Raw genomic sequence first — 281,065 nt, forward strand, 5'->3', positions numbered from 1 at the left:
AATTAACACTGTAAAGTGTGAATTTTATAGATGAAGTGGAATTTTCACTTTAAAAAGTACATTTTTAGTTTTCACTGTAATATACGGAATAAAGTGTACGTTTTACAGATAAAAGTGTGAATTTACACTTTTATGTGTAAATTCAACAGATTAAAGTATAAATTTTACAAATTAAAGTGTGAATTTTACTCTTTAAAGTGTGAATTTTACAGATTAATATGTGCATTGCACATTTTAAAGTGCAAATTTTGCAGATTAAAGTGTAGAAAATAAAAAAAAAGAGAGAGAGAAATGCAAATGTGACATTTAACGCTTCCGTATAACACAGACGGCAATTCTTTATCACATCCATCGAGAAAAATTCAAATAGTTTAAGTTTTCAGGATTACATATTTTGGTTCACACATCCCCCCTCCCGATTTTTTTCCCAGGCATTGATACCACTTAAATTAATCTATAATCTATTAAACAATATTCAAACGTATTTCATATTGAAAAGTCTGACAAGTAACGGAAAATAATTTTTAAAACACCCCTCTACAAAACGGTGAAAGATATGCCACCTTCGTTCGTTTTATGTTTTACTCCTTTTTAGCTCACCTGAGCCAAAGGCTCAAGTGAGCTTTTCTGATCACAATTTGTCCGTTGTCTGTCGTTGTCGTCGTCGTCGTCATTGTTAACTTTTCACATTTTCATCTTCTTCTCAAGAACCACTGGACAGATTTCAACCAAATTTGGCACAAAGCACCACTAGGTGAAGGGGATTCAAGTTTGTTCAAATGAAGTGGCCCTTTTTAAAGGGGAGATAATTGAGAATTATTCAAAATTTGTTGGTATTTTTCAAAAATATTCTTCTCAAAAACTATTCAGCCGGAAAAGCTTAAACTTGGGTGGAGGCATCCTCAGGTAGTGTAGATTCACGTTTGTTCAAATCATGGTCCCCGGGGGTAGGGAGGGGCCACAAGAGGGGGATCAAGTTTTACATCGGAATATATAGAGAAAATCTTTAAAAATCTTCTTCTCAAAAACTATTAGGCCAGGAAAGCTCAACTTTGAGTGGAAGCATCCTCAGGTAGTGTAGTAGTGTAGATTCAAGTTTGTTCAAATCATGGTTCCCGGGGTTAGGGTGGGGCAATATTGGGGGATCAAGTTTTACATAGGAATATATAGAGAAAATCTTTAAGAATCTCTTCTCAAAAACTATTAGGCCAGAAAAGCTCAAATTAAATTGGAAGCATGCTCAGGAAGTGTAGATTTAAGTTTGTTCAAATCTTGGTCCCCGGGGGTAGGGTGGGGCCACAATTGGGGGATCAAGTTTTACATCGGAATATATAGAGAAAATCTTTAAAAATCTTCTTCTCAAAAACTATTAGGCCAGGAAAGCTCAACTTTGAGTGGAAGCATCCTCAGGTAGTGTAGATTCAAGTTTGTTTAAATCATGGTCCCCGGGGGTAGGGTGGGGCAACAATAGGAGGATCATGTTTTAAATAGGAATATATAGAGAAAATCTCTAAGAATCTTCTTCTCAAAAACTATTTGGCCAGAAAAGCTCAAATTAAAATGGAAGCATCATCAGGTAGTGTAGATTCACGTTTCTTCAAATCATAGTCCCCGGGGGTAGGGTTGGGCCACAATTGGAGGATCAATTTTTACATAAGAGTATATAGAGAAAATCTTTAAAAAAAATTCTTTTAATAACTATTTGGCCAAGAAATCTCAAATTGGCGTGTAACCATCCTCAGGTAATGTAGATTCAAGTTTGTTCAAATCATGGTCCCTGGGGGTAGGGCGGGGCCACAATAGGGGATACATTTTTATATATAGAGAAAATCTTTAAAAGTCTTCATCTCAAAAGTATTAGGCCAGGAAAGCCCAAATTTGAGTGGAGGCATCCCCGGATCATATAGATTCAAGTTTGTTTAAATAATAGTCCAGGGGTAGGGTGAGGCCACAATGGGGGATGAAATTTTACTTAGGAATATATAGAGAAAATCTTTCAAAATCTTTTTTAAAGACTATTTGGCCAGAAAAGCTTAAACTTGTGTAGAGGCATCCTCGGGTAGTGTAAATTTAAGTTTGCAAAATCACAGTCCCTAGTGGTAGGGCGGGACCGTGCTGGCGGTTTGAGTTTTTACATAGGAATATATAGAGAAAATCTTTAAAAATATTCTGGGAAAGTTTTTGGTCCAAAACTCAGTACTTAGTGTGAAAGCACAGGTTACGAGATTAAAGGTAGATTTAAGTTTGATGAAACCACGACTCCCTAGAGAACAGTGAGGCCATGAAATGGGGGGGGGGGTATATAGGAATAGAGAAAAATCTTAGAGGTACAACAACAAAAGGGGCTTGGTATTTACCAAAAAATCAGAGGTGGATAAAAATTGGCAGATTTTCAATTTTTTTTTCAGCAAGATCTACTGTACTCAGTTGTCAAGATATTTTGATACTGTAATGCTAATTTGATCAGAATTAAGGCAATTGTTGCTCAGGTGAGCGATGTGGCCCCTGGGCCTCTTGTTGATTTTGGAACAATAATTCTTGTGATTGTCTCTCTGTTTGCTTCTTATAAAACCTTTTTTATAACTCATCTAATTTGTTAATATTGGTTACAGCCCCATATACTTTTCATATGCATATGCATGTTTATAGCATGTGATAAAACATTATGTTTCAAATATTTATGATCTCATCTTACGTGGGCTATTTAGTTTACTAGGCGGAACGCCAGCATTTTCAGGGGAAAATCTCTAAATGTTTAAGTTAGTAAAACAAGATTATGAACTTAGAAATTATGACATGGCCAAGGTGGTCTCTTTTTCACAATCATTTATATTATTAAACAGGTATTTCCTAGGGTATGTATAGTAGTATGGCTAGAGACTAACCATAAATACAATACTCCTGCTGTCACCAAAATTTTTAAATCACTAAACTTAATCCCTAATTCAAATTCTTAAAAGAAAATGCACGAATCTGATGTCAAAACTTAGACTTTAAGCTGCGTATTGATCTGGGGAAAGTTGATGACGATAGACTTGGTGATATAATAACCGTTCCTATATCGTAATGTTGGTACGAGTGTTTTGCAAATTTTTGGATATAAGTACTATTTTGAATCAAAACAGTCATCTGAAAAGATTAATTTTTATGGTGTATTTTTATAAGTAGAGAGGCTAAATACCAACTAAATCTATGATTTACCTACTGAACTATACAACCTTTGTGACGTTATGTTATCACTTACACTTGGTCAATAAATTCTAAATAAGGCGAAAGAGATGCTCAAGCCCGTATGGGTCTTATTGAATACGTATGTACGATATCTTGTCAACTGCAAAGTAAGTAAAACATATAATTATTATACCTACTGCCTTTATTTAAATGGCAAAAAATAAAGAAAACTGTAATTTAACGTTTTATAACATTGAAACCAAATTCTGAAAGGAATATTAGAATACATATTACATCATCATTCTCAAATGGAGGTATCTAGTGAACTGAATGTTTCTGTAATAAAACTATGGTTAACCAATCGATTTCAAACACAAATGAGCAGGAAGTACGAAACATGTTTAATGTGAATGTTAAGATCAATTCTCTGTAAAAACCAAAGTTTTACTATAGGGTCATGGCACGCAGGATCTCAGATTTTCATGAAACTTTCTCAGATGATTGATACTCATAAGGTATGACATTATCCACCATCAAAATGTCTTGATTGCTCAACAAAGAATACCCTGGAAATAGACCGAATTAAGTTATTTAAAGTGAACACGCATTATATGTTTATTTAATGCAACTATAAGTGTCTGTCTTATCTGAAACCTTTAAACTGATTCACCAATTTTTATTTTTTTTGCATTCCCTTTTTAATTAAATCTTTATTCCAATATTAAACAAGAGTCAACAATTAAAAACAAATCGAATGTATTATACTTGTATATTTACATTATCCAGTGTCTTTGTCTGTGATAACACTACGTATCGATTTTGTACTATTTAACCCATAATACAAATGACGCCAAATTGAGGCCTATTTATATTTAAAGATTTAATCGTACGATGGCCTAAAATTTTATAAATATAAGTAATAAGGAATAATTCTTCGGGCTTTATTGGATTTGATCACGCCCCGACCAAAATTATCACCTCATAATACTCAAAGAATGATTCCTTATTCCTTATATATGTATGTGCACAGTATCATCGTAAAAACACTTTACGTAGTTTCCTTTACATTAAAAGCTAGGTTGTAAAGTTTTACAACATCAGACAAATACAATGAAAAAAAACCCTGGATTTTATGAGGAGTTGACGTCGATTTTTCTCAGTTCCAAACCAAGAAATATTTAAAACAATTTGTTTTGTATTATAACTAGGGGAAAATAGTATTTATTTATGAGGTTACACAACGCATTCTACATGTAATATATCGCATACGTTTAATCTAAAATTCATTATAATATTTAGATGAAAATCAATACCTTCCTTCAATGATTATCTAATCCTAACAAAACATCGATTCTTTAAATAAAACCTTCCCTTACTACCACCTATGATATTACCGAAAACGAAAGTGAACTATAAAACGTTTTAAAATGATGATTATATTATATTTAACTGCATCCGACCTTTACATAACAAACAGCGAAAATAATGATTTGACTCTTTGAACCAATAAGAATGATTTGAAACAAAATATTGATGTAAATTAATGTAATCTTACCTTACAAGTGTTTCTATATCTTATCTTATACTTTCTACTTTTTTTAGATTTAAAATAATAAGATAACGATAAGGGCCAAAAGAGAAAAAGCATGTATTTTAAAGAAAGCCCATAAAGCTATTTTGATTGTATTCTAAATAGAGTAGAACAAAATAGTTGACATGTTTAAGCTTTACACTCAATCTCAATCTTAACATGCAGTACAGCTCTAAGACTCACGCTGTATAATACAGACCTTGTTTTAAATAACACAAATCAAATTTTCATTCGTGTCTTTACTTACATTATATGAGTTTTGAGTATTTTCCCCATTTTTTCCCATTTTACAATACTATGTAAATCGTTTATAAATATCATTATTTTAAATGACCTTAGTACTCATGTAATGCCATTTAATAAATTCTCGTATTTGTCACAGTGTTTTTATCCTCTTAATCATACTGAAAAACGTTTGGTCTAGTTTTTAACATATAAAAAAACGTTAAGAACGACATACATACGATGTAAGTAGCTTTAAACTTCGCTCTAGTGTAGTTGTTTATGTAGCATTTAGGTACATTAGATTTATTGACCGTGGCATATATGCACATATTTAATATCACTGGGTACATCAAAGTCCATTTGTTTTTTTTTTGCAATTGGGGTATCATTGGGGTATATTTGAGTTCATTGGGGTTATAACATCCACCAATGCTTATGCTTGTAAATAACAAAGTTTAAACAACAAGCATCCTGAGAGTATTACATAAGCAATACACGTCCCATACGGGTTAATATTATTCTGTGAAAGCTTCGGAGCACACGACTATTTTAGAACTATTATAAACGAGATGTTATGCTTTATAAGTCAAAGATAAAAGAACAGAGGAAATTCAAACTATGTAGTTAATATCGAAATTCAATACAAAATAGGTAATTATCTTTATTTTATCTCCTGTAATTTAAGTCCATTAAAATATTCGCTGGTAGAAATTTGTGAATACAATGCACTGTTATGCACAATATCATTGATTATGATAGATATCATAATGGAAATAAGTATTTCAGTCAAATAGGTTAAAAATGTGCAACTTTGGATGAGAAAATACATTTTCGAAAATTGAATTCAGTAAACATGAGCAAAAGCTCCATGCGGATTCGAAGTCTTGATCTGCGGTTCAGAAGCCCAGTTCTTTAGCCGCTGAGCTAAGACGATATACAACCCAATCAAACGGTATTTAACAGTTTAACAAAACATTAAAATCGCCATCTTGTGACGTAGTGTCTGAAAAAGTATGTGTACGTGTAGTGAAGTACACTCAATTATGTTTGTTATATATTCATTTGAATATATGTTCTATAAATTATGCATCAATAGATATCTTAACTATAAATATTTTATGTACCATTCAACTGCATTTACCCGTTGACTGTCCTTATTTCTTAGTGCCTTGGTTATTATTTTCATCGTTTAAAAATTTTTACATTAAATAAAAGACAAACCGTTTGGTTAGAGGTTGGCAAATGATTTCTCGCGCAAATATTTTGAAGAGCAATGTAAACATTTTTCATGAATAATTTCAGTTGCAAACTGTTTATAAAATATGAAAGGTAATAAATATTATTATCTGTAAAAGTACATTTTTCAAACAACGATGCAAAAATTTGCTGCTTTTATCGTAAACAATGCTAGAAAATTTGGGATTTTGTCTTGGTTTATCCAGTTATTTTGGATGATTGTTCATTATTATTCATTCAGATGTTAGGAAATTAAAAGATCATATTTTCTTTCATTTTCAAATATTGTACAAGTTATATTAGAAATTTTTATCAAAGTCTACAATCTAATAAGAACTATATTTTTAGCGGAATACTGACGTACATTAAAGAAAGATGTTACAAGAATGTGTTAATCAGAGTTACTGTATATTCACATTTAAATAACACTTTTGAACAATAGGAATCAGTTGGAATTTGAATTAATAATTAGGGAATTTGATTTAAGAATGTTGTCAAAAAACTGATTTTCTTCAAAAATACTAATTTGTTAGCTTTCTGTAAACAGATTTGATTAATAAAAATCACAAAGATCTGTTTTTCTTCTCTATTCAATGATCTATACATTTGCTTTTCTATCAAGTTACATTTATATACATTTACAAAGTCTTCATAATGCGAAAAAATATCAAACACAAATTTAAATAAGAGGCCAATGGGCCACATTGCTCACTTTAGTAACAATAGTACATAATAAAATCAGCTTTAAGGAATCATATTCAAAATACATTATTTGAACAATAATTATATGTAGCATGAAAGATCATGTACAAAAAAAATACCCCTGCATATACTTATGTTTATCATTAAGCCCCTTTGTAACACGATGATTTTATTGTCATACAACATATTGAGCATTGGGATTATCGAGAAGATATTAAACAAATGTTTATATGTAGATTATAAACCTACATTAAACTTTGAAGCCCTTGTGGATCCCAAGAATATCCGATGGACAGACTCTAAACAACTTTAAAGAATCAACAATATGTCAAAATGCTTCCGTATTTTAATCAGTTTATAACCACGGGTCCGGTATTCTATACTTCGAAAACAAGATTCTTTGTTTAAAGCAGCCGTGTTGGGCGTATGATAAACGGGTCAATCTGACGAAGATGAATTTGTTTGTTGTACAACAGTTCGCGTGCGAAGGGAATCTTTGAAACATGCAAGATAAATTGGTGCCGATTTTGTGCAGTAATTTGAGGTTGAATATTTCATGCGTTAACAGTTTCACATTTGAAGGTGGTGTTTTGATTTTCGTTTCAATTTCATTATTTGTGCTTTGTAACCTGAGGAACTATCGCCTGTTTTTTTTTTGTAATTTTAAGTATCAAATCAAACATAATAGACTTCAGTAATTCAGGTAGTTGACTGTTTACCTGCGCAAAATAAGCAAAATCCCATGTATTAACAAAGTAGTTAAAATACCATTTATTCTATTCGTAATTTGGTATGATCTTTTGCATAATGGTTAATTTATGTATGTGTTTTGTTGAGATGCTCAGCATTTTCTAGAGTTTATTTTGTTTAAACAGAGTTTAATATCGCTGGGGAAATATGTACAGTAGGTATATATATGATTTATTTTTAAAAATAAATTGTGCTTTTTGTTATAGTGCATGTTTCTTCCGTTTAATTGTTTACAAATTCTATTGACTAACCATATTTGAGCGTTATGCTTCGAATTAAAGGTAGGATACATAGCTTTGCTCACAATTCTATGTTTGTGCACAAATCTGAGTCTATTCTTTTATCACAATTTTAATACTGAATAGAAAATACCATGTTAAAAATCTTAAGCTGAATGTAATAAACTCATGTGAACAAAACATGACTCAAACTTAGCAGATTTGTTAGCTTCGTTTCTTGCTTATAAATAATTCTACGTATGACGTTGACATTTTGGTTGATCATTATTATGTCTCGCTAAACGTTATATACTTGTACAAAAAAATTACAGGATGATATGCTGTAACTACTTTCTGGGGCCCCCTCTTTATACGATTAATAAAATATACTCTACATCAATTTTCATAGTTTTGCAGAAAAGAGTAAAATTGAATAAAAATGACACCGTTTAAACAGTTTCCATAGTTCTGACACATTTCTGTTACGGGGATAAAGGCTTATCGCTATTCCTAAGAAAAAATTACAGCGGAAAATATTCCTGGTTTGTAGACATTTGTTGTTTTTTAATAAAGATGAAAATAACGGGTGGGACTTAGTAAAATATAGTAATATGCCTGTCAAAACATTAATGATAATAGCTCTTTAACATGTCACGTGAAAACATTTCTCATTCGAGTGTATTTATCAATCAAGTGAGTAAAGTTATAAAAGTCACACGAGTTTACGCCGGGTAAACAACAGTCGTTTATAATGGGCCAATTATATTTTTTATTTGCTGTTATAAATCTAAATAAAGGTAACTCTGTACCTATAAAATTATGGGTTCAAAGTTAAAAAACTTAACTTTTTTCACTTATTGGACTTGAATTTCATCAAAAAATAAATAAAATATATATGTATCCATACTATTTAAGATGTAAGGTAAAAAAAACCGAAAGCTGAAATTATCATCTGAAAATCACACTTTTTCTTGTTTAAAAATGAAATAAAAGTGGATGGATACTTGTTTATATATTTAAATTTTATTGCTTACTATGCCAGAAAACTAAAATTAATTAAAAAAAAAAGAAAAAATTGTTTACATTAGAAAAATTATAGCATTTAGATATATCACTTAAAGAAAAATAGAAAAGAGTTATTTCCCTTTCCATTATTGAATTATGTCGAATATAAGGATGAAAAACGCTTATAAAATATCTCCAAGTAAACACTGATTTGAGTTTTTGATGTGCACCTATAATATCTTAGAAATTACAAATCTACTTGCAAGAATTTTAATGAATTCATGGTTTATGTAAAATGTATGACGTCACAGGAGGGTGGATTTACTTTAAGACCAGTTAATTTTTGAATGTTTTAATTTGAGGAATTGAGCGCATTTGGGGTACAATTATCTTCTTCACATCTATAGGAATTTTTCTTATTAAAATACAATTTTAATTATAATATATTTAAAAAAAAAATAACTAGTAAGTAGTTGAAGAGGAAAATGGACCTATATACTCTCATATATTTTTATCGCTTTATAAAGTGGGGGAAAGGGGGCAAAACGAAAATATAGGGAACTGGAAGTGTACCCCTACAAAAGTTTAGTTTTATATCTTGCATATGATTTTCTTATTTTCGGTAAAAATGGCTTTCCATAAAGGTACAATGTCAAAGACTAAGTGTATGCAAATAAAAGTTTAAAACTTCAATACTTAACAATATTTATTTTTTGTTATTCTACCGAGGGGCCATATGGCACAATATCCTATGAACGCCCATATAAAGTCATTTTTGCTCAGGTGGAGAGATGTAGCTTCATGGGCCTCTTGTCTTTATAAATATTTAACTTTCTATGTTTTGTGGCAATAATACGTCCTGATCGTTCACTATTTTGAAAACGAAACTTAGAATGTAAGATTTGTTCATAAAATTACTTAATAAGATTTTAAGCAGAAGTGCTTCTACAGTTGTATCATTAAATGAATAACCGCTTTTGTGAAGCAACAGCAAAAATAATAAAATAAGCTGCAGAGTCATAATTAGTATTTACCACAGGTAGTCATGAATTCATTTGATTAATCACCATCTTCTCAAAAGAAATTCAAAATATCATATACCACTTAGAAAACGCAATGATTTCAAAAACAAAACCTAAATATTAACATGAATTTTCAACCTTTTAGTTAAACCTTTCATTTAGTAGCCGTTGCATTGTTTTAATTAACAGCCGATGGTTACATTATAATATTTTTGATAGCAACTACAACTTTTAAAAATCATGTTTAGTCCAAATATTCCTTTTAAAATATACTTTCTCGGTCATTTTAATTTTATCTACCTTCATGAATCATAATAGATTTACATATATTTTTTCGGTAATAACCTACACAACCTGATTTATAAATGAAAATGTGTTTGATTCTTCACCGACTTAGGATATTTCATAGATAGGGTTATGATGCAAATTACATTTATTACCAATTGTAATAATTCCTTAAAAGTATATATGCCGTTTTTAACGGCATTGTTTGGGATGTTGAAAATCAGACCCAAATTTCGTCAGCATGACTACAAGATAAAAAAAAGAAATCTATAGAAATATGTGCAATATTTTTATAAATATTAACGAGGTACTAGCATAATTTGAAAATTAATAAACACCATTTACCTATGCATATTCATAATCGATTAACGTTCGAGGTGGATTTGCGCATATGCACGAAAATAGTAATTCAGTAAAGCAGCACGAAGTAATACGACAGGTTTGTTTACAGTTGTTTGAATTCATATAAACAGGTGTGTGTGTGCTGTTAACAAAAGTATCAGATATTGTCATCTGCATATTATGAGGATAATTGCGTATCGGTGTCGATGACAATCAATGAGGGTTTTTTTCGATTATTTCGTCATTACATTTGAAAGCATATATTATGATTTTATCACATGTTTATCTCAATATACGGTAGATTTCACCCATGGAATGAATTTTTAATACTCCACTGTGTGCACGTGTTCTTAGGCCATGTGAAGTCATATTTACACATTTACGTAGATTTAGGCTGTTGTTTGACGTAGAATGAAAACAATTTAAAAAACGAATTCAGTTGAAGTGTGGAGGTGTTAGTGTAAAGCATTTAATGTTATTTTAATGTTTTTCATGAATTGATAGAAAATATGTTCCAAAATGAAATGTTTTTTTCAATGCGAGAAGTTGTTGACGTCTTGCAGTTAATGTGTTGTGCGGCTCACAATTATAATTTTTACAGAAAGGATTAAAGTTTATAGGCAAAGTAAAACATGTGATAAAAAGAATCTCTCATGGTTTGCGATGGTAAGCGAGGGGATAGAAAACACACAGCTCGTTGGATAAAAATATACCATCGCAAACCATGAAAGCTCCTATATAAAAAAGTCAAAATTATCCCCTCTGGGAACCCTCGACTCAAAACAGATGCAATTTAAAGATTTTAAATTTTCGAGTGATTGCTATTCAAGTTTTATCATATTCACACAATGAATTTCTTACCATACACATAAGCTTCCTTTCTTTTATGGGTAGATATATATTCAACATAGGAAACACACTGCTCTGTGACCCACCTGTCCATAGCTTGTATAGCAAGAAGCCGACAAGCCCAAAGTTAAATGTGAAGTTTCTAATACGTGTCTACCACTCAAAATGGTCTCCAATGTAGATTCTCATTTTACAACATTCTCTGTCAAATTGTTTCTTTCTTTCTTTTTTTTCGAACGCATTATTCCACTGCAAACGTTTTCGCATCAACATCTTGTGTACGTTCCAAAATTAGCTTGTCACATCACGTGCTTATAAAATTTACTTGATTTTGGGACCTTTTTTGGTTTTCATAAAGAAGCCGTTCAATTTTTAAGTAGACACATAGAAAGCCGTTTTACCGATAACTACCATTGGAGTTCTACATCGTGTATTACAAACACGATTGAAACCTTCCGTCTTATATGACTACCTTTTCTAAGGTTGAGGCAAGCCGTGCACTTATTCTTTATCATACTTGTTCATTCTTTCAATCTTTTTTCAGTTTAAAAAAATATTTTATTCAAAAATATACATATACAATTTAATTATAAAAGTGAATATGGATTGAACAGCATGGAAAAATAGCTTTTATTAGTTATCTCCATCTGAGATCAAGGTAAAAATATGTATAATACTAATAGTGTATACTTTACATAATTAGTTCAATATATATATAAATATATATATATATATATATATATATATATATATATATATATATATATATATATATATATATATATATATATATATATTATAATTGACAGTGAAAAAAAATTAAAATGAAATAATAAATCTTCATAGGAGTATCCACATCTTAAACATTTTGATGATTCAACTAAATTATGATTATACAAATCTGCATTAAGGTTACTTGAAAAAATCTTTACCTGGCAATGGGTATATTTAATTTTCTTTGTCAATGGTTGTATAATTTAGATTTTGTTTTATCTACAAAATTATTGTTTTGCAAGCCTTGCTTAAAGCTGACATGAATTCATAAAAGCATTTGGTCGCCATATTAGTTTCGATCGCTCCGCTACTGCCACTGGGGTATATATACCGGTTGAGAAAGTTACGGTCGGTTGCTTTCCGATCGAGCCATTCAGGCTGCACGGACTTCTAAATGCATGAACTACATATTGTAGTAAAATGATTATAGTAAAGAATAAAGAAAACAACAATCAATGAAATACAAAATATATTCATTCTTTGAAAGGATTTCGCAGGTTTACTTTATTATTTAGCACAGACAGTGCTGCTTTACTTTGCATGCACATCGAACACGTGTGTCGTTCATACAGAGTGAATAACGTCTGCATCTTTTTGAAAACCCCGGTGGCACTACATCCAACACAGTAGCTAAATGATTATCATAGTAAATCCAAGAAAGTAACAAAGTAACAACCTTTCCATCCATTCCTATAAAAACACCCCGTTTCTAAAATCCATGCGATCATTGACATTGCTCGATCTACCATAGTGTGTAGTTTGCGCATGTGCGATGTTATAGTATACACAGGAAAAAGGTCCACAATTATCGAGGAATTTTATAAGTATCTGCACCTGGCTTTTTTCGTCGTTTATTGGATATATCTTGCCAGTGCAGTGGTTGTCATTTTATTTTTCTTCAAAACACGTTTCTACACGTCTTTTCGTCCAAGGTAACGTGTTCGGGTGTACGAAATTCCTGAATGCGGTGAAGCATGAATAGTGCTCTCAGCCTTATATAGGGGTGTGTACTGATGAGCAGAACAATAGAAATCGACAACTAATATGGCGGTAGTCGGAGATAAAAGAGAAATAATGCTTATTTATGAATTCATGTCAGCTTTAATTTTGGCTATACTTGTTGCAGATTTTAAAGGGGTTTGGGCAAAAAATATTTTTTGCCGATTTTAATGTTTACAATGCTTTAACAAGGCATTTCTAAAAGGCAAGCAAACTTTGAGCATCATTCGATGAGTTATTAGCTAGTTCAGAGCTTACAATTCTTTGCTATGTAAATAAAGCTTTGGTTTACATTCTGAATGTTGAAGTGAAAATTCCAGTTTTAGACCGAACATGAATATGTTAATCGTTTATTTCTGCTTATTTCATGAATAAGGAAATAGAAAAATCAGGATGAAAAAGAGTTTTTACTGGTATATTGAACCTATGTAAACAAAAACAGGGCACGAGCCTTGTTTACATGACAAAAATTGTGAGCCCTGTAACTTGTTTAAAACTCTGGGACTGGCTCGCAAATTTCAATTTATCATTAGATATGCATTCCTAAAGCATTATAAATAATAAAAACAGAAAATAAAATTTGACCAAAACGTGACCATTCCCCTTTACACTGTTTGTCAAAGTGTTCCACAACTATGCAACAGTTCTGGTAATTGGAATGTGAAACAAATTAATAATTACGTGAGACTGGGAGACACTGTTCAACCAAACTATAAAAATATTTGGTTGACTATGTATAATTATTAAGTATTTCATACATGTGTAACTTTGTGTTTTTTCTATCACTTATTGTTCCCAACGCTAATTCTTTATACAATTTTGTCCTAAGGAGGTCCGCCTTAGCCCTGTAATGATGCGCCACGCGTCTTTTTGTACACTTTCTAATAGATTACTCTGTTTCTCTGTACAATTTTCCCCTACTACATCTCCATATTCTAAAATAGGGCGAATGAATGAAGATTAATTTTAATTAAAGACTCCCTGTTTAATTTACAATGCTTGTAATATGTTCAGACCAACAAGCATTTGATTGGAGAACTAGTTGGAGATGACAGTGATTGTGCTTACAATCTATATAACTTTTTGTATGACCAAAGGAGTATCTGGGTGGGATTTATCTGATTGAGTGAATTTAACATATATAGTTTTGTTAAACTTCACCAGCCCTTAGTAGACCATTTTAAAAAAAAAATTTGGAGATTATTTGTACAAGATATAGCGGGTCCAATAGTGTCAGAGTCTACAATTACAAAAAGAGAAGTATCATCTGCAAATAACCGATTTTGATTTTCTACGTTAAAAGTGATATCATCATTATATACCAAAAAAAGAAATGGACCAAGTACAGAGCCCTGGGGAACACCAGCATTTATACTTTGTTTAGTAGAAGAATATCCTTCTAACAATACTTTTTGTTCGTGGTCAGTAAGATAATGTTCAATCTAATCTAATATGTTCCCATAGATGCCATTTTGTTTTAGCTTATATAAAAGTATCTATAATATACCTTATCAAATGCTTTTGAAATATCACAAAAATTAAATCTCACATCTTTTTCTTGGTCTACATTGCTAATAATAGTATAATTTATTTCTAAAAGTTGATTCGCCGTAGCTTCTTTTTTTTTACCAGCAGCTGCAACGATAGACCTGCTGGTTACTTTGCAAAAGAGCATTGCTCTAAATTTTGTTAATTTTCTTGATAAGTATTTCACAAAACAATTATATTGCTTTTCATAATTCAAAACAGCTCTTTTGTCTTTCTTTTAAAAAAATGTAATGATTTTTTCACACAATTCTTTTAATGTGCTGTAAACGTATTACAGTTGACTGTGTATTCTAGATCTTTTTAGCGTTCTTGGCGGAAAGCTAGCTGCTGCTGTTACATCATGTACATTGCTAGACGCTAGTCATAGTCCTATTGTAAAAGATTAAGGCCATTCAGAAATACGTTTACTCAAATCTAATCTAACTTGTTTAAAAATCATTTTCAACCAATTACCATACACTCTAAATTGTATATGCTTACAGTAATTGAGATATGTTCAAAAATAATTTTCATATGTTATCCGTCTATAGGACTCGGAAACAATTACTATCATAATTTGAATTCTCTCAATGTTTCTTCAATAACTGATAATAAATTCTGCAGTTCTTTAACGTTTTTTGATTGCTGTAGTTTTGTCAATTTCTCATCAATTTTATTTAGTTTTTTTATCCTTTCTTCAAACATTTTCCTTGATGGCAAAACCACTTCTTCAAATTCATTTTGCTTGTTTTCTAGTTCCTCAAGGGATTCTTTTATTGTCTTATTGTTAAATTTTGCTCCCATTGTCGTAACTTCATTTGTCTTCTGTTTGTAACTCAATGAAATGAAAGGCACTAGTTTTGTCGTCTGATCAAGAGCTGGCTGAGATTCATTTTTCCATGATTGAAGTAGATCATTTCCTTGCTTAATCGATTGTAATAATTCTTTAATTTTTTCAGACAACTCGAAAGTTTTGTGCAAATTATGTTTGAAAGTAACACAGATAAGGCATATTGAAGCATCACAACTTTTACAGTATGCTTCACATTCCTTCTGAGGATGATAATCACAAAAACAAACGCTATCCTTGTTTTCAAATACAACGATGTTATGACGGCCTTTAGGATTCAGGCGTAAATGTTTTACGACACAGGGGTCGCAGAGATTGTCTTTACATACTGTACAGAAAAAGGAGACTTGATCCTCACAAAGACTACATTCAACAGAATTTTGTCTTTTGTCGTCGAAATATGCTTCAATTTTTTTTGAACAACCTGTAAATATTTTAATAAAAATATCACATACAAATCGTGTAATTACATTTTTTATCTTAAAATGTCCTGCTAACATGGTTTTTAACATTTCTTATTCCACGATTTTGACCTTTAAAGGTAGGATACCTGTATTTAAAATCGAGTCTTTCCTTTCTTGTTTCACGAATTCACGTTTGCTCGTATCGTTGTCTTCCTGTTTATTTCTGCACTCGGATGATTCTGTCAATCATAAAGTTTAACTTTAACGACATTTTCTCTCTATTTACAGTACATTTATTTATTAATTTTGCAACACACCGATAGTTTGCTATAAGTAATGATTAACATTCTTAATATAAAATAATTTGCATGCATTTTATTGTATTAATTTCAATTGCTAATATTTGCAGATTAAATATCGATCTGAAAAATAAATTTAGACATGATAACCACTCTATTCTATACTCTGTTTAAAGATATCTTTAAATCTCATCTTGCAAAATAACCCAATAACTCAGGGTTCAATCGATGTACACTTAATTATATAAAACATTGTCCCTTTTAGCTTGTCAGGGGTCAATGCACAGGAAAGGTGTTGTATTTTGATATTGAAATAATCTTCGTACAAAATGTATTTTCGTTCTTGAAGAAGCCTGCCGTCATAATCGATATATTTATCAATTTCAGTTAGGATCCTCGACACCTCGTGTCCTCTAGTTTTTGTGACAGTACGTCATCTCTGCATGGCAATTTTAACGGATTGTGAAGCAGTTTATAATACCGTTAAAAGTGTTTATCTCTGTGGTTCAGTGGGTGTAGATTCGTTCTACGGACCTGCAGGTACCGAGTACGAATACTGCACGGACTTTTATTCTCATGAGTAGTTGAAAAATTTTAAAAGTTGTTTTTTCCCCAAAATTAATATTTTTTCGATCATTGTCAAGTCAAACACATGCTAGAAATCCAGATCTTTAAGTAATTCAGAATAATGGGATTGTATACAGAAATTTTCCCAGAAGTGTGGAAAACCCTCTTCCTTCTTTTTGACAAGTATATGTATGTGATGTTTTGTTAAAAATCGTCAAATTATGATGGAAAAGGTAACTTGGAACAGATTATAAATTTTTTAAAAAAGTTTAAAAAAAACCAACGCGATGCCATTATCAGCAAGTACTATGATATATGAATGTATGTTTGACAAAGGTTCACTGGTGCTTGAAAATGCTACATTAAGTCAATTAATGTCCACTGAGTATTTACAAAATCAGTTTTTATCATATTTTTGTACAAATTTCGGTGCATTTATACAGTTAAAACCACGGCAAGTGGCGTAAACAAAGAAATAGAAATGACGTCAGATAAATGCACGAAGCAATGTTTGGACTGAATATTGTTTTGGTTTATCGGGTTACCTTTATTCGGTTAAAGGTAGCTGCAGGATTAAAATCACCAAGAAGGGGTTAATCTGTATGTGATACACTTCTTTATATCTTATTTGAGTAAATGAGTTGGTTTTAAACTTTTAAAATTCCAATCTATTATCTTGGAAAAATAAAATGTGAAGCACTACATGATAAAGATATATAATATATATGATAATTAATTTACCAGTTGTGTTTTCATTGTTTGGCAGGAGTTTAGATTCTTCTTTATTCTCAACTGTAATAAACAATGCAAAGTTTTTCTTTAGCATGTGCAGATTTTTGAAATTATTTCTTATTAATTTTTATATACACTTAACCGTGTTATAATGTTTTGTTTATTCTATTTTCACTGACAATTATGTTTAAAACACTATGGTTCGACTTTTTCTTCTTAATTTAATTGCTTTGAATTGTCCTCAAGAAGAACACACACATGCAAAGAAATCTCTGTTAAGATAATGGTTTACTCTTTGTGGATCCACTAGACACACATTAAACTTATATCAGATCCGTTTATCTTTTCACATTCACACTTTTGAAATTATCATCAAAAGAACTTAATTAATTAATGCAAATTATATACGAAAAATAATTAAATTTCAAAAAATCTATTCTACCAGAAATTAAATCAAATAAAGATATATTAAATCGGACCAAGCTGCTGTATTTTCTTAATCTTGATAAATAATTTTACGTACTATCAGCAGCCTCTTTTTTTCTGTTCTTCTTTCGATAAAAATACACAGCAAGAATCATCAAGCAAATCAAGATGACAAATAGTACCGGAACCACTGCTGTCAATATGATAATTATAATTCTGAAACACAAAAAAGCAAGACTAGTACCATCAGCAACAGTAACAACAAAACGTTTGATTTGTAAATTATAATTCTTCTAATATCTTTTTTATACTGACTTCCATTCAAAATAACCTCTTCCAATTGCAGCCATTGTTGATTGCCTAACAAAAAATGTATAAAAGTAAAATATACACCAATATAACCAATTTCATTTTTAAAAACGGTATGCTTTTACAATGACAAGGGAACTGTATTTTGTTATTTTATCAACAAAGTTGTCCTATTTCTGGTTATAGTGCAAAATATGTTCTATAATTACAAATACATTGCATTTAATCTTAAAACTACAATGTAATATGATAACATCTAAACTCACATTCCTGCACTGGGGACGATAGATGTTTTCTCATGATTTTCAGTCAATTGCTCATTTCTTTAAGACAATTTTTTTTATTTAAATATTAACAGCAAAAACATTGGGTTGCTATGAATCGTTTTATATTGTTCTTTAAAAAGTAAGACGAATAAGAAATATTTTTAATGATAATATGCCTAATGTAAAAATGAATTTGTAAAATAAAAGTTATAACCTGGTTTCTTTCCTAGGGCAATTAGGCATTGCATAGTAACAGCGGAATGACTTGTTTATATCCAAACAAGCTGGATCTATAAAATAAACGTGATTAAAACCCAGTAGTGTATGTTATATCTTCCTCATCGTTAGTCATAGATTTCAAATTAATGTGAAATAGAAACAAAAATTGTGAAATTGTTACAAGGGTTTGGGTTCTCAGTGTAACAAATATTAGATCAAGCTATTATCAAACCATTGGAAATTATTTCTACAAATGTGCAACAAGAATGTCGAAGTTTGCAAAATAAACAAAGAGAATGTCAGTTTGATGGTGAGTCACCATTTTATTGAGATAAAATATTCAACATTAAAAGACTTTTAAACATCTGTTTGTGTCGTACTTATATAGTTAACATTTCAGCTATTTAGTAGCAATTATAGTGTTTATACATAGGTGAACAATGTGATTTTTAAATCCTTTATGAATTATTTTGCTATTTTCCAGACTATTTTGCACTTAGCAATATTAGTACAAATTGTACATCTCGTTTAATTTCATATTAATTTGAATCATCTAACATAAATCATGGGTTTTATTGCAATAATTAACAGAAAACAAAGAGAGTAAGTTCTTCTAACATAGAGACGGTGTATCTATTTCAATTCGTTGATATCAGATACCAAATTTTAATAGAAGTTCCCCATATGAATTCGTAATATAATATATATTAAAATTAAGTTTCATAGTTTGTTGAGGATATCAATTTGTGGGTGAGGGAAGACACGAAACCCACGAAAACAGATCTAGAGTCACCACGAATGATAATGTTTTCTACGTACATTGATAAAATGTGTCACTATGATATGGAGGAAATGTCGGTCTCGGACATCCTTCTGTGAAATTTGCACAATTTTGACTGGTTGCAGCCGTAGCACCACCGGCATAATAGTATATTGGACAATGCCCTATAAAAAATAAAACACTTACATTTGTTTATGTTGACACGAATGGATTCACTAAATACACAAGTAACATATTTTAATTCAATAATCAAAGGATTCCTAAATGCTAGCAAATGAATTCAACCTTCGTCAATCGCTGCATTTGATGCACAAAACTCAATAGTTTCATTAAGGTAACTGCTTGGAAGGCAGTGGTACAAAGCTTTCTTCCTAATGTCATCAGAGCAATTAAGCCTGATTGATGCTTCTTTCCAAGCAGTAATGTTGTGTGCTTCGGGACAAGAATCTACACGTCGTGCATTTCCTGGAAGGGTTCCAGCCGAGGCAGGAATCTACAAACATGACAAATAAGGAGATTAAAATGTATTTGATTAACATATTCACATATTTTTTTTCAAGAGAATGTTCAGTCAAATGTTGATCAGTACTATTTATATTTTAGCGCTTAATTACCATAAAAACAATCACTAGAAGTTTATCCATTATAATTCTGTTGGTAATCAGTTGACAACGCTTTTCAATGAATTCTTTCTAAAATGATAAAGAAAATGGGGTTTGTTTCAGTCATTGTGTAAATATATGTACAGTGAAATTTAAAACTGCATCGTATACTTATAGTAAGCATATTTTTTTTCGCTTTATGCAATATAAACCGAAATTCCCTTCCAGTGTAATATTAACCTCAATAGTCTGATATTCATAAACAATTTATGATACACCGCTTTCTGGAAATCCCCAGAGTAATAAAACACCCCTTTTCGTTTAAAATCAGTTTTTACGACATAAATATCGGCATCTACTAATGAATTCAAATTCTCGAGTTCGACGTCAAATTATGTTGTCGATATTATTGTATGCAATCAGTTGGCGCAAATTTACGAGAAAGTTTACAAGATTTCACAGTAAAATAAAACCAAACGATTTGTTGAAACAATAATAATTTATCACAAGATATTTTATATTGCCTTTCTTTTAATTTTCTATAATTACATATATCAAAAATTACGAAAATAAGTTTTTTAATATGACATTTTAAAATTAGAGCCTCGTTTTATCACAAGTTACTATACCCTGGAAACTGCTAAATCACGCAAACAATGGTTTGGATTCGTTAATCTTTAACAGTTAATGAATAAATGAAAAAAAGTAGAATGATATCTTCTACAAATACCAACTAATATTTCAAAAATCAGAAGTCTTTGGAATGCCACCAAAGAAATAATAACACAATTTCTAATGTATAACAGAAACAAGTGTCACTATGGGGACTTGATATAGTAAATACTATCAATACTGTACATCTCATCGCCATATAGATAATGAATGAATATTAAGTAAAAGTATGTATTTGCACCATTTCTTTTAAATCAGAAAAGTTACACTTTAAACGTACTAGCATTCTGCCGAACTATTTTGATCGCGAAATATTAGGTGAAAAAATGGTCTTTTTCAGTATTTACGAACAAATATTCAAATTACAGATATCGTTCTGAAAACATATAAATCTAATCACCTCATTGATAGTAGATAAATAAATTAACCACAAAATAAGTAAGTAAATCATTTTGTAGTAATTATCGAAATAATCTGCTTGCTTTCCCTTAATCCATTCAGAGCCAAACGCGCAATGTATAATACTTATATGTTGGTAAATTTTTTATCTAAGTACCATGAGATTTGTTATCTATTGAAGCGAGGGGCCAAATCAAATACTAATACATCAAGATGGAAAATCATCTATTGATAATGTTTTAATGTAGAGATAAATAGGACCATTAATCTATATTTTGTGATTTTATATTTGCTTTATACAACTAGTTGAAATGGTGTACATTCACGTTTATCTGCGAGGCTTGCAGAGTGAATATAATCCTCTCAACGAGTTATTATAGATAAAGCAATATAAAATTACCGAAGCATAGATGTTCCACTTATCTCATACGATATGATTTATATTATAAAGCTTTTGAAACAGCCTCTTAATTACAAGAATCAGTGATGCAACGTTGTGTTTTGCGGTTATTGTGACCTTGTGCATTATAATTAGAAATCATTTCAGAGATAAATATAGCTATTTTTATGTAAAGTTTAACTGACAAAAAACCTTGAAATTTTTTTTTAAATCTAAATATGTTTTCGCTTAATCATTTAAATGAAGGAACTGAAGACTTGAATAGTTAAGTTTGTTGACATGGACAAGGTTGCGAATGCGCATTAGTTTGAATTGACTCGAACGAGGATCAGTTGCTAATGTTATATAAAACAAATACTAGTTATTCGATGTTGAAACTATTGATTAAGGCTGCTTACTGATGGTAAAAAAAAAGTCCTGGTAGGCATTGTTCCGGTTAGCAATTCAAAGCGTTTTGTCGTCATCGCGTCGTTAGGATTAACTCCTTGTAATCTAACTTGAATTGTTTTTTAATTAACTTTACACTTAAGTGTTTTCCTTAATTTTTTGAAATTTAAACTTTAACAAATTCATTTGAAAATTTAAACTTTAACAAATTCATTTGAAATCAGCTTCTTGTAGTAGAAATAGTGATGTAGAATATACTGATATAAAACTTAAAAAAAACTAGGATACTGAAGGGTTGAAACGAGAAACCGTTTCAAAAATATATCTGATCGAAGGTTATGAGATAAAAACAGTATATTTTAAGTATTTTTATTAAATTTTGGAAATAAGTCAATAAACAAAGAATTCTTGGAATTTTAATTTCCGTACTAAAAAGCGGTTTTGAAGCTCCTTCACATGTTGTTTGGAATACATGCGATAAGATTTTATTTTGGGGCATCATATAAAGTTCCAATACAAGCTAATTAAGTTTCGCCTTTAAAGTTTAAGTTTAAAGTTTTTATCGTGAAGTTTAGGTTAACCCGGTAGGATGCATATCGGCTTTCTTCTGAAATACTACCCAACATTCTCGAACGTATCTTGTATTTGATTTATATTGATTTGGTAATTGTAATGTAAATGTTCTTTAAATTTTATATGTTGAACTCAGAGGAAAGTACACTTTGTTACATTCGCTCAAGTAAACGCTGAATAAAAACTCCAAAACGAATGAAAAATCAAGAAATTGTATTTTAAAAGCGTTAAATGGTAATGCAATGTATAAAGAGTCTCGGAGTTCTGATATACCAACTTGATAATTTGCGAAAGTTCCAGCACGGACAGTCCGATGTTATATTGTTAACAAAATCGATACCAAATGGCAGAAATCCAACACAGTCTAAGACTAGTGTCGGTAGGGTTGATATTTTTGCCACATGAAAGTGTCCTGATTTTCTTATCCAAAACTATTCGCTACGTTTCTCTAACTTCTTAAATTCCATTGTAGCTAGTATGTATATTTTAAATCTTAAATCAAGTTAAATTTAGAAATATCTTTATGTAACACAAGCTCAGAAAAAAATGTGTACGACAAGTCAATATCCTCACTTCTTGGTAATCTAATGCGTTTTATCAAAAAATTTATATATAAAATGATCTGAATACAGTATAACTCTTTTAGAACGAACACGGATATAGCGAATTCTCGAATACAGTACTGATCAGACCCAACCTAACAGAAAGTAAACCCCAACTAAACCCTAGGTTTACTTTCTGGGTTTACTCTGGGTTTACTTTGGGTTTACTAGAATGGACCCAGAGTTAACCCAAAGTAAACCCAGAGTGGACACAGAGAGTAAACCCAGTCAGACGTATACCCCTGAAAGCAGACGCTAAATGTGTATTCGGAATATACAAAGGGTGGGAATTACAGGCAGTAGGATGGTAAGATAAAATACTAGTCTGCTTCACACCTCAGTGCATACAGTTGACCCCAAAAGCAATTTTAAAGTAAACCCAAACTAAACCCAGAGTAAATCAAAAATAAAAAACCCCGAGTGGACCCAAATTTCATAAAGTAAACCCAAAAAGTAAACCCAGGGTTTAGTTGGGGTTTACTATGGTGTTAGGTTGGGTCTGATCGGTACTGTATAGCGAATTTTTTTAAGTCCCCAGTAAAATTATTATCAAATCTTTGAAATAATTTACGGTTGTTACGAATTCGGATATAACGAATTTACGGATACTAGAGCGAACTGATTTTGAGTCCTGTAGAGTTAGCACTACAATTAAAATAATAGTTTGAATGAAATTATTTTCATATTACTTTTTCAATTCACAATCCAATTTTTATCAAAGTTATTAATTTTTAGCCTCACTTAGCCAAATTTATAGTGTGGTGAAGGAATACATGTATATAGTGAATTGGCTACGGTTATTTTTACGAATTCGTTATACGGATATAACAAAGTAAATCCGTTGGTCCCTAGAACTTCGCTATAACCGAGTTTTACTGTAATAACAAATTAAACATTAGCTTTCCTAATGTCTACTTATTGTTATGTTTCGCATATAGTTTTGATTTATAAAAATAAATGTTTAAACTCAATTTGTATCAAGTGTAAGAATACCTATGAAATTAATCAAATCATCTTTGAAGTCCGTTCACATAAAAATAGTTGGAATCCAATCTCTCGCAAGTAAAGAAAAAAACATCACGAGTAAATACCCACCAATAATCTTGTTTTATAAAATGTAGGAAAGGAACGGTAGTGTCTAGAACTGGCAATTATATCTGCTTAGAAAAAAAAGTTATAATTAGCATGTAAAGGATATTTACTATATGTTGTAGAATGCATCATCCGGTATGCATATTTTCACCACATAATCACCTATATTTTGACAATGAACCTAATTTCAATGCATAAAGAACAATTTCATTTTATAACGCATTGTACTAATTACTTAACAATTCCCTCTGTCGTTATGTTCTTCTTTCAAAGTACTGATCCGGTAAACTATTCAATTGTTGTCATTAAGAGCATGTCTACGAGAAAGCCATGCTTATATGGAAAACAGCTGGGGTAGCATGTCTAAAAAATAAAGATAATTTTATTATAGCTTTCAAGAATACCTATTAAGATTTCGATAATGTTTGTTTTTGCACATGATGTATCAGAAATCTGTTTATAGTTTAGCCAGTATTGCATTTTGGTCATTATGCTTCTAAAATGCAAAAAATGTACGGACTGTTGTCAAATAGAGAAATTAGTTATAAATGAGAAAAGAAGACTGAAATCTTAACGAGGAAGTTCAAACCTTTTATTGTTGCATATCATGTTTCATATTTCTATATACATCATGATGAACCAAGGATGCAAATGTTGGCAGGATGCCAAGAAATGAAAATTATTTATTTTTCTCGATTTTTCAGAAAGTGGGGCATCATTTCCGAAATTTTGTGTTATTAAGAAACTGTTTTATGTTTTGTTACTAGTATATAAAATCCATTTTTGGACTCGCAAGAACTATAAAGTAATAAATTAACAAAAACATCCCAATTTAATGCTTTTAATTAAAAAAAATAGTTAGGTAAATCGTCAACATTGAGTGTTATATCTCATTTCTACAATGTTTTTTTTTCATTACGCAGTATTTGTGCACACATGGTTGCAGTAAGAAACTATATCTTAAAAAATGGGATTTAATGCTTACTCTATTTATGTATACTTTATATTTACGAACAAGGTCCATTAAACAATAATGTTATATTAATATTAGTTTGAAGGTCAATCAAATGGAAATTGTACGCAATAAATATCACAAAGCTCACTTCACAAATCTACTATCTGGTTTGAACTGCTATACGTTGTCAACTTGAAGTTTCTATTACTTAGTTGGGGGAACCTTCTCTGAGTTACTGATGAAAGACTCCACGAAGTCCTTAATATTCTTTCCAACCTACTGAGGGAATTTGTCATCTGCACAATGCTGTCGAGACACATATCTTTAAAAATGTACATATCAATCGCCTCTTGTTAACGTAGAAGAAATTTAAGCAATACCGACGATGTAAACTAAAAATCGGTTAAACTTCGTCAACAGAGCGAGGTCGACAATGTCGACGATGTTAACGTCAAAGAAAAATAAGCAATTCGACCACTCAATATCGTGTCAACTTCGTTGACATTGAGATGTGGATGATGTATACATAAGATAAATAATTTCAAAATAATGTGTACGATGTTATCCCGATATATCAATTATTTTTTGAAGCTATTTTCATTGGTGATTGGCGCAAAATTTTAATAGTTTAAGTGACCAACGCATTTTCTTTGTAAACAAACTATGTACATATAATAAATTAAATTCATTTCTTTTTATTTTCAAAATTATAATGAATTTCTCTATCAACCTCAGTTTTTTTACCATACAGTGTAAATAAACAGCGTTTTATCGTCACGGTTTGCATCACAGGACTTCTAAAGGTATGTCAGTTATTTTAAATACCCAGTCTGGAACCTCAATTCAGTAAGTTGATTGACAAGGTTATACATATATAAAAACGTTTAAAAAATGGAAAAGTAAAAATTATAAAAGCTTCAGCGGCATGTAACCTCAATGTATGGTATACATGTATACAGTTAATATATGTATACTATTAATAGATCCCAGTAATGCAGTATCACAGTTTGCAGTATCCAGTATTACAGTTCACCAGAACTTCAATACCTCAGTATTCCGGGACTCAGCCTTAAGGACAATAAAACTACCCTAAAGATTCAACAGTTCAGATACATCAACTTCGGCTTGTCTAACCTGAACGGATGGTTTGGGAGCCCACCGAGGCCGCCATTACGTACCAGCCAATAGGTGACCAAAAAAAAACTTTAATATTTTCTTGTAAAAACTGAAACACAAGATAAATGTATTGCACATTATCAAAATGTGGTAAAAGTATTGACATAGTTTTTCTTTCTGACAACTAACACGGTCAATCTGTGACACGATGACACAAAAACGAAAGTAAACTTTCCAAAACCTTTCTTAATTGAAATATTATCAATAAATCTCATTGACACTTTTTAAAACATAACTAACGTCAAATACTCAAAAATGCATTTAAATATTTACAAATAAAGGTATTTAAAAATGTAAGACATACCTTTACCTGGTTAGTTAACTCAAGCTATGAACGACACAAAAACGAAAGCAAACTTTCCAAAACCCTTCTAAATTGAAATATTATCCCTAAATCTCATTGACACTTTAACTTAACTTATGTCAAATACCAAAAAAATGCATTTTAATATTTACAAAAAAATGTATCTAAAAATGTAAGATATACCTTTACCTGGTTAACTCAAGCTATTAACAACAATGTTGAACTTTATTTTTTAAAAAAACTACGGTTACCTATAGTTGTCTTCGTTTAAAAAATCAGAACAGACGAGTCGTCTAAATAACTTCACAATTTCAGTATTATTTTTTTTAGAAAATCATTAAGATACTTTCTCGAACTAATAATTCACCTCTTGCAAACAAACAATAGAGAAGAGAAAATATTTATATACTTCTTAATTCAACCACCCTCCCAAACCCCAACATCATTGTTTTTAGAAAGAATCCATGAATTTGACTTTACGACATAAACAATAGCAAACGTATAGAGAATACCTTTAAAAATAAGGTACTCATCATTACAATTCATTTTTTGTGTACATCTGTTTTATATATATATATATATATATATATATATATATATATATATATATATATATATATATATATATATATATATATATATATATATATATATATATATATATATATTGAGCACAGGAAAATTCACTATACACTATACTGTGGAATCATTACATTTCGTGATGGCTCAATTTTCGAGGAATTCGTGGATACCTCTCATCCACGAAATAACATCCTCAACGAATTAATAAATTAGGGTAATAAAGTCATATTTCCTTTTGTAGATATATAAGAATACACGAAATTACGTCCCCACGAACCTGTAAAATTTAAGTCATCCACGAAAATTGGCCCCCACGAAAATTAATGATTCCACAGTATTGGAGCTCCACCCCGCCCGAGGTATGATTTCACGACCCCTGTAAACAGCTCTCCTAGCAATGAGCGGCCACCGCGCTAACCACTTGGCCATCTAGGTAAGGCAAAGAATCTCGAATTCGTTCGATGACAAACGGAACATAGCGCGCTGGTCGTTCACTACACGGACGTAAGTTTACTTCAGGTCAATAATCAAAAGAGTAATATTTTCGTTAATCAAACAGGAAACCTGTGCCATTTTTAAAGAGCGAGATTCACCAGTCAACCATTGTTGTGAAACTATATATATATATATATATATATATATATATATATATATATATATATATATATATATATATATATATATATATATATATATATAATGCTTGGGGTCACTTTAATGAAATATTCATAAGGTCACCTTAGGTAATAATTCAATAAAGTTATAATTTTGGTAATCAGATAGGAGACCAGAAGTCACCTTATATATCACCAAAAGTCTTTATTTATCAGGAGTCCAAGGTCACACAATGTGTTATACATGTATCAATAAAGAGGTCAATGAAGGCATATTGATAGATATAAATATGCTGGTGACATTTTTCAAAAGGCATTTAAATTAAGGACAGAGGGGATCACCTTTAGTGAATACCTTAATGAAAGAAATAACAATTTAGTTAATCAACATGTTGACCAGGGGTCACTTTCTACTGTAAATCATTAGGAAGACCAGAGATCAAATAAAGTTATAGATGAATACGGACAGCAGACGTCACATAAAGATGTACCTGAATACGGAGAGCGGATGTCACCATATATTGTACATTAGGGAAGCAAGAGGTCACGTTAATATGTATATGAATACATATATTGTACATCATTGGGGATACCAGAAGTTGCATAAAGGTTAAAAGTAATGTGTCTCAAGAATTATTACCCAAATCAACTGAAAAATAGCCAATTCTGATTTTATTGACACGCAAAAAAGGTACACAAATACCTAATTTGTTATCGTCAAGGTGTGGGTGTGGGTGAGTTTGACAACTTGCTTCATAATTATTCATATAATATATAATTTTATCGCTTGTTTATCTCAATATACGGTGGCTATAACTCATGGGATAAATTTTTGATATTCCACTGTGTGTTCTTACGCCACGTGACGTCATAATTAATCATAACGTAGGTTTGGGCGGTTGATTGGCGTAGAATGAAAAAGTAAATAATTTTAATTCACTTGGGGGTGTTGAGATGTAAATTTGAAGCATTTAATGTTGTTTCAGTTATTTGTCATGAATTCATAAAAAATGTTCGAAAATGAAAGGTCTGTTTGTTAAACGTCAAGGAACTTTTTTTCCATGCGTAAAGTTGTTGACGTGTTGTAAATAATGTGTTGTGCGGCTCACAATTACAATTTTTACAGAAAAAGCTGGGATTAACAAAACCATTTAATATTTATTTGTTTGATGAGATATTGGCTCTTCTGATTGGTCGAAAAATTTCTTTGATACCTGCATCAATAAAATTATTCCGGATCTACTTTTCTCAACTGTTCTGATCTTACACTATTTATAGAACGGGAATTTCCAAAATAAACACTGTCAACAAAATGTAAAGTTGTGTTTGTTTTATTGTCAGCAAACAAAATACAACTTAATAAACATAAAAACTTGAAAGTTTCACCTTCAAAAATTAACAAAACACATTATTTGATTCACGAAATAGAAAATTAAGCTTTCGTCTTCTCACGATTTCGTCTGCTTAAAGCTATACACGCTATAATTTGCGTCAATTTTGAATAAAGTGGAAAATGTATGTGTTTGATTACTAATAAAAGTTACCTTTATGCTGTTAATTATAATGCTCAATTCGATCCCGTAACAAATATATCAAATATTAAACAATAAAAAATATTTATTTTCCTGCCAGGAAAGTAATGCCTCCTCGTGAATATCAATCTATCACGTGATATCGACAGCTAAATTTAGCCTATCATACCAAAACTTGTGAAGGGTCAACATCTTCATAGTTGTGATAGTTTCACAAAGGAAAGGATATTTTCAGTAAAGCATAAATTTGTCCGATATACGGGTACAAAAAAAAAAAAAATTACAAGCCTGTGAGTAGATATAAATACTGCCTTTAAAAAAATGACGTAGACCTGTGTTTTTCCCCTATGTGCTATTTATAGATACTATAAGTGTTAATACAGAAGTAAGGGTATCGTGAATGACAAACGTATTTTACTCATTATACATGTATGTATTTCAAATTAACAACTGTTCAGCATATTAAAAATCAAGTTGGATATTTAATTAGGCAAACAATAACGACCACCTAGATCTCCGCGGACATGCGCAATGAGGTCGGTTTGCTCTTCCTTTATCAATATTCATGAAAAGGTATATTTTCCTGGCAGGAAAATAAACAATTAAAAATCTATTTTTGTAACGAGATGGAATTCACCATTGTAATTTACAGATTAAGGATAACTTTTATAAATAGACAAACACATGCGTTTTCACTGTCATTCAAAATTGACGTAAATTATAGCGTGTATAGCTTTAAGATCAATCAACATTATTGCGCGTCTAGCTGTTCCTTTTACAGAATAATTATAAGGAACATATATAGGCTCATACATTCTCACGGTAACACTGCTGTTCTAAATTTGTAACAATGATTTTTAAATTTACACACGTACATGATCGGTTATCACGATAAGCATCGTAAAGCAAAGCTATGAGTAATGCATCAACTCCTGCGGCGTATTCCGAGCGGCAGATATAACAATTATAAGTACATCACAGGCTATCTAGGTACAACAACGTTTACAAAAGTCGTTAATACATACTATTCGTCCATGATCACCTCTCCTTGGATGGTTATGTTTAGTTGCATACTCCAGCGATCTCACATAAAAACTAGTTTTATTTCGAATCTTTCTGCACAGTGAATAATATCACAAGCCAACGCATGCATTTTCCTTTCGTTTTCAATTCAGCTGGTTCAGATTTTAACTCACAATTTGTGTTTATTCCATTGAATTCAGCTCAATAGCTCTGCATAGGCTGAAGACGCGTCCATTTTGAATATTGTTGCTGTTGTTGTTGTTGTGAAAAGATTGACCGGAAAACTTTTTCATCAATGCGCTACGCATTTTCTTTGATACGTCGATCAATAGAAAAATTATCTTCATTTCTTAAATACATGGTAAACCATGTGATAAAAAGAATCTCTCATGATTTGCGATGGTATATGATTTTTATTCAACGAGTTGTGTGTTTTCCATCCACGAGCCTTGGCGAGGGGATAGAAAACACACAACGAGTTGGATAAAAATCATATACCATCGCAAATCATGAGAGATCCTATATATATATATTAACAATATTTTTTTCTTAGATGCAATGCAATTCACATGGGTCCGTGTTTTTTGGGGGGTAAATATTTTTGATTAGTATATGAATTTAATAAGTGAAAATTCAAGGAAAAGGGATAATGAACTCTAAACTCCGCAACCTCTAGACAGGGAACACCTACTAGGTAATAATAATAAGATGTCAATAATTGTAATATTAGCACGTCTGAATAAAATTTAACGGTCAATATTTTTTTATTGTTATACCCCTGAAAAACAGTTACTATATACATGTAACTCTATACGAAAAAAAAGTCCAGCATTTTGACTGTTGGACTGGAACTGTTAGATTGGAACTGTTAAAAAAGACTGTTGACCGGTGACGTCACATTCCGCGAAAAAATGTTATTGATTAGAAGGGGTATAAAAAAAACAGTTGCTGACTCTGTCTCGGGATCTGTCGGACCGGCTCGCAAACTGTTGACCGCAGCCTTCGGGGGGGGGGGGGGGGGGGGCTGGTGTGGTATATAACTTCAATTCAATCCTAATTTCCTTCTTTTCATATCATTTTTTTACATACTCCTAAACATTCAATTTTTTATATGTAAATTTAAAAAAATGTGTTGTTGCGAGAAAAAGGGGGGGGGCAGTCCCCCCCCCCTTGCCCCCCCCCCCCCATCCGAATGCTACGTGCCTGCGTAAGCGATGACGTAAATAACTCTTCGCGACTCCAAAACAAGGTGACGTCATAATAGACAGTCAGTAAAAGCAAGTTAACAACGCACGCGCAATGCGAAGGTTTGCTATCATAACGGATAGATTTGCAAATTACTGTAAAGTAAATTTTAAACTAGATGCTGTCATTATAGAGAGTAATACCCACATCAAGTGTTTGCCCCTAAATAACACTGTTTAGTACTAGTTTAATATATACTTTTATATTAAAATAATAGACTCGATTTTTTTTAGGCTTTAATACCGAGAAATTGGATGAGTACTGTCTTTTGTTTTATATATTTTAAACATAATTGGTACTTGAAGATTACCAATTCGTTTTTATTTTTCCTCAATCACGCTTCGCTAATTAATAATCAACTCAACGAAAATTCCTCTCAAAATTCCGGAAATCATCTGAAAAATCACGGTAAATCATCTGGTAAATCACGGGATAATCTTTGGTTTATGTTTCCAAAATATCACATTTGCAAACTCAGAAACGATATTACAAATACGTGTCAATTATCATTGAAAAAAGGTATAGTGCCTTTCATTTCGCCTACACCTGTGTTTGGACGGAAAGTACCTGTTATCAAAAATAGCTTCAGGTACCTAGATGTCGCACTATGATTTTTGAAACCTGGATAACTTTGCAATAACTTTGCTAGGTCAATGTATTCATTATTCCATTTATTTATAGCGTTGTGAGTGGAACACTAGTACCAAGATCAGATGTAATGCTAACAAGAGGATTAATATGCGTACAGTGTTGAGCCACCAGAGGTGATGTCCTCGGGGTTGACCTAGTTGAGGCTTTGAAACAGGCATAGTTGACATCTGTGCAGCAGGTAGTGTGCCAGACCTTCCACAGGCATAAGGGGCACTGCCTTGAATTTTGGTATTGTTGAGGACATTTGAAGTCGGAGTTTGGTCTGTAGCCTGATTATCCTGGGCTTGTGCAAGTGGATTTTATTTTGCATGGCCGTGACAATCCCGCTCTTAGCCTTCCATTGCTCGTTCTCTTGCAATTAAACAACACAATTATTCAGACTTTACTTACAAATAACTCAATAATTTGTAAATCTATATATAAAAAAATAATCTGCGTACACCTCGATTTTTTTTAAAAATTAGCCAATAAAATGAAAATACGTTGACGAAATTTTAAAGCTTTAATTTAATAAGATTACAACTTTACTTTATTTTTTTTTTTATAGATTTTAATAACGCTAATTTATTCTCTGTCACTATATTTTTTACTTAGTTTACTTACTTAGGCCTGTCGTTCTGTGAGGGATGTTTTTGGTGTCCTGCAGGTCTCCGCTCTAAACAGTTGGATGGACTTAACGTTGGAGTTAAGGATCCCCAGCTCGGTGGTAATGCGGATATTCTTAGACGACCATATGTTTTTAAGCATGGAAAATGCGGTCCTTGACTTGCCAATCCTTGATTTGATGTCAGAGTCTGTGCCACCTAGTCTGTCCACCACACTTCTTAGGTAATGAAGGTCTCGACTTCTTTGATGGACTTATCACCAACTGTACTGGGCACAGGTGTTAATCCTCATCATTTCTATTGATGTAGTTGCCAGGCGAGTTGTTTGTCCTGCATCTGATTGTGGTTGTGTGAAAGAAGAGCCATGTCATCAGCAAGGTCTAGTCGTCAAGTTGTGTCAGGAGTGTTCACTGTATTCCATTCCTCCAGTCTGATGTAGCAGTCTTCAGAAGCTAATCGATAACAAGGAGGAAGAGAAATGGCAACCGCAAACATCCTTCTGTTTTGACTTCGAAACTGGCAGACATTTGGCCAGCATAGGTTGCCTTGGTATTTGATGCGAAATAGGGAGACATGTTTCTCGGGTATTCCAAAGTGTCTCGGTATCTTCCAGAGAGTCTCTCTGTCCACACTGTCAAACTTTTTCTCATAATCAATAAAGTTGACATAAAGTGGGAACTTCCATACCAGTGATTGTTCAATTATGAAACGTAGGCTAGCTATCTGGTCAGCACACGATCTGTTGCTTCTGAATCCAGCCTGCTGATTACGGAGTTTTGGGTTGACTGCCTTGCTTATTCTCTCATCAAGAAGTCTCCTGTTGAGGACCTTGCCTGGCACTGACAATAGCATAATTCCCCGGTACTTACTACACTCCCTTAGGTCCTCTTTCTTTGGCAGCTTGTTAAATATGCCTTCTTTCCAATCCTCCGGAATACACTCTGCTACAAGATCTTTTCGAAGAGGTTATACAGGATGCTAACAGATGTTTCAGTATCAGCTTTGATGGCTTCTGCTGGAATCTCAACAGGCCCTGCCGCTTTTCCGTTCTTTAGCATGTTGATTGCTCGCCTGATCTCTGTTTTTGTTGAAATGTCACAGTTGATCGAAAGATCAGTGTCGGCTGGCTGTATGTCTGGAGGTCTTTCAGGTGCTGGTCTATTTAAAATCTCCTCAAAGTGCCCTACCCATCTTTTAGTTGTTCATTGGTTGTCGCAAAAGGGTTCCCATTTTTGTCTTTTACTGGCTTGTGTGTCTGTTGAAACTTGTTGGAGAGCTTCTTGGTGACTATGTATAGTTTACTCAAGTTCCCCTGTCCTCCTGCCTCTTCAGCTTCTTTGGCTAGATTGCCAATATGATCACTTTTATCTATCCTAATGTTTTTCTTTACTTCTTTGTCTGCTGTGTATTCCTCCTGAGCTTTTGCTTTTGCTGCCCTTGTACGGCTGTTGTTCAGTACCACTTTCTTTTCCTTCCTAAAATCTAGCTGCTTCAGTGTGTCTGCAGATGTCAACTCTTTGTGCTGTGTCTTTCATCTTCCAAGGACTTCTTCACATGTGTCAAGACACATCTAGCTGATATGCTCCATTGAGTTGCGATGTTGGTGTCAGTGCTTTCTAGCTGATCTTGTAATGGTTGGAATCTGTTAGACAGGTTGAGGTGGAATGCTGTCTTCACTTCCTTAGTCTTCAGGAGACGGCCTTTGTACTTTTTCATCTTGTTTGTTATGTAATTGAACTTCTTGAAGAGGAATCTAACTGCTGTCATCAGTAGATGGTGGTCTGATGGAATATCTGCTCCTCTCATCACTCCGACATCCTTCCATGCTCTACAGAATTTCTTGTTTATGCAGATGTGGTCGATCTGATTCTCTGTTACGCGGTCTGATGATCTCGATGTGGCCTTGTGAATTCGTTTGTGAAAGAAGATGCTTCCTCCTATCACAAACTGGTTATGAAAGCACTGATGAGCTAATCTCTCAACATACTCGTTCATGCGGCCCAATCATTGAGTGCCCATGACTTCATTGTAGCCAGTGTTGTCGGCTCCAATCTCTGCATTGAAATCGCCCATAAGTATCGTCATGTCTTCCTTCCCTACTTTATCAAAGACTGTCAGCAATTGCTAGTAGAGGGCATCTTTCTTTTCATCATTACCGTCGTTGGTTGGATGATGTTCAGTTTAATCTTGCTATTCTTTGTGCTGAATATTGCTGTTATTATCCTGAAATAAAACATGTTCCCATCCAATAAGAGCTCTATGCCTCCAGGGGTAGCACCAGTACTACGCCTTCTATGTGGAGGGGCTCCCTCTTGAGTGTGTAAAGAATACAACAGCGTTTTTCCAGTGGTTAGTCATATCTGTCCAGATTGCAGCCACATCATCTCACTAAGTCCTTAGAAACAGAAATTGTAGTACTTCATCCCATTCGGCACTTGTGCTGTTCTCCCTGCTTCATACATTGTTCTGGTGTTCCAAATACCAATTCGGACGTCTTTCTAGGGTGTCAGAAAGGGAATCAACCCTGCAGCTTTCTTTTGGCTTTCGTTGCACAGCATTATTCTTCTTCTTGAGGAAGTTAAGGCTCAATCTGGCCCAGGGAATATTGACTTTGGTTAGTTGTTGATGCTTTGTAACAATTTGTTTTCCTAGGTTGGTTTGTTGGCCCTACGCAAACCTCTAAAGACCTTTAGAAAAGGTGGCTTGATATTTGGACTTTACTTCCTAGACTGCTTTCCATCCCTGGATGTTGAGCACAGTCCACCATCCGTTTTGGCTTTTTATATTGATATTTCCCTCACCTAGCCGTTCCCATATGAGGGTATGGCCACAAGGCAGTGGAGATTTGGAATCAGACGCAGCTATGTTAAGGCTGTCCGAAGCTAAATTTATATCGGAAAAAAAACACTATTTTAATCGTCGAAAAAATACTTTAAAGACCGGGTTTGAACCTAGTTAAATATCCACACGGACGGCAATTAAGCATATAAGGAAGCAGGCCCCTCCTCCAAACTGATAACACTGCAGAGTGAATCTATTAATAGATAGCTGCATACCAGAAGCACGTGCTGATCAGAGAACTACATAATTTTAATGGTCATTTAATAATGGAACGGTGTGCATAGTTCCTTTCCCTGATTTTCATCTTTAAGTGATAAGCCTCTACACATGCATGTACTTCTTAATTGATCACTGCCAATACAAGCATCGATCCCTTTTGTTGTTATGTTTTTTGTATCTAGAGCTTTGTTAAAACATCTATCATAGTAAGCATCATTTCTTCGCATACATGTAATTATTTAGAAAATACTTAATACTTTAAAAAAACACCAAGAAATTCACTGGTCAGAATAACTCTTATCGACGACAGTGTGGGTTAGGTGCAAGAGGAGGCTAATGCACAACTAGTCCTGACTCAGTGGGGAATCCCTCCCGCCAAATGTCAATAACTCAGTCTTCAAATCTGCAACTGTGAAAGAGGTTCCAGGGAGGAAAAACTATCTTTACCTGATGATTTTGCATGTGGGCCTGAACTTTGATTATCAGAAATGTTTGAAAAAAATATTCACATACAATTTATTAAATCAGATGTTAAGGTTGCAAACTGTAGTTTACTGTAGTAGATTACAAGCTCAAGTTTCCTTTTGGTTTACCTCTGCCCTAATAAAATTCCCTCCAAAACATTCTTGAAATCCAAATTATGGCGGAAAAAATTAAACAGGGTGAATTGGAAGAAAAAGAAATTGTAAAGTTTTTCAACTCATAAATTGGGATGTAGAAGAATTACCGACTAGTGATCTAAGATAGTGAAAATGTTGGTGAGACAGATGAAGACTGGTGATTTACAGGGGAGTTTGTTGAACGTTAATTCTGCACGATTCTGTCAGAACAGCAATAACATAGGAATGTCCCCATTGTTTATGCAGACCCATTAGAAGCTGTCCGATATGGTGGAAATCAAATTTTGGAAAGAAATAAGACTTCATTGAAGGGATAAAATTTTGACAATATGGTTTAAATTTACAGAGCTGTATTCTAGACCCAAAAAACATCTGTGGAAAAGTTGGATTTTTCACTAAAATAAGGATGACCAGTGGCATTAGTGCATAGGATTGCTTTTAAAATTTCTCAATTAATGTGATGACCTGTATGTTTATAATTTAAAACTGCTAGCACCTGTGATCTGGGAGGCCCCATGCGTAAACAGATACGGGAACTTGATACTACATGTATCAGTGTGAAGCTGCAGGACTGACTCTCCATCGTTACACAAGTGTGTGTTCTTTCTCTTTGTTTATGATTACCAGTGATGATAGAGTAATAAATCAATCAAGAAGGATTACTTAGTGTTATTCAGTTTTGAGGCAAGACAAGCTGTTCCGCCATCTACTGTGCGTCTCTAGCAATAGGCATTTCCGGTTCGAATGTAAACAAAAAGCCGATTTCTCGTCTGTCAATCAAATCTGAGGAAATTTGAATTTCTGGATCACTTCAAAATTTTGAATATGAATTTCTAAAGTAGTAATGCATCAATAATAATTATTTTACTATCTAGAGATGCCTTTCAGTTTACTTTAGTTGCATGACAAAATTTAATTAAAAGATTTTGCTGATTAAAGTGTAAATTCAGAAATTTCTTCTCTGAAGTGAAAGGTGGCAAGAAAATTGAAATTTCCTCCATTTTCCTCATTGGCTGCTATTTATACCCCAGACCGATCTTAAACCACGCAGCTATAATAAGGCTGGCCGATTAATTTCACAGCGATATTAGCAAGTCACTTGTCTGTACTTCATAAGATATGACGTCATAGTTAACTTTGACGTCACGATTTGCATTCCTTTCGATCGTTCTTAGGGAATGTATCGTAACGTAATAAGTGATATTCATTGTGCATAATGAAACCGCTTCATTCCTTTACATAGACACTGTTATAAATGCTACTGATACTAAATTCAATATCACCGATATGGACTATAAAAAAAATCAACAGTTTTAAAGTTTCGTAATAGGTAGATAATTATTCATAAACTAACAGTTTTGAGACTCCCCCTGCTACGTGTAATCTAATGAATGGTGATATGTATATGCATATAAAAACGGCTTGGCGCAAGTGAAAGATAAAAACAATCTTAGTATATTTTACGGGAAATCGGGAGAGAAAATAAGTACCAATATTAATCTTGCTGGGGGAAACCTACCAATTGACCCGATTTTGTGTAAATCGAGCCTAAAAGGTAAAAATGTGCCTAATTTCGATGGCAGTGCGAAATGTTTTGACAATATTTCAAATAAACGAAATATTTATATGAACCCCCAGCAAGAACTGCAAAATACATTACTTATCGAAGGATTTTTCATAAAAATATTTTTGATTTATTGTCATTATTCACTTGTGCCGATGCGATTTTTATAGATTATTTACCGTGTTAGAATACACCCGTCACGTGCTTAAGAAAAATATATGACGTCACAAAAATATATCAAATATAGTGTAGGATTTCACTGTTAATTTATGTAATAAAAGTTTAAAGAAACTCGCTCGGTTAAAGTATTTTTTGATAATTAGAATAGTATCATTTTTCGATATATATTTAGCTTCGGACAGCCTTAACATAGCTGCGCAGGCGTACATCTCTAAATTCCTATTACATAAATTAACAGCGATATCCAACACTTTACTTAATGCATTTTTGTGACGTCATATGTTCTTTTTAAGCACGTGATGTGCGTAACACGACAAATAATCTGTATAAATCGCATCGGCGCAAGCTTAAGTGATTTATGACATTAAATGAAAAATATTTTTATGGAAAATCCTTAGATCAGTAACGTATTTTGCAAATCTTGCTGGGGGTTTATATAAATATTTCATTTATTTGAAATATTGTCAAAACATTTCGCGCCATCATCAAAATTAGGCAAATTTATACCTTTTAAACTCGATTTACACAAAATCAGGTCAATTGATAGCTCACAAGCAAAATTCACATTGTTACCTTTTTTTCTCTCAATATATATCACATAAAATATGTAAAGATTGTATCGATCTTTCACTTGCGCCAAGCTGTTTTTTACATGCAAATAACTATCTCCATTCATTAGTTTACACATAGCAGGAGGAGTCTGAAAACCATTAGATTATTGATAGTTATGTACCTAATACGGGGCTTTAAAACTGCTGATTTGTTGACACTCAATATTGATAATATTGGAACTAGTATCCCTAGTATTTACAACAGTGTCAATAAATGAATCAAACGGTTTTATGATGTTCAATAAAATTCTCTTCTTACGTTACGATACATTCCCTGAGAATGATGGAAAGGAATGCAGATCATGACGTCAAAGTTAATTATGACGTCATATCTTATGAAGTACAGACAAGTGACTTTCTACATATCGCTGTGAAATCAACGGGCCACGGAGTTGTCCTTCTCTTAGATGAGCGGTGCCCCAAGACTAATGAGCCTCATCTACCTAAAGCATTGGTTTTCAGGCGCCAGATAACTCGCCTTTGTCCCTTCTCCAATAAGTTATGAGCAGTTCCGCCGGGCTTTTACAAGCCACACAAGCAGGCTAGAATTTGGACTTGGTTGTCAGAGGCTATTAGAGGCGCAAGCCATGAGGAGCACTCTGTAGTCAATGGGAGCTTATCCCCAATGCCATCCCTTGGCTATAACAACCTTTGGAACCAACTATATTTATCTGGAAGGGATTAAAGATTATTATGGTCAAATGATAGCATCAAATATTTAACTTTTAATTTTAGACAATTTTGTTAAGAAATGATTAAGTTCAGCAGCTGGTATTTTCCGCATAAGGTACTAAAAATCGAAACTCTTGAATATGAACATACATGTATCTGGTATATGTTTAAGTTATCTGAAACACAAAGAACTATATATGGTTTGAGCCTAAAATGGCCCCCTAAAATGAACATTGTCATTTTACTGTAATTCTTTGTTTAATTTGTACAAATGTACATTTGAAGTTTTTTCATAATTTTCATTTTGATTTAAGTGCCCACAATTAAAAAATATGACATCTTAAAGTTTACCTTTTCCCGCCATTTTCTCATTTTTAGCATAAAACGGCTTGGTTTGAAGCAGTTTTTCTTTAAGGAAACATTGAGCGACTGCTTGAACAAACAAAATATTTTCACCAAAGATGTATCTTTCCAATAGTGACAACAAGTTCGTTCTTGTTCAAAGACTCGCTCTATATTTCCCACTCGAGAAAAGATAAGAAAAATGTCAATTTTTGATTGATTTTGATTGAATTATAAAAATAGCGTCACTTCTGACGTCATATACTGCCAATGAGTGCATATTAATTAAATAAATAGGTGAAAAACATATTTCATGTCAACTCTTTTATAAAAAAAAAAAACCAAAAAAATTAACGTACATGAATCATCTAAAAAAAACCGAATTATTGGGGCCAAATTTGAGTAATAGATATCATATATAGTTCTTTCCTAGTAAGTGGAAAATTGTAGGAGGAGTCATTAAGTTAAAAAATTTGTATTTTTGCATTAATTTTTGTAATGGAAAAGGGTATGGGGAGGGGTTTAAACACGAATGCTATAATTAAATATTTCCCTTTTGTTGCTACATTAATTACATGGGCTCTGTACCTTAAATTTAATCAATGAACATAACAATAAAATGTAAAAGTTATAATATACCATGCAAAATATGCAAAAATAAACAACGCGTATATACAAATGGCACCTTCCTGTAATGCGGAAGATATACGATTGTCAATTCAGTGATTGGCACTAATATATCCTTTGTAGATAATAATTCAACTATAATTGTAAAGACAAAATTAATATAATGTTGATAGTAGGTTTTATAAGGTGTAGCAGGCTTTGGAAGATGCACAACGGAAATGTGCTTCTGTGCCTAAGTTAACAACAAGGAAGTGAAGGGGCAATATGATAAACGGGTATATTAAGGATGGATGTCCATTTTACACGGTTGACATACTAGTGGTTGATTATTCGAGGCCTTTAGTTGAGCGATAGTCGAGTTCTCATTCAGCTATTTAAAACCATGTTTCCTTTTCAATTGAATTTAAAATTATGCTGCACTCATACACATTTTATTGTAAACTTAAAAGTATTAAAAAACATATAATATATTTACTATTCAATTTATTTTAAATCAAATACATTAACATTTGATTTAAAATAAATTGAGTAGGATTTTATATTGGTATATTGGCAAATGTCCTGGTTTTCCCTTTTCTCGTGACGCTTACGCATATGATTGAGTTCATCTTAGGCAAATCATATATCACATGGTCCATGTTAAGTAATTGTCCGTGTCTAATCAACAATCAAGCATTAATGATTAAAAAAAAACAAACACCTTGAGATAATTATTGATATGATAAAATTTATTTAGTATACAAACATTTAATACAAAACATAACAAATTAGAAGAAAAATAAATTGTTTTAAAATACATGTCGGTCCAGTAAGTTTATCAAAAGAAATCAATTAATAGCCGATCAAATAAATACACCAGAGACACCTATGAAAAAGTATAACTTAAGAACAAACATGCCTAGTAAAGAAAACAGTTATTTTCGTTCGTAGCCAAAACAACTGCAGCTTCAAGAAAAAATATATTAAACGTTATGAATTTTAATTACTTTATTACGAATAATCGGCTTAAAACAATTTAGTCGATGGTAGTGTGACCGAGCGATCAAATTAATTATTAAGGTTTTCCGCTGGGAGCGGAAAACCTTACTATTATTCTGAAAAAATTTCAAATTTCTTCTTATTTTTTTCTTTCTTCTAGACGCTAACTTTGATCCTTAATATTTCGCTCGTTTGTTCATCGATTGTTTTGAAATTTTCAGGACTGATAACATGCCGCGTGATGTTGTCGTTGCATATTTTAGTTGGAGAAAAATCCCTATCCGGTTTTGAGTTATTCCCCTTTTAGTAAAATTTAACGACTTCTTTTGTCCAGGGGGGTTTAGCTTCAACGATGACTGGCAGAGTCTCAAAGATGGGCTGGTTTGGAAGCTAATACATTGAATTTGTGCGAGATATATTTTATTTATTATTTAAATGCAAATAAAAGGGGTGGTAAAGATGTTGAAACAAAGGTAAGAAAAAAAATCAAAAAAATTCGCGTATTTTCCGTGTTAGTTTTCTACCTGATAAAAATTTGTTATAACATGAATTTTAAAAGTTCTTGGTCTTACCCAGACCTTTCATTCGGTATACCGAAAAAGGGGCTGGCCCCTATAATTAGGGAGTTAGAGGCGTCCAAAGTTTCTTGTCAATAACTTAAAAAGGAATAAAAATGTCTAATGCATTATTGAAGCAAAGTTGTAAAGAAATTAATTTTGAATCCTTCCATGGTATTCAATTTAATTTTTTCGTAATTTATAGTCAGTATTTGCAGAAACAATTGTTGTCAGTTCGGTCCATTTTTGTGGGGGTGCGCACGTTTATGAGGTTATGAAAGGGCTTCTTGTAATGCACTAACTAATACATGTAGCGCGCAAAAATAATTCCACATAAAATTCCCAAATTTTTTTATTCATATGTACATTTTCATTTCATAAAGATGAACCTCTTTGACCTTATTTTTGTTGTTTGTTTCATTACTGTGCCCCTGTCTATATTTAGATGCATTGCGAGGCACAGGTAACCGATCGATAGGCGAGTCGCTGGCTGTATTCAGGCCGTCGCCTAGACGACAGACTGGTGCATGTGCTTGTAGAGCTGGACGTACACGTTTAACGCCCCACTGTGTTACTGTAACAGAGACATTTTGAATTGTTTCAGTGTTCAGATGTGTTAATAAAATGGTTCCAATGCATGGTAATTAAACTCAGCTTTTCTACAATACGTATACACGGCCGTCTTATAAAGCACAATGTGTATTACTGGCATGACTAATGTACGCTAGCAATTTAAACGAACGCGGGATTGCTCCCGATAAAAGCAAAAAAGAAATACTGATTTGATGGATATAATATAATTATCATCGTGGAGATGATTTTTAAAAAGTGTACGTATACGATAATATTTGAATCCAAGGCCGCTAGTTTTAAGTTACGGTTATTAGGGATATTAATTATGACTTGCCCCGCGTTTCACGTTTTTTACTTGCAAAACATCTACAAACGAAAATACCAAACAACCTTCAGCAGCAACTTATAAATTATTTATTCCATACACAATTCTAAAGAGGTAATTAAATAAATTTTATAAATGCTTTATACTTGTACTCGATATATCTTCCATGGAAAAAAAATGGGGCATGGAAAAAATGTTGTTCAATGTTCATCAAATACGCTGTAGCCTTAGCAATCGAAAATAATAATCAAACTGTAAATTGATAGATTGACATATCAACAAACATTCAGACCCGCAATGTGTTTTTGTTACAAGTTCTATAAAATGTAGACTCAATGACTGAATTCTTTACCGTTTTCCGTCTGGGTTTTTTTGAATCACGTGTGTACGTTATGTGTAGCCATATAGATACTAGTAAACTCTTTAAAGCTATACACGCTATAATTTGCGTCAATTTTGAATGACAGTGAAAACGCATGTGTTTGTCTACTTATAAAAGTTATCCTTAATCTGTAAATTACAAGGGTGAATTCCATCTCGTTACAAAGATATAGATTTTTAATTGTTTATTTTCCTACCAGGAAAATATACCTTTTCATGAATATTGATGAAGGAAGAGCAAACCGACCTCATTGCGCATGTCCGCGGAGAACTAGGTGGTCGTTATTGTTTGCCTAATTAAATATCCAACTTGATTTTTAATATGCTTAACAGTTGTTAATTTGAAATACATACATGTATAATGAGTAAAATACGCTTGCCATTCACGATACCCTTACTTCTGCATTAACACTTATAGGATCTATAAATAGCACATAGGGGAAAAACACAGGTCTACGTCATTTTTTTAAAGGAAGTATTCATATCTACTCACAGGCTTGTATTTTTTCCTTTTGTTTGTACTCGTATATCGGACAAATTTATGCTTTACTGAAAATATCCTTTCCTTTGTGAAACTATCACAATTATGAAGATGTTGACCCTTCACCAGTTTTGGTATGATAGGCTAAATTTAGCTGTCGATATCACGTGATAGATTGATATTCACGAGGAGCCATTACTTTCCTGGCAGGACAATAAATATTTTTTATTGTTTAATATTTGATATATTTGTTACGTGATCGAATTGAGCATTATAACTAACAGAATAAAGGTAACTTTTATTAGTAATCAAACACATACATTTTCCCCTTTATTCAAAATTGACGCAAATTATAGCGTGTATAGCTTTAAGTGTTTAATTTTTAAAAGAAATTGTGTACATGCAGAGCAATGCAATGCTAGGACAATTAAATTCCAACAATGTATATGGTGAGGCCGGTCGGACTGATACTGGTTCTGCTTGTTCTAGAAATAGCGAATGTAAGACGAAGTATTGGGGTGTTATATTTTAAACAAATATAAGTATTGCTTTCTTAAAAGCTTTCATTACTCAACAAAGTATTTTATTGGAAGCATTCTTAGTTACCTTAGCTGAATATATGTACCGCTCGGTCTGTATCCGGGAAAAATTGACTACCATCCGAAATTTTCATACAAGGTCTTCAGACTTACAGCTAACATTACCTTTAAAAATACATTTTAGAATTTGCCGCTGTTTATAAATTCATTAAAAAGACGCGCAGAATCAAGTGGTAATATGTCGTTTGATTTGGGATTTATGACGTCTATTTATATTGTTTTCATTAAAATTATTTTATTATTTGAAGCTTGTGGGTGGAATGAAATCAGTTTCGCATGTTATATTACATAAACATGTCCTCTCCCCACTTTTTCTCGCAGCAACTTTTTTTTTTTTAATTTACATAAAAAATTGAATTATCATGGAGTTGCCCCCCCCCCCCGCCTCCCCCGTTTTTGGTAGCATATAAAAAAATGGTATAAAAATCATGAAATTATGAGTGAAATTTTGAAAAATTTGGAAAATTCAAAATTCTTCTTTTTTCTTTTTCTTTTTTTGCTTGTCAAGATTTGTTGGATGAGTTTGCCCCCCCCCCCCCTTTCAAAAACGATGCTACGTGCCTGGAAATTATTCATTTCTTTATTTCCCTCTTTAATAAACAAAACAAACCAACAGACATAACCGATCCAGATAAATATAATTACATGTATCAAAACTAAACTTAAAAAACAAACTAAACATTCATCCTTCACCCACAATATTGCCTTTTCGATATTTGTCATCGTTGTAGACCCGTGTAACAATCTGTTAAGTAGGTGCTTGCACGACAAAGAACCCCTTGCTGATCTACATATTCATTAACGCATACAAAGAAAAAATATATTTTGATTTATTTTTGAATTTCTTTTGATGTAAAAAACAGGAGAAGAAATTGATTCTCAGTCTCTCTTTATGCCTGTTTGTTAGCGGTTAATCCAAGTTCATTTTGAATATCCTTTTGTAATTTAAAAAATGCGATGTAAATTTTTTTTTCATGCAATATTTCGGATAAAGCAATGAAGAGTTGTTTCTTGAAATTTTATTAGACCATAAAATTGTAAAATGCTAACATTGAAAATTGTGCCCGATTTCGTTCTTTTTTTTAAGGTAAAACTTTATTGATTTAAAAAATGATTCTTTGAGACAAACAAATTGACATAATCAATAAGAGTTTGACAATCTCTAACTGCAGGTCTGTAGCTTTTAGTCTGAAAAAGAATCGGATGGACGACCTAGGACACAGATCGTCCATCCGAATTTCTTGAAAATTGCCATTTCTTTCGTACGCGGACGCAATACTCACCGAGACTAAATGGTTCGTATCTTAAGTTTTAAGTTTTAACTGCTTTGAAAGGTAATATTAGTTTTCTGATAATTATGAACATGGATAATTAAATAAAAATGGTTAAAATTACAGTAAAATTACCGACATCGGTCTTCTCCATGCGCAGATCTAGAAGTGGAAGGGTTCCAGATCCCCCCCCCCTCCCCAGCGAAATTTCTTTCAATTACGTGTACATTATAAACTTACCAAATATGCATCGGACATCCCTTGGCAAACTCAAATAACCGTCTGACTTTTCAACCCCCACCCCGGAAAAAATTTTGGTCCGCGCATGTTCTCCCTCGATCCTCGAAATACAAAATTATTCTTCAAAACCCCCTGTAAAATTTCCAGGATCTCCGCATATATACTAAGAGATTCATTGGCGCTTGCGTTCGATAAAAATGCGTGTAAAACGTTTGCCAATCATTATATCATTACCTGTCAATTTATACTCATTGTTAAGATTCTTATAAATAGTTATGTACAATTGTCAATGCGCAGTCTGGAATACGGCGGCCAGACCCGGCCACGTCCGACTCTCCCAGAGTCTTGAGTCCGGAGGCCATTACTGGCCATATCCGACTTGTTTGTAACATGTCTGTCTGTTAAATTGTTATAATGTTGCCATCGTTGAGTCTCGTCCAATTTATGTGGAATCCTGCATCAATTGCCTGTTCATTTCTCTGGAACTGTATACTGGTGGACCTTCGGGAATACGGCAAACCTACCCTTCGTTTTAGCTTACAGCCCACAGCGCGCCACAACCTTATACCTAATACACTTTACGCCAACATTCCCTCACCCGGTTCGTACTGCACACGACCGATGCAGATCCAGACGAATTCTCTAGCACCGAATATAATAATTTGTTTCTCAGTGTTTATACATCTAATATTGTACTATGGTTAGCTATCAATTTTTTGTAATACGTTACAAGTATGACGCAGCTACGACGGAAAACCTAATCGTTGCTTGCAACGAGCTCGTCTCTAGTTACATAATATGATACATAAACGAGACAATATGGTTTTAGTGCCAAAAGATGACTTACAAAAGTATGTACGGAATACAAGTTATTTCATAAATGAATTTATCGCACTAGGATCCATAGTATCGGAATTAAAGTCGTACAGTATGAACAGATTAATATACTGTAAATAAACCATATATATAAATATATAGAAAAAAGTTTTCAATAGACGATAACACAGTACTCTATTTCTTTCAAATTTAATCCAGAGCGCTTTCGCCTGATCGGCTCTTCAGTTGATTTTAAGGCTTACGTTTTCTCAGGGGCGAAAAAAATTCCACTAATAGGGAAAAAAACTACTTATTATACATTTTAGCCCTATTACTGTGGTGCTGTTTTTCACTATCAAGTAACTAGGTCAATGACCTACTTTTTAGGGTAGTGAGCTTTGAATGTTTATTTAAATAAATGTTTATTGAAAAAATTGTCAAAATTGTCCACTTTTTCTAAGGTTTTCTTTTTTTGCAATTATTAGAAATAATAAAACAAATTGTTGGTTAAAAAAAATGATTAAATACGAATATCTTCACTAGTTTCATATTTCAAAGAATCATTTTAAGCTCATATTTTAAATCTAATTTAGTCCGAATTTCCTCTATCAATTTTTAAAATTCCACCCATTTTTTAACGAGTTTACAAAAAAAAAAATGACTAATAGGAGCTCCAAACAATTAATTGTCTAAAACTACTTTTATTGTTTGTATTTTCTTGACATTAACACTATATAAGGTCAATGATCAGATTTTCGAGATATTCTTTCTGGAATCAATTTCAAGTGTTTTAAAGATTTTTCTCATCGCGTGCCAGTCAGTGATATGAAATAATACACAATATTATACAACAATTAAATGTGTAAAATGATATGAAAAAACACATAGAAACCTAACTTTTGCAATTACATTGCTACAGAGAGTTTTTAAGAGAAAATAAGAAAATGAAAAAATTAGTCCGAATATCCTCTGTTTCAATTTTTATCTACCTTTATCGTAGCATATCTTCCTCAAATAAACAAAGCATGGATATCAATATTAATTTTTGTTTATAAAATTGTTATTTTGTGTTTTTAAAACAACTTTTGACTTCAGGTAATGAACTTTGTAAAAAAAAAATTTTGAAATCTCAAACCCTTAGTAAACGTAATCCTTAAATTGTAATAAAAATAACCAACATCGGCGTCGTTTTAATGACATCATAAAATAGATAACGTCACGAACAGTGTACACAAAATCTGGAGATGGTGGCAAATAATTTTTACAAACACGTGTAAATGTAATGAAATAGGTACAAATGATATTGTTTTGAAATTAGAGGTTTTGAAAAATGAAAGCTAAATAAAGTCAATGCAGAGTAAATAATTATCGATAAGGTTTAGGTTTCAATTTATTTGAGAAATGTTATTCTTTTGCAAGTCGCAGCTGATCACTTTCCTCGCTTACTTTGTATAATGTAATTATTTCAAACCGGCCTCTCCCGCACACATGAAAATGTTCACTACACGGAGTGTTACGAACAGAAGGATCTCTAATCTGCTGCTTATATACCCTCACGTGGTCCGCTAATTTGGTCCCTGTTTGGCCAATGTAATTTTCTCTGCATCAATCCGTTTTAATAAACAATATTTTCCTACGGAAACCGCAGTGGAAATATAATAACTCCACTTATTTCTCTTTCAAGTGTTAACAGATCTTGTATTTGATCGTTTTATTGTCCAGAGTTTAAATCTTTGCCAGTAAAGTTTGTTTTAAAAACTTAAACCACAGGGGCATCGTATCCGCTCTACACTCTATGACATATATATAATAATACACAAGGGAAGAATCGAAAGTAGGACACGATTTGTAAACAATGTCATAAAACAACTTACTTCACAAAAGTTACGCAAGTCCTCGCACACAATGTTGCAAATGTTGTCAAAAAACACGTTCACACTCAAATTTTCCTAATAAACTCGGTAAAAAGCGTTTTTATCCCATTAAAACCGTTGTCTGCTGCAGAAACCCAATCTCTTCGCCCAAGAAAAGATAACTCTGTACTTTCTCTCTATTTATTATGTTCAGTAATGATAGTAGAAATTTCGGCGGTAAACTGTAAAATGTCTGGGGAAATTTTAGATATTTTTTTCTTCTCTAAAATGTTAATGGAAAACTACGTTGGTGTTCACATAAAAAAAAAATTATATTATTTTTTTATTCAATAATTAAAATACTCATAATTCATTTTTTGTCTTTGCAACCCATTAAACCTTCAAAATTAATTGTCGTTGCAGAAGAATTTCAGCATCGTTTTAATTGTCAATATCAACCCCTACTTTAAAAAAAAAATAGCCTAGTGTAAGTTACGTTTCTACAAAAGATTAAATGATAGGAAATATATTAATTTGTTTTTAAACAATTGCATATCAAATTACGCTAATTAAAGTAGATGCCAAATATATCGGAACGAATGTTAACTTATTATGCTAACGGTAGTAACATACGGCGAAAATTTCCCCCGACATTTTACAGTTTACCGCCGAAATTTCTACTATCATTACTGAACATATAGAGAGAGAAAGTACAGAGTTATCTTTTCTTGGGCGAAGAGATTGGGTTTCTGCAGCAGACAACGGTTTTAATGGGATAAAAACGCTTTTTACCGAGTTTATTAGGAATATTTGAGTGTGAACGTGTTTTTTGACAACATTTGCAACATTGTGTGCGAGGACTTGCGTAACTTTTGTGAAGTAAGTTGTTTTTTGACATTGTTTACAAATCGTGTCCTACTTTCGATTCTTCCCTTGTGTATTATTATATATATGTCATAAAGTGTAGAGCGGATACGATGCCCCTGTGCTTAAACGCCACAAAATGCATTGTAACAAATATATTTTTTAAAAATTATTTACGATAGTCGTTACTTTTCTATAACCCTAAAAACAAAACAGAGTGTATGTCATTAGTAGTGCTTTATTTAGTTGTCTATCTAATTCTATCACTTAATATAAAAAAACTACTTTCAATTTTACAATTTTGTATCATTAAAGGGCACGAAAGCAACGCCAAATGATAAAAAGTTTGTATACCCGATGATGCATACATTGTAACATATTTCATTGTGAAAATCCTAAAAATAATTCCTTAATTCAACAAATGCATGATAACCAGTTGTAGACACGTTATTCTCTTCAGAATCTATTTTTTAAAATTCAAATAATGGTAGTTATTTAACACATGACTTTTTATTTAGCATAATGATTTCTTTAACTTTCGAAATGATTGGATTCTTTTACGCAAATCTGACATAAAAATGATTAGATTAATTTCAAATGTATATCATACTCGACAGGCACAATTTGAGTTTAAACACTTGTTTTTGATATGCACATCCTAACATTTACAAATGCAGTATATATAAGAAAAATGTATCTGTCAATTTGTTATTATATCAAATAATTTTATAGAGATAAAACATAAAACGCATTGGTATTCCAAGAAAGGGAGGGTATTGACTTGGTTTACACTAAATGGGGATTTTTTCAGAGTAGATGTTACATTAAAAGTTTAAACTCATTTTCAGACTACTAAATACATAAGCTTTGATTTTTTTTCTTAGTTAAATAAACGTGCGTATTAAATTGTATATAAAAACTCAAGACGATTTTATGAGACAAAAATGTTAACCCAACCGACGCTAGTCTTTGATTCAGATTTTTTTTTTTGACCGAATATTCCGGAAAATTATTAGCTGAATACTCATGTCAAACTATATCTATACATTGTAAAGTAACAGAGTTTAGCATTAGACATAATATGCCCTATGCTATTAAGTTAAGTTCAATCAACAAAGAAACATTAACATAGTTTGTACTGGTGAAACAGTTAGGAAAATATTGTTTTGAATATTCGAAGTATATGTGATTTCAAAAAAGGTAACAGACATGTTTTATGAACCAAATTAAAACTTCTTAAGCAATCTCTTCTTCCAGGTATTCTATTCCGTTTTCTTTACATGTTTCCTTCAGGGCTAAAACATATTCATCCTTAATGAGTACAAACTCTAAGAATATCTTGGCCTTTTCTTTTCTTCCTTTGCTTTGGTCCATCAGAGAGGTGTAAACTTCGTTTGGAACATTCTCTATACGATTAACGGTGGTTTTAATTAATTCAGTGTCTATTTCATCAAGAAGAGCTTCTTGATGTTTTTTAATCCGGCATCTCACAGGACCTATTAAATGAATTTCATAAAATACGTAAGACACTTATTTTTTTAAATCCGAAACATGACAAATAAACTATTAAGCTACTTACCCAAGTTTGCTGCTTCGGGCACTTCTTTTGATGAAACGATTATTTCCTTCAACAGTGTTATTACCATTTCTTGATCTTCCGTTGGCAAATGTAGGCATATTTTTAAGAAATAATTGGCTCTTTCTCTCCTGTTCTCAAATGTCTCCATCTTTTTCATAGTTTTAGAGTCCAAAAATGAAATGTTGCTATTTGTTATTAGAGATATTGGTTCAAGATTCTCTACCAAGGAGTTTTTATTTCTTTGCATAAAGTTTTCAAAACTTGAATTCTCCCTCGCAACTAAAACAAAAACAAAAAATGCATATAAATGAAGGATAATTTTTTACTAACTATTGAACTGGTTAACAATAATATCAATTAATATGCTGATGATTGACTTAATGGTAATGATATCTTTAAAATATAAATACATATATATTAGTACCCTTTTCTTTTGACTCCGATTGGGCTGTTCTTACATAAATCTCATTTCCTTCTAAAGGTATTCCGGTCCTTTCAACAATATTTGATCCCAGAGTCCTCACATTTTCTTCAAGTCTATGAACATCATTTGTTTCGCAGCGCAGATGTACATGTATAAATTTTGATCCATTTACGGCTTTTGCTTCAATCAAAAGAAATAAACAAAAAAATATAGATCTATGATAGCGGTAAGATAAATTTAAAAACAAATTTAAATTCATTTGAAAGTAAATATTAACAATTGTTTTAATTGATTTATCGCCTATCTATAAGGAATCTAATAATTTTACCAATGTTGATGACTGTCTCAACTTTTTCAACTTTTTTTTGTGATGCATCTATTTGTCCATCGTCGGTTTCGATATATTTTAGAAAAGTTTTCACATCTGCTTTTTTCATCATGAATGTAACAACAATCGGTTCACTTTGCAAAGCCGTCATTATGATTTGACCAGGGTGCACTTTAATTGATTTTGCTAACCAATATCTGATATCCTGCACGTGCTCAGACATGTGTGATCCTAAATCAGTCATCATAAGCTGGAATTTTAAGTGTTGATTCTGCCCACCTTTAGAAAACGTACCATTAAAGTTACTAATAGAATGATAAAAATAAGTAAATAGAATTGATTAAGTCAATGAAATAAATTTCATTTAAAAGAATAAATAATTGAAACATATGGCTTACATGCAATGACATTTGTTTGGAAACATTCCAGATTAAATATATGTCCAGCTGAAAACTTCTGACATTGTTCGACTAGCTGATGATCTTCGCATTTCTCAAAGATCCATTCAAGAAAAATCATGTTATATTGGAGTTTAAACGTATCCGACAATTTTTTCAGCAATCTAGTTGTATTCATTTTCCAAACACACTCCTGGTCCATGAGGTCTTGAAAGAAAAAAGAGGCCCATAGGCCAGTTTGATCACCATCAACAATACACTGTACCTCTAAATCCTTTAAAAATATCATCGCATATCCCCGACCAAAGTAGATCATGTTGTAAAAATTATCTAAACCTTTTCACGATAGTTTACTTAAAACTTACAAAACAAATCATAGCCCCTATTCATTCCATAAGTTTTGATTAACTAAATTTTCTTCAAAAGTCAAAACATTCGTTGTTATCTTTTTTGTCTTCAGAGGAGTAAATTCATCTTATTCCAAGCAAACATTTTCAAACATTGCGTGCTCAAATTTTCGCCCTCCATGGAAGGAGATCGATACCATTCATTTTCTTAAGTTGGATAGCTTTTAGCTAAATAGTGCTAGTGAGAAACAGATTTAAAATGGCATCGCAAAAAACAATGACGACTACAAATACGAAGAAGGTACAGTTTCTTTCAATATTTGCCCGAAAGTTCAAAAGTTGTTCAAATCTCAATACACATATATCATCTGAAACATGTTTGTATGTAATAACCAAGTAATGCAATTTCATATTTTTTCGAAGAGAGAAATGTGTCCGCAGCCGTCTCCCACAACGAAATTAATATATCTTATGTAATATCACATGATAAAGTTATAATGTGAGTTTCATTGTGGACGACAGCTGCGTACATAATTACCTATCTAAAAACACTTAGGAACTGGTGTCTTCTGCTCCGTTTTATGATAATTACAGGAAAATGCACTGTTTATGATGTCTTAATTAACCTCTTGAAAGTCTTTTCAACTAACTATTTATAGATTCTTAATTTTTTTTACATTCTTGTGTAAATAAACGTTACATTTCAATTGTTTGTATCTTAAAAATCACTCTAAAACAGGGACAGTTATGACTGAAACTGTAACTTGTTCTCTATTAACAAATTTTGATTAGAAATATTTTATTGTGAACTACACTGAAGATCAGCATGGTGTCATTTCTAATATCAATTTTATGTAAATGATTATTTTGCTATCAAGGATATGATAGTCAAGTACTTTCTAAATAAATCATACCCTGCAAAAAAGTTTTCATTGTGTGTAAAGTGTCGTCGGTAATACTGCCACCAATTTTCTCTAAGAAAGCGTGGAATTCTTGAAATCCTTCTACAGTCTTTTCTTCGATCATATCTTAAATTTCAATATAAAACATTTTCACGTAAAAGGGACAGAAATGTTATATAATAAAATATATTTCTTTTATTTATTCAATTTTAAAAATTGTACGAATACATATTAAATCATCGACATTAAAATGTTGTTGTTTTTTTCCATTTCGTATAATTATGCGTGAAACGTAATACAATTTGATTCTAAGTGTGACATTGTAGCGTAATTGTTCAAAATACCTTCTTTTTGGCAATATTCATCGCAGTTTGTTGTTGTTGTATCTGGGACATTTTGGTCTACAAAATACAAAAGAATATGATATAGAAATGATAGATATGATCACGCCCGACCTTAATATACATCTACATTTCATAATATTTAAAGTATGATTCCTTTGGACTAATAATCAGGTATTGTACGAATAAGTGTTAAATAGTATACATATAATGTCATTATAACCCCCCCCCCAAAAAAAAAATTAAAACTTAAACCCCGCCCCCCCCCCCAAACAAAGTTGGGAGGTATATAGAATAACCTTGTCCGTTTGTCTGTGCAAATTTTGTGTCCGGTCCACATCTTTCTAATGTAGAAACATTGGAGGTTCTTACTTCACATAAAGATTGTTTATGACCTGAAGGTGTTTCACGATTTTGACCCAAGGTCATTCGGGCAAGGTCAAAGTCACTGGCAGGAAAAGTGCAAAATTCCTGTCTGGTCAATATCTTTCTTATAGAAAAACATTGAAAGTTCTTAATTTACACAAAGATTGCTTATGACCTGAAAGTGTGCCTTGGCATTGACTTAAGGTCATTCGGACAAGTTCAAAATCATTGTTTAATAAATGCTTAATTCCTGTCTGTGTCATTTCTTGTATTAATAAGAATGATTAGATGGTTTAATTGGACACAAAATTTCCTTGTTTCAGGCGAAATAGAATCAACTGTTAGATTCTCATCCCCGCCCGTTTGTCTAGAAAAAATAATTGTGGAGAAAAAAATCGGGCTCGGTATACAAAAAAAATTTCAAACATGACATTTGACATGTAGATTATCGTTTGATTCCAGTCACGTTTGTTATCATATGGTTACAATTTTACAAATGTCTTCATGCAAGTTGAAATAAAATGGAATTTAAAGAATAGAAATTTGTTTGTGTACTCATATTAGCATGACATTTTTTTAAAAAGCTGTTGTTACTGATAAAAAATGGACAGTTTAATAAATAGCATCCATAATTGTCTATAATACAAAAATACTTGAGGTATGATTTTTTCTTAGCAGGGGTATCAATTGTGAGCTTGCTCACAGTACCTATAGTTTTCATTTCTTATAACTATGAAAACCACAGTTTCTCCCAAACATTTTGTAATTTGCGTAATTGATGCGTATTGAATTATACGTTACACATTTAATTCATTTAATTCCTAGTGTTATAACTTACAAAGACACTGGAAATTGTAACGATTCAAAATACCTTCTGTTTGGTAAGATGCATTGCAGTTTGTTCTATTGTTTGTTATATCGGGGATGTTTTGACCTACGAATACAAAACTTATCAGATAAGTTATTGATCATTTTGATTTTTGATTCTGGTCCAATATGCGAGAGTTAACAAAAGTTTTATCTTACTTATTACATAATATCCTACTAAATGTTTGTAATTTTAAATCGAGATACCTATGTTATCAATCGGTAGTAAGGGCGTCGACTCTTCTCTCTCTTCGACCTTCTTACTAAAATAGACTAAAAAAAGAAATCCTGAGTTATTTATAAGAAAGAAAAAACATGTTTTACAGTGACAGTTCAAAGTATTAAAAGAGTAGGACTTCACCCGAGCCACGGATTTAAACCCTCAGATTTTATTGAATATATTGGCACAAAATGACTACTTGAAAAATTCCGCTATAGTTATCTGTTATCTATGGTGGCATATCTCTGCCCCTTGTGTGCAAATTATTTTTCAATAAAATATGTCGACATGCAAGATGAATATGTTGACATGCAAGATAATTATGTCAACATGCAACATAACTATGTTGACATGCAAGAAAACTGCAATCAGATAAGAATTATACAAAGTCTCAAAAATTCTCAAATATCGCCGAACTGTGACATCCAAGATGCTAGATGTACCTTTTTATGTCGACATGCAACTTATTTATGTTAACATGCAAAATAAATATGCTGACATGCAACTTATTTATGTTGACATGCGAGATAAATATGTTGACATGCAACTTATTTATGTTGACATGCGAGATAAATATGTTGACATGCAACTTATAAATTGTATGTAAACATAACTAAGTTGCATGTCGACATTAATATGTTGCATGTCAACATATTTATCTTGCATGTTAACATAACTAAGTTGCATGTCGACATAAATAAGTTGCATGTTAACATAAATAATTGCATGTTGACATAAATAGGTAGCGTATCTAGCATCTTGAATGTCACATGTTGGCGATATTTGAGATTTTTTATAACTCTTATTTGATTGCAGTTTTCTTGCATGTCAACATAGTTATGTTGCATGTTGACATAACTATCTTGCATGTCAACATATGTATCTTGCATGTCCATATAATTAAAAGAAAAATAACTTGCACACAAGGGGCCGAGATATGCCACCATAGTTATCTAGCTTGTCTTTGAAAACAAATCACTCTATATTTGACATGGTAAACTAAGATTACAGCGAATACTCATATTCGCTTTAAGCATGATGCTGAAAAATATCAGATGCTGTCATAATATCAACCTCAAAAATCAATATTCAATAGCAAGTGGAGTCGTTTTTCAACTGTAGAAAACCATTCAAAACTTGTATTTCTATGACTTCCTTCACGTTGTAAAATGAACACCCGTAGAATAATGAATTGAAAAAAAACTGGGGTCATTTTTCTACGATAGATTAAAAAAAAACCCGGTCTTGTCAATTAAAATAAGAGAAAAATGATTCCCGAGGAATGAGCTTTTTTGGGGAAGGGGGGTTTCGTTTTCTGAGTATGACAAATATAAACTGCTCCGAAGAGCAATGAAAGAAGTTAATAATAGTTACTTTCAATATTTTTACAGATGTTTCACTAAAATCACAAACGTAATAAATTCATTTGATAAAACCACAATCCACTTATTCAATTCAGACTCATTTTACCTAGCTTTCTATTTCAAAGCGAGTTAGTTCGCTGTTAGGAGCGAAGACATTATTATGTTGAGTAAAATTGATATAGTATTCTCGTTTTTGTGGAATATTGAACTTATACTAAGAAGTACATGTACAGTGGAGCCTCACTTATCCGGACACTTTTGTCCCCAGGCCAAATCGTCCGGATAGGTGAAGCGTCCGGATATCTGAATTGTGATATTTACCTTTAATATTTATGGAAACATAACTCATAAATTAATAATACAATTAAATTTGATAGCCATAAGCACTCCAAAAAAAGTTTAGTTTTTTTTTTAAATTAACAAAACAAAATATTGTTAAAAACATTATTTAAGGTATGTTTTTTCCACAGGAAACCAAGCACTACATTCTACAAGGCAACACATGTACATGTACATAACAATCACTGTATTAAACCGATAATTTTATTACATTCGCATAACAAAGCGAAGAGAAGAATGTCGGTGTTCCACTTTACGCTGACAAATCTTTTTCTTCAAGCTAGCGGTGATCGCAAATCTCGCTCTCTTGGCCGGTGGTGTTGACATGTTTGAAGCTGCTCAACATTTGATGTTTGAAAATGGGTGAAAATCTGTATATATTCCCTTATTGATAATTGTCCAAGCTATTTTTTCATTGACAGAACTTACCCAAGCTAATTTTACGTATCCATCTTTATATAGAGTTAATTGCACCCAAGCGATATTTACAAGTAGCGTGAACACTCATCCACGCCATGTTTGGCATAAATTATTATTACACTGTTAATTGAACACACGCTATAAAATTAATGTCGATACCCTGAACATCCCAAGCGGTCTATCGTAAACAGAACTCAAATTATCAAATATTTCATTTCAATTACGTTTTAAAATGAATAGGCGTACGAACGATCTAATCACACTACGATTAATAGAATTTTAATTCAATCAATAGATGACTTTTTTAAACACAAATTATACAATTTTCATGACATTTTTAATCCAACAATAACAGTTCATATGTTAAATGGCGACAATTAAACATGTCGCATCCATGGTTATCGTAATATCCTCGGGCGAGTACATAGCGTGACACAGGTGACCCCGATTACCGGACGGAGGCATTGTTTAAAACCAACAACCAGTGTCATATGTTTTTACACCAATTTGCACTTGCGAAAAAAAAACTTTTGTGCCCCCGAACACTTAAATGTGACCGTCCGGTTAAATGAGGTAAAATTTAAAGGAAAACTGTATTATGTGGTAAAATTTGACCGTCCGGATCCGGAACGCGGAATTCCGGATAAACAAGACAAATTATTGTGTAAAAATTCCGTTCCCAATAAAAATCGACCGGAAAGTGAAGCGTCCGGATATCTGGCGTCCGGATATCTGAGGCTCCACTGTATATAAGTCTGTAAAAATTAAATACTGAGCATTGTACAAACAAACAGAGTGCAAAGTAACTAGAATAAACAATGATGCTTATACTTGTTTTTAGCTCACCTGAGCTGAAAGCTAAAGTGAGCTATTCTGATCACATTTTGTCCCTCGTCCGTCTGTCCGTCCGTCTGTAAACTTTTTACATTTTGAACTTTTTATCTAAAACCGCTTGGCGAATTTCAACCAAATTTTGCAAAAAAGCATCATTATGGAAAGGCATATATCAATTGCAGAAATGAAAGACATCTTCATTCAAAGCAAAAAAAACTTCAAAAATGTAGGAAAAGGGTGGTGCATTTTTAAAGATCTTCTTCTCAAGAACTACTGAGTCAAATTCAACGTAATTTAGCATAAATAATCCTTATGGAAAGGAAAATATAAATTGCAAAAACTATGGGCTAATTCTGTTTCAAATTTAATTATTACGCAAATAATAATAAAAAAAGGCGTGTTTCAATCAGTTTATAGCTTCGGGTTTGTTATTCCATACCAGTCTTGGTAAAATGGATAGGCAAACCCGGGCCGCCGGGCCAAATAAAAGCTGGGTCAGATCGACGATTTACGGCGATAATAATCAACCGATGTCATTGAAATTTTTAGGATTTGTTACAGACCGGTATATTTGTAATCGCTGTAAATATTGATAGACAATAATGCGTATTTTGGAATTCTATTGACGATTGTTGATTTCTAAGTTGGTAAAATGGGTAGGCAAACCCGGGTCGACATTTAACGGGTTTGTGGACCAATTAAAGACGAAACTTAATAATTCATGATCATGTTCAATTCCATACTTCTAAAACGAGGCAGCCATGACGTTTGATAAACGGGTCGATCTGACAAAGATGAATTTGTTTGTTATGCAACAGTTCGCGTGCGAAGGGAATCATTGAAACATGCAAAATACTTTGGTGCCAAGTTTGTGAAGTAAATTGAGATTAAATATTTCAATGCGGTAACAGTTTTCACATATTTGTTAGCTTGTTTTGATTTTCGTTTCGTTTTCATTATTTATACTTTGTAACCTGGGAACTATCGCCTGTATTGTGTAATTTTTACAATCAAACAGAGACTTCGGTAAATCAGACAGTTGACTGTTTACCTGCACAAATTAAGCAAAATCTGATGTATTAACAAAGTACTAAAATATAATTCATTCTATCGGTAATTCAGTATGATCTTTTGCGTAATGATTGTTTAATGCAATGTGGTTTTTTTTAGATGCTCAGCATTTTCTCGACTTAATTCAGTTTAAACAGAGTTTAATATCGCTGACAGAAATGTGAAGGTATATATATATATGATTCATTTTGAAAAATGAATTGTGCTCTTTATTTGTTTTAGTACATGTTTCTTATGTTTAATTGTTTACAATTTCTATTTACTAACCATATTTGAGTGTTAAGCTTCGAATTATAAGCAAGATACAGAGCTTTGCTCACAATTCTATGTTTGTACACGGATATAAGACCATTTTTTCTATTTCAAATGCAGTATAGGAAATACCAAGTTAAAAATCTTAGACTGAATGTAATAAACTCATGTGAACAAAATATGACTCAAAAATAGCAGAATTGTGAGCTCTGTATCTTGCTTATAATTCTACGATTGCAGCTGAAATTTTAGTTGATCATTAGAAATGATCATAGTAAAAAATCTTAAGCTGAATTTTCTGACACCTTTCTGTTACGGGGGTAAAGGCATTTTCGCTATTCCAAAAAATATACAGCGGAAAATTATCCTGGTTTGTAGCAATTTGTTATTTCTTAATAAAGATGAAAATAATGGGTTGGCCTTAGTAAAATAGAGTGATATGCCTGTGAATACATTGATTTTTATAGCTCTTTAACATGTCACATGACAACATCTTTCATTCCAGTGTATTCATCAATCAAGTGTGAGTAAAGTTATAAAAGTCACACTAGTTTACGCCAGGTAAACAACAGTTGTTTAATTATAATGGGGAAGACAAATTAAATATTTAAATGTTTTTAATTTGAGGAATTGAGCGCATTGAGGTACAGTTTTCTTCTTCACATTTTCACATTTTTTAATAAAATAAAATAACTATTATAATATATATATATATACATGTATATATATATATATATATATATATATATATATATATATATATATATATATATATATATATATATATATATATATATATATATATATATATATATATGTTTTAAATAAATTGACTAGTAAGAAGTTGAGGAAGAAAATGTAATGGGGAGAAGGGGGGGGGGGCAGACCGAAAATATAGGGAATTCGACTATAAGTTAACAGTGTACCCCTAACAAATATTTAGTTTTATATCTTGCATAGGATTTTCTTATTTTCGGTAAAAATAGTATTCCATAAAGGTACAATGTCAAAGATTTCGTATGTGCAAAAAAAGTGTAAAAATCGAATACTTTACAATATTTTTTTTTTTTGTTATTCTACCGAGGGGCCATAAAGCACAATATCTTTTTAACGCCCATTTAAAGTCATTGTTGCTCAGGTGAGCGATGTGGCCCCTTGTTTTTTAATCATATATTTACATGTACATCCATCAAGTATGATTTCCAGTATTTCTTATGGAAATTGATTGTAAAATGTATATTTATCATGATAATTTCGTGCAGTCTAAAATTGTCATAGGTTGCTGAAGGTTTTTACCAATCGATAAACGAGGCGTGCAGTTTTCGTTCCTGCTGGTGTCTACAGAACTATGAATGTACAATCAATTTCCGTAAAAATTAAGGAAGTCATACTTAGTCGATGCTGATATAACTGTGTGACTTACAAGAGTGTACCGAGGACACATTAGGCATAAAACACGAAATGATATGCTATTAAATTGACTATGAGGCACTTAGACAACTCCTTTATAATATGATATAGATTAATACAGACAGGAGTCATTTTTCTACACGAGTCAGTGTTTTTCATATGTAACGAGGCAAAAACTAACCTATGTAAATTTTTCTCTGCTAAAATATTTAATGCTTTTTACAGCTAGTGGGTCATTATACGTTCAAAAAACAGCCCCGGGTAATTATTCTACGGGGGTCATAATTCTTCTTGATATGGTCAATTTAATAACGCTGCAGTCTATATTTTACGTTCGAGAAAAACAAAATCAAAATACAGACTGCAGTAACATTTTAATATATTAACTGCGATTATATTCTAATAAATTTACCAAGTGACGATATCTAGATATAATTAGAGGGACTTCACAAACGCTGTTTTGTTCTTCTCTCTTGCCACTTAAATTTACATCTTTTCATAGCTTGCATATTGATAGAAACACAATTACCTGTATGTGCAAAATCTGATAAATCGGATATGGTGTGTTGTTAATATACAATTATAGCCTTTTGATGAGACCTTCGTCCTTGATCGATATACTCTTATACTTATATTTTCTTCTCTCAACTTAAGGTTTGATAACCTTAATCTAATAATGCACCGTTCTGTATGTCTACTCAATAAAACCTAATATTTACATTCTACTGTGTTTTTCATTAATTTCCGTGGTGTTTAAATGCCTCTAAATGCATCACCTATTCACTGCGCATAGATTTACGAGTAATTTACAAAATGTACATACGTAGTTCTCAAACAGTGATTTCTATGTTATTGGTTTAAAAATGCATATCATGAATGTTGTCAAAACATCATGTTTTATAATTATATAACAAAAAAGTTAACTTTATTGAAAAAAAAAACAACATTTCAAGAGTTATTTATCATGGATTATATTTTCATGCTCGTCGATCTCATCTCAACAGTCTATGTGAAAACCAGTTTAAATCGGTTTTACAAAACAGCTGTTATTGCTGTTACTTAATCACTCCCTCCGTGATCTGCACTTTGTATCGATTTATTTAAGTTAACAATTGATTTCATCAGTGGGGGAATGTAAATATAAGCATATTTCGCTGAATTACGAAAGAAATATATAAAAAGTTTTTATTACAAAAAACCAAGTGTTTTTAAGCTAGCCAAACTTTTAAGTGTTAACAATACAAAGGAACTCAATAATTTAGGAAAATATTTGTCTAGCGCTTCCAAAATGAGAGCGCAGTATTGTAATAATACTACAGTTTAAGCTACTTATCATACATTTATGTCCATTCATTTCTTAAGATATGTACATGATTATATTGTCTTAATATGTCCACTCACTTACTGCACATTGCACATTTGTATATATTTTATATGTATTATAAATTGTATTTCGATGAGTTGTAAAGCTCAAGGATAATAAATTGAAATTGAAATGATTTATTTTTGACGTCGTCGTGTCAATAACTGCCGTCGGGTGAGCAGACAAATTATCATAACGCGCTAACGCGCGTTATTCAATTTGTCTGCTCTCCTGAAGGCAGTTATTGACACGACGACGTCAAAAATAAATCATTCAATGCTATAGTATACGAATACTCAAGTCTTGTGTAAAAACATCATATAAAAAATAATTTAAAAAAAAAACAAGGAAAAACACTTTTTACATTAATTATCAAACGAGGTCTCGAACTGACTTATTATTTATGGGTTTTTTTTATTTTACTTAAAAAATGATGTATGGTAAAAGATGATTTAAGATAAACTGAGAGCATTATGAAACAATTTGAAACATCACCCGTGTTCCTGCTTTCCAATTCAATGTGGTTTTTGACATCTGTTCTTGTAGTAGCGTTTTCCATTTGTAGATAGCGACACCCATCTGAATTAGCAACAACAACGAAATAAGTAAAATAATGGGGGGGTTTTCACAACTTTTTCATGTGCATCCCGGTTGCTGCCTTTTTCAAAAAGGAAGTTTGTTAATCGTAAACCAAAACTGTATAAATTTCAGGAATAAAAAATTCCTGAATAGTTAAAAAACTTAGCTTCACTCTAAAATAAATTGATTCATTTTTTAATTAATAAATCTTATTATGAAACAATTTGAAACATCACCCGTACGCGTGTTCCTGCTTTCCATTTCATCCATTTCAGTGTGGTTTTCGACATCTGTTCTTGTGGTAGCTTTTTCCATTTGTAGATAGCGACACCTATCTGAATTAGCAACAACAACGAAATAAGTAAAATAATGGGGGGTTTTTTTCATCCATTTGGCATCGTTAATCTTAATGAAAAATGTAAGACAATCCATAGGAATGCTGGTCATAAAATTGTTCATTGATAAATCCACTCTATTAATCATAACAACTTATGTAATAATAATGCTTGCACGGGTCGTTTTTTTAACAAATAGGCAAATATTTATCAAATATAATCTTTAGATATGAATATCCGATTTCTTAAATTAGCAATTCTTTTTATAATATGTACTTATTTGCTATGGTTTGTGGATAAACTTTAAATAGAATTCTGAAAAAAAAATACAGTGAGCAGACAAAACAAATTTCAGATATTCAGTAAAAACATGTTTAATAAGTAATGGATATGCACACTTATGCCATTGAGGGGCTCTATGGCAAGTAAATATGCATCGCTATGCATACAGTCCCTAAGCGTTCTTGGACTACTTTCCCACTTGATCGGCTAGTGAACAGTGAGCACAGTCTGACGAACGGTGAGCGAACGCAGAGCGCACTGTGTGTGATCGGTGAGCAAACGCTGAACGGAATTGGGTGAGCGGTTGTGAACGGTGAACAGTGAGCACATGCAGGATGCAAACGGAGTACAAACGGACGTGCAAAGTGAACGCAAAATTAACAATTTGTTCGGAACATCTCGGTGTTACTCTCCGACTCTTACTTCAACAAAACTACGTATTGATATTTTTAATATTGTTTTGTTACTTTTGCAAGAACAGTTTTTTTCTATATAATTCTTTTAAAGTTGGTCAAGCATTGAAGTAATTAAAAAAAACTAAATTATCATTACAATGAATGAACTGTTAACCTCATATAAACTCCTTTTATTGATGATTGATAATTCAAAACAATTCATAAAGAAGTAAATTATTATGATAGCGAGTATGGGGAACGTTTAAAACTTGCAAAAAAAAATTAAATAATTAAATAAATATTAAATGAAGATATATATCTTACTCAATTTGGGTTCAAAAAATGTAGGGACATGCTTTCATTGTTAAAGAGACAGTACAGCTAAAAACACATGTGTGAATAACTTCAGATTTACCTATTGTATCGTTAGGGAATAAGAAATAACGTTTATTGTTATAGTTGAAATACATGAAAATCCCTTTCACATACTTAATTAACGTAATTATGAGCTTCCGGAAATTCAAGGGTCGTACAAACCGGAATAATCTTATATCGTTTATTTGTACCACGTGGACTTTGATTGACAGTAATTGACACGTGCTGAAAACTACAAGATCTTCGTCCCATTACGGTCATCTTGGAAAACGAGGTTAAAGCGATTCTCTAAATGAAACACATCCTTACTTACTCGATAATTTATAAATGGTTTACCAATTAAGGTTCATTTTAAAATGAATAGACATAGATATGTCAAATAACCCCTCAATGGGCCTCATTTATAAAAAATAGATTTAGGTTGTAGCAACTCCTATGATAAACACGAAAATTACATGCTTACAAAATAATAAATGTAGTTGTTTAAAAAACTTTGAACAGTTATTACCTATGAGAAGTAGAAAAGACATATTTTTATCAACAAACCTGTCCAGGAGATTCTTCTCGAGCCCTGCATGTGTTTTGTTTACAGTAAATACGCATGCGTAATAGTATAGAAGGCTGAAACCCGAACACGTTGCGATGTATTTATGTGATAGGTTATACGTAATTATTAATTTTAATGAAATAATTAGATTTATTGTATGGAGAACTTTGTAATTTTCTGAAAGTTTATACATTCATGAGTAGTACAAAAATACCGAACCCGATCGGAAAATTTTCTCAAGTCGGTTTTCCGATAAGATGCGCCGTACTGTCTCTTTAAAATAAGTACCATAGCATTGGGGATTTCCCCCATAGAATATGATGATTAATACAAAACCGAGCTCTTATTTATTTTATAGTTAAATAAATGACGGCATTTTTTTCATAAAGTCATGTCTTTCTATACCCCCCCCCCCAAAAAAAAAGTCCTTTCGTTGTCAATATAAATCACTATGCTCAATGGGTGTTATATATTTAGAAGTCACAAGTCGTTCAGTGCCTCGTAATTAAAGAATAGTAATCCAACAAATACAATTATGTTACTTGTATCTCCTGCGTTCTATCAAACCTACTCAGTTACTCAACATGTAGTATTGTCTTTTTTTAATTTGGAATTAGAAAATAACTTTATTGATAGGTAAATATAAGAGATTGTAATATATTTCAGAACTTGGAATTGATAATTGATAGAAAAAACGAATTTTTATGATAAAAATAATATACTTACAAGTGTGGATATATTAAATCGTACGCGGTGGATATTAAATTGCGTAAACATTAACTTGTTCATATGTTTGTGATTTAATTTTGTTTATATCTTGTTATACATTTATATTTCTTTTTGTCTAAAAGAAGATTGGGGAATAAGATGGCGCAAATGCCCATTCGCTTAAATAGTGAAATACAATTTTGTATTTATTTTTCCCTAATTAAATCTATTCAAATATATTATAATACAACTTTACAAAAGTAAAATTTCTAACTATAGTCAGTTTTTAATATATTTAACAAAAAATAAGAAAAAAAAATATTGTCGGTAATTTTGGTGGTATCGAACCCGTAACATAAAAACCTTTGATATATAAGGTTAGCTTATGCCCGGTACTCTAACCACTGTGCCATTTCGATCAGACACAACAAAGTGTGCTTTTTAAATATTATGTGTGACTAAGGCCACGAATTACCGGACTTGTATTATTTTTTCAAAACGTTCAATTGTTGGGATACAAAATGATATTTTTAATGAATAGTGGGTCATCTCTCCACATTTTTGTTGATTGAAATCGGGTTGTTTTCCAATAGACCTTAATTAGATTATGAGAAAAATATGGAGCACAGACCCACTCTATAAAAGAAAATGCCTTGAAGATCTAAAAAAATGACAATATTTGCAGGGTTTGATACGTATACGCCTGTTTGAGTCAACATATTCAAAGTATTGAACATACCTACAGGTTAAAAATCAATGATTCGTTAAATATATATTGTTCTAAATGATTTAAAAAAAAAACCATCAGATTTATTGATACTTTAATTTTTCAGTAGCCTGTCCGACCGCGTATGGACATTTTACACGCCTTGTCCACTCATCTTCTTTTACATTTTTTATTGTTTATATGATCTTGAAAAAAATCATTTTTGCTCACTGTTTCACGTGTGATATGAAAATATCGAACTGATCTTTTGATGATCGGCCATGCTGCTTGAAATGAAAACCCTTATACAGGTTATTTTCGTGCATTTCTATTAATGCGAAGTTTGATCTTGTCAAACAGATTGAAAAAAAAGTTACGAGAATTGATAAAAATTTAAAGAAGTTTAATGAATCAGTTCATAATAAATAATCAATTATGAATATAATAGCCCTGATCCTATATATATTTCACAAAACGACATTCACATTGTATTGAATAAATTTCCTGTCGTTATTAAAAACACACCCTCAATTTTGGTTCCATGTTTTCTAAGATGATCTTTCCTCTTCGGAGCTCCGAACGGTGAACGAACTCTAAACGATTGCTGAGCGCATAGTAAACGCACTTTGAGCGCACAGTGAACGCTTTAGGAACGGTGAGTGCTAGCAGAGAGTAGAGCGCTAAACTGTGAACGGTGAACGCATGGTGAGCGCTCGCTGAGCGCACGGTGAGCGAACGCAATAATGGGAGAGTTGAACGTATCGGGGACTTTCTTAAATCAGGCTAAAAGAGATGTTAGCCAATTTCTTCGAAATAAGTTTTTCTTGTCCAAAACATGTGCTCTAATTTGGATGTTGCCCTAATCTGTTTATATGAAATGACTTGCTTTACTAAATTAACTTGTATGTAAATTAGGCATATCACTAAACAAGATGATATAATTCTTCTGTTAAAGTGTAAATGTTCATTTTAACAATAATACGGACTTGACCTAATTATACGGTATTTTCATTTATAAGAAAGTTCATTGATCACCAAAATAAATATAATAACATTTCCTTAGAATTACATTAAGGTATATTTTAAGGGATAAACATTTATCTTGTAAAGTTAATGTACATGTATATGAGTTCAAAACTCGATTTTTTTCCTATGTCTTTAAACAGAGCTTTTCTTTTAAAAAAATCAATATGCCTTAAAATTGCCAAGACTATTCATTCGTCTTAAATGAAGGAATGTATTGGAAATATCATACGTAAAAGATTGAACATCGAAATTTATTATTTTAAAATTGTATCATTTGAATTCTTTTTATAGTATTCTTATAGTAAAATTAAATATTCCAAATAACTGTTTAATGAAGAGCAGTAAATATTCTTCCTTAGAATCAATAAGGATATATGAGGTTATTATTTTTCCTCTTTTATTTTCATCATGAAAATTATATTAAATACTAGCAGATATGTACACATGAATGTGTATAGGCAATTATTATACCTTTTTTTAAATTAATAAAGACTTAAAAAACAGTATACTTACATATGCACATATATCTTAGTGAAATCATTTGTCCAATCAGAGCTGCTCCGATAGTGCACGTGATTAAAATAGTTAACACATATCTACAAATGAAGATATTGATAAATATAGTATAAATGACCCCCCCCCCCCTCCCCGCAGATATATATACACAGTGATTTATAAATTACTCCATCATAACAAACTTGAAACAAACTATTTTTAAAATTTCTTCTAACTACTACTACAAACACTCGGATAGTATGGCATTTTCACGGGAAAATATATGCTTAACATATCATTTTATTTTGCATTATGCATGTAACAGTTCAATTCCGCAACTTTATGGGCAAAACATCCTTTTTTGATCAACGTGATAAAGCTCTACTTGCGTATTGCAAAAAAGTGCATACCGTTACATTTTTATCCACTTCTGGAATATTTTTGGGATTTTTGCTTTTATTCTAATGTTGTTATGCCTTACGACTTGGCATTTATCACTAGTACATGTACAAGTCTATGCAATATTGATTCATGGTCATATTGTTGATCTTGATATCTTTTTAACATCATCATCATCATTTTTTTTTACGGTAAAAAAGGTATAGGACACCACCATCAAATACTGTTGAATTTTTTATTAGTTTTTAGACAGATTTTGATTAAAATCAATTTCTATCAACATTGATTTCTTAAGGTGCCCCACACTACCTGAAGTGCTGCCTACGATGAGCATTACATGTAAACTAATGTTTGCTGACGTCCCTTTCAGTAAATAAGTTTTTGATTTCTTTTTGATTAAGATACATTTAGCGCTTAAACCTGATCTTTTATATAGAATTATTAAATAGACAATATTTTAGAACCCATAATTCAAATTACGGACTCTTTACAACATAATCCGTTTTATGATACTTTAAGCTATACACGCTATAATTTGTGTCAAGGTTTGAATGACAGTGAAAATGCATGTGTTTGTCTACTGATTATAATTACCTTTATTCTGTAAATTACAATGGTGAATTTCCTCTTGTTACAAAGATATAGATTTTTACTTTATTTTCCTGCCAGGAAAGTAATGTCTCTTCATGAATATTGATGACGGAATAACAAAGCCGACCTTATTGCGCATGTCGAAAACAGATGGTCGTTATTGTTTGTATAATTACATATCCGTCTTGATTTTGAATATGCTGAACAGTTGTTAATTTGAAATATACATGTATATATTTATTATGAGTGTAATACGTTTGTCATTAACGATATTTTAACTTTTACGTGTTTGAATACGAACTAAAAATAATGATTAGGGAAAACACACAAGCCAACGTAATTGTTTAAACGAAATATATACTTGTCCATACGCTTCGTGGTTTTTTGTTTTGTTTTGTTTTGATTTTTTTTGGGGGGGGGGGTTTGGGTTTTTTTAGGGGGGGGGGGGGTATGTACTCGATTATAGGGAAAAAATTATGCTTTGTTCCAAAAATTGTATCCTTTCCCTCGTGAAACTTTTACAATTATGAAGGTGTTGACCCTCCACCAGCTATGTATGATAGATTAGATTTAGCTGTCGATATCACATGATCGATTCATATTCATGAGAAGGCATAACTTTTCTGGTAGGAAAAAAAAATTGTTGTTTAATATTTGATTTTTGTTACGTGATCGGAAAAAGCATTAAGATTAACAATATAAAGGTAACTTTTATAATTAATCAAACACATACATTTTCCCCGTTATTCAAAACTGACGCAAATCATAGCGTGAATATTCTTAAAAAATATTTATTATCATTTTTATCCAGAATCTGTTCTCTTTCTTGTATATTTAAACATATTTATTCGGACAATTTAAAATAATACATTTATTTAAAGACACTTCGCTAAAACATTCATCCTTACATAGTTTCATCACGATTATCTGGTGTTGGGATATCTGGAGAACTGTCTGTTGGTATCGATTGCCTTCGAAAAAAAAACTTAGTCTTAGTACTGAAAGTTCTGACAAACAAAATAAAAATATAAATTAATTACTCACACGCGCATTAATTCAAACACAATGCTTCAAAATACTAGCTTATCTTACTAGAGAAATGCAATAGTTTATACAACAAGCTGTGTACTTTATATTACAAAAAGTATTTATAGCAATATGAGCTGCAATTTTTTGATGAATAAAGTTATTTTCTACTAAAATGACAAAAATATCATGGTTTTTAAGTTCTGTTAGTCATATTTTTATTTGAAAAACCGTAAAGAAGCCTTAAATGAAGCAAAATTGAATTATTGTCGTCCTGTACAAAAATTGGTCTGCTTTATATTCCTTAGAAGAGAGATCTTAAGTTTCTTCTTACCAAAATTAATTATTCTTTCAAACCTTTTTTATCATAAGAGTTTAATTTACATGCAGACTTATCATACTAGCAGGTTTTTGCAGCAAAATAAAATTCTTAAAAATATAGCTCATATTGCTTTAATAAACGTGTATTTGGTGTATTAATTGTCTCCTGTTCAAATATTCCCCCCTAAAATCTTGACCATTTCTATTTAAAGTGAGAAAGATTAATTTTATACTATATGTTGATTCCCTTTGTGATCCCCTCTTATCCCAAAGATGATGATAACAAGATTATTAAGCTATTCAAAACTAGCAAATGATTTCATTTTTATTTAAAAGATAGAACTTTATTCAAAAAGAGTAAACTGTTCCAATCCAGTTTAAATGTGTAAAAATTATGAAGCTATTAAACTTATCTCTCTGCAATTGTTACCTCATTTAAAAGTTTCAACAAATCTAACATGTTAAGCCAATAAAATAATGATTTAAAACATACATAGAGTTGTTAAAATTATTTTATACTATTCTCTCTCTCTCTCTCTCTCTCTCTCTCTCTGATTCTCTCTCTCTCTCTCTCTCTCTCTCTCTAATAATTTCCACATGGTCCTTTTAATGGAAATTTAGTATTTATCTTAATAAATTGGGAAGCCAGTCACCCAATGGAACAGTGTTCTATAGGGAAAAAAGGTAAGTAATATGATATTTGCCCTCACTGACAGACAATAATAAAAGTTTTAAGAAATGCCGATTTAAGATTTTAGGTCCGATGAGCTCAAAAACAAAATTCATTGACTATGTATTGAGGTTTCATATTTATTAAACTTACGATGTAGAAATAGTCACAGTATTCACATTGTTGGTTGTTTCTTTTGGCACTTGCCTAAAATAAGAAAAGATTCTACTAAAGCAAAAGTATGATTTTTTAATTAAACATGTATTATCTAAAATATTAAACTTGATTACATGTGTACCCTTATAACTGGCATCTTCAGATACAAATATAAAAGAGACCAAGTCTATTGATTTCTACCAAAGACATTTTGATGAAATTTCTTGCATATAGTTTTACCACTTTCAATGATTTTAAGATACAATCAAAGTACTGAAGTACTGAGAGCCAGGTTCTTTTGTTTTGTCATTATGCATATTGTGTAGTAAAAACTGGTAATCTCTCTCTCTCTCTCTCTCTCTCTCTCTCTCTCTCTATCTCTCTCTCTCTCTCTCTCATGCTTTCAATGTCGAAAATGCACCAGAGAGCGACTTAATTATTTTGTAAGCGGCTAGCAACCAAAATTTCTCTCTCTAGTAGAAAAAACAACAACAGTGCATTGAATTGAAGCGGTATAAAATCAACCCTTTTTCCCTCGTTACTTCTATGTGCAACCAAATACCAATGCTTTGAAAAGTACTTCATGGATATTCATGCGCATTGTATATGTGCCCAAAACGCATAGTTTTGTTAAAAATCACGTAATTAAATAAGAAAGGCAAAAAATTCAACGCTAAATTTATTCTCAAACAAAAAAAACCAGTAGATTTGACAAAACATGGTCCTCTAAGTAACTATTTGGTATAGCAGAAGCTTTTAATTTGACGCTGTTCGGTTTTGTGTTTACTTTTTAAGTTGTGCTGTTAATAGAACCATTGACAATTTGCCTGCCTACAGCCAGGACGTTCAGCGAAGCCCGGCTAAAAAATCAATTACCATCCTGATTTCCTTAGCGATTGCCCAAAAATTAACACTTTTTACTATGGGACCCTATGGAAATTTGTTGGTAAAACGTTAAATTTTGACCGTTTCCCAATATTTTTGTATTTCTGCCATAGGGATTTCTACTTCTTTCAAATACATGTATGTGAAAATTATTGTAAAACGTCACCAAATTATAGAATTTAAAATAAATTTTACATCGTGCTTGGGTCCAGGGATAATACCAAAGTTGATTTGCTCTCCAAAAAATTGCATCTTGTGGTATATATTGGCTTATAAACATTTTTAAATGAAATAACACTTTTAGAATGCTAACATGTTTCTCTTAATGCTCTGTTATTAAATTTTTATTTTTAAAATCCACTCCGCCTCGAATGAATGAGCTAATCACACGATTTTCTTTTGCTTCATGTACAGTTTAAAACACCGGGTAACGATGAAGCGAAGGCGCCATTTAGCAATTTACCCTATCAAATTCATAATTTCTCAACTATAAAAAACGATACATATAATGTTATTTTTGAATAAAAACACAATTCAGGAGAAAGTTATAACTTTGCACCTCCTGTTGGATGAAAATAATATAATGCGCAAAGGCAAGCGCACTCGAATTATTATCTGCCTCGTTAATGTTATTGAAGCAATAAGCTTGAAAAAAAATCTTTAACAATAAATTTACTACACGGTTTTTACTGTTAAAAACTACCATGTCTTTACATTAAATGATCTTATCCGTCTGATATTGTTAACAGCTTTAATATTATGTATTGAACAGAATGCGTCAAGAATGCGTTTTAAAAAGAGGAAGCAAACTGAAGGTAATCATCATGTAATTGTACTGATGTGTCAATTTATATGAACATACACTGCAAGTTATATTGCAGTCGATTCATAACATCTATGAAAACTGTGTCCAAACTGTGCTAACATTGAGATAGAAGAGTAAAAAGTGTTAACATGTTTGTACTGTAGGATATCCGTATGTCTTGAAAGAAAGAAACAACTTCTTAGAAGATTTCTTAGATAATTTAATTGTATAGCCACATTTTGATTACAATGTTTGCCACGAAAGACACAGAAATTCAATGCTCCACTATTTTGGGTCGTATCAAAAATACTACAGTGTAGTTTTAATCAAATTACTAATGATAAGGAGACAACAGCTATGAACTATGTTTCCAAATACGTGCGCAAATTGTGAAAATTCATTTGTTACTCACTGTAGGCAAATGTAATTGAATGCTGCTATTATTTTGTTTCTTAGTTGTACATTAATGCGCATATAAATGTAATACAATCAATATGATAACAGCTTCCATTCTATACAGTAATTGTCACGGTGATGGTTTAAAAAAAATTAAAATAAACTAATACGCATAGCCTCTGTCCAACATATATGAAAACAATTCCATTCCTAATTATTTTAAACAGCAAAACTACAAAAAGGCATAAGTAACATCGAAGTTTCATATATATACACGAAAGTTTCCGGTAGTCAATGTATAGCTGAGTTGATTTAAACAATTTTAATTGTTATATAAATGCACTACATCAAATACGTCTTGAATATTATTGTGATCCACATACAACACACATTCAGGAGATTGTATATTGTGAATTAAATAAACTTTTTTGCACTTCAAAACTTTTCACAGAAAGGTACTTCCAACTTCTTAACAAAATATTTATAAGAGAAACATCCAAGAAGACATACAATATTAATATATTGTATCTTATAAAAATATTTTTTTCCGATAAACTTAAATGATAATTTCAAGGGCGATACATTTTTGAGAATAGTTATTTTGGTTTTTTTTTTTTTAAATGTAAATGTTAATCATCATTTCATAAACCCTTCAAAATACTAAGATTCAAGTTGTGTTACTCCAATGCTTCTATTAAATTAGAAATATGACAGTTTTGCCTGAATTACTTTACGTCAGACTTTGCCACCATTATTCACAAAAACGTCACACACTAATTTCGTTTTCTCAAAATAATGGGGAAAACAACTATCTAACATTATTTTCTTCTTCTATGAATATTCGGACTCGTTTACATGTGAATGTTTCAAATCATTTCAGTCAAAGGAAAATGCAGTCCTAACTTTGCTTCAGCGAAGATATAACTTTTATAGAAAAAAATACATTGATATTACGTCATTTGATTATTGCAAATGTAGTGTAAATATTAAATGAATCATTTCTAATAGTCAAATTTTGGTAAAGATACAGTTTCTAGTTAACTATACTATAATGTCATTTAATGGAACGTACGTGAAACAACTACAAATATGCACAATATATCCTGGTTTAGATATTGTAAACTTTGAAATGCAGGTGTTTTCAACATATATGCTATGGAATAAATATGATAAATCTAAAGATACATATAGAATTATAAATTTTTGAATTAGTGTAACCAGATTATTACTTGTTTAATGAGGTTTATCAAATACTACTAACTGGTTCCATTCTAGATCTCCACAATAATTTTTTTTCTTTTGTTTTCTTTTTTTTTATTTAAAGTAAAATGTTATTTCAACACTTTAATTTGTTTTCATTAGTATACCTATATTCACCAAAAAATACACATTAACAAATATAAATCTAAGTATGTAAATGCAGCTAGTCACTTATACCAGCATCTTATGTTAGGTTTTATATATTTTACTTACGTTACGGATGTTTTTGGACAGCTGCTCTCTTCTTCATAACATCCATGTTCACGGTTTATATTCAAACATGATGGAACTGAAATATATAAATCAGATTAGGTTAATACCATTTTGGGCACTCAAAGACGTATGTTTCCTATACGTCTAACACGAAACAGAAAGAATATCACATTGCTGATTTGATCCCTGGTATTAAGGTCAAGATCTAGTAAATTATCCCAGAGTGTCTTTTTGGTGCTAGAACCATTATGATGTCATAATTGATTTGATTAATCTTTTCCCGTATTTTACGGCTTTAAAGGAATTATGTAGAAAATAAAACAATATTTTGACATTCTATATTCAATCACTGGTAAAGTAATCCCGGTACCCGTATTCAATTTCACATCATTTTAAAGAGGAGGTCAGGGCTTGTTAAATGCCGTTTTTTAGATAGAATGTAGGTATTTAGATATATTTTATTAGTAAAAAAAGGAACAAAACTCCGAGATTTATTATATACTTTTATCCTTCATATTTCAAAGTAAATGGTTGTTTAAAACATGATTTTTCATTGTGTTTACAAAAAATTTAAGCCCCAGTACACCCTATGAAACAAAGATAGTGTTATGTAGCATCATTGAAAGAATTTATATCTTGAATTTCATAAACCTGTAGGCACCTTTCATTTACTAGATCTTGACCTGAATCGTGGCGTGAATAGAAGCAGTATGACGTTGTTGATATTATACATCTACACTGTACAACTAGTGATTATTCTTAGTGTGAGGTACAAATATCCTTTATAAAATAAAATGTTGTTTATGTCAGAAGGTATAGCGTAACATAATTTTCCAGGTTAAGGCTGCTAGATAGTAAAACAATTATTTATCAGATCTGCCTTAAACTTTAAACATGATATATGTGACCATAAACTATTATTTAATTAAGAAATATCCCAATATATTGGCTTTAAAATCTTATCATTTTATCTTTACGCAGAGCTCTTCGTCTAAAGGAGAAAAAATATACCCTGAAAATGACCACGATCTCCACCACTCCTATCAATACTCAGTATATATATATATTTGTTATATTCAGTAGTATATTCTCACTATATAACTCTATATAGACAAATAGTCAATAACTGTAATATTAGCTCGTCCGAAAAATATTGACCGGTCAATATTTTTTTGATATTGACCGGCTAGGAATAATATCTAGAGAACATTCCCTCTATTTCAAATAATCGCCTCTGATTTGTTGATTCGTAAACGATGACGTAAATAACTCTTCGCGACTCCAAAACAAGGTGACGTCATAATAGACAGTCAGTCAAGGCAAGTAAACAACGGACGCGCAATGCGACGGTTTGCTATCATAACGGATAAAAGGATTTGCGAATTACTGTAAAGTAAATTCAGGTAGAACATCTGTATATTAATTCTTACAGTCGGCGGAATATCACCAGTGACCGTTTGATGCTGAGGATATTTTAGAAATGAACTTTGCACAAAATTGAATTCGTGAATTCTTTGTTGAGCTGGGGGGGGGGGGGGGGGGGGGAAATGAAAACCTAAGTTTTGCTTAACGTCTTTTTTACTTTGATAAATGACATGAGTAATCTTGAAGGGGCATGGTCACGATTTTGGTCAAACTTTATTTTCTGTTTTTATTATTTGCAATGCTTAGGGATGCATTTGTAATGATTACCCAAAATGTAAAGTTATAGGCTATATACAGAGCAATTCTTTGTCATTATAACAAGGCTCGTGCCCTGTATTTGTTTACATATGTTCAATATACCAGTAAAAAATCTTTTTCACCCTGATATATCTACCTTCTTATTCATTTTAAGCATAAATAAACAGTTCCTAACGTTTAATACATTTATTTTAGATCTAAAACTGGAATTTTCTCTTCAGTGTTCAAAATGTTAACAAAAGCTTTATTTACATGTACATAGCAAAGAATTGTAAGCTCTGTAACTTGGTTATGACTTAACAAATGACACTCAAATTTTAGCTGCTTATTAAGAATGCCTTACTGAAGCATTGTTAAACATAAAATCGGAAAAATAATTTTTGACCAAAATCGTGACCATGCACCTATTAAAATCTTCATGCTTTATAAGCTCGTTATGAAAACTTTGAGTGTAAAATATTCCTGAAGGAAATTGATGGAAATAATAGCAACAATTTCATGACATAAAATTTACATAACACCAGTTAAAATGGTCACAATTTGAGAAAATGGGGCGGATATCATTGAAAGATAAGATCCTTTCGACCAGCTACATCAACAAGGAGTCTTGATATTTATATAAAAATAAATAGAGTCTACGGGGATTTTGCATTGCATCAGCCATAACTAAGCCCGGGAAATAACGTTGAAAAATTGTACAAAGCTAAAAAAAAAATGATCACTATAGCACTTATTTTTTTTAAAAAGTTATGAATAATAATATTTCAATGTATTTTTGAGGAGTTATCTTTTGCCAAAAAAATTTACTAGCGAATTTTATCATATAAATGGTTTCTATGAGCAAATACAAGATCTGTTAACACTTGAGAGAAAACTATATAATGTAAGGGGAACTTTTTATATTTCAAATTGGGTCAAAATCGATACATACACAGAATTAAATGTTGTTGTTTTCATGCATAAAAATGGTTTTGGGTACGACTGTTCCAGTTCTTCAGTGTTTAGAGGTATAAGTGTACAATGGATACCAAACGACAGATGGGGCAAAACAATTATTTTGGAGCTATTTGAAATATCTCAAAGTTGAAAATAAGTCCAGTTACTATCTGTAGATTTTTAAAGCCGTATCATGAAAGCGACACTATTGAAAATCGCCCCCGATAAGAATGACCTAAAAATATTGACGATTAAAGTTGCCGGATTCTCAGTCGAGTCATTGGAAGGGAATTGTACATCAACACTGGTAGCTATTACTATAATTAATTTAACACATTTAACCATGTATGTGTGTCACAAAGGACAATCCAGCGATCCATTCAGAAATAAGACCTGAGAAAAGGAGCTATCGCCAAATATTATTGGGTGTTCGACAAATAAATAGATTCTGCCGTATTTCGTGGACCAGGAGTAGGTTAACATCGACAGTAGATGAAAATTGGAGTAAGATCATATTTAGTGATGAAATGGCAGAAACAGTTTTTGATTGTAGGTTTGTAAAAGTCTGGAGACAAAAAGGGTCATTTAAAACGTCACCTGGCAGGGATTTAAAAGTGATGGTTTTGGGTTGAATTACCTATCATGGTTAGGGGTGATTGACTTTCATAGATGAAACGTTGGAAAGTGAGAAATACTTAAACATATTAAATGAGAACCTGGGCCAGTCATAGCCAGATTTTTCACAAATAAGTCACACATGTTACAGGATGACAATGCACCACCTCATGCCTGAAGGATGACTATAGACTTGAAAGAAAATAACAACATTTCAACTCTCACTTGGCCTGGTCAGTCTCCTGATATTAATATTATCGATAATATATGGTTGCTTTTAAAAAATCAACTAAAAAGACAAATGATGAACATTGACACAGTTGATCTGAAAGCAGTACTTCAGCATGCCTGTCTATCAGTTCCTTAAATGAACATACAGAACTTGTATTCCTCAATTCCCCGTCGACTACAGTTAGTTATCAGATCAAAGGACCAACGTAAAAAATATTAGGACAAAACCAAATTCAGCAGAAATGTTAAAAATGTTACAAACAACAAGATTGCCATGTGTTTCTAAATATATCAGATGTAAACTAGCCGTTGCTTACGCAATAAACCCGGCTAAAACTTTGAAGGGTTTTTAATTCAATCTTCATTGATTATTCGCAAGAACGACATATTTCTGTAATAAATTAACATTTTTATCATATTAATATATATATAATGCTAAAACAAATTTTTCGTTTGGGAATTACACGTGCATTGATTTTTGTTTTTGTTTTTTTACAGAATGTTTTTAATATACACTACAAACGGTGGTTCATTCTAATTTAAGGCCTATTCAACTCCTTATTGTTGCACCAAACGGAGATATTTACCCCTATCTTCGAGAAGCTGTCTGGGCTACCTAAACAAATATATCTGATTAATAGATCTGTATTGAGACTGATATACGTATACCTATAGTTATATATGATACATAAACTTTTCAGATTAACTTGATATCTACCCATTATAAACTACAAAATGTAATTATTCATGATAAATGTGTTTTTCAAAAAGTGTATATGGATTAAGATCTGCTTTTTAATATTGTTAATAATTGTCGATAATCTGGGTAATGTGAAATTACACGCAAGCGCCTGGTTCATGTTATTCTAGTGACTTAATAAAATCGCATTACTTTTTTTGACGAAGTGGCCACATAAAAGATGCGTGAAGTAGACAAATTTTGCTGGCAGAGTTTTACCAGCCGCGCCACAATTTAATTGTTTTAGCAAAAGGCCGCACGGACGTGTCCTCTAAGCGAATTGATTCAGATTTTTGATAGCGGTAACTCCCAGAAAAAAGTATAATTATGCAGCAAGGGCATTGTATGTGAGTTTCTTTTCTACAGACATCTAAAATCTCCACTGGAAAGGACTTGGAATGTATTTCATGACCTGGGCATTTTGTTATTATTGCTATTTCTCTCGACAGTATATAAGAACCGCAAGTGTTGTTATAAAATGTTATATTACTAAAGTGCGGTAGCGTTCAAGAACAGCTAATTTGAATCAGATTGATTAAACAAGTTACGTTTTACTTTTTATTTTTAGGACATGTTACAACTTACATTTACGAACATCTTTTGAAGAAAACCTCTCTGTTGGACATCCAGATGTAAATGCATAACAGTTGTAGAGACCAGGTTTGTCGTCTGCTTTGTCTGTGTAATTGTAGATAGGGCAATGTCCTAAAATACAATCGAATAACTTAAATTCAAATTAATAAATCACGACAAATAGGTAATATAAGTGTAAAACCTATATATATATATATATATATATATATATATATATATATATATATATATATATATATATATATATATATATATATATATATATATATATATGAGAGAGAGAGAGATAGAGAGAGAGAGAGAGAGAACCTGGAGGAACGAATATCCCTTCGCCACAAAACTCTACAGTCTCGTTTGAAAAACTGGTAGGCAAACAATGATACGCATTCCCCGTATCAGTTGACGTCGGAGGGTGTAGACAGTTTAGTCTGTAAGATGCTTTTTCCCAATCGATAATATTGTTTGGGTGTGGGCAGGACTTCACTATGAACACATACTTAGGTAAACGTTCATGTGTTTGATGTGCTCCATGGCCATACAAAAGAACCAGCTAAAATTCAATGTTAAAAATAGAAAAAAATGTTTGATTTGTAATTAATAGCATTCTTGATTATCACTTATTTCATAACATGATGTTTTTGAATAAAAACGTCCTTGATCTTATTGAGGAAAACTATACGATTTATTGGAAACATTTTGGTTTAATGCATTGTAATGAAGTTAAAATAAAACCTTGCACCTTATGTGATTGTACAAATATTTGTTTTAATTTTTTTTACTTTCCATTTTTCTATATTATATTATTATAGAAATTAAAATGTAATTCTTTTAACTTTTGTACATTTGATTGATAAGAATAGTTTCATCATTTTGTATGCTTTACATACATATTTGGTGTAGGACATTTCCATATTATGACGTCCTTTAATTAGCATGATTCAAACCTATCAAACCATTTTACTTTTACCAAAAAAACTAAATAAACTTTTTAAATAATTATTTATTACCAAATTCCTTTTCAGTTAGATTATTCCATTGATATAAAAGCTGGAAAAACTGAGAGTATGTTTTAACTTCTGCTGCAAGGAGCAAATTAAAGAAAGTTCATGAAAAAGTTTGTAAAAGCGTATTTAGAGTCTTTTTCAAACCCATACAACTGATTCAGTGGACTGAAAAGTTCTGAAGTTGTTCAGTTATGTTGTGTTTATTACTTAAAGAGGTTTAAACTTTTTATCTGTTTACAGAATTAGATGTCGAGGTTTGTATTCTTTCTTCCAGTATTTTATTTTTATTTTTCATTATCAATGTATATATGTATTCAATGATAAATTTAAAGCCTTATCTGTGATTAGTTATCTGTTGATTATGACAAGCAAAAAGACGCCAGAACTCGTCTGCACTATACACTAAGTGTCTCTCTGCATTCTATCTCATTTTAAACATAAGCGTACAGTTCCTTTGTAATTGTCATACCTGCACAAGATACACTATGGTTCTTTTATCCATTGTCGTAAGCGTGACACATAATTCTACATGGTTGGAAATCAAATGCTGGGTAAACTTGTGATAATCTTCAATGCATTCGCCAATTTAACCTGCAATTGTCATGACATAATGTAATTTTCAGAAGCTTTTTTTATATCCAATGTACAATTTTACAATGATATATAATTTGATGAATATGAAACATTCAACTAAAGGTTTATCAACATTGAGTTTTCACTATTGTTAACTGAAAATTTATTTAATCAATACTAAAAATCATTGACTATTTGAATGAACTATTTGAATGAGTTTTTTCAATGTACTTATTAGTACTCCTAGTCCACTTTTTTACTGAGTTATCAGGTTGAAACCGTTGTCAATTAAAGGTATAAAATTGGTTGGAGTATATTCTACACTATTTTAAACTCAATGGGCTACATTTACATATATTAAAAGTTCGAAATACATATCTATTTTTTAACGTAAGGTTGCAAAATTAGCCAGCAAAAAAAAAAAAATCAAAAAAAGTAAAGGACATATTATTTGACTCGTGAAAGACTGAAGCCTAGCCTTGAACGTGTAGTAGCAATAACGAAAATAATGAGAGTGTTAAAGGATAGACTTTACCCCCGCATAGACTTTCCCACCGGAAGAAAACCATCCCAGCATAGAATTCTCCTCAAATGACAGTACTATGTTTTCCCCATTTTTAAAAATTTTAGCTATAATTCGGCTTTGGCTCAAATACAAGGCATTTCATACTTCATCTAGACCCAGGGCTTTGTGGCAACCTCTTATGATACAGTATCCACTGAAGATATAAAATTACATTATATGTCAAAATCTTGAAAATTAATAATATAATTGTATCATGAACGCAACGAACTACTTAGCCGTCCGCTAATGATAAAATTTCAAAGTTTTATTATTAAAGCTCAAAATTCACACCCACTAATGATATAAGGGGAACATAAGGGGAAAACATAAAATAAGTACAGTGTTGACCTTTAATGATATAATTTTTATTGCAGCAGAGGAACTTTAATCGTTAATGATTCAGTTATGTATGAAATAGTATTGTTTAAAATTTTGAATGCATTTATCTATCCAGACAGACAGACAGACAGACAGGACGTATATGCACCTGTATCATTAATGGTTAGAGTTTATAAATTATAGGCAAAACCATATTAGGACAAATGCAATTTAAAGATTTGTCATGATGATTTTTTCGTCACTATGGTGATAACCAAACTTATTTTCAATATGATTTCAACTATTTGCCACCTTATTTTTAATGCTCTTAAGCTTCAAAAAACTCAAAGATTGGGGGCGAAAAATGCATAATACTGCACATAGTCCTTTGTAATTACGACCCCCTCCCCGCCTGAAATCTTTCACAAAAACTACGAAACCTATAATTTTGGCGAAAAACTTTAGGATCCGGTCTTAAAAAAATTATGAATTCAGTTTTCCTTTCAGGTGTGTGGGAGTAAAGAAGATAATTATTAAACATTTTATGCATTTTAAACACCTATACATCCATTTTAGCCCTGCCCTAGAGTCAAAACCAATATATATAAAAATTTTAGTTGAGGATTTCTTGGTAAACATAATTATAAAGTCATTTTTATACAGATGTGCGAGAATAGAGAAGAAACTTTTTAAACATTATATGCATTAACACTATATTGCAATATTCCCCCCCTCAATGTCCTGAACCCCTGACCCAGGGGCCATGAATTTCACATTCATGTAGAAGAGTTAGTGGACATCATAACTATGTATTCAGTTTTTGCGCTTATGTTTGGGAGTAAAAAAAGATTTTTTAAGATTTAATATATTTTTACTATATGACCAGACATTTAGTTTTTAATAAATATATATGGGAGAAGAGAAGAAGATTTTCTAAGACTTAATTCATTTTAACTGTTTGGCCATATTGGCCCCACCCTATAGTCTGAACCCCTGACACATGGGTCAGGAATTTCACAAATTTAGTAGAGGGCTTCATGGACATCATAACCATGCAACCAGTTTTTCCTCACATGAGTGGGAGTCGAGAAGAAGATTTTTGGCTTTTTTTGCATATTTGGTCCCAACTGTGGCGTCCTGGGGGTGGTAGAGCCATGAATTTCACAATCTAGATTCCTCTTACCATAGAGATGCCTCACACCAAAAATGATAACAATTAGCCTTGTAGTTTTTAAGAAGAGGTTAAAAAATGTAAAATTGTTAACACACGACGCACGACGACGGACGAAAACGGATAGCAATAGGTCACCTGAGTTTATTCAGGTGACCTAAAAAAGAAAAGAGTTTAGGGCTTATAGTTTTTAATTCGTCTCCCTCTATAAGTAACTTGTCAGACGGGGGATAATGTTATGATAGTTTTCATAACTGATGGGTTTGAGAAAAAGCAATGAAAACTTACTTGATTACAGAACCAAGACATGATAACATGATAATCAGCTGCGGGCTTTGATAAAGATCATTTGTGTGGGATACAAGAGATAAATTGGCATCATTACTACTCAAAGTTGTTGTATCAAGAATTGTTTTAGAAGTATATCATTGAAATATGTAGACAAAACATACTTTAAAAAATACAAAGAAAAAAGGGTTAGTATTCAATCAACTGAGTTATGGCGCATTTAATTTCACCTTTTTGCACCTAAAAAACAGTTTCAGACCGATTGGCATTTGCTGCCAGTATTTTTAATGAAGCAAAATTATTTCATTAAATATTAATTTCAATTATGCATAATGATCTGATTAAATAAAAGGTTGAGCGCACGTTATGTATAGGCTGTGCCTGTTTTGATTTATTCTGTAAAAATGGATTTTATCTAATTGAATTTGCGGCCTGAACAGTGCCAGTAATAGAGGCATATGTAGGTATTTTGTAACAAATGAATGAATGGTCCGATATTCTTAGTCATGATAGCATTTGACAGTATTATCAAATAACAATACCCAACCAAAGAAATTTGCAAAATGTTGTTTATTGTTCAATTAATTGCACTTCAAAACATTAAAGTTTATGACAGCACCTGTGTTATTAAAATATTATAAAAGTAATAAGAAATTCATATATTAACATGCATCAACTCTCTATCAAAATATGAAATAAATCATTTACCGCAGACATTTTGACAAAATTATATTTTTCTTGCTTTCACCAAGAGCAGATAATTCATCAAAAACAATTATCAGGCTTCTTACATGTAATCAGTAATGTGAATTTGGTTCATTTCACTTTCATCGTTATCTAGAAACACGTATTTAACGACGTTAAAATAATCTAAAATCGCTCAATATCCATTCATTATACATTAAAATACCTTAATAGATAATTCTTTTGTGTTTTTATATATTAGACAATCAATATGGCGATTGTTATTAATTTCCTGGTTATACATATCTTTTACATTGTATTTCAACATACGTGTACAGACCTAGTGAAAAAATTCAAATCATAAGATTTTCCTTCTATTCTACCGAGAGTGTCCAAATATTTACCTTGATAAGTGCTTAAGTCCAAAATTCAAGTAAAAGTTTTCACTATTTTCAAGAATTTCAAAACGAAAGTAGATATATGATGGAACTTTTAAAAAAAACTACCCATTTTTTCTTCTTCTTTTTAATTTTGTTGATCTTATCTTAATTTCAACATATTCTTTTCATGAAAAAATACAATGATTGAATACTATACATTACAAAAGGACTATTCCTACCTTCTACAACAAAACCTCTCGAATAAACTGTTTACTTAAGCATAAAATCTACGGAGGCATATTTCTGTCATATTTTACAATTCATTTGTGTCCCTTTTCTTCATAATCAGCTATTATACAATTAGAGTAACATCTTGATCCACAGGTTATTAGGTTACAATCAATAGAATTTTTACCTTTATTCTTACGTAATCTTTTTCTCAAGGAAACATTACCTTTGATAATATATCCATCAATACAAATTTGCTTTCTATAGAAACCTGTTTAGTCTAAATATAGTTTTACAAAGTTCAAAACTTGTAGTCAAAAGATATTAAAAACAAAAAGAACACTGTTGTAAACAAATATCGATATTGGTATCCATGTTTTATTTATTTGAGGAAAATATGTTACAACAAGTGTAACACAGGACATTCAGACTACTTTTTTCTCTCTCTCTTACTAAACTGTCCATAGCAACGAAATTGCAATTGTTAGGTTTCTACGTGTTTTCGTGTCATTTTACATAGTTTATGGTTATATTTTCTCGTGTTTAATTATATATCATTCACTTGCACGCGATGGAAAATAGAACCTCACGAAAACTTGATCATTGACTTTATCTAATGAAAATGTCAACAAAATGCAGACAATAAGTATAGTTTTAAGCAATCAATGATTTGGAGCTCCTGTTAGTTTAGTGTTCTTAAATACTCGATCAAAAATGGGTAGAATTTTGAAAATTAATAGAGAAAATATTAAAGATTTTAAAATAAAGAAGACATTGGTATGGATGGACAATTTTGATGAAATTCTCACATTCAGAGGTCACTAGCATAAAATGTAGATCATTGACCTAGTTATTTTATTCTGAAAAATGTCATTACAATAGTAGGGCTACAATGTAAAATAAGTAGTTTTGCGTTCCTATTAGTGGAATTTTTTCGCCCCTTGAGTAAACATAATCCTTAATGTCAAATATACATTGGTCTGCAAACTTGTAAATTTCGATTTGAATGAAATTTTCAATGCATGTATATGTACATGAATGCCGTAAAAAACTGGTATTTAATGTGATTCATATTTTTCTGAAAATTTTTTGTCTTTTGGTCTCTTTACATTTAAGTCAAAATGTTGAATTCACTTTGAAACCTAAGTTGTTAAGTAAAGCTACAAAAATTAAGTAAATGTTTTTCTATTGAAATGAAGTCATAGATTGTCATTTTATATATAATTAAGTTATTAGAAAACCATTATCAATTTTTTAAAAAATCGTCTCAAAATAGATATATATTCCCGTCATTTTTAATTTTGTTAAATCGCTGCGAATTGCATGTACCCATCCGTTTCAGTTGTGTATATCAATATTAAATCGACTTTTTTTGTCAAAGATCAAACCCCGAGAACTAACAAAGAACATTCAATGTAGATGTTGTTATATCATGTAACAGTTGCCTGGGGTAGTGTTTGAATTCGAAATTTTTGCTCCTCTTCAATTTAGACACAAGATGTTATTTCTTTATTTCTGAAATCAGTTTTAAAGTTTTTCAATTATGTTTAGCCTGATACTTAATTGAAAAAACATCACGAGAGAAATTTGTTTTGCCTTCCAAGTTGTTTGCGTTGAAAATCAATAACTACCTGATACATTAAGACCAATACTCTACATAAAATTAAAACCTGTTTGAAATGTGTTTATATGTGACTGCTTTTAATTTGGTTTTTAATTTTAAAAGTGCTAAGTATTATTTCAAATACATTGAAATTTTTCTTATATCAGTTAGGACGATATAGATCGTTTGATTCGGTCTTTCAGTAATATTTTTGTTTATGTTGTACTGTAGCTGCATAATTGTGCATCAGGACAGGATGAAAACTACTTTAAGTTTCTAAAAGAAATCATTTAGACATTCATTCATCCCAGAATTATCTTAAACAACGCATTAATGGGTACTAACCCTTCTTTTGCAAACACCAATTGTAAACAGAAATTTTACTTTGGATAATATTTAAGGATGATGTTTACTCAGAATGCAAAAAAATCTTATTGATGATAATGAAAAGTCATTTATTGTTTGATATAGAGCTCTGATTGTAGTTGGTTTTTCACTCTCAAATGACAAGGTCAATGATCTACTTTTTGAGTTAGTTGCCTTTCATTTTTTTTTAATAAACTTAAATCTCTGACAATTTGTAGGCCTACTCTTTGATTAATATTTTCCCTAATTCTGAAAACATATGCATTGGACATAAATAAACTCTTTAAAAATGAAATGCTGTTTATGAAGGACAAAGAAGCTAAAAGATATTGTACATAAGATAAAATATTAAGTTTGAGCAACTATTTATAAAACTGTATTTCAGTCCAAACTTTGTATATGAACTTTCTAAACTCAATTCATATTTGAAATTATTTAACCAAAATAAATGATTAATAAAACAATATAAACAATTACAGTCCTAATTACTGATATTCTCTTATTCTGGTGGCATTCAATTTTATGAGGTCAATGATAATTTGTTTTTAGATATGGAGTTCTTTAAGGATTTAAAGCAGTTGAATATATATTAAAATTGTTGTTATGGGAAAGAATACAATAAATAAAAAAAAACAAAAATATGCAAATTTATTTTAACTATCAGCTACATTAACTTTTATTATTTTAGTGCTGCCAAACATACATAAGCGGAAAACAGAATCAGAAAAATCTAGTCCGAATTTCATCTGTTTTGCTACAGGTTTATTTCTTTAAATGATAACGATATCAAATGAGACATGTAGGTCAATAATCATAACCCATGAAAACTTATTTTGCTGTTACTCATGACATTAAACTTAGAAACAATCCGAATTTGACGATCCAAGCCCTGAGTAAACAGAATCCCTGCGGACAGTGTTTAGCCCTACTAAGTTTTTGTTCTTTTCGGTTGACAAATATAGATGATTGTAATTGTTATCTGATAGAAAAATGCTACAGCGAATTTGTACAAAGAATATCCTGATTACCTCATCTAACACTCATGTTCTTTAATACATTTTGATATTTTTCCACACATGCTGTTTTCTTATTCATGACCGATTAAAACATTCATTTTCATATGTTTTTCATATCAATCTAGATCAATTTTATTGAAAGAACTACATTCTAACTTTTAGAGGTTTTGTTTTTCATTAATTAGTATGGAGCCAAGCCATTTCTTAAAAATCGTTAGTTGTCCCTAGGACAATTTATATAATTTCGGTTTGTATGTGTAATAAATGTGGATTAAAATTAGATAGGTCAAATCTGTTACTACAGTTCTTGTACAGATATTGTAAAAGAGAGACATGATATCCCTGTAAATAGTTTGTAAATAGCTAAAACGTTTCTCTTTGTAGATTAGTGACGGTACAGAGTTAAACATTAAATAGCATTGATGATAATTCGATTGACAAAAAATACATTCATGACCTTCATTCGGCATTTCCACCATTTTAAACATATCGCCATTTTGTTTTAACTTACTAGCTTTAGATCCATGATGTTTTTAAAACAGTATCATAAATTCTGAATTAGATTCATGATGATTTGAAAACAATATCTTGCTTTTGGGAGAAAATTGTACCAAACTATTATGAATTTTTAAAGAGTTTAAAAGATATATTGAAATTAACTTAAAACGAAAGTAAAAAAAAATGGTTTGATAATATTTCATATTTATCGTGAAGTTATTATCGATACTGCAAACAATATGGCAAAGAAACATAGAATTTAACATCTAATGAAGGATTCTTAATGATTTTAAAAAAGTATTTATTTAATAAAATTCTCTTACCTTCAATATCTTTACTTTACCTTGTCGTACTCTGACAACTTATGACAACAAAAGGATCTATATTTAGGACATGAATGATATTTCCTAGCAGTTGATATACACATTTATTTTTCATTTTCGTTACACCCAGTATTACATGAAAAGTACGTAACGTATCGGTTAACAAGTTTAAAAAGATAGTAGTCTACTTAAAACTTGCTTCATAGACTCTTATTTGTGCAGGCTTGGATATATTCCGTTTTTATCATATAACAAACGTTGGTGCATGCATGACATTTTTATGTAAATTTGCTATTTGATTATGACTTTGTAGACTTTAGAACCGAAATCATTACTTACAATATTTTTCAGTTTTTATTATCTATAGTACCTTTGTATGTTTCTCCATTCTTAAACTTCGTTTTCTATGCAGTTTTAATGCAAAACAATTTCAGAGTATGATCCTGATACAGCATTGATTTACATCAACTACACACCCAGTACTTCTTTTGTTACCTCTTTCACAATCTCTCTCTCTCTCGAAAAAAAAGCAAAAATCGAAGTAAGTGTACACTAAATTATAATTTTCATTATACAAGGGTTGTTTTATGTGTAATGTGTATAGTACGATATCCCAAAAGCGTTCTACTCAAATAGTAAAGTGATAATACATCCCTTAAAATTGTTGTCCACGGTTTGAAATATATAAGATTAAGTTATTCAATGTATAACGACCATATTTTAGACCTAATAATGGTTCGATATTCTTAACCATGATATCATTTTGAAGGTGTTATCTAATAAAATTCTCCATCAAAGGAATTTCCAAATTTTGACTACTGTACAAATAAATATTCCTTGAATTTCAATGGGCAACGCATATTTTATTAAGATATTGTAAAAAGTAACTTGAAATCCGTAAAAATGTCTTAGTGAATGCATGCATAAACGTTTTCTGTATTAAAATGAATCATTTACCGCAAATAAAAAAAAGTTTAAGATGCAAAATGACCGGCTTCTAATATGTTATCAATCATGTGAATTTGGTTCATTTCACTTTCATTGTTAGCAATACATATTTAACTGATTAAATAAGATTCAAAATTGTTCAATATCCCTTTATTATACATTGAAAACCTGAATTTTTAAATCCATTTCTGAAATGCGTCACGGTACGCTGGTTTAGGTAGACCTCCGAGGCACTGACTGATGGCTCGGAACTCTTAACGACGACCAGATAAGAACTTTTTAAATTTTGGAAAGGGAAAAAGTCCCATGGGGCTAGATATGGAGAGTATGGTAAGTGTGGCAAGACGAACCTTCTGCAACTTCAAAATTGCTTCACAAGCTCAGATGTATGTGATGAAGCATTATCATGAAGTAGACAAACATGCCTAAAGCCAGACACTGGGCGTTATTTATGATAATATGTTTTGGTCATTTTAGTATTATATATCGGTAATATCCATACTTTCATCCTTTGGCACCAGAATTTGTACGACTATACAGTCACTTAAAAAGAACGAGCAATAAAGAACCTATTTTGTGTTGATGGTTCTCTTGGTAACTACCTTCCTTCTACCGTGTGAAGTTAACCATATTTTGTTTCCAATTTTTATAACTGGTTTAAAATAGTGAATCCATGTTTCGTCATCAGTAACAATATTTGCAAATTGTCTTTGATTGAATTTTAGAATCATTTTTAACAATTTCTTAGCAGTTTGTATTCTTCTCTGTTTTTGGTCATTTGTCAATATATATTGTGTCCATCTGACGGAAAGTTTTTGTACTTAAAATACAGTTCATGAAATGAATTCCAAATGAAATTCAAAGGCAAAAGCAATATGCAAACAGCTTTGGAAACATTACGAATTGTGTATCTGTTATCACTTTCAATTAGCTTTTGAGACATTCACAGGTCGGCCAGATTTTGCTGCATCATTGTTCGACTCTGAGCCAGAATTTACTTTCTCCACTTATAAGCTGTCTCATAAAATACCTTTATAGTCTTCTTAATTTTCCCCAATTCAGTAAAAAATGACTGAGTTTTGTATGAACTTTGATATTATCTCTAATTTTGTCAATTTGCTCCACCCGTTTCCCAACCATTTTTACAACAGTAATAAACGACTGACTCAATAAAAAAATAAGCTTAAAACAATGTAGAGCTAAACGCTTGTCTATATTCTGTTTGAAAGGTATGGAATAAAGTTATTCAGGAGTATCAACATCCACTGAATCGTTCAAAGAAAAATCACGCTGTCCTACGATACACTTTACATGTTGAACAGAACTCGTAGTTTTGAAAAAACAAAATTAATAACACAAATGAAATGTTTTTTTAAAATAAAATAATATAGAGACAGTTAAATTAGATTTATATTTGCAGTGATTCACATATATAGTTACATATAAAGTCAATATATACACAGTTCAGAGCAAAACAAGTTAATTTAACGAATCAAGCTAATTATCAATCTACTCTATGCAGCTGATATTGCAATCATCTATCCTTATATAAACGTAGACAGTCTTTTTTACGGTAGAGATTCTTCAAATATGAGTCAATTATACATTGTTCCTCCATGTTTATCTACAAATGTACTATAGATTCATGTATTTCATACGGAATATTTTTATTTAATTGTTGGATAGTTATTTCTAATTTGAGTTTCTGTGATTCACTAAATATCATTGTAAAATTAATTAAATAACTTTCTAGTATGAAGTATTTACCTTATTTGATTATTGCTCATTATATTTCTTTTGAAATTTTTTAGTTAGTATTTGGAGGATATTTCAAAATTAGTAAAATTCTTCGGTTAAACACAGAAAATTCATATTTCTTGAAGAAAATGATTTTTAAATGCATGTTTTAAAATTGGTATGACCTTTTATGCTATTACATTCACGTTCGTTGCTCTTAATCTTAACAAAAAAGCGCGTGACTTGGTTATAAAGAATGTAGAAAGTTCCAATATTTTTAAATCCGAGTAACAAACTGGTCTGTTAAATCCTTTTCCCCTAATGCCAGTACAAGGACACTTTTCTTTTAATGTGAATCATCCTTTCTTCACACTTGTTGCATAGCTTTCTCTTCGGGATTTTTCCTCTGCAATCATTGTTCTCCATCATTATAATTAGTATCATATCAAAATTGCGGTGTTTGGTAACATGCGTGGATGTGCAATTTGATTTACTTCTGTCTCCTTTAAATAATAAAAATTACATTATTCATGCTATAAGGAATTTTAAACATTCAGATTATCAATAACAACATACTGTAGATTCCTTATTTTACGCGAGTACTTAATTCCGCGATTCAACGATTTGCCATCAAATCGCGAGTACATAAAATCGCGATTGCCGAAATTTTAACAAAGTTTCATGTAGTTTACATGTGTCCCAAAATTAACAGCGAGATTTTAGAATTCGCGAGACGGGCTTCTCGCGATTTTACGCGGATATTAATTCCTCGCGTTTAATTAGGAATTTACAGTAATCACTGGGTTTGTCATAAGTCATTAAGAAACAAGGATGGAGATTTTGTCTAAAATAACACATTGCAAATCATTCATTTCAAGTACAATTACATTATTTATAGGCCAATATCGAAGGTAAAAATTAAACCAAAATAAGGCAATTATATTACCTAGAAATAAGTATGAACTAAATAATATATAACTTATTATACTATTTTTAGTTCATATGATGCATAAAATGTATTAATGTTATAAAAGTACCGTTCTTTTTTTATCATCGATAGATCCCTCTTTTTCTACCAAACGATTCCACACCCTGGAAAAGTTAAAAGTTGCAATGGGCGTTTCTACCATCTCATTCAATGTCACAGCTGTGTTTGTTATACAGGCATATCCAATGATCATCATGTCTGTTCAGAAATAAAGACATAAATGATACCTTAACCATGGAAAAATAGACACAACTATTCATCTGTCTTAATTAGCTTGATTTGATTTATATTATACACAGGTATTAATTTCACGTGGTTCCTCTTATTTCTAGAATAATATAAACACAACTAGGTGGCTCGACACCCAATATATTATTTGATAGACCTGTGGAGTATCTTTATTTACGTATGATATTATTCAGGGTTTAAGAATATAAAAAAATATTGGCTTTCGTAAATTATTTTTTATCCAAAACATTGAAAAGTTTACCTTAACCTCTTTGACATGTATAAATAGATAATTGCATTATATATTGAACGATACCAACTTCTAAAGTCTAAGATACGTTGTTTTTACTGATAACAATTTTTAAAGTTTGAATCATTAGCAAAATGAATATAATAAAATGTATTGCTTATATTTGTCTATAAATAACAAAATCATATTTTCAAAAACATAATTGATTAAGTTATTTTAAGTAAAACAGTAGTTTATGTCAATTATCACGCTTTCATTTGCAAATTAACATAATAATCCGATGTATGTTATTTGAAAATAATTACACAGTAAATGAATGCCATAGTAATGATTTCAATCAAGCTTTAAAATTAATATTATTATTATTAATAAAATAAAAAAAAAACCCAAAAAAACTGCGACCGAGAAAACAGTGTTTTCAGAATATTATTGAAATCATGCATCATCCGTATCATTGATGAATATCATTGGATTCAAATACATGTAACAAACCTTTATTTCCACAAAATCTTCATTAAAAATGAAATAATGTATATTAAAATTAGCGAGTCAGTTTTGTAGCAAAAAATTAAGCAACTATTTGCTTCAACGTTTTTTAATGCAGCAAATTTGGGGGGTATTTCTTGTTGTTTTTTAATCCTAAAAGAAAGATCAGGTCATGTCAATTACTTTAATTTCATTATTAAAATTAAGTGTCTTTTTATTCCAATTTTTTAATGTCTCAGAATTATCTCGAAGCATTTGAACTCACTGGCAGCAACTATTAATTAAAGTCTTGTTTTAATCTGAATGAAACAATGCTTGCTTAGTTCTCTGTGTGCATTCTGTTAACATTTTGCAAAGAAAAGATCAATAAACTAGTGGACAGCAAACCAACTTTACCATTTTTAGATCACTAAAGATTACAATCCATTCCAAATTACCTCTTGTGTTTCCTCCGAAGGAATTGATCTACAATATACATTTTTATATAACTCTGCATAATATATTATTGAGAGGTTTCAATTTACATGACAAACAAATCGGGAACATTTAATGCATAAAAGAATAAATTGCGTTTAAATCTACCTTTTGAAACATATCATTTACCTTGAAATGTTCATGCATAGAGTAAAAGCTGAGTTGCAACAGAGGAGGATCACCAAGTTTCGCCTCCGATGTTAACACATTTGAAGACAACAACCGGTCTAGAAATGTAATGATATCTAATGGTTTTATTACTTATTTGAAATCGAGCATATTTATAGCAAATAATGGTTTTTTAATGATTCGCTTATAATCTCTTTAAAAAAGGAAAAATTGAACATGCCTGGTTACACAGAAAAACATTGCTGAAAGGTATGTGCATGTTTGATATTAACATTTTACTTGATGAAGTAAATATTGTGATCCAGCAAATCACCTTTTTTAAATGTTTCAGAGCTTTTTAATGGATTGATATTTTTCTGACAGCAAATGTCGAATGATATTATGTTGGGGTTTTTTCGGAATGAGTCATGTTGTTTTAGTTCTCTTCGTGTATCATATAAAAAAGATTAAAATGAAAAATTATTAGGCTACTTGGCAGCAAACCAACTATACCCATTTTTTTTATCCCTTTTCACAAAATTGCACGTCGTTAACTCATTATATTCCAAATGGTCTCTTGCGTTTCCTCCACAACAAATGATCTACAATATACATTGACTTTTAATTAACGTTTATCTTTTATATAATTCCACATTATATATTGGTTCTAATTAACAACAGTATTTTAGCATTAACATGCATTGCCTTTAAATAAACAATTGAAAAGGTTACTTTACCTTTGAATTTTTCCACTTAGAATATAAACAGTGTTGCAGCAGAGAAGGGTCACCAGAATTCGCTTCCGATGTTAACACGTTTGAAGACAACAATGTGTCTAAAATGTTATGATATCTTATGGGTTTTATTTATAACAAATATGATTGAAATCGAACATATTTCGAAACTAATTATTTGTTTTTATAATTTCAAAAAAGATAGCATACGGCTAGTTACACACAGAAAGATCGGTAAAAGGTATACGCATGCTTCATATTTAAATTCGGTCGACTTAAGTATTTCTTTGTATTGATCAACTTATTAAAACCTTAGCAGGACTTTTGTCAAGATAAAAATGTTTTATACATGTAATCATCTATTATACCAAATTAAACCTTCAATTATCATCTGTTTTTTTTGTTTTTGCTTTAATACTTGGTTTTCGAATACATCAATTTTTTTATAACGGGGAAATAATAAGTCGTGGCAAAGAATTAAAATGTATGAGTAAGCTTTGGTTCCAGCAAATCAACATTTTTAATGTTTCAGAGTTTTGTAAAAGGATGGATATTATTTGTCTGATCATTTGAACTTACTAGCAGATTGTAAAATAAATTGGTGGGTTATTATTTTTTATTTATTAATCAATCTATTTATTTGCAATTTTTGTTTGAATGGGACAAAGGTTGTTTTAGTTCTCATAGTGCTTCATATTAAGATTTCGCAAAAAACCGAGATCATTAATTTTTCAACGCAGAAAACCAACTATACCATTTTCTTGATCATTTTCCACAACATTGGTCGTTGAAATTTCAAAGTATTTCATACTATCTCTTGCTTTTCCTCCACAGAAATTAATCTACAATGTACAGAAATTCTATTTTCTTCAATATGAATCTAGTAAATGTACCGAAGACAGAATTTAATAAACAACACTAACAAATCTGAAAAATATTGCTTTTAAATTCACAACCTAAAACAATACCACTTTACCTTTATATTTTCCGAATTAAGGTTTAAGCTGGGTTGCAACGGAGGAAAATCACTAAGGTTCACCTCCGGTGTTGACTCGTTTGAATACATGTACAACAATTTGTCTAGAAATGTAATGACATCTTACGATTTTAATATAAAAAAGATGTGATTGAAATCGAACATATTATAAAAACAAGTTTTTAAAAATTCTCTTATAGGTTTTGAAAAGAAGAAAGATACCATATGACTAGTTATACAGAAAAAGATCGGTTTAATATATATCATTCATATTTAAATTCGATCGGCCTATGTACGTAAGTATTTCTTTGTATCAGTAGAGTTAAAATTATATAAGATAAGAGGGACTTTTATCAAGGTAAAAAAAAATATCCTTAATTATAAGGCTGTAGTTCTTTTGGTGCTTTATATAAAATTTTTGCAGACCAAAACCAGATCATAAATTTTTAAGGCAGAAAACCAACTATACCATTTTCTTGATCATTTTCCACAACATTGGTCGTTGCAATTTCAAAGTATTTCATATTATCTCTTGTTTTTCCTCCAGGAAACTAATCTACAATGTACAGATATTCTCTTTTCTTACATATAATTCTAGTTAATATATCGAAGAAAAGTTTCAATTAACAACACTAGCAAATCTGAAAAAAAATCTTTGCATTTAAAAAACATTGCTTATAAGGAGGTCGATTTGGGTTTTTTGAGGAAAAACTACCAAAGCAAAACTCTTTATTCTTAAACCATATATGTCATTTACACTAACTCTAATTAATTTGCGAATTTTTAACAAAAATCGACCGTTCCTTTAGGGGCTATCTCAAGATACAGGTGCATTTAATATAGGAAACCTACATTTTTGTTCACTTTGAAGCAGTTAAAAATATACTACAATAGCTTTTTTGTTCAAAATGTAATATCCGATAAGTATTATCATTCTCTATCTTATATATGAAATATATATAGTAAATTCTACCGTCTGTTTTTTATCATAACGGCATAAAAGCACAAGGGCAACGCTCACCTACCGTAAAGCCAAAAAATTGTTTAAAAAATTAAATTTTCCTTAAACAATTTAAATATATTTTATTGTTATATTTTAATGTGTTCAATTTTATAAATTTTATTGAAAAAAACTCATAAGAAGTATAAATACACTGTATTATACTAGAATGCGCAGAAACATGCTCGATGAAAACTTAACTTGGCCTTCTTAAATTCACAGCCCAAAACATTTCCTTTACCTTTGAATTTTCCCTCTTAGTGTATAAAAAGTGTTGCAGCTGAGAGGACCACTAAATTTTGTCTCCGATGTTAACTCGTTTGAAGACAACAATGAATCTAGGAATTTGATGATATAATATGGTTTTTATTTACAACAGAATGATTAAAATCAAACATATCTTTAACCAATTTTTTAAGATTCTCATATTTTTTCTCTTAAATAGGAAATAAAGAGTTCGGTTTGTTATGTTGAAAGATCTGTTTAAGGTACATCCATGTTTTATATTTAGATTTGATTGACTTGAGTGTATCATTGCATCAATAAAGTTTAACTTATTATAAGCTGAGTGGGATTTTTCTCATGGTAGAAAATCCTTTATAAATTATATACTATGCCAATGCAAATCTTAGAACTTCTAAAGAGACAAATTATAATTAATTTCTACAATGTTATTGTCGATTCAAACATTCATCAGTTTGTGGGATCTCCACTCACTTAAACAATGACTATTGATATCTTTTTCACGCTCAGTGTCTGTAGAACAGTTAATGGACTTACATTGCAAAGTGTTGATTGGATTATGACAGGTTTCACTTGTCTACGTTTGATTAAATAAATAGAAACAGTTTAATCATGTCAATTTATCTTTTGAAATGTTTACAGTTTTACTAGCTGAGTAGCTTGACATATTACATTATTTAGACATCTAATAATTTCTTTCTATATACATTGTCAAGTAAATCTATATCATGAATCATGTTTTGGTAAATCACTAGGCTTTTCCGTCTTCAACTACAGACGCTTTACCTAGTTTCCTTCAAAGTTTTTCCAACATATTCTTATCATTTTAATTTTTTGCGATATTTAAAGAATCTTTTTAAATTCTATACCACAAGCTAGTTAGGGAATAATAACTTGATCTTTCAACATATTTTATTTATTAAATCAATCAAAATTGATCTTTTACGTAATACGGTCACTCTGTTTCACTATAAATAAGGTGAAGATACAAGATTTTGTACTTGACACTGCTTTTAGCAAGTGTAGGAGTGTGTAAAAATCATTTTTAATCGTATATATTTTATAATAATATAGATGTATTTTTATCACAACATATATTCTTTGTATGATAAACAACGAAGAATTAACTTTCATGTTTTATTTTTTTTAATGTATTGGTTAATAATAAAAGTAATGTTTAAACACCATATAAGCGGATCATTTGTCTTATGGCGTGTTTGTAAAATTGTTATGGTAAAATACAAAGTTTACTTACATAAAATGATCCCCAGTACAACCAGTATCAGCAAAATCAGACAGATATACCTGAAATGAAGAGAAAATTCATATAAAAGAACAACAGATACTGTTTTACGGTTGTTTTTAATGGGTTTTTTTATTTTCTGTTGCATAGAAAAAATACCAAACTAACTATTTAAAGAGTCAGCTCATATCTGCATTTTAAATATTTTAATAGAGGAAAGAAAGCAATAACTTATTATTTTGAATGATGACAAGATTTCACTTTTAAAATTTTCTGTCAGCACATGATATAATTTCAAAGATTAGATTTTTTTCTAAAATAATTCAAATCTAGTTGTGAAACCTCATTTGTTTATCGTAAAACATAATTTGTCTATGTCTGCCTGACGTTAAAATTTTGCAAAAATTAAGGTCCTTTGCTTTTAAAACTAATGCACATCATTTTTCTTTCAGTTGTAGAAATAAATTTCGGGGGAATTTGTTTTATTTCTATCTATATTATATAGCGTGGGAGAGTTCTTACGTAGCATGTAAATTATTTCATATACTTTCGAAGCGTATATCTATAATCCCATTTCAAATACGTTTCATTAAAAAAAACCATGAAAAAACCTATCTATATTCCCTTAAATAAGATAAAGAAACGTAAACTCTTGATATCAATTAGCAATTAATATTTACATGAGAAATGTTGCAAGTTTTCCACCGTTGCTTGATCCGGTTGAATATGTACTGAAAATAACAAGTTGCGATAATAAAGCTTACTTTATTATATCCTTTAATCACAATATGCAAATCCATTTCCAACAAAGATTTTTATTTTTTGGCGATATATTCAAGAGCCATACTCAAAATACCATTCATTAAAAAGTTTGTATCCCTATACGCTCAACAGTATTTTAAATTTACTAACCATAAGTGTTATTCAGAAAAGGATATTTCTATTTATGCTCATGTTCCAAAATATGAATCGCACTAAAGGTTGCTCTGTTTGATGTGACATTATAATTGACAACAAACTCACAGTTTGAAATTGGAAAAGCCCATTTATTATTAAATGACGAACTTGTAAAAATATTACACTTATAAAATTTAATTTGACAAAAAAATTGGAGTAATACTAATGAAATAACTTCAAAAATTCCAATGAAAATGTTAACATCAAAGGTGGGGTAAGGTAAAAATGCCACCCACTTCAAAAAAACAAAAACAAACATCTGAAACCAAAGTGAACCTGGGTGATATTAATATTAGCCAAAAATATCAAAAATTTGATCTTATTTTTACAAATGGGGAGAGGTGGACGGGTTTGCTTGAAAAAAAAGTTCACGCCAATAAGGCGCCGACCTTAAATCTAAATTGATGCTGAGGCTAGCCCAGATGGTAAACACGCGATATCTTAGAGAGTTATTAGAGTTATACCGCTTGACGTATTGTATGTACCAAGGAAATTGGCATAAAATTATTTATGAACATGAATAGCATTTATTTTAAGTTTTCAACGGCCAAATAAAATCCTCGAGTACAAACTTTTTAATTTAATAAACTTTTCAATTTGAATGTTCATTTCAAATAGTTCTAATATTCTATTTAAGCTATTAATGAATAAAGTTTTAGATTAGCTACATCTAAAAATCAATAACGCCGGTGTATTTTATAATTTTTTTCACAAATATATAAATAATTTTGTCATGTATAAACTAAACGAAACAAAACAAAATAAAGAGCATGTTAGGCATTCATATGACTATCAATAATTTTTACGGCGTTTTATTTATTAGCATTTACGTATTCTATTTTAGAGAGTTATACGCATGTACATGTATGTTCAGTGTGTATATACATATGTGTGTGTTGTTTTTTGTAAAAACTATGTATTGTTTTCCTTTATTGTAGTAAAGATGTTATATTATTTAAGAAGAAATATATACTTACGTATTTGATAAACAATTTTTTTCTGCCTCAAAGCAACGTAATTTTGGGCGCAAATTCAAACACATTGGAACTAGAGAAAAAAAGATATTCTTGATAGAAATTAACAAAAACTTTTTGACTTGATGTTGAATTGTGAATGTGTTTTATATTTCGGTTGTTTTGGTTTTTCATTATTTCTTTAAGTTCAGAAGGTAGGTTGATTTTATATTTATCAAAAATCTTAAATATCTTATCATAAATTCACTGCTTCATATCCAAAGTTATTATATATTGAATACTCTTTCAACCCCCCCTTCCACACACACACACACACACACACACACTACACACACACAAAATCTTGAAGATATCCTTTTAAAATGTGTCACATTCAATGTATATTTTTTTTACATTTTTGCTTTTGATATTTTGATAAACTTTGATTCTGATTTCTTTGATGCAAATAAAATGTTTCTGCAGCTGATAAACTTCGTTTCATATTTACCGTACATTTTGTACTTGCTAATGCCGATTACCTGTCATTAAGCCTTTAAAGGTTAAAACTTTATAAACTTGAATATATTTTCACAATGCCTCTAACTTTTTAAAAATACACAAGTTTTTAACTATTGAATTTTATGAATTATTATCAATATTTTCATTATAAAAACAAAATGTGGAATATTATGTTTTCATTTGAACATTCAATGCTTGATATGTCAACTAGCTAACACATTAATCAGAGTGATAAATCTAGTGTAACATTAAGTATCTTATTTTTATTCCAGATATTATTCATACTACTTTTAATCAATTTAGTATCAATCGATCAAAACTTCCAGTGTAAAAGTTTTAATTATTGCAAACTTTATCAGATACTTACATTTATAAACCTCTTTAGATTTAAACATCACTGTTGGACATCCAGATATAAAATCAGTGCAATTATAGGAAATAGGTGTAGTGCTTGTTCCGAACTCATAACTGTAGACAGGACAGTTTCCTATAGATCAACAGCCATGGCAATGATTTAAACAAAATTTATTTGTAATTATATCATTTAACAACAAAGAACAACAAGGTATACACAATTTTCATATTAACTTCATGAAAATCTAAATTATAGTTTTAAATACAGTGGAGAACATTTTGCAACAGAGAGAGAGAGAGAGAGAGAGAGAGAGAGAGAGAGAGAGAGAGAGAGAATACCTGAATTAATGAGTACGCTTCTGCTACAAAATTCTAAAGTTTCATTTAGGAAAGAACTTGGCAAACAGTGATATATTCTTTCTTGTTCCGTTGGATTATTTGATGTCAGATTATGATAACAATTAAGTTTCTTAGATGCTTCAATCCACTGGGATATATTTTTGTGATCAGGACAAGAGTCCACTCTGTATACCCACTGGGGCAAAGACGCACTATGATAAATCATTATCAACTACAATAGAAGAAATATTACTAAATATTAAAAAAAAAAGGGGGGGGGTAATTAAACTGTGTTACTTATAGAGTAAGATTACATAAAAGCTTCCATAATCATACTTTTTGTAATAGATATAATCATTATTAAAAGTTTTACCAGGGTTATTTATATTACAGAATATTGTGTAAACGTGAATATATTTCCAACACACTGTCTGTAATAATATATTACGATAAAATCTATAAACATCTTAGCAGTTGTAGTATACATACATGAAATAAAGTCAACATGGATCCTCCAGCCATGCTGTCGGAGCACTCACAAACTATCTATATTGAAAAATTATAGTCATAATCAGGAACTCTTGAGATAGTTTTTTTTTTCAAATAAGCTTTCATTAATGCTCGTTACATTATGGTGTTTTCATATTAAATTTTGAGTTAATAGTGAGTAATAAATCTCTGAAGATTTGAAAATAATGATCAATATACTTTTTAAATAAAATGTAATTCTGACAAAAAAACAACATTTCTATAGATCAAACGCTTCTACTCTAAATAATAACATTTTTATTTAAAAACGATAATATATTATGGTAATCAAAAATATTCTAAGTCATCTCTCTCCTTTACCCCTAAATTTCATCAAGAAATGAAACTGTTTTATATTTTTGTCTAAATACTTAAATTACTCAAGGTTGGAGTTCTCAAATCCGGATTGTTAAAAATTTCCATTTCATGAGTAAAATTTATTTTAAATGCAAGAAGTATTTATGAAATGAATTATTATTAATATAACAATCGATATTTTTACTAAATTATGGAATTGGGCTCTGACAAAGTTTGACTTTTAGCAAAACAGAGGAAATTCGGACTAAATCTTTCAGATTTTATTTTCCACTGAAATATTTTTGGTAGTACTATGATATTTAAAGTTAAGATTTTATACCTTGTATGTTAGTCAACATAATTTTACATATTTTCTGTTGGTTTGATCTTGCTTTTTCGTTTAGATAATTCTATGGCACACACTACAAAAATATTGAAAAATGCTTAAAAATGATAAAAGACACCATATCTCAAAATTTTGATCATTGACCTCATATAAATTTTATACCAGCAGAGAAAGGTCAATATACTTAGTTTAATACTATGAATGTTTTAGCATTATCATCATTCAGTTTTTTGTTATATTGAATCAAAAATGGGTAGTAATTTAAAAACTGATAAAGGAAATTCGAACTAGAATATCTATAAAAATTGTGAATGAAAACTTAATGCTTTGTATCTATTTAATGTCACTACCATTCATAAACTGTATTTCATCTGTTAAAGAGGTCAGCAATTTGTATTATTTTCAAAATTAAAAAAATCTGAATGATAGGGTTAAAATTTTATGAATTTTTCTTGAATTTCCCAATAATATTAAATGGTCATTAACTCAAAAAGTAGGTCATTGCCCTACTTTTTTGAAAGTGCAAAATAACACTACCGTGTAAGGTCTATAACACACAATAGTTGGTTTTTCATTATCATCAGTGGAATTTTTTTTCATTCTGAGTAAACGTCATCCTTAAGTTATAAGAAAACCATTATCAATTTTTTAAAAAATCGACTGAAAATAGATATATATTCCCGTCATTTTTAATTTTGTTAAATCGCTGCAAATTGCATGTACCCATCCGTTTCAGTTGTGTATATCAATATTAAATCGGCTTTTATTTGGTCAAAGATCAAACCCCGAGAACTAACAAAGAACATTCAATGTAGATGTTGTTATATCATGTAACAGTTGCCTGGGTAGTGTTTGAATTCGATATTTTAACTCCTCTTCAATTTAGACACAAGATGTTATTTCTTTATTTCTGAAATCAGTTTTAAAGTTTTTCAATTATGTTTAGCCTGATACTTAATTGAAAAATATCACGAGAGAAATTTGTTTTGCCTTTCAAGTTGTTTGCGTTGAAAATCAATAACTACCTGATACATTAAGACCGATACTCTACATAAAATTAAAACCTGTTTGAAATGTGTTTACAAGTGACTGCTTTTAAATTGGTTTTTAATTTTAAGAGTGCTAAGTATTATTTCAAATATATTGAATTTTTTCTTATATCAGTTAGGACGATATAGATCGTTTGATTCGGTCTTTCAGTAATATTTTTGTTTATGTTGTACTGTAGCTGCATAATTGTGCATCAGGACAGGATGAAAACTACTTTAAGTTTCTAAAAGAAATCATTTAGACATTCATTCATCCCAGAATTATCTTAAACAACGCATTAATGGGTACTAACCCTTCTTTTGCAAAAACCAATTGTAATTTTACTTTGGATAATATTTAAGGATGATGTTTACTCAGAATGCCAACAAATCTTATTGATGAAAATGAAAAGTCATTTATTGTTTGATATAGAGCTCTGATTGTAGTAGGGTTTTCACTTTCAAATGACAAGGTCAATGATCTACTTTTTGAGTTAGTTGCCTTTCATTTTTTTTAATTAACTGAAATCTCTGACAATTTGTAGGCCTACTCTTTGATTGATATTTTCCCCAATTCTAGAAACATATGCATTGGATATAACTAAACTCTTTAAAAATGAAATGCTGTTTATGAAGGACAAAGAAGCTAAAAGATATTGTACATAAGATAAAATATTTAGTTTGAGCAACTATTTATAAAACTGTATTTCAGTCCAAATTTTGTATATGAACTTTCTAAACTCTATTCATATTTGAAATAATTTAACCAAAATAAATGATTAATAAAACAATATAAACAATTACAGTCCTAATTACTTATATTCTCTTATTCTGGTGGCATTCAATTTTATAAGGCCAATGATAATTTGATTTTAGATATGGAGTTCTTTAAGGATTTAAAGCAGTTGAATATATATTAAAGATGTTGTTATGGGAAAGAATAAAATAAATAAGAAAAACAAAAAATATGCAAATTTATTTTAACTATCAGCTACATTAACTTTTATTATTTTAGTGCTGCCAAAAATACATAAGCGGTAAACAGAATCAGAAAAATCTAGTCCGAATTTCATCTGTTTTGCTACAGGTTTATTTCTTTAAATGATAACGATATCAAATGAGACATGTAGGTCAATAATCATAACCCATGAAAACTTATTTTGCTGTTACTCATGACATTAAACTTAGAAACAATCCGAATTTGACGATCCAAGCCCTGAGTAAACAGAATCCCTGCGGACAGTGTTTAACCCTACTAAGTTTTTGTTCTTTTCGGTTGACAAATATAGATGATTGTAATTGTTATCTGATAGAAAAATGCTACAGCGAATTTGTACAAAGAATATCCTGATTACCTCATCTAACACTCATGTTCTTTAATACATTTTGATATTTTTCCACATATGCTGTTTTCTTATTCATGACCGATTAAAACATTCATTTTCATATGTTTTTCATATCAATCTAGATTATTTTTATTGAAAGAACTACATTCTAACTTTTAGAGGTTTTGTTTTTCATTAATTAGTATGGAGCCAAGCCATTTCTTAAAAATCGTTATTTGCCCCTAGGACAATTTATATAATTTCGGTTTGTATGTGTAAAAAATGTGGATTAAAATTAGATAGGTCAAATCTGTTACTACAGTTCAATAGTAAGAACGACAAAGACCTGATCATGAGCAGGATCAAGGTGTTAAAAGATAAACGGTCACCTATCAGAATCTCGAGTCATCAACCAGAGGAACTCCGTGAGCAAAGGAGAAAGCTTTTGGAAGTGCAGAAATCATATGCCGATAAGAATATTGAAACCCGGCTGAAGGGGGACAAACTCATTTTTACCAAAAGCGGTAACGTCTACAGGGATAAAATGGGTACGCGACCTACGGCAGACGAGGTAATCTCAGGTGACACAGTGAAGCTCTCCGTCAGCGCAGGTAACCACATGGAAGACAATGGGAACCGGTTCGCCTCACACGCAACGACCGTAGACTCATTCAAGAAAGTCAGAGAATCACTCGTAGAAATAATGCGAATCCCTACTATATCCAGCGCTAGCCATAACGTGATTGCAAATCGCTTTGTAAGCAAAGATGGGATACAACACGAAGGATCTGACGACGACGGCGAACACGGGGCCGTAAGAGCACTGCTACGCACCATGTGTGATAATGGGACACAAAATACTTTAGTCGTGGTGTCGCGATGGTCTTTGGATCACAACATGACTGCAATTTGCAATTGCATATTTTCTTGTTTATTTTTCTCTCACTCAGCTCTTCTACTACTTGGATTTTTTAGTCACGCACAGACAGAGGCAGTTTAACCCATTTTTCAGTCTTATTTTTTTATTATGGATAAAGAAAATCAACTAAAGATTCTTACTGTAAACTGTCAAGGTTTAGGAGAAACAAACAAAAGAAAAGATGTTCTTAACCATCTCAAGGCCAAAAATTATAATATATATTTTATACAAGATACACACTTTGTAAATACAAACGAAAACTTAATCCAGACCTTTACTGCAAAATAAATAACTTAAAAAGAGGCAGAGGGTTCTGGAAGTTCAACAACTCACTATTAACAGATAAAGATTATGTTGATATAGTTAAGAAAACAATAAATGATGTTAAAATACAATATGCATGTCCAGTTTATAATGCAGATAACTTATTAAATATAGACAATGATACAATACAATTTACCATCAAAGATCAAACTTTTATGGATATTATATTAACAGAAATTAGAGGGAAAACTATCTCTTATGCAACCTTTAAAAAACAGAAAATAAGAGAAAAAGAGTCAGCTCTTGAAAAAGATATAACAAATATAGAACAAAACTTAATAAATTATTCCACAGAAGAGCTAACAAATAAACAAACAGAGCTTGAAGCTATCAGAAAGAAAAAGATGCAGGGTCAGTGTATTAGGGCAAAGATTAAATGGATAGAAGATGGAGAGAAACCCTCTAAATATTTCACTTCACTAGAATCAAGAAATTACATAAGCAAGCAAATATCTCAAGTGGTTAAGGATGATGGACAAGTTGTATCTGACCAGTTTAAAATTTTAGATGAAACAAAATCATTTTATGAAAACTTATACAAAAAAAAGAAAATTATTGAGTCAGAGGTTTTTATTACAAAATTAAAGAAAATTGAATTTCCAAAGTTGAGCGATACAGAGTCTAAAAGTATTGAAGGCCCATTAACCAAGTCTGAAATTCTTAGTTTTTTAAAAAAAAAATGACAAAACTCCTGGTCCTGATGGATTTACATGTGAATTTTTCAAGTTTTTCTGGACAGATATAAGCTCTTTTATTGCAAGAGCAATCAACAATTCTAAAGAATTAATGCAATTTTCAGAACCAAATAAATTAGCAATTATAACCTGCATACCAAAATACGGAAAACCTAAACAATTTTTGAAAAACTGGCGCCCTATTAGTCTTCTTTATGTCATATATAAAATAGCTTCAGGTTGTATTGCAGAACGCATTAAAAAATTTCTAGACAAATTAATAAGTAAAGATCAAAAAGGTTTTATAAAAGGGAGATTTATAGGTGAAAACATTAGGATTATATATGATGTTATGAACTATACAGAACGAAATTCCATACCTGGTCTGCTAATGTTGATAGATTTTGAAAAGGCTTTTGATTCGATATCATGGGATTTTATTTATCAGACACTTGATATATTCAAATTTGGTCAACCTATCAAAGATTGGGTTAAAACATTTTATAATGATATAAATTCATGTGTCTTACAAAATGGATTCTCTTCAAAATATTTTAAACCCCAAAGAGGCTGTAGGCAGGGTGACCCAATTTCACCCTATTTATTTTTATTATGTGCTGAAATATTAGGAATTTTTATAAGAAATAACAAAGATATTAAAGGAATAACAATAGCTGGAGAAGAATATAAAATCTCTCAATACGCAGATGATACATCTCTTGTTACAAATGGATCACCAGAATCTTTAAATGGGATTCTTATAGAATTAGATATGTTTGCGAGTATTTCAGGTCTAAGAATTAACTTTACGAAAACAAAAATGGTCTGGATAGGCAGTAAAAAAATTTCAAAAGATGTTTTTCATCACTCTAGATGGAAACTGACCTGGAATAATACAACCTTTGATCTGCTAGGAATTAAATTTTCAGTTAACTTACAGGAAATGCCAGAACTTAATTATAAAAGTAAATGTTTGGAAATTGAACAAACAATTAAACAATGGAAATCAGGAAAATTAACTCCAATTGGAAGAATAGTTGTTATAAAAACTTGAATTGTACTCAAAATGAACCATTTGATTTTAACCTTACCAAACCCCGACCATGAATTAATACAAAAGCTGGATAAAGCTTTATTTAATTATCTCTGGGGGTCAGATATACACAAAATTAAGAAAAATACAATCATTCAAGACTACAATCAGGGAGGGCTTAAGATGATCGATTACAAGGAATTTATGTTAGCACTTAAATCAACCTGGATAAGAAGACTTCTTCGCCAAAATGGATACATATTTTAGAAGCTGAAATGAATACTAGTGTTAGCAACTTATGGTCAAGAGGTACTGAATATACTCTAAAAATATGTAAATTAATACATAATTGTTTCTGGAAAGAAGTTCTCCTGAGCTGGACCAAAATAACTGATTGCCAGATAACTATAAAAGAATTAATTCCATTTGAACATATATGGTATAATCCAAGAATTAAAATAAACACGGCATCTGTATTTCTAAAACAATATTTTAATAATGGTATGAGTTGTATTATTGACCTTTTTGATCTAAATGGTAATTTCATAACTTTTGAAACAATTATTAACTCAAAGGTAAAAACAAATTATGTAGAATATGTAGGACTGAGGAACGCAATTTTTGAATATATAGGGACATGTTATATGACACAAGTAAAACAAAAGATTCAGCCATATATACCAATGCCCCTAAAAGTGCTTTACAAAAGCAAAAAAGGATGTAAAGATATGTACAATTTACTTACTAGAGAAAAGAAAAAGCAAGTTACCTCGGTAATAAATTGGAGAGAGAAAGGATATGATATGAATGAATTTGACTGGGGAAATATTTTTGAACTTCCATTTAAAGCTACTCTTGAATCTAAACTCCAATGGACGCAATTTCAAATATTACATAGAATTGTTCCTACGAATAATTATCTCTATAAAATTAAGCTTAAGGACTCTCCTCTTTGTAGCTTTTGTAAATTAAACATTGAAACAAAAGAACATTTATTTGCAGAATGCCCTAAAGTTAAGGATATATGGTATAGAATTAGAGAGCTGTTCTTAACAAAATATAATGTCTCTTTTGTTTTTGATAAAAAAAGCATACTTTTTGGTAAATACAACAATAATAAATTATACAGAGTTCAGAACTTATTGATACTTATTGTAAAACAATACATTTTTTCTTGTAAGTTCAAACCTATCCAAAAACTTGACTTTTTTGGTTTAAGTATCATAATTGCCGACAGATTCCTTATTCAAAAATTTATGTTATTAAAAAACTGCAAATATTTAGAATATGAAAGAGAATGGAAAGCAATTTGTGATTTGCTGTAGGTAGCATATATATTAGCTATTACATAGAACTTATGAATTATAAACCCAAAATCTACTATAGTTAGTACTAGAAGTAAAATATACAATAGCTGATTTATGTTTGATGTACATGATGATATTGCCTGTCTGTCTTTTTTTTCTCTCTCTCTTTTTACTTTCTCTATCATATATAACTCTTTCGCATAATAATACGCTATATATTAATTTTTTTGTACCATGTATGTAAAAATTTAAAAGAGTTTCAATAAAATGTTTCAAAAAAAAAATAAAAATCTGTTACTACAGTTCTTGTACAGATATTGTAAAAGAGAGACATGATATCCCTGTAAATAGTTTGTAAATAGCTAAAACGTTTCTCTTTGTAGATTAGTGACGGTACAGAGTTAAACATTAAATAGCATTGATGATAATTCGATTGACAAAAAATACATTCATGACCTTCATTCGGCATTTCCACCATTTTAAACATATCGCCATTTTGTTTTAACTTACTAGCTTTAGATCCATGATGTTTTTAAAACAGTATCATAAATTCTGAATTAGATTCATGATGATTTGAAAACAATATCTTGCTTTTGGGAGAAAATTGGACCAAACTATTATGAATTTTTAAAGAGTTTTAAAGATATATTGAAATATACTTAAAACGAAAGTAAAAAAATGGTTTGATAATATTTCATATTTATCGTGAAGTTATTATCGATACTGCAAACAATATGGCAAAGAAACATTGAATTTAACATCTAATGAAGGATTCTTAATGATTTTAAAAAGTATTTATTTAATAAAATTCTCTTACCTTCAATATCTTTACCTTGTCGTACTCTGACAACTTATGACAGCAAAAGGATCTATATTTAGGACATGAATGATATTTCCTAGCAGTTGATATACATATTTATTTTTCATTTTCGTGTACACCCAATATTACATGAAAAGTACGTAACGTATCGGTTAACAAGTTTAAAAAGATAGTAGTCTACTTAAAATTTGCTTCATAGACTCTTATTTGTGCAGGCTTGGATATATTCCGTTTTTATCATATAACAAACGTTGGTGCATGCATGACATTTTTATGTAAATTTGCTATTTTATTATGACTTTGTAGACTTTAGCACCGAAATCCTTACTTACAATATTTTTCAGTTTTTATTATCTATGGTACCTTTGTATGTTTCTCCATTCTTAAACTTCGTTTTCTATGCAGTTTTAATGCAAAACAATTTCAGAGTATGATCCTGATACAGCATTGATTTACATCAACTACACACCCAGTACTTCTTTTGTTACCTCTTTCACAATCTCTCTCTCTCGAAAAAAAAGCAAAAATCGAAGTAAGTGTACACTAAATTATAATTTTCATTATACAAGGGTTGTTTTATGCGTAATGTGTATAGTACGATATCTCAAAAGCGTTCTACTCAAATAGCAAAGTGATAATACATCCCTTAAAATTGTTGTCCACGGTTTGAAATATATAAGATTAAGTTATTCAATGTATAACGACCATATTTTAGACCTAATAATGGTTCGATATTCTTAACCATGATATCATTTTGAAGGTGTTATCTAATAAAATTCTCCATCAAAGGAATTTCCAAATTTTGACTACTGTACAAATAAATATACCTTGAATTTCAATGGGCAACGCATATTTTATTAAGATATTGAAAAAAGTAACTTGAAATCCGTAAAAATGTCTTAGTGAATGCATGCATAAACGTTTTCTGTATTAAAATGAATCATTTACCGCAAATAAAAAAAGTTTAAGATGCAAAATGACCGGCTTCTTATATGTTATCAATCATGTGAATTTGGTTCATTTCACTTTCATTGTTAGCAATACGAGGGTTGTCCAAAAAGTTCGTGGACACATGTAATTTCATTCTAAATAACGACGCTATATTTAGAAAAGTATTAAAATATTTTAATATAGACTATAATAATGCATGTGTATAAAAATCAGAACAATGTACATTCTCATAATGTAGTTATCACTACAAAAACATTGCCTGTACAGGCCGCACGGCCCAGTCTGACGGTTACACGACGCTTTTATAACGTCGTACGTAGCGCGTTGGTTTCTGTTACTTTTTAACGTAGTCACCTTTGCACTGCAACCACTTCTCACACCTTCTTAGCCATGAAGCGAACACATCCGAATACCATTTACTGTCGATTTTAGATAAAATGGTTCGAGTTGCATATTGAAGTTCAGCAGAATCCTCAAATCTTACTCCTCTTAGCTGTGATTTGATGAAAGGAAAAATTGCAAAATCCATCGGAGCAAGATCCGGACTGTATGGCGGGTGTTCAAGAAGATCGAATCCTAGGAATTCGATTTCCAGACACGTGGAAGCTGCCGTATGTGCAGGTGCATTATCTTGGTGTAGGATGATATTTCCAAGGTCCACAGCCATGGCAGGGCGTTTTTCTTAATTGCCTTAACTAAGTCGCGGCGCAACACCTGTAATAAATAAAACCAATATTTCGTTTGGTACATTGTATGTGGCATTAGATTATGTGAATTTATTCATATATAGTAATTAAATAAATAAATTAAGATTAGAATGTCCGGGTTTTAAATTTATGAATTACGATATGCTAAATGTAGCAAATGGATGGATTTAAATCTGTATTTACAATTTAAATGTGATGAAATTGGTAGTTCTCCACCTTGGAGTAGTATGCAGCATTCACCGTCTGACCGTGGGATACAGCGTTGACAAAATCATTCCGTGCCGATCAGCAAAGAATATGTAGATTTGTTTACCCACGGATTTCGCAACCTTTGCCTTTTTCGGTGCTGGAGAACCCCGGTGTTTCCAAATGCTGGATTCTGTTTTTGTTTCTGGATCAAAATGATGCAGCCAAGTCTCGTCCGTAGTAATGATTCTGTCAAGCCACTTTTCTCGTCCTCTTCTGAAATTCTGTATGAACGCCTTACTTGTCTGCATTCGTCTTTTTTGTGCTCATCGGATAAAAGTCTGGGCACCCATCTTGCGCAAACACGACTCATACAGAAGTCTTCAGTGAGGATATTAAAAACCGAAGATTTGCTAACATTACTTATTGACGCGACTTCTCTTAACGCCAGACGTCTGTCCTTCATGACAATTCATGAATGCGGGATTTCGTTATATCGTCACAAATCAAAGGCCTTTCACTTCTTTCAGCGTCTTTTAAAACGCAAACTCCATCCGAAAATCGTTTGTGCCATTTGTAGACTAGTGATCTTGATATGTGTCGATGCCTTTTTGTGTTCTCCATCATTTGTTTCGTTTCGATAGGTGTTTTCCCCGAGTCTACACTGAATTAAATGATGGTGCGCTGTTCCATGCAATCCGCCGACGTCGCTTTTTCTGGCGTTTTCAAAGACATGTTTTTGCTGTTAACAACTTGAAATATCCTCTGCTCAATTAAAAACGACTTTAAATGACGTATGAAAATGACGTACACAATTCTGACTACGTCACAGTTGAATATTTTGACGTTTTTACCTGTTTTAAAAATACTGTTAACATTCATATCTTAAAACTCAATCTCGAAGTTTGGACAATTTTGACACTGGGCCGTTCGTGCTTTTCGCGACACTTTAATACAGTAAAATTTAAATTTAGTTTTAATGAAAACATTCAAAACCACTTTAATCTGATTTGGAATTTTATGACAAATATTTTGGTATACAATATGCATATATAAACCCGTTTATAATGACAAAAACGCGATTGTCCACGAACTTTTTGGACAGCCCTCGTACATATTTAACTAATTAAATAAGATTCAAAATTGTTCAATATCCCTTTATTATACATTGAAAACCTGAATTTTTAAATCCATTTCTGAAATGCGTCACGGTACGCTGGTTTAGGTAGACCTCCGAGGCACTGACTGATGGCTCGGAACTCTTAACGACGACCAGATAAGAACTTTTTAAATTTTGGAAAGGGAAAAAGTCCCATGGGGCTAGATATGGAGAGTATGGTAAGTGTGGCAAGACGAACCTTCTGCAACTTCAAAATTGCTTCACAAGCTCAGATGTATGTGATGAAGCATTATCATTTAGTAGACAAACATGCCTAAAGCCAGACACTGGGCGTTATTTATGATATGTTTTGGGCATTTTAGTATAATATATCGGTAATATCCATACTTTCATCCTTTGGCACCAGAATTTGTACGACTATACCGTCACTTAAAAAGAACGAGCAATAAAGAACCTATTTTGTGTTGATGGTTCTCTTGGTAACTACCTTCCTTCTACCGTGTGAAGTTATCCATATTTTGTTTCCAATTTTTATAACTGGTTTAAAATAGTGAATCCATGTTTCGTCATCAGTAACAATATTTGCAAATTGTCTTTGATTGAATTTTAGAATCATTTTTAACAATTTCTTAGCAGTTTGTATTCTTCTCTGTTTTTGGTCATTTGTCAATATATATTGTGTCCATCTGACGGAAAGTTATTGTACTTAAAATACGGTTCATGAAATCAATTTCAAATGAAATTCAAAGGCAAAAGCAATATGCAAACAGCTTTGGAAACATTATGAATTGTGTATCTGTTATCACTTCCAATATTTTCATGGCTTTTGAGACATTCATAGGTCGGCCAGATTTTGCTGCATCATTGTTCGACTCTGAGCCAGAATTTACTTTCTCCACTTATAAACTGTCTTATAAAATACCTTTATAGTCCTCTTAATTTTCCCCCAATTCAGTAAAGAATGACTGAGTTTGTATGAACTTTGATATTAGCTCTAATTTTGTCAACTTGCTCCACCCGTTTCCCAAGCATTTTTACAACAGTAATAAACGACTGACTCAATAAAAAAAATAAGTTTAAAACAATGTAGAGCTAAACGTTTGTCTATATTCTGTTTGAAAGGTATGGAATAAAGTTATTCAGGAGTATCAACATCCACTGAATCGTTCAAAGAAAAATTACGCTGTCCTACGATACACTTTACATATTGAACAGAACTCGTAGTTTTGAAAAAACAAAATTAATAACACATATGAAATGTTTTTTTAAAATGTAATAATATAGAGACAGTTAAATTAGATTTATATTTGCAGTGATTTACATATATAGTTACATATAAAGTCAATATATACACAGTTCAGAGCAAAACATCGAAGTTAATTTAACGAATCAAGCTAATTATCAATCCACTCTTTGCAGCTGATATCGCAATCATCTATCCTCATATAAACGTAGACAGTCTTTTTACGGTAGAGATTCTTCAAATATGAGTCAATTATACATTGTTCCTCCATGTTTATCTACAAATGTACTGTAGATTCATGTATTTCATACGGAATATTTATATTTAATTGTTCTATAGTTATTTCTAAATTGAGTTTCTGTGATTCACTAAATATCATTGTAAAATTAATTTAATAACTTTCTAGTATTAAGTATTTACCTTATTTGATTATTGCTCAGTGTATTTCTTTTGAAATTTGTTAGTTAGTAATTGGAGGATATTTCAAAATTAGTAAAATTCTTCTGTTAAACACAGACAATTCATATTTCTTGAAGAAAATGATTTTTAAATGCATGTTTTAAAATTGGTATGACCTTTTATGCTATAACATTCACGTTCGTTGCTCGTAATCTTAACAAACAAGCGCGTGACTTGGTTATAAAGAATGTATAAAGTTCCAATATTTTTTTAATCCGAGTAACAGACTGGTCTGTTTAATCCTTTCCCCCTAATGCCAGTACAAGTACACTTTTCTTTTAATGTGAAATCCTTTCTTCACACTTGTTGCATAGCTTTCTCTTCGGGAATTTTCCTCTGCAATCATTGTTCTCCATCATTATAATTAGTATCATATCAAAATTGCGGTGTTTGGTAACACGCGTGGATGTGCAATTTGATTTACTTCTGTCTGCTTTAAATAATAAAAATTACATTATTCATGCTAGAAGGAATTTTAAACATTCAGATTATCAATAACAACATAATCACTGGGTTTGTCATAAGTCAATAAGAAACAAGAATGGAGATTTTGTCTAAAATAACACATTGCAAATCATTCATTTCAAGTACAATTACATTATTTATGAGCCAATATCGAAGGTAAAAATTAAACCAAAATAAGGCAATTATATTACCTAGAAATAAGTATGAACTAAATAATATATAACTTAATCTATTTTTAGCTCATATGATGCTTAAAATGTATTAATGTTATAAAAGTACCGTACTTTTTTTTATCATCGATAGATCCCTCTTTTTCTACCAAACGATTCCACACCCTGGAAAAGTTAAAAGTTGCAATGGGCGTTTCTACCATCTCATTCAATGTCACAGCTGTGTTTGTTATACAGGCATATCCAATGATCATAATGTCTGTTCAGAAATAAAGACATAAATGATACCTTATCCATGGGAAAATAGACACAACTATTCATCTGTCTTAATTAGCTTGATTTGAGTTATATTATACACAGGTATTAAGTTCACGTGGTTCCTCTTATTTCTAGAATAATATAAACACAACTAGGTGGCTCGACACACCAATATATTATTTGATAGATCTGTGGAGTATCTTTATTTACGTATGATTTTACTCAGGGTTTAAGAATATAAAAAAAATATTGGCTTTCGTAAATTATTTTTTATCCAAAACATTGAAAAGTTTACCTTAATCTCTTTGACATGTATAAATAGATAATTACATTATATATTGAACGATACCAACTTATAGAGTCTAAGATACGTTGTTTTTACTGATAACATTTTTTAAAGTTTGAATCATTACCAAAATGAATTTAATGAAATGTATTGCTTATATTTGTCTATATATAACAAAATCATATTTTCAAAAACATAATTGATTAAGCTATTTTAAGTAAAACAGTAGTTTATGTCAATTATCACGCTTTCATTTGCAAATTAACATAATAATCCTATGTATGTTATTTGAAAATAATTACACAGTAAATGAATGCCATAGTAATGATTTCAATCATGCTTTAAAATTAATATCATTATTATTAATAAAATTAAAAAAAACTGCGACCGAGACAACAGTTCTTTCAGAATATTATTGAAATCATGCATCATCCGTATCGTGCATGAATATCATTGGATTCAAATACACGTAACAAGCCTTTTTTTCCACAAAAACTTCATTAATAATGAAAACATGTATATTAAGATTAGCGAGTCAGTTTTGTAGTAAAAAATTAAGCAACTTTTTGGTTCAAAGTTTTTTTAATGCAGCAAATTTGGGGGGGGGGGGGGGGTTCTTGTTGGTTTTTAATCCTAAAAAAAAGATCAAGTCATGTCAATAACTTTAATTTCATCAGTAAAATTAAGTTTCTTTTTATTCCAATTTTTTAATGTCTCAGAATTATGTCGAAGCATTTGAACTCACTGACAGCAACTATTAAGTAAAGTTTTGTTTTTAACTGAATGAAACAATGCTTGCTTAGTTCTCTGTGTGCATTCTGTTAACATTTTGCAAAGAAAAGATCATTAAACTAGTGGACAGCAAACCAACTTTACCATTTTTAGATCACTAAAGATTACAATGCATTCCAAATTACCTCTTGTGTTTCCTCCGAAGGAATTGATCTACAATATACATTTTCATATAACTCTGCATAATATATTACATACAGGTTTCAATTTACATGACAAGCAAATCGGGAACATTAAATGGATAAAAAAATCTCCCTTTTAAAACATTGCATTTACCTTGAAATGTTCATGCATAGAGTAAAAGCTGAGTTGCAACAGAGCAGGATCACCAAGTTTCGCCTCCGATGTTAACACATTTGAAGACAACAACCGGTCTAGAAATGTAATGATATCTAATGGTTTTATTAATTATTTGAAATCGAACATATTTATAGCAATTATGGTTTTTTTATGATTCGCTTATGATCTCTTTAAAAAAGAAAAATTGAACATGCCTGGTTACACACAAAAAAATTGGTAAAAGGTATGTGCATGTTTGATATTAACATTTGATTGACTCGAGTTTCTCTGCATCAATAACGTTCAACATATTATAAGCTGAGCAGGGCTTTGGATAAAGTAAAATCCGTCATAAATTATATATTTAACCAATACATAGAATTTATAAAATGAATTCTTTTATTAAAATGCGGCTGTTTATTTAAATACAGAAGTAAAAACAAGTCGTGAAATAGAATTAAATTCTATAAGTAAATATTGTGATCTAGCAAATCACCTTTTTAAAGGTTTCAGAGTTTTTTGAAGGATTAATATTTTTCTGACAGCAAATGTCGAATGATATTATGTTTGGATTTTTTTTCGGAATGAGTCATGTTGTTTTAGTTCTCTTCGTGTATCATATAAAAAGATTAAAATGAAAGATTATTAGGTTACTTGGCAGCAAACCAACTATACCCTTATTTTTATCCCTTTTCACAAAATTCCACGTCGTTAACTCATTATATTCCAAATATTCTCTTGCGTTTCCTCCACAACAAATGATCTACAATATACATTGACTTTTAATTAACTTTTATCTTTTATATAATTCCACATTATATATTGGTTCTAATTAACAACAGAAACAAATTTGGAACATTTTAGCAAAAACATGCATTGCCTTTAAATAAACAATTTAAAACGTTGCTTTACCTTTGAATTTTTCCACTTAGAATATAAACAGTGTTGCAGCAGAGAATGATCACCAGATTTCGCCTCCGATGTTAACACGTTTGAAGACAACAATTTGTCTAAAATGTTATGATATCTTATGGTTTTTATTTATAACAAATATGATTGAAATCGAACATATTTCGAAACTAATTATTTGTTTTTATAATTTAAAAAAAGATAGCATACGGCTAGTTACTCACAGAAAGATCGATAAAAGGTATACGCATGTTTCATATTTAAATTCGGTCGACTTAAGTATTTCTTTGTATTGATCAACTTATTAAAAACTTAGCAGGACTTTTGTCAAGGTAAAAATGTTTTATACATGTAATTATCTACTATACCAAATTAAACCTTCAATTTTCATCTGTTTTTTAACCGGGTTTTCCAACGGAAAAATCCGGTTATTAAAATGGTGAAAATGGCGGGCGGGCGGATGGCGGGCGGGCGGGCGGCTGCCAAAAGGGTACCCTCATTGTACGGATAACTCCTCCTACAGTTTTCAAGATAGGAAGTTGTTCTTTTGCAGATCAATTGTACATATATCAGAGGTGTGCATATTGCTAGGATTTTGATTTCCGATAATTTTTCGAAAAAATACCAGCTTTTGAACTTAGTCATTTTTTGGCAAAATATTGCATATAGGGTACCCTCATTGTACGGATAACTCCTCCTACAGTTCTCAAGATAGGAAGTTGTTCTTTTGCAGATCAATTGTACATATATCAGAGGTGTGCATATTGCTAGGATTTTGATTTCCAATAATTTATCGAAAAAATACCAGCTTTTGAACTTAGTCATTTTTTGATTGCATATAGGGTACCCTCATTGTACGGATAACTCCTCCTACAGTTCTCAAGATAGGAAGTTGTTCTTTTGCAGATCAATTGTACATATATCAGAGGTGTGCATATTGCTAGGATTTTGATTTCCGATAATATATGAAAAAAATACTAGCTTTTGAACTTAGTCATTTTTTGGCAAAATGTTGCATATACATGTAGGGTACTCCATTTCACTGGATAAGGGTTGACATGGATTATGGATACAGTTTACATAAAAGAAAACCCGGTTTCCTGTCACATTGACAGCTTTTCACTTGTTTCTTTTTTGCTTTAATACTTGGTTTTCGAATACAGAAGTTTTTTATAACGGGGAAATAACAAGTCGTGGCAAAGAATTAAAATGTATGAGTAAGCTTTGGTTCCAGCAAATCACCATTTTCATTGTTTCAGAGTTTTGAAAAAAGGATGGATATTATTTGTCTGATCATTTGAACATACTAGCAGATTGTGAAATAAATTGGTGGGTTATTATTTTCTATTTATTACTCAATCTAATTATTTGCAATTTTTGTTTGAATGGGACAATGGTTGTTTAAGTTCTCATAGTGCTTCATACTAAGATTTCGCAAAAAACCGAGATCATTAATTTTTCAACGCAGAACACCAACTATACCATTTTCTTGATCATTTTCCACAACATTGGTCGTTGCAATTTCAAAGTATTTCATATTATCTCTTGCTTTTCCTCCACAGAAATTAATCTACAATATACATATAATCTCTTTTCTTCCATACGAATCTAGTAAATGTACCGAAGACACATTTCAATAAACAACATTAGCAAATCTGAAAAATATTGCTTTTAAATTCACAACCTAAAACATTACCACTTTACCTTTATATTTTCCCAATTAAGGTTTAAGCTGGGTTGCAACGGAGGAAAATCACTAAGGTTCACCTCCGGTGTTGACTCGTTTGAATACATGTACAACAATTTGTCTAGAAATGTAATGATATCTTACGGTTTTAATAATAAAAAGATGTGATTGAAATCGAACATATTTTAAAAACAAGTTTTTAAAAATTCTCTTATAGGTTTTGAAAAGAAGAAAGATACCATATAACTAGTTATACAGAAAAAGATCAGTTTAATATATATCATTCATATTTAAATTCGATCGGCCTATGTACATAAGTATTTCTTTGTAACAATAGAGTTAAAAATATATAAGATAAGAAGGACTTTTATCAAGGAAAAAAAAATATCCATTATAATAAGGCTGTAGTACTTTTGGTGTTTTATATCAAACTTTCGCAGACCAAAACCAGATCATTAATTTTTTAAGGCAGAAAACCAACTATATCATTTTCTTGATCATTTTCCTCAACATTGGTCGTTGCAATTTCAAAGTATTTCATATTATCTCTTGCTTTTCCTCCACGGAAACTAATCTACAATGTACAGATATTCTCTTTTCTTCCGTATAATTCTAGTTAATATATCGAAGACAAGTTTAAATTAGCAACACAAGCAAATCTGAAAAAAATCTTTGCATTTAAAAAACATTGCTTATAAGGAGGTCGATTTGGGGTTTTTTTTTTAGGAAAAACTACAATAGCAAAACTCTTTATTCTTAAACCAAATGTCATTTACACCAACTCTAATTAATTTGCGAATTTTTTTTTAAAAAATCGACCATTCTTTTAGGGGCTATTTCAAGATACAGGTGCATTTAATATAGGAAAGGACTATGTGCGGTATGGTCAAATATCTGCCCCCGATTTTAACCAATTTTTAAATAGTGTCGTATAAAAATAAAATCTTCACAAATTATTGTATAGAGGATGCCTATAACTATAATAATGATTTTAGTCATCATTGCTCTTTCGCTGTGTATCTATGACGTCACGTAAATGGCCCAATTCCCGCAAATTTGCAAACAAATGAAAATATTCTCATTTTTGCTCTATATTTTGTATTCGGAAGTATAGAGCGCAGGTCTGCCCAAGTGCGATTTTAACATATGTTTTTCGTCAGATAGTTATACACATTATACTAAAATATGGTACTTGAGCAAGCCTGCGCTCGATGTTTCCCAGTCGAAAAACCATCGGAAAACACCCATATTTCGCTACCAAACATCAATTTTTCAAAGTAATGCAATATTCATGACGTCATTTCTACATTATGACGTCACTGTGGTGATAACCTTTTACACCTTTTTTCCAATATGTTTTAACTATCTTTCACCTTATTTTAAAGCTCTTTCTAAAACTTTGATTTTGGGGGGCAAAAATTGCATGTAACCGCACTTAGTCCTTTACATTTTTGTTCACTTTGAAGCAGTTAAAAAAATACTACAATTGCTTTTTTGCTCAAAATGTAATATCTGATAAGTATTATCATTCTCTAAATTATATATGAAAAATAGTAAATTCTACCGTCTGTTTTTTATCATAACGGCATAAAAGCACAATGGCAACGCTCACCTAGCGTAAAGCAAAAAATCGTTTAAAAAATTAAATTTTTCTTAAACAATTTAAATATTTTTTATTGTTATAAATTTAAAGTGTTCAATTTTATAAATTTTATTGTAAAAAAATTCATAAGAAGTATAAATATACTGTATTATACTAGAATGCGCAGAAACATGCTCGATGAAAACTAAACTCGACCTACTTAAATTCACAACCTAAAACATTGCCTTTACCTTTGAATTTTCCCTCTTAGAGTATAACAAGTGTTGCAGCAGAGGAGGACCACTAAATTTTGCCTCCGATGTTAACTCGTTTGAACACAACAATGAATCTAGAAATTTAATGATATAATATGGTTTTTAGTACAACAGAATGATTGAAATCAAACATATTTTTAACCAATTCAATTTTTTAAGATTCTCATATTTTTTCTCTTAAAAATGGAAATAAAGAGTTCGGTCTGTTATGTTGAAAGATCTGTTTAAGGTACATCCATGGTTTATATTTAGATTTGCATCAATAAAGTTTAACTTATTATAAGCTGAGTGGGATTTTTCTCATGGTAGAAAATCCTTTATAAATTATATACTATGCCAATGCAAATCTTAGAACTTCTAAAGAGACAAATTATAATTAATTTCTACAATGTTATTGTCGAATTAAACATTCATCAGTTTGTGGGATCTCCATTCACTTAAACAATGACTATTGATATCTTTTTCACGCTCAGTTTTCTGTAGAACAGTTAATGGACTGACATTGCAATGTGTTGATTGGATTATGACAGGTTTCACTTGTCTACGTTTGATTAAATAAATAGAAACAGTTTAATCATGTCAATTTATCTTTTGAAATGTTTACAGTTTTACTAGCTGAGTAGCTTGACATATTACAATATTTAGACATCTAATAATTTCTTTCTATATACATTGTCAAGTAAATCTATATCATGAATCATGTTTTGGTAAATCACTAGGCTTTTTCGTCTTCAACTACAGACGCTTTACCTAGTTTCCTTCAAAGTTTTTCCAATATATTCTTATCATTTTAATTTTTTGCGATATCTTAAGAATCTTTTTAAATTCTATACTACAAGCTAGTTAGGGAATAATAACTTGATCTTTCAACATATTTTATTGATTAAATCAATCAAAATTGATCTTTTACAATACGGTCACTCTGTTTCACTATAAATAAGGTGAAGATACAAGATTTTGTACTTGACACTGCTTTTAGCAAGTGTAGGAGTGTGTAAAAATCATTTTTAATCGTATGTATTTTATAATAATATAGATTTATATTTATCACAACATATATTCTTTGTATAATAAACAACGAAGAATTAACTTTCATGTTTTATTTTTTTTTAATGTATAGGTTAATAATAAAAGTAATGTTTAAACACCATATAAGCGGATTATTTGTCTTATGGCGTGTTTGTAAAATTGTTATGGTAAAATACAAAGTTTACTTACATAAATTGATCCCCAGTACAACCAGTATCAGCAAAATCAGACAGATATACCTGAAATGAAGAGAAAATTCATATAAAAGAACAACCGATACTGTTTTACGGTTGTTTTTAATGGTTTTTTTGTATTTTCCGTTGCATAGAAAAAATACCAAACTAACTATTTAAAGAGTCAGCTCATATCTGCATTTTAAATATTTTAATAGAGGAAAGAGAGCAATAACTTATTATTTTGAATGATGACAAGATTTCACTTTTAAAATTTTCTGTCAGCACATGATATAATTTCAAAGATTAGATTTTTTTTCTAAAATAATTCAAATCTAGTTGTGAAACCTCATTTGTTTATCGTAAAACATAATTTGTCTATGTCTGCCTGACGTTAAAATTTTGCAAAAATTAAGGTCCTTTGCTTTTAAAACTAATGCACATCATTTTTCTTTCAGTTGTAGAAATAAATTTCGGGGGAATTTGTTTTATTTCTATCTATATTATATAGCGTGGGAGAGTTCTTACGTAGCATGTAAATTATTTCATATACTTTCGAAGCGTATATCTATAATCCCATTTCAAATACGTTTCATTTAAAAAAAACATGATAAAACCTATCTATATTCCGTTATATAAGATAGAGAAAAGGAAACTCTTGATATCAATTAGCAATTAATATTTACATGAGAAATGTTGCAAGTTTTCCACAGTTGCTTGATCCGGTTGAATATGTACTGAAAATAACAAGTTGCGATAATAAAGCTTACTTTAATATATCCATTAATCACAATATGCAAATCCATTTTCAACAAAGATTGTTATTTTTTGGCGATATATTCAAGAGCCATACTCAAAATACCATTCATTAAAAAGTTTGTATCCCTATACGCTCAACAGGGGCAAAACAATCTGTCAACTGTATTTTAAATTTACTAACCATAAGTGTTATTCAAAAAAGGATATTTCTATTTATGCCCATGTTCCAAAATATGAATCGCACTAAAGGTAGCTCTGTTTGATGTGACATTATAATTGACAACAAACTCACAGTTTGAAATTGGAAAAGGCCATATATTATTAAATGACGAACTTGTAAAAATATTACACTTACAAAATTTAATTTGACAAAAAAAATTGGAGTAATACTAATGAAATAACTTCAAAAATTCCAATGAAAATGTTAACATCAAAGGTGGGGTAAGGTAAAAATGCCACCCACTTCAAAAAACAGAAACAAACATCTGAAACCAAAGTGAACCTGGGTGATATTAATATTAGCCAAAAATATCAAAAATTTGATCTTATTTTTACAAATGGGGAGAGGTGGAAGGGTTTGCTTGAAAAAAAAGTTCACGCCAATAAGGCGCCGACCTTAAATCTAAATTGATACTGAGGCTAGCCGAGATGGTAAACACGCGATATCTTAGAGAGTTATTAGAGTTATACCGCTTGACGTATTGAATGTACCAAGGAAATTGGCATAAAATTATTTATGAACATAAATAGCATTTATTTTAAGTTTTCAACGGCCAAATAAAATCTTCGAGTACAAACTTTTTAATCTAATAAACTTTTCAATTTAAATGTTCATTTCAAATAGTTTTGATATTCTATTTAAGCTATTAATGAATAAAGTTTTAAATTAGCTACATCTAAAAATCAATAACGCCGGTGTATTTTATAAATTTTTTCACAAATATATAAATAATTTTGTCATGTATAAACTAAATGAAACAAAACAAAATATAGAGCATGTTAGGCATTCATATGACTATCAATAATTGTTACGGCGTTTTATTTATTAGCATTTACGTATTCTATTTTAGAGAGTTATACGCATGTATGTTCAGTGTGTATATACATATGTGTGTGTTGTTTTTGGTAAAAACTATGTATTGTTTTCCTTTATTGTAGTAAAGATGTTATATTATTTAAGAAGAAATATATACTTACGTATTTGACAAACAATTTTTTTCTGCCTCAAAGCAACGTAATTTTGGGCGCAAATTCAAACACATTGGAACTAGAGAAAAAGAGATATTCTTGATAGAAATTAACAAAAACTTTTTGACTTGATGTTGAATTGTGAATGTGTTTTATATTTCGGTTGTTTTGGTTTTTCATTATTTCTTTAAGTTCAGAAGGTAGGTTGATTTTATATTTATCAAAAATCTTAAATATCTTATCATAAATTCACTGCTTCATATCCAAAGTTATTATATATTGAATACTCTTTAACCCCCCCCCCCCTTCCACACACACACACTACACACACACAAAATCTTGAAGATATCCTTTTAAAATGTGTCACATTCAATGTATATTTTTTTTTACATTTTTGCATTTGATATTTTGATAAACTTTGATTCTGATTTCCTTGATGCAAATAAAATGTTTCTGAAGTTGATAAACTTCGTTTTATATTTACCGTACATTTTGTACTTGCTTATACCGATTTCATGTCATTAAGCCTTTAAAGGTTAAAACTTTGAATATATTTTCACAATGCCTCTAACTTTTGAAAAATACACAAGTTTTTAACTCCTGAATTTTATGAATTATTATCAATATTTTTATTATCAAAACAAAATGTGAAATATTATGTTTTCATTTGAACATTCAATGCTTGATATGTCAACTAGCTAACACATTAATCAGAGTGACAAATCTAGTGTAACATTAAGTATCTTATTTTTTTTTCCAGATATCATTCATACTACTTTTAATCAATTTAGTATCAATCGATCAAAACTTCCAGTGTAAAAGTTTTAATTATTGCAAACTTTATCAGATACTTACATTTATAAACCTCTTTAGATTTAAACATCACCGTTGGACATCCAGAAATAAAATCAGTGCAATTATAGGAAATAGGTGTATTGCTTGTTCCGAACTCATAACTGTAGACAGGACAGTTTCCTATAGATCAACAGCCATGGCAATGATTTAAACAAAATTTATTTGTAATTATATTATTTAACAACAAAGAACAACAAGGTATACACAATTTTCATATTAAGTTCATGAAAATCTATATCATAGTTTTATATACAGTGGAGAACATTTTGCAACAGAGAGAGAGAGAGAGAGAGAGAGAGAGAGAGAGAGAATACCTGAATTAATGAGTACGCTTCTGCTACAAAATTCTAAAGTTTCATTTAGGAAAGAACTTGGCAAACAGTGATATATTCTTTCTTGTTCCGTTGGATTATTTGATGTCAGATTATGATAACAATTAAGTTTCTTAGATGCTTCAATCCACTGGGATATATTTTTGGGATCAGGGCAAGAGTCCACTCTGTATACCCACTGGGGCAAAGACGCACTATGATAAATCATTACCAACTACAATAGAAGAAATATTACTAAATAGTAAAAAAAAAAAAGGGGGGCGGTAATTAAACTGTGTTACCTTTAGAATAAGATTACATTAAAGCTTCCATAATCATACTTTCTGTAATAGATATAATTATTATTAAAAGCTTTACCAGGGTTATTTATATTACAGAATATTGTGTAAACGTGAATATATTTCCAACACACTGTCTGTAATAATATATTACGATAAATTCTATGAATATCTTAGCAGTTGTAGTATACATACATGAAATAAAGTCAGCATGGATCCTCCAGCCATGCTGTCGGAGCACTCACAAACTATCTATATTGAAAAATTATAGTCATAATCAGGAACTCTTGAGATAGTTTTTTTTTAAAAATAAGCTTTTATTAATGATCGTTACATTATGGTGTTTTCACATTAACTTTAGAGTTAATAGTGAGTAATAAATCTCTGAAGATTTGCAAATAATTATCAATAAACTTTTTAAATAAAATGTAATTCTGACAAAAAAAACAACATTTCTATAGATTAAACGCTTCTACTCTGAATAATAACATTTTTATTTAAAAACGATAATATATTATGATTTTCAAAAATATTCTAGGTCATCTCTCTCCTTTACCCCTAAATTCCATTATGAAATGAAACTGTTTTATATTTTTGTCTAAATACTGGCATGCATTCTGTAAAATACCTTAAAACAAATATCGTGAATCAGGACTAACAGGAAAGATTTTGATACATAATCTAATTCAATGTTTGTCCGGATTAAAAAAAAATTCTTCACCTATTTTCTCTATACAAAAATGAAACAATCGCTTCAGAAACAATGGTCTGCAATAGATAAAAACTTTTCCAAATGTCAGACAATAGAAACAAAATTTGAGCATTGTAAACAAAAGAAATGAGAAATTAAAATTTGACTAAAGTCGTGACAATGCCCCTTTAATGAATTTTAGGCATGGTTGTATCCATACATTTATATAATATACAAATTGTACATTTTGTTGTATATCTGAGCAATATGGTCCATCAGACCCAAACATATTCTCGAATCGTTAAATAAAATTGTATTTCTTTATAATGTTTTAAAATTAATCCATAAGAGAAGGCTTTCCCAAAATAAGTAGTATTTGTTAACTAACCTAAGCTGAAAATTTAGAAAAATTTAAAACTATTTGAAGGTGTTTTTACAAAATGTTATGTGTAGAAAAGGTCCAAAGCTTTTAAAATATTCTGCATGACTTTCAATTCATTTAGCTGAAACTTGGCATTTTAACTCGTTTTATTGTAGATCTAAATCTGAAATTAAGCAAAATAATGGTACATTTTATTGTCATTTCTTTTCTTTTAAAACGAAAGTAAAAACATTTTTAACCGATAATATCTTTAATACTTTCATAGGGTAAAGCAAATACTATAGTCATTAAATTCATCACAATTCACTTCATTTTAACATTTAATAAAATGTATTTGTTGAAAAATAGTGTGACTTACCTTTGTTTTGGTATATTTTGATCTACCACGTAAAACATGACATTATAAGGTGGCCTGTATCTGTCTTCATATTTCAGATATAAATTGGTTTACTTCCCTTTCCTGTTTATGCTCAAGTGTTAATTACGTTGGTACAAGATCAAACCTGTCTTTTTTTCAACATATACACAGAAAGACAATAAGAAAAATCATTTTGTCTTCATGTATTCAGTTTTATTATTTTTAAAACAATTGTAAAAGCTTACTCTTATGCATCTTCCCAAGTCAAGGGTTTCTGATCAGCACTTCTCCGCAGAGTGGACCGAAAACACTTGGGTAGCAGATGACATTTATTGTACGTATGATGCTTTTCGATTTGTTACGAATGGTAAGTTTCATATACCACGCCGTTAAGAATTGTTACTAACACCGTTATCTGCACGAATTTGATTGTAAAATACAAAATGCATATTTTATTTATCTCATATTCTAACAAATACGAAGGTATTTGTAAGTTTCTAACGCCCCGAACTGGATACTAAGATCTGAATGACATACGATAGTAATCGTGATCGGAACAAACCTATAAATACATTAGTGGTTTTATATAAAAGGAATGTTAGTTTATGCCCGACGCTTGATTCGTAATTTCATATCAAAATATCGTATGGCAATACATTTTATCACACAAATAATTCGCAACCAATCAAATGTTGTATTCTTAATATTTCAATAGATTGCAATATATTGAGACGTGAGCATTATAATTTGAGATTTTATAAAAGCAAATAATGATTGATGCCTGTAAAATGTCATATATTATAATTATGTTCCGTAGTTTGAAAATTACTCTTATTTATCTCATATGATTGATATAAATCTTAATAATATATATCTATACTTCTATATTAAAATAAAAGACTCGAATGTTTTGGCTTTAATACCGAGAAATTGGAAGAGTACTGTCTTTTGTTTTATGTATTTTAAACATCATTGGTATTTGAAGATTACCAAATTCTTTTCATATTTTTCTAATCAAGCTTCGTTAATTAACAATCAATGAAAATTGCTTTAAAAAATCCGGAAATCATCTGAGTTTTTGGGGGTTTTTTGGATTTTAAAATCTTGCGCATGTGCATTAAATTCACGCTAAATCACGGGATGCTCTTTAGTTTATGTTTCCACAATATCACATTTGCATGGATAAACTCAAAAATGATGCTACAAATACGTACAAATTTTCATTGAAAATTTGTCATATGTTCTGTTCATTAAAGGAAATTCGGAAGATAACTCCAACTCAGTGCATTTAATATGAAAAGTCGCGAGAGTTCCGAATGTCAGCATGGTGTGTAAATTCGAAGCCAGTAAAAACACTTTGGTGAAAAAGTGTATAATTCTTTATCAATATGAGTAGATGAAAGGTATTTACATGAATAATTTAACGCTTATTTTCAATGCAGCTTCATTTATTTTCTCAAAAATCGTTTTGGAGCGATTCTGCAATTTTTGCTACATTACGGGTACATATATATGGAAGCAGAGACATAAACAACATTATTATGTCTCTGATGGGAGGCATTTTAACTGTGGTGAAGATCTGTCCCGAGACACAGTTAAATTATTATAACTAAGCAGAGTGTGGTAAAATTAATAGCATTTTGTAGGCCTAAAGCTTGGTTAGGTAAATGCAAAAAAAAATACGGTGTGTCGATGTATCTATTTCGTAAATGTCCGATATCATATGAAATGTCAACCGGTGCACGCATGGGTCAAAGTGTAGTTGATATAAAATATGATTAAATTTTTGTTATACTCATCATTGTCGTTTAGTTATCGATGTGTTAAAACCATGTTAAGTTTATACTTTATGTAAAGTGACCATGTGTATGTGTATTACTTAAATGCATTCGTCATATTTTATTACCTACATGGCAAAATTTATTGCTTTATTCTCAAACAAATCTTTAATTTGAAAATAATAAATCATATCATCATTGTTAAATAATTTAGACCTGTTTTATTGTCTCAATAACACTAAAATTTTTATAAAATACTATCTATGTACTTACGAGTTGAGTCATTGACGTTTGACTTCGTAGTTATTGCATTGCTCTCTGGTGCCATCGCTTCTCTATAGACATAGATAAATTCAAAAGATTTCAATTTAAATAATTTCTAAAGGTCTTTAAGATCAGTACTTCAACAAATAAATAATTAAAAGACATTTACAAAGTAGAACTTTTCATGGTTGTTACAGCGATTGGAGTCTTTGTTGAGTCTGGACTGAAAACGAAAAATTTCAACAAAAAGTTTAATACAGTACTTAATATTTTGAAATTTTTTATACAATTAAAACAAAGTAGTTTGCCTTTGATGGTAGCTGGTATTCAGCATATACTTTTATCGTTAAAATTACTATTTATTTATTGAAAATTTCTACTCACATGGCTAATAAAGTTTGACATTTTCCGTCAGCTTTGAAACATCTGTCCTCAAAGTTAAGAGACAAACACTCCGGATCTAAACATGTGGGGGAGAATATAAATTTATTTTTATATTCAACAAAAGCAAGATAGCAGTTATCAAAATACTCATTGGTTGAGGGACATTAAATATATACATAACACATCCTGGGAATTTTTTGTTCAGATACATAAAGATAATATCATTATAAGAGTTACTTGTTCAAATGAATCGGATCACGTTGTCAGGCACTTGTCATCAGATGAAAATCGACGCTTTGTGTTGAGTTTTATCTGATGATCCGTGCCTGACACCTTTAAAAGATCAATATTTGCCGTGATTAAGTTACGGTTATGATATTATTTATATACATGTACCCTTTCATTTAAATTAAACATAACAAAACTTTTTTAAATCAATTGTAAATACTTTTAATTTTATACTAACAATCTTTAATAGAACTTTTAAAACGCGCTAAATCACACACGGTATTTACTGTGTATTGAATTATCAACTTCAAAAAGTTTGAGTATTATTAGGAAAATTACAGGGTAATGATCAGAAAAAAATGCAACACACTCTGTAAACTAACAGTATCAAGACAGGAAAATGGATGTGTATACACTACTTTTGTGTAGACAAAACTTCTAAGTGTTCACTTTGAGAAAAAGAATAATTTGAATAGAATATCAAAGTATTGAAGTACTGACGGGAGTTGATTTTATCGATTGTTATTTATTCTAAAATCAACGATATGTTTATTTGCATGGCAAGTAAATTCCTATAAGTATTTGAATTACGCACATTTTTATAATATTAGTCCTATACAGGAATTTCGTGAAAACCCAATATCAATCATGTTGTGTAATATTCAAAGAATTATTCCATCAAACTATGTATGATGCTTACATAATCGAAATAGTTATGAGAAATTGTATGGATCTAAGCAAAATTGAACTCTTCTCTCGTTCAACCAGACTCTCAGCTGTATCCCTTAATCTCCGACGAGCAAGAGAGACGATATGCTTGTCGGAGATTTACGGAGACAGCCGAGCGTCTGGTTGAACAAGACTATATTGAACTCTGGCGTAGGAATACATAAAATGTACGACTTCAGAATATATCTAAATTGTTCGTACCATTTAAAATCTGACTATTTACAAGGTATCTATAAATGAGTTCCCTTGAAGAACAATGCTTAAGAACTCATTACATCGAATTTATTGATTAAAACTAACTGTTGTCAGCAGTGTTGATTTGTGCTTAGGTCCAAACACTGTTTCACTTCGGTTTGCCTGAATAACTGCATAGGAGAGTTGATTAAAATCAACTTCCAAAAATAAAATAAATTGCAAAATACATCATTTAGTAACCTATGTGTTTTGGGGTTTGTTTAAATGGTCCAAAAAATGAAACAACATTGGTTAAAATCAATTTACCTTGTCGACCCGTGCTTTAATTAATGGCAACTCTTTGCGATCGAGTGACTGAAATTTCAAAAGAAAAGCGCATAAGGGCTACAGAATTAATATAGAGAAAAACCAGAGCCACTGAAATGTTAATGTCTGGATTGTTCTTACGACAAGTTGATTTTTTTTTCATAAATTCATGTACTTACATATTGTAATTGGCAATCCGTATCAAACGTTATTTTAACATAACCTTTGAATTCTATAACTGTATCATCATTTCAACCAAACAACAATCCAAAAGCTCTAGGAAAAACTCTGCCAACCCGAAGTTGAAATCTAATGAAAGTTGGTTAGAAATCAATTACCCCTACGGCAACTTAAAACTTTGATTTATAAAAAAATGTGTAAATAAAAGTAAACTGTTCTCACGAGTTTAGTGTCCAATAAACGGTTTATCCCATGATATTTTACCTACATGCATAATTATCATAACGTTTTCTTTATATGTATCTGATTTATATCTCCCTACATATGAGCGTGAAATAAACCATGTACAACTTGTCGATTTCTAAAAACTTGGTAATTGCTTTTTCTTCTTGCTTTTATGATACTCTTGAGCAAGTTTAACAATTGCATGTATCTTTGTATTTCATTGATTTATATATCTTAATCTTTCTTCTCCGTTGCTAATGAAAACAAAAAAGGTTATTAGTCAATAGAGAAAATTACAGGTAAGGCACAAATTTACACGAGTAATAAATTAATGAATGTTTTTGTCAATTTTAATTTTGATAAAAAAAATATGCATGTATGCTATAAACATTATTAAGTAATTTTATTATATTATTTACATATCTTTGAGATTGAATGTAGAAACGCTATAAATATGTAAGACATAATACTATGATGTATTTGTTATAAAGTTTTCATTTTTATTATTTGACAATGTTGTAAAAAAAAAATGCTATTTTTAAAATGTGTCATGTTGCTATGTTGCTTGTATTCTATTATTGATTAATAATTTATATCAGTATCATGCACAAACCATTATGCATGCATATATATAATTTAGAAAAAGATTTTTCGACGTCATTAATATAGAACGATTCAAGTTTTTAAGATATATGAATGCGTTCAGTGATATTACATATTTATGGTTTTGTGTGACTTTACACTACAAAGCATATCACTTTATTACCAAAATGCATATTAAACATCTCTGAATATCTTAACGAGGCCGGAACAGAACGAGTACGCACGCTTTCGCGCAGCGTTTCATTTGTATTGTGACGTCATCTTTTTGCCTTGTTGACGCCATGGCGTGATAGTTTCAACTGCAGATATTCAGCGAAATTTGTTGAAAATAGCTCGTTTGATGCGTAAAATTGATATTATATTGTGGATTAAACATAAATGTTTCGAAGTATAAGCTATATTTGGGCTCGGGTCGAAAACGTGAAGAAGGTTCAGGAAGCCTAGCCCTCTTTCACGTTTTCTTAATCCGCCTAAATATAGCTTAATTCGTATATTTTAAGACATTAACCATGTATTTTATATTAATGACCCTTAATATGTGATGGTATATATTTATTATTACCTAAATATGTCTGAATGTTTTAATAATACTATAAAGATCACCATTTCCGCCTTTGTCAAATAAAAAATAGCCATTATCTGACAAACTGGGAAATTGGGTATACAAAAAACATCTTTGATAAGACCCCTGGAACAAACCAAGAGGTAAAAGGTTTTTTTTATTTAACCATTTGATGCCTTTTACCAATAATTTTAATATGTAGAACAGAAAAAGAAATCCCTGGGGCAGAAGTTTAAAAAATATGTAAAACATATGCAAAATTGATACATTTTAAGCAAAATCCCATAGGGTCCTATGTTAAAAATTAACAAACTTTGAGATGACCCCTTAAACAAACGGTGTGGTAAATGTCTTATTTTTTTATCTTGAAATAATAACTATATAATTAGATATTAATGTAAAAAATTTCATTCAAAAATCTAGGGCAGAACAAATTAGACCCGGCCTCGTTAATACCTACATGTTTTTGTTGAGTAAGGCCTAATTTTAGGTATTTTTACTTACATCTATAGACTTCTTTTGAATGAAACAACTCCAACGGGCATCCAAAAACAAAATCCCTACACTTGATTGGTGAAATAGTAGACACAGTAATAGTATTACTGTAGACAGGACAGTTTCCTTTGAATTGAAAGATAGAATAGTGAATACCTGAATTAAGAAAAACGATGATAAAAACTGAGATTGAGAGAAAGAGAGAGAGAGAGAGAGACAGACAGACAGACAGTACCTGGTGCAATTGGTATGCTTCGTCCACAAAATTCAACAGTTTCGTTTAAAAATGAAGTTGGAACACAGTGGTACACTCTCTTTTGTTCGTTTGGATCATTTGATGTCAGATCATTATAGCAATTAAGTCTTTTGGATGCCGATATCCATTGGCTAATATTGTTTGAATCTGGACACGAGTCCACTCTATATACCCACTGAGGCAGACCATCACTTTTACAAGTCAAAAATAACTGAAATATAAAGTAAAATTGTGTTTTTACAATAAAAATGTTAATGTAATATTGTCGCAAAAAGGAAATATTTCATGTACATTGTATATGAAATAATAAAAATTTACGGATTTGTGACGCCTTTTGTCCTTTCCGATATATTTCATTTTATCAGATTAAACATACAACATCACTACTTGTCATGTACTTTTGATTCCCGATAATATAAATTTTTGTAATGGACTGTTCTATCAAATATGTAACATATAATTTAACATTCCGATAATACACCAGTTGATGTGTAATTTTACAATTCCATTTAACACTTTTTGGGAGTTGATTTTAATCAACTGTCCTATGCAGTTACTCAAACGGCAAACCGAAAGTGAAACAGTGTTTGGACCTAAGCACAAATCAACACCGCTGACAACAGTTAGTTCTAATTAATAAATTCGATGTAATGAGTTCTTAAGCATTGTTCTTCAAGGAAACTCATTTATAGATACCTTGTAAATAGTCAGATTTTAAATGGTACGAACAATTTAGATATTTTTTGAAGTCGTACATTTCGTTTATTCCTACGCCAGAGTTCAATATAGTCTCGTTCAACCAAACGCTCGGCTGTCTCCGTAAATCTCCGACAAGGAAAGCGTCTCTCTTGCTTGTCGGAGATTATCGGAGACAGCTGGGAGTCTGGTTGAACGAGAGTAGAGTTCAATTTTGATTGGATCCATACAATTTTTCATAACTATTTCGATTACTAATACGTAGTTTGATGGAATTATTCTTTGAATATTACACAACATGATTATATTGGATTTTCACGAAATTCCTGTAGGATTCATATTATAAAAATGTGCGCAATTCAAATACTTATAGGAATTTACTTGCCATGCAAATTAACATATCGTTGATTTTAAAATGAATAACAATCGATTAAATCAACTCCCGTCAGTACTTCAGTACTTTGATTTAAATGTTGTATAGGATTATCAAAAACATAAAAGTTGAAACATATTTTGTATTAAATAGTGTTCGTTTACATACCTGAAAGAGTACGAAGCTTACAACCCGCACCATGTTTGAGCTATTAACAAAAATAATCACAAATAAAAAGTTCATCACAAAAGAAAAATCAGAATCACATACTGATAAATTCAAGCTTCTGATGTTCAGTTACATTGTAATAACATCAATTAATATTATAACGACGTACTTTACATATAAACACATGTATGCAAGCTTCTGTAGGGAACAAAAGGTATTCTTAACAGAAATGTTAAACCTTTCACCTACAATTATTTCCACTGGTAGGTGAGAAACTGTTTGATGATACCATCTGTTCAGTGAATACAAATTAGAGGCATTCATTTTACGGGGAAAATCCATTTTGTAGTGGTTTGGGACACTTTAAGAATCGAGTTCGATTTTACAAATAGCATAACGTGTAAGGTACATGTATATGGTCTCTCTTTGAGCACAAAGGCAACCGAAATGTTTTTCTTAGGCATCAACATGTTTTAAATAGTCAAAAGAGGGTCCAATGGAAGGAAAATGAAAAGGAAGCTTGCATTAGAATAACCGTTTGCAATTATGTTTAACATAAACTATAATATTGGTTAGACCATTATTAATCACCGGATTGTCTACGGATTTTTTCGTTTCTTCGATTACGACAAAGAGCTCACGGCGAGTGTAACCGATCAGCAAAGGATTCACACTCCTCTATGGCACCTGATCCTGCCTCTAATTTTTGTAGATGTTCGTGTTTGCTCTGCTCCTGCTTTGTATTTTCCTTTTAATTTTGATTGCGAACACTGTTCGTTATCACCAAGTTTCATTTTTATTAGAAACTCAGTATGTTGATAGCAAAAACTATACCATTAAACATATTTAACAATTTTAAATCTGCTGATATTCACTAATATAAGTAAGGATTCACATTGCTAAAGTCGCACTTTGTTAGTATGTCACTAAAACAGCATTGTGATTATATGTGGTGTGCTCTGACCATCTTGACAAAATCAAATAATGTCGTTGAATAGTTATGTGTGGATCACATATCTTTCTAGTCTGGCGACTCGACTTTCTCGCCAACTAATGTAATAAATGTCTTGGAAAGAAAACAAAAAAACCTTAATGTGAACACCGTCACATTTAATAATGTTTGTGTTTTGTCTATGTTGTTTTTTAAAGTTATACTATAACCGCTATATATGCAAAGGAACTCCACTTGTAACTTTTAGAAGTTAGAATTGTTTTTATAAAAAGTCAACTCAAACTTTGCTATTCAAACAAAGAATTCTGGTTTGGTAGGAAAATTCATTTAACACCAAAGCACTAAAAGTACAGATAACCGGGGTCATTTGATGTGTATTGAAAACCTTTCAATGATATGGCATTTTTTACAGACTGAATAGACACATTTAATCATTATTGATGAATTAACTGAGGTAATAAGCATGTTTATACATATTTATATTGAGATCGTAGATCTAATAAATGGTGGGACGGTCAGATATTTAACACTTTAACTAAGATTATCTGTTGCATAGTTATACCCTTGAAACAGCTCCCGCAACAACTTGACTTTGACTCTCAGTTTGATTATGGGATGATCTAGGCTACAATTGCGAGTGAAAGCAATGTATACCGCAGCTCAGCAACATTACATTGCAAAATCAAAGTATTAAGATATTACAGAGAAGAAGATTGTCTTGTGATGTTTAAAAATATCAGATGTATACTTAAAATGACTACATGGCATGCTATACATTCAAAGATCTCTTTTAATTTGGATTTTATATTTAAATTCAATGAGGATGCCAATACATACTATAAAGGTTTTCTTCCTAATACTTCCAATTTAACTTAATTTAACAAGACAATCGCGAGACCTATTTATCATTAAACATGTAATACAAATTTATTTATACTATTTCCCCTCAATCTTGGAATCTGATCTTGAAATAACTGATGGCCTGATGGTCTAATACATTTTTTTTTTTAGCTTTTTAAAGAGAACACTTGCCCATTAGAACCCATGTGACCCCTTGCTGCATGGTTTGATTATGAATCCTAATACTCTAAAATCAACTTTGATTAAATTTTATTTTTTTAACGAATGTAAATAGGGGGGGGGGGGGGGGTCATCAGTCTGTGATGATTCAAGCTAGAGGTAAATTCATGAGTGAAGTGTATTTTTCCTAATTTGTTAGTAAATTAACATTTTATTAAAACAATATGGAGTTTAAGCTAGTTCAAAAAATAAATTTAAAAAATTATCCTTCGACTCCCCGAATCTACACATGATGACTTTTGTGCAATTTTAGTCCCCATGGTATTCGTATGGATTACTTTGTAAACTTCCTGAAATTCTTATGGTTTCTTTTACATTGAATTGATAAATAGAATGGCCCAATGCAAATTGAAAAGGGAAGCGGATCCGCTCCCTTTTTACTCATGTCCAGTGGAAGCTAACGATTACGTCGATAAAAAATTTATTCACAATTACAGAGAAAAAAGTGCTAATTTGAAAAAAAAACTTTATTCAGCAAGGTACATCGTTTCAAAACAAAATTGAAATTCACTTTCCATACAATTTACTATTATCGAAGCACAAAGTCCATCACATGTATTTTTATATAGATAGATATTTAGTCTTTAACTTGTTTGATGATAGATTAAGTGTTGTCTGTCCAAAGAGTTATCAATTTATTTTTCAGCCATAATTGATAGACGGATAAAGTACGTGCATTATGGGATATTAACCACTGGTTAAACAATAATAACCAGTGGTTAGATAACCACCGGCTAAATTCACTTCAAGCAACACAATTTTGTCCACTGGTTATTAAACCAGTGGATACTGACTTTGACCAATGGTTAAAAAAACCAGTGGTTGAAGTTAACCAGAGTTTTTAGCAAACAAGACCTGGACCGGATTGCTTGAAACACTGGTAGACTTTAACCACTGGCCAATTTCTTATCCATTGGTCAAACTCTGATTCTCAAAAGTTAAATTGCTGAAGCAGTGGTTAACTTAAGGCTAAAATAAACCATTCTGCAAAGCTGGGTTGAGTCTTTTAACCAGTGGTTAGACATAGACTCTCGGTTGAAATCAGTTTTGGTAGAATCATTGAGTAAATGGATATTTTTGTCATAATTTCGACAAAACAAATACAATTAAAGAATGGGGCATATTTTTGAATTTAATAATAATGTTTAACATGTTGCATGCAAATCCAAATTCAATGGGGCTTCAGATATTCAGACCCAGATATCTGGATGCTTCAGTTTACATGCTATTTTATTTGGGAACAGATTTTTATCTGTTATTTTCTCTCAATTTACCTTCCAGATCAGAGCAATCTGTTACGCCTACTGCGTTAATTAGACACGCCTCACTGCACTTGGTTTGGATATCATTACACTGTGCACCTGTCAAGTGCAATCATTTTTAAAATACCCCTCTACTTCAGAGGAAGAGAGTGCTTAAAAAATCAGGAGATTTTTACTAAGCCTTGTGTTATTTATATTCAAAAAAGTAATTTTATATGGAGTGTCTCGCAAATTTCTTGGTAAATTAAGTCAAAAACGGAAGTATAGGAAGAAATCAATAAGGCAGGCATTTCAACATGTCAAGCATTTGGGAAGTCAAGAGTGTTTCTCATGGGGGATCTAGAAGGTGAAAAAGGAGTGAGACTCAACGGACAGGCATAATGTTTCTATTGTATTAAGCGGAGTATAATTAGATTCTACCATCCAGTTAAATGAAGCAAAATTTATACAAACAGATTTTTTTTAGTAAAAAACAGACTCCCTGATCAGGAAGGAGAATTAAGACAACAGATAAACAAAAACAAATGGTTGTAGAGATGACGCTAATTAACCCCTCTGTTACTTTTTCAGGTTTTTTAAACTTCAAAAAAGTCAGCAGCTGTGCAGTTCTACAGCTGCTCTTAGTGATTTAAAAAGCATTGTTCTGTTCTTGTGTGCATAATTTACATACAGAACAAAATGTAGCACCTTTGTTGTGTTTTCATCTTTAGACAGTTTTTGCCAGTTTTGTGCAGAAAAACAATGGATTCTAAAACAATTATGTCATTTTTTATGTTATGTTATTTATGTTATGGATTCTAAAACAATTTGTGCAGAAAAGCCAGTTGAAGAAATGTTTACATTTTTTATTCTCAACTTTACAAGATGGCCGCACATCCCCCTTAAAAGACTAAACCCCCAGCTCCGCAAAAAAATTAATTTTAGACAAAAGTTAACTTCTGGTTGAGCAATTTACCCAGTGGCTAATTTTTGAGAATCAGAGTTTGATCACTGGTCAAAATTAAACTACTGAATAAGGGATTTGACCAGTGGTTAAAGTTTTTTGAGCAACCCTGAAATAATGTAACTAACCGTAGCATTGTATTTCTTGCGAAGGATATTTCTTAACAGTTTTCCTTTACACTTCTATGTTGACATTTGAACCAACCTTGGAGACCAAATATTTGTCTGGGGTCACGGTTTCAACAATTTAGAATCTGCTTGTTTTTCTATCTTAGAATGTTTGCATAATAATCTCACAAATTGTATTCAAACGAATTTTTATATATCTTTAAAATTTAAACCCCTCTTGGGGAACTAGTATTGATCTGGGGATCATGATTTTTAAACGTTTCCCCAATAAATTTTATTGGTAAACTTTGGCCCCTCTTGGGCCTCAGCATAGGTCCAGGGATCACAATTTTATTAATTTAGAATATTCACTGTAAATACAAGCTATGGTGTAAATAAAGGCATTTCTGTTTCAGTGTTTCTTAAGAGAAGATTTTTAAGGCACTTATGTGGCAACGCACTTTGAAAAAATTACGCACTTTGAAAAAAATTTTCAAAGTGCGTTAAATTTTGGACAAAATCAACGCACTTTGAAAAACATTTTCAAAGGGCGTTATATAGGTACATCAACATTTTTTAGTATCGACAATATTAACGCACTTTGAAAAAATATTCCTATATCACAAATTCTGGAACTGAATTTCTAATTTGTTGATAGTATGATGATTTGTTAACGCTCGTTAATCTAATTTACTGTATTTAAAACGAGGATGGGGGTGGGGGTAGGGGTTAACCAAAGATACAGGTCAAATACCAATGCATCATTTAACTGATTCCAAAACATATGATCATCAGAAACTTTGGGTAAACATTTAGTTCGGAAAAAGAAATGTGTTCTGTATAAGAATATGAAGTGTTATTGAAAAAGCAAGCTGGCCGAACAATAATTTCTCCATTGGTATTTTAAAGATTCTATTTGTTTCAACAGTAACCCTCTTTTCGTATTCAAATCAAATAAACCACTTCAATAAAAGAATACATGTATTAACATTAACGAACATTAAATTATTATAAACTTAAAAACAAGCATTAGGATGTGGGTTCATTTTCTCGCACTGATCTTCCAAAAGATCATATTGTTTTTGATAAACAGAACTCAGGTATCCTTTTTAACATCATATTTGCAATAAGCCAGTTGAAATATATTATCCAACGATTTCCATTATTCATTTATATATAAATCATATTCGTTCGGGCATAGCCCGATATACCAGATAAGAGGTAAATTTTCTGCATTTAAAAAAAAAAAAAGAAAAAAAGGAAAATGCAGTTGCTAAGCGATGAAGTTTATGTCATATTTGGATAATTCAAACCTCCCGATTTTTTTTTTTGTGTAAATTGTCGATATTGTCAAAAAAAAATTATTATCTAGAAACTGTTTATCAAGTTAGCTGAGAATGCAATTAGTTCTTTTTTAAATATATCACATTAAGCTAAACACGGTTAAAACATCATTTATTGTATATCAAACTATCAATAATATTCACTAAACCATGAAATTTTTTTTTCAAAGTGCGTTAATATCGACGATATCAACGAACTTTGAAAAAAAAATATTTTTCTCAAAGTCCGTTGACTTGGTCCCAAAATTAACGCACTTTGAATTTTTTTTTCAAACTGCGTAATTTTTCAAAGTGCTTTGTAACACACCTACCCTATTTTCACTGTTTCATGATTATTTACCTTTTAAAAAGGATTCGCCCTTTATTTTAATAATTAATTTCATTTTCCCATGACCAAGTTTGTTTTAATGACATTTGGCCATAACGAACAATATTCTTCTTAGAAAGTCTGAAGGAAAATACAAAACAAGATCAGACAAACACGGACATCTATAAACATTAAAGGTTGGATCAGGTGCCATGGAGAAATGAGCATCCTTTGCTGACCGTTCATACCCGCCGTGTGCTCTTTGTTATCAGTAGACTATTTGGGGGTTGATAAAGACCTAACACTAAGTATAAAAAACGTCAGTCAGCATACGATCTAGTGGAAGATTGTATTTGCTGACAACTTAATTTTAAGTGGTTCTAATGAAGAGGTCAAAAATGTGAAAAAGTTTATTTACAGACAGACGGACAGACGACGGACAACAAGTGATTGGAAAAGCTAACGTAAATCTTCCGTTCATGTTAGCTAAATCCCAGGACATGTAAGGAAACCAAACCTGTAAATAGAGAATAATACATTCCTATTTCCATATCACATCCCGTATCAGACAGACTCAAATATCAGCAAAAAGGCTGAATGTCCGCGGGTTGATATTGATGGCTGTAACAGAATGTGATTTGAAAACGGGTATGAATTATCACATTTATTGCATGCTAAGTAATACCATACTAATCACATTTATTAGTAAGAAATGCTACTAAATTTGCTATTTAAAAAAAACAACAGATAATTGATAAAATCAAATTATCTTTATCAACCTATTATTTTTAATTTACATTAAATGAGGCAGTTGAAAAGTTTTACAATTGTTAGTTCTTCTTATATTATCTTTGGAGGATTTAAACAAAAATATGATTTTATAATGATGTATAAAATGTTTACTTAATTAAGACTTAAATGATTAATGAAGCGGAAAAAATCAGAGGAGTTCCGAAGAGGGTGCGATACGGATCCGCATCAGCCCTGCATATCGTTACCAGCCCTGCATGATCCGTATCAGCCATGGAGGCTGATAGGAATATCATATATATCATATAGTATATATAGCTATATTGCATAACAAGATATTTTTTACCAAGTATGTACATGTAATAAATAATCAGAAGAACATGTTTCGTCAATGTGATTCATTTGCGAATCAACGCTCGAAAGCCGCTTCAAAGAAATTTAACAGGATTTAAAAGCTCGCACAAAAAAGAAGTTGGACAGTGAGGAAAAAGAAAGTCTGACGAAATGAAAAAGAAAACGGATATTTAGGTTTGTTGTGAATAAATGTACATGTGAAATATTAAAGTAAAATCATTCATATTAATATTGCTACAAATACTTTTGTAAAGAAAGATTTCCATTAGTGCTAATATTTACCAAAAAATCATATTTTCATTGATTCTGTATCAGAAGCATTCTAAAATAAAATTTTCTGGCAATGTGCCAGTGACACAAGTATTGAAAATTTAATTTCATAGTTTTATCTGAAAGACACTGGGAAATGTAAACATTGACATATGGAAACGAAACTTTGACATGTGTTTTATCACAGACAAAGACACTTGAAAGCATAAGTATTTTTAGAACAAATAAAAATACGATCATGTAAAGATATAAAAATTAAAACAAATTGTATTTAACTATTATAAACCTTTAAAACTGCATGGTGAACAAATGTAGATTCACTGAGTGTTTTAATGGTATGTGTACTGGTGTTCCCGGTATTTTTTAGTTCCTGGTAGATAAAAAATTGGATATGTCTCAAAGATCGTCAATAGGCACAGTACAATTCAAACTTTTCATAACAGATAAATGTTAAATTGAAACAGGAAGTCTGAAATGAAAATAAAAAACGCTGAAAAAATCAAATATGTAAAATCAGTTTCTCACGTTGCCTAGGAAACTAGGATATGAGGATAGGTTAGATACTTTAAAATTAAAATATCTACAAATACCACAATTTCCTTCTAAATTATTGAAAACAATGTATATTTACCATAACATCAATTTCTAACCCTTAAATATGTTAAATAATTAGAATACGTTGATTTAAACTGGGGTATGCGAGTCAAAACCTCAAAATAGTGCCATTTTCAGAACTTCAATGCCTTTTTAGACGGAGGCTCTATGAGCCTCCTCTATTGCTACCGGTCAGCTCACATGTGACGTCGATAGTGGATTTGACGGACACCACCTAGCGACAAAAATTGCGATATTCGTTTGGGATTCATATTTCAATATTATTATTGAAATGAATATCTTATTTGCAATTACAATAAATAGAACTATACATATTGCGATCAATAAACATATTGATTTCTCTCGAAAATTTTAGTCCATATGTCAAATTCCAAGTAAGTATGAATATGCATGAGTTTAAGAATAGCAGTGGTGTGTAATCGTTTAGTGGCTATTTATACTTTTTATACAGTTAATTCCTGTCCGTGACGTCAAATAATGAGGATTCCTCAAGAACCATCTTGTGCTGACCGAAATATTGAATAATTATGAGAGTCAATGGATAAACACGGCGTGGTTCTTAGTCTGTATCGTATATTACTTGCGCATTATCAATTAATCTCCTGTGGAGATATATCTTTCTATGTATAGCTACACTCCCGCCCCCGGCATCGATCCAATAAAGTGATTATTCAACAAGTTGAACCACTGCTATGTGAACTTTAGTATTCCCTCAATTAAGTACAGACAACCGTGATCGTAGCATGGTATATTTTAGTTTAGTTTAACTTGGCATGCATACTAAACATACTATAAGGATAGTGAAACGAATAAATTAAACATCCAAATTACACCCTTTAACGCAAAAACCCCCCACACATTCAGTGTTTGCATAGGTAGAGTACCCAGGCCACGTGCTGTGAAGCTTGATTAATCCTGCATTTGTCTGGCTAGCGCTGTCGATTTCAAAGTAAGTTGGGAAGTCAGTGTGTTTTTGCAAGCTGATAAGAGAATTTCGCGTGAAAAAAGTGTAAAAACATTTGACCGAATGTACATATTTTCTTTTAAAAGTGAAGTACGGGGTATTTCAAGATCTACTGCGGTATAATTATTTTAAACTAGACTTTGACCCGTGCGTGCACGGGTTGACATTGCATATGATATCGGGCTTTACAAAGTAGATACATCGAAACACCGTATATTGTTGACATTTGCATAACCAAACTTTAAGCCTACAATAATGCTATTAATTTCACTACACTCTGCTGAGTTGGAATAATCAAACTGTGCTTCAGGAAAGGCATTCACCACAGTTAAAATGTCCCCATATACCCGTAATGTAGCAGAAAATTGCAAAATCGCTCCAAAACGATTTTGGAGAAAATTGATAAAGTTGCATTGAAAATAACAGTCAAATTGTTCACAACAAACCATTTTGAAGCTGTAAATACCTTTCTTCGAAAAGATTAAATTCTATAATTGCAGAATTCAACATATTTTAACAACGTTTTTTACACACTTTGTTGACATTCGAAACTCTCGGAATTTTTTTTATAGTAAATGCACTGTGTTTGAGTTATCTCCCGTATTTTCTTTGATGAACAGAAAAAAATTTCCAATGAAAATTAACATGCATTTGTTTTATCGTTTCCAAGTTAATCCATGCAAATGTGATATTGTGGAAACATAAAATAAAGAGCTCCCTTGATTTAGCGTGAATATAATGCGCATGCGCAAGATTGTAAAATCCAAAAAATTCTAATGATTTCCGGAATTTTTTGAGGAATTTTCGTTGATTATTACTTAACAAAGCTTGATTGAGAAAAAATAAAAACAAATTGGTAATCTTCAAGTACCAATGATGTTTAAAACGTTTAAAACAAAAGACAGTACTCTTCCGATTTATCGGTATTAAAGCTCAAAATTTCGAGTCTATTATTTTAATATAGTAGTATAAATTTAGCTTTCAAGAGATATTACAGCGAATTATCTTCCTCTTGGATATTTCCCTTTTTAAACATAGTTAGATAAAAGAATATAAGTCGTGCATATACTGACAGATTGAATCTTTTTACAGCAAAAAAGTCTCGCAATTGCGTGTTAAATATTTTTCCGAAATTCTAAATTTATATTTCTAAAATTTTGTTTACACCACAAGTAAAATCTGTATAAATTCGTAATATTTTCATCCCTTGCAGAAAGTCACGATGAAATGTTTACAGTTGATCAAAAGGCTGAGCTAGCAATATTTTCTTTGACTGTAATTTTGAGCAAAATTGAGCAAAATGAGCTGTAGCGTCTCTTATATATAATTGTTTCATCTCCATAACTTTTTGAAACGCTTAGAAATATATTTGATCACTCTCTACAATCGAATCGTACATTCTGCAAAAGAACAACAACTATGCGAGATTGAGATCATGCATGTATTACCTACATGTAACATTAGGGGTTTTTAAGCATGAACGATTTTTTCATATGAAAAAAGTTCACTGTTCAAAAGTTTTTATTGATTATATATCATAAATTTTAGTATATATTGTGAATCATTAGGTATAGTACTATTAACTAACAAAATATTGTTTTTGTTTGTAATTTGTTTTTGCATATTCCATAAAAGAACAAGAATATGTTAGCAAGGTAGTTTCTGTCCTGTAGTATTTAGTATTGCAAACTCTTAATTGATACTCTAAACCTTCTATACCTTAAAATTTGAAGAAGAAAAAACCATTATTATTTTTGGGATTTGATTTTTATCAACTCTCTTATGCAGTTACTCTGGCAAACCGGAAGTCAAACTGTGTTTGGACCTAACCACAGATCATCGCCGCTGACAAGACCTTGTTCTCGAAAATAATCGATTAATTCGATGTAATGCATTCTGAAGCATTAAAAATTTTTATAGTTAAATATTGCTTGGATCCATATAATTTTCCAGAAATATTTACATTACTGATACATAGTTTGATGGAATTTATTTTATCTTAAAATATTACGCAGCATGATTCATATGATGTTTTCCTAGAATTCTTAAAATTGTCCATATGGAGAAATGGTGTACATTTTACTAATTTACTTAGCGGCCATATTGTTATCACAATGGCGATTTTCAATACAATAGAATATATATAGAAAGGAATGAGAAAAATCAAAAAAATTTAATAAATAAGTAATTCTGAAATATTTTCTCCTCATTTGGTTCTGTCATTTACTTCATCCGGGATTGGAATGTGCTTGTTTTGTTTACATTAGATATTGAGATGGCGGTTCCTTTTGAATCTGAAAAATCGAAGCGGGGCGTTGTATGAATAAAGTGTGTTTTAGTTATGAAAAGCGTCATGAAGGGATTTTGGAATTATTTTTAAAATACTTGCCATTCATAGGTAAATAGTTCCTCATATATTTACAAAACTAGTTGTGTCAGAAATCTTGACTCAAATTAAAAAAGTTTTGTCGGATCCTTTTTACTTCCAATTTGGCATTATCAAGACTTTCTCAGTAAGCTTTCGGACTTGCAACAAGGCATTTAGGCATTATATTGAATCATTAGGCATATTGCATATTTTTATTTAAGAATTAACGTTATAAATTGGATAAAATTTGTCAGTTTAAAATATATATCAAGCTGATATTTTTAGCTGTTTATTTATTTATTTACTCATTTTAGCCGGTATAGTCCTATTTTTAGATTATCTCTAATGGCTGGATAGAGAGGTACTAGTATTCAAAGTGAAAATCTATATTATGAAAATATGCGTTATTCAATTACGGATAAGAAACTACTTGGCATGCGATATTACATATCGTTGATTTTAAGATAAATATCAATCGATGAAATCAACTCCCGTCGGTACTTCTATACTTGGAATTATTAGATTAATCTCCTCCGCAATAATGCCTCCGTCTCTCAGTACTTTTAGTACTTTGATCTTATATAGAGAGGGTCTGAGCTCATATTTTTGTCATAGTCTATGTAGGGTTTAAAGGAAATGTAACTGATTTCAATCAGCGAAAACGTGGAGAGATGACCCACTATAATTTAGAAATGCCATTTTGTATCGCAACAATTTAAAGTTTTACAAAAATAATACAAGTCTTTGAAATTCGTTGTTGAAGTCGCACCTAGCATTTAACAATCAAGTTTGTTGTGACTGAAATGGCTCAGTGGTTAGAGCACCAGGCATTAGGTTACATTATAGAGCAAGGGTTTTAGATTGTGGGTTCGAGACCACCAAACCTTCATGATTTATTTACCTTTTTATCGTTCGTTTATTAATATTCAAAACTGAATATAGTTAGAAATTAAGCTTTTGTTAATTTAAATTATAACATTATCAATTATATTTAGTTGGAAAAAAATGAAATTGAAATTATATCTTACGAATAAACCAAATGAGCATTTGTGCTATTTTGTTCCCCCATCTTCTTTATGAACCAAATAGGCAAGCAGAGAATTAATTAAATATGTTAGTTTTAGATGATCACAATTTTTAATTTTATCATGTTTTCGAATTATATTCCGCCAATTAAAAGCAAAAGAGGTTGAAGTGGACATGTAAAGGGCATAAATGGCCCAAAATTGTTCACATTATAATCATAATGTAATTATTCTACCTGCAATGTAAAGTTTTTTTCCTAATTCTTCTTTTTGATTCAAATGTCCTAATTAAAGAATTTCGATATCACACAGTAAATCTTTTCCCGTCAGTTTTGCATTTTTGCATACATCTGTTCATTTTCAAGCAGTTTTCCTTACGAAAACTTTGAGCGCACGCTCGAAGAAACAAAATATTTTCTTCTATTCACCTCCAAGATTAATACTTGGCAGAAAAAGTTTGCTTAGTCAAAGTTCCACTCCATTTTACTTAAGAAAAATGCACACTTTTTTCTGTACATGAAAATGAATATTGTTGAATATCAGAATAGCATCACCGTCATCGTCACTTCCGACGCCTTGTATTGCCATCGATTGTAAATAAATAAGAGAAACTGATCTAAGAAACACCTGCTTTTTAACTATTCTACAAAATAACATTTAAAAAATTAAAAAAAAAAGAAGAAGACACATATTTAGAAATGTTGATTAGTGATCAGTTTGAATAAATCTCCAACTATTTGTCAATCATTTCTGGGAATTCCAAAAGTATATAAAAGAGCATGGAACATTATAATTAATATACTTGTAAAAAAGATCAAAGAAAGCAAATATATTATTTTGTAAAATGTATTTTTAATTACTATCTACAAATCATCAGAAAAAATATCGAAAATCAATATAGAAACTTTGATATCCTTTTAAAAACAAATCCAGGGACAAAGTCATAAAAAACTTTTATCATGTCTATCATTTTATCAGTCTCTACAACACCATATATATAATATGACAAAATATATTGAAAACCAATAACACTAGAAAAACAAAATTTTATTTCAGTGTTTCCAGTGACAAACAAAAGTGTCGATTTAGATGTAGAATGTTTTAGCCTTTCCGAACAAATACATAATGGATTACTTTAGCTATTTGACAAAAATTAGAATATAGGACAGTTACTATTTCATAATCCAGGAATTCTATAAACTTTATCTATAATCGCAACCGCAGTCGATCTCATTTTAAGTTAACAGGTAAAACATTGACCCAAAGTTCAATTATTACAGACCCTGAAACGTACTACTACACCAAAAAAGCGTGCGATTTTCGTGCGAGAAACGTTTCGTGTAAACCGTTTAGCGTTTCGTGTAAACCGTTTAGCGTTTCGTGTGAATCGTGAAGCGTTTCGTGTAAACCGTTTAGCGTTTCGGGCAAAGCGTGTAGCGTTTCGGGCAAAGCGTGTAAATCGTTTCGGGCAAAGCGTGCGAGAACCGTGTGAAACGTTCATCAGATTTCATTCGGAACTCGCTGACAATTTAATTGTTTCAAAATAGCGCTCGTGGTTAACATTACTTTAAACTGTTTGTGATTGGCAAAACTCCTATGAGATATTTTCGTGAAAAAAAATAAAAGAAATGATATACTTATCTTTTTACAAAATTGAATTAAATTTTAACAAACAAAAGAAAAGTACGCGTATTGAAAGAAGACTAGTTACTGAGACTATTCGGCTGTGTACAACCAGTACACATAACCTCGGACATCGGGTAAGACCTGCACCTGGCTGAACCTGTCAATCAAACTCTGTGTATTCGTTTTCATTGGATGGTCACTCGTCTCTTTTTTTGTCAATAGCCAATAGAAATTTAATGACTTCAAGGTAGTCGGAATCAGTATTTGATGATGCACACACTTTCAATGATAGATTATTTAACATTTATTTGAACAAAATTAAATGTAAACATAGAAAGGAAATATTCTGTTCATTTCTATGAAATGCGGAAAGTAAATTCTTCTGAATCCCGATTAAAAATATTTCTACAAGTTATTATTTTAATTATTTAAACACTGATGACGGAAAACAACAAGTAATTAACACACTTAAATTTCCCTAAAATATACTCATGCAATTAATTATTATGGGAATCTATATGCACTGTACTAAATTCAAATAGATTATGATAGATAGATGTATATTGTACTCCGTTATGCGGGGCGCCCGTTATGTATACGAATATTGAGACAAAAAATTAAATCATTTTTTATTTTTTGTTCTATCCGAAACAGTAATGACAACTTTCTTTATTGTTTAATCGATTGATTTTTTTTCTGTGATATTATGTACGGAACATTTATTTACGCGAATGATTTGACATAAGTAAAAAATTAATCGGTTGTTTTATAGCATTTTTCTAACTCATGTGACTAATCTTATTTTACATAACTTTCAAAATTATCAATGTAAATAATTACAGGTTTATTTACTTTCAGTATTTTTAAATCGTATTCTCTGAAACCAAAAAAAATATTAATGTGAGAAGAAAAAAAAAATCCTGCCGAATGCTGAAAACCCGATTTCAGTTTGTAATCATACGGATTTTATTTTTGTTATTGAATATTGTGTTACGGTAAATTTTTTCTCTGGAATTTTTATTATTAACGGCACTAATAAGAATCATGGATATTTCTTTTGAGCAATAAATATATTTATAGAAGTAATATTTTTGGCTCATTCTGTGAATAAATGATTTATTGCTTTAAATATAAGTACCAAATTAATTTAATTAATCAATTCAACACTTATGTACATATATGTTTCTAATATCGGTATTTCTATTATTTCGTGTTTTCTTCAAATTAATTCTTACTAACAGAGTCAGGGTAAAATCCGAGAGGAACCGAATCGATCAGGATAAAAGCGTGTCCAAAGCGTGTGAAAAGCGAGCAAATCGTTTCGTGCGAGAATCGTTTCGTGTAAACCGTTCAGCGTTTCGTGTAAATCGTTTAGCGTTTCGGGCAAAGCGTGCAGCGTTTCGTGTAAACCGTTCAGCGTTTCGTGTGAACCGTTTAGCGAGCGTGCAGCGAGCGTGTGGTGTAGTAGTACGTTTCAGGGTCTGTATGACTCTTAAAAATCAGACATACGCAAAAAAAAAATTGATATACAATCATACAGACCTATCCAGTAAAGGAACATAGTCACGATTTTGGTCAAATTCTATTTTTCTGTTGTTATTATTTACAACCCTTTAAGAATTCATTTCCAATGACCAAATGAATTTAGACAGTCAGTAATGAAGTTATGAGCAAGATACAGGCCTTGCAATTCTTTGTCTTGTAAACAAGGTCTGTGCCATGTTTTTGTTAACAATAAATCAATATCCCGATAAACAAAATTTTCAAGCTGAATTTTCCATCTTCTCATTCCTTTTAAGCATAAATAAACAGATCTTATCGTTAACCACATTTATTTTCGGTCTAAAACTGGAGTTTTCACTTCAACCTTTAAAATGTAAACAAAAGCTTTGTTTACATAGCAAAGAATTGTAAGCTCTGTAACTCGCTTTTAACTCAACGAATGACACTTAAATTTTAGTTGCCTATTAAGAATGCCTTATTAAGCATTGTAAACATTAAAAACTGGAGAAAAAAAATTTTGACTAAAATTGTGACCATGCCCCTTTAATTGGCATATGATACTTACGACATTTCGAAAATCAGTTCTTCGCAAGCGTCCTAATCGCCCTGTATATGTAGAACAAGCAGCTTTTTTAACCATTACATCACGTGACTTTTGTCGGAAAAATTTATCAAGCTATTCTTTAATTCCGTTATTGGCTGCGCTAAAATGACAACATGTTAATCTTTTCCATCGTTTAACAATATGTGGTCATAAACATATTTTGAGCAGTTTATGTCCGTTTCCCCATTGTTCAAATTCCTTTTCACGATTTAATTTACTTTACACATACATGTAATAACGATATTCTTATCGTGCATTGTTTGGTCTTTTAAGGAAAGTTAAAAGTGATTTGTGGTAAAAAAAAAAAAAAATGATATGTAAGAAATTTGTTAAAATAGATATGTTTAATCGATAGGAACCAATCGATTAACTGATTAGCAATTCTGCAATCGGCTTCCATCAAATCAATAATTTTATTTATAATTAAACACAAACTTTTATTTAACCTAAAGCATAAGCGCCTGACATGTGGTATTTAATGATTTTATATATGATAACCTTCGATCTTTAAACAATTGACTGTCCGGAAAAGCTCTATTATGTGGAAATAAAATGATTGTTATATCACATACAGGGAAGGAAAACGCATTCATTAAAATAATTTAAGCGTTTTTCACACAATTTACATAAAGATTAAACTCAGTAATTCAGACACTTAAAATCTGGGGTTTTTTTTCAAATTATAATTTATCTTTAACAATGGCATCATATGCAAAATAATGAAAAGTACAAAATACAGTTTTCAGTCATATTAACATTCATTTTCTTCAACTATAAATTCATTGTAAAGGTTCTTTTTAAAATATTATGTATTGTTGGTAAAGATTAAACAGTAGTATTTGAATATGTAGTTGATATATGAAGTAGGGCGAGAAAACATCAGATTAGATCTTAATATCATTTATATTAGTAGTAAATCCTGATTCAAAGTGTGAAGATGTAGATGTAAATTGGTTGTCATTCAAAATCAATCAATCTGTAAATTGTTTTGGTTCACTGTTTTCTTAAATTGGTGTCTAGAGGAGTGAATAGAATGCACTCATTCGAGTCTTTTTTCGAGATAGTCTTCTTGTTTTTGATATTTTTTCTTTGGGGATAAATAAACAAATTGTACTGCATAATGCATGTTCATTTAATTCAATTAAGATAACTTAAATTTTTTTAAAGTTCATTACTAAAATATTCATTTGTATTTTGATGATGATTTGTACAAAATATTCTTTTTTTCCATTATCATATGATGGACTCAACATTAATGCATATTTGAAATACATGTAGGAGGACATTTATTACAACAGTTGTAGATTAAAAGAAAAGAAAATATTAATATTCCGCAAAATGTTGGTTGCATGTATTTAGTTTTTGATAAAGGTATCAAATGGGAAATAAATATATTTAATTCACTGCACACGTGGTACACTTCTATCATCAAAATTCCCACTACCTCTTAGTTTCTTCTATCTCTAAAGGAGGTCTTAACAATACACAAAGGCTCCTTTCGACATTTCTTAAACTCGCAAAAGTGCTAATGACCATCTTCAGCATTATAGTATAAAGGTATCCCATTCATCAATGTTCTTTTATCAAGAATATCTTGAGAAGTATATAATTGAAATCAGTAGACGAAACATACTTAAAAAATACAAAGACAACGGTCGACTCAGTGTACATCCCTCTAAATAATGGTCAATTTAATTTGACCTTTTTGCACTTTAAATGTAATTTCAGCCTAATTAGAATTTGTTGTAAGAATTTTTGATAAAGCAAACTTATTTCTTCAAATGAAGTTTTCAATTATGCACAATGGTCACACTGAATAGAGAGATTACGAAAAAAAAGTGTACGAAGCTGCATTAATTTTTTATTACCTTTTTGCACTTAAAATAGACAGTTTATATGTTACAGTTAAAGTTACAGTTACAGTTTGATTTGAAATTTTAAAAAATTGAATATCAAGATTTATCCAGTTTGCCTAGATATGTATTAGTATCATTTTGACATAATAAGATATGGGGGTTAGTGTGATAAGGTCAAGGGGGTCCTATAAGGCTTTGATTGGCCTGTATATAAATCAAAGTACTGAGAGTACTGAAAGACGGGGTCTTGAAAGTTAAAATTTGTAATTGTCCCTGATTTCTCGAATATACTTCCAAAAACCATGAGTTTGCATTATTTGTTTCAGTCTATGTTAATTCGTTTTTTTAGCAATTGTTTCATACTTTGTCTAAATTTTACTCAATCCCGGCCTTCATAATTGTAGAAAATTGACATAACGGTATTTTATTTAAAATAAGACACCAAGTAAAAATTCTAAAAACCACTACTAACCAGGAAAATCAAAACAATTATATCAAGGTAGATAATTTTAAATCATTAGATTTATTCAATTTTGTGATCCAAGAGAAAATCCCCATGTCGGACGGTATCTGTTATACAAGGTTTATAAAAACCCCGAAAACTCTCAAACTGCTGAATTGACAAACAAAGTTAATATTTGTATACCAATAACAAACACAGGCACCTGACGTTAGAAATATTTCTTTTTTACAATAAGATTCTAAGTACTCTAACAATAAAAAGGTTTGTCACGGTCGCCATTTTGATTTTGTTAGACCGACTTATCCGACTCGATTTTCTTGCAGCGATGCAAAATTAATAGGTAAAAATAAATCCGCTCGCCACTTACTAATTTTTGTGTAAACTCGTGCATCACCTACACGAATTACGAAACAACCTTACCGATCATTAAAATCATACTTCAAAAATTAGAGACATAAATAACAGAGATTGGCAACTCCGCCATTAGCGTGTAAATGTTACGGGACCAACCTTATTTTGAGAACTACAAGTGCAGCAGCAATCTTGTATAATTCATTAAATATGAACCTGATCGTGAACATGAACCTGTAAATATATTTAAGCATGCTTTATTTATGAAACATCTACATAAACTCTTTATTTAGCTTTTAAATTACTTTTTTAAAACTTATTGACTTTTCACAAAGTAATGGAAATGCATTACTTTACCCATGTAATGGTAATGTAATGCATTTCTTCAAGAAAATAAGTAATGGTAATGGTTATTTAATGCTCTAATTCATGAAGAAATGGTAATGTAATGCATTGTTTTACAATGTAATTCACCCCAAGCCTGATTCCAACTGAGCCGGACAATATGAGCATTAACTTTATCTTGGTTCTTCAATCAATAAGATTGTATATATTATTTGATATATTGGTCACCCAAAATGTATAATCTATATAGATTTTACTTACTACTAGACTTTGACCCGTGCGTGCACGGGTTGACATTGCATATGATATCGCACATTTACGAAATAGATAGATACATAGACATACCGTATATTTTTGTCATTTACATAACCAAGCTTTAAGCTTACAATAATGCCATTAATTTCACTGCACTCTCTTTAGAATAATCTAACTGTGTCTCGGGACAGGCCTTCACCAGTGCCTCCCATATACCCGTAATGTAGCAAAAAATATCAGAATCGCTCCGAAACGATTTTGGAGGAAATTATTAAAGCTGCGTTGAAAATAATAAATTATTCATAACAAACCATTTTGAAGCTGTGAATACCTTTCATCTAAAAATTTAATTCGTATTAATGAGGAATTCAAACCTTTTTACCAACGTTAAACTTTTATTTGCACACTATGTTGGCGTTCGGAACTCTCGGGATTTTTCATGATATTAAATGCACTGAGTTTGAGTTATCTCCCGTATTTTCTTTGATGAACAGAATATATAGCAAATTTTCAATGAAAATTTACACGTATTTGTATTATAGTTTCTGAGTTTACCCATGCAAATGTGATATTGAGGAAACATAAACTACAAAGCCTTGAATGTAATGCGCATGTGCAAAATTGTAAAATCCATAAAATCCATATGATATGCGGATTTTTAATAGAAGTTTTCGTTGATTATTAATTAACGAAGCTTAATTGAGAAAAAAAATAAAAACAAATTGATAATCTTCAAGTACCAACGATGTTTAAAATATATGAAACAAAAGTCAGTACTTTCCTGATTTCTCGGTATTAAAGCCCAAAAAATTCGAGTCTATACCGGTATTTTAATATAGTAGTACAGATGTATTGTTCAAAATTTAAATTCAGTTTAATTAATTAAAGAGCCAACGAACGATAAGGCAAATTCAGACTTGTTTTTACTTTCTATGTACAAAATTCCTTTAGAGAGGAACGGCAGTCATAGCGCAAGTAGACTGGAAGCCAATGAAAACACCTATTTAATATGGAAGACATCTGTGTATAATCCGTCCTGGTTTTAACTTCGGCTTGCGCATGAAGTTCGGTAGTATTCAGGTGAAAGATTGTCAAAATAAAATTCACAACTTTTCAAAAATGACACATTGCGTTTGGGAACTTTACAGTCGATTCAACCTTCAACCTCTTCTATTGATTAATGAGCTCGTACACCAACTGAATCGTCAACGGCGTTGCGCATTCATTTACGTAACTCATTCCACATTTGAACCCGAGCAACAATATTTTAATCAATAAAACTATTTGTTTATTTTCTAAATAGAATTTGGTTTATACATAGAGGACTTAAAAAGATTTAATGCGTATTTTTGTAATATATATTTACTGAATTGCATGAAAATTCTCTGCACTACTTTCTTATGCGTAGACTCAATTCATGTGTTCTCCGCGTGCCTTCCGGTTTGAGACTTCGGCTGACAGTAAACTAATAGACGGGGTCACGTGACTCCGTCTAAAAATAACAATGGCGTCGGTTCCATGCTTCTTTTGTTTTCTGTTCTTCCACATAAATTGATGACATCATACACATGAATATAAAAGGAATCGGTTCAAAACATACAAATGATATATCTTTCCTCTTTAGAAATTGAGTCAAATGAGCTACAATATGGTAGTGAAACCTTGCATTAACTATTCTTCGGCAAAGACATTAAATTCTGTTGTATATTATGATTTGGGATGTTACAATGTTATGGAGCATAGTACATTAAAAGTTTTGTTTTGTTTTCCCAACATAAACAAATTACAACACCGAAACTATAATATATCAAGGAACTATAAATTGCTTGTGCAATGTACCCAACTAGCATTTCAATAAAAAACAAAAAAAACAAAAACAAAACAAAACTAAACAAAACAGTAAACCTTATCCAAAATTTACAACAAATGACATAGATATTCATGTCCTTCCTCTCATACCCCATTTTAATGATACTGATCTTACCTACAAACGGCAAATTAAATTGCTTGAATTAATCTCTGTGGTTTCTTAACTGACCTACTTGTGGTCCTTGACATATTTTGGTAAGTGATTGAGTATTTCCATCATCACATGGATTATGACTAGAATGATAAACATTATCATTGTTTTGACAATCATATTGCTCATATGGTGTAAACTGCTCATTTGATTGCAAAATATGTCTGCGATTTCTGCGGTACATATGTCCATTTCTAGTTTGAACCAAGTATGACCTCGGAGCAACTTGATCTAGCACGTTGCACCTTGCCACAGTTACCCCAATCACTGTCATTATGATCCCGAAGTCGGATAGTTTGTCCCGGACTCAACGGCGATAGTTCTTTCGTGTTTCTGTCATGATACTGTTTTTGTTCGAGTTTCTGTTGTATCTTTGCTCTTTCGTAAGACTCGGTTAAATGGTTAACACGGCAACTATTAGCCTTTGGGAAGTTGGAACGCAGTTTACGTCCATTGTTCAGTATTTCAGCTGGTGATTTTCCATCGAGTATGGGAGTTGCACGGTAGATAAGTAGACTCATGTGGAAATCTGATCCATCATCCGCAGATTTTTTCAATAGGCCTTTTACAATGCCTACGGTTTTCTCGACTAACCCATTCGATTTTGGGTATAATGGACCTGGTGTATGATGCTGAAAATCATACGACTTTTCAAATTCACTGAATTCAGCCGATTTGAATTGTGGTCCGTTATCACTGAACACTATTTTAGGTATGCCTTGGCCTGAAAACACATAATTCATTGCATTAATGACTGATTGACTCGACACATTGTGCAAACGATACACTTCTGGACAGAGTCTACATACACTTTGAGATCCTCCTCCTCTGCTGATTTGGTCAGTTTCGTTGACATATCCGTTCCTCTGGACAACGCATCAGCGGTATACATAAATTTGCCTGGCGTGTAGCCAATACGCAGATTGTAATTCTGTACTCTCAGCAGCAGTCTTTGTAATCGTAGTGGACAGTTATTCAGAGACTTTTTAAAGATGCTCACAAGGGGTTTATGATCGGTCTCCACTTCTACAACCTGTCCAAATATGTATTCGTGGAAGTGTTCATATGCAAATGATAGGGCTAGAATTTCTTTTTCGATCTGAGCATATCTTGTTTCGGCATTCGACATAACTCGCGAAGCATAAGCCACCGGCATCCACTTGTTGTCATGCCTCTGTAAGAGCACTGCTCCAAGTCCAAAACTAGAGGCATCTGAAGAGATTTTTATCTCTTTGTTCGGGTCAAAGAATCTAAGTACTGTTGTACTTGTAAATATGGCCTTTAGCTCCTCAAATGATTTTTTTTCAACTGCAGTACACTGAAATTGGTTTTTTTCCTACGGAGATTTCGCAAAACTTGTGTTTTCGACGACAAGTCTGGAACATATCTTGCCTGGTAATTCAACATGCCTAAAAAGCGTTGTACATCTTTCTTACTTTTTAGAGTCTCAACGTTTGTTATGGCCTTGACCTTGGCCTCGTCTGGCTTGATTCCTTCTGCAGATATAGCGTCACCGACGAATGTAAGTTCCTTAACTCCAAATACACATTTTTCGCGATTCAGTTTGAGATTGGATTTGCACGATGCATCAAACACCTGCTGTAGTCGTTGGTTGTGTTCTTTTAGCGTTGAACCCTATACTATGATGTCATCCATCATTGTCGTGCATCCTGGTATGTGCTCATATATCATGTGAATAGTCCTGTGATATATCTCGGGAGCTAATGTGATACCAAATGGTAGACGTAGAAATCGATACCTTCAGAATGGCGTTTTGAAACAGGTAAGTTTTGAGGAATTCTGATCCAGTTTCATTTGCCATAATCCAGTACGAGCATCAAGTTTACTGAAATAATGAGCATCCTTGAACTTCGCATGAATCTCATCTCTCGTTGGAAGCTGGTAATATTCTCTCTGTATCGCTTTGTTCAACTGAATTGGATGCAGACACACACGGATCTTTCCGTCTTTTTTCGGAACTATTACAATCGGACTCACCCAATCTGTATGCTCGGTTTCTTTGCGTATGACGTCCATATTCTCCATGCGTTTAAGTTCATCTTGGAGTTTTTCATGTAAAGCGAAAGGTATTTTACGATATGGACTCACTACTGGTGTAACGGCTGGATCTATGGATATTTTATGTTCACCCGGTAGACATCCCAATCCATCGAACAAGTCATTATTTTGATCCACAATCTTTGCAGTGGTGTCTTTAATCTTTGTGCAGTTTTCTATTGTATATGTGCGTTTTACTAGTCCTAACTTCTCGCAAGCTTTTACGCCCTAGATTGTTGTCGATGCGTCCTGAACTATAACAAAGTAAACCTTAGCTGCTTTGCCCTGATGGGTAACCTCCAGAACACATGCATCTAAGACTGGAATACTATGCTTGCTGTATGACATAAGCTGTATATTCGTCTGGTGGAGTTTTGGCTTCCATTGTAGGCTGTAATACTGTTTCTCCAGCAAGATGTTGACTTGGCTACCTGTATCCAATTTGTAATTGATTCCCTTGCCATTGGTGCATAGAGTTACACGCCACTCCTCTGGTTTATCAGAATAACATGTCTCCAGAGCATCAAAGAAGAAAGCTTGTTAATCCTGAATATCATGAATATGTTTCTTTTTCGGCATTTTCTTTTCCATGCTATTTTGTTTGCCTTCTGATCTGCAGACTTTTGCAAAGTGATTTGCACCATTACACTTAATGCAGATTTGACCCATGGCGGGACAAGTTTTATGCGAGTCATCATATCCACACCATCCACACAACTGTGCAACCTTGTTTAGGTACCCATACTTTTTTGTCTTTGGGTTTGGTACCGACCGCATGTACTTCTGATGAAGGGACAATACTTTTTATTTGTTCCTTTGTAGACTCTGCTGCAAGTGTTTTGTCTAACGTGAGGTCGACTGTACGTAGAAGCCTCTCTTTAAGTGTGTTATCTGGTACCCCACGAATAATTCTGTCACAAATGAGCGAATCTACCAAGTCCCCAAACTCACAATTCTTTGCCATAGTTCGTAATTCCGTCACATATTGATCTATGGTCTCATCGGACCTCTTCATCCCCGTGAAGAATTTATGTCTCTCATACGTGGTATTGCGTTTTGGTGTGCAATAAGCTTCAAATTTCTCGAGTATTTTTTTTAATTTATACTCTTCACCCTCTTCAAATACAAAGTGTTATAAACTTGAACTGTCTCTTCTCCTACTACGTGTAAGAAAATGCATGCTTTTTGCTTGTCACCTTTTTCGGCCGCACCTGTAGCAGTCTTATAAACAGCAAACCTTTGTTTGAACTTCTTCCAATTTTCTGCCACGTTCCTATAAGGCTTTGATTAGCCTGTATATAAAACATGACAATGGCGTCGGTTCCATGCTTCTTTTATTGTGTGTTCTTCCACATAAATTGATGACATCATATACATGAATATATATAAAAGGGGTCGTTCCAAAACATACAAATGATACAACACAGTCTAATTTATTTTAACAATTGAGTAGCTAATTATACACAAATCAATTTACCAGTCTAGAGGTGTGAAACCCTCTCTTTGGTTACCAGACTCGTGTACCATGTGTATACATACCCCAGATAAACGTGTGTCTGGAGCAGTGGCTTCGTTAGTTTACCTGTTACCTCTGTCATTGTCACGGATCACTTGTGTGTGAAAGGATATTATGTAATAAAAAAAATGAATAATGAACATAAATCTGCCCATACAAGCGTTTTAAGACAATACAATACTTCAGATAACTAGATACGTCAAAACATCAGACCTATAATAATCATTATGGCTGAAAAATTGAATTTAAATTGTATAGCTTTGTAAAGAAATGCCCCTCCTGTTGACCTTGTGACGTCACTTCTGCTGAAGCCTCGTTATCGCCTTATTCTGTTTTATTTTGATTAGACTTTCTAAAGCAGGTAAACAAAGCCACTTTGAAGCGGCGTAACTCCGTTATTTTTGAATCCATTTCGATGCGATTTTTTGCATAAAAGTTTGGTAAATAAACTCTTTGACATAAGTTTAACATCGACTGGGCTGCAGGTACCCTTTAACAATGTACTTATATCTATGGATACAATTATTTTATTAAATTTGGAATGGAAAATAATATCGAAATTGTTTCGAAACATGTTATAACATGTACTTCGAAACCAAACGAAATAAAATGAGATGTGTCAGCTACATGTAGTAATAACGAAACATTTTGTATGTTCCAAAAATTAGCTCCTTTTATCTGTTCTGCTCTTCAGATTTCAATTTTCTATAAATTAGAATTAAATTTTCTATACGCGATAACAACAACAATTTCATATATTAATACACATCGCGTACCATCTCTACTACGGTGTGAATAAGTAAAGTAAAATTAACAATAAAACAAGAGGCCCATGGGGCCACATCGCTCACCTGAGCAACAATGGCTTTATATGGGTGTTCAAAGGATATTGTGCCATATGGCCCCTCGGTAGAAAAAAAAGAATCCCATAAAATAAACTGTATCCAAATTTCACACTTATTTTCCTACACTTAATCTTTGACATTGTACCCTTATGAAATACCATTTTTTACCAAAGATACGTTCCTATGCAAGATATAAAAGTACATTTTTGGAGGGGGGACACTGTTAACTTCCAATTCCGTTTATTTTAGTTCTGCCCCATCACTTTATAAAACAATCAAATTATATATGGGAATATGCATATAGGTATATATTCATCTTCAACTACATTGTACTAGCTAGTTATTGTATTTTATTTTTAAAAAATTCCTATATATGAAAGAAGAAAATTTTACCTCAAGGCGCTCAAATCAAAAACATTCAAAAATTTAATTGGTCTTCCGCAATAAAAACGATTGTTGTTTACCTGGCATGAACTCGTGCGACGTTTTATTACCTTACTCAGTTGATTGATGAATACACTCGAATGAAAAATGCTGTCATGTGATATGTTAAAGAGCTATTACATGTATAATCAATGCATAGGCATCAGAACTGGGTGGAGCCCTTCCCCTTTTTTTCCAAAGTTAGACATAGCCATACTCAAAATCTTTTTTTATTTGCTTGTCAAGATTTCTAATTAAGTCTAGCCCCCCCCCCCCACCCCTCACAATGAGCGTCAGACTGCATTGTATTGACAGGCATATCGCTCTATTTTACTAAGGCCCACCCTTTATTTTCATCGTTATTCAAAATCAACATTAACAAATGGCAACAAATCAAGATGATTTTCCGCTGTAATTTTTTATTAAGAATTGCTATAATACATTTATTCCCGTAACAGTAATGTTTTAAACTGATTCAAAGAGGTCGTTTTTATTTAATTGTGTCTGAAAAACCAACAAACTTGGATTCATCGTACAAAGAGGGGCCCCCAAAAAGTTGTCATAGCATATCATCCTTTTAATTTTTCTGTACAAGTATTTAATGTTAAGTGAGACATTTCTAGTGATAAATCAAAATTTCAGCGTCAATCGTAGAATTATAAGCAAGATACAGAACTCACAATTCTGCTTGGTTTGAGTCAATTTTTTGTCTACAAGAGTTAATTAAATTCAACTTATGATTTTTGAACTTGGTATTTCCTATTCAGAATGAACAAAAGCATGGCCTCAGTTCTGTGAGCAAAACTCTGTGTCTTGCTTATAATTCGAAACTTGACACAGCTGAATATGGTTAGTAAAGAGAAATTGTAAACAATTAAAATAGAAGAAACATGCACTAAAACAAAGAAAGAGCGCAATTTATTTTTTTTAATTATATAATTATATACCTATATATTTCTAGCAGCAAAAACAATCTCCGTTTAGACTGAGAATGTAGAGCATCTTAACAAAACACGTTTCATTATAATCAACCATAACGTAGAGATCGTACCGAATTACCAATAGAATCTATAGTATTTATAAAATAATATGTTGTTAGTGCTTCAGATTTTGCCCATTTTGCACAGGTAAACAATTAACTGATTTATCGAAGTCTATATTTGATTCGATACGTAAAAATTCCCAAATACAGGCGGTATTTCCCCTCAAGTTAAAAGCATAAACAAAATTCAAAACAACGTAAAACCACGGTCACGAGTGAAAATGTCAACGCATTGAAAGATTTAACCTCAATTCACTTCTCGAAATCGGCACAAATATATTTAGCATGTTTCAAGTATCCCTTCACAAGAAAACTGTTGCACAACAAGCAAATTCATTTTTGTCAGTTCGACCCGTTTGTCATGCGTCAACATTTAAACATGGCTGCTTAAAACAAATAACTTTCGTTTTCGATATGGAATACCGAACCCGAAGTTGATTCACCGCGATTATCTCTTATTTTTATTTTCGTAAATTACTCAATTTTAAAGCAGAATATGTCGATAATTTTTGCAGTTTATATTTTCCTTTTTATAAGGATTATTTGACGTTGAATTTGACTCAGTAGTTCTTGAGAAGAAGATTTTATAAAATGCACCCCCTTTTTCTACAGTTTCGAGGTTTTCTCCGTTTTAAATAAAGATCGTTCTTTCATTTCTGCAATTTATAATCAACTTTCTATAGCGATGCTTTGTGCCAAATTTTGTTGAAATTGGCCAAGTGGTTTTAGAGAAGAAGTTTAAAATGTGAAAAGTTTACAGACGGATGGACAGACATACGGGCAAAAGGTGATCAGAAAAGCTCACTTGAGCTTTCAGCTCAGGTGTGCTTAAAAAATGTTCCAGAATAAATGAATCGGAAAAATGAAAAACGTGCACGTATATTTCATTTAATGATAAGCGTATTCAACACACAAAACACATTCATTCCGTTCTTGTTTAGCGTTTCACTTGAATTATTAAGCGAGTGACTATTCCACTCTCACGCAAAAGTGTTGTGATGTTTGTGGGGAGTACAAAAAACACCACACTATCAATAACTTAAAAGTCGTATCTACTTGTACAAAGTGACAAACAGAAACATTTGAAGACTAGACAAGAAGTCAACGGCTAGCGCATACGAGTCTATAAGTTGTTTTTATTTAAACATTTAGACAAATATGAATAATAATACTTCAAAAGGTCAACAGTTAACACATACATAATACATACATACATACATAACGCACCACACTTTGTTAAACCATTTCGTGGCAACGTGACCGGTCGTGAACAATCTGAAACAATTTTTTTTTTAAAAATCCGATAACTATGCCGATAACCCGTGTCTTGTATTAGTCAAAATCGAATAAATGTGAGCTCCGTCTCCGGGATAATGCAGTGACCGGACTTTGAACAAATGTACTTTATAACTAAATTTAGATGAACATTTGGTGTTTTTTAGTAAGGAAACAGTTACAACTGACTTATTTTGCTATTCAAACACCATTCATTGACCCTTCCACTTTTTACGTTCGTATCGGTAAAAAGACTACTTAGCAATTTCCCACGTATCGTTTGCCCTAAAAATAATCAGATATCCGGAATGTGAAAGGCTATAATTCTTTGGATAAATTCACCCGAATAACAAGAAAATTATTTTCTGCTAACCTCATTATCCAGGAAAATTTTAATTAGTAATTGTTGTGCCGAAAAAAATTTCAAGAACGAATGAAGATGTCTTGAGATCAAGGAAACATTATGACAGCACTTTTTACTTGATTACTGACATTTATTACTATCGGGAAAACTTCATTTAACTTACCTGTAAAATAAATCATTATGATAGGATAAATCATGTCTTTTTCTAGTGTTGTAAACTCCATGTAAAAGATCAGAATATTACACATTACGTTATGTAAAACAAGCAAGATGATAGTAAAATATGAAGAAATACAACAAAGGAGGACAAATCTCTAACACATAAATTATATGCACACCTCCAAGATTCAATTATCAAAAACGGTGAAATAGTAAATAAATAATTTTCTCTAAGTTACTCTGGATATTTTTTGTGAGTACAGTGTATAACAGATTTTTAAAGAAGCTGTGATACATAAAAGACAATTTGAGAAACAGCTTTTCGTAAACCTCTGTTAATAAAATTTATGATTTTTGTTTTTAACATAAATGTATGATACATCAAAAGAAGCTTTATATACAGAACTTCGTGTCTGATTTCACATGTAATTTTCTCTTTAGGGCTTTTTAAAAATAATTTTAAGAAATAGGCAAAATTAGAGTTTGCAAATAAAAAGTACAAATGATCAGCATACCAAACAAAAATTCTCCCATACATTGCTATTAAACATGTTAAAGATACCTTACATACAGTCCTTCATATTGAACTCAATAAGTAAAAGCATGCCATAAAAAATATAAACAGCACAGATAATGCATTAAGTTTATACATATTGTAAATGACATGTACATGTATTTTCACAAGAAAGAAATAATGCAAACCAATTGTAAAGAGTTACAATCTAAAGATCATATAGCAATACAATTATCAACCTGGACATTAAAAATTCAAACATTGCCTTCTATAACTGACTGTGTTGAATGCATATACAGTATAGGCAACGCGGATCCCGTGTTTCCCGCGCCCCGTCACGGTATAAACACATCGAGGTGATCGGCCAGGTGAGACAGGTATACCGCGTTCCCATCACGGTAAACTCATCATCTACCTGTCCCCGCCACGGTAAAATTATCGATGGAAAAGTATCGTATACAAGCGGGAGTTATCTCCCCGAATGACAAATGAATTGCAAGTTAATTTTTTTTTAATGAAGATATTTAACCAGATTTTGACAGAAATTATAATCGAAATACTTAGAGTCTTTTTTACTATTTTTTTTTTATTTTATAGCTATGAAATAAATTATTAAAGCATTTAATTTAATACTTGTGCAGCAATTGCAAATAAAATAGTTTCGATTCCTTTATCATATTTTAGGAAGGTCGTTAAAATAAAAATTGTTGCTTTATCAAGTCTTGCTCTTCGCATAAGGTCTTTATAAAGAGACAAAGTTCTTTTACTAAAAGTCTCTTGTCAATCTGTATGAAACCACAGAATTCCGTTGTCACCTACTAAAAGATGAAAAAAATTGATAGATTCCTTTTAAGAAAAGATGATAAAAATGAAAAAAAAATGATAGATTCCTTTTAGAAAAAGATGATAATGGTGGCCCTGTGCATATCTCAATTAAGGGGAACAATATTAGCATTTGAATTCCAAGGTAAACAAAGATGAAATGGGAAATACAACCACTAGTTGTGTACTAGAATTTTTACGCCTACGCCCTGACAGTGGCTCTATTCTATTTTTACTCACTCGGCTGATAAAATCGTAACAAAATGCCGATTGAATTGAAATGCTGCTCAAAACTTTACTATGCTTACCTATCTCTAATGGCATGCCCCCTCCCCCTTCCGGCAAGAGTGGGGTAAAGATTGATTTAAAACGGCCAAAGGTATGGTGGCATACATGTAGATCTGCCACCGCTTGTTAGATGATTATGTCGACTTGTCAGATGATTATGTCGACTTGTCAGATATTATGATGACAAGTTAATGACAATTAGTGGCACTAACACGCTTTGACATCAAAATATTGAGTTTCTAGTCCGTATGATAATTTTCTGACATATCAAAATAAAGATCTGACAAGTTGGCATAAATATCTGACAAGTGGTGGCAGATCCATGCCACCATAGCTGTGCATTTGCGACGCGTAGTGATAAAATTGTATCATTAAGCGGCGATTTATCATTAGCGGTTGATGTTGTCAACTATTAATGAAAGAATTTATAGCATTAGGGGTTGCAATTGCAACGCTTAATGATATTTGTATCATGATACAAATAGTAAACGTTTTCGAAGTGTTCAAGCTATTTTTCTTCAAGTTTTTAAAACTTTTTTTTGGTCTTTTATGTTGAATGCATAGCTTATTTTTTCATCAGTAGAACTCTTTTAGCTTACGAAAATTATATGGCATTTTCGGCAGAAAAAACCATTGACAATAGTTAAGAGGTAACAAATTTTTATTTCATTTTAAAGAGGTTCGCTCCTTAGGTTTTGGGTAGCCATTTTGGGTCACCTCTAGATCTAGTTTAAAAATTCTGCATCAGATATTAATTCTAGTATATATTTATATTTTAAAATGCCAAAAAAAACTAAACTGAATAAAAAAAAATAAATTAAATTACATTACATTTTTTACATAGTTAAGTAAGGGACTATATTTTGTGGCGGAAAATTTTCAAGAAGGAAATAAACAATTTTCATAACTCACTAGTTTTAGAGTACTGTTACTTTAGCCTCCTTATTTTCAGCGCGGACCAAACTTCTAGATAGTTTGTGTATGGCGATATATTCATGATGTTCTAAAAACATATTTTAACAACATTTTTTACATTTCTACCGATATAATTTGGCATATTTAGCTTTTATTCCATAGAAATTAAGAAAAAAATAACTCCAATTTTGGCATAATATTACCTTATTTCATACTATATCTCAAATACCCGAGAAGTGACCCCTACTTGTTTACTTTTAAATGAGACATTTAATGTATGTCTATCTGTATGCCAAATTTGTGGAAAGATGACATTACTATTATTTTAGTTATTCGCGTTATTATTTGATTACTCCATAATTTTGTAACATCTGTTGTTGTGTTCATTATGTACTGGCCTTTGAAGCCACCAGTAAAGCAAGAGTTTTTTAACTTATATGTAACTTTTATAGTCACTACATGTGTTCAACTTCATACAATATTAAAATCATAACTAAATAATAGTTCAAACTTTAAGTATTTCTTTGATTTCTTTAAATTATCAATTTCAATGTTAAATTTTAGCAAAAATTTCAAAAAACTATCATTTCTGTTTGGTGCCCATATTTCCAGAAAATGGCATGTGACATGGTCACAAATAAAATAAATAAACATTCCCAGCGGGCATTTCAACGTTGAAACAACGTTGTTTCAACTTCACGTTGAAAAAAGGTTGCATATGAAAGTTGAGGCAACGTTAAAAATGTAACGTTGTTTCAACGTCTAAATTCAACGTTGATTCAACGTAGAAAAAGTGTTGAAATCTGGTTGAAAATATGTGGATATGACGTTGAATTTTTTTGACACTTAATCAAAAGAAGATGTGATCCAAATGTAAAAAAGTCGCTCTTCATTTAAATACTGGTAATATACGAGTACATCCTTCGCTAACAGCTTTTGTATAAAAAGCCTTGTTAAAATGTTGAACTTTGCATTTCTTAATGTTTTCCATAAGCCTGGGAAAAATGAACACAAAGAAACCACGCGTACATTCCGCCAAATGGTAGCCATGCTTGTTATCAAAGGAGGTCAACACAAAAATATAGAATCCACAATGATCAGTCTATCATTTGTACTCTGCAGACTGTTCTAAAAATGACTCCCAAAATATTCCAATTTAAAGTATGAAATAGTCAAAATAGTTAAAAAGCTTAGAAATCCTGGCCTTTTACTGTACATAAAATCCGTGTATGTCTGCACGAGGTGTACCTAAGAACTAAATTTCTTTGTTCACCAATAGCGTCTTTAGTGGTCAAGCTGACATAAAGCAGCCTGGTAAATTGCATAACTACCAAGATCAGAAGTGCTTGCTGTAGTGATAGGCCCGCACTCCCTTCACACTGACCTACTTAAAATGCAATTAGCCATTTGCTGTACTCACAGCTCAATCTCAATTTTCTTGCATCAAAACAATCTTTTGTTTTATAATGTAATGGAATTTTTTTTATAACCTTTCATTAAAAAAAATCTTTGATATTAAAATTGAAAAAAAACAATATAATAATAGTTAATTCGAAATCAAATAAGATGAAAATATATTCAAACTAACATTAATATTTGTAAAACACATTATTTCATTCTTCCACAATTGACAAAATATAAGTAAAAGCTAAATTTAAAAAAAATAAAAGGAATTTCAAATTTGAAAATATGTGGTCAGTTTCATTTATTAAAACGTTGTTTCAACGTTGAAAAGTGGTTGATGTCTTCAACGTTTAGAGTAAGTGGAATCAACGTTGATATATGGTTTGGGTTTCAACGTTGTGAAAATTAGCGACATCAATCAACCAGACTTGTAAGGGATTTATTAGGACCCGACACTCCAAACCACAAAGATAGTGTAATGTTTTGCAAAAAAGCAAATTGCAATTTAAAATATGCAAGTACTAATAGTTGTAGAGTGTTTCGGCAGTTATGAGCCTCATCAGGGGTCTGCAAGAATAGCTGATGTTTATTTTAAGTGAGACCTGATTATCTCGTCGCTAATGTTTTTGTGCTTGCTGAAAGCTATAATAGGTCGAGCATCAAAAGAAGATTTGCATTCAGAATTCCTAAGTACAATATCCCAATACTTTAAAATTCGCTTTTTGAGTCCTTTAAGGCAAGGATTGAATTTAGTAACCAATACCGTAGGGTTACGTAGTGCTTGCTTTGGAGTGTGAAAATTAGCGACATCAATCAACCAGACTTGTAAGGGATTTATTAGGACCCGACACTCCAAACCACAAAGATAGTGTAATGTTTTGCAAAAAAGCAAATTGCAATTTAAAATATGCAAGTACTAATAGTTGTAGAGTGTTTCGGCAGTTATGAGCCTCATCAGGGGTCTGCAAGAATAGCTGATGTTTATTTTAAGTGAGACCTGATTATCTCGTCGCTAATGTTTTTGTGCTTGCTGAAAGCTATAATAGGTCGAGCATCAAAAGAAGATTTGCATTCAGAATTCCTAAGTACAATATCCCAATACTTTAAAATTCGCTTTTTGAGTCCTTTAAGGCAAGGATTGAATTTAGTAACCAATACCGTAGGGTTACGTAGTGCTTGCTTTGGAGTCTTATTGAGGATGAGTTTTGTTCGATTTGTGTTTGTTGTTTCTTTGATAATTGGGTCGATTTCTTGGGGAGAGTAGCCCCGCTTTGACAGATGCGCCTTAAAATCATTGAGTGTAGCATTCAAAATTGTAGGGTCGGTAGTATTTCGTGCATGTCTAATGCATTCTCCTTTAATGAAACCTTTAAACACAGATGGGCTATGAGCGCTCTGTCTGTGTAGATATTGAAAGTTGTTTGTAGGTTTGATAAATGACTTGATGTCAAGCTTGTTAAAGGTTTGAAATCTGGGGCCTTTGTAAACTGTAGTATCAAGAAAGTTCACAGAAGATGGTGAGACTTCAAACGTAAATTGAAGATGCTTGTGACAATGATTGCCAATTTGAAAAAAATCCTCTATTTCCTCTGTGGTGCCATTGAATATAATAAAGCCATCATCCCGATATCTTCCATGGAACAAAATTTTGTTTGCATGACGAAATTGTGTAACAATATGCTGTGTGATTTGATACATTCGAATGTCACAAATTTCTGGACTTGGAATTGCACCCATGCTTGCTCCAATGATTTGCTTGTAGAATTTTCCGTCAAATTCAAAGTAATTGTTTTCTAAAACGCATTTCAATAATAGCGTTAGCTCCTTGGGTGTGGGATAAGGAATGTCTGATTTAATTTTATTAGCCTGCGTGTAAGCCTCGTGCACCGATGAAAGAAGTTCATTGAATTCCATGTTTGTGTACATGCTTGTCACGTCATAAGTAATTAATAATGCGTTAGGTGGCGGCGTGAGGCTTTCAATTTTGTTGATAAAGTCCGCAGTATCTTTAATATACGTTGATTGTTTTTGTACGATAGGGACGAGAAAGTGATCGCAGTACTGTCCTATTTTCCTTGTCGGCGTGTTGCATTGCGCGATAATTGGTCTACCAGGTGGTAATTTTCTGATGCTGCAATGACCGTTCATTAAAGCGTTGTAAATGTGTTCAGGAATTTTGTGGGTTTTTGGTAGAAGATAAAGATGACCACATTTTAATGACGGTTTATTGTCACACAGCATATTGTTACACAATTTCGTCATGCAAACAAAATTTTGTTCCATGGAAGATATCGGGATGATGGCTTTATTATATTCAATGGCACCACAGAGGAAATAGAGGATTTTTTTCAAATTGGCAATCATTGTCACAAGCATCTTCAATTTACGTTTGAAGTCTCACCATCTTCTGTGAACTTTCTTGATACTACAGTTTACAAAGGCCCCAGATTTCAAACCTTTAACAAGCTTGACATCAAGTCATTTATCAAACCTACAAACAACTTTCAATATCTACACAGACAGAGCGCTCATAGCCCATCTGTGTTTAAAGGTTTCATTAAAGGAGAATGCATTAGACATGCACGAAATACTACCGACCCTACAATTTTGAATGCTACACTCAATGATTTTAAGGCGCATCTGTCAAAGCGGGGCTACTCTCCCCAAGAAATCGACCCAATTATCAAAGAAACAACAAACACAAATCGAACAAAACTCATCCTCAATAAGACTCCAAAGCAAGCACTACGTAACCCTACGGTATTGGTTACTAAATTCAATCCTTGCCTTAAAGGACTCAAAAAGCGAATTTTAAAGTATTGGGATATTGTACTTAGGAATTCTGAATGCAAATCTTCTTTTGATGCTCGACCTATTATAGCTTTCAGCAAGCACAAAAACATTAGCGACGAGATAATCAGGTCTCACTTAAAATAAACATCAGCTATTCTTGCAGACCCCTGATGAGGCTCATAACTGCCGAAACACTCTACAACTATTAGTACTTGCATATTTTAAATTGCAATTTGCTTTTTTGCAAAACATTACACTATCTTTGTGGTTTGGAGTGTCGGGTCCTAATAAATCCCTTACAAGTCTGGTTGATTGATGTCGCTAATTTTCACACTTTGACTAGGGACAATGTCCCACCGGCATCATCCCGTGCATCGCCCTCCCTTGGACAGCGATCGACTTGTGTGGTTTATTTGGTCTTCCAACATCTCCAACCACACCTGTTTCTATTGTCTTCTGAGACATTTTACTACCATCACTTCCTTTACCAAATTAACTTGAATATGTAAAGGACTGGATTGCTACTTCAAAGTTGGTTTATTATACTTCTCTTATAAATCAAACACATTGGTTTATTCAAATATGCACAACCCCAGCATCAGCCTTCATTCTGTTACTATGTACCAGCACTTTAACAAGCTCTCCCTCAAGAAATCCTCTACACAAATGTCAGAAGTTGACTACATGGACATCATGAAAGACCAAGTTCCTTCAAACCAAGAAGCAGCTATACAGGACTTGGACATGTCTATCAATCTACCAGATATTGATAGAGCATCGGCATTGACAAAATCAAAAGTCTTGGAGTCTACTGAAGCCATTTTGTCTACCCGCCTACTTTACGCCAAACGTAAAGAGAGTATTTCTCATGGATTAAGGACGGGCCGCTTCCCATCGTGGTTCGGAAGCAAACTCCATTGTGAGTTAAACCTCCCTAGAGAGGATAACGACAACTTTGGCACTTTTCTCCTTGGATTACAAAAAGAAACTACCTCGGCGTTCGGAAACTCTATCCTAAGCTACCTAGAGCGCTTGATCAGTGAAAAAGAAAGTGAAAGTAACAAATTAAGGGCAGAACATTTAAAAAGTCTGCAAGCTGAAACCGACGGCTATACCTTTGCCACTGAAAAAAGAAAGTTAGACGATGCCATCACAGCCATAACGGCCAAGCACACGACTGAACTACAAGAACATCGTCAAAAACTTCTCTCGTTATATAATCAACCGACAAGACCGGGCCACGCATCGTACACGTCCACAAACCACAAAAGCCATTCCAAACAACAAAGGAATGTGGGACATTACCGATACAGAGGACATAGCTATGTTCAGAGAAACAAACCATATTAACTTTCATATATTCTGTGCTATTTGTATAACGCCTGCTTGCACCATTAATAGTGCACCTATTGCTTTGGCACTAAGAGCCTAAGTATTAAACCATATCATTTGAGACCAAGTTTCTGTCTCATTGCTTCAATATAGTTCATGACTTTTGATTCACTTTTATGTTTTTGTTTTATCTTTTTCATCCACTTGCATTGTTAATCCACTCAGGATCAACAATTGAAACTAAGACGGGTTCTCATTTTTACCTCTAATATTACGACATAGCGTATATTAGACGGTAGGTGCTTTATTAAGAACCAATTACTACAATTCATAACCCATTAAGCACACACTGGGTTTGACTAACGCGATCGCACACAGCAGCCTCCACGTGACCGCAATTAATCTATAAATTGGGCTATCAGTTCTCACTGCGTTACATTACCAGTATCCTCTAATCTACCAACACACATTGGTAATTAGACGGATTCCTACCTAACCTACACAATAATTGTTGTTATTGTACACACGCAGCTCCTCTATTTAAATGGCTCGACGACCGTGAAACGCACGTGTAATTATTTACGGGCTTATCAGGCTCACTGTAAAAAATCTACGGCCATAGGAGACAAGCTCGTGTTAAACCTATCACGACACACGCTATCCAAAGACGAGCTCTGACTTCTGAGCAAAGGCTTAAAATTCATTCCTACGCCAAAAAATAACAACGCTAAGCGTTTACTTCTCAAAGACTTTGACGAATTTGCAAGAAAACTCAGATGCAAATTCCACTTTGATACCGGGGACAACTCGCCGATTCACCCCTTTAAAACAAAGTCTGGGTTTATGCCGCCTTTGGCTTGCCGAGAACTCGAGGATTACATAGATAAAACAAAACTTGAACTTTCCTCAATGGAAATTGTAAACACGAGATCGAATATCTCTAAATCTGAGAGAGCGGCTATTTTATCGCTTAAAAATAACAACGACATCGTTATAAAAAAAGCAGATAAAAGTAATACCATTGTCATTATGAACAGAGATCAGTATGTCTCAGAAGCACATCGACAATTGTTATCCAAACACTATATGCAAGTACCTGAACCGAACATGCTCAAGCTGCATAATGATATTCAAAATATACTTTCGGAAATGCATATAAATGGGTCACTAGACAAAGAAACTTACAAGTTTCTGAATGACAATAAACCGTCATTAAAATGTGGTCATCTTTATCTTCTACCAAAAACCCACAAAATTCCTGAACACATTTACAACGCTTTAATGAACGGTCATTGCAGCATCAGAAAATTACCACCTGGTAGACCAATTATCGCGCAATGCAACACGCCGACAAGGAAAATAGGACAGTACTGCGATCACTTTCTCGTCCTTATCGTACAAAAACAATCAACGTATATTAAAGATACTGCGGACTTTATCAACAAAATTGAAAGCCTCACGCCGCCACCTAACGCATTATTAATTACTTATGACGTGACAAGCATGTACACAAACATGGAATTCAATGAACTTCTTTCATCGGTGCACGAGGCTTACACGCAGGCTAATAAAATTAAATCAGACATTCCTTATCCCACACCCAAGGAGCTAACGCTATTATTGAAATGCGTTTTAGAAAACAATTACTTTGAATTTGACGGAAAATTCTACAAGCAAATCATTGGAGCAAGCATGGGTGCAATTCCAAGTCCAGAAATTTGTGACATTCGAATGTATCAAATCACACAGCATATTGTTACACAATTTCGTCATGCAAACAAAATTTTGTTCCATGGAAGATATCGGGATGATGGCTTTATTATATTCAATGGCACCACAGAGGAAATAGAGGATTTTTTTCAAATTGGCAATCATTGTCACAAGCATCTTCAATTTACGTTTGAAGTCTCACCATCTTCTGTGAACTTTCTTGATACTACAGTTTACAAAGGCCCCAGATTTCAAACCTTTAACAAGCTTGACATCAAGTCATTTATCAAACCTACAAACAACTTTCAATATCTACACAGACAGAGCGCTCATAGCCCATCTGTGTTTAAAGGTTTCATTAAAGGAGAATGCATTAGACATGCACGAAATACTACCGACCCTACAATTTTGAATGCTACACTCAATGATTTTAAGGCGCATCTGTCAAAGCGGGGCTACTCTCCCCAAGAAATCGACCCAATTATCAAAGAAACAACAAACACAAATCGAACAAAACTCATCCTCAATAAGACTCCAAAGCAAGCACTACGTAACCCTACGGTATTGGTTACTAAATTCAATCCTTGCCTTAAAGGACTCAAAAAGCGAATTTTAAAGTATTGGGATATTGTACTTAGGAATTCTGAATGCAAATCTTCTTTTGATGCTCGACCTATTATAGCTTTCAGCAAGCACAAAAACATTAGCGACGAGATAATCAGGTCTCACTTAAAATAAACATCAGCTATTCTTGCAGACCCCTGATGAGGCTCATAACTGCCGAAACACTCTACAACTATTAGTACTTGCATATTTTAAATTGCAATTTGCTTTTTTGCAAAACATTACACTATCTTTGTGGTTTGGAGTGTCGGGTCCTAATAAATCCCTTACAAGTCTGGTTGATTGATGTCGCTAATTTTCACACTTTGACTAGGGACAATGTCCCACCGGCATCATCCCGTGCATCGCCCTCCCTTGGACAGCGATCGACTTGTGTGGTTTATTTGGTCTTCCAACATCTCCAACCACACCTGTTTCTATTGTCTTCTGAGACATTTTACTACCATCACTTCCTTTACCAAATTAACTTGAATATGTAAAGGACTGGATTGCTACTTCAAAGTTGGTTTATTATACTTCTCTTATAAATCAAACACATTGGTTTATTCAAATATGCACAACCCCAGCATCAGCCTTCATTCTGTTACTATGTACCAGCACTTTAACAAGCTCTCCCTCAAGAAATCCTCTACACAAAGGTCAGAAGTTGACTACATGGACATCATGAAAGACCAAGTTCCTTCAAACCAAGAAGCAGCTATACAGGACTTGGACATGTCTATCAATCTACCAGATATTGATAGAGCATCGGCATTGACAAAATCAAAAGTCTTGGAGTCTACTGAAGCCATTTTGTCTACCCGCCTACTTTACGCCAAACGTAAAGAGAGTATTTCTCATGGATTAAGGACGGGCCGCTTCCCATCGTGGTTCGGAAGCAAACTCCATTGTGAGTTAAACCTCCCTAGAGAGGATAACGACAACTTTGGCACTTTTCTCCTTGGATTACAAAAAGAAACTACCTCGGCGTTCGGAAACTCTATCCTAAGCTACCTAGAGCGCTTGATCAGTGAAAAAGAAAGTGAAAGTAACAAATTAAGGGCAGAACATTTAAAAAGTCTGCAAGCTGAAACCGACGGCTATACCTTTGCCACTGAAAAAAGAAAGTTAGACGATGCCATCACAGCCATAACGGCCAAGCACACGACTGAACTACAAGAACATCGTCAAAAACTTCTCTCGTTATATAATCAACCGACAAGACCGGGCCACGCATCGTACACGTCCACAAACCACAAAAGCCATTCCAAACAACAAAGGAATGTGGGACATTACCGATACAGAGGACATAGCTATGTTCAGAGAAACAAACCATATTAACTTTCATATATTCTGTGCTATTTGTATAACGCCTGCTTGCACCATTAATAGTGCACCTATTGCTTTGGCACTAAGAGCCTAAGTATTAAACCATATCATTTGAGACCAAGTTTCTGTCTCATTGCTTCAATATAGTTCATGACTTTTGATTCACTTTTATGTTTTTGTTTTATCTTTTTCATCCACTTGCATTGTTAATCCACTCAGGATCAACAATTGAAACTAAGACGGGTTCTCATTTTTACCTCTAATATTACGACATAGCGTATATTAGACGGTAGGTGCTTTATTAAGAACCAATTACTACAATTCATAACCCATTAAGCACACACTGGGTTTGACTAACGCGATCGCACACAGCAGCCTCCACGTGACCGCAATTAATCTATAAATTGGGCTATCAGTTCTCACTGCGTTACATTACCAGTATCCTCTAATCTACCAACACACATTGGTAATTAGACGGATTCCTACCTAACCTACACAATAATTGTTGTTATTGTACACACGCAGCTCCTCTATTTAAATGGCTCGACGACCGTGAAACGCACGTGTAATTATTTACGGGCTTATCAGGCTCACTGTAAAAAATCTACGGCCATAGGAGACAAGCTCGTGTTAAACCTATCACGACACACGCTATCCAAAGACGAGCTCTCACTTTTGAGCAAAGGCTTAAAATTCATTCCTACGCCAAAAAATAACAACGCTAAGCGTTTACTTCTCAAAGACTTTGACGAATTTGCAAGAAAACTCAGATGCAAATTCCACTTTGATACCGGGGACAACTCGCCGATTCACCCCTTTAAAACAAAGTCTGGGTTTATGCCGCCTTTGGCTTGCCGAGAACTCGAGGATTACATAGATAAAACAAAACTTGAACTTTCCTCAATGGAAATTGTAAACACGAGATCGAATATCTCTAAATCTGAGAGAGCGGCTATTTTATCGCTTAAAAATAACAACGACATCGTTATAAAAAAAGCAGATAAAAGTAATACCATTGTCATTATGAACAGAGATCAGTATGTCTCAGAAGCACATCGACAATTGTTATCCAAACACTATATGCAAGTACCTGAACCGAACATGCTCAAGCTGCATAATGATATTCAAAATATACTTTCGGAAATGCATATAAATGGGTCACTAGACAAAGAAACTTACAAGTTTCTGAATGACAATAAACCGTCATTAAAATGTGGTCATCTTTATCTTCTACCAAAAACCCACAAAATTCCTGAACACATTTACAACGCTTTAATGAACGGTCATTGCAGCATCAGAAAATTACCACCTGGTAGACCAATTATCGCGCAATGCAACACGCCGACAAGGAAAATAGGACAGTACTGCGATCACTTTCTCGTCCCTATCGTACAAAAACAATCAACGTATATTAAAGATACTGCGGACTTTATCAACAAAATTGAAAGCCTCACGCCGCCACCTAACGCATTATTAATTACTTATGACGTGACAAGCATGTACACAAACATGGAATTCAATGAACTTCTTTCATCGGTGCACGAGGCTTACACGCAGGCTAATAAAATTAAATCAGACATTCCTTATCCCACACCCAAGGAGCTAACGCTATTATTGAAATGCGTTTTAGAAAACAATTACTTTGAATTTGACGGAAAATTCTACAAGCAAATCATTGGAGCAAGCATGGGTGCAATTCCAAGTCCAGAAATTTGTGACATTCGAATGTATCAAATCACACAGCATATTGTTACACAATTTCGTCATGCAAACAAAATTTTGTTCCATGGAAGATATCGGGATGATGGCTTTATTATATTCAATGGCACCACAGAGGAAATAGAGGATTTTTTTCAAATTGGCAATCATTGTCACAAGCATCTTCAATTTACGTTTGAAGTCTCACCATCTTCTGTGAACTTTCTTGATACTACAGTTTACAAAGGCCCCAGATTTCAAACCTTTAACAAGCTTGACATCAAGTCATTTATCAAACCTACAAACAACTTTCAATATCTACACAGACAGAGCGCTCATAGCCCATCTGTGTTTAAAGGTTTCATTAAAGGAGAATGCATTAGACATGCACGAAATACTACCGACCCTACAATTTTGAATGCTACACTCAATGATTTTAAGGCGCATCTGTCAAAGCGGGGCTACTCTCCCCAAGAAATCGACCCAATTATCAAAGAAACAACAAACACAAATCGAACAAAACTCATCCTCAATAAGACTCCAAAGCAAGCACTACGTAACCCTACGGTATTGGTTACTAAATTCAATCCTTGCCTTAAAGGACTCAAAAAGCGAATTTTAAAGTATTGGGATATTGTACTTAGGAATTCTGAATGCAAATCTTCTTTTGATGCTCGACCTATTATAGCTTTCAGCAAGCACAAAAACATTAGCGACGAGATAATCAGGTCTCACTTAAAATAAACATCAGCTATTCTTGCAGACCCCTGATGAGGCTCATAACTGCCGAAACACTCTACAACTATTAGTACTTGCATATTTTAAATTGCAATTTGCTTTTTTGCAAAACATTACACTATCTTTGTGGTTTGGAGTGTCGGGTCCTAATAAATCCCTTACAAGTCTGGTTGATTGATGTCGCTAATTTTCACACTTTGACTAGGGACAATGTCCCACCGGCATCATCCCGTGCATCGCCCTCCCTTGGACAGCGATCGACTTGTGTGGTTTATTTGGTCTTCCAACATCTCCAACCACACCTGTTTCTATTGTCTTCTGAGACATTTTACTACCATCACTTCCTTTACCAAATTAACTTGAATATGTAAAGGACTGGATTGCTACTTCAAAGTTGGTTTATTATACTTCTCTTATAAATCAAACACATTGGTTTATTCAAATATGCACAACCCCAGCATCAGCCTTCATTCTGTTACTATGTACCAGCACTTTAACAAGCTCTCCCTCAAGAAATCCTCTACACAAATGTCAGAAGTTGACTACATGGACATCATGAAAGACCAAGTTCCTTCAAACCAAGAAGCAGCTATACAGGACTTGGACATGTCTATCAATCTACCAGATATTGATAGAGCATCGGCATTGACAAAATCAAAAGTCTTGGAGTCTACTGAAGCCATTTTGTCTACCCGCCTACTTTACGCCAAACGTAAAGAGAGTATTTCTCATGGATTAAGGACGGGCCGCTTCCCATCGTGGTTCGGAAGCAAACTCCATTGTGAGTTAAACCTCCCTAGAGAGGATAACGACAACTTTGGCACTTTTCTCCTTGGATTACAAAAAGAAACTACCTCGGCGTTCGGAAACTCTATCCTAAGCTACCTAGAGCGCTTGATCAGTGAAAAAGAAAGTGAAAGTAACAAATTAAGGGCAGAACATTTAAAAAGTCTGCAAGCTGAAACCGACGGCTATACCTTTGCCACTGAAAAAAGAAAGTTAGACGATGCCATCACAGCCATAACGGCCAAGCACACGACTGAACTACAAGAACATCGTCAAAAACTTCTCTCGTTATATAATCAACCGACAAGACCGGGCCACGCATCGTACACGTCCACAAACCACAAAAGCCATTCCAAACAACAAAGGAATGTGGGACATTACCGATACAGAGGACATAGCTATGTTCAGAGAAACAAACCATATTAACTTTCATATATTCTGTGCTATTTGTATAACGCCTGCTTGCACCATTAATAGTGCACCTATTGCTTTGGCACTAAGAGCCTAAGTATTAAACCATATCATTTGAGACCAAGTTTCTGTCTCATTGCTTCAATATAGTTCATGACTTTTGATTCACTTTTATGTTTTTGTTTTATCTTTTTCATCCACTTGCATTGTTAATCCACTCAGGATCAACAATTGAAACTAAGACGGGTTCTCATTTTTACCTCTAATATTACGACATAGCGTATATTAGACGGTAGGTGCTTTATTAAGAACCAATTACTACAATTCATAACCCATTAAGCACACACTGGGTTTGACTAACGCGATCGCACACAGCAGCCTCCACGTGACCGCAATTAATCTATAAATTGGGCTATCAGTTCTCACTGCGTTACATTACCAGTATCCTCTAATCTACCAACACACATTGGTAATTAGACGGATTCCTACCTAACCTACACAATAATTGTTGTTATTGTACACACGCAGCTCCTCTATTTAAATGGCTCGACGACCGTGAAACGCACGTGTAATTATTTACGGGCTTATCAGGCTCACTGTAAAAAATCTACGGCCATAGGAGACAAGCTCGTGTTAAACCTATCACGACACACGCTATCCAAAGACGAGCTCTCACTTTTGAGCAAAGGCTTAAAATTCATTCCTACGCCAAAAAATAACAACGCTAAGCGTTTACTTCTCAAAGACTTTGACGAATTTGCAAGAAAACTCAGATGCAAATTCCACTTTGATACCGGGGACAACTCGCCGATTCACCCCTTTAAAACAAAGTCTGGGTTTATGCCGCCTTTGGCTTGCCGAGAACTCGAGGATTACATAGATAAAACAAAACTTGAACTTTCCTCAATGGAAATTGTAAACACGAGATCGAATATCTCTAAATCTGAGAGAGCGGCTATTTTATCGCTTAAAAATAACAACGACATCGTTATAAAAAAAGCAGATAAAAGTAATACCATTGTCATTATGAACAGAGATCAGTATGTCTCAGAAGCACATCGACAATTGTTATCCAAACACTATATGCAAGTACCTGAACCGAACATGCTCAAGCTGCATAATGATATTCAAAATATACTTTCGGAAATGCATATAAATGGGTCACTAGACAAAGAAACTTACAAGTTTCTGAATGACAATAAACCGTCATTAAAATGTGGTCATCTTTATCTTCTACCAAAAACCCACAAAATTCCTGAACACATTTACAACGCTTTAATGAACGGTCATTGCAGCATCAGAAAATTACCACCTGGTAGACCAATTATCGCGCAATGCAACACGCCGACAAGGAAAATAGGACAGTACTGCGATCACTTTCTCGTCCCTATCGTACAAAAACAATCAACGTATATTAAAGATACTGCGGACTTTATCAACAAAATTGAAAGCCTCACGCCGCCACCTAACGCATTATTAATTACTTATGACGTGACAAGCATGTACACAAACATGGAATTCAATGAACTTCTTTCATCGGTGCACGAGGCTTACACGCAGGCTAATAAAATTAAATCAGACATTCCTTATCCCACACCCAAGGAGCTAACGCTATTATTGAAATGCGTTTTAGAAAACAATTACTTTGAATTTGACGGAAAATTCTACAAGCAAATCATTGGAGCAAGCATGGGTGCAATTCCAAGTCCAGAAATTTGTGACATTCGAATGTATCAAATCACACAGCATATTGTTACACAATTTCGTCATGCAAACAAAATTTTGTTCCATGGAAGATATCGGGATGATGGCTTTATTATATTCAATGGCACCACAGAGGAAATAGAGGATTTTTTTCAAATTGGCAATCATTGTCACAAGCATCTTCAATTTACGTTTGAAGTCTCACCATCTTCTGTGAACTTTCTTGATACTACAGTTTACAAAGGCCCCAGATTTCAAACCTTTAACAAGCTTGACATCAAGTCATTTATCAAACCTACAAACAACTTTCAATATCTACACAGACAGAGCGCTCATAGCCCATCTGTGTTTAAAGGTTTCATTAAAGGAGAATGCATTAGACATGCACGAAATACTACCGACCCTACAATTTTGAATGCTACACTCAATGATTTTAAGGCGCATCTGTCAAAGCGGGGCTACTCTCCCCAAGAAATCGACCCAATTATCAAAGAAACAACAAACACAAATCGAACAAAACTCATCCTCAATAAGACTCCAAAGCAAGCACTACGTAACCCTACGGTATTGGTTACTAAATTCAATCCTTGCCTTAAAGGACTCAAAAAGCGAATTTTAAAGTATTGGGATATTGTACTTAGGAATTCTGAATGCAAATCTTCTTTTGATGCTCGACCTATTATAGCTTTCAGCTAACATTTGACATTTTACTACCATCACTTCCTTTACCAAATTAACTTGAATATGTAAAGGACTGGATTGCTACTTCAAAGTTGGTTTATTATACTTCTCTTATAAATCAAACACATTGGTTTATTCAAATATGCACAACCCCAGCATCAGCCTTCATTCTGTTACTATGTACCAGCACTTTAACAAGCTCTCCCTCAAGAAATCCTCTACACAAATGTCAGAAGTTGACTACATGGACATCATGAAAGACCAAGTTCCTTCAAACCAAGAAGCAGCTATACAGGACTTGGACATGTCTATCAATCTACCAGATATTGATAGAGCATCGGCATTGACAAAATCAAAAGTCTTGGAGTCTACTGAAGCCATTTTGTCTACCCGCCTACTTTACGCCAAACGTGGAGAGGATAACGACAACTTTGGCACTTTTCTCCTTGGATTACAAAAAGAAACTACCTCGGCGTTCGGAAACTCTATCCTAAGCTACCTAGAGCGCTTGATCAGTGAAAAAGAAAGTGAAAGTAACAAATTAAGGGCAGAACATTTAAAAAGTCTGCAAGCTGAAACCGACGGCTATACCTTTGCCACTGAAAAAAGAAAGTTAGACGATGCCATCACAGCCATAACGGCCAAGCACACGACTGAACTACAAGAACATCGTCAAAAACTTCTCTCGTTATATAATCAACCGACAAGACCGGGCCACGCATCGTACACGTCCACAAACCACAAAAGCCATTCCAAACAACAAAGGAATGTGGGACATTACCGATACAGAGGACATAGCTATGTTCAGAGAAACAAACCATATTAACTTTCATATATTCTGTGCTATTTGTATAACGCCTGCTTGCACCATTAATAGTGCACCTATTGCTTTGGCACTAAGAGCCTAAGTATTAAACCATATCATTTGAGACCAAGTTTCTGTCTCATTGCTTCAATATAGTTCATGACTTTTGATTCACTTTTATGTTTTTGTTTTATCTTTTTCATCCACTTGCATTGTTAATCCACTCAGGATCAACAATTGAAACTAAGACGGGTTCTCATTTTTACCTCTAATATTACGACATAGCGTATATTAGACGGTAGGTGCTTTATTAAGAACCAATTACTACAATTCATAACCCATTAAGCACACACTGGGTTTGACTAACGCGATCGCACACAGCAGCCTCCACGTGACCGCAATTAATCTATAAATTGGGCTATCAGTTCTCACTGCGTTACATTACCAGTATCCTCTAATCTACCAACACACATTGGTAATTAGACGGATTCCTACCTAACCTACACAATAATTGTTGTTATTGTACACACGCAGCTCCTCTATTTAAATGGCTCGACGACCGTGAAACGCACGTGTAATTATTTACGGGCTTATCAGGCTCACTGTAAAAAATCTACGGCCATAGGAGACAAGCTCGTGTTAAACCTATCACGACACACGCTATCCAAAGACGAGCTCTCACTTTTGAGCAAAGGCTTAAAATTCATTCCTACGCCAAAAAATAACAACGCTAAGCGTTTACTTCTCAAAGACTTTGACGAATTTGCAAGAAAACTCAGATGCAAATTCCACTTTGATACCGGGGACAACTCGCCGATTCACCCCTTTAAAACAAAGTCTGGGTTTATGCCGCCTTTGGCTTGCCGAGAACTCGAGGATTACATAGATAAAACAAAACTTGAACTTTCCTCAATGGAAATTGTAAACACGAGATCGAATATCTCTAAATCTGAGAGAGCGGCTATTTTATCGCTTAAAAATAACAACGACATCGTTATAAAAAAAGCAGATAAAAGTAATACCATTGTCATTATGAACAGAGATCAGTATGTCTCAGAAGCACATCGACAATTGTTATCCAAACACTATATGCAAGTACCTGAACCGAACATGCTCAAGCTGCATAATGATATTCAAAATATACTTTCGGAAATGCATATAAATGGGTCACTAGACAAAGAAACTTACAAGTTTCTGAATGACAATAAACCGTCATTAAAATGTGGTCATCTTTATCTTCTACCAAAAACCCACAAAATTCCTGAACACATTTACAACGCTTTAATGAACGGTCATTGCAGCATCAGAAAATTACCACCTGGTAGACCAATTATCGCGCAATGCAACACGCCGACAAGGAAAATAGGACAGTACTGCGATCACTTTCTCGTCCCTATCGTACAAAAACAATCAACGTATATTAAAGATACTGCGGACTTTATCAACAAAATTGAAAGCCTCACGCCGCCACCTAACGCATTATTAATTACTTATGACGTGACAAGCATGTACACAAACATGGAATTCAATGAACTTCTTTCATCGGTGCACGAGGCTTACACGCAGGCTAATAAAATTAAATCAGACATTCCTTATCCCACACCCAAGGAGCTAACGCTATTATTGAAATGCGTTTTAGAAAACAATTACTTTGAATTTGACGGAAAATTCTACAAGCAAATCATTGGAGCAAGCATGGGTGCAATTCCAAGTCCAGAAATTTGTGACATTCGAATGTATCAAATCACACAGCATATTGTTACACAATTTCGTCATGCAAACAAAATTTTGTTCCATGGAAGATATCGGGATGATGGCTTTATTATATTCAATGGCACCACAGAGGAAATAGAGGATTTTTTTCAAATTGGCAATCATTGTCACAAGCATCTTCAATTTACGTTTGAAGTCTCACCATCTTCTGTGAACTTTCTTGATACTACAGTTTACAAAGGCCCCAGATTTCAAACCTTTAACAAGCTTGACATCAAGTCATTTATCAAACCTACAAACAACTTTCAATATCTACACAGACAGAGCGCTCATAGCCCATCTGTGTTTAAAGGTTTCATTAAAGGAGAATGCATTAGACATGCACGAAATACTACCGACCCTACAATTTTGAATGCTACACTCAATGATTTTAAGGCGCATCTGTCAAAGCGGGGCTACTCTCCCCAAGAAATCGACCCAATTATCAAAGAAACAACAAACACAAATCGAACAAAACTCATCCTCAATAAGACTCCAAAGCAAGCACTACGTAACCCTACGGTATTGGTTACTAAATTCAATCCTTGCCTTAAAGGACTCAAAAAGCGAATTTTAAAGTATTGGGATATTGTACTTAGGAATTCTGAATGCAAATCTTCTTTTGATGCTCGACCTATTATAGCTTTCAGCAAGCACAAAAACATTAGCGACGAGATAATCAGGTCTCACTTAAAATAAACATCAGCTATTCTTGCAGACCCCTGATGAGGCTCATAACTGCCGAAACACTCTACAACTATTAGTACTTGCATATTTTAAATTGCAATTTGCTTTTTTGCAAAACATTACACTATCTTTGTGGTTTGGAGTGTCGGGTCCTAATAAATCCCTTACAAGTCTGGTTGATTGATGTCGCTAATTTTCACACTTTGACTAGGGACAATGTCCCACCGGCATCATCCCGTGCATCGCCCTCCCTTGGACAGCGATCGACTTGTGTGGTTTATTTGGTCTTCCAACATCTCCAACCACACCTGTTTCTATTGTCTTCTGAGACATTTTACTACCATCATTTCCTTTACCAAATTAACTTGAATATGTAAAGGACTGGATTGCTACTTCAAAGTTGGTTTATTATACTTCTCTTATAAATCAAACACATTGGTTTATTCAAATATGCACAACCCCAGCATCAGCCTTCATTCTGTTACTATGTACCAGCACTTTAACAAGCTCTCCCTCAAGAAATCCTCTACACAAATGTCAGAAGTTGACTACATGGACATCATGAAAGACCAAGTTCCTTCAAACCAAGAAGCAGCTATACAGGACTTGGACATGTCTATCAATCTACCAGATATTGATAGAGCATCGGCATTGACAAAATCAAAAGTCTTGGAGTCTACTGAAGCCATTTTGTCTACCCGCCTACTTTACGCCAAACGTAAAGAGAGTATTTCTCATGGATTAAGGACGGGCCGCTTCCCATCGTGGTTCGGAAGCAAACTCCATTGTGAGTTAAACCTCCCTAGAGAGGATAACGACAACTTTGGCACTTTTCTCCTTGGATTACAAAAAGAAACTACCTCGGCGTTCGGAAACTCTATCCTAAGCTACCTAGAGCGCTTGATCAGTGAAAAAGAAAGTGAAAGTAACAAATTAAGGGCAGAACATTTAAAAAGTCTGCAAGCTGAAACCGACGGCTATACCTTTGCCACTGAAAAAAGAAAGTTAGACGATGCCATCACAGCCATAACGGCCAAGCACACGACTGAACTACAAGAACATCGTCAAAAACTTCTCTCGTTATATAATCAACCGACAAGACCGGGCCACGCATCGTACACGTCCACAAACCACAAAAGCCATTCCAAACAACAAAGGAATGTGGGACATTACCGATACAGAGGACATAGCTATGTTCAGAGAAACAAACCATATTAACTTTCATATATTCTGTGCTATTTGTATAACGCCTGCTTGCACCATTAATAGTGCACCTATTGCTTTGGCACTAAGAGCCTAAGTATTAAACCATATCATTTGAGACCAAGTTTCTGTCTCATTGCTTCAATATAGTTCATGACTTTTGATTCACTTTTATGTTTTTGTTTTATCTTTTTCATCCACTTGCATTGTTAATCCACTCAGGATCAACAATTGAAACTAAGACGGGTTCTCATTTTTACCTCTAATATTACGACATAGCGTATATTAGACGGTAGGTGCTTTATTAAGAACCAATTACTACAATTCATAACCCATTAAGCACACACTGGGTTTGACTAACGCGATCGCACACAGCAGCCTCCACGTGACCGCAATTAATCTATAAATTGGGCTATCAGTTCTCACTGCGTTACATTACCAGTATCCTCTAATCTACCAACACACATTGGTAATTAGACGGATTCCTACCTAACCTACACAATAATTGTTGTTATTGTACACACGCAGCTCCTCTATTTAAATGGCTCGACGACCGTGAAACGCACGTGTAATTATTTACGGGCTTATCAGGCTCACTGTAAAAAATCTACGGCCATAGGAGACAAGCTCGTGTTAAACCTATCACGACACACGCTATCCAAAGACGAGCTCTCACTTTTGAGCAAAGGCTTAAAATTCATTCCTACGCCAAAAAATAACAACGCTAAGCGTTTACTTCTCAAAGACTTTGACGAATTTGCAAGAAAACTCAGATGCAAATTCCACTTTGATACCGGGGACAACTCGCCGATTCACCCCTTTAAAACAAAGTCTGGGTTTATGCCGCCTTTGGCTTGCCGAGAACTCGAGGATTACATAGATAAAACAAAACTTGAACTTTCCTCAATGGAAATTGTAAACACGAGATCGAATATCTCTAAATCTGAGAGAGCGGCTATTTTATCGCTTAAAAATAACAACGACATCGTTATAAAAAAAGCAGATAAAAGTAATACCATTGTCATTATGAACAGAGATCAGTATGTCTCAGAAGCACATCGACAATTGTTATCCAAACACTATATGCAAGTACCTGAACCGAACATGCTCAAGCTGCATAATGATATTCAAAATATACTTTCGGAAATGCATATAAATGGGTCACTAGACAAAGAAACTTACAAGTTTCTGAATGACAATAAACCGTCATTAAAATGTGGTCATCTTTATCTTCTACCAAAAACCCACAAAATTCCTGAACACATTTACAACGCTTTAATGAACGGTCATTGCAGCATCAGAAAATTACCACCTGGTAGACCAATTATCGCGCAATGCAACACGCCGACAAGGAAAATAGGACAGTACTGCGATCACTTTCTCGTCCCTATCGTACAAAAACAATCAACGTATATTAAAGATACTGCGGACTTTATCAACAAAATTGAAAGCCTCACGCCGCCACCTAACGCATTATTAATTACTTATGACGTGACAAGCATGTACACAAACATGGAATTCAATGAACTTCTTTCATCGGTGCACGAGGCTTACACGCAGGCTAATAAAATTAAATCAGACATTCCTTATCCCACACCCAAGGAGCTAACGCTATTATTGAAATGCGTTTTAGAAAACAATTACTTTGAATTTGACGGAAAATTCTACAAGCAAATCATTGGAGCAAGCATGGGTGCAATTCCAAGTCCAGAAATTTGTGACATTCGAATGTATCAAATCACACAGCATATTGTTACACAATTTCGTCATGCAAACAAAATTTTGTTCCATGGAAGATATCGGGATGATGGCTTTATTATATTCAATGGCACCACAGAGGAAATAGAGGATTTTTTTCAAATTGGCAATCATTGTCACAAGCATCTTCAATTTACGTTTGAAGTCTCACCATCTTCTGTGAACTTTCTTGATACTACAGTTTACAAAGGCCCCAGATTTCAAACCTTTAACAAGCTTGACATCAAGTCATTTATCAAACCTACAAACAACTTTCAATATCTACACAGACAGAGCGCTCATAGCCCATCTGTGTTTAAAGGTTTCATTAAAGGAGAATGCATTAGACATGCACGAAATACTACCGACCCTACAATTTTGAATGCTACACTCAATGATTTTAAGGCGCATCTGTCAAAGCGGGGCTACTCTCCCCAAGAAATCGACCCAATTATCAAAGAAACAACAAACACAAATCGAACAAAACTCATCCTCAATAAGACTCCAAAGCAAGCACTACGTAACCCTACGGTATTGGTTACTAAATTCAATCCTTGCCTTAAAGGACTCAAAAAGCGAATTTTAAAGTATTGGGATATTGTACTTAGGAATTCTGAATGCAAATCTTCTTTTGATGCTCGACCTATTATAGCTTTCAGCAAGCACAAAAACATTAGCGACGAGATAATCAGGTCTCACTTAAAATAAACATCAGCTATTCTTGCAGACCCCTGATGAGGCTCATAACTGCCGAAACACTCTACAACTATTAGTACTTGCATATTTTAAATTGCAATTTGCTTTTTTGCAAAACATTACACTATCTTTGTGGTTTGGAGTGTCGGGTCCTAATAAATCCCTTACAAGTCTGGTTGATTGATGTCGCTAATTTTCACACTTCAACGTTGAATCAACGTTGAATAATGGTTGAACAACGTTGTAACTTGATTTCAACCTTTCCTCAACGTTGAAACAACGTTGCGTGCCCACTGGGTTATAGGTCCCCATCTTTATATCCAAGTGATTTTCGGATGAATGACATTACTATTACTGTGGTTTCATTAATATTCAAGGGTATCAATTTTCGTGGATATAGGGAAAATCATAGTTTCGAGGATACGAAAATTCGTGGCCAGTGACCCTATCAATACAAAATGTTAATAGAAATTGCACTTTAATGAACATTTAATTTCGTTGATCAACTTAACAACGAAATCCACGAAAATTAGTATTCAATGAATATTGATGAAACCACAGTATTTAAGGTGCCTACCTCCTTGAACTAGATGGTATCACGCTGCGTGGAAATTAACACTTTCAACATTACTATGATTTATACAACGCTCAATATGATGGACACTATTTTTTGTTCACTTTTAGTCTCTCTCTCTCTCTCACACACACACACAAAACGGATTGGGTAGGGATGAATAATCTGAATTGAAACGGATGATGTATACATGAATGTGACTTTAATTCTGTTTGTTGCTGCTAACTGACAAAAACAAACTGTTTTGTATTATTGCAAACCAGTGATAGTTAAATCAATTTTTATCACTGTCCCAAAACAGAATATCAGATAAAAAAAATGTTTTGTAAAAAAGCAATCCCCATTCAACTTCCCAGTTGATGCATACATAATTTCTATATATACTGTTCATAGTTTACAAACTAATGTATAAGGTTTATTACTCTGTCAATATGACGTGGTATAAAATATATAAAATTAAACAAGAAGCCCACAGGCACTGACAGTCACCTGAGTACCAAAGCCCTAAGATTGACATGTCAAAGAGTCTCATGTTTGTATTTTAAGCTTTATATTGTAGTCTAAACCTTTTCTGAGAATCCTCTGACTGTAACCACGCTTTTATTCTTTGATGTTTGAAAAACATTTAATCATGAACAGATGGAAAGGGAAGGGTTCAAAAGTCGGAATCTCAGATTATCTATACCATGGCTCCAGGGGCCAAAATAGTAATCCTTAAGTAATAAGAGATCAGTAGACTTTTAATAGTCAATCTTTTATAATATTCACAGTTTTATTTATTATGCACACAACATGCATACAGCTTATTTCTACAAGAATGCAATTCCTGAAATAAAACACATCCTATACACTTTATTTACTTCTAGTTGCCTTGCTTACTGAGACCTGCAAAGAGATTTTCTTATACCTGTAATATCTGGATAACCAAACAAGATAGACCAATTTGTGTATATCAGTTTCAATAATATTGCAAACTGTAAGGGGGTTTAATGTCAAAATGGTATTTGAGATGTAGCCACAAATGGCATTATAAATATTCTAGCTTGCATTTTGTAGATTTTCAATGAATAACGAAATCCTTAAAAAGCTGCGCTAGCTGTTCGGTTTTAATTTCATAGCTTACTCTTATGATGTTCTGTTATATCATAAACGATGTTTTATATTTACAATAAATCATACTCTAAGCGTTAAAAAAAAGGTCAAATGCTGCTTAAGTTCAAGTTTTTGAATGATGTTTAAGACTCATATCAAGCAATATTTACACATAGGAGAGTTACAGAGTTTAACAGCGTCAAATACAATATGCCTTCTGTCATAAAGTATTGTTTCATTAACTTAAAAACATCAACATTGTTTGTGCTGGTGAAACAGATGTAAAATATAGTTTTGAATATTCGAATTATATGTGATTTTATAAAAGGCAAAATGCAAGTCTTTTAAACTAAATTAGATTTTTAACCAGTCTCTACTTTCATGCATTTATTTCCGTTTTCCTTTAATGTTTGAGCTTAACATAATCATCCTTTCTTATGTCATCCTCTTGGAATATCTTGGCTTTTTCTTTTTTTTTCTCTTGCGTTTGTCCATCATATAAGTGTAAACTTGGCTTTGAAAATCATCTGTAATGGGCGGTTGCCCAATGTTATACAGTACTGTATAAGTCCCGAATTAAGCACAGGAATCGATTCTAGTTTTATAACCGTTTATTAAGATATTACAACAATACTTGCACAGCGTAACAATAACAGTGCTTACTGTTCAAATGTTTTCCACCCCACTCTCTCAAATCCTGCTTCTGCACAATATATGGACATACAAACACCGTCGGGCTACCCCGGGCCGGGACGTACTGTGACGTCATACTTAATAAATGACGTTAATTATACAACGAATGCGACAACTTGATAAACGTGAACAATATTACTATAATAACAATATGCACACTAATACACATAAACATATGCTTATTAGATACAATTCAATTACTGAAATATTAATTAATACACATAAAATAAACAAGTCTACCGCCACACTCCCCCCTTCCCAAGACCTAATGTACTATGTACATTAGTCTCAATTATCAAACATCAAATGTGCATACGATAAAGAACTGAACAAGTATCAATAATACATACATAAGAGTACAATTAAGAATACTTACATATCATAATAAGCAACACTACATTTTCAAATATAATAACATATAGGATGTGAATGGATACAAACATGTCAAATCACAAAGTAAACAATATGAAAATTATCAAAGTTCACAAATTAAAGTTAATGAAATTAAGCACATTTATAAATTTATTGTCTCACGTCCACGGTTCGGGGAAGAGTTTCTTACGCTCAAGTAATTCAATTTCCTCTTCAGTGCGCGGTTTTTGCTCTCTAGTTCGCGGAGGGACGATTCAAGTCGCTGTAGTCTGGTTGCCTTAGCGATAGTCAAACCGAGGATGGAAGGATTCGTCTCTTTATGTGTAAACTTAAGGTGGCTCTTCATGTTCGATTTCCTCCTGACCAGTGCCTTACATCCTTGGTGAGGGCACGTCCACTTCTGTACCCCACGAACATGACGCTCTTCCCAATGGCGCTGGAATTTCGCCCTCGATGGGAAGGTCCCTTGAAAGTTGAAGAAAAAAAATAAACTGTTAAGTTCATAAACTCTACAAAACACCAACCTATATCCTCAAGAACAAAACCTTTCTCTAGTCTTTAGTTCAAGTGAATGTAATTCACTAAGTTTCTCACAACAAATAAAATCAAGCTTAAGGTCAGACGACACGTTCCTCGAGAATCTTTTTTGTATCTCCTCGTAATAAAGAGTTCCAATAAAAAATATTAATTTTATAATTACTTTTAAAATGATCAAAATTTACTTGGATTTGATTAAATGTCTAGATGGTCGAGTGGTTAGAACCGTGGACGCTGACTGCCAGTAGCGTATAGGTTCTAGAGGTCTTGAGTTCAAAGCCCCGCCCTGGTGGAGATATAGTTCAAATATAGTGAATTTTGCTTTGCTGTAGATGTATTTATCTTATATCAGCAATTCAAGTGTATTTTCAAGAAGATTGTATACGAAATTGCATACTCTAGTATTTTGCAGAAATGCCTGGTAAGGTACCCTAATTTTTTGCAAGAGAGCTTGTCAAAGTAGTAGTAAACCATTAACAAATTCCTGGAAAAAGTTATCTAAAATTGAGGAACGTGTCGTCTGACCTTAAACATAATCACTCAATGAATATCAACATTCGCAAACATGTACAGATACAGTCGATACACAACCGAAAGCACTAGCCCATGGTTTTAAACTATATATATGTATGCATGTATCATGTACGAATAATATCCACCATAACTCTCTTCATATGAGTGTAAAAACAATATATTAAAACAATGTATGTCACAGAGTTCACACGTCTTATTCATGTACCTACATGTATGTTCACGGAACTTTATATAAATGAATATTCATTACACTCTAATTCTCTCGATGGAAATTACAACACCAACAACAAGACTAATTTCTTTACTGAATCGCTTTAAATTTCAATATGTAACGTAGTTTATTATATTTATGGACTGAAAATAACTTTGGGTTTGAGGCGTCTGCCTCTTCTACTGAATTGCGGTGATTTGGGTCTGGGTTCAACCCTATCATCACTTTCCTCCTCATACTCATTTCTATCATCATTAAAATCCACCCCCTGTCCCTCACCTGACTCTAATTTCTGATTGAGTAACTTTAAATGGTCAACATGTACTATTTTTAGTTTCCCGTCACTGCATCTTTTTATTTCATAAGTTATATCTGATAATTTTCTGACAATCTCGTAAGGCCCTGTCCATCCTAAACCAAGTTTTTGGTTTGCTTCAGGTGGATACCAGCGAAGCACTAATGTTTTTGGTTCGAATGACCTAATCTTTAATTTAGTGTCGTAGTAACGCTTTTGTTTCTGGAAACTACTCTGTAAATTTTCATGCGCGAAGTCAAATGCATTTTACATTGCTTCTTTTAACCATTCGACGTATTTTACGGGACATTCTATAGGGGCGTCATTAGGGTGAGTCGGTGACCCTGTGATAATGTCGATAGGGGGTGAAGTCTCTCTTCCTAGCATTAGAATATTTGGGGTACATTTAGTACTTTCATGTACTGAGGCTCGGTATGCCATAGTTAATAACGGTAAATGCTCATCCCAATCATCTTTATAATCATTGACGAACATCGCCAACATTTGTTGTAAAGTTCTGTTAAAGCGCTCTATCATCCCGTCTGATTGGGGATGAAAGGGCGTTGTCCTGGATTTTTCAATTTCAAAAATGTCACACATTCGTTTAAAAAGATTTGACTCGAATTCGCGCCCTTGGTCTGTATGAATTCTTAAAGGCGAGCCATATCGGCATATAAATTCACATACTAATTTGTCAGCGACAGTCTGTGCCGTGTGGTCTGGAAGAGGATAGGCCTCTGTCCATTTCGTAAAATAATCTCCGACCACCATAATATATTGATTGCCCTTATCAGTTATAGGGAGAGGACCCATTATATCTATTGCGACGCATTGTAAGGGTCGGAACACTGGTTCGCGTTTCATGGGCGACTTGCCCAACCCTGGACCGGGTTTCCTACGCTGACATGGAACGCAGGTCTGACACCAGCGAGATACATCGCTTGTCATCCCTGGCCAATAGTACCTAGCCCTAACTTTACCTAAGGTCTTCTCTCGACCTAAATGTCCGGCTGACTTTGCATCGTGAAATTGATTTAAAATTTCTGTTCTAAGGACTTTAGGCACAACTGTTTGTAAATATGTCAAACCGTTCTCGTTTTTCCATACTCTACTTAAAATGTCATTTTCCAGTTTTAACAGCTGTCGTTCTCGTATAAGCGCTGTCATTTCAATGCTAGTACTTTTAAGGTTTGATATATCTGTACCATTTTTCAGACACTCTCGAATTTCACATATAGATTTGTCATTAGTCTGGGCTTCTATCATACTTTGATTACTCCAGTGAGGTAATCAATTTGGTTCATGTTGATTTATTAGACTGTGTTCTGTAGAGTGAGCATCTTGTGCTGATGTCTCTTTGTTCGAACTATCTTGCGAATCTACGGCAGTAACGATCGCAGAGCAAACTTGCTCTTTCCCACATTGATTGCACTCGGCACGTAAACATCTGCGTCGCGGTCTACGCGACAACGCATCCGCATTACCATGCGAAACTCCTTTGCGGTGTTCGATACGAAAATCATAAGTATCGAGTAATGAGAGCCATCTTGCTACTATACCTTCCGGTTCTTTGAAATTTTTGAGCCAAATTAAAGACGAATGATCTGTCCGGATAAGAAAGTTTTTACCGCTAAGATAGTATCTGAAATACTTTACAAACGTTATAACTGCAAGCAGTTCTCTGTAAGTTGTGCAAAAACTCCGTTGAGAACGAGAAAGAGTCTTGCTAGCATAAGCGATGACTCGTTCCTCGCCATCTTGAATTTGTGACAAGACCGCGCCGATTCCGAAATTACTCGCGTCTGTGTCTAGCACAAATTGACCGACACGTGTGGGATAAGACAAGATGGGTGCGGAAATTAAAGCTTCTTTCAGCCTTTGAAATGCTACATCGCATTCATCGGTCCAGGAAAATTTTCTGTTTTTCTGAGTAAGTTGCGTTAATGGAAAGGCTATAGTTGAAAAGTTTTGAATAAATTTTCTATAGTATGACGCAAGACCCAGAAAACTGCGAACGTCGGTAACAGATTCGGGCTGCGGCCAGTCGTCGACTGCCTTGATTTTCTCTTCATCACATTTTATTCCGTCGACTGACACAATGTGTCCCAAATATCGAACTTCATCTTGAAAAAATGTACACTTTTTGGGTTTTAATTTTAACTTAACACTTTTGAATCTGTCAAAAACTAGTTTCAAGTTGTCTAAAGTTTCTGTAAATGTTTTACCAAATACAATCACGTCGTCAAGATAAACGAGACAACGTTCCCATTGTAACCCGTTTAGAACAAGTTCCATTAGCCGTTCGAACGTTTTAGGACTGTTGGCCAATCCGAAGGGCATAACGCGAAATTGGTACAGCCCACGGTGAGTCGCGAAAGCCGTTTTAGGCTTATCCTCCTCGGACATTTTCACTTGGAAAAACCCTTGAGCGAGGTCTAAAGTACAGTAGTATTGGGCACCTGAAAGTGAATCTAAAGAATCATCGATTCTCGGTAAAGGATAGCTATCTTTAATTGTTTTTAAATTCAATTTTCTATAGTCGACGCAAAATCGAGTGCTATTATCCTTTTTCTTAACCAATACAATGGACGCTGCCCATGGTGATTCACTTGGCTCAATGATGCCTTGATTAAGCATTTTGTCTATTTCTTCATTAGCTATCTCTCGTTGGTGTATTGGCAATCGCCTATACACCATGTTGACAATCTGTCTGAAACATTAGACATGAGAGGACTTAAGTGGTCTGGTAAGTCTGTCGTTAACAGTCCGTGGTTGTCTTGTCTAACGTCTGTAGACGCTTGAGTTTCTTGCTGATAAATTTCTGTTATAGGCTCAAGAGAAGCTACATAAGCGTTTTTCTTTAATATAACTGTTTCTGGTGTAGGGTTCAAAACAGAAAATACCACTTCTGAGTTGTTTGATTTTATTATTGACTTTGGTATAATGACGTGTTTTTCACCCATATAACCTTCAATTGGTTCTAAAATACTGTCTATTTCGGGTAATTTCCCTATGATTTTCCCTTTCAGAAATATTTCTGACTCTCCGGAAATTTTACATGTCTGAATTAATTGTACGCGAGCGCACGAATTTTCCGATTCTAACTCATTGGTTAAGGCCAAGTCAAAATTTTTGAACTTCAAAACACCTTTGCCGGTATCAAAAGTAACATGATTACGAGCTAAAAAGTCTAATCCGAGAATTCCTTCAAGATTTCCTAAATCAGCTACCATAACCGCTTGACTGAATTCTTCATTCTCGATACATAAATTCATAGTACAGCGACCTAACACGGTCATAGGTTCTCCGTCAGCGGTCGTCAAAATTGACGATTCATTCTCCAGTTCAACATTTCTCAAGGAATCAAACATTTGCTTCGACAGCAAAGTAACCGCGGAACCCGTATCTACGAGCATTTTAATATCTGAGTTTCCTATTGAAACTTTTATAAACCAGCAGTGTTGAGAAATAGCAGCTAATCTGAAACTATTGGTATTTGGCCTTATATTTTTATCAAAATTTGCAACACATTTGTTTGTCTGAGCTGAGCCTGTGGCCTCCATCTCAGCCCGTTCTAGTTTAAATTGGCATGCTCCTTTGACTGTTGTGTCCTTGGAGTCCTAACTGACTCTTTTCTCGCGTAATTTGAATTTTTCTTAGGACAATTACGGCTGATATGACCTTCTTCATTGCAATTAAAACAAATAAACTTTTAAGAGTCTCTAGTTTTAATTTGCGAACGCGTGTGATTTCTCTGTTCGGTTTTCTCTACCTGACGGGGTCTTTCCGGTTTATTTGATAAATTCTTTAGAGATTCTTTGACATCTCTCAACGAATCCTCTAACCTATCAAGTCTAGATGTCTCGAGGTTTGAATGACATGGGGTTTTCTGAATATCCTTTTCAGAATTTCCTGTGTTTGTCAAGGCCATAACATTTGAATGTACGGGCTCATTCGGTTTACGTAGTACATTGTACGAACCTTCAAAAGCTTCAAATTCTACAGCTAACGATATAGCTCGATCCAGCGTGCTCGGATGTGCAAACTGAATGTGTCTCTTGATATCTTGATTTCCTAACCCAGAAATATACTGCTCAACGATCAAACTCTCTCTCATTTCTATAGGTATAGACGGAAATGCGCGACTCGCTAAACGCTTAAGCGCATATCCATATTCAACTACCGATTCTTCGCGGTTGCGACGTCAATTTCTAAATTCACAGCGATATGCTGTAACCCGTTCAGGTGGACAGAATCTCTGCATTAATACGGACTTTAATGTCTCGTACTGACATAAAATTTCTCTGGGTAATTCTCCTAACTCGCGCTGAGCTACGCCTCGTAGACTCATAGCAAGCTGAAGCGCTTTTTCATGATCATTCCATTCATTCCACTGAGCCACTTGCTCAAAATGACATACATAATCATTCCATTCAACTTTATTTCTATCAAAAGTGTCCGGTTCTTTCGGTTTCCTATTTATAAGCTTTGTACTTTTCTGTACATTTGTAGCTTTTTCTCCAAAGTTTGTACCTTCTAAGTCATTGTAAAAAGCATGCATGTCAAAATCAGCATTTGCCCCATTTGGGCCTCTCTGAGTCACGTGATTTGTTAAAGTTGACGGCGCGACATGTTTAGAATCGAGGGGAGGATTTATGTTTTTTCCAAGATATTTTGGATTATGTGTGAATGTTTCAACTATATCAGGAGTATTCATTCTCCTATTTGATACACGTTGTCTTGAATCACACACGATAATTCTTCATTCCTATCGAAACAGTGGAGAGGACTTTGTTGTGAACGTGAAAACAAACCTGATTCAACATGTACTTGTGTATCTGGAAAGGGGTACGGATCGTGTTTCTGTGATGAATGATCAGCGACCGACCTACAATTTCTGTGTCGCGGACACGTACAAGTGATAAATCCACTTTCTGATTTTGAAAGACACTGATCATTGTTTTGATAAGATTTAGGTCTAACGACTGAGTTATCGTTCTTTCCAAGACTGTCAAGAGGCGGATCAAACGTTCCATTTAATAAGCGCTCTGACTCGTATTCGGTCTCTGAACAGTCAATGTCTAGGGGTAAGTTCTGAGCTTTCTTACTAACTGCTTTGTTACATATATGTCTACATTCGCCGTTATTCTCGAAAGATCTGTTCTGATCTAAGGGAGCGGATTTATCGTCTGTTGTCAATAATGGCGGAGATCCGCGCATCAAGAAACTTGGTGTGAAAAATTTCACAAACCCATTAAAACCACTGGACAAGTTATGTAAAAATGATTCATTCGAAGCCATTGGCTTTAGTTTTTTCCTTTGTAACAAACTATACAAAACAAACAGTTAAAACCAGAATCGATATCCCGCGGACGAAGCCCCCAAAAATGTAACGGGCGGTTGCCCAATGTTATACAGTACTGTATAAGTCCCGAATTAAGCACAGGAATCGATTCTAGTTTTATAACCGTTTATTAAGATATTACAACAATACTTGCACAGCGTAACAATAACAGTGCTTACTGTTCAAATGTTTTCCACCCCACTCTCTCAAATCCTGCTTCTACACAATATATGGACATACAAACACCGTCGGGCTACCCCGGGCCGGGACGTACTGTGACGTCATACTTAATAAATGACGTTAATTAAACAACGAATGCGACAACTTGATTAACGTGAACAATATTACTATAATAACAATATGCACACTAATACACATAAACATATGCTGATTAAATACAATTCAATTACTGAAATATTAATTAATACACATAAAATAAACAAGTCTACCACCACACATCCATGAGATTATTGGTTGGCATAAATTCTTGATTTTCTTGAATCAAGCATATTGCAGAACCTGTTAAATGAATTTCATCAAATAGATAAGAATATTAATATTTTAATCTGAAACATTAAAAAAAAAACCATTAAGCTACTTACTATGTTCTGCTATTTCGGGTATTTCTTTTGATGAAAAGTTGATTTCCCTCACACGTTTTTCAACCTTTTCTTGTTCATCTTTTGGTAAATTGCAGCATAATTCTTCAAAGAAATCTTTTGTTCTCTCCCATCTGTTTTCAACTGTCCCCAACTCTGTCATACAAGTCAAACAATGGTGAAATTTACTATTTGTAATTTAAGATCTTGGTTCTATTTCGTCAGGGCATAAATTCTTGATTTTCTTGAATCAAGCATATTGCTGAACCTATTAAATGAATTTCATCAAATACGTAAGAATAATAATATTTTAATCTGAAACATTAAAAAAAAACATAAAGCTACTTACTTTGTTCTGCGATTTCGGGTATTTCTTTTGATGAAAAGTTGATTTCCCTCACACGTTTTTCAACCTTTTCTTGTTCATCTTTTAAATTGCAGCATAATTCTTCAAAGAAGTCTTTTGTTCTCTCCCATCTGTTTTCAACTGTCCCCAACTCTGTCATACAAGTCAAACAATGGTGAAATTTACTATTTGTAATTTAAGATCTTGGTTCTATTTCGTCAGGGCATAAATTCTTGATTTTCTTGAATCAAGCATATTGCTGAACCTATTAAATGAATTTCATCAAATACGTAAGAATAATAATATTTTAATCTGAAACATTAAAAAAAACATAAAGCTTCTTACTTTGTTCTGCGATTTCGGGTATTTCTTTTGATGAAAAGTTGATTTCCCTCACACGTTTTTCAACCTTTTCTTGTTCATCTTTTGGTAAATTGCAGCATAATTCTTCAAAGAAATCTTTTGTTCTCTCCCATCTGTTTTCAACTGTCCCCAACTCTGTCATACAAGTCAAACAATGGTGAAATTTACTATTTGTAATTTAAGATCTTGGTTCTATTTCGTCAGGGCATAAATTCTTGATTTTCTTGAATCAAGCATATTGCTGAACCTATTAAATGAATTTCATCAAATACGTAAGAATAATAATATTTTAATCTGAAACATTAAAAAAAAACATAAAGCTACTTACTTTGTTCTGCGATTTCGGGTATTTCTTTTGATGAAACGTTGATTTCCCTCACACGTTTTTCAACCTTTTCTTGTTCATCTTTTAAATTGCAGCATAATTCTTCAAAGAAGTCTTTTGTTCTCTCCCATCTGTTTTCAACTGTCCCCAACTCTGTCATACAAGTCAAACAATGGTGAAATTTACTATTTGTAATTTAAGATCTTGGTTCTATTTCGTCAGGGCATAAATTCTTGATTTTCTTGAATCAAGCATATTGCTGAACTTATTAAATGAATTTCATCAAATACGTAAGAATAATAATATTTTAATCTGAAACATTAAAAAAAACATAAAGCTACTTACTTTGTTCTGCGATTTCGGGTATTTCTTTTGATGAAAAGTTGATTTCCCTCACACGTTTTTCAACCTTTTCTTGTTCATCTTTTAAATTGCAGCATAATTCTTCAAAGAAGTCTTTTGTTCTCTCCCATCTGTTTTCAACTGTCCCCAACTCTGTCATACAAGTCAAACAATGGTGAAATTTTACTATTTGTAATTAAAGATCTTGGTTCAAGATTATCGAGCAAAATTTTTTTATTTCTCTGCATAAAGTTTTCAAAGTTAGAATTTTTCCTTGCAGCTCAAACGAAAACAAATATTGCTTATTAATAAAGGATGCTTTCCTTCTTACCATTCAACTGATTATCAAGTTAAATATACTTGTATTTGAGTTATATATCAATTTGTTTTCATATTTTGTAAATTAGATAAAAGTTTTTGAATAATGTTTAAGACTAATATCATGCGATATTTATACAAAGGCAAGTTACAGAGTTAAACAGCGTTTATATCAGTTTTGATATAGTTTAGAAAGGTTTCTTTATATGCTCGTTTTATCATGAATGTTACAAAAATCCGTCCACTTTGCATAGCCGTCATTATGATTTGACCAGGGTGCACATTTATTGATGTTGCTAGCCAATCTCTGAGTTCTTGCACATTTGTCGTGCCATTTACGTTACTCTTAAAATGATAAAAATAATTAAATAAAATTTATTAAGTTAATTAAATAAATTAATTTAAATGATTAATAATTGAAACATATGGCTTTCATGCCATGAAATTGATTAAATGTATGTCCATCTTAAAACTGATTATATTTTTCAACTAGCTGATGATCTTCGCATTTCTCAAAGATCCATTTAAAAAAAACTCATGTTATATTGGAGTTTAAACGTATCCGAAAATATATTCAGCATTCTAGATGTATCAGTTCTCGAAACACACTCCTGGTCCATGAGGTCTTGAAAGAGAAAGAGGCCCATAGGTCAATTCGATCAACATTTACTATACTCTTAAGTCCTTTAAAAACATCATCGCATATTCCTGACTAAAAGAGAGAGATCATGTTGTGGAAATGATCTAATCCTAATAGCTAGCTTCAATATTTCAAAACAAATCATAGCTTTTATTCATTCCAAAAGTTTTGATTATTTATATTTTCTTCAAAAGTGGCCTTTTGGCCCTCAGAGTAAATGCATGTTAATCCAGTAAAATAATTCTTATAAAAAAGTTCAAATTTTAACCCCCCCTTGAAAGTGATCGTGACCTTTCTTTTTACTAAAGATAGGTTTGGTTTTGCCAAATGGTGTTAGGGAAGCTAGAGATTTACCAGGTAATTTGAAATAGCGTCGCAAAAAAACTTCATCAATTAATTTAACAATTTCTGATCAGAAATGTTCCCCTGTGAACTACGCCCAGCATGATGTAATTTGTAATATCAATTTTAAGAAAACCATGTGAATAAATATTTGGCTATCAATGATATAATGGTCAAGTACTTTCCAAATGGGTCATACCCTAAAAAACAGTTTTCATTGCGTGTAAAGTGTCGTCGGTAATACAGCTTCCAGTTCTATCTAAGAAAGCTTGAAGTTAAAGGCTTTCTTTCCACTATATCTTTAACATTAAAAAAAACATTTAATGTGAAAAAAATGATTGATGTTCATGAATATCTGTATCAAGAAACAAATGCCATTTCAAATATACCTGTAGTAAAGTCCCTTTTCTGGAGATTCGACGTTGTGTTGTCATTGCATTCTAAAATGTTGCCAACATTGACATTCGATGGTGCGTTGTCATTGCATTCTAAAATGTTGCCAACCTTGACATTCGATGTTGTGTTGTCATTGCATTCCAAAATGTTGCCAACCTTGACATTCGATGTTGCGTTGTAATTGCATTCCAAAATGTTGTCAACGTTGTCTACGGTCTACAAAGATAAATATCAGATAACACATTGAAGCTTTCACGATGTTGACAAAGTAAATGTACAGTTATATACCCTTTCTATTTCTTCGCTAGAATTCAAAGGAGCATCCTGGACTTTCTCACTTGGTTTTTCTTCAGCATTTGATTTCTCTGGAAGCAAAACATCATCTTAGAGAGCAAGAACATTTGAAAACTTAATAACATCATAATACAAGATGCATTTTATAATAACTTTAATGAGTGAAATGTGTTAGTGACAGAGAAGTAATAAGGGGGCTGGGGGTGGCTGCCATTTTTGACAATATTGATCTCCTTTAAATAAGAGCTCCATATAAAAAAAAATAGAAAATGATAAAATTCCGTATTAAAATATATGAAATTTTTCTTCACCAAAGAGTAGTTGATAACTTCAAAAATTGCATATAAAATTGTCAAATAAATTTTGACCCCCAAGCCTCCCTAAAGAGACAAATATACAAACCTGATGGGTATATAGTTTCGTCCTGTACGATCACTTTCAACACTTTGAACTTTAATGGAAACATCCTCTGACATGTCATGCTTCTATTTTCAGGCGTATAGAGCGCCCTCAATTTTGAAATTAGGCAATTTCTTATCATAAATGTTACAATTACACATCCATTCTTTATTCCAGACACAATTATATCGTCAAACTCGGCACTTAGTAAAGTTGCAACCATTTCTCGTAATTTTTCAAGATCAGTTCGAGAGTATTTTGATAAATCAGGGCAGTTGATAACATATATTACCTTTGTATGATCTGAAAAAGAAAATGCCCACTCGCTGTCAAACGTCAATATATAAACAAAGCAGATACCGGTATATAAATACAATATAAATATCTGTCAAAATATGAATATTGCATTTCATTTTGTTTAAACTTTGAATTCTTAGATTGTATCCCCTATGGCACACAGTAACCTATAAAATAGTTAAACTAGCTACCTTGCACTTCAGCACCTCAAGTTTTTATTCCCAATATGTCAAAAAAGCTATTCTGAAAATAAATATATTCGCAGTCCATCTACTATGATATTTCTTAGAATTAGCTTGTTAATATAATAGTTTCAAAAACAACATCTCTGCTTGATTATATAGTAATTTAAAAAATAAAACTCCTATGTTAATATGAAAAATGTTTTCAAATTCGTAAAATAACATCTACACTGCTATTTGGTTTCTAGAGCGCAATGGATTAAAGTTTTCTACTTCTTTGTAGAGGCTGCCTATTGAAAATCAATTTAAATCTGTATTGTTCTCTGGAACATTTTTCTTTTTGAATTTTATTCAAGAAATGAAGATAATAATTTTTCTATTGATCGACGTATCAAAGAAAAAATTGACCGGAAAACTTCATCAATGCGCGTAGCGCATTGATGAAAAAGTTTTCCGGTCAGTTTTTCTTTGATACGTCGATCAATAGAAAAATTATCTTCATTTCTTATCATTTAATAAAAAAATTTCAAATAAAAAAATGTGAAGTGTCATGGATCAAAAATGTAAATAATGTAAACGAAGCGGCGCGTATGAATACAAAACAACAACAGCAACAACATTCAAAATGGATGTGCCTTCAGGTGATGCATAGCTATTGAGTTGAATGTAATGGATTAATCACAAATAGTGAGTTGAAATCTGAACCGGCTGAATTGAAAACGAAAGGAAAATACATGCGATATCTTGTGATATTATTCACTGTGCAGAAAAACTCGTAATTATAATAAAACTAGTTTTCATGTGAGATCGCTGGAATATGGAACTGGACATAACCATCCAAGGAAAGGCGATCGTGGACGAAAATAGCTGATGTGTCGACAAAGAAAAGTATGTATAAGCGACTTTTGTAAACGTTGTGGTAACTAGAAAGCCAGTGATGTACTTAAATGGTATATCCGCCGCTTGGAATGCGCCGAAGGAGTTGATAATACCCATAGCTTTGCTTTACAACGCTTATTCTGATGATCGATCATTTACGTGTGTTAATCTAAAAATTATCGTTACCAAATTTGAACAGCAGTGTTAACGTGAAAGTTTATAGGCCTATATGTTCGTTATTATATTCCTGGAAAAGGAACAGCCAGCCTCGCTGTAAATGTTGCAATTGATTGATCTCAAGCAGACGAAATCGTGAGAAGACGCTTAAATTTCTATTTCGTGAATCAAATAATTTGTTTAGTTTATTTTTGAAGGTTAAACTTTTTATGTTTATAAAGTTGTATTTTGTTTGTTGACAATAAAACAGACACAACTTTACATTTTGTTATTTGTTATTTAGGAAATTCCCGTTCTATAAATAGTGTTAGATCAGAACAGTTGAGAAAAGTTGGTGCAGGTATAAAAGAAATTTTTCGACCAATCAGAAGCGCCGATATCTCATCAAACGAATAAATATTAAATGATATACATGTACTTGATAAACGTATTAATTTGATAAACGTATTAACTTGATAAAAAAAATATCTAACAAAAAACACATCGTGTATTATCTGTCTTTAAGTCATTGTTAGCATACTTTTTAGAAGCTTATACCGGTATTTGTAGAATACGATAATGGTCGGATCTCTTTAGAATGAGAAGATTTCTTTTTCATGTTTCAGTTCTTCTCGTTAATGAATGTTTTCTTTTTATTACATTATTATTATTTGTTTTGTTCCTCTATATCAAAAGTTTGGTTGTTTCTGATATGGTCAACTTAATAGTTTTTCATAGAACTTTGGTTATCGCAGAATCTCTTATTTTTAACAAATCGCAATAATTCGTAAAATCGCATTCAAACGCATTGTAACCGTACTTTAGCAAAATCTTTTGTCCCGTTATGTCCGTTCCAAGTCATGAATTTTGTCAAACTTTCTGCCAGATAGAACAGACTTCACTAAACCCCCTCATGCGTCTTTGTCGAAAATGTAAAGGTCAGGAAACGCAATGCAAACGGAGACGAACTTATTAAAAATTTGTCTTAAGATGAACGTACAGTAGCGATTTTAGGTAAGATTACCCTGGGCCTTACTTATTGTTGATAAGATGACCTAATCGCCGATCGTTCATGCAACTGATGTATGTTAGGTAATGCTTATGATGTACCTATTTCCTAGAGATAAATCAATTATATGAGAGATAGAATTTTAATATTTTAATATTTACCTACCTCTCTCTAACAGTCGTTTTTCAAAGTACATTATTTTTTCTCCTCTTCTTTTTGCATATTCAACACATCGGTCATAAAGCTTTGGAGCTTTGCATGCTAAAAATATTCCTTGCAAGTAGACTACATTGTCAAAAGTATTGTACTTCTTTTCTAAGTACTTCAGCAAATCAAAAGGCTTATTGATCCTACTCAAATCATCAGGTTCATTTTCTTCTTGTCCTACATCCAAGATAAAAATGTCATATTTAAGATCGCTAAACTACCAATTCATGTTATTCTCTGATTATCTTTGTTGATATAATCAAAAACGACAATTAAAAATACCTTGGAGTCGAAATTTTATAAAGTTGACAATTTTTGGTGTCATGCCTCGTTTCAAACTTTGAAGAAGGTCATTATACTGCCACAGTTTAGTATCATTTAACCAGTTACTCAACAAAGCTGCACTTTCTGCCTTTCCATCATTGTCTATTTTACAATCCAAAAACAATATTATACACATAATGCAATGGCAGACAAAATATAGATTTAAAAATATCAATTTACCATTTGCTCTGACTTTTGAGTCAAGGAATGAATATGCATGTAACATTTATTTGCAACTCGAATTGACATACCAATTTCATCATGCAATGCGATTGTTTCAAAACACTCAGTTTGCTTTTGCTCTACAAACAGAAAAGAGCTGAAACATGCTTTGAATAAAATGCATAATGTTTTAAAAATCATCAAAAATTTACGAAAACGTTGAATGATTTCTAAATGTTTAATGATGGTCCTTACTCAGGTTTTAAAAAACAGAATCGATATCGAGTTTGTAAACAGTTGTTAAATTCTATTGCATTAATATACAATTATAACATGTTTTGAAAAGTATTAGCTTAAATATCGTTCTTTGAAAACTTACTTAGTTCGGACAATTCTCTTTCTGATATACATTTAGGTGTTGATTTCTTACGCTTCATACCTGTTTATATCCATGAAAGTAAAACATGGTGTTTTAATGGTACAAGCACAATTGAAGAATTGCATGCAATCGTTGACATTCTAAACAAAGTACTGAGTACAAAGTACGGGGGTTGAAAAACAATGCTTAAGAACTCATTACATCGAATTTATTGATTAGAGCTAAATGTTGTCAGCGATGTCGATTTGTGCTTAGGTCCAAACACTGTTTCACTTTCGGTTTGCCTGAGTAACTGCATAGGAGAGTTGATTAAAATCAACTCCCAAAAAAATGTAAGTGTATCTGTGTGTTTCATTTGTGCCTGGTTGCACTTTTAATAATTTATGTCTCATGAGAAACAAAAATGTACCTACATTTGTGTTTAAACTGGTAGCTGACTTGCAGGACGATTTTAATCATTTTTATGACCAAATTTGATCTTTGTACAGTTATGAATTTCATATTTGTGTTAAGTTATTGGTTTGTATATTCAGGATCTATATTAAAGGTTTGTACATCCATTTCGCATTGCATGATAATTCACAAAGATTACTTACATTTGAATAAAATGAAGTTTCGTCTATTTGAAATCAAACTAATGAAGAGAATGCCAATCAACAACGGAGGAATCGTTGAAATGAGTATTATCAAAGTTTTTCTGCAAAAGTAAACATCATGCAAAAATAATAATCTTTATTTTTTTGAAAAAACAAAATTTATAACACTATGGCTAGCATAATATAAATATTATATATCTTATTTTATAATATGACCTATTGAAAATTTTTACTCACCTTTCTTGAGCGTGCTTTCTGTTTAAATTTTCGCTGAAATAAAAATAAATGAAAAGAAGTAAGCTTATTAATAAGTTTTGTTTTGCCTCAGACTAGAATGTCTCGACGTCATTGGATGAATCACGTCTCGTGATTGCCTTATAAATTTCTTTACACGGCGAGCGTCAAAATTTATACGGCAACATGGCGGCCGTAACGTTCTTTGAGCTGATTGTTTACACAAACGCTCAACCATACTTTTGATTTTAAGCCCCAAAATATTTAGAGTGACCCCCCCCCTTTGCCCGTGACGTGATATTACGATCCTACAATGGCATCCAGGTTTGCACAAAAATTAGAGAAATAATATATGAATTAAAATGTTATATATCATTTTTTGTTTGTTTACATATTAAACTTTAGGTCCTCGACAAAACAAAACACTTATTAGGTTTGTTACTGACTGTTTAAAGAAATTTGTGGGGTCAGTAAAGTCCATAAAAGGCGAGACGGAATATTATAATATTATGCATGCCAATCAACACCGGAGAAATCGTAATAATAATTATTATGAAAAAAAAATTCTGCAAAAGTAAACATTATACAAAAATAATGTATCTTGAAGTGTTTCTTGATTGAAAATTTGTTTAAACAGGAAATAAGACTCAGAAATTAAATAATCTTTATATTTTAAAAAACAAAACAAAACTAGATGCTGTCATTAGACAGTAATACCCGCACCATGTGTTTGCCCCTAAATAACACTGTTTTGTACCAGTTTAATTAAAAATGAAGGCTATATGCAAGCTCCGGTAATACAATTAAAATTTATAATTTTCATAACTGAAGGATGAGATCCCTTCCCATATGATAATACACATCGTGACATGAGCAGTACTTTATGTGCAATTTGGGATAGACCTGTTTGCAGTGAATTTTCAGTTAATCAATAATCTTAACATTTTATGTCATAGAAAGTATAATGGTCTACATAATTATTACAAACAAAATTAAAAATTAAATTATGCCCCCTCCCCGTGGCGGTTGCCGGTTTTAGATTTGCTTCTGTGTGCCTACATGAACATCATCGTGTGCACAGATTTAGAGAAGGGGTGGGAGTGAGGGGTCCAGACCCCCCCCCCCCCCCATGAAAATTCATTTATATCAATTGTAAAATTACCAAAAATACACCTTGGACCCCAATGCTCTTACAGACATGTAAACGCTCAAACCCATTGCGCTTCAATGTTAGGTAACATTATTTGGGGGGTAAATCAATATTTAATATACTTTATTTTTATCTCAATAGAAAGTATACATGTACATCACAATATGCAGGTGTCCTGCACCACCTTAAAGCTGTTATTTACCTAATAAAATAGTGCAAGTGGATTTGAAGAATAGGTCATAAAAATACATGCATGTTACAAATGAATGATCTTTGTCTGAAGTTACGTACACAACACAGGTCTGCATGTCTCATTAGCGGGTACTAGTTTTACCCAGCTCTTCGATTAGATGGGTTCACGTGTATATATACATGGGTGTTGCTAAAACGCGGAACGGAAGATGGAACGGAAAGCGGAACGGAAGGGAAAACGGAAAATCTTATTTAATGTTATTTACCTCATAGATTTGTTAATCATGCTAAAACGATATACTTTATGTACCTTTTTAATTTTTTTTTTGAAAGATTAGCAATATTAGATTATTTATTCAAGAATATTTATTTCCTCAAAATTATCAGTACATGCATTGACCACTATATTCTGTCCCAAAATATCCTCAATTCACTTTTGCTGTATATTTATATATATATACCTCAGGTTTCAAGCAATTCTCTTTTAGAAGCATTAAACATTCTCATTATTCTTTCTTTAAAACGTCCTCTCTAGCTTATCAGCTGGTATAAATACACGGCTAAAAATAAAGAAGTTTACGGGGTTTTGCATTTCAACAGACCCGGATGATAGTGTTGAAAAATTGTGCAAGGTCTTCTGAGTCACTTGTCAACATTTTCTATTATAAATCGTCCAAATGTGCTGCATGAATATTTTGGGATCGACAGACTATAGTCCCAATATATAATCGGAAAAACAAACCAGGCAACGTCTAGAGCTCTCTATTCGGATCATATGTATATAGTTGCTGGAATAAACAACTGCTTAATAATGCAAACGTAAACAAAATTGCATTGCTAAAAATACTAGTTTCACAAATTACCGGGTATTTTAATGTTTACTGTATTTTAATTTTTAATGCCGTCAGTCCTACGGTTTTTTTTCTTCCATCTCAATGATACTGTATCGTCTGTATGATAAAAGATCGTCTAGAACACCGAAAATTCAATTTTGATGTAAGTATATACATGTACATCATATTTGAAATATAAAAATACTCAAAACACGCATAAAACGCTTTCACTAACTGCGTACGTTACGCTGATATGCCATCTATACCATATAAGAAAAATAAGTAAAAAGTTATAGATAATTTGCTCGTTTAATCATGTTAATGTTTCAGAATTCGTATACATTTGATTATTCCGTTTCCGTACTCAATTAAAGCCGAATGAATACAATGCTATAATTGATAGACATTCATATGGATAATAATAAGATAACAACGTGTTGATAATCATTCATTAGATATAAATAAAAGATACAAAGTAAATCGTTTCTGGCCAGTCTATACCCTTTTTAAGCGATAAACCTGATGATATTTTCCATTCGGTTCTGCTTTCCGTTCCGTTTTCCGTTCCGCGTTTTAGCAACACCCATACATGCATGTCTGTGTTTTCCGTATGCAGAAAAGGAGTAGTTAAGATCAGCTAAAGGAATTCATTGTTGTGTTTTAATTGGATTATCATTATGATGTTGACCAATTTAGGTAAGCATAATACATGTAGTAGCAGTAGCACAATATAATGAGATGCCAGCATACATATATGTTCTACTTTCACTTTCTAAATGTGATCTCCCTTTGACAGCATACTGTATCATCATCTTTTAATATTTAAATAAGCTTATCATCGTTACCTATCCTATCGCATTTGTAAAGTTTCTGTCATTTTAGTTGCAAAAGTTATTTTTTTCATTTGTCAGACTGCATGCAGTATTGAGTTGACCCCATATTGACCCTGTATAAACAATTTCTTATTAAATTTGTGTATTACATGTAAGTAGGTGTAGACACTTATCATTTTTATATGAGTTATAATAGGAAGGAAGGAGCATTTCTTTCTTAATGTATTATGATGCATTAAAAACAATGTAGGTCATGACCTTATGGGACTGTTCTGACCCCACAAAACAGGAAAATACAAAATATCTTCTAATGTCATTATGATGCATCAAATGGTGTAAAGTACATTAATGACCCCCAGGTGTTGTCTTTAACCACCCCCCCCCTGCCTTTATGAAATAGGAAATGATATGATACACTGTATATTTTGTTAACTTCTGAGATCTGAGATCCTCATCCCTAAACCATATAATTTATTTTTGCTCTTTGTGTCATTGCGCATAAAATTGTATGTAGATTATGCCCCCTTGGAGACACCCTGACATTTTTGAACTAGAAATAATAATGTATTTTATCTTTTCATATCTATTCATATGTTATACAGTAGTGTTTGATCCATATCGGTAAATCCTAGCCTTATGATGTCAATGCTTTGTTTAGGAGACTTTACAATTGCCCCAAATAGGCGAATACACATGGAAGTGATGCATATAACATTTTGTTTATAAATCTTAAAAATTGAATTAAGCAATTTCAAAACTGTAAATGTGAATCACGAGAGAAAAAGCAAATGAATCAAGAAATGATTTAAAATTTGCTACTGTACACATGTAAGAATGTATTAAGAAGACTGAATCTTTATAACCAGGTTAGATTGGAGGGGGGGGGGGTGAATGTGGAGTATAAACATTTATAATTTGAATCGTTTATTGTTATTAATTTTAACTTGTCAATGAATACTACTTATTGATCCCAAGGTAGAAATATGATCTCTGATCATATCTCAATAGATCATTTGTCAATTATGCAAGGTGTAATATAATTTTTTTTAAGAATAACATTTTTTACCAGTTTATAAAAGTTTTTAGACACCCAAATTATATTTTGATTTTAATAGATCATTCGACAAGGGGGGGGGGGGGGGAGAGAGAACAGTTTATATTTGAGTTTGTTTGGGAGTGGGGGTTCCAAGTCATATATTTGACAATTTTTTAATGTAATTTAAAATAAGACTAAGCCATACTACAGTACAGAACAAAACACAAACTAATACATGTATATGTATATATACATAGGAAGTATTACAAAACAGATGATTTATCTATATATGGGTTCTTAAATTGAATCATATATCATGTACATATTATATTATTGTTTCTTTGTTCAAGGCATTTAAGATGGTATGTAGGTCATGATACCAAGTGCTCTTCCTGAAATTATTAAATATCATAAAAACCATTGAGATCCCCACCTTAATCCAAAGATATTATTCCTCCTTAGGTCATGCAGGCGCATCAGATCATTATGGCATGTAAGTCATGACCCTAAGGGGTCATCCTGACCCCCTTAGAATCAGAAATTGTCAATTATCTTTAAATTATTGATGTTTGATGATCCTATCTCTATTTAATCTTTATTATTAAGTCTCCCGAATGAAATTTGGATACTTATTGTTTTTGTACGGTTCTGAATACGGTACATGTATTATTATTCATCTTCTTTTTCTTCTTTCCTGCTCTGAACCTGTTTCTCAGAGATGGCTGAACAGAATTGTACAAAACTCTAGGATATGATAGGCCTGCATATCTAGTTGTGCACCCTGGTTTGATTTTTCTCATTTTGGGTTAGACAACCACTTTTCGGGGGAGGGGGGAGGGGGGTGTCAAAAGGGTGGGGGGGGGTCTAACATTGAACCTTGTAGGAAGAATCGTAGACTCTATTGTAAATGGTAACTTGAAAACGGACAAAGATAATAATATAGGGTTTTCATAATCATATATTGGCTGTTACTGGCAATATAAAGGGTTTATTAGATCTGACCCCTGGGGTCATCCCCACCCCCCAGGAATTTGAAATTACCATATATCTCAGAAACTGTTATAATCATGACCCCTAAACCATATATATTCATGTTTCTGATGTCAAGGAGCATCAAATGTTATGTAGGTCATGGGCCCTGTGGGTGGTCCTGACCCCCTCAAACAGCAAGTCCCTTAATATCTTCAAAACAGTTGAGATCCCCACCCTTAAACCATATATATTCTTGTTCCTTGTGTCAAGGGGCATCAAACGGTATGTAGGTCATGGGCCCCGGGGGTGGTCATGACCCCCCTTGAACAGGAAGTGCACGAATATCTCGAAAACGGTTGAGATCCCCACCCCTTAACCATATATATTCTTGATCCTTAAAGGGCATCAAAAGGTATGTACCGGTAGGTAATGGGCCTGAGGGTTAATTTTAATTTTTCAAAACTGTAATGCACATCTATGGAACAGTTCCTATCATATCCCAAGATATGATGTGTCTATCCATTTAATCATAAAAGGAGTTCTAGGATCTATGTTTTTTTGAAGTGATAAACGTCAATTTTCTGCTACTTTTTGACTCCCTGGATAAAATTTAAATTTTGAAAACCTTACTGCACAACTATAGAACAGTCCCTATCATATCCCAAGATATGATTGTCTATCCATTAAATAATAAGAGGAGCTCTTGGATCAATGTTTGGTTTTTTTAGTGATAAACGTCAATTTTCTGCTACTATTTGACTACCTGGATGAAATTTAAATTTTTAAAACCTTATTGCACATCTATAGGACATCCCAAATTATATCCCAAGAGATGACGTAGCTACTCCAAAAGTTGTAAGAGGAGTTCTGGGAACCATATTTTTTTGCCCAAAAACGTCATTTTTTGTTGCCCACTGATCCCCTTAATAAAAAAAAAATTCTGGAACCTGATCACGCCTCAATATGACACCCCCAATCATATTCTAGAAGATCATTTGGCTACTGCCCCAAAAAAAATGACGTTTTTGAAACCAGTTTTTTTGGAAAAGAAACCGTCTTTTTTAACCATTAAATAACCCCCAGGACAAAATTGAAAATTCCGAAACCTTATTGCGCATCTATAGGATAACCTAAAACATATTCCAAAAGATGATTTGTCTACTGTTGAAAATGTAGGAGGAGTTCGAGGAAGAAGGTTTTTTGTGAAAAAACGTCATTTTTTACCAATTATTTGACCCCCAGGACTAACAGAGAATTTTTGAAACCTTTTTACAGAACAACACGATACCCCAAATCAAACTCCAAGAGTTCAGTTTGCTGGTTTATAAGATGTAGGAGCAGTCTGAGAAAGTAAAACGTGACAGACGGACGGACGGACGGACGGACGGACGGACGGAACAGGGTAACAACAATATACCCGAACTTTCTTTAGAAAGTGCGGGTATAATTAATAACACTATAACATGCATAACATAAATATATCTTAAACAAATCTATGGTAATTTTATCAAATATTAACAAGGTAAGCATTTAATGAATAAGTTATTTTCAATTTTATCATATTTTTGCTGGTATCGTAATACTGCATTGTATTGTAATACTGTATTGTATTATTATGTTTTATATTAAAATACAACCTTCTAAAAATTCTTACTCACCTTTCTTGTGCGTGCGTTCTGTTTAAATTTTCGCTAAAAACAAATGGAAAGAAGTAAGCGCAATTTTCCTGCCTGTTTTGCCTTATTTTTTATACAAAATAATCGTTAATTAGTTATCTTTTTGTGGTGATTGATTTATGAATTATTATAGACCTACATAATATCGGAGGGATCCCAGAGACTTGAATTGGTATCGCCTTTTATTGAAGTTGTTATTCTGAAATTTAATGGGTTAATATGTATAAACAGTTTAACTGTCAGCATTAATTATTGATATAAATTTCAAAGGAATCATGTAGTCAGTAATGTTGTAAAGTTACATTGTCTGGTTTTCCGTAGTAGTTCTTTCTTTCGTGGAAGTGGAACTAGAAATTAAAACAGTGTCTTCTAAATATTAGAACTATTATGAGCGGACCGAAGAGAAATGGTTCTTGTATAAATAAAATAGTCAAAATAAACACATCCTTATTTAATCAAAAAATTATATTTTAAAAAAACCATCCTTAAACAGTTGATTCATGAACACAGTTCTTCTCGGCTTTAAAGCATTTCATATTGCTGTCTTTCATTCATTCAATCTTTATTTCCCACTTGCGGAGATTTCATGTTGTAAATTACAATATATAAAGAAAATCAGTCAATCGTACAAAATAGGAAATAATTGTGAAGACAACGTATATACATATATAGTAAGGAAAATATTTATAAATTGTTACATTTGCTCTAAGAATAATAGAGCTCTATTGTAGCATGCTGCAGCACTACATACAAATTTGCGCAACTGCAGATAATTTTTTTTTCATTTTCTTTATCTAATAATGTTGTGGGTTCAAATCCCCCGAGCAAAATATAGTATAAATCTTCATCTCTTAGCTGTGAAAGCTCTACATATAAATGGACATCGAAATTATTGATTAAACTGTTGTAAAACGAATCCCTAACAAAAGCTGTGGATGGACACCCCAAAACAGCATGCTGAAATTGGTTGCTGTAAGTGCATTGACATATTCTGCAGTTTTGGTCTATATACACGGGTGGAATGGTCCAGAGTTTCGCTAGTAATCTAATAAATGGAACTTCATCAAATGAAAATTCAAATTTACAGAGTCTGATAGGAGAGACTGTATTGTGAAAAACTTAAAACATTCGGAAGTCTGGATCATTTTCCGTGCGACTTCTCCAATCCTCAGTATGGTGATTATGAATCGACTTTTTAACTATAATTTTCCAATCCTTTTTTTTCAGGGAATTTGCCAGCTTCAAGGAATAAATGTAAATATTGAAGTAAATTATATTTGGCTAGAATTTCGTAAATATCCTTTAGGAATCCGGAAAATGGTTTGATGCCGTCCTGTAAAAGGTCACATAATCTAAGTAAGAAAATGTTTTTCGTCAGACAGCTAATATCAAGCTTGCACAGTTTTCCAAAAAAGGCTAATTTTCTTTTATCTATTTCCGAAACGATGGGATGTAGTCCAAGCATACTCTCACACATATCTGATCTTGTTGAGATTTTCAGACCTTGGATGTCTTTTATCACGAAATGTTGAAATTTATTTAAACCTTGTAAATCTGTTTGCTTTAAATTGTTCCACAGTTCACATCCATACAATACAGTAGGTAATACTATTTTTTGGTAGAGTCCAACAAGAGTTAGAGGGTTCGTATTATGAGACAGGTCGTTCCGTATTGCGAAGTATGCTTTCCTGCCTTTGTTACAGCTTTCCGTTGTTCGCTCACCAGACTTGAATTGAGAGTGTTGGATAATACCTAAATGTTTGTAGCTATCGTTGATTGAGATGTCATCCTCTCCTAATTTCCAGGCATGCTGCGTTAGGGGCCTTCCCTTCCCAAACCTAACAACGCTAGATTTTTGCGCATTAAAGGAAAAGCGCTATAAACATGAATATCTATATGCAACGTTTAGCATCTTTTGTAAGCCCGTCGGACTTAAACTTAAACATGCAATATCGTCGGCTAATGCTGGGTTTGTTGATTTTACATTGTACACACCAAAGTTACTACTTACATTTTCTAAACAATTCAATAAATCATTGATAAACACACAATATAAAAATACAGACAATACACCTCCTTGGCGAACACCTTGTCCAATTTTAAACCATTCAGAAATTGTGCCATTCACAGCTACTGTGCTTTCATTATTGATATGACAATCATCTATTATTTTCCATATCTTGCCCTTTAATCCCAATTTGTGAAGTTTAAACATGAGCGCTTTTCTCCAAACTGTGTCATAAGCTTTTTTACAATCTAAAAATGCCACATATACAAAACTACCGTGGTCATTGTTATGACATATAGTCTCTTGTAAATTAAAACCTGCGGTAATGCAACTCAAATCCTTCTGAAACCCTTGCTGCTGGGGATTTGGGAACCTAATTTCGCTAGTTATTACGTCCGAAATTCTATTATGCAGCATTTTTTCAAAAACCTTTAACAGACACGACAACAATGATACTGGTCGGTAGCTATCAGGAGAGCTTTTTGTTTTATTGTCCCCTTTATATATTGGGACAACAATACCTTTTTTCCACTCACTGGGTATCGGCCCGCATTTGATAATCCCATTGAACAATTTGCATAAGTAAAAGATTACTTTATTGCCCCCATATTTTAGATGCTCTGCTTGAATACCATCAATTCCCGGCGCTTTACGCAGTTTAAGTGATTTAACGGCTTGGTCTACTTCCGATTCGGAAACTTCGTATTCGAGACGTTTGTCACATTCGTTTTAAGATTTAACGTCATCATATAATTTATTTATGTTCAGAAAATTTTCTTCGTCATAGATACTATTGTTTTGAGGGGTATATACATTTTCAAAGTAGGTTCCAAATAAATCGGACACACTTTGGGGGGTATTTGCAGTGATACCACCGTACTGAATTTCCGGATACACCCTGCTTTTGCGGGGTCGTTGTTTGCTAATCAGTTTCCAAAACAGTCGAGTGTCGCAGCCGGCTGCGTTATCTATGTCGGTATAGGTTTTCTTGATATACTGCTCCAATGCTAGTGACTGGCATTTACGAAAACGCCTTTTAGCACGCTTATAGTTAAAGCACGATGTGTGATGCATCCCGCGGGGTCTCCCTTCCCTAACCCAAATGCCGTCATTCTCCGTTCTTGGGCATGAGCTTCCTTGACCTCCCCTGTCCAGTAGGGCTTACAGTGGGGGTTAAATTTAGACCTGGGAACGACAGTATTCGCACTTGCTGTTATACATTTAACGAATGCCATACAAAATTCGTTAATTTCGGGGTGGGTCTCTGGTACATTATTCCCCATTATATTATCTAACTGGTGAGTGACCTCTCTTTCATAGGTTTGCTTGGATTCATTTGATATGTTGTGCCATGCTGGAGTTTTGCTAGTAAATTCAATGAGATGATGATGACTGCTTTGTATATTGTACACAGCCAAAACGGGAAGGTGGTCAGACGTGCTTGAGAACGTCCCTTCGGCAAGGATTTCATAAGAACTGAGTGACATGTATATATGCGCATCTGAGAATACATAAACTAACATAGTTTCTGTACTCGTAAATGTGTGATTACATTTGGGCGCTTTATCATTCCTTAACATATGATTAAGATGGTTTTCTTTTACAACATTTTAAGCTCACTTGATTTGTACAATTTGCATCTTCCGATGTCTACCTCCAAACAACTTGCATCAAAGTCACCAGCTACTACAATATGACCATATCGTGAATAATAATTATTAAAATCTTGTAATATCGACAATTGATCTTTATATGCTTCAATATTGTTTTCTGGGGGAAGGTAAGCCCCTACTATGTACAAGAGTTCGTTGGTGTTAACTTTACATTCTATTGCAACAATTCTAGGAGAATTAACTTCTACATGTATTTCTTTAACACTAAACAAGAATGACTTTTTTATCATAATTGATACACAAGATTTCCCATGCAATTCATTACTGATTTGGGATTCACACTTTGTGAATGAAAAACACCTGTTGTCTACACTGTCTAAGTAGTTAGAATACATTTGAGGAAGTTTGTGCTCGCTTAGGATAACAAAATCACAGTCTGTATCACGTAATAGGTTCGCTAAGCACATAGTTGAGGACATTAGCCCTCGCACATTCCATGTCATTAATTTTAGTTGCATAGACAATAATACAAATAATAGGAAAGAAATCATTGCAATTTCAGCAGCTTTTGCTCTAGTTTGGGCTTTATATTTTCTAATAGTTTTCATTGTCATCATCATGTTCGTCATCGAGTTCTTGTTTGTTACCATCTTCCCGCTCGTTATCGCCTTTCTTCTGGTTTTCGCTATCGATCTTCTCCTTCCATGTTCTTTGATTTAGCCATTTTCGACAGCTCACTCCTTCAGGCCAGAAGTCTCCCGATTCCAGTAACTTCGAGTCCTTAGGCGATACGTTGATTTTGGCCGTCAGGCGTGCCCCCGGGTATCTTGCTCTAAATAGGATAAAGTGAGTTATCTTAACCCCTTTCTTTGATACGTAATTCATAAGCCCTGTTCGCGTGGATCGAGAGCTAATTCCCGCAATATAGTAACGAGCCTTACGCTTGTAGGTCACACCCTAAAAAATATCGGGTTCCGTCTCGTCCCCTGTATGCTCCCCATTGTCACGTCGACGTAAAACACCTTCGTTATTGCTGCACGCCTCTGTTCTTGCTTCGCCCCTGTATTGGGTTTTACTCGACTTGTTCGTGTTTGGGTAGAATACTTGTTCGGTACGGTTATGATCATTTTCTGGAATCATAGGTCCAAACAGCGACTTCTCGGGTTCTGTGGATGTCTGCATGCCACTGTCTTTTTGGGTTGATCTCTGTGCCCATCGTCCTGGTCTGATTGTTTTTTCGATTTTACCATGATCATTTCAGTAGTATTTGGTTTGTCATTTCGCTTGCTATTGATATGTGTGCCCTCTAACTTAGCATTTACACTCTCACCGTCGCGAGTGTGATTGTTTGTATGATTAGGCGCAGCGAGGTGGTCCCGACTTATGGGCCTGTCGTCCGTTTTGTTTACGCTTGGTTGGGCACTTGTAGCTTTGTAAGATAACGGTTCTTGCGTACAATCACTCGCCTGGGACATTCTGCTGTCTGCTTTCTGTGTATTATTTTCCAAGGGAGAGGGACTTTGGGGGTTTAGAATTTTTAACTTTGTTTTTGTGTCGTTTATTTGTTTCTGGAGACTAGTACATAGTTTTGACACTCTAGATAATTCAATTTTAGACTTTTCATAGTTCACCTGATACTCTGTGTAATCAAGACCCTCAAGATGCTTAATGGTCGAGTTGGTATTTTTGCGTGCCGTTGCATGTGCATTAAACCTGTCCCTTAATTGATCATTTTCAGTTTGTAGCGAGTTGTTTTTTCTTTGTAAATCTGCTATTGTTTTTTTTAAAGATCTGAATAGTTTTAGCGCTTTTTGATTGATTGTCTTCACGTTTTGATACTCTCTCAAGTAAACCCTGAATGGTAGATCGTATTTGAATTATGGTACTCTTTGGGAACTCCAGGAGTTTATTTCTGCATTTATCAAGGACATCCGCTAGGATAGCAGGGGTCTCTCCATTACAGAACATAGTGAGTGCAAAGCAATCTCTGGCATACTTGATAATGCTAGAACAGTTTTTGGTCGTTTTTCGGACAGTCAAATTTCCAGGGGGCAGTTGTCGATTGATTTAGCTTTACTGCACAGAGAGGTTCGGTAATCAATAATAAATTTTTCATTGCTAGATGCTAGTTCAATAAGCTTTTCAACGTACAACTCCTTTGGTAGATTTTGCAAATTGTGATCTAAATCAGAGTAATCGTTATAACAGATAATACCTGTAGATGTATGGTCGTCGGTGGGTAACGCTCCTTCATTGTCGTAAGAACTACTCACTTGTTGTATAGGGTCCGAGGTAAAAAGCTGTACAAATTCCTTCCCTTCGTCAAAATTATCACAACAAAGTAAGTCAGTACAAAGTAAGTCAGTAAGAAGACCATCAGAAGTTACACTAGGAACACTATTGCAATCGGGCCCAAAGTTAACACGGCTCAGAATATTGGACAGATTGTCCCCACCACCCGGATCGTGACCGCTTTCGCTTACCGCCATATTGGGGCCTTTCCATGGCAACATGGCGGCCGTAACGTTCTTTGAGCTGATTGTTTACACAAACGCTCAACCATACTTTTGATTTTTAAGCCCCAAAATATTTAGAGTGACCCCCCCTTTGCCCGTGACGTGATATTACGATCCTACAATGGCATCCAGGTTTGCACAAACGACTGACAAAGAAGGTAAAAAAATTAGAGAAATAATATATGAATTAAAATGTTATATATTATTTTTTGTTTGTTTACATATTAAAATTTAGGTCCTCGACAAAACAAAACACTTATTAGGTTTGTTACTGACTGTTTAAAGAAATTTGTGGGGTCAGTAAAGTCCATAAAAGGCGAGACGGAATATTATAATATTATGCATGCCAATCAACACCGGATAAATCGTAATGATAACTATTATGAAAAAAAAATTCTGCAAAAGTAAACATTATGCAAAAAAATTGTATCTTGAAGTGTTTCTCGATTGAAAATTTGTTTAAACAGGAAATAAGACTCAGAAATTAAATAATCTTTATATTTTAAAAAACAAAACAAAATTAATAACACTATAACATGCATAACATAAATATATCTTAAACAAATCTCCGGTAATTTTATTAAATATTTACAAGGTAAGCATTTAATGAATAAGTTATTTTCAATTTTATCATATTTTTGCTGGTATCGTAATACTGCATTGTATTGTAATACTGTATTGTATTATTATGTTTTATATTAAAATACAACCTTCTAAAAATTCTTACTCACCTTTCTTGTGCGTGCGTTCTGTTTAAATTTTCGCTAAAAACAAATGAAAAGAAGTAAGCGCAATTTTCCTGCCTGTTTTGCCTTATTTTTTATACAAAATAATCGTTAATTAGTTATCTTTTTGTGGTGATTGATTTATGAATTATTATAGACCTACATAATATCGGAGGGATCCCAGAGACTTGAATTGGTATCGCCTTTTATTGAAGTTGTTATTCTGAAATTTAATGGGTTAATATGTATAAACAGTTTAACTGTCAGCATTAATTATTGATATAAATTTCAAAGGAATCATGTAGTCAGTAATGTTGTAAAGTTACATTGTCTGGTTTTCCGTAGTAGTTCTTTCTTTCGTGGAAGTGGAACTAGAAATTAAAACAGTGTCTTCTAATTATTAGAACTATTATGAGAGGACCGAAGAGAAATGGTTCTGGTATAAATAAAATAGTCAAAATAAACACATCCTTATTTAATCAAAAAATTTATATTTTAAAAAAACCATCCTTACACAGTTGATTCATGAACACAGTTCTTCTCGGCTTTAAAGCATTTCATATTGCTGTCGATCTCTAAACACTCTGGATCTGCGAGAAAAGATGTGTTTTGATTAATATATACATGTACAAAAACAAAATATATTATTATACTTTCATGTTAAATACTGAAATCTGATTGGTTAAGACGCAGTTGATAATCCATTCTATTACCCTCAGCGTTAGCCACACCCTTGGCAACGGGTACATATAACACAACGAATTGTTACATGCGCGTAAATTATGCGCGTACGGTTCTCCATAAAATTCACGTCATTTCTATATATTTACATCTACCAAGTATTATTCCCTCTATTTCTTACGAAAACTTATAGTTAATTCATAGCTCTATAGAAACAGCCAGACTGAAATATACATGCCCCGTTTATCGATTGGTCGAAATCTACAGCGGCTGAAACTGAGAAGATATTGACAGGTCTGAAATTGACACGCCCTGCTTATCGATTGGTCTAAACCTTTAGCGACCTACAAAATATCACGGACTGCACGGAGTAATCATGATGTTGTCTGACTCAAAGTCTCAAAGGAGACGATTTGGCTGTTTCTTCTAGCTAACGTACTTATGTACATTACCAGTAATTTAGTAATTTCTACTAATTTTTCATAATCAATTTATTAATTAGTTAAAAGAGAGATGTTAATATAAACAATAAAATGCTTTCTTTGATGATTCATGCGGGTTATGAAGGTAGTGATCATTGCAGGAAAAAATTACAAAATATCATTGCAGCGTTGAAATTAACACCCCTCGAAAACCATTGTCAACCTCCGCTTCGCATCGGTTGACAATGGTTTTCTCGGGGTGTCAATTTCAACTTTTACCCTCCCAAACAGGCACTATTTATATAATGTATTCATACTTGCATCTTACAATATTTTGTGTGTCTTTTGCTTAGGGTTTACCGTACTTTCAAGCCTACATTTCTTATATATGTTTGTTCTAAAGCTGTTGGGTATGATAGCATAATCCTGCCTCTATATATGCAAAATAAATTTTGACAGTGTGCAAAAAAGAATATCAACATGCAAGATAATCATGTCTATATGCAAGACAGATATTTAGTGTGAGCGAATTACAAATTTTTAAATAGAATCTTGTTGATTTGAATACTAGTACGGTTGTGGGAACTCAGAGCTTTTATGGTATACAGGGACCTACACGTTTTCTGCTATACTTATTTTTTACCTTATTCGTATTATCTTGTCAACATATCAGTGTAATGTGCTCTTATTTATGTAGTATTTTTGTTGTTTTTTTTATCTTGCAAAGTTGCAAAACTTGAACATCCATATTGTTTTTGTTTAGTTTTATTGCAATACGTCGTATTTAAAGAGCAAACATTTGGTATTTTAAAATGATATATAATATATCAAATCGAGAAGAAGTGTTGACATTATATTTAAAACAAGTTTTGAAATTTGTATTTTTGTTAATAACAAATAATATACAAATATAAAAACACACTACATATGTGTTACGTTCACTGAACGAAAGTTCTAGGTGTTCACCCAATACTATGTTTTGATTATATGAAATAAACACATTTGTTTGTCTTGCCATTGAAGTGACTAATTTTCATCCAACTTCCAAGTGGTTAAGAACGATCTAGCGATTAACCTTTGGTTGCAACTCTTGCTGAATATCACAAACACTTCCGGTTTGGTTGAATTTCGCCAAGAGCTTTCAGATTTTCTGGGGTTGTCGATAGAATTGATGATACACTTGAGAAATAGTATTTTAACTATCATTTTATACGGAATAATTGCCAAAAATTAAAACAAAGTCGAGGACGAAATGAATAGTAGATTTAAAGTGAGTACAACCTCTAGTAAAAACAATCCAGACAACAGGATACCAACGGCTAAAACTGAGTCATAGGAATATGACGAGGTGATCATTACAGTCTAGCTTGATCAAATCTATCAAATCTCATCGGACTTTAATGGATTTGATCACACCCCGACCATAATAATTACCTTATGATAGTCAAGGGTTGATTCATATTCCTCAAATAAATGATATCATTTTTTTGAGGAAAAAATATAGATATCAAGTAAACTTATGATTGAATTTTTGGGGGTTTTTTGTTTTTGTTTTTGTTTTGTTTTTGGTTTTTTTTTCAGGGGGGGGGGGGGGTATTATTGGTTGGTTATTGGTTTGGGGGGGGGGGGTTGAAGGTATTGGGGTTGTTTTTAAGGAGGAAAAAATATTTTTTGTAATTAATTTTTGGTACACTAACAGCATTTATGTAAGTTCTGATAATTATTCTTTTCAAAATATTACACATGTACCATACGGAACTGAAAAAAGGTAGGGACCTAGATTTATTATTGTTGGACCTTTCCGTGAAAAAAGCGATATGATGTGATTAAGAAGAGTCACTTAAAAATGGACAGGGTAGCAATTATGCTTGAACTGGTCTTGTTCTGCTTTAGGACAACTCAAGCAAACGCTTAAAGAAGGTATACTTAACTCTGTTTTCAGGGTGAAATAAGATTGGGGAAAAATGCTCATGTAACCGGGAATTTGGTTTTTTGTTGTTTTTTGTTTGGTTTTTTTTATGTATGTGTCACGCAATTGCAACTGCTGTCAATATAAATAATAACTGGATTGTGAAATTGAGTATAAACGGGAATTTAAGGATAAATGATTAATTAAGTGAGAATTTAGCACTTAGTATGAATAGATCTTAGTTCATAGAGTACATATATTTCTGCTTTGGTCGATACTAAAATCATAATTAACAAAGAAATGGATAAGGACCTTAAAAAAATCTAAATAATGAGTTAATCTTTACTTTAATCAAAAACAGTGAGTGTTCTAAACATGTACTGTATAAAAACGTTGCATATATGATCTGTAACCTAAACTTACGTTTATACACTTCTTTGGACTCAAACACCGCTGATGGACATCCTGAGGTAAAATTGTTACAAGTGTAGTAAGTAGGTCTGGTGTTTTGTGCCACCTTGTAATTGTAGATTGGACAATTTCCTGTTCATGAATGAATAAATGGTCTGACAAAGATTATAAAGATCGTCATCTGTGGGAATGAATCTCGTATAAAGTTGGGTACAATTCATTTTATTGAGAACCAAAACAAATATATTTTAGACTTAGGTAAATTAATCAAAACACAGAACATTATTCATCATGGTTTACGGATGAAATCATTAGCGGTCTTACATTTTTGCCTTTATTCATGTTTCAATAATATGTTTTAATTTAAAAAAATCAAAATATTAAAGACCATTTTAAACACCGGGATTGTTGATATGTGCCCTGATTTACCTACATGTATATTCCTACATGTAAGACGCATTAACAATAACTCCTTAGTAAATAGCAAAATGGTAATGATATATGTAGTGTACACTGTACCTGGAGCTACGGGTACATTTCTGCCACAAAATTCCACAGTTTCGTTTAGAAAGGAACTAGGCATACAGTGATAGACCATCGCCTGTTCGTTGGAATTGACTGAAGTCAACTTATGAAAACAGTTAATTCTTTTCGACGCAGTTATCCACATGCTGATATTGTACGGATCGGGGCAAAAGTTTTTTCTGTAAACCCATTGTGGCAACACTGCACCATCAGAAGGTCTCCAGCAAAGAACAAACTAAAAATGATTCAAACTTCCCTTTACAAATGCACACATGAATATAATACGAATGATTAAAAAGGTACTTTATTCTCGAGTAAGTTATTTGTACTGCTGAATAATTATAACGAAAAAAGTCTTAAGAATTTTATACTTGTAAAACATATTTTTTAGTTATTTTAGCAGGAAAAAAACAAGGTGGTGACAGGCACTGACTATATAACACTCCAGACGTAAATTGTAAGTTACTGATCAGTTTTTTTTATGGCCAATGCCTCGAGCTGCAATACACAGACTCAGAGTTATGAAATGTCAGAGTATCCACAACATGATCATTTCGGATAGTATTATTGCATTGTCTTTGGGGTGTTCCCAAATTTTATTTCAATATGGTAACAAGACGATGAAAATATCGTCGAGACCTATGGTCTTGCTTCTTTTACTCTTTTAGGTAAAATTAAGAAGCGAGACCGGCTGTGGTTTCCAACGATCCAGAATGTACCCTTTTTCCCTTGCATTATCTACATTCGAAGCATGTATTAAAGAATAACAAATGAAATGAAAATACATACCAGGAAAAAAACAGCGATAAGTACCATTCTTTCACATGTCTCTGAAACAATCAATTACGAATTCATTAGCAGAAATACATTCTCGCCGAGTACCATTTCTCGCCAGTACATTGTTACGTCATTTTTCGTATACAATTTTATAGTTGATAAAAACTGATGGGGGAAAACCCACAAAATAATGTTCATACGCGCATTGACTATAGCTATTAATGAACTATTTTATATCTTTAGTATTCTCTTTCGAGAAGTGGACAGGCATAGGCTGTGCATGTCCACTTCTCGAAAGAGAATATATCATTATAGTAACCTTCTATCATTATATAACTTGAAAACGTCTCATACTATATATCTTTTCGTTGATTGATTGAATACAGGAATGAACTATTTTTTCCAATCTGATCTTAAGATATAAAATAATCGTGCTTCGATTATTGACATTTTATCACTGCAACCTTCTTTCACGCAAATGACGATGGAAACCCTTTACTTTAACAAACCGAAAGAAAAATATATTGGGATTCTTATTTAATTCATCATTTCATTAGATTCCCGTCTCTATCAACATTTATGTACCATATAGACAAGACAACTGTCGTCTATTAACAAAAAACTGTCTTCGTGAACAAATGATAATGATTCGCATATTCTAGACCTTACCTATTCCAATCGCAATTTCAATCAATCCTTCATATTTTCAACTATGGTTACCAATACCTGCCTTTATTCTATACATATGCAATTTTATTTTATTTTCCTTGCGTTGGTCAGTAGGAGAAGTAATTAAGTACAAATGTAATTAACGCATGTTGAAATATTACTCACTTTGAAAAAATATTCAATTCCAGATTTTGTGATTTATACGTATATTTTTTTTCAAAGTGCGTTAAGTGTCTCGATAGTACAAAATATTGATGTAACTTTATAACGCACTTTGCAAAAAAAAAATAAAAGTGCGTTAACTTGGTCCCAAACTGAAAAACACAATTTCAAAGTGCGTAATTTTTTAAAATGCATTGCCACATTACGTCTTGCTGTACAAAATGTTCTTTACTTCAATATAACGTGCCCTTGTTTTCCAAATCAAGGGTTTATGATCCGCTCCTCTCTACAAATGTAGAGCAAAGCGGATTTTAAAAACCTCAACCTCTACTTGGGAAGACGTACATTGTGAAGTTTCATTTTATCATGCGCAGACCCCCCCCCCCCCCCATCCCCAACCCCCGCCCTCGCGCTTTCCACCCCATCATACTATTTGGCAAGCAAAATAAAAAAAAGTGGACAATATAAAAAAGCGAATTTGGAAACTCTCTCTCTCTCTCTCTCTCTCTCTCTCTCTCTCTCTCTCTCTCTCTCTCATAATCAAATGTTGCGAAAATATTTATTTTTGGCTTTTAAACATTGTGTATACTATTATTTCATGATACATGTACATGTCAATAACGTGCTTTCATTCTGTAATTCCAAGAGATATTCAAAGTAAACCACGTGATGTTTGATGCCCAGGCACGTAGCATCGTTTTTGAAAGTTTGGGGAGGGGGGGGGGGGGTAGACTCAGCGTATTGCATCTTCGGGTAAAGAAGAGTAAACATTGTAAAATGCATGGCCCCTGTCCTCCATGGTAAAACCATCAAAATTAATGCATTCTTTAAAATTGTAATAAGCATTATATAAGCTCTCTACAAAAATTGTGAAATCCATGGCCCCAGGGTCAGGGGTTCTGGAGCAATGATTAGGCTGTAATGATAATAGTGAAAATACATTAATTCTTCAAAAATATTCCCATCTGCTCCTGGATATTAAGCAGATGAACTAAGTAAATAGTATAAGGAAGAATGCCTCTCCCAAAATTGTGAATGTCATGGCCCCTCGTTCAGGGGTTCTGGTGTTAGGGTGGGGCTCTAAATAACTTCAGTAACTCTTTGAAAAAAAATTGTCCTCTGCTCCTGGGTATTAATCCGATGAATTAGGTACATAGTTATGATGAGGAAGTGCTTCTTCCAAAATAATGAATGATATGCCCCTTTATCAGGGGTGCTTGTGTTATGTCAGTACTCTGATATAGGTTTTGGTAAATTGTGTAATTTCGACTGATTATATTTTTTGTACTGATTATTTGTTCGATTATGTCACTGTATGTTATGCTACAATTTTTTAATAACTTTTTTAGAATTAAGAAAGTTTAATGAATTGATCAATCCCGGAATATTAAAAATGATTTCATTAGCCCTGTCATTATAATGAACATCATTAAACGTTGCAAAAGCCACCCTGCAGTTATTCAGGTGGGCGATAAGGCCCATCGGCCTCTTCTTTTTTATGTTCCCAAAAAAGTTTTGGCAACTCCATGATAAATTTTCTATATGTAATTTTAAGAAAAACGTTTGCTGCGAGAAAAAGTGCCCCCATGCTACTTGGCTGATGCCTTATTATTGACCATTTACTGTGCTAAATTGCTCATTTTTGGTATGAATGGGTCTAGAATCCATACCCAAAAGTACTCTTAATAAAAAGGATAAGTTTTTCACCCTTTTTTATTTAAGTGGGTCGACAAAATTGGTGGGTTTCACAAAAACTTCAAACTTTGTTTATGACTGCCAAGTTATAAAAGTTATTCACAGTGATTGATATGTGTCAACGTAGCTCAGTGTGATAGGGGGGAAGAGTGTAGAAAGTACCTCGCGGGTGAGATGGTGTTCGAATTGTTGAGGGCCGTTTTTTCTGCGCTTTTCCTTCCTTTCAAAGTGTTTGTATAATAAAATTATTTTGGAAAATATTCGAAACTCTTTAGAAAACGACAAAATTACATAATGTTTGGCGAGTATCATTCGCATCAATGCGTTTATTATGCAAACCGAGCCGTGTAGGGTCGTATAATTTTCGTTTCAGCTTCGTATTTTTTCTTCTGGCAGGGTGCCAGACCTAATCTAGGACCTAATCTATATTTTTTTATTTCTATATTCACTACATAAACTGGTACATGATGAAACTAAAAATGGACAATGCTGTACTTTATACAATTACAATACAGGTATAGCAAAAACGAGAGAAGAGTTTATCAAAGTAAGTCTTTATTCAATGATTATTTCTATGTTGGAGTTATGATTTGCAACAATTGTAACATTTTATCTATCAATATTTCACCTGATTTTATTCGTCCTCATTGTCATTCGTTTTTTATGTTTTTATGTTTTTTATGTTTAACTACACGTTATATCATTCGGATTAATTTCTCTACGAAAGACGAATAGTGTCATATGTTAAAAAAAATCTCGTAATTACAAACTTTTTATCGATCATCATTGTCTTTACCAGGAGCACCTTAAGTATAGATACATGTATTAGTAAAAACCTTCATCCTTCTGATTTTTTTTTTTTTTGATTTTTTCACTTTTGATATGTTAAAGAGATTTAGCCTCCAGTCCATATAATAAACAAGAGGCCCACAGGCCTTGACGTTCACGGAGTACCATAGCCTAATGTAAAATTGTTTACGCGAAAAATGCAAGACCAACGACAATACGTTACCCAAGTGACTTAAGTGACGTAGAAAATTACATGTTCACAATATGGCCATATTTAACCCCCCCCCCCCGGCCAAATGAAAAGCAAGAACCACTAATTTTTAAATTTTAAAAAAGACATATAATGAACAACAAATGCATTATCTCCCTAGATTGTGAAGGTACGGAAGAAAATATCATAAATTTTCATTACACAATACAAGAAGAGGACAAAAAAAGGCATATGCATTTTGTACATCTCCCTTGACTGTGAACTATTATCAAATTTTAACATTTTTCTATTTGACAATATTGGCCCTGTCCTAAACTACAAATACAGAATATATGGTCATCTTCTAAACTGTATAGATCTATATGAAAAACATATGGTGGTTGTCGTGTTCGATAGAAATGCGCGTAAAATGTTTGTGTAATTTGCCTACATACGGAACATACCCGCCATGTCTACTAACGTGTCTATATTTAGATATGACTATTCAAGCAATACGGATATTTCAGGGTTCTTACCACTTTTTTTTTTGCAACCCCCTCTTTATGGCCCCTGGAGAGTGGGGGTCATGGATTTCGCAATTGTTGTTCCCTTTCCCCTATAGATGCTACACACCAAAGGTCAAGATAACCCTAGTAGTTTCCGAGAAGAAGCTGAAAATGTTCATATCATAACACACGACCATGGAAAAAAACAGATCGCAATAGCTGAATAGGTCAACTGAGTGACTCAGGTGACCTAAAACACACAATGTATGAAACACAATTTTATAAGGAATCTGGGGACTTTTCTAAAGTACAGTATCTGTAGGAGGCTATTTAATACCAAATAGAAAACAAAAAGGTTCTTGAAGTATTTATTGACTTGTATACAAATTACAAATAAAACAATTCAGTCACATACATCACACACAAACACAGAGCAATTTGTGTCTACTCCCATACAAAGCACAGGCGTATGATATACAACTAATTAAATTCTGTTTTAAAGATTTCTTTCAAATTCCATGTTAAAGTATCTTGTTGTACATGATGTTATGGCATAGTTTCTATTAAAGAGGAACTTTTCTGATAGCTTACACTTTAGGAATAATTTTAATTAACTATCCATATTTTGAAAAATTAATATATTGACATCATATTTTTTGTAATATTCATCACCTTTTTGTATTTGAACCTATAGTAATCAAATACAATCTACAAAACATAAAAATCCATCAGAATTATTTCTTCTTAAGGATGACCTTTACTCAGAATGAAAAAAATATCCACTGATGATAATGAAAAACCATCTATTGTATGTTATAGACCTTTGATTGTAGTGTTGTTTCTCACTTTCAGAAAAGTAGGTCAATGACCTACTTTTTGAGTTAATGGTCATTGAATATTTTTTGAAAAATCAAGAAAAATCCCGTAAAATTTTCGCTACGATTGAGATTTTCTTAATTGTTAAAATATTACAAATAATAAAATACTTTAAAAAATAAAATACAGTTTATGAATGGTAGTGGCACTAAAAATATACAATGCATGAACATTTCAGCAACAATTTTTAAAAATATTCTAGTCCGAATTTCCTCTATCAGTTGTAAAATTCATACCCATTATTGATATGATTTTACAAAAAATTGAATGATGATAATACAAAAACATTTATATTATTGAACTACTCATATTGGCCTAATTCTGTTGGCATAAAATCTATATGAGGTCAATGATCAAAATTTTGAGATATGGTGTCGTTTATCGTTTTTAAGCATTTTTCAATATTCGTGAAAGTCGTGTCATAAGATTATTTATAGAATAAGTGAGGTTAAAACTAACAGAAAATATGCAAAATTATTTATACTAAAATATTAAATCTTAACTTTCAATATAAGAGTACTACCAAAAAAAAATTTAGCGGAAAACAAAATCTGCAAAATTTAGTCCGAATTTCCTCTGTTTGGCTAAAAGTCTATTTTTGTTTGAGCCTAATTTCATAATATAGTAAAAATATCGATTGTTTTGTCAATAATAATTCATTTCATAAATATTTTTTTGGTTGGAACAAATTTTACTCATTAAATTGAATTTTATAACAATCCGAATTTGAGAACTCAAACCCTGTGTAAACAACACCCTTAATAGATAAAAACAAAAAATACCAGTTGTTTCCAAATATTCAAGTAAAAAATAATGTCATATCTGCTCCTGGAATACATCATTATCATTTTTCCCTTTAACTCATATTCAAGTCACAAAAAATTCCTCTTATACATAAAAACCATATCACATATTTATGATGCGTTCATTATATTGATGACTAGATATATAGTAGTATACACAGTTCATATATCACTCTTAATTATTGCTTTGTACATAAGTTTAAAAAGTTTACCTTTATTTAAAACAATTACTAGACGATACACTAGAATAAAGATGCATAAGAATTAAAGCCTTTGCTTCAAAAAGTACTTAAAGTATGCATATCTATAACAGCTTACTGAGCTTAGGATATAATAGTGAATTTCATTTAACTTAATGAAACTTGTAGAATCATACACAATATTTCTTTGTACTGATCTACTTTTAGCTACATAGAGAAACTTTGTATCTAAATCTTTTGATGTTTGAAAAACAAATACAATTAGACGTAAATCTAAAGTATACTTGAATATGTTATTAATTTTAATATGTGAAGTACATGTATCATACCTCTCTCATATAGAAGTACACACATTCCTACAACTTTTGTACAACCATTTCTCAACAAAAAACAAAAATTAATACTTGACATTTTTCTATGAAGTCACATTTTTGTTGAGGCTTATGAAATGCACATTCATTGTCAAGCTGTATATGCATGTAATGGAAATGTTGATACAAATTTTATAAAGCAACATACGAGTACGAGAAACATTTTTATGTAACAGCATTTTTTATACATTTACATGTTGTTGCAACTTATATCTTAAAAAGAAAAACCAAAAATGTCACTGAGCACTGTTACAAATTATGGCTATATTCACAGGAAATGGAAATGTTGATCCAAATTTAATAAAGCAAATGTACGAGAAACATCTTTATGTAACAGCATTTTTTATACATTTACATGTAGTTGCAACTTATATCTTTAAAAGAAAAACCAAAAATTTCACTGAGCACTGTTACAAATTATGGCTATATCCACAGGAAATTGAAATGTTTATACAAATTTCATAAAGCAAATGTACGAGAAACATCTTTATGTTACAGCATTTTTTTTTATACCTTTACATGTAGTTGCAACTTATATCTTTAAAAAAAACCAAAAATTTCACTGAACACTGTTACAAATTATGGCTATATTCACAAGATTGAATTTCAAATGAAAGCAGCATGTTAAACATTAGTCAAAATTAATAAAAACACAACTTCCACAATGCAATGCCACTGTTCTGACAATATATTACTTCATCATACTGTGTAGTTGCACCGCAACATACAATACCAATTTCAAAATATCACAAGAAATACTTATACATTATACACATTTTGAGATAGACATGATTCGTCGATCTGACAGAATGTGCGATTCTTGTTTCTCCCATTAGTTGTTGCAGCCTGCGACCAGAAGCAACTTTATATGCGAGTTGAAAAACAAGCAGACAGAACACACACCAAAAGCAACCAAAACTTTTTGATAAAACTATCACCTATGTTTAGGTCAAGAGCACAAGTCTTTCTGGAACAGTTCTCAACCTGTAGAACTATTTGGAGAAATGCTGGATGTCTAACTTAGCACACTGAGTGCTATCTGGAATATCATGGAGATGAACAGATGAACTGACTACAGGGTTACTGCTATTGATAGTGAGGGGTTTCCTGACCCGTTAGACGTCGATATATTAAGATGGGCATTGTCTACATGTGAATCTGTACAAAAAAATTATACGATGATAAATGTTTTATAATAAACCTGCAAAACTGGCATTTATTAATCAAAAGTATAATATGATTATGTGTAATTAAGGTAAAAAAAAAGTCCAAAACTTGAAGTGCGGTGGATTGTGTTGAATAGATGTTTAATGGGCGGGAAATATATAGGATGACAGCTTATTATTCAAATATTTCATTAAAGAGTGTTTTGGTACAAGAAAAAAATGAGAGAGCTTCAGGCAGTGCATTACTTTGTTAATCTTGTCTACAGAAAGCAGAAAGAAAACCTCATCATTTGACAAGAACATGCCATTCATCAGCTAATTAGATGTAATGAGAAGGTTCTTCATAGGAAAGACTCCTTTTCATTAGCTAAATTTGATTGGTTGAAAATATCTCATTTTCTAAACTACTAATAAGACATCTGAAAATACCATCTTCAGATGGAAAGACATCTACGATCTTCTGATAAGCTTGTCAAGAGACAGAGCCTTCCTAACCATTTAAGATTTTTTTTTAATTTAAAATATCTATGTGAATTTTACAAAATGTTTTATCAGATAAATATCTATAAACCATAGCCTTGAATTACATACAACTGTTGGAACAATGAAGCACAATAATCTACATTTCTTAGCAGAACATATCATATTGAGGAATTTTCTACATAATTTTAAAAGAACAATTCTAAAGAATGCTTATAGAGCCTGGATACATTTGGCATCATTCTGAAAATACCTTACAGCGATTTTAATTTTGTTTAACAAAAAAAAGAATCAAACATTAAAACAAACTTCCAACAGACCCATACTGTGTCATCATTAGAATTTGAGGTGGCTCAATTTTCGTGGTATTCGTGGGTATCCCTCACTCACGAATTTACATCCTCCACAAAAACTAAAATATTAAAGATTTAGTTTCCTACTTAAACTGAAAACCGACACATCCACGAACTAACATCCCCATGAATAAGCAAAAATCCCAAAATCCACGAAAATTGGCTCCCACGAAATTAAATGGTTCCACAGCACACATAAACAGTAAAATGGGTAAACATTTCAGTTCACTTAAAAGTCAACGAGATCTCTGTAGTTTGGAATTATTCTGCAAAAGTCAGACTTTTCACCACATTAGTTCAACTGATTTAAGTTAGAAATCTAGAATTCTAGACATCTTGACAGTATGTAACAAAGAACATACCACTCCATTCTGGACACTGAATCCCAGCTGATACTTGACGTCTGGTCGCTTGATCAGGACCTCCACCACTGGTGCACAGGGAACCACCGTTAACTTTACCACTGTCTGGTTCTTACTTGTCTAGAACAGAATACAATTTACATATACTGAAATTGGAAAATATCTACCACATCATATACTGTGGAATCAATTTTGTTTGTGGCGGTCAATCTTCGTGGGTAGCCAAAATTTTCCTAGTTCGCTGGGACGTAATTTCTTTGGTAGCAAGTTTGGGGAAATTTTTATAAATAACAAATGCTTGTTTATAACTTCATAAGGATGTAAATTCACAGGCATTAAAGGTTACCAACAAAAGCCACGGACATTAATCCCCCATGAACAATGATGATTCCACAGCATTACTTTTCTGAATAATTTCTCTTAATTTCAACATTTGTTTCTGTTATAAAGTCTATTTTTTCAATTCATTAATGCAGCAATTAAAATACAGTGATACTGATGTAGAATTAACTACGACTATGTCTGCACACCAAACTGAATTACATATAAATGTAAATATCATAAACAAAGTAAACTAGATGCTGTCATTAGACAGTAATACCCGCACCATGTGTTTGCCCCTAAATAACACTATTTTGTACCAGTTTAATTAAAAATGAAGGCTATATGCAAGCTCCGGTAATACAATTAAAATTCATAATTTTCATAACTGAAGGATGAGATCCCTTCCCATATGATAATACACATCGTGACATGAGCAGCACTTTATGTGCAATTTGGGGTAGAACTGTTTGCAGTGAATTTTCAGTTAATCAATAATCTTAACATTTTATGTCATAGAAAGTATAATGGTCTATATAATTATTACAAACAAAATTAAAAATTAAATTATATGCCCCCTCCCCGTGGCGGTTGCCGGATTTAGATTTGCTTCTGTGTGCCTACATGAACATCATCGTGTGCACAGATTTAGAGAAGGGGTGGGAGTGAGGGGTCCGGACCCCCCCCCCCCATGAAAATTCATTTATATCAATTGTAAAATTACCAAAAATACACCTTGGACCCTAATGCTCTAACAGACATGTAAACGCTCTAACCCATTGCGCTTCAATGTTAGGTAACATTATTTGGGGGGTAAATATTAAATCAATATTTGATATACTTTATTGTTTATCTCAATAGAAAGTATACATGTACATCACAATATGCAGGTGTCCTGCACCACCTTAAAGCTGTTATTTACCTAATAAAATAGTGCAAGTGGATTTGAAGAATAGGTCATAAAAATACATGCATGTTACAAATGAATGATCTTTGTCTGAAGTTACGTACACAACACAGGTCTGCATGTCTCATTAGCGGGTACTAGTTTTACCCAGCTCTTCGATTAGATGGGTTCACGTGTATACATACATGGGTGTTGATAAATTTCGGAACGGAAAACGGAACGGAAAGCGGAACGGAAGGGAAAACGGAAAATCTTATCTAATGTTATTTACCTCATAGATTTGTTAATCATGCTAAAACGATATACTTTATGTACCTTTTTAATTTTTGTTGAAAGATTAGCAATATTAGATTATTTATTCAAGAATATTTATTTCCTAAAACTTAACAGTACATGCATTGACCACTATATTCTGTCCCAAAATATCCTCGATTCACTTTTACTATATATTTATATATACCTCAGGGTTCAAGCGATTCTCTCTTAGAAGCATTTAACATTCTCATTATTCTTTCTTTAAAACGTCCCCTCTAGCTTATCAGCTGGCATAAATACACGGCTAAAAATAAAGAAGTCTACGGGGTTTTGCATTTCAACAGACCCGGATGATAGTGTTGAAAAATTGTGCAAGGTCTTCTGAGTGACTTCCAAATGAAGAAAAGATGTCAACATTTTCCATTATAAATCGTCCAAATGTGCTGCATGAATATTTTGGGATCGACAGACTATAGTCCCAATATATAATCGGAAAATCAAACCAGGCAACGTCTAGAGCTTTCTATTCGGATCATATGTATATAGCTGCTGGAATAAACAACTGCTTAGTAATGCAAACGTAAACAAAATTGCATTGCTAAAAATACTAGTTTCACAAATTACCGGGTATTTTAATGTTTACTGTATTTTAATTTTTAATGTCGTCAGTCCTACGGGTTTTTCTCTTCCATCTCAATGATACTGTATCGTCTGTATGATAAAAGATCGTCTAGAACACCGAAAATTCAATTTTGATGTAAGTATATACATGTACATCATACTAGTATTTGAAATATAAAAATACTCAAAACACGCATAAAACGCTTTCACTAACTGCGTACGTTACGCTGATATGCCAGCAATACCATATAAGAAAAATAAGTAAAAAGTTATAGCTAATTTGCTCGTTTAAAGTCATGTTCATGTTTCACAATTCGAATACATTTGATTTTTCCGTTTCGTACTCAACTAAAGCCGAATGAATACAATGCTATAATTGATAGATATTCATAATTATGAATATTAATAAGATAACAACATGTTGATAATCATTCATTAGATATAAATAAAAGATACAAAGTAAATCGTTTCTGGCCAGTCTATACCCTTTTTAAGCGATAAACGTGATGATATTTTCCATTCCGTTCCGTTTTCCGTTCCGCGTTTTAGCAACACCCATACATACATGTCTGTGTTTTCCGTATGCATGAAAGGATTTGTTAAGATCAGCTAAAGGAATTCATTATTGTGTTTTAATTGGATTATCATTATGATGTTGACCAATTTAGGTAAGCATAATACATGTAGTAGCAGTAGCACAATATAATGAGATGCCAGCATACATATATAAGTTCTACTTTCACTTTCTAAATGTGATCTCCCTAGGCCTTTGACAGCATACTGTATCATCATCTTTTAATATTTAAATAAGTTTATCATCGTTACCTATCCTATCGCATTTGTAAAGTTTCTGTCATTTTAGTTGCAAAAGTTATTTTTTTTCATTTGTCAGACTGCATGCACTATTGAGTTGACCCCATATTGACCCTGTATAAACAATTTCTTATTAAATTTGTGCATTACATGTAAGTAGGTGTAGACACTTATCATTTTTATATGAGTTATAATAGGAAGGAAGGAGTATTTCTTTCTTAATGTATTATATTATGCATCAAATACAATGTAGGTCATGACCTTATGGGACTGTTCTGACCCCACGAAACAGGAAAATACAAAATATCTTCTAATGTCATTATGATGCATCTAATGGTGTAAAGTACATTAATGACCCCCAGGTGTTGTCTTTAACCGCCCCCCCCCCCCACCTTTATGAAATAGGAAATGATATGATACACTGTATATTTTGTTAACTTCTGAGATCTGAGATCCTCATCCCTAAACCATATAATTTATTTTTGCTCTTTGTGTCATTGCGCGTAAAATTGTATATAGATTATGTCCCCTTGGAGAAACCCTGACATTTTAGAACTAGAAATAATAATGTATTTTATCTTATTCATATGTTATACAGTAGTGTTTGGTCCATGTGGGTAATTCCTAGCCTATTGATGTCAGTGCTTTGTTAAGGAGACTTTAAAATTTCCCAAAATAGGCGAATACATATGGAAGTGATGCATATAACATTTTGTTTATATAAATCTTAAAAATTGAATTAAGCAATTTCCAAAATGTTAATGTGAAGCACGAGAGAAAAAGCAATCAAGAAATGATTTAAAATTTGCTACAGTACACATGTAAGAATGTATTAAGAAGACTGAATCTTTATAACCAGGTTAAATTGGGGGGGGGGGGTGAATGTGGAGTATAAACATTTATAATTTGAATCATTTATTGTTATTAATTTTAACTTGTCAATGAATACTACTTATTGATCCCAAGGTAGAAATATGACCTCTGATCATATCTCAATAGATCATTTGTCAATCATGCAAGGTGTAATATAATTTTTTTTAAGAATAACATTTTTTACCAGTTCATAAAAGTTTTGACACCCAAATTATATTTTGATTTTAATAGATCATTCGACAAGAGGGGGGGGGGGCAGTTTATATTTGAGTTTGTATGGGAGTGTGGGTTCCAAGTCATATATTTGACAATTTTTTAATGTAATTTAAAATAAGACTTATAAGCCATACTACAGTCATGAACATGAATAGTATAGAACAAAACACAAACTAATACATGTACATGTATATATACATAGGAAGTATTACAAAACAGATGATCTATATCTGGGTTCTTAAATTGAATCATATATCATGTACATATTATATTATTGTTTCTTTGTTCAAGGCATTTCAGATGGTATGTATAGGTCATGATCCCAAGTGCTCTTCCTGAAATTATTAAATATCATAAAACCCATTGAGATCCCCACCTCAATCCAAAGATAGTATTCCTCCTTAGGTCATGCAGGCGCATCAGATCATTATGACATGTAAGTCATGACCCTAAGGGGTCATCCTGACCCCCTTAGAATCAGAAATTGTCAATTATCTTTAAATTATTGATGTTTGATTATCCTATCTCTATTTAATCTTTATTATTAAGTCTCCCGAATGAAATTTGGAGACTTATTGTTTTTGTACGGTTATTAATTCATGTTTTATTAGTCTTCATCTTCTTTTTCTAATTCTTTCCTGCTCTGAACTTGTTTCTCAGAGATGGCTGAACAGAATTGTACAAAACTCTAAGATATGATAGGCCTGCATATCTAGTTGTGCACCCTGGTTTGATTTTTCTCATTTTGGGTTAGACAACCACTTTTCGGGGGAGGGGGGTGTCAAAAGGGCGTGGGGTCTAACATTGAACATTGTAGGAAGAATCGTAGACTGTATTGTAAATGGTAACTTGAAAACGGACAAAGATAATAATATAGGGTTTTCATAATCATATATTGGCTGTTACTGGCAATATATAGGGTTTATTAGATCTGACCCCTGGGGTCATCCCCACCCCCAGGAATTTGAAATTACCATATATCTCAGAAACTGTTATAATCATGACCCCTAAACCATATATATTCATGTTTCTGATGTCAAGGGACATCAAATGTTATGTAGGTCATGGGCCCTGTGGGTGGTCCTGACCCCCTCAAACAGCAAGTCCCTTAATATCTTCAAAACAGTTGAGATCCCCACCCTTAAACCATATATATTCTTGTTCCTTGTGTCAAGGGGCATCAAACGGTATGTAGGTCATGGGCCCCGGGGGTGGTCATGACCCCCCTTGAACAGGAAGTGCACGAATATCTTGAAAACGGTTGAGATCCCCACCCCTTAACCATATATATTCTTGATCCTTAAAGGGCATCAAAAGGTATGTACCGGTAGGTAATGGGCCTCAGGGTTAAATTTAATTTTTCAAAACCGTAATGTACATCTATGGAACAGTTCCTATCATATCCCAAGATATGATGTGTCTATCCATTAAATCATAAAAGGAGTTCTAGGATCTATGTTTTTTTTAAGTGATTAACGTCAATTTTCTGCTACTTTTTGACTCCCTGGATGAAATTTAAATTTTTAAAACCTTACTGCACATCTATAGAACAGTCCCTATCATATCCCAAGATATGATTGTCTATCCATTAAATCATAAGAGGAGCTCTTGGATCAATGTTTTTTTTTAGTGATAAACGTCAATTTTCTGCTACTATTTGACTCCCTGGATGAAATTTAAGTTTTTAAAACCTTATTGCACATCTATAGGACAGTCCCAATTATATCCCAAGAGATGACGTAGCTACTCCAAAAGTTGTAAGAGGAGTTCTGGGAACCATATTTTTTTTGCAAAAAAACGTCATTTTTTGTTGCCCACTGATCCCCTTAATAAAAAAAAAAATCTGGAACCTGATCACGCCTCAATATGACACCCCCAATCATATTCTAGAAGATCATTTGGCTACTGCCAAAAAAAATGACGTTTTTGAAACCAGTTTTTTTGTAAAAAAAAAAAAAACACGTCATTTTTCAGCCATTAAATGACCCCCAGGACAAAATTTGAAAATTCCGAAACCTTATTGCGCATCTATAGGATACCTTAAAACATATTCCAAAAGATGATTTGTCTACTGTTGAAAATGTAGGAGGAGTTCGAGGAAGAAGGTTTTTTGTGAAAAAACGTCATTTTTTACCAATTATTTGACCCCCAGGACTAACAGAGAATTTTTGAAACCTTTTTACAAAACAACATGATACCCCAAATCAAACTCCAAGAGTTCAGTTTGCTGGTTTATAAGATGTAAGAGCAGTTTGAGAAAGTAAAACGTGACAGACGGACGGACGGACGGACGGACGGAACAGGGTAACAACAATATACCCGAACTTTCTTTAAAAAGGGCGGGTATAACCGGTGATCAATAGGATGAAAAATTTTAATAAGGGAATGCATTCTCTCAATAAATTCACGAGAATTGCTACCTTGTTGTAGTTTTGACAGGCTGAGAGAGGGAGTCCGACCAGGCTGATTCCATTGATGGAGATGATCTGGTCCCCGATGTTTAGCTGTCCACAGCGGGCGATCGGACCTGAGGGGTACATGTTGACCAGGACCACGGTCAGCACCATGGATCCCCACCCTGACTCTACTATCACAATACCAAGCATCTCTCCCTTCATTTTTGGCCCAATAACCTGCAAGTTACAACCATATTTATAATTTTTATTGCATTTTTTAAAACCTTTTTATACCCGCACTTTCTAAAGAAAGTTCGGGTATATTGTTGTTACCCTGTTCCGTCCGTCCGTCTGTCCGTCCGTCCGTCCGTCTGTCTGTCACGTTTTACTTTCTCAAACTGCTCTTACATCTTATAAACCAGCAAACTGAACTCTTGGAGTTTGATTTGGGGTATCATGTTGTTTTGTAAAAAGGTTTCAAAAATTCTCTGTTAGTCCTGGGGGTCAAATAATTGGTAAAAAATGACGTTTTTTCACAAAAAACCTTCTTCCTCGAACTCCTCCTACATTTTCAACAGTAGACAAATCATCTTTTGGAATATGTTTTAGGGTATCCTTTTGATGCGCAATAAGGTTTCGGAATTTTCAATTTTGTCCTGGGGGTCATTTATGGCTAAAAAATGACGTTTTTTTACAAAAAAACTGGTTTCAAAAACGTCATTTTTTTTTGGCAGTAGCCAAATAATCTTCTAGAATTTGATTGGGGGTGTCATATTGAGGCGTGATCAGGTTCCAGAATTTTTTTTTTATTAAGGGGATCAGTGGGCAACAAAAAATGACGTTTTTTGGCAAAAAAATATGGTTCCCAGAACTCCTCTTACAACATTTGGAGTAGCTACGTCATCTCTTGGGATATAATTGGGGCTGTCCAATAGATGTGCAATAAGGTTTTAAAATTTTAAAGTTCATCCAGGGAGTCAAATAGTAGCAGAAAATTGACGTTTATCACTAAAAAAACAAACATTGATCCAAGAGCTCCTCTTATGATTTAATGGATAGACAATCATATCTTGGGATATGATAGGGACTGTTCCATAGATGTGCAGTAAGGTTTTAAAAATTTAAATTTCATCCAGGGAGTCAAAAAGTAGCAGAAAATTGACGTTTATCACTTCAAAAAAAACATAGATCCTAGAACTCCTTTTATGATTTAATGGATAGACACATCATATCTTGGGATATGATAGGAACTGTTCCATAGATGTGCATTACGGTTTTGAAAAATTAAATATAACCCTGAGGCCCATTACCAACCGGTACATACCTTTTGATGCCCTTTAAGGATCAAGAATATATATGGTTGAGGGGTGGGGATCTCAACCGTTTTCGAGATATTCGTGCACTTCCTGTTCAAGGGGAGTCATGACCACCCCTGGGGCCCATGACCTACATACCGTTTGATGCCCCTTGACACAAGGAACAAGAATATATATGGTTTAAGGGTGGGGATCTCAACTGTTTTGAAGATATTAAGGGACTTGCTGTTTGAGGGGGTCAGGACCACCCACAGGGCCCATGACCTACATAACATTTGATGCCCATTGACATCAGAAACATGAATATATATGGTTTAGGGGTCATGATTATAACAGTTTCTGAGATATATGGTAATTTCACATTCCTGGGGGGTGGGGATGACCCCAGGGGTCAGATCTAATAAACCCTATATATTGCCAGTAACAGCCAATATATGATTATGAAAACCCTATATTATTATCTTTGTCCGTTTTCAAGTTACCATTTACAATACAGTCTACGATTCTTCCTACAATGTTCAATGTTAGACCCCACACCCTTTTGACACCTCCCTCCCCCCTCCCCCGAAAAGTGGTTGTCTAACCCAAAATGAGAAAAATCAAACCAGGGTGCACAACTAGATATGCAGGCCTATCATATCCTAGAGTTTTGTACAATTCCGTTCAGCCATCTCTGAGAAACAAGTTCAGAGCAGGAAAGAAGAAAAAGAAGATGAAGAATAATAATACATGTATTAAGAACCGTACAAAAAAAATAAGTCTCCAAATTTCATTCGGGAGACTTAATGATAAAATTAAATAGAGATAGGATCATCAGACATCAATAATTTAAAGATAATTGACAATTTCTGATTCTAAGGGGGTCAGGATGACCCCTTAGGGTCATGACTTACATGCCATAATGATCTGATGCGCCTGCATGACCTAAGGAGGAATAATATCTTTGGATTAAGGTGGGGATTTCAATGGGTTTTATGATATTTAATAATTTCAGGAGGAGCACTTGGGATCATGACCTATACATACCATCTTAAATGCCTTGAACAAAGAAACAATAATATAATATGTACATGATATATGATTCAATTTAAGAACCCAGATATAGATCAATCATCTTTTTTGTAATACTTCCTATATATATATACATGTACATGTATTAGTTTGTGTTTTCTTGTATACCATTCATGTTCATGACTGTAGTATGGCTTAGTCTTATTTTAAATTACATTAAAAAATTGTCAAATATATGACTTTGAACCCCCACTCCCAAACAAACTGAAATATAAACTGTTATAATTTGGGTGTCTAAAAACTTTTATAAACTGGTAAAAAATGTTATTTTTAAAAAAAATTATATTACACCTTGCATAATTGGCAAATGATCTATTGAGATATGATCAGAGGTCATATTTCTACCTTGGGATCAATAAGTAGTTTTCATTGACAAGTTAAAATCAATAACAATAAATGATTCAAATTATAAATGTTTATACTCCACATTCACCCCCCCCCCCCCAATCTAACCTGGTTATAAAGATTCAGTCTTCTTAATACATTCTTACATGTGTACAGTAGCAAATTTTAAATCATTTCCTGATTGCTTTTTCTCTCGTGATTCACATTAACATTTTGGAAATTGCTTAATTCAATTTTTAAGATTTATAAACAAAATGTTATATGCATCACTTCGATGTGTATTCGCCTATTTGGGGCAATTGTAAAGTCTCCTAAACAAAGCAGTGACAAGGGAATAAAGACAACACTTGGGGGTCAGTAATGTACTTTACACCATTTGATGCATCATAATGACATTAGAAGATATTTTGTATTTTCCTGTTTCGTGGGGTCAGAACAGTCCCATAGGGGCATGACCTACATTGTATTTGATGCATTATAATACATTAAGAAAGAAATACTCCTTCCTTCCTATTATAACTCATATAATCAAAGTACTGAAGTACTGAAAGCCGGGCTCTTTTGGTGTGTCTTTATGCATATTGTGTAGTAAAGACTGAAAATCTCTCTCTCTCTCTCTCTCTCTCTCTCTCTCTCTCTCTCTCTCTCTCTCTCTCTCTCTCTCTCTCTCTCTCTCTCTCATGCTTTTAATGTCGGCAAAGCATCAGAGAGCGACCAAATTTTGTAAGCGGCTATAAACAAAAAATATGTCTGTCTAGTAGAAGTTAAAAAGTTCAACAGTTGCTGCCTTGAATTTTGCAACAAGCAATATATATCTTCATCGCGCAGCAAAGTAGTTCATGGAAATTCATGCGCATTGTAAGTGTCCAAAATGCATAGTAATGTTTTAAAAACACGTTCTTAATAAGAAAACTAAAAAAGATAGACAATTCATTCGAAATTTTAAAAAAAAGAAACAAAATGCCAACACTTTTGACAAAACGTGGCTCTTTGTGTAACTATTTGGTATAGCAGAAGCTTTACCTTGACGTTGTTTGGTTTTTTGTTTACTTGTGCTATTTATAGTAACATTGGCGATTTCCCTGCCTATAGCCAGGACTCTGCTTTCAGCAGAGCCCGGCTAAAAAGGATAAGTGGCTACACCTACTTACATGTAATACACATATTTAATAAAAAATTGTTTATACAGGGTCAATATGGGGTCAACTCAATAGTGCATGCAGTCTGACAAATGAAAAAAATAACTTTTGCAACTAAAATGACAGAAACTTTACAAAAGCGATAGGATAGGTAACGATGATAAGCTTATTTAAATATTAAAAGATGATGATACAGTATGCTGTCAAAGGGAGATCACATTTCGAAAGTGAAAGTAGAACTTATATATGTATGCTGGCATCTCCTTATATTGTGCTATTGCTACTACATGTATTATGCTTACCTAAATTGGTCAACATCATAATGATAATCCAATTAAAACACAATAATGAATTCCTTTAGCTGATCTTAACAAATCCTTTTCTGCATACGGAAAACACAGACATGTATGTATGGGTGTTGCTAAAACGCGGAACGGAAAGCGGAACGGAATGGAAAATATCATCACGTTAATCGCTTAAAAAGGGTATAGACTGGCCAGAAACGATTTACTTTGTATCTTTTATTTATATCTAATTAATGATTATCAAAATGTTGTTATCCTATTAATATTCATATGAATGTCTATCAATTATAGCATTGTATTCATTCGGCTTTCAGTACGGAAACGGAAAAATCAAATGTATACGAATTGTGAAACATTAACATGATTAAACGAGCAAATTAGCTATAACTTTTTACTTATTTTTCTTATATGGTATTGCTGGCATATCAGCGTAATGTACGCAGTTAGTGAAAGCGTTTTATGCATGTTTTGAGTATTTTTATATTTCAAATATGATGTACATGTATATACTTACATCAAAATTGAATTTTCGGTGTTCTAGACGATCTTTTATCATACAGACGATACAGTATCATTGAGATGGAAGGAAAAACTCGTAGGACTGACGACATTAAAAATTAAAATACAGTAAACATTAAAATACCCGGTAATTTGTGAAAGTAGTAATTTGTGAAACTTGTATTTTTAGCAATGCAATTTTGTTTACGTTTGCATTACTAAGCAGTTGTTTATATTCCAGCAGTTATATACATATGATCCGAATAGAGAGCTCTAGACGTTGCCTGGTTTGATTTTCCGATTATATATTGGGACTATAGTCTGTCGATCCCAAAATATTCATGCAGCACATTTGGACGATTTATAATGGAAAATGTTGACATCTTTTCTCCATTTGGAAGTCACTCAGAAGACCTTGCACAATTTTTCAACACTATCATCCGGTTCTGTTCAAATGCAAAACCCCGTAGACATATTTATTAATATAGTGGTCAATGCATGTACTGTTAATTTTGAGGAAATAAATATTCTTGAATAAATAATCTAATATTGCTAATCTTTCAAAAAAAATTAAAAAGGTACATAAAGTATATCGTTTTAGCATGATTAATAGATCTATGAGGTAAATAACATTAGATAAGATTTTCCGTTTTCCCTTCCGTTCCGCTTTCCGTTCCGTTTTCCGTTCCGCGTTTTGGCAACACCCATGTATGTATACACGTGAACCCATCTAATCGAAGAGCTGGGTAAAACTAGTACCCGCTAATGAGACATGCAGACCTGTGTTGTGTACGTAACTTCAGACAAAGACCATTCATTTGTAACATGCATGTATCTTTATGACCTATTCTTTAAATCCACTTGCACTATTTTATTAGGTAAATAACAGCTTTAAGGTGGTGCAGGACACCTGCATATTGTGATGTACATGTATACTTTCTATTGAGATAATCAATAAAGTATATTAAATATTGATTAAATATTTACCCCCCAAATAATGTTACCTAACATTGAAGCGCAATGGGTTTGAGCGTTTACATGTCTGTAAGAGCATTGGGGGTCCAAGGTGTATTTTTGGTAATTTTACAATTGATATAAATGAATTTTCATGGGAGGGGAAGGGGGGGGTCTGGACCCCTCACTCCCACCCCTTCTCTAAATCTGTGCACACGATGATGTTCATGTAGGCACACAGAAGCAAATCTAAAACCGGCAACCGCCACGGGGAGGGGGCATAATTTAATTTTTAATTTTGTTTGTAATAATTATGTAGACCATTATACTTTTTATGACATAAAATGTTAAGATTATTGATTAACTGAAAATTCACTGCAAACAGTTCTACCCCAAATTGCACATAAAGTGCTGCTCATGTCACGATGTGTATTATCATATGGGAAGGGATCTCATCCTTCAGTTATGAAAATTATAAATTTTGATTGTATTACCGGAGCTTGCATATATAGCCTTCATTTTTAATTAAACTGGTACAAAACAGTGTTATTTAGGGGCAAACACATGGTGCGGGTATTACTGTCTAATGACAGCATCTAGTTATAGTTTGTTGTTTATTTTTTATTATTTATAAAACTAAAACCCACGTCTACACATTGGTCAGATATGATTATAATTCGTAAATTCAAGATTAATCTTTAAGGAAGGAGTCTTTTCGTTATCAAACATACTTCTTACCAGAAGAAATTCATGCATTTTGACACAGTAAAACAAATCCTATAATCAAATGATTCTATCAGTTTAATCAATTTGACCTCCTTGTTTTTGCATAAAGTTCAGGTCAAGTTCACTACCTTTTCACTCAACTTTAAGGATGATAACAATAAATGTAGTTCTTTGCAGTTATGTAGACATCTGTTTAAGATATGAACATTCTTTTCTTCAATGAAATGATAGCATATCACAATGTCTATCAGTTATCCTACAAAATGGGAATAAATATTGAAACTAAAATTGATATTGCCTAGCCCGCATTTCCTCTAATTTTCTTAAATTTTGAATATATTTTGATAATTTTTGATATTTCCAATAAAAGATATTTCTCATTTTTACGTATTCTGAAGACCTTATATAAAGATAAAAATTGACAGAAAAGCTAAAATATTGTCCATTTAATAAGAGAGAAAAACTGATTTTTGTGATTTATTCACACAAATCATTGTATAGAATGGGCGCTTTAACAAGCTTATAAAAATGTAATTTGATCGGCAAATCTTATTTTAAAAACAAATTCTTAAACCCATGTATCATATCATTAGTTCACATTAGTTAAAAATTCCAACATCAATGTTATTGTTTTAAAAATGCTAACTCTGTCGAAAATTGCTCGATCTTACCCTAAATCAATCTTGACCTGGATATCATAATGATAAATCAGTATACAAAATTACGTTTTAATATGTGCATCCTCTGCCAAGAAAATGGACGGAAACAGCAAATATTTGAAGTTTTCTACGCGTCAAAGGAGCATACCTCTATCGAAAATTGCTTGATCGTACTCAAAATCATTCCTGGCCTAAATATTAATATGAAAAAGCTGTACAGCAAATTTCATTTCAATATGTGCATTCTCTGCATAGAAAACTTGATGAACCGACCGAAGACAGAAGCAAACAAAGCAATGTGCACTCTCCTCTTCGAAGTGAGGCATAATAAATAAAAGAGCGGATAAATGACATCCCTTTCTTTGTGCATTGTACATGATTTGATATCCAACTACAGTAAAATTCAGTTATAGCGAAGTCCTAAGGACCAATGGATTTTTTTCGTTGTGACCCCCTCGCACTTACATCTGTACCAACGAGAAATATTAATATAAGTTGTAGAACTTGCTTATCAATCGTTGTAAAATAGATAAAGTTCAGGATTTTCGATATATCCGTAATTCGTTATGTCCATATAACGAATTCCTAATAATAACGAAAGCGAATTAACTATATACATGTTTTCTTTAACCAGTCTACGATTTTCGCTAATCGCGACCAAGAAAGAAAATACATCCTTTTGATAACTTTAAAAATCGGATTGTAAATTGAAGAATTTATGCGAAAATAAATTCATTCAAACTATTATGTTAAATGGTAGTGCAAACATTTTAAACTGTAAACAAATTCGTTATAAAAGTGTTAAATTTCGTAATTATTCACCTCTATGGGACTAAAAATCAGTTCGTTATATCCGTAATTCATTATATCCGAATTCGTTATAACCGTAAATTTTGCCGGGGAACCAAATAAAATTCGCTAAATCCGAGAATTCGCTATATCAGTGTTCGTACAAAACGAGTTTTACTGATTATTATTAATTTTAAAGAAATGATCATTTTAAAGCGTTTTTATCAATCCTACCAGTTAAACCTTTCTAGCGTTATGAATACGAAAGTATATTCAACTGAATCAAGGGTCATCTAAAAAAATCGAAAAAGTTTAAAGCAATATAAGCTGTATTTTTAGAATCGTATTTTGCTACAAAAAAATGCTAGTATGATAAGTCTGTATGAAACTTAAACTTTTATGATAAATAAGATTTAAAAAATCATCAATTTTTGTCAGAGGAAAGATTTCTCTTCTAAGGAAAATATAGCAGATCAATTTTTGAACAGAACGACAATAATTCAATTTTGCTTCAATTAAAGTAAATCCACCCATCTGTGACGTCATACATTTTACATAAACCACAAATTAATTAAAATTCATGAAAGTAGATTTGTAATTTCTATGTTATTCTAGGTGCACATCAAAAACTCAAATCATTGTTTACTTGGAGATATTTAATAAGCGTTTTTCATCCTTATATTCGACATAATTCAATGATGACAAAGGGAAATAACTCTTTTCTATTTTTCTCTAAGTGATATATCTAAATGCTATATTTTTTCTAATGTAAACAATTTTTTCTTTTTTTTTAAATTAATTTTCGTTTTCTGGCATCGTAAGCAATAACATTTAAATAGACAAACAAGTATCCATCCACTTATATTTAATTTTTAAACAAAAAAAGTGATTATCAGATGATAATTTCAGCCTTTGGTTTTTATTACCTTACATCTTAAATAGTATGGATACTTATATATTTTATTTATTTTTTGATGAAATTCAAGTCCAATAAGTTAAAAAAAAGTTAAGTTTTTTAACTTTGAACCCATAATTTTATAGGTACGGAGTTACCTTAAGACTTCTTCACAGCTTTTCTCACATAAATATGGCTAACAGAAATTTAAAAACCATCATATTTTTGTCATTTGAGAAAAAAAAATTCTTTAATAAAAATTTCATCATGAAAATTGCAGCTTATATTGCTTTAATATTCTATCTAGGTTGTTGTGCATGTAATATTCCAAAACGTCAAGTATTAGTCTTACATTTTTTCGACATAATATTTATGATATGCATTTTGTTTACGTCCAACCAATGTGTTTGCTATTTTTAAAAGTTATTTTAGTTATTACTTGTGCAGATATCTTATTTTTCTAACTTCTAGCCAAGTATTTTGAATAGTTTGATTCGTAGTTTAAGGTGGCTGTATACACCACTTTTTGATGACGCAGTACGCAAAAAAGTAAATCTGGAAGCATGTAATTCAGGTACTGGCTGATTTAAACTGAGGCGAATTGTATGGGGACTGCTCTATTAAAATATTTGTTAAATGAATAGTCTTAGATTTAATTTGTTAATTGGAAAAATCATTACTTACAAGATAACTGACACCTTCACGTTGTGTCGTATTATTTATCGTGAAAAACAATAAAATAAAGTATAATTTTTTCAATAGTATCTTTCGGATTTTAGATTTCTTACAGCGTAGCTCAGTGGGTTAGTCGGTTCACTACAAACCTGTAGGTCATGAGTTTGAATCACGTTGAAGACAATAAAATTTTTAACTTTCCAAAATTTTCTAAAACGTATTTTTTGATTGAATCCTGGGAAAGAAAATTCTAAACCGGTCAAAGTATTTTAATTATAATATACTTTAATCAACATTAATATTGACAGATGTTCCTAACCATCATAAATGGATGGGAGGGTGGCTTTGAATTTCTCTCAGGTTGGGATACATAAATCTTATTAGTTAATTTTCCCCTTTATTTATTTGACTTAGTTTTGCATTTAAGCGAATAAATTGACTTATATAGGCCTATAATGAAATATGTATGTATTTATCATTCCATCGTGATATTTAGAAAATTTTCTTTAACTCAGAAATGAAAAGCCGCCAAGATGTTTGGGCCTTGGGACTTAGAATTAGGAACGATAACTCTTACCTGAGGAACTTTCATACCAAATAAAATGTAAAATATTTTTCGTATTTATTTGCAATGATTTTTGTTCAAATTTTTTATGTCACATTTATTAAAATGCATTTTCTTATAACATCAAGCAGCTTTTTCAAATGATTTGTCAACAGAGTAAGAAAATATGAAAAATTATGTTTTGTGGAAAATTAATACTGAAAAAATTTGCAATAATACAATTTTTGAATGTTAAGAAGAATTATATTTTTTTAGGTGTCCGAAGGAAGTATCCATCATATGACAAAAAGATTTCTCTCAATTTCTTAATAGTTAACTTTTTAAAAATTATTTTACAAAAACACGAAAAAAACATTTTAAAATTCTTTTAAAATACCTTTAGCATCCCTATCATCATTTTAATATTTGATAAGTATATGTTTTGTTGTCTTCTATTGAAAATTGGAATAAACTGTGGGTGTATAGAGCCACTTTAATCAATATCCTACGCCACTGGAATTTCAGATGTACATATTTCAAAAATTATCCCCAGGTGAGCAGTTCATGTTATTACCTACATTGGAAACTTTTCTTATAGTGTTATTGTGAAAGTAACATAAACATTCTGAATAAAAAAAAATGGTTAATTCTGCTTTTTGGAGCATTATCTCCATCACACGAAGTTAAACCGTGTTTGGAGTTCTCTTCAAAGTATGACCAATTGTCCTTAGGGTTACGAGTTACACAAAATTACATTTTAAGATATTAACAGTTTTATCACTCCTTTCATTGTCAACCTGGCAAATAAAATCACCATATAGGACAATATTATCAAAATCTATACAATCTGATCTTAAAATCTTTTGAATACATCAGCTCTATCTCATCATTATTGTGGCATAAATATTAACCATATTTACCATTTTATGAACATATTTTGTCAACATATATTAACTAATAATCTTCTCCAAATTATCGATTTAATGTAATTGATATTTTCTATGTTGTTATTTTTCCTGAGTTAAGTTGACAAGCATGTACTCAGTCTGTAAACCTCTTAAAAACAATTAATTATATCATTAATTACACTGCTAATTATAGACACAGTCTTGGTCTTTTACAAAACAATTTCGTGTAAAAATATTACATCATATTTGTACTGCCTTTCGTGTGTATTTGCTTAAGAACTTAACAACACAGATTACAGTTAGTTAACCAGTTTCATTTTATTATCCACGACATCTAAGTAAGCAAGGAAAAGCGCGGCTCTTGATATGCGCACAATGTCACTTGAGTGGTGAAATGAAGTTTGTGTGAATGTGGTAAAAAGCTACAACAAACAAATATAAAAATACAAATAAATGAATACGTACAAAGTAATAAAAATCAGTTTGTCAACAAATTAAAAACATAGTTCAGCACGCATAAATGAACATTAAAAAGGTTCTTAATTAATTTCTCTTAACAACAATAAAACTAACATCGTGATCGGCCACAGTTTCTCTAGATTAAATAACGTCTGGACAGTTCAGAGACTTTTACAGGAATGAATTTGTATGCCTAAATTACTGATAAAGTGGCCAGATTCACACAGGAAACGACAAGGTTCCATAATTAAGATAAATATCAAAATGCAGGCTCTAACGAACTTGAGTAAACTAAGCACAGCAAAATTCTACTTTAACGTAAACAACAGACACTACTAATAGACTAATGGTCAACAGACCGAATTTAAGCGTGAGAACACATTAGTTATAAAAACAACAGAAACACTATAAACTTGCTTAATTGCACAAAGTTTGATATACTGAGTATTTGTAAATGTTACTAAAATATGAAGGCTACAGGTTCTAAATGATATAAACAAAATGCAGGGCAATACAATATTTCTTATTCCTTAGCCAATCAAAAAGAATGGTTCGTTTTTTTACGTATATGAACCTCGTACATATCTATACTACAAAATTAAAATAATAGACTCGAAAATTTGGCCTTAAATACCGAGAAATCGGAAGAGTACTGTCATTTGTTTCATATATTTTAAACATTATTGGCACTTGAAGATTACCGATTTGTTTTTTATTTTTTCTTAATCAAGCTTCGCTAATTAATAATCAACGAAAATTCCTTTTCAAAATCCGGAAATCATATGGATTTTTCGGATTTTACAAACTTGCACATGTGCATTAGATTCACGCTAAATCATGGGAGGCTCTTTAGTTTTTGTTTCCAGAATATTACATTTGCAGGGATAAAATCAGAAACGATATTACAAATATGAGTAAATTTTCATTGAAAATTTGTCATATATATATTCTGTTCATCAAAGGAAATACGGGAGATAACTCTAACTCATTGCATTTAATATGAAAAATCCCGATAGTTTCGAATGTGAACTCGAAGCGAGTGAAAAACGTTGCTGGAAAAAAAACAGTGTTGAACTCTTCATTAAAATGAATTAAATTTTTAGATGAAAGGTATCTACAGCCTCATAATGGCTTATAATGAATAATTTGACTATTATTTTCAATGCAGCTTCATTAAGTTTTGGAGCGATTCTGCAATTTTTTTCCTACATTACGGGTATATCAGAGACATTTTAACTGTGGTAAAGGCCTGTCCCGAGACACAGTTCGATTATTCTGTGTCGATGTATCTATTTCGTAAATGTCCGATATCATATACAATGTCAACACGTGCACGCAAGGGTCAAAGTCTAGAAATGAAAAAAAATGTTAGTGTCGTATTGTTATAAATAAACGAAAGTTACATTTGTCACTTGTCACACTTGTCGTTATTTTTCCTCACCGACGCACCTTTTCGGGGTATAGAAAAACTTCTGGGTATCTGGACTTGTTTGTTATCCAGTTTTGGTATAAGAGTCTAATTCTATTGTTGCCATGCCAGTTTTTGTGATGAGTATACAGAGAGACTTCTTTGTCCAGTCCAGTCCCCGAGAACATATTAAGGTCCCTCAGCAAATGTGATATTACCATTGAATATCTCGAGAAAAGCCCCGACCTCTGCTATTTGTTGCGCCTAGCAGTGATGATCTCCTAAATTACAGTCTTTTTGACGTCATTCCATCCTTGAGGATCTCTAATTGTATTGGAAATCCTCTAAGCATCAAGAGTTATTTTATATTTCTCACCATCTATGCAGCACCATTTTTCGCCGATCAAATGGCCTTTATGAGCTGATAGGTCTGCACTGCTGATTGTGGTGCTCCTCCGCGAAGATCGCAAAGAAAGAAGTTTGACAGTTTTGGCCTTAGAAAACAACCACACTATGTGGAGATTCCTCATGATGTTGACACTTTGGAGATCCAGGCGTATGTCCAGCTTCCTCACACACTGTGCAAACGTTGGGGATTTTGTATTGTGTTTTCAGTGACTGTTTCCCCAGCAATTAAAGTATTTCGCTTTAAAACTCTCTATGACTTGATTATGATGGTGTACCCGGCATTTCAGTGGTGCACTTCATGAGAATAATTTGTTGTTCGGAACAACGGGCTATGAATATCAACATATACCCTTCAACACACTAGTTATTCGATTGGTTGTCGAGTGTCTGATATTTTCATATTTAAGATCACTCCCGACCGTGATATCAAAAGAGTGTAACATTTCGATAACTGCTGAATCATCTACAGGCAAAAGGAGACCAAAAATAGTTACCTTAAGGATATTATTACGTTGACCTTGGACACAGGTAGAATAAGGATTTGAATCGTAAATTTGTGATGTTTCTGCTTTTATAGCGCTCTACAATCAACAAAGATCTAATTTTCTATGATTAAAGATAAAATCGCCAGAGATCATGTTCGAACTGCACGCGAACGAATGCATCAAACCGTTATTCATTTTTCATATGGCATTTCAATGTCAAACATTTAATTACAATAATAACACAGATGAAGGTGAAGACAGGTGAACACAATTCAGTACCGGTAGATCTTACACTAAATATGGTTAAATTTCCAGGTAAACAAAAGCACAAAGTATCAAGACAAATATATATGCACGAGTTTGGATAAAAGTGAACGCACAAATGATTCGCAAATCAAACCCGCACAAACTTATTAACAATACCCTTTTGAAAAACACATTTTTTGCAAAAATACGGAGCAGGTAAGATTTGTCTCCTCTCACCTGTACGTCACGTGACCTCACCAACATATGCTGTATGTAACCATTTAATTTCAATGCAAATGGCAGGTTACTCTCTCTATTCGAAGAAATCATGAGTATAATGGACAGTCAAGACATAGTCATTGACCATAAAATAACATGTGTTGAGTACGTGTAAAAGCAAACTGCGTTCAAGTATAGATAAATTGAATGCGTTATGAATCAAATGTGTCCTGTGAATCAGTATGTCTTTCATTAAAGAATATTTTGTTTTCTTCCAAAGTTTTTTGTAACGCCAAAACATAGTCATCCTTTTTCAGTGCAAACTCTAAAAATGTGTTGGCTTTTTCTTTTCTCCCCTTGCTTCGATCCTTGCATAATGTATAAACCTCACACGGGATATCTTCCATATGACTGATAGTGGTTTCAATGAAGTCAGAGTCTATTTCATCAAGAAGAGTTTCTCGATTATCTTTAATCCAGCACTTCAAAGGATCTGTATAAAGTAAACAAACATTAATATATGATAGTTTCTAACATACAACGCAAACATTAATCAATTTATCTACACACCCAATTCCATTGGACTGGGCAATTCTTCCGACGAAGGTAAAGTTTCTTTTAAATGTGTGACTATCCAATCCTTTTCTTCTTTCGACAACTTGTGACACTTATCTAAGAAAAACTTTGCTCTTTCTTTTCTGCTTTCAATCTTCTTCATTTTATTTATTTCTTCCGTATTAAACAAAGATTTGATTCCACCTTTTTCCAGCATGACTATAGGTTCAAGATTCTCTAACAGAGAGTGTTGATTCATCCGAAGAAAGGTTTCACTTTTCGAATCATTTTGGTCGTCTATAATAAAAAAGGGGGAAGTGTTAATAAATTTACATATTTAAGAAGCGGAAATGAAAGTTCTATTCATTATTCTGTCATGAAGGTTAGCATATCACAAACAGTAAATGAAAATTCATACTAGTATGTGTTAAGTTATGGTTTAAATTTGATTTAGCAGAACTTTGTTGAATTTACAAAAGAAAGTACCATGTCTTTTTGTTTTTGATGGGATGGTTCTGATCAAAATCTCCCTTCCTTCCATTGACAGTCCTGAATGTCGCAGAACTGCCGATGTAACATCCCTTACGGTTTTTCCAAGTCTTTCAAAGGGTTTTTTTCGAAAACTCAATCGAATATGAACAAAGTTTGATTCACTCAGTGCTTTGTCTGCAAAGAAAACAAGAAAATAATATAAGTATATTAGTATAACAAAGCTTTAATGGACTCTACAACTGAAGTTAATTTTTAGTACATATTTTTTCTTGTATTTAAAACATTTGGTTAGGATACCTTGAATAATTTTAAAATTGCCTCATTTATTCAAAAACAGTGTTTAAAACAGTTTTACCTATTTTTATGACTCTCTTGTTGTTGATGATTTTTTCCACTCTTCTTCGCGACGCAGCAATTTGACCATCGTCAGTTTGAAGAAATTTTAGAAAAGTATCAGCATGTATGTCTTTCATCCTAAATGTTACAACTATTGGTCTGTTTTCTAGTGCCGTCATAAGAATTTGACCAGGGTGTGCACATATTGTATCCGCTAGCCAAAGTCTCATTTTTTGGATCTCTGCTTGGAATGATCCTAACTCAAACACCATGATATGGAGTTCTAAATGTTGATTTCCTGGACCTAATGGGCAATGTATTGTAAAACCTTAATATAGGTCACAAGTTTTCAATCAATAAAAAGAATTTTAAATCTTAAAACTATGAGACAAATTGCTTACTTGGGATGATTTTTGTATGGAAACATTCCAGCTGAAATTGCTTTTCAGATGAAAAATTTTGACATTTTTCGACGAGATCATATTCTCCACATTTTTGAAAAATCCATTCTAGGAAACTGAAGTTATACTGGAGTTTGAACAGGTCCAACAATTCACTCAGCATTTTAGTTGTATCCATTAATTTAACAGACTTTTCATCCATGAATTCTTCAAAAGAAAATTAGAATTCACATAATTGATTATACTTTATAACTATTGATATGCTTTAATGGCTGCAAGCAGCTTAATGAATTCCTAAATCATTCAAACCAATATTCTCTATAGTAATCGTACAATTTAATCATTTTAACCATACCTTTTAAAATGGTTCTCATAGAGTACAAAGTGTCGTCGGTAATACAACCCCCGATGCTCTCTAGGAAATCTTTTAACTCTTTTAATTCTTGTATTTCCTCAGCACATTTCTCCATCATAGCCATGTCTGAAACAAAACTTTCTTCAGCAGAGAGCAGAAATTAAAAAAAAAATATGCATATTTAAGGGTTAATACTAGTACACAAATACCTCTGTTAAAGTCACTTTCCTTGATAGATATTTCAGATCTTTCTTCACATTCTATACTTGTGATATCATTGTTTTTAGGAGATTCAGTCTAAAATAGCATGAAACATGTTAATTAGAACAGATCATATGCAATTCTAATACGTCTAATAAACGTCAAACTTATTCAGCTTCTAATTCCGAAACAACATATTACGTTATAACTTATTAGTAAGTTTTTTACCTTCATTTTTGTTTGACTAGATTCCAAACGGGACTGTTGTACATGTCCGCAGAGTTTTGCTTGTGCAATAAGTTTATCTGCTGTTGTTGAAATGTCTAGGGAAATAAATGACATTATTTTATATAGATTGTATAATTGTGTTTAATACTCATTGATCACAAGGTAATGTTATCCTTCATTAAGCGTGTTTACATGTAAATGGATGGTGAACATACATACCAGACATATAAATCACTTCGTCCTCTATTATAACTTTCACAATTTTGTGTTTCAGTGGAAGATTCAACATCCATTGATAAGCTAACTTCACCGGCGTATAAAGTGACCTCAGTTTTGGAATAAGGCAATTTCGTATCATAAAAGTTACAATCACACATCCAGTTTTGACACCAGTCACTAATATATCATCAAATTGGGCACCAGTTATATTTACCAGCATCGCTCTTAATTTCTTTAGTTCTTTTTCAGAATAACTATCAATATCGGGACAGTTCAATACGTACTTGGTCCTTGTGTGATCTACAATGTATGTATATAATTACAAGATGTTCATGGGTCACACCGCTCACCTCAGCATGCAACTTATCCATAAATCCGATCAAAACAGCTTTATGAAGTCAAATACAAATAGATTATCTAAAACTTATTTAGTGGAGTTTATCTTGCTAAATAAGATTTTCCAAATTTTCACCATGCATTATATTTTTAAACGTTGTAACTATTTACTATTTCAGCAATTTGAATTAAAAACCTTTGTTTTAATTTATGATGTTTTTATCGGCATATACTTAGTAGAATGTTTTCGCATTTTGCATTCGCGTTGAATACCTTTCGCGTTTTTTGAAAAGAGTATTCTAGAGATTTTTTCCTTCTTTTCCTTTACTGATTCTTGCACCTCTCCCGAGACTTCAACAATAGCTTGGGATCATGTTTTGAACAATTTAAAACCTTAATTATATGAACATATTTCACATCACCTTCGAGCCTAGTAATCTTTCAGAGTTTAAACTTTAAGATACATAGTTTTAACATAATGATTGCATACTAGTAATTGTATTATTGCATTGCTTTTTTTAAACGATCTTAGAATTTTTCATATTTATTTCGAGATCATTTTTTTGGATAAATGTTTTTAAAGATTTTTCTCTATTAAATCTTATGTAAAAAAAAAAAAAAAAAAAAAAAAAAAAAACAAACATCAACCCCTCATTGTGGTCCTTTTTACCACCAGAGATCATGATTCGAACAATCTTGAGTATTCACTACCTGGGACATGACTAGGTAGTTTTCAGCTTTTCTGGCCAAATGGCTCTTCTATGAATTCAACCCTTCGTTGTGGTCCTAACCTACTATTGGGGATCATGATTTGAAAAACATAACTACCCTTGTGGGCGAGGGGTACATTAGAAGATTAATTTAACATGTCGACACTAATCAATAATTCATAACTCTCTCCTAAGCGGAGTTTAGCCCTTAAATTTTACAAATGTGAATTTCTTACATCTAAAGGATGCCGGACAAAACGTGATCCGAAAAGCTGCTGATTTTTAGTATTACTAGCATATTTTTGATTTGTGTTACATACTTTGCATAATGATATATCATTTTTTTAAACAGGTGTACCTTTGCTTGGTATTCTTTCCTCGAAATATGTAAATCCCCTTCCTCTTTTTTTACAAAACTCTATGCAGCGATCATAAAGTTTTGGAGCTTTTGCCGACAAAAAAATTCCCTCTAAAAATGTAATGTTGTGAAAAGCTACATAGGTTTTAAATAAATGTGTCAACATCTGCTCTGGATTTTGTATATTTTCTAAGTCATCGGAGCTTTCTAGTAAATCTGGTATATCTGAAAACAAAAAAGAAAATCATCATATGGTTACACATTACACTGTAGTTTTGGAGAGAGAGAGAGAGAGAGAGAGAGAGAGAGAGAGAGAGAGAGAGAGAGAGAGATTACGTTAATTGTAATAATCGTTTAAATGTTAGATTTTGATTGCTTAACGTGAATATACCTTTTAGTACAACTTTGATTTTATTGACTATTTCTATAGTCATGTCTTTTTTCAGCATTTCAAATAAAACATTTTGCGGCATCTTGTCTGCTCCTTTATGTAAACGATCCAGATAAGATTCTCTCTCACAGTTTCTCATTTGGCCTATTTTGAAGAAAATACGAGTTATATTTTACACTAAATATGTAATAAATTATTTCCTGTCAGCTGCTCATTAAATCCTACTGTAGACTTTAAAGGTTACTTTATCACCGTGTTATTCATTGGCTTGCTGGATTTTACAAGTATCAGTATCTATTTAAACTGAAGGCATATACTGACGCTGTGACTTTGAACAAAATGTTATTATATTGACGTTCTTCGTGATAATTCCTGAAGCTGCTCCTCAAAATGAATGATATTAGTAGATATTATTAAAATATTTTACACAAGTGTTATCCCATATTGATTGGACACGTGGTATCTACATTATGTATGATGGTCACACATAGAGTTGTGTCTTTGTCCGTGGTATCTGCCTGTTTGATGTTTAATGTACTTTTTCATTCATTACTCGGTACTGTTTAATTTTGATCAAAACTAACCATTTGCTGAACTATTACAAATAAGTAATTTCTTTGGGGATGTCTCCTCTATTTCTATGTTTGGGTTATGACCTCGAAAAAGATGAGAAACGAACAATCTAAAGATCTTTATAATATTGTACAAAAACATAATTTAGAATCTCCCAATATATATATATATATATACTAAAATTTATTCAAACAATCCGATATGTTTTCTTTTTATGAATAAACTTCGGACATGATTTCCAGTGTTTGTGAAATATACACATCCCCGATTAGACTGAAAGATTTCTCTTTGGTGTGTTTACACAACTAACAAGTATATCTTTTCTCTTATTTTAAGACAATAAGTGTATACACATGTAGCTTGTATGTTTCTAAATCTAATTTATAACGGTAGTACGCATGAATTATCCTTATTTTTTCGAAATTAACAATAGATATCTTCATACTGGAAACTACGAGTATTTTTAAGATTTTTTCCAACCTAGTTTATTTATATGAATTTAAAGCTATTTGTTTTCCAATGGTTTTATAGAAGAAAATAGAAATGTGATAACTAACGCCGTGGACGAAAAGGATAACGACAAAGCTCACTTGAGTCTTCAGCTCAGGTATGCTAAATATTTAGAACATTGTCAAAACTCACCATTAGGCAAATTTGTAGCAGAATTTGCATCATCAAGTGCAGTCTCTTGAGTACTTGAGCCTTCGTTTTGACCTGGCAACGGATGGGATCAAAGTTATTAAATACCTTATAATCCTACTCACCTTTAGAAACTTTTATTCATCAAATTTTAAAACAGAAGTCTCTTAGGTTATCTCATTTCAGTTAATCATAGTCTTAACTTAAAGATTTCAGAAAAAGCAGCAAAGTAATAGAGAATATAGAATAGCCGAAGGCTTAATTTCTTCTCAATTGACAATTTTTGGATTGAAAACAGTGATTTAAACCACGTTTAAAGTCATCTTGAGATTTTTCAATGAAATATTTATAAATATAGAAGTAATTTTGCCCTTTTTTTAAACATTATTAATATATTGCATGATGGTGAGGTATAAAAATTCATTCACCGCATCCCCCCCCCAATGAAATTAAAACTCATATTTCCTTACAGCATCGTCCATAAACCTGTTTAAATTGTTTTTCAACTTTTAAAAATCAAAAACATTGGTAATGTTTGATTTTTCATGTAATTTATGCTATTTTCTCCTTTTTCTTAAAACAAGAGGCCCAGGGGCCACATCGCTCACCTAAGCAACAATTGCCTTAATTCTGATCAAATTAGCATTACAGTATCAAAAAATCTTGACAACTAAGTGCAGTAGATCTTGCTAAAAAAAAATTGAAAATCGGCCAATTTTTATCCACTTCTTTTTTTGGTCACAAAACCCCCGGGGACTGTGATTTGAACAAACTTGAATCTATACTATCTGAGGATGCTTCCACTCACATTTGAGCTTTCCTGGCCTACTAGTTTTTGAGAAGAAGATTTTTAAAGATTTTCTCTATATATTCCTATGTAAAACTTGATACCCCTATTGTGGCCCCCACCCTACCCCAGGGGATCATAATTTGAACAAACTTGATTCTACACTATCCGAGGATGCTTCCACTCAAATTTGAGCTTTCCTGGTCTTATAGTTTCTGAGAACAAGATTTTTAAAGATTTTCTCTATATATTCCTATGTAAAACTTGATCCCTCCATTTTGGCAAAACCCTACCCCTAGGGATTTTGATTTGAATAAACTTGAATCTACACTACCTGAGGATGCTTTCATTTTAATTCTAGCTTTTCTGGCCTAATAGTTTTTTAGAAGATTTTTAAAGATTTTCTCTATATATTCCTATGTAAAACTTGATACCCCTATTGTGGCCCCCACCCTACCCCAGGGGATCATAATTTGAACAAACTTGATTCTACACTATCCGAGGATGCTTCCACTCAAATTTGAGCTTTCCTGGTCTTATAGTTTCTGAGAACAAGATTTTTAAAGATTTTCTCTATATATTCCTATGTAAAACTTGATCCCCCCATTTTGGCAAAACCCTACCCCTAGGGATTTTGATTTGAATAAACTTGAATCTACACTACCTGAGGATGCTTTCATTTTAATTCTAGCTTTTCTGGCCTAATAGCTTTTTAGAAGATTTTTAAAGATTTTATCTATATATTCCTATGTAAAACATGATACCCCTATTGTGGCCCCCACCCTACCCCAGGGGATCATAATTTGAACAAACTTGATTCTACACTATCCGAGGATGCTTCCACTCAAATTTGAGCTTTCCTGGTCTTATAGTTTCTGAGAACAAGATTTTTAAAGATTTTCTCTATATATTCCTATGTAAAACTTGATCCCCCCATTTTGGCAAAACCCTACCCCTAGGGATTTTGATTTGAATAAACTTGAATCTACACTACCTGAGGATGCTTTCATTTTAATTCTAGCTTTTCTGGCCTAATAGTTTTTTAGAAGATTTTTAAAGATTTTATCTATATATTCCTATGTAAAACATGATCCCCCTATTGTGGACCCACCCTACCACCAGGGACTATGATTTGAACAAACTTGAATATACACTACCTGAGGATGCTTCCATTTTAATTTGATCTTTTCTGGCCTAATAGTCTTTAAGAGGAAGATTTTTAAAGATTTTCTCTATATATTCCTATGTAAAACATGATCTCCCAATTGTGGCCCCAACCTACCCCCGGGGACTATGATTTGAACAAACTTGAATCTACACTATCTCAGGATGCTTCCACTCAAATTGATCTCTCCTGGCCTAATAGTTTTTCAGGAGAAGATTTTCTTTATAAATTCCTATGTAAAACTTGATCCCCCCCCCATTTTGGCCCCACCCTACCCCCAGGGACTATGATTTGAATAAATTTGAATCTACACTACCTGAGGATGCTTCCATTTAAATTTGAGCTTTTCTGGCCTAATAGTTTTTGAGAAGAAGATTTTAAAGTTTTTTCTATATATTCCTATGTAAAAATCCATTCCCCCATTGTGGCCCCACTTTTCCACCAGGGACTATGATTTGAACAAACTTGAATCTACACTACTTGAAGATGCTTCCATTTTAATTTGAGCTTTTCTGGCCATATAGTTTTTGAGAAGAAGATTTTTATAAAGATTTTCTCTATATATTCCTATGTAAAAATCCATTCCCCCATTGTGGCCCCACCATACTACCGAGGACTATGATTTAAACAAACTTGAATCAACACTACCTGAGGATGCTTCCATTTTAATTTGAGCTTTCCTGGGCTTATAGTTTTTGAGAAGAATATTTTTAAAGTTTTTTTCTATATATTTTATGTAAAAATCCATTCCCCCATTGTGGCCCCACCATACTACCGAGGACTATGATTTGAACAAACTTGATTCTACAATACCTGAGGATGCTTCCGTTTTAATTTGAGCATTTCTGGCCTAATAGTTTTTGAGAAGAAGATTTTTAAAGATTTTCTCTATATATTCCTATGTAAAATATGATCTCCCAATTGTGGCCCCAACTTTGATTTGATTGACTATTTCTATAGTCATGTCTTTTTATAGCATTTCAAGTAAAACATTTTGCTGCATCTTGTCTGCTCCTTTATGTAAACGATCCAGATAAGATTCTCTCTCAGAGTTTCTCATTTGGCCTATTTTGAAGAAAATACGAGTTATATTTTACACTAAATATGTAATAAATTATTTCCTGGCAGCTGTTAATTAAATCCTACTGTAGACATTAAAGGTTACTTTATCACCGTGTTATTCATTGGCCTGCTGGATTTTACAAGTATCAGTATCTATTTAAAATGAAGGCAAATACTGACGCTGTGACTTTGAACAAAATGTTATTATATTGAACTTAAGTACATTCTTCAATATAATTCCTGAAGCTGCTCCTCAAAATGAATGAGTGAATGAATGTATGCTCCTCAAAATTTACACAAGTGTTATCCCATATTGATTGTACACGTGGTATCTACATTATGTATGATGGTCACACATAAAGTTGTGTCTTTGTCCGTGATATCTGCCTGTATGATGTTAAATGTACTTTTTCATTCATTTCTCGGTACTGTTTAATCTTGATCAAAACTAACCATTTGCTGAACTATTACAAAGAAGTAATTTCTTTGGGGACGTCTCCTCTATTTCCATGTTTGGGTTATGACCTAGAAAAAGATGATAAACGAACAATCTAAAGGTCTTTATAATGTTGTACAAAAACAAAATTAAGAATCTCCCACACATATATATATATATATATATATATATATATATATATATATATATATATATATATATATATAGTATTACTAAAATTTAATTCAAACAATCCGATTTTCTTTTTATGAATTGAGTACCAATGTTTGTGAAATATACATCCCGATTAGACTGAAAGATTTCGTTTTGGTGTGTTTACACAACTAACAAGTATATTTTTCTCTTATTTAAAGACAATGACTGTATAGCTTGTATGAAATACAAACTTCTATCCCCCCCAAAAAATTGAAAACAAGTCCATGTTTCTAAATCTGATTTATAACAGTAGTTCGCATGAAATATCCTTATTTTTTCGGAAATAACAATAATTATCTTCAAACTGGAAACTACGAGCATTTGTAAGATTTTTTCCAACCTAGTTTATTTATATAAACTTAAAGCCATTCGACAAAATTGTTTTCCCAATGGTTTTATAGAAGAAAATGGAAATGTGATAGCTATTGCCGCTGACGAAAAGGCTAACGACAAAACTCACTTGAGTCTTCAGCTCAGGTATGCTCCATATTTAGATCACTGTCAAAACTTACCATTTGGCAAATTTGTAGCAGAATTTGTATCATCCAGTGCAATCTGTGGAGGACTTGAGCCTTCGTTCTTACCTGGCAACGGACGGGATCAAAAGTTATTAAATACCTTATCATCTTACTCAACTTTAGAAACTTTTATTCATCAAATTTTAAAACAGAAGTCTCTTAGGTTATCTCATTTCAGTTAATTACAGTCTTAACTTAAAGATTTCAGATAAAGCAGCAAAGTGATAGAGAATATAGAATTGCCGAAATCTTAATTTCTTCTCAATTGACAATTTTTGGATTAATAACAGTGATTTAAACTACCTTAAAAGTGATCTTGAGATTTCATTGATATATTTATAAATAAAAAAGTAAAAGTTATTTTTCACTTATTTTAATTATGATTAATATATTGCATGATGGTGAGGTAAAAAGATTAATTCACCCCCCCCCCCCCCGATGAAAACTCATATTTCCTTAGAGCATCGTCCATATACCTGTTCAACTTGTTTTTCAACTTTTAAATAGCAGAAACGTTGGTAATGTTTGATTTTTCATATAATTTCTGCTATTTTCTCCCTTTTCGTAAAAAAACGAATCATAAACAGTGGAATTGCTTCAGAATTGAAACTTGATTTGACCATATCTGTTTACATTGTATTCTCATTTTGGTATTTTCATACCAATGGAACGATAAATCCCGAGTTTTCCGAAAAGATTGCATGCCCGGGTGATACGACGTTCTCTTCGCTCTGTCATGTGAATGTCAAGACCAATCAGATGACGTGTAAAATTGAGGTATTGTATTGGGGTAAAATATTAGTGATTCAAGTGAACGTAAGTAGGAATGAATGTACACAATTCACTTACACTTATCAATCAATGATTCAAGAGTTGCAACGCCTTCTTCTTCATTCTTTATCATTGTTCTCTTATTAGGATTTCTACATTTACGTATACCTGTCAATGGAATTCTTATTGGTCAAACTACTTCACAGTTTCACAAAATATGCCATGGGATTCGTGTTATTAAGGGGTATGTGCGGCCATCTTGTACATTTGAGGATAAGAATGTAAAAAAACGTTTGTAGAGAGGACACTTTTTTCAGAATTTTAAATCTTTTAAATAAGTATGTAGCTGCGCAGTTCGACAGCAGTTCTAGGTGATTGAAAAGGCATTTCACTGTTCTTGTATGCATACTTTTCAAACAAAATGACATTTAGGACTTCGTATTTATTGCTTTTATATCTTTTGACAACATTTTTGGCCAGTTTCGGGCAAAAACAAGCCAGTTCAAGAAATGTTTACTTTCTTATTCTCAATTGTACAAGATGGCCGCACATCCCCCTTTAAATGCAAATAAAGCTTTATATTGTAAAGTTTTTTTCCGCCACACAAATATGAAAAGCAAAAATACATCTTCACAAAGTATTTCTATAAAGATGATAACAAGTACAAATTTAGAAAGACTTTTTGAAAAGAACTTCAACGGTTTTATAATTATTTTTGCATTACATTATTCTTTAAAGAAAGTTTTTGAATTGTTTTTAAATAATAGCATTAAATAAACCTGAAATCTACAATGAATGTTCACATTTTTACGATATACATGGACAAAATTCATAAAAAATACTAACCTTTAAACGAAAGGCATCTTCCTTTGTATAACGCAATAACAGCACACAGTACAACAACAACAAATATTATTGCTACAATGACAGCGGTTTCAGAGCTTCTGCAAAAGTAAAATTCATCTATTCATTCAAGAAAAATCTTACAGGCAAAGGCAAGCTCTTGTAAGTTCTACTGACAAAAAAATCCAATCATGTAATACACAAAAATGTATTTAAAATACTAGATATGTTATTTTTACAGCATACACATACTGGTGCAAACCTTAATTAAGACTTCTTTAAAAGAACACGAATGCCAGTGGACAGGACCCTACACTACCCCTCCCCACCTTCCTCTTCACATATACACCTTACATTTTTTCCTGATTTTTTCTAACCCATTTTTTCTTTAACATTCGTTATGACATACGGCAAAAACTAAAATTGATAGAAAATGCTACCTAGTCGTGCATGATAGTTATGTTTATTCGACTTGAGACCTACATGTATTCCAAAGGTTGTTAGAGGTAAGAACCAAAGAAATTTATTTTTTTTAAAAAATAGGCAAAACGTGCGGGGGTTGGAAGTGGTAAGTGTATGGTCCTGTCCACCTGTGAAATGGCATTTGTCATTTGAACATCCTGAGTGCACTGCTTTTTACGCCCCTGTTTTCCGAAGGTCCTAATCCAAAGGATTTTTTACAAAATTCAAATTGGTTCAATTAAAATAAATCCAGTGGTTCTAAAGAAGATAAAACAGTAGATGCCGGACGATTTTGATCAAAAAATCTGCTCGTTTAGCATTAGCTATGAATTGCAAAACATTATGCTGATTACTTTCTTTAACATATCATTTTGAAGTATCACAAAAAGTCACTAAACATATAATTATTAACGACCTACCCCAAACCAGGGGAATCTGCTGATTCAGAATTAATAACTTTATTTGATGAAGACCTGAAAAATAAAATTTAATGACTATCAATTTTGTCTTATTTAGGAAATTAGCGATTCATTATTTCAACATTCTATCAATACGTTGCATGTGTTTCCAAAGTGGTTCCTTCGTGTTTTGTGAGAGGATATCTAGAATAAAGAAAAAATTTTCAGCATGAAAAAAGTAATTGTATATGAAGTTCATTTGGTTGTTTTATTCACAAAATACGCTACACTTACGCCGTTGATGTATACTTATAAGAACAGTTTGTCTGAGCTTCGTAACATCTCGAACTACTTATTATTCTCAGGCATGCTGGATCTAAAAGCAAATTATTATTAATTATCTTAATCAAATACCATTATAAAAACAAGGAAATGTTTCACATTTAAATTCAATATATGTCCAATCAAAACTCAAAATGCGACGAAAATCTATCTTAAAAAACATTGAACTTACGTTTAAATGCTTCTTTGGAGAAAAACGTCTTGTTTGGACACCCTGATGTAAAGCTAATACAATTGAAGTATGTTGGTTGGGTGTTTTGTCTGTATTCATAATTGTAAATAGGGCAATATCCTGTTGGTTAAACACAGATAATTTCATCCACTGAGTATCACTCACAAATTTAAAACATTGTTATTCATTATCAGACCAACACTTGTTACTTGTAATCAAATCAATGTGTCTGAATATAATTAAACTAAAAACTACTTTAAAAACCAATAAAAACAATTTTCTTGCGTTGTGTTGATATATCCCTCATGTACTAGTATATCCTGTCTAATAATTTGAAGTGGTCAAATGCATGTTAATGCAGATGGAACCATAGAAAGCTGTGTCAATTTATGGATTACAAAACTAAATTTTATCTATTTTACAACAATCGACATTATAGATATCATTTGAAAAAATTATAATGACATTTAGATTTCAGTTTTATAGACAGGTTGAAGTCTACCCCAACATTATTTGAAAGTTTGGGTATTTTATTTTGATTATATACTACATTGTTATCATGTTACAAAATCGTCAGCGATATATTTTCTTTCGCCTCACATAAGAAGTTTTAAATAATGTTCTAGTAGCTGTTTCGTGACATTAAAAATATATACATTGTCAGATAGTGAAAGCATGTCGCTGTCCTAAACATGTAAACAAAATTTATGTACCTGACAAATCATTTAAGTATATATATATATATATATATATATATATATATATATATATATATATATATATATATATATATATATATATATATATATATGGGAAAAGTCTTTCTTGTTGGAGGAATCAAAAACTTTTAAGCAATATGAGCTGTATTTTTCAGAAATTTATTTTGCTGCAAAAACCTTCTAGTATGCTAAGTGCAGACTTCAACTTCAACTTTTAGGATAAATAAGATCATAAATTTTTGTCAATGGAAATATTTCTCTTCTAAGGAATATATAGCAAATCAATTTTTGCTCCAAATAAGGCTTCTTAACGGCCTTTTCCCCAAAAAATAAGGCTAACAGAAATTTAAAAAACCATGATATTTTTGTCATTTTAGTAGAAAAAAAACATTTTAGTATAAAAAAAAATTCAACATAAAAAATGCAGCTCATATTGCTTTAACATACGTACATATTACTAGAAAACATGAATGTAAGGTGTATTTGTAAAAAAAAAAAAAGGTTTTAAGGTGCCTCGATAAACCAGTACATTATAAATTTTACATTTTCTAATAATTTGATTAATCAATAAAGAATAATTTTATATATAAATGTGATTTAACAAAAAAGAGACCAGTGTCGGCTTTCAATTATTTTAAATGATATTTTGAATAGAAACCGAAATCATCGTTTTATCTGCGAACAGTATATTTTAGAGCTAAAAATTTGGTATCAATTGACGCACAGTACAATTATCTTTAGAAATAAAAACAAAACAAAACAAATGTCAAAAAACGGCCAAAGAAGCATAAGGTAGTATTATATTTTGCAGAAAACATATTATGAAAATGACAAATTTTGCATTTTCGTATCAATATCTTTGTAGAGTATCATTGCTTAATAAGTACTTTATTTATTTGTTATTCTTTAGATAAAATCTATAGATCTAAAGATATTACAGAATAACAATTTCAAAAGAAATGTGTTTAATTGAAAAAAAAATACATAAACCTGACCCGACAATCTTCGGTATGTTTTTATTGATAATCATATTACGCATCTGTTGAGACCAAATTTAAATCTCTAAAATACATTGTTTGCAGTCAAAAAAATATTTCCCATTTCACTGATAAAATTTACAAGACATATTTATAATAATAACTAAAAGCAGGTATCGGTCTCTTCAGAAAAAGTTCTTTATTAAAATTTTGGTGTGTCGAGGAACCTTAAAGAGAAAAAATCACATATAAAAGATTTTATTTCTGAGCAAATTTGAAAATGTATTACATTCCACTGAAGTCCAAGGTCCAAAGTTCACTGTCTGGTGTCAGAGATTTTAAGCTCATTAAAAATGTTGTAATAGGATTTAAGTAGACAAACGTATCTAACACATACAAGGAAATTATTTGAATTATGTGTACAATATACAGTGTGTATGTATGCGCCCCCAATGTCAGGGTAGAAGGGCTTTACAGGAAGGCAGAGAGAAAGAGAGAGTGTGTGTGTATGTGTGTGTGATTACCTTCATCTATGGGCACGTTTCGACCACAAAACTCAACGGTTTCGTTCAAAAACGAACTAGGCATACAATGATATACCCTTTCTAGATTGTCTTCGGGTGTAGACGGATCATGAGGGCAATTTAGTAATTTGGATGCATGAATCCATTGGCTCATATTGGTTGGATCTGGACAAGAGTCCACTCTATGAACCCATTTTGGCAAACTAGCACCATTGCATGATGTCCAGTTTATGAAAATAATCTGAAAGAAAAAAATGTTGAATCGTTTTAAAGAAAAAATGACTATTGATAAATTGGCTCCAGCTGACGTTAAAAGTGGGGGTTTTTTTTTTATTAATTGATACTATTTTCCTTACTATAATAAAATATATAGAATGGTAAAGGAAATATTACTAGTATCTACAAACAGGGACGTACATGTATACACTATACGTCCCCGCTACGAATAAAAAGAAATATTTTTGACGTCAAGTGCCTAGGAATGTAAATAATTGTAACATAGATTGTCTTTTCTAATTTCAATTTTACATTTCATTGCCATAGATAGTAACTTACAGATGTGATCTTGTCATTTGTAATTTAAAAAGGCGGTATACATGTACAAAAGGATTGCTTCAAAAACTATCAATGTGTCATTCATGAGTAACTGTTTGCAAATTAACAACATGTTTGGAATAAAAAAAAATATCAGGATAAGTAGATTAACGAAAGAAATTCTTTGTTATTAATATTTCAGAAGACGTTGACACCAAAGAATTAGGCAACTGCACCAAGCAGAAAACTCAAATACACCGCACTCGAGAGTCTATATCAGAAATCCAAGGAAATTGGCGTCTTATTAATTACCTACCTGTAAAAGCGGTAGAACAACTATTCCAGGCATTGCTGCTGAGCTAAAAACAATTTAAAGAACACAATAATTATATAACCAAAGCAACAAATCAACAATAATTAACATCTAAGAAACAAGCAGCATATACTAGTAAAGTATCATCTGATTTCCGAAAATGAGCTCGCAATGAGCTGAATTCGAAACTTGATTAAAATCTTTACATGCAAGTATATATTTTCTATCATCTTCGCTAGCCAAGTTTTTCTTATCCGCACCGCTTCTCACAAACCCTTGGCATAAGTCGGGATTTTTTCCCTGGAATTTGATTTTGGTTTACAGAAACCGTTAGACCAATCAAAAAATGCAAAGCATATCTGATTTAATTAACAATGTTTTCCTATACTGTCTGTAACACGAATAGCTCAAATCCTTATTTTTTCGTCTATCTGTTTGAGCCATCATTATGCATGTACAGCCAACTACGTAGAAGCGTTTAATAGGCATAGTACGTAATGTTTTGACTGACTTTTGTCCAATCAGATCGTAGTAGGGCGGAGTTAAGACATTACCGCTCGTGACTTAATTTGAGAGAGAGCAATACATATTAAGTGACAAATCAAGGTCTAGTATATACTATAAATTTATGTTTTGTGGGGGTTTTGTGTGCTTTCACCGGGGAACAACGATGACTATATATAGATATTGGGATGGAAATGTAAACTAATAAATGTAAAACATCGAAGATTGTACGAATATTTAAGCTACTGCTTTTCATTAAAAGTATTAGCCTACCTGTAGTAATCTAATCAAAGTATGCCGAATCTACCTGGAATTAAATAACGGTTGAAACATTACCTTGTATAACAACTTTCTTCATGGACTGGTTACTCAGGGTGAAACATTCTTTACATAAGGACGAATTTGTCCGCCATTGTTCTATTTTCCCACTAAGCAGCTGCCTGCGTTGCCTTTCCGTTTCACTATATCTATATTCATGACTAATCATTCGTTCGCATTTCAAAATATTTAATACACGTATTCTCGGACTCCATGCCAGGAAATTAAGTTGGTTACTTACCGTAACGTCATTCTTATATATGTACATGTACATGAAGACACTGTTGTCGACGGCCAAAGAAACTTTCACAATCGTTCTTTAAAACGCTTTAAAGTTACACCAAGAAAGGATATGCATGTAATATATAGATCTTAATTTGTTTGCCAATTAATAACTAATGATATTATCTTCATTGGCATCACCTATAATTTATTCAATCAATTCAATTAATTCCATCAAACTGTTTATCAGTAATCGATAGTTTTCTAAAAATTGTACACGTCTGGATCCAAGCAATATTGAACTATAGTCTCGTTCAACCAGACGCTCGGCTGTCTACGTTAATATCCGACAACCAAGAGAGACTCTCTGCTTGTACGAGATTACTGAGACAGTCGAGCGTCTGGTTGAACGAGACTATATTTACATGTAACTCTGGCGTAGGAATACATGCAACTACAAAAAAAAATTGTTCGTACTATATAAGATCTGACTATTTTCAGGGTATCTATAAATACGTTTCTCTTAAAAAACAATGATACAGTACACCGAATTTATCTATTATTTTCAAGATCTACGTCTTGTCAGCGGTGATGATTTGTGCTTAGGTCCAAACACTGTTTCACTTTCGGTTTGCCAGAGTAACTGCATAGGAGAGTTGATTAAAATCAACTCCCAAACATATGTCTGTCTAGTAGAAAAAAAATCAACAGTTGCTGCCTTGAATTTTGCAACAAGCGTTATAAATTCAATCCCCATTTCTTCACTGCGCAGCAAAGTAGTTTATGGAAATTCATGCACATTGTATGTGTCCAAAATGCATAGTCTTGTTTTAAAAACACGTAATTAATAAGAAAACTAAAAAGATAGACAATTCTCTCGAAATTAATAATAAAAACAAACAAAAAAGACAACACTTTTGACAAAACGTAGCTCTTTTTGTAACTTTGACGCTGTTCGTTTTAGCCCGGCTAAAAACTTTTCTGAATTTAACGCCTACCAAACGCTTCTACGTAGTTCGTTATATCATTCAATGGTGCAATAACAAGTACACCAGAGGCATGCACTCGTAGATTGAGGATTTACCAACTGTTTACCGTTACCAGTCTTTTACCTTTCGAATGAATTCGATCTATATGTAACAGTTCACATTATTCCTATTTACTTAATACACTAGGCATTAAAACGTTCTTTCAACTTGTCAATATCAATGTCTACAGAGGCTGCCATTTCTGCACCAGGTACGTATATCGTACGGCATCTTAATAAGATAGAAGATAAAAAAAAAACGACGAAAAAAAATCCCGACTTTTGATAGCACGATATGTCACGGGTTTGTAAGAAGCAGTGCGGATCAGAAAACCTTGGCAAGCGAAGATGATTTTCTATATGATTCAAATAGTTTCAATTTATATGTTGGTTGTTGTTTTTTTTTACTTTCTTGTCTTAAGTAACGTTTTTTTTTTTAAAGAAATTGTAAAACATCAAATTCAAAATGATTTTACAAACAAAATTTATTGAAATATTGTGTAAGCAAAAGACCCCCTTTACTTACAAATTCTATTTTCGAAGTCATGATAATTAGCCATCATTTAAAATAAATGACATTACCTTTCTTCAGCATTGGTGTTTTGTTGGTTCATGCGAGGGGCTATAATGTGGATTAGGACATGTTCCTTTGAATGCTCCAATTGTAAAATAAGGAAATCTGTAACAAAAATAAGATGTTTGCAATATTTATCATTAGAGAACTTTTCTTTAAACATTTGAAAATGAACCGATTTAATAGGAGCTTGGACTTTGGGTGGTTAAATCAAACAGCATTGTGACGTATGTCTGTCTATTTCGTTGTTGGCCACTCGGTCATGGCTCTTTGAAATAAACAAGATATTTCTGGCTTTTGAGCCAAGACTACACAATCTGTGCATATTTCACTAGAAACCAGCGTAATTTTTAACTTGTTTTGACGGAAAAAAAAAGTTATTTACATCCCACCGAAAGTCCAAGGTCTTGTTAAAATGGTTCTAAAACCTTTTTTTTTGTTAAGTCAATGATATATAATAAATAGATTATTAGAACGCTTTACAAGAGATCTTAGGCTGGAGTCTATGATAATAATCACCATCTTTGTTACAAATTTGCAGGTTTCCTAATTTCCTTAAGTTGTTACACGTGTACGTAAACAAAGAGGTTAAAACGGGGGTGGGAAAGAACAGTTAATGTTGAAAATTTTGAATTTAATTGGTGGCAGTTGTAATTTTGTATTCACTGTTAACCGATAAATTCAACATTTACGACATGACAGTACACGCAGTAATTATATACTATATTATATCATATTATATTATAATTATATACTATATTTATATATGTGTTTCTTCTTCAAGCAAAATTGGTTATATTTTCCGTTAGGACCTTAATCATTTAATTAATTTTGATACTTTGTGTTGTTAATAAACTATTGGGATCCAGTACTAGTTTGTAAAAGTGTCAATTTTATCTGCATCTCTCTGCAAATAATTAATATCTTCCCTATTATATGTCCTCGTCACTTAGTTACTATATACACAGAAGTCTTGATCATATGCATGCACAAATATCTCGGATCTGTACACAATTAATAGATTAATGGTAATTATTTATTTATGATATGTATATGAATATAAATTGACCTAGCTGATCCCAACTTTTCCTTTCTTAAAGGACCTGGTTTATAGAACTGCCGTACTGGGGAAACTGTACTGAATTTGAGAGCATACACTGTCATTATTGTTATTCACACACACACACACACACACACACACACACACACACACACACACAGAGTCAAACAACCGTTTATGAACACAAACACACAGAAATAGTAACACATATTAATTATTCAACAACACATTCAAATATTTGTGTATCTTGATCTATTTGTTATTGGGATTAATTCATAATCTGTATCAATGACCCACTGTACAAATCAAAGATGTACGTCAAAATATAAAGAACGGAAACGAAAGTAGAATTCATTCATTGAAAAGTAGTTGGTAAATCATATCTTTTACGTCATCTTACTTAGGCTGTTAATATTTAAACATTATTTACGAAATTACAGAGATAATTCTAATTTGTAAATCAAATCAAAGAAGTCTTTTTATGCTTTTTTATCCTACCTTAAAAACGGCTCCCTCGTTATATCAACCTGTTCTATATTTAGAGCCCTTTAATAATTAACAAAGTATGGCGACTGGTAGAGGTTATTATTACAAGAACGTCGGTTAAAACATTTTTACTTTTCCCAAGGCTTTTTTAATTAGATATTTCATTTATAGAAAATATTTTACTTCCGTTAGGTAGTTCTAAAAATCCTACAGGAAAATTGAAATTTATTATAAAGGTAAGCATCTCACCTAGCTAATAGATTATAACCAGGCTGAAGCTAGCAGCCACTAACAGCAGCCACTAAGACCGTAGAAGCTAGCAGCCAATAAGGAAATTCATCAAAGTACTAAGAGTACTCGAACAAACATTTTTATTTTACTTAATTATCGACATATTTTGATTAATAACAAAATGATTAATGCTCAATAATTTGTACGAGCATTGGCGACTTCCGAAGCAGTAAAGCTCGCCTGGATAAGAGTTATAAATGCTCTTTGTTGGATAGAAATGAAGTACGTTTATACGGGTCATAAGTTATGAAAATAATGTTATCCTAAGTGTCATCTTATTGATACAAATAGAAAAACAATATACATCGTATAAAGTGATATGCAAACGTATTATGATATAAAAAACGTGATAAATTAAAGTAAATTAAAAGGCATAAAATGATACAAAAACAATAAAAACCCAAAGCCAATCCAGTGTGGCAAAATAATTTGTTTACATCAAAGTTGAACATGTGTGTTTAAAAAATTAACTTCGGGCCTTTTCATTCCCCGGAAACGAATAACAGGGTAGTGTAAGGGGCATATGGGGCTATTATTTCCCGGTCTCAAATTTGGGCTGTAGGGGTACCACCAGGTGGCTCCAAGGGGTTCTGGCTCATTTCAGGGTTTTATATCTCACTTGAGATTGACCACAAGAACTTGGTAACACTAGGATTAAGTAGAGGACCTGAAGGGGTATTCATAATAAGCGATAAAGGGCACCTATGACCCCTACAAGGGTTCGGTTAGCTCACCCGACCTTTGTCATATTTTAGCATTTCACAATGCTATAGGGGTGAAAGGCAGACCATTATCTCTTTTATCTTTGAAGTGTGCATTAAACGGATACCAGGGCAGTGTAGTGGACCTATGGGGCTATTATTTCCCGGTCTCAAATTTGGGCTGTAGGGGTACCACCAAGTGGCTCCCATGGGTTCTGGCTCATTTCAGGGGTTTATATCTCACTTGAGATTGACCACAAGAACTTGGTAACCCTAGCATTAGGTAGAGGGCCTCAGGAGGTATTCATAATAAGCAATAGAGGGCACCTATGACCCCTGCAAGGGTCCAGTTAGCTCACCCAAACTTTGTCATATTTTAGCATTTCAGAATGATATAGGGGTTAAAAGTGGTCCATTATCTTCCTTATCTTTGAAGTGTGCATCAAACGAATAACAGGGTAGTGTAAGGGGCATATGGGGGTATTATTTCCCGGTCTCAGATTTGGGCCGTAGGGGTACCACCAAGTGGCTCCCAGGGGTTCTGGCTCATTTCAGGGTTTTATATCTCACTTGAGATTGACCACAAGAACTTGCAAACACTAGGATAAAGTAGAGGACCTCAAGGGGTATTCATTATGAGCGTTAAAGGGCAGGGGTCATAGGTGCCCTTTAACACTTATTATGAATACCCCTTAAGGTCCTCTACTTAATCCTAGTGTTTGCAAGTTCTTGTGGTCAATCTCAAGTGAGATATAAAACCCTGCAATTCATTATGAGCGTTAAAGGGCAGGGGTTATAGGTGCCCTTTAACACTTATTATGAATACCCCTTGAGGTCCTCTACTTAATCCTAGTGTTTGCAAGTTCTTGTGGTCAATCTCAAGTGAAATATAAAACCCTGAAATGAGCCAGAACCCATGGGAGCCACTTGGTGGTACCCCTACAGCCCAAATTTGAGACCGGGAAATAGTAGCCCCATAGGTCCCCTACACTGCCCTGGTATCCGTTTGATGCACACCTCAAAGATAAAAGAGATAATGGTCCGCCTTTCACCCCTATATCTTTCTGAAATGCTAAAATATGACAAAGGTCGGGTGAGCTAACTGAACCCTTGCAGGGATCATAGGTGCCCTTTAACGCTCATAATGAATTCCCCTTGAGGTCCTCTACTTAATCCTAGTGTTTGCAAGTTCTTGTGGTCAATCTCAAGTGAAATATAAAACCCTGAAATGAGCCAGAACCCATGGGAGCCACTTGGTGGTACCCCTACAGCCCAAATTTGAGACCGGGAAATAGTAGCCCCATAGGTCCCTTACACTGCCCTGGTATCCGTTTGATGCACACTTCAAAGATAAAAGAGATAATGGTCCGCCTTTCACCCCTATATCATTCTGAAATGCTAAAATATGACAAAGGTCGGGTGAGCTAACTGAACCCTTGCAGGGATCATAGGTGCCCTTTAACGCTCATAATGAATACCCCTTCAGGTCCTCTACTTAATCCTAGTGTTTGCAAGTTCTTGTGGTCAATCTCAAGTGAAATATAAAACCCTGAAATGAGCCAGAACCCATGGGAGCCACTTGGTGGTACCCCTACAGCCCAAATTTGAGACCGGAAAATAGTAGCCCCATAGGTCCCCTACACTGCCCTGGTATCCGTTTGATGCACACTTCAAAGATAAAAGAGATAATGGTCCGCCTTTCACCCCTATATCATTCTGAAATGCTAAAATATGACAAAGGTCGGGTGAGCTAACTGAACCCTTGCAGGGATCATAGGTGCCCTTTAACGCTCATAATGAATTCCCCTTGATGTCCTCTACTTAATCCTAGTGTTTGCAAGTTCTTGTGGTCAATCTCAAGTGAAATATAAAACCCTGAAATGAGCCAGAACCCATGGGAGCCACTTGGTGGTACCCCTACAGCCCAAATTTGAGACCGGGAAATAGTAGCCCCATAGGTCCCCTACACTGCCCTGGTATCCGTTTGATGCACACTTCAAAGATAAAAGAGATAATGGTCCGCCTTTCACCCCTATATCATTCTGAAATGCTAAAATATGACAAAGGTCGGGTGAGCTAAACCGACCTTTTTTATTGTCATTGTTGTATTCTTCGAAGGTTCACGTCAAAACATGGCTGAGAGAAAATTATCCCAATTTCACCTGATGATTTTTGCTGTTTTTGACTGCGACATATGACAATCTTTTTATGGGAATAAAATCACAATGCTGGGTGTTCTTTTGTCGCATATTCGTAATAATACGGTGTCTTTTTAATTTTCAATTGATGTTGTTTCCGGGGGAGTGAAAAGGCCCGAGGATAAATTTTTAAACACGCACATGTTCAACTTCGATGTAAACAAATTATCTTGCAACATTGGATTGGCTTCTGGTTTTATTGTATTTGTATCGTTTTATGCGGCCTTTTAATTTACTTTAATTTATCATGGCTTTTATATTATAATACGTTTGCATATCACTTTATACGATGCATAGAGTTTTTCTATTTGTATCAATAAGACTACACTTATGATAACATTATTTTCATAACTAAAAACCCGTATAAACGTATTTCATTTCTATCCACAAAGACGCATTTATAACTCTTATCCAGGCGAGCTTTACTGCTTCTGAAGTCGTCAATGCTCGTACAAATTATTGAGCTTTAATCATTTTGATATTAATTAAAATATGTCGATAATTAAGTAAAATATAATTTTCTGTTCGAGTACTCTCAGTACTTTGATGAATTTCCTTATTGGCTGCTAGCTTCTACGGGCTTAGTGGCTGCTGTTAGTGGCTGCTAGCTTCAGCCTGGTTAGATTATATACATAAATAAAAAGGTGTATTTAATAGACTCTCTAAACAATGGCTAATCTCATATGCAATATATGCACTTATAGACGACACCAAAAATGCCACCAGAGAGAGAGAGAGAGAGAGAGGGTACAGCAACCTACAATGAATTTTCTATTAGAGACACTTGTGTAAACATGTAAAAAATACTGTGAATACCACCTTTACGATAACTTCTGAATCAATTTCTATTTAAAGAAAAGATAGACCTGATGATGAAATTCTCTTTGTCATATTGTCGAAAATGACCTTGCTCGAAACAAGGGCTATATATGCAAAAGTATCAAAAATCAAATCCGCAATATTGCGTTTATAAGTTATTTTCTTATCAGATTATCTGTGAACATTAGAATTGAACCAACTCAGAGCGAAATAAGCTTATCTGACACAGCAGCGGGATAAGGAAGGGAAACGATTCTAATTTGGGTAATAAATTAGCGAAATACAGCTAGTTTCTGATTTTTTTTTTCTTAGAATGGCGTAAAATGTAAGTTTTAGCACTCATATGTGTAAGCTTCTATTCAATAAAACACATAACTATACATCTAGCTTTCGTTTTGGCTATTTCTCACTTTCGACATAAAAAGGAATTAGTAAAACATCCTCTATTCAGCAACTAGGATTTATCTAATCAAAGTACTAAAGTACTGACGGGAGTTGATTTTATCGATTATTTAGATTCATTTTAAAATCAGCGACATGTTAATTTGCTTGGCAAGTAGTTTATAATCTGTCTTTGGATTATGCACATTTTTATAATATGAATTCTCGGACTTTTCCGACAAGAATTTTGAGAAAAACCCGGTATGAATCGTGTTGGGTAATGATTAAAGAAAGAATTAATTCCATCAAACTATGTATAAGTAATCGAAATATTAAAAAAAATGTATGGATCCAAGCAATAATGAACTCTAGTCTCGTTCAACCAGATGGTCGGCTGTCTCCGTTAATCTCCAACAAGCAAGATAATGTGTACACCAGGTCAAGTGATAGCTTGATGACGCGACCTCTAAATATAGAAAATGACTCTCTGCTTGCCGGAGATTGGAGGTTTTTAAAGGTAAAACCCCTGTTTACGAGATATCTATACTTACCTGCATCAACTTTTTGCATTTTCCCCGAGCTGCCTACGATCATGCCTGAACTTTTGAGACCACCTGTGGTATCATCTAGTGTTTACCCATAATGCACAAGCATACTTCCGTTTCAGTTTTGTGAGGGCCTACACAACTAGGACCCAATGAACAGGGGTGGGTGATGCAGGTAAGTATAGATATCTCGTAAACAGGGGTTTTACCTTTAAAAACCTCCAGTTTACATCAATATCTATACTTACCTGCATCAACTTTTTGCAGAATTTGTAGCAGAAATATTGGGCGGGAGATTACAATCACTATCATATAATAGTAAAATAAAGAATACACTCACCCAAAAAGATATTCTATTTTTGTTCTTTTTCTTTTGCCCATCTCGATGTATCAAGAACTGATGACTTGGCAAAGCGAGCTTCTCCTTGAGGAACATCTCTCATATAGAATGAAGTAAATGTGTTTTCTGTTGCCCAATGAGCTGTCTGTAGAATTTCTTCTAGAGTTGCACCATTGAAAAGGGCCCATGAAGTTGCCAATCGTCTTGTATCATGTGCACGCACATGAGATAAGGTCTCACTGTTATGTTCATACACAAACTTTACTAGTGACACAATCCATCTTGAAATTGAATTCTTGGATGCTGGTTTTTGCGAGTCCGATTTGTAAGTCAAGAATAAACACTTTTCATCACCACGAGAAGACTCTGTCCTTTTTAGGTACATTTTAAGTGCTCTACAAGGACACAAAAGCAAGTCTCTACTGTCTGTTGCAAAGCTATTAAACTCTGGTATGAATATTGGTTTCCATGGCTTTCCTAATCTCTGAGTTTTGGCTAAAAACTGTATATTTGGTAATAAACGTATTCCATTCTGCTCAAGACGTAAATGTGACTCTCCAATTGAAAGAGCTTGAATTTCGCTTACTCTTGATGTTGTTGCCAGAGCCACAAGGAACACTGTCTTCCATGTAAGGTACTTCATATCGCATGAATTCATCGGTTCAAATGGGGAGTCACACAACTTCCAAAGAACAGTCGGCAAGTCCCAATTTGGAAGTAATGGTCGTACATTAGGTTCAGAATTGTATATTCCTTTTAATAACTTTGACAGATCAGTGTTGTTACTGACAGAACTATTGCTCCAACCCTTATGCATAGATGCTATCGCTGACCTATAACCCATTAAAGTATTTGGCTTACAATTACGTTCTTCATGCAAATAGATGAAGAAGTCTGCTAAATCAGCTACAGTGGCCTCAACTGAATCCTTTTGGTTCTTGGCACACCATTCCTTATAGATTCGTATTCTAGCATCATACATTTTTCTTCTTGACTGTCTTCGTGAGTTGAAGATAAATGACTTAGCTTTCTCAGAAAATCTATTCTCTGTTCTTTGTTGTTTGAAATTTTCCAAACCGCCAGATGCAGCCTTTCTGGACTTGGATGAATGAACTGCCCTCTTCTTTGAGTCAACATGTCTCTTATTATTGGAAGTTCCCTTGGAATGTCGACCAATAGATGTAGTAGGTCTGGAAACCATGACTGTCTTGGTGAAAACGGAGCGATGAGGAGAAGAACACACGACTCCTGTTCCACTTTCCTGAGTACTTTCGGAATTAATATGGGAGGCGGAAATGCATATGCAAACATTCCTGTCCAATCGACAGCTAGCGCATCGCATTCCCATGCCAAGGGGTCTGGAAACGGAGAACAAAACACTGCTAGTTTCCGGTTTTCCCTTGTTGCGAATAAATCTATGTTTGGAGTGGGAAAAACTCGAAAAATCTGCTGAACTATTTCTTGGTTGAGACTCCATTCTGTCATCTTGGGAATTTGTCGCCCTCTGGACAACTGATCCGCTATTACATTCTTTTTCCCTGGAATGTGAGCTGCTTTGAGCTGTATCCCGAGAAGGTGACACCAATGCAGAATCCTCCATGTCATCACGCATAGGGCTGCAGACTTTGTCCCCCCTTGGCGATTGATGTAAGACACTACTGTTGAATTGTCTGTCCTCAGCAAGACTTGCCTGTGTTTGACATTGTCCCTGAAGTGATGAAGTGCATTCTCCACTGCAC

General features: G+C 32.6%; 8 protein-coding genes across 26 annotated transcripts; all 8 read right to left on the bottom strand.

Annotated features, from left to right (window-relative positions):
• Positions 1–13,843: 13,843 nt before the first annotated feature.
• Positions 13,844–26,934, bottom strand: LOC136276641 (uncharacterized). Of its 2 annotated transcripts, XM_066089163.1 has the most exons (11): positions 26,901–26,934; positions 20,164–20,241; positions 19,835–20,042; positions 19,588–19,713; positions 18,764–18,839; positions 18,550–18,606; positions 18,290–18,334; positions 18,072–18,190; positions 17,558–17,608; positions 16,097–16,189; positions 13,844–15,970 (listed from the first exon to the last, which is right to left on the bottom strand). In XM_066089163.1, the coding sequence occupies exons 2-11, from the start codon at positions 20,191–20,193 to the stop codon at positions 15,267–15,269; spliced, it is 1,509 nt and encodes a 502-aa protein (XP_065945235.1). In that variant the 5' UTR covers positions 20,194–20,241; positions 26,901–26,934; the 3' UTR covers positions 13,844–15,266. The 2 variants fall into 2 exon arrangements, with proteins under 2 accessions (XP_065945235.1, XP_065945236.1); XM_066089164.1 differs by lacking the exon at positions 26,901–26,934 and having other exon boundaries at positions 20,164–20,596.
• Positions 26,935–33,350: 6,416 nt separating this feature from the next.
• On the bottom strand, positions 33,351–34,958 carry LOC136276376 (uncharacterized). The gene is made up of 3 exons (XM_066088264.1): positions 34,532–34,958; positions 34,266–34,463; positions 33,351–33,916 (listed from the first exon to the last, which is right to left on the bottom strand). The coding sequence occupies exons 1-3, from the start codon at positions 34,956–34,958 to the stop codon at positions 33,351–33,353; spliced, it is 1,191 nt and encodes a 396-aa protein (XP_065944336.1).
• Positions 34,959–49,801: 14,843 nt separating this feature from the next.
• LOC105322773 (uncharacterized) lies at positions 49,802–88,526 on the bottom strand. 7 transcript variants are annotated; one of them, XM_066088339.1, is made up of 19 exons: positions 88,388–88,526; positions 80,844–80,965; positions 79,680–79,920; positions 79,362–79,481; positions 74,573–74,648; positions 71,011–71,064; positions 69,749–69,811; positions 67,869–67,951; positions 63,218–63,316; positions 62,898–62,981; positions 55,337–55,402; positions 55,134–55,196; positions 53,900–53,956; positions 53,568–53,681; positions 52,307–52,513; positions 51,909–52,187; positions 51,581–51,760; positions 51,157–51,435; positions 49,802–51,073 (listed from the first exon to the last, which is right to left on the bottom strand). In XM_066088339.1, the coding sequence occupies exons 2-19, from the start codon at positions 80,874–80,876 to the stop codon at positions 50,814–50,816; spliced, it is 2,358 nt and encodes a 785-aa protein (XP_065944411.1). In that variant the 5' UTR covers positions 80,877–80,965; positions 88,388–88,526; the 3' UTR covers positions 49,802–50,813. The 7 variants fall into 7 exon arrangements, with proteins under 7 accessions (XP_065944411.1, XP_065944413.1, XP_065944410.1 ...); XM_066088341.1 differs by lacking the exon at positions 88,388–88,526 and adding an exon at positions 84,593–84,678 and having other exon boundaries at positions 63,224–63,316; XM_066088338.1 differs by lacking the exon at positions 88,388–88,526 and adding an exon at positions 84,593–84,678.
• A 2,006-nt stretch (positions 88,527–90,532) lies between these two features.
• Positions 90,533–150,574, bottom strand: LOC105344449 (uncharacterized). Of its 8 annotated transcripts, XM_066086900.1 has the most exons (23): positions 150,416–150,535; positions 134,382–134,421; positions 133,124–133,355; positions 132,898–133,014; positions 129,366–129,441; positions 129,151–129,204; positions 126,940–129,052; positions 126,588–126,744; positions 125,704–125,760; positions 125,213–125,444; positions 124,899–125,018; positions 124,053–124,122; positions 122,783–122,833; positions 122,113–122,162; positions 120,871–120,968; positions 119,055–119,158; positions 118,833–118,920; positions 117,354–117,451; positions 117,117–117,204; positions 116,439–116,536; positions 116,288–116,315; positions 114,936–115,085; positions 90,533–91,575 (listed from the first exon to the last, which is right to left on the bottom strand). In XM_066086900.1, exons 16-23 carry the CDS (start codon positions 119,142–119,144, stop codon positions 91,391–91,393), a joined length of 825 nt encoding a protein of 274 aa, XP_065942972.1. In that variant the 5' UTR covers positions 119,145–119,158; positions 120,871–120,968; positions 122,113–122,162; positions 122,783–122,833; positions 124,053–124,122; positions 124,899–125,018; positions 125,213–125,444; positions 125,704–125,760; positions 126,588–126,744; positions 126,940–129,052; positions 129,151–129,204; positions 129,366–129,441; positions 132,898–133,014; positions 133,124–133,355; positions 134,382–134,421; positions 150,416–150,535; the 3' UTR covers positions 90,533–91,390. The 8 variants fall into 8 exon arrangements, 2 of the variants coding, with proteins under 2 accessions (XP_065942972.1, XP_034325407.2); XR_010714538.1 differs by lacking the exons at positions 114,936–115,085; positions 116,288–116,315; positions 116,439–116,536; ... (8 more) ...; positions 134,382–134,421; positions 150,416–150,535 and adding exons at positions 92,110–92,258; positions 93,462–93,489; positions 93,628–93,725; ... (2 more) ...; positions 95,095–95,182; positions 95,317–95,420 and having other exon boundaries at positions 90,538–91,575; positions 125,704–126,574; XR_010714539.1 differs by lacking the exons at positions 114,936–115,085; positions 116,288–116,315; positions 116,439–116,536; ... (17 more) ...; positions 134,382–134,421; positions 150,416–150,535 and adding exons at positions 92,110–92,258; positions 93,462–93,489; positions 93,628–93,725; ... (10 more) ...; positions 100,925–101,156; positions 101,414–101,505 and having other exon boundaries at positions 90,538–91,575.
• Positions 150,575–198,131: 47,557 nt separating this feature from the next.
• LOC136276377 (probable DNA double-strand break repair Rad50 ATPase) lies at positions 198,132–213,604 on the bottom strand. The gene is made up of 17 exons (XM_066088265.1): positions 213,470–213,604; positions 213,307–213,366; positions 206,479–206,511; positions 206,242–206,342; positions 205,646–205,705; positions 205,356–205,406; positions 205,063–205,206; positions 204,739–204,957; positions 202,054–202,353; positions 201,646–201,722; positions 201,351–201,573; positions 199,665–199,814; positions 199,323–199,472; positions 198,977–199,129; positions 198,635–198,784; positions 198,289–198,441; positions 198,132–198,205 (listed from the first exon to the last, which is right to left on the bottom strand). The coding sequence occupies exons 5-17, from the start codon at positions 205,701–205,703 to the stop codon at positions 198,132–198,134; spliced, it is 1,902 nt and encodes a 633-aa protein (XP_065944337.1). The 5' UTR covers positions 205,704–205,705; positions 206,242–206,342; positions 206,479–206,511; positions 213,307–213,366; positions 213,470–213,604.
• Positions 213,605–219,943: 6,339 nt separating this feature from the next.
• On the bottom strand, positions 219,944–225,493 carry LOC136276531 (uncharacterized). Its single transcript, XM_066088770.1, has 8 exons — positions 225,424–225,493; positions 224,767–224,807; positions 223,972–224,212; positions 223,465–223,584; positions 220,544–220,619; positions 220,356–220,400; positions 220,193–220,252; positions 219,944–220,068 (listed from the first exon to the last, which is right to left on the bottom strand). Exons 2-8 carry the CDS (start codon positions 224,791–224,793, stop codon positions 220,032–220,034), a joined length of 606 nt encoding a protein of 201 aa, XP_065944842.1. The 5' UTR covers positions 224,794–224,807; positions 225,424–225,493; the 3' UTR covers positions 219,944–220,031.
• Positions 225,494–233,310: 7,817 nt separating this feature from the next.
• Positions 233,311–240,015, bottom strand: LOC117689327 (amyloid-beta A4 precursor protein-binding family A member 2-like). The gene is made up of 2 exons (XM_066088766.1): positions 239,803–240,015; positions 233,311–233,496 (listed from the first exon to the last, which is right to left on the bottom strand). Exons 1-2 carry the CDS (start codon positions 239,998–240,000, stop codon positions 233,326–233,328), a joined length of 369 nt encoding a protein of 122 aa, XP_065944838.1. The 5' UTR covers positions 240,001–240,015; the 3' UTR covers positions 233,311–233,325.
• A 10,880-nt stretch (positions 240,016–250,895) lies between these two features.
• On the bottom strand, positions 250,896–274,184 carry LOC105317436 (uncharacterized). 5 transcript variants are annotated; one of them, XM_066086901.1, is made up of 25 exons: positions 274,064–274,184; positions 272,514–272,610; positions 269,864–269,906; positions 269,014–269,254; positions 266,794–266,913; positions 266,574–266,655; positions 266,436–266,483; positions 266,301–266,354; positions 265,423–265,520; positions 264,655–264,744; positions 263,800–263,871; positions 263,089–263,160; positions 259,625–259,696; positions 258,994–259,065; positions 258,410–258,553; positions 258,019–258,243; positions 256,615–256,914; positions 256,396–256,490; positions 256,176–256,263; positions 255,967–256,092; positions 255,612–255,818; positions 255,230–255,514; positions 254,869–255,048; positions 254,398–254,679; positions 250,896–254,320 (listed from the first exon to the last, which is right to left on the bottom strand). In XM_066086901.1, exons 2-25 carry the CDS (start codon positions 272,543–272,545, stop codon positions 254,040–254,042), a joined length of 3,309 nt encoding a protein of 1,102 aa, XP_065942973.1. In that variant the 5' UTR covers positions 272,546–272,610; positions 274,064–274,184; the 3' UTR covers positions 250,896–254,039. The 5 variants fall into 5 exon arrangements, with proteins under 5 accessions (XP_065942973.1, XP_065942976.1, XP_065942974.1 ...); XM_066086904.1 differs by lacking the exon at positions 258,994–259,065; XM_066086902.1 differs by lacking the exons at positions 272,514–272,610; positions 274,064–274,184 and adding an exon at positions 270,701–270,809.
• Between the last annotated feature and the right edge of the window lie 6,881 nt (positions 274,185–281,065).

Source organism: Magallana gigas, chromosome 6 (assembly GCF_963853765.1).
Source record: "Magallana gigas chromosome 6, xbMagGiga1.1, whole genome shotgun sequence".
Lineage (NCBI taxonomy): Eukaryota > Metazoa > Mollusca > Bivalvia > Ostreida > Ostreidae > Magallana > Magallana gigas.

Bases quoted from the DNA above. Each gene is read 5' to 3' on its own strand.
- LOC136276641 (XM_066089163.1), bottom strand. From the start codon at position 20,193: ATGGATAAACTTCTAGTGATTGTTTTTATG. The intron at 18,191-18,289 runs GTCAGTATAAAA...TTTGTGTTTCAG, and splicing joins AGAGGTTATTTTGAATGGAA to AATTATAATTATCATATTGA. The intron at 15,971-16,096 runs GTATCCTACCTT...AAATATTTACAG, and splicing joins AGACTCGATTTTAAATACAG to GTTGTTCAAAAAAAATTGAA.
- LOC136276376 (XM_066088264.1), bottom strand. From the start codon at position 34,958: ATGAACGAGTATGTTGAGAGATTAGCTCATCAGTGCTTTCATAACCAG. The intron at 34,464-34,531 runs GTGTCTTGACAC...TGACATCTGCAG, and splicing joins ATGGAGCATATCAGCTAGAT to ACACACTGAAGCAGCTAGAT. The intron at 33,917-34,265 runs GTAAACTATACA...CTCTTCGAAAAG, and splicing joins AGGAGGACAGGGGAACTTGA to ATCTTGTAGCAGAGTGTATT.
- LOC105322773 (XM_066088339.1), bottom strand. From the start codon at position 80,876: ATGGATAAAAGAACCATAGTGTATCTTGTGCAG. The intron at 67,952-69,748 runs GTAAGGATGAAT...CTTCATTTGTAG, and splicing joins GATAATCGTGATGAAACTAT to ATATGTGTTAACTATTTTAA. The intron at 62,982-63,217 runs GTGATGTTTCAA...TTGCTAATTCAG, and splicing joins AAGCAGGAACACGCGTACGG to ATGGGTGTCGCTATCTACAA.
- LOC105344449 (XM_066086900.1), bottom strand. From the start codon at position 119,144: ATGTATTCAAACGAGTCAACACCGGAGGTGAACCTTAGTGATTTTCCT. The intron at 118,921-119,054 runs GTAAAGTGGTAA...TGTATATTGTAG, and splicing joins TTAATTGGGAAAATATAAAG to ATTAATTTCTGTGGAGGAAA. The intron at 116,537-117,116 runs GTATAGTTGGTT...TTACATTTCTAG, and splicing joins GAAAAGGGATAAAAATAAGG to ACCGGTTGTTGTCTTCAAAT.
- LOC136276377 (XM_066088265.1), bottom strand. From the start codon at position 205,703: ATGAAGCGTAAGAAATCAACACCTAAATGTATATCAGAAAGAGAATTG. The intron at 202,354-204,738 runs GTAGGTAAATAT...TTTCTTTTTCAG, and splicing joins AAAACGACTGTTAGAGAGAG to ATCATACAAAGGTAATATAT. The intron at 198,785-198,976 runs GTAAGAAGCTTT...CTTGTATGACAG, and splicing joins ACCCGAAATCGCAGAACAAA to AGTTGGGGACAGTTGAAAAC.
- LOC136276531 (XM_066088770.1), bottom strand. From the start codon at position 224,793: ATGGTACTTATCGCTGTTTTTTTCCTG. The intron at 223,585-223,971 runs GTACAGTGTACA...ATTCATGAACAG, and splicing joins AAATGTACCCGTAGCTCCAG to GAAATTGTCCAATCTACAAT. The intron at 220,620-223,464 runs GTAAGTTTAGGT...CTTTTCTCGCAG, and splicing joins GTCCAAAGAAGTGTATAAAC to ATCCAGAGTGTTTAGAGATC.
- LOC117689327 (XM_066088766.1), bottom strand. From the start codon at position 240,000: ATGAAGGGAGAGATGCTTGGTATTGTGATAGTAGAGTCAGGGTGGGGA. The intron at 233,497-239,802 runs GTAGCAATTCTC...ATTCTGTTCTAG, and splicing joins CCTGTCAAAACTACAACAAG to ACAAGTAAGAACCAGACAGT.
- LOC105317436 (XM_066086901.1), bottom strand. From the start codon at position 272,545: ATGAACCAACAAAACACCAATGCTGAAGAAAG. The intron at 266,656-266,793 runs GTAAGTTCAATG...ATTTGCTTTTAG, and splicing joins CTCCAAAGAAGCATTTAAAC to ATCCAGCATGCCTGAGAATA. The intron at 265,521-266,300 runs GTAGGTCGTTAA...TTACTTTTGCAG, and splicing joins GCAGATTCCCCTGGTTTGGG to AAGCTCTGAAACCGCTGTCA.